This window comes from Anabas testudineus, chromosome 14, assembly GCF_900324465.2.
Source record: "Anabas testudineus chromosome 14, fAnaTes1.2, whole genome shotgun sequence".
NCBI lineage: Eukaryota > Metazoa > Chordata > Actinopteri > Anabantiformes > Anabantidae > Anabas > Anabas testudineus.
Window position 1 is genome coordinate 6,308,277 of NC_046623.1, and position 241,781 is coordinate 6,550,057.

At 41.1% G+C, this 241,781-nt stretch overlaps 6 protein-coding genes across 13 annotated transcripts; 4 read left to right on the forward strand and 2 right to left on the reverse strand.

Moving 5' to 3' along the window:
• Positions 1-10,254: 10,254 nt before the first annotated feature.
• LOC113170137 (roundabout homolog 2-like) lies at positions 10,255-74,345 on the forward strand. Its single transcript, XM_026372070.1, has 28 exons — positions 10,255-10,348; positions 13,496-13,822; positions 46,384-46,541; positions 46,700-46,820; positions 46,980-47,118; positions 49,323-49,459; positions 50,448-50,459; positions 50,977-51,101; positions 52,036-52,207; positions 55,054-55,259; positions 56,929-57,010; positions 57,137-57,302; positions 57,633-57,799; positions 57,884-58,005; positions 59,185-59,416; positions 63,730-63,854; positions 63,955-64,126; positions 65,241-65,417; positions 66,390-66,416; positions 66,596-66,635; positions 68,083-68,210; positions 68,852-69,124; positions 69,863-70,025; positions 70,269-70,523; positions 71,287-71,498; positions 72,633-72,794; positions 72,941-73,177; positions 74,017-74,345. Coding segments are annotated over exons 1-28 (4,194 nt in total). The 5' UTR covers positions 10,255-10,293; the 3' UTR covers positions 74,019-74,345.
• An 8,437-nt stretch (positions 74,346-82,782) lies between these two features.
• LOC113170402 (roundabout homolog 1-like) lies at positions 82,783-155,558 on the reverse strand. Of its 2 annotated transcripts, XM_026372485.1 has the most exons (33): positions 155,525-155,558; positions 151,001-151,130; positions 147,147-147,272; positions 146,108-146,200; positions 126,832-127,158; positions 99,086-99,243; positions 95,590-95,710; positions 94,227-94,365; positions 93,987-94,114; positions 92,407-92,415; positions 91,960-92,084; positions 91,687-91,858; positions 90,154-90,359; positions 89,992-90,073; positions 89,734-89,902; positions 89,472-89,638; positions 89,246-89,367; positions 88,661-88,895; positions 88,394-88,515; positions 88,034-88,205; positions 87,587-87,784; positions 86,858-86,884; positions 86,252-86,291; positions 85,903-86,057; positions 85,417-85,782; positions 85,218-85,337; positions 84,990-85,125; positions 84,365-84,499; positions 83,813-84,258; positions 83,510-83,650; positions 83,204-83,419; positions 82,966-83,120; positions 82,783-82,877 (listed from the first exon to the last, which is right to left on the reverse strand). In XM_026372485.1, the coding sequence occupies exons 3-33, from the start codon at positions 147,238-147,240 to the stop codon at positions 82,863-82,865; spliced, it is 4,791 nt and encodes a 1,596-aa protein (XP_026228270.1). In that variant the 5' UTR covers positions 147,241-147,272; positions 151,001-151,130; positions 155,525-155,558; the 3' UTR covers positions 82,783-82,862. The 2 variants fall into 2 exon arrangements, with proteins under 2 accessions (XP_026228270.1, XP_026228271.1); XM_026372486.1 differs by lacking the exons at positions 146,108-146,200; positions 147,147-147,272; positions 151,001-151,130; positions 155,525-155,558 and adding an exon at positions 142,562-143,040.
• A 506-nt stretch (positions 155,559-156,064) lies between these two features.
• On the forward strand, positions 156,065-162,040 carry LOC113170737 (protein phosphatase 1D-like). 4 transcript variants are annotated; one of them, XR_003299664.1, is made up of 8 exons: positions 156,067-156,849; positions 158,270-158,498; positions 158,636-158,760; positions 158,866-159,047; positions 159,150-159,377; positions 159,624-159,711; positions 160,072-160,146; positions 160,251-160,295. XR_003299664.1 is itself a non-coding variant. In XM_026372965.1 (7 exons), exons 1-6 carry the CDS (start codon positions 156,330-156,332, stop codon positions 159,705-159,707), a joined length of 1,368 nt encoding a protein of 455 aa, XP_026228750.1. In that variant the 5' UTR covers positions 156,067-156,329; the 3' UTR covers positions 159,708-159,711; positions 160,072-160,344. The 4 variants fall into 4 exon arrangements, 3 of the variants coding, with proteins under 3 accessions (XP_026228751.1, XP_026228750.1, XP_026228749.1); XM_026372965.1 differs by having other exon boundaries at positions 160,072-160,344; XM_026372964.1 differs by lacking the exon at positions 160,072-160,146 and having other exon boundaries at positions 156,068-156,849; positions 160,251-160,371.
• A 10,671-nt stretch (positions 162,041-172,711) lies between these two features.
• On the forward strand, positions 172,712-175,950 carry LOC113170941 (T-box transcription factor TBX3-like). The gene is made up of 7 exons (XM_026373268.1): positions 172,712-173,061; positions 173,266-173,533; positions 173,632-173,778; positions 174,026-174,102; positions 174,186-174,349; positions 174,828-175,342; positions 175,555-175,950. The coding sequence occupies exons 1-7, from the start codon at positions 172,712-172,714 to the stop codon at positions 175,948-175,950; spliced, it is 1,917 nt and encodes a 638-aa protein (XP_026229053.1).
• A 3,832-nt stretch (positions 175,951-179,782) lies between these two features.
• Positions 179,783-211,605, forward strand: acaca (acetyl-CoA carboxylase alpha). Of its 4 annotated transcripts, XM_026370438.1 has the most exons (55): positions 179,783-179,986; positions 180,934-181,192; positions 183,027-183,159; positions 183,367-183,505; positions 183,957-184,066; positions 184,158-184,239; positions 184,362-184,460; positions 184,597-184,703; positions 184,798-184,908; positions 184,998-185,207; positions 185,324-185,494; positions 186,166-186,327; positions 186,456-186,619; positions 186,722-186,872; positions 187,097-187,200; positions 187,505-187,732; positions 187,831-187,981; positions 188,085-188,219; positions 188,597-188,743; positions 188,855-189,043; positions 189,835-189,935; positions 190,197-190,285; positions 190,463-190,587; positions 190,904-191,017; positions 191,572-191,685; positions 191,793-191,882; positions 192,004-192,122; positions 193,394-193,417; positions 193,842-193,991; positions 194,442-194,585; positions 194,698-194,800; positions 194,895-195,002; positions 195,111-195,167; positions 195,450-195,494; positions 196,648-196,689; positions 197,175-197,390; positions 197,535-197,690; positions 197,806-198,030; positions 199,047-199,202; positions 199,289-199,435; positions 199,827-200,096; positions 200,231-200,328; positions 200,537-200,657; positions 200,823-200,933; positions 203,056-203,199; positions 203,305-203,425; positions 204,187-204,283; positions 204,421-204,517; positions 204,599-204,734; positions 204,815-204,992; positions 205,636-205,748; positions 206,337-206,491; positions 207,021-207,191; positions 208,076-208,212; positions 208,345-211,605. In XM_026370438.1, the coding sequence occupies exons 2-55, from the start codon at positions 180,963-180,965 to the stop codon at positions 208,469-208,471; spliced, it is 7,224 nt and encodes a 2,407-aa protein (XP_026226223.1). In that variant the 5' UTR covers positions 179,783-179,986; positions 180,934-180,962; the 3' UTR covers positions 208,472-211,605. The 4 variants fall into 4 exon arrangements, with proteins under 4 accessions (XP_026226223.1, XP_026226224.1, XP_026226225.1 ...); XM_026370439.1 differs by lacking the exon at positions 195,450-195,494; XM_026370440.1 differs by lacking the exon at positions 193,842-193,991.
• A 7,826-nt stretch (positions 211,606-219,431) lies between these two features.
• On the reverse strand, positions 219,432-222,181 carry LOC113170517 (LIM/homeobox protein Lhx1-like). Its single transcript, XM_026372630.1, has 5 exons — positions 222,012-222,181; positions 221,274-221,494; positions 220,650-220,924; positions 219,931-220,087; positions 219,432-219,787 (listed from the first exon to the last, which is right to left on the reverse strand). Exons 1-5 carry the CDS (start codon positions 222,179-222,181, stop codon positions 219,432-219,434), a joined length of 1,179 nt encoding a protein of 392 aa, XP_026228415.1.
• Between the last annotated feature and the right edge of the window lie 19,600 nt (positions 222,182-241,781).

The window sequence follows — 241,781 nt, forward strand, 5'->3', positions numbered from 1 at the left end:
AATGTTAGCATTGTGTAAAATTACATCAGCCAGGAGTGAAAGTGTCTCCCTTCCAATTAAGCTCCTTTTACTACTTATTAAGTGCTCAAGTTAAGCTACGGCAGCAGAGGATGCGTTTTAACGGGGCTGGATTTCCTTTTATTCTAACTGGCATACAGTATATGTGAAGATACTACTAAGCCCAGCAAAGATTTTAGTTTGAGGAAAAATAAAATACTGCAGCCAAATAGAGACTCTCTTCATCTGTAAGCTGCTCTAAGCCTCACTAACGGCTTAGCTTTCCCTTATTATTATTGGCTGCTGTGTAGATTCTAGACTACTCCCTTTCCCTTTCTTTGCCACCCATCTATTTACCTTTGATGCAACCATGTGCACTGATCACTTCGAGCACTCCTCTCAAGCGCCCTCCCCCCTATCGTTCAGATGAATCCAGAACATGGTGGTTATATGCAAGTAGATTTTATCGATTGTTTGTTCAGCATGTCTACTTTCAAAACGCAGCCTTCCTCTCTCTCTCTCTTTCTCTCTCTCTCTCTCTCAAAGTCTGCCGGATAATCTGTTGAAGCATTTCATCCAAATGAGAACCTGATGAGCTGTGTGGTCACGTAAGAATAGTTAGAGATTTTCTTTAGATAAAATACTCCACCATTGGAGGTGAAATGAGTGACTAGCACCATTTCTTTTTTTCCTGAAGACAACATCATATTCTATGTTTGTGAAAGGCACATTTTTTTGTGATGCTAAGAATAGGCTGATTTTCCAGCTAGATGTGCAGTGAGTAGCACCTCTCCTGAGAATTAATGCAAATGTGCCAGATATATTCCTTTGTATCTTTGCAGACTTGAGAGTGCCATCTATTGTATATTATGTATCGACTTTTCTCCTGTCTGTTTGACACCCAAAACAACAGCACTGAATGAACAAGTGTCTAGAGGGTGCTGGAGACACTGACAGCTTCTGTCATTTTTACTTTTGTACATTGTTTGGAATAGAATGGATGATTTTTATGGAAATCGCAAGATATGTCTGAAGTCTTGAATATTTAAACACTGCAAGCAAAGTCTGCAAACTATTTTGTACAACTTAGTGAACACTGAGGCGATAGAGGCAGCGAGTGTGTTGCTTTTCAGATGTCTTTCTCACCTACTGCATTCACAAAAAGGCTGTCAATTTTCTCCAGTATGGTTTGTTTACCACAGCCCATAAGTAGGGGGCTGAAGTGCAGTGCAGACAGTTGTTAATTGCTGCATCGAAAAGGAGACTATTAAGACAGCAGAGGCAGACAAGGCAGAGGCTTGAAGCAAAGGTTGCATAAACACAATAGAGAAAAAAGTATGTGAACCTTTTGGAAATTTCAGGGTTTTCTGCACTAATTTGTGTGTCAGTCGAGAGTATTAACAAATACGATGTACCTTTTGTTGCCACTTTCCTTGCGACCGAGAGATTTAAATAATTCACAAATGCTCAGCCAAGCTAACTGTGCGACAATCAGATCGAAAAATAGAAATGAGAAATGTTGAGTTTTGCTCATAAACTTCTCAAGTTGGAAATGTACATGCAGATAATCAGGAAAATCTGATTCACGCTGAACAGGAAAGGAACAGTAAGCCAATCAACACCTGCTCAGCAGCCACAGCTGTGCCACAGTCTCTTTGATTACCTCCTAGAATCTTCTGTGCATCACACAAACATGCTTCAAGTGTCAGATTCAGCAGAATGGCACATCTTCAGACGAGCTGACCGCATCCTTCAACCGAATGAGAAGCTGAAATTCTAATGTCTTCCACTCATTCCTAAATGTCGTCCAACACATCCATCAGCTTCTAGCTTGGGCCACGGCTGCTGTTACTGTATTTTTATGGATAAATACAGTTGTATTGTTCATTGTATTGTTGCTGCATTAACAGACAATATAATAATAATGTCATATTAAACCCTGTCCATACCTTTAAATAAAAAGAGGAATGTGTAGAGTGCACATACAGTAAGACAGATTTTAAACAATAGAAGGGAAATATCTGCAGTTGGTTGTATTTCTGAACCTGAAAAAATGGCCCAGAGATTTGTGTGTGTGTGTGTAGCATTTGAAACTTAAGCGTACCAGCTGTCATCATAAATCTGCATAAGGCCTATTTCCAACACATACAAATATGCTTGAATACATTGGAATTTAGCGCAGCATGCCAGCACCTGGAAATTGGTAGCACTGCAGGGTGCACATTTTCTCCCCTGCTATTCACTCCGGTGATGGGGGTAATCACCGGAGCATCAGAGATGGTTGGGAGTATTCGGAGTCACAGAAAGGGGCATTCTCATTTTTTCAGGGTGAAATGGCCGTCTCAACATTTTTTACTAGCTGTCTGGTAAATTACCTTTGATCTTTGAACTGGTATTTGTATTCACCTAGATTCACATTTTACAATACAAATGTGTTGATGAAAAGCTACATGCCCTATAGAGGCTGCGGAAGCGCATTTGCTCCCAATATCCGAAATCCTGTGATTGGCACTGTTGTAAGATTTTACCTGTGTAAACTAAGAGAAGGTATGATGGATGTAATCTTCTACTTTATGATAACAACAATGAAAAATGCATGAGTATGACTGTGTCCTCTTATAGTTCAAAAACGCCATCACAATAAATGGGAGCTCTCATTTATTACAAGAGTTCACTCAGTCAATATCTAACCCTGCGTATGATGATTAGAGATGACGTGTAACATTAACAACACTTGACAGTGTTCTTTTCCACCGAGGCCGGTCATAGAAACTACCTCTGCTGTTCACTGATGCGGCATCACTGTAGGTAAGTCTACTGTAGTTGACAAAAGAAGTTATAACATTAACTAAGTTCAGGAGCAAATAATTAAACAGTCATGTCAACACTGGGCTTTTTTTTTTAAATGTCAGTGTCAGTCTCAGTTTGTGCCAACCTGTCCTGCCAACCACCGTGCTTTTTGTAGATATTTAAGAATCAGTTGATGTCATGTTAAAAGAAGAGATAGTGTTTCAAGCCATGAGAGTCATGGATACACTGATGTATGAGATGATATGGATGAAGCTACAACTGTAGAATGATTTAAAAGCCTCACTGAGAACTTTGTGTGTTTTGAACTTGACTCAAAATTAGATGATGCAATAATTAGACAGTAAAATTCACATTTAATTTAAAAACCACTAATAGGTGGGATAGGGTTTATCCAATTTCAAACACTTACTGTGCAGAGGAAACACTGTACATGAAACCACCAGGTGATGTATACTGTATGTTGTGGTTGACAGGGGTCAGCATGGGAGAAATGTAATGATGTCTTGTGATCAATATGGTCAGAACCCACAGAAAGGTAAGAGTGGCCATGCTGCCCCCACAACATTGAAAACCGGTGCTGTTGATGTTGTGGTTGAACTGTGTTTAATAACACCTTCTGGGAATATTATCTTGATATGGTCTGCTTAAATATTAAAATATTTACAATGTAGTTTTGACTAGTCAAACCTCAAATTAAAGATATTGAATTGAATTGAATTGCGAGTATCTAATTTTGAGACATCAAAAAAGACAATTAAGATATCTTCAAACATATCTGTAATTTGAATTTGGACTATATCTTTAATGTAATTAAAGATATGTGAAATTCACTTTACAGATGGGCAAAACTGTGATGTAGATATCCTTATTTTCCCATTCAAGTCACCGTGTCATTCTGACTAGTCAAAATGTAATTGCAGATATGTTTAATTGGAATTGTGACTAGTCAAAATTTTCAATTACAGTTTTAATCAGTCAAATATATATTGCAGATATTTGTTGGGTCCAAAATATGCTATATCAGCGCAGAGACATTGATGACATCATTTCTGCTATCTGTAAAGGTAATAAGCTTTTCAATGAAAAAAATGTTACACCCTTATTCCCATGTTTCTCTTTCTCCTCTTTTTCAAATCAGAGTCGCACATTACTCAATGTTGCACAAAATTTGAACTCCTGTAAGTGACACTGGCAATCACCATCCAGGTCTCTTCGTGTGCTGTTTTCAATACATGCTTTCAAGGCTGAGAGTCGAGAGTACTAAAATTTTTTCCCATCAATGGTGTGTCACCTGCAGTCAAGCTCCATCTCATTTCTGCATTCCTGTCATCATGGGATATGATTGATTGTAATGTGATGCTTCAACTACAGTTATGTCAGGGCTATGTATATCTGATGCACCAAAATGCTATCTTAAAAAGAGTAGCAGCGAGTACAGGTGTAGTCTAATACATCTCATTTGATGCTAGTGTGACAACCAGTTGATTTGTTCCAACACCTGCAACAGTATAAAAAAGAAAAGGAGCAAGACAAAATAAAAATCAATCTTTTCACTATATTCCCTACTGGATTTGAAGGGACCTGGCCAGTCTGAGCTACCCTAGAGTTTTCTGCCCATGTTAAGAAGCAGCAACTATACCAAGGTCCTTGTGGATCACTAAACTCATTGCACTGTCACGCAGAGTAAGGCCACAAGTCCTCTGTCACTTGTATCCACAATCTTATTCTTTCGGTCACTAGTTCAGGGCCAAACAGAAGAGAAAAAAACAGAGCGCTTCAGCTGATGCACAAAATCTGTGGTCAAACTACTCCCACTCCCCACCTGAACATTTCTGCTTGGATCATATGACCTTATTAATTGAGCAGCCCACTACTTATTCAGGAGAGAAATGGGGGTGCTGCCTGAGCCTGAAAGTGGTCTAAAATAAATGGATTTTACCTAATAGAGATTCAAATTTACACAACTGTAGTCTAATCAGATCATCTACTATAGGGGACAAGATGCTACAATGATGCATAAAATTCCCACGTATTGCACTAAAATGAGACACCAGGCCTGTAGCATGTTCTAGTCAACATCAGCAATACAACACACACAGCATCTGATAAGAACAATTACAAGAAAGCATATGAGATTGATTAAAAGTACCATGATATTTGAAAAGTACACTTACCAACATAAATTGATCATCTCTCAGATGATCCTGCATTTTTATTTTCACACAGAACGGCTGCAAACAGGCTGTTTCAGGGGAAATTTAATGTTTACACGCACAGGAAGTCTATTATGTGCCATTTTGAAAATGTTAAGAGCACAGTGCTTCCTGTAGTTTCTCCCACATATTGCTCTCAGCATTTTCTTCCTTGTTTTTCTATTTTTTATTTATTTTTTATTCTGTGGTCATCCAGAGGAAAAACAAATAGTGTAAATGTCCTTGCGCCTGATTAAATACCATTCCTTTCTCTCTCCTCTGTGTCTATATCACTAGAGAGATATCTCACTAGTGCCCCTAAAGTACTGCTTTCAGAAGCTGAATGGGGCCTTTTTCACCTTGAAAGCATTTAAATGGAGTTTGTACGAGGATTGGGCCCTTCTCTCTTCACTCTGGCAAGGTGTGTCAAGAGTTCAATGGTGTTTTGTGGAGCGTGAAGGTATACAGCGGAAGCAGTATGTCCACCGCAAGAGAATAAAGTGGTAGTAATGCACTGACAACACTACTCAAAAAAAAATAAAAAAAAAAAAAATCTCTTGAGAAAAGACATCTTGTGATGTCTAGTCTTCGTTTTAAGAGTCCTTTAAACATTTCACATTACTTTAAAAGTGTTCCAATTGGTACACTGAGATTTGAGTTTCTTTTAGGTCTTTTAAATCAACTCTTGGCTTTGCTCGGGGACGATGCACATAGCTTGCCTGTAACTGCTGTCAAGTATCAGTTATACTGTTCAAGTATCTGTGATTGTTTTGTTGAATGTTTATAATATATATATATATTTGAAAGAACGTTATTTAAGTAATGTATATTGTTAATATAAAGTTATTACAACACGTGTATAGCAGTTTTCTGAGGCGGAACCAATGTTCGCCAGTTTAGGTAACGTCAGGCTAATTGTGATACACCATCTACTGCACGTGGATTAACTTGTCAATTAGAAGATGGGATGCTGAGCCACGCTGCACTGCGCACATATTTTGTGAAGATTTTAATGTTGAAAGGTTTGGTTCCAAGTGTATTTTCCTCCCTGTGAGATAATGCGGCCAATGAGGTACGTTTTGTTTTGTGTTTATATTATATTTGAAGCTGCTAAATGTTAACATGACGCCAAATGTTTCGGTTAAAGTTTGTAATACTGAATACTTGTGAATATATCATTTTATATCTTTAAGTAATTGTTAAGTGCAATTTGTGTTGTTTATATTTATTGTGCTTTATTTTATTTGTGTTTTATATCCCTTAAGAAATGTCTTTTGTATGTATTTATGTGTCTTTTATTCAGTTCTCACGGCATGATGAAAGTGCGTCTAATAAATGCCTGTGTGTAAAGAACACCTTGTGTCCGTGAGACCTTATGGGGAGCGACAATGGCTATTGTTTTGCCTGTATTGCCTGTTCCAGACTCTTCAGTAAAGTCATGCACATCGTCTGTGTGTTGCTTTGTATCAAATCTTGAACAAACTTTCCAACATCTTTGCTTAATTCAGCAGCTTTTCCCAATCAATAACAGATCTATACGCTAACCGAGACCTCTCTTTTGTCAGACCTTAACACCATTTGTGAGGAACCACAGAACATGTTTCCCTGGCAACCGCAAAAACACTCCCACACATTATCCTAATAACTTCTGGAACTCAGCCAGTCTGAACAATAGGGGAAGATGCACACTGAAAAAAAAACTAACCACAACTATCAAAGGGCCCGAGCCTCTGCAACTGATGGATTGAACAGCCCATTACAACAGCTGATCTCATATAAGGCAATGCAATATAACACAACTTCATCATATGGAGCTCCGGAGAGCCAGAGTAACTCAGGGATCTCCAATTCAAAATGATGAGCTGAAAGCAGAGGCCTTGTGTGTTGATTCTCAGCTGGACTGACAGTAATAGCAATCCTTAGAGTAACTGGTTTTACTGTTTATGTGAAAGGTATTGCTCTCTGGAGGTTGTGCCTTAATTAAATTCCCTGCCCCTGTATGTCATGGGTCTCTTTGGTGAAACGCGATACAAGGCCTGAGTCGTTTAAAAGTCCTCACCCAAAGTTTGGGTCAGTCAGAAGATTATATGACATCACATTTATCAGAAACCCGGCCTAGACCTTGTCAGTGTTGTAAAGGTGTGTTGTCGATGGAAACAGCTGTTTTTATAATGGATTATCTATAGCTGTTCAGAGACCCGTTATCAGTCAATATGTCAATAATCAGTTTTAAAGGCTAATTGATCATTGAAAGCAGCAATTAGCAATTATGTTAGCACAACATATTCAACTCGGAATCAAACCCAGCTACAACAAAACTGGTGCAATGATTTGATTCTGTAAATTAAACAGCTAAATATATATATATATATATATATATATATATATATATATATATATATATATATATATATATATATATATATATATAATATTAGGAAAATGTTCACATCACTTGTCTTTAAGTTCAATGCCCTGTTTCAGAAAGCCACTGGACTGAGAACACGAAGCTGTTAGACAAACTTGTCACTTGTACGCAGGTTTGGGCTTTGTGGTCAGGACACATGTCCACTCCGTCTACCCTCACTACGGCTGAGCATGCCTGGTGTTGAACACACTGTCACACACACCATCTGTTACCTCTAACACTCCTGGCTTAGACAAACACTCTTATGAGTAGGTAATGGTGCGGACAAAACTCGTGACCTTGACACTGTCTCCTATGTGTGATCAACAGAGAGAAAGAGAGAGAGAGAGAGAGAGTTAGATTGATGACAGTCAGTAGCTGCTTCGAGTTTGGTTCGTGTGAGAACGGCAGCAGAATCTCATGTTGCCTGGAAACATGTCCGACTCGGCGTGTGATGAGCGATGGAGTCTTTCTCTGACAGTCTTATCTTTTTCAACTTCAGTGATAAGCATCAAATCATCTCACTCAATAAACATATTCTCTTTTTTTGACCTTATGCTAGACATCAAATGCCGCTACGCCATTGTGTTTGCCACACGTCATCTTCTCAAGGATTTCTCCGTTTTAATGGTGGTTTTTCAACCTCCTAGCCAGCGTGATACGGATGGATGTGTATTCAGAAGGTGTGTTAAATTGTTGCTGTAATATTTGGAGCTCCTGAATGAACCTTTCAGTGAATCGTTTAGTTGTTGATTGGACATAATATGATGACAAAAAACTGTTGATGTCATCTCAGCCAAACATAGAACTGCACTACTGCGTGCGTTTTACTGCAACTGAAGAATGGATGATGCTCGGTAATCATCACCTTTATTTCAGTGTATTAACCCTTAATTGCCTTTGAGCAATGACATTTCCATTTACACCTTGGTTCCATTACATTGTTCTGTTTATTACTTGCTTTCTCAATTCCCTGTATGTGGAAGATATATGAGATTGACATTAGCGGTAATTGCTAATGATTTACAGCAGCATTATTGTGTATTAAGTCTTTTGCCACAATTAGTGCTTGCTATATTAGTCAAGTTTCCTTCCTCGCATCATTATTAAAGTTCACCTTGATGGATTTTGTGGGGTTATTAATGTCTTGAAAGCCTTATTTATTATCTACTCCTTGCCTTTCAGAAAGGAAGGACGTGCCATAGGCTAAGGTCACCCTCAGCATGAAATCAGAAATAAAGCCAAACAGTGAAAAGTATTGCGATATACTTGCTTCCAACTTCTACTGGGATTTAACATATAGCAGTTTTTAACTCTTCCCGCACCACCGAAGCATGAAGTCATGGGGAGGACAGAGAGGTTTTCATAACACCATGCACTGAGCTGCAATAACAACAGCCTGACAGGAAGGTTCCATTGAAAATATCATTTTCTGATGGATGAGGTCTATCCATTTCTGTGATTGTATTCACTTTACACCTGCTTCATACATACTCGATTTCATAATTATTATTCGATCTACTGCTGTGAGCACAGCACCAAAAAATGGTTTAATTTTACCCCCCGGATCAATAACACTTGATACGACCCGTCTCGTTTCTCGCCTCACGGTGAAGAACTGCATTTATAATGCTATCGACAATATTGAGTAGTATTGACGACGAAGCAGAATAAGCACCTCAGGCACTGGGGCAGGAATGAAGTGCCATTTCTTTGCAGCTGTGCACCATTGTAATGGTTTTTTCAACCATGAACATGAGAAAAATTGCTGGCTAGTAGAATCAGAGGGCTTTGTTTAACTTACTTAACTTGTTAGGCTTTGGACAGGGTGGTGTAAAACCAAGAATATAGATAGAGATTGATAGATAGACAGTTTTTTTTCATTTGCTGGACAAACAAAATGGCCTCAGTGTCAAATCAAGTTACAGGAAGGTTTCACTCAATAGCAGCTATGGATCTGTAATGCCTTTTAAACTGATGGTCCTGCTTTGCTCAGTGTTTACACACACTGTGACTGATCATATCTCACGGGGTCCTGATGCTGCATATTCATATCTTTGTTAAATCTTTTGTTTGTCAGATCTTCTTCTTCACTCAAACTCAAATACACTGTTCATCAACAAAACGTCAAGTACAGGCTTAGCTTTCATGATGTTACACACTGATCAGGGTGCAAAGACTGTCCAAAATGTGGCAAAGTGTCCCCTAGAATAGGAGGAAAAGAAACCCAGGTGAGGATCCAGAGTGTCTCGGATGCACAGTGATGGGTTTTAGCGTTATCGTATATTGTGTGTGTGTGTATGTGTGTGTGTGTGTGTGTGTGTGTGTGTGTGTTAGAGTATAGTGGCCGGGTAGCTTCCCAGGGCAGCGGAGCGGAGAGGAGGGGCTGCGCCGCGCCGTGCTGCACCGTGCAGCTACTCACCCCTTGCCTGAATCCGATCTCCACCTTTCATCTCTCAACTTGTCCCGGCTGAGGACTGGATGAGTTTCGCCTGCAGTCGAGCACCATGAAGTGGCAGAAGAATGCGGACCGAGGGGGGGACTGTCAGTAACTGGAGTGTCTTTGTGCGTCGGCGGTGTGTTTTTTGCATTTGGTGACTGCAGACTTCCAGCGTGCCTGCGAGCCGACAGAGCGCCGCTCACTGACGCGCTCTTGGAGAGGAGCGATGTATGTGAATGGGCACGATTTCCCCTTTCCGCGCTTGACATAATTGCTTTGATCATTTCACTTCACTAACTTGAACCGTGCGCAAAAATTGTCACAAAAGTCGCGCAAGTGAAACGTGGACTCGTTCATTAATTGATTGTTTTTTTTTTTTTTTTTGGGTTTTGTTTCGCTGGAGGAGGAATTCATGCGCCGGTAGCTCACGGGGCCAATATGCCAGAATGGGTCCTCTACAGTATTTATTTCTCTGTGGACTTCTATACGCCCAATCCGATGGTAAGTTTATGGCTGCATGCGTTACTAAACACCACGGTTGAAATGAGGACTTTTCCCAAATTAGGCTTAAGAAAAATGCGCATTGCTCTGACTTGAAGCATATGGACACATGGTCTTGCCAGCTGAAGTGCAGGGGGGATTTCTGTTATGTGTTGTTCTTGTTGATTTCGTGGTTAAAATCCCTAATTGCACCGTGCCAGTGCGCCACTGTAGTTGATGAATCCGCTCCTGACGTTGGATATTGCGCCACACTAACTGTATAATGGCTTAAGGTGGACGAAAGTTGCTCATTTATTCATAAGGGCTGCTCTAATTGAACGCGTTTGTTACTTGACAGCTTTTTTTTAAATTGCCAGTATTTCCACGATTATTGCTGTTTGGAACTTGTGCTGTAAAACAAAGGAGCCCACAGGCAGCCACATTGAACTTTTTTTTTTTTTTTTTTCTGGTTACTCTCAAGTGATCAATTAATTACATTTAATCAACTGCACTCCCTGCATCTCATACACTGCAGCCTAGTTTTACAACCCATCAAACTGTTGCAAAGACGTTTTTTCAGACTGGACTGACTGCTCACTTTAATTATGTCTGTCAGGGGTCATATTCGACGTGTCTCTGTGCTCAGGTTGCTCAGGCAGATGGTGGAACTAAGTGTATGTCTAATGTGCCATAGAGAAGATGCTTACTCATACTGTCTGTAAATTCACCTCTGCCTGTTTGTGTCTACACATTAGTCACACAATTCCTGGACCCGCTGTGCATACAGTATGGACAAATAGAGCTGCACCTACGAGACATATCTACAATTCTGGACAGGCAGTGTTGTCCTTATCGTGAAGTGTTTTGCACTTCTTTGTCCCCCTGTAAACCACAGGAGATAAATCTGTGTCAGTGGAGTAAATGTTGGCCAGTGTGGGATTCACAGTATATGAAGAGGGTGTGGAAATGGTGTAGCACCACCTTGTGAAGCTTATAGTACTCAGCTATCGTGGACATACTGGTGTCAGGAGGGGCTTGATTGAATTCTAAGTTAATTGCGGAGGCTGACAGTTGTATCGAGCTGCTGCCAGGTGTCATGTCCATACAGTGAATACAGACAACTCATAGATGGGACTGATTTCAAGAAGGCTGCGTTGATTTGGAGATGTGCAGTGGAGTAGTGTATGTTTTCAGCCATTTTGACTTGAAAAATAAATCTGTGAAACATCTGGATAAAGGATGTAATTACACTTGATGGTTTACTGCTGACTGTGCTTCTGGGAAATGTAGGTAATGTGTCGTTTATTAGAGAGGACGATGCACAATCTGCCCATTTTGACCACTGGTACAGCATATGTGTAAAATATTTAACATTTTCGAGGACGTGTAAGAAGCTTGTGTATAAGTTTACTGTATATTAAGTTCTGACCTCTACTGATAGAAATCTCTCTTTAAAGTGACATTTATTAAAGTTCCCTGCTTACAGAGCCCAACATGTTGCTGCAAGAGCTTCAACTTCAACTTCAGCACCATGGACAGATCCATGCAAACGGAAAGCTCCTAGCAGTACACAGTGTTCTTCCCAACAGTCTTAAGCAGTTCTATACTAACACTACATTTGGCCTAAATAGTATTGTTAATATATATTTACCAAGACTTTTTGACAAATTCTCACTCGTGGAGTTATCAAAACCAGCCTATTCTGTCTTTAAGATTCAAATGCCCATCCGCCCGTTGATTTTCTTTGCCACTTATTCATATTCAGGGTCACGAGGTGCTGGAGCATTCACTGAGCAGGAAGCAGGCAAACTCCCTGGCTGGGTTGCCAGTCCATCACAAGGCTAGCAGACTGACAGGACCCCGCAGGACCTTCTTGCTGTTAGATGGCAGTACCAACCACTGAGCCAATGTGCCACCCACAACTTAAATCATCTCATTTAAATTCTGCTATCTGACAGCACACATCTCAAACTAGTCACAGTGGAGACTGAGTAATGGGACAAGCAATTATAAGAACTCAGTATTCCACAAACTGCATGTACTGTACTGTACGCTTGTGCATTATGGTGGATCTACAAAGGTCATTTGTCCGGATGACATATGCATAGAGTTTGAACATCATCTTATAAACATAATGTATCAGCAATGTCTGCTGTGTTGCCACTCTCTAATGGAAATGCTCTTTGTCAACAAACCTTTTAACATTATAGACTGTCACAATTATTTTACTCTCACTTGCAGCTTTATTCAGCTGCCGTGTAGCAGCTAATCATCGTGGCTGCTTTTGCAATTAGTCTGATTTATCACCAATCAAGGCAGACATACATGAGAGCATGATCGTTTATTTCTTTACTTTCTGACAGTCCAAAAAGTCTGTTTCAGTGATTCATGTCAACCTCTAGCAAATCGCAATCTGGTTCTTTGCGCACACGCAACAGGAGGAGCTGGACCTTTTCACGCTATGAAATGAAAGGTGTGATGCTGCGATCGCTGTAAACAAAGTATTACTACATCTGGGTCATTTCTGCATGGCATTTAGAAATAAAACGTAAAAGACAGTATTAAATCGAGCTAAGGTGACCACATGGTCAAAGAAATGCTATGAATGAGCAGAGTAAAGGTTTGTTAACTGTGTTGCAGTTGCATATTCATATATAAGTGGGAAAAAAAAAATCCAGTGTAGCAGTAGTTGCTGTTCTACTTCCACTGAGACAACATGTTTGATGATGTCAGTGTTTGATGGAACGTGTTAATGAAAAAGCTAATGAGATGTAATGACTCCTCAGCTCCTGCCTGTGGAAGTAAATACGGGAGCGCGAGTGTAGTAGCAGCCAATAAGAACCTGACACTAATCAACTTTCCTTTCAAGACCTGTAATGAAATTGTTAGTTTTATTCAACTAATCACATTTGCAAACATGTGTAAGCTTCTGTTATCGACATTTCTGTCTGTAATCTCATTTTAATCAACAACATTATGGTAATCAAGCTTTTATTTTTTGGTGAACAGGCTTTGCTTTGTTGTTGCACGGAGTTTATGCTTTTTCTGTGTCTGTAGTTACTTCTCAACACAGTAATTGATTGTGCTGCAAAATAAAAATGCATTATTTCAATTATTAGAGTAAGTGCTACTATTATTATTAAGACTGCTGTTCCTGTTTCACTTTAGGGTCTCGTCTTCGCCAGGAAGACTTCCCTCCCCGCATTGTGGAGCACCCCTCTGACCTGATTGTGTCCAAAGGGGAACCAGCCACTCTTAACTGCAAGGCAGAAGGCCGTCCAACTCCCACAGTGGAATGGTACAAAGATGGGGAGCGCGTCGAGACAGACCGTGACAATCCCCGCTCCCACCGTATGCTGCTGCCCAGCGGGTCCCTCTTCTTCCTACGCATCGTCCATGGACGACGAAGCAAGCCTGACGATGGAAGCTACGTGTGCGTGGCCCGAAACTATCTGGGAGAGGCCGTAAGCCGGAACGCGTCTCTAGAAGTGGCATGTAAGTTTGAGTTTTCATCCTTGAGTCCTTCTGGGCACAAAGGTAATGTCAAATAGATCTCACTATTGCAGGACAGAAGAGCGGATGTTATGCAGTATGTGATGAGGTTGGTAACCTTGGTGATGTATATGAACATGTTTATCTTAAATTAAGTAAAACATGGTTAGGATGTTGTCTTAAGCTATTCATATACAAGATGCCATCTTTCATAATATGAGCAAAGTCACCTATCCACTGAACCTACAAGTGTGTGTGTCTATGCGTCTGCTTAGCTGTGTGCATAGCATGTGTGTGCATATGTGTGCGAATATGTTTTCAGACAGCTAGTGAGACCTGTTTGGATGACCTGTTTTGAGTAATGTATGGGCAAAGCTGTGAATTGCTCCAGGGAGGGAGCGAAAAAAAAAAAAATCAGAGGGGCAGGATTTTAACCTAGCTAACTCCCTTTTCACTGTTTGGATTTGGAAAGATGCAGCCTGCTCCCAGCCAGTTCTCTCCCCGTGTGGGAGAGAGGCGCTCTGGGCTATTCACATTTCCATTATGTGCTAAACTGAGCTGATTTCTTGCCATGAACAAGATGCACACACGCTCGGACACACAGAGATATACATGCGTGCACACACAAACACCCACTCTGTGTCTCCTGCTCTGTATTTCTCACTCTCACACAGATGTAGAACATAAGTAGAAAATAGGGAATCCCAGGAAAGCAGTATATTGTAATGTGATTTTTAAATTTGCAGTGTACTTACCTGCCCTGTCATTTCTTTGTACTAGCTCGATAATGAAATTTGACTCCTTTTTTGCATCATAAAGTAGTTTTATTATCGGAAACGTTGGAGTTAACAGACATGGTGGGAGCAACAGTTTTATGGACTCTATGGTGCTGTCATAGCTTGTGCTTATGGTTAATTTCTAGGGGGGCCTTGCTAAAGAGCCCTGAATCAAGTAGCATTACCTGAGATCTTTGTGTCTAATTGTTCCCCACATCTTCTATATGTTTTATTGGCTTCTCCACTTCAGACACATGTACTTTTTATTCTCTTATTTTACTGGCGATGGCTCCACTCAGTTTTCTTAAATCGATAGCGGTAGTGGTGAGTTGTCCTGGAAATACTGATGTTTTTGATGTGTATAATACTTAAGGACATAATGGGTTTTTTACTGGACATACACATCTGTCTCTAAACAGTGGCAATGTGTGTGTGTGTGTGTGTGTGTGTATAAAATGAGACATTGTGGTATTTAGTGTTCATTACTATATAGAACTAAAGCTACTATAACAGTATCCCTGACTCACTGTAATCAGAATTTACACTGCACTCTATGTGACATTTACAGTACATTGCACATCCTGAATATTAAAGCTGTGTTCGTAGCTAGACAATAATTCTCTCTCATAAAGAAACCAGAGACCCAAAACTGTCGTTATAGTGTCGAGAGACAAACGTTATAGCTGCTCCACTGATTCCCTTGACTGAAGAGAGGCTGACTTTATGAACACAATGGCTGTGTCAGAATGATTTTGTGGGGGATTCTGTGGTTATCCTAAAATTACAATAAAGCTCATTTGTATTTTACAGCTCAAACAATCAGTCTGAATTAATTTCAAGAGTTAATTTTCACATCTATTGTTGACGTAGCAGCCGCAATTACTATTAACTAATATATATATATTGCTTTTCTATTGTTGGGAGAGAGGTGGGCAAAACATGTTGGGTATAATAACAAACATGACATATGCTTTCAGATATCAAGGGCTCAAAATCTAAATATCAGGAAGAAAATATGGAATAGGCTTCTATTTTCACTCCAGAGCGTCTTTAATGTTCCTTGAAATGCTGTCATGCGATGGTTGAATTATGTATTGCAGCACGTTGCATCATTACTGAACTCTTGTTAGGATCCTTTTAAGAGTTTTTAGTATTTTGCTACAGTATATGTCCTCAGTGGTGTGCACCTTGTACTTTGGTATGCTGCTAAATGACCATGCAGACAAGACCTAAATAGCTCAATTTCCTGACTACAGTCAAACCCTGAGAGATTATTAATCGTCTGCTCCCTTTAAATGTGTGTGGCAACATAATGACTGTGTAGGTTTAAACTGGTTAAACTTTAATCCACTTTATCCAACCTCAAGTAATTTTGATGTAGCAGCTGCATTCACGTCTAGCCCACAACTTTACCCACAAACGAAGCAATTTCATTGTTCTTTTTGCTTTCCAGTTGAAATAACACAGTAAAGGTTGTTTTTTCTGACAGTATAAACAAGGCAGTCTCTAGTTTCTTTTTTTTTTTTTTTTTTTTTTTTTTGTAATTCTGAATATCAAGACTAAAAGGATGAAAAATCATATGACTCCTTCAGGGACTGCAGAATTCTGCCAGCATTGCTGCAGCCAAAGTTGTCATGCAATGCTGCGGGTGGGTGCAAGCGGGTAGATGAAAGTGCTGTGGGGATGCTCTGACAGTGAACCTAGCTCAAAATGGTTTGTTTCCTTAGGAGTCCACACACATCCTCACATTTCCTAATGGGCTGTAGCATTGCATCTCAACTAGCGGCTTAGAAAATGTATCTTAACTAGAGGGTTGCTGCTCCCTCGGGTACATTTGTGCTGTACAAGCTCAATTTTGGTGGTTCGTCGTGCATTTTATGAGCTTCAGCCTGACTGAAAGTTGAAGGGGCATTATTCATTCCATGTGGTGCAAAACACTTCAGCTGTTTGAGATCGTAGCAAAGCTTAGAATATGTAAATTATGCAGATATACCAAACAAATCTACATCTGGCCGCCTGGAAAAAACACACGGTTAAAGGTGCCTAATAACGTTTGTTAGTCTTATAAATGATCCAAGCCTTCCTAAAAACATACTTATTTCTACAAGTTGCCTAAGTTGCGATAACCAAGCAAAATAAGATTTTACACTGCGTTGGTATTGAATATTTAATGTGACTCTGAGTAAGATGGCATTAAATCTAAATATTGTAGAATAATATGTCGGTTTTCCATAAATATGATTGCATGTTCTTCAACAGGTATCTATTTGCTCTCTTACTTTATTATCTACAATATATTATTAGTTCTACTTGTTGCAAATGTCATCATTGTGACAGTCATTAAGGTAATATTAATATTATATTTGTTTCCATTTGCATGCTCATGCCATTTTTCTAAATCCTGTTTGATACTGAAGAGTTTACAGAAGAATAAATGTTGAACACATAGCTTGCTGTAGTTGTAAAGGACCGAGCTAAACACCACGTTCTCACACTGGAAATGAGAAAGCTGAAAACGCAGGCACTGAAAAGAAGCTAATTTCATCCTAGGCCAGTAGGGGAACATGTACTAAATGAGCTGATAGACACCGTGCACAAATCTGAATCTGGAGTATTTTCACCCTTGTTGAAATTCTATTTCCTGAACACTGCATATTTGACACAGATGATAACATCAGCCATTTCTCTGGGAAATGAGGCCATGTCTGTTTATTATTAGAATGTCTTGTACTTTTGCTTGATAAAAAAAAAAAAGAACCAATTGTGTTTCGTGTACTGTTGCAGCATGTCACTTGTTACTCAAATCCAAGTATGTAATTTTAATAATCAAGGAACACCTGCTGTCAGGGTGTACAATCATACGTGGCCAGCCACTGCGCCAGCTTTTTCACATCTTGAGCCTGTTTAGTCAGACGCTGCAGCGGAGCGCTGCTTTTAGAGCAACGTCAACAAACAAATGTGCGGCCTCCAGTCCACCAGTGGACTGGCACTAATCATCAGAGTGAGTAGCTGTTGATGGAATTAGAACAGGCTCCCTCAAACTATTAAAAAGGCACGGGAAGACATAAACAGTGATGTGCCGAAGGGAGGTGTGGGTGGATGGGGTCAGAGACGCAAGGGTGTTCGTTAGTACAAATCTCCAGAACAAGATGACTTTGACTGTGCTAAGTGAATTAGAATTATAGTCACTCAGCCAGACAATCATCAATTAAATTCTCCCATTCAAAGGCAGCCAACAGCAGCCAACAAGCAGCCACAATGATAGATAAATCTAGTGTGTGGATTGTGTTAGAGTTAGTGCACTGTAGTAATTATTCTGATGAGAGAATAGACAGACTGGATATTTATTTGAAATTTTAGTGGAATGAGTGGCGTAACTAGATAAATGTCTGAAATTTGTGCCAATCTATCTAGTAAACTCTGAGATATTTCACAGGGTGGGTGAAATGTTTGACCTGGTGGTGAAGCTACAGGCAAAAAGTCAGGGGATCGTTAGCCTCTAGGGATCAGTTGCTTTCCCCTCTACAACCAGTCTTTTGCCAGCTTGCCAAATTTTTCACTGTGACCTTTGGGCATGTTCATAACATAATTAATGTTATTTAGCAGCAGATGATAAACAGTGTTCTGCAACCAGCCGCATTTATCACTTCCGACAGCTCATGGTCAACCCCAACTAAAATAAAGTTCTGCTACCTGGAGCAAAATGCAAATACAAGTTTTTTTGTTTTTGTTTCAGTAATATCTTAGTAAAGACTCGAAAGGATAAGTCCCCAATTAGATGAGCGAGTCTTTTTATTTCACCAAATTTGCAACACGTAAGCTGTGATGGCAACATGAGATTATTTCCCCTCGCTTTTTTTTTTTTTCACACATTTCACTTAGCAAAACAAACAAGCATAATTGTGAACCGCGCATGAGCGCACGAGAGAGTCCTGTGGCTGTCACAAATTTATCTGTCATTTGCGAGACAGCCATTTGTGAAACGTGATTCTGCCACTGTTTGCGACATCTGGGAAGAAGTGCTTGCAAATTGCATTTGTTGAAAAGGATCCCAGGATGCAACATGGAACCAGCTATTGGACTCCAACACTGGACAGGCTGTAGGGAAACACCCAAATCAGCAGCATCAGATTACTCAAGCTCACTTCCCAGAATGCTAAAGCCCTTCAAAATGTGAGGACATTTCGAAGGACTCTACCATGCTATTGTGTGATTGTGTGAGAGCATTCGAGCACTCGCTTTGAAACAGTACGTCCCTTATGAATAGCATTTGGCAAATCCACGTTTTCATAGTTCGACATGCAATATTGCACATCGGCCCATCAAGGACGTCAAAACGATCTGAATTTGACCTCGGCTTGTGTTGTGTCCCTTCTCTGTCCCTCAGTTTATTATTACTTGTCACTGTGTCATCTTCATGGACATTCCTTTTCAGCAATTCAGCACTGTAGTCTCTATAGTAAACAAAATTAACCTAATGGCATGATTTGAGTCGAAGTCGTACTTTTGTCCAGGTGTGAAATACTGTTCTCTCAGAAAATGCATTAAATGGAGGGAACCATTTAAGTCCAGCTCACAACTGGCTCATAGCATGTGACTGTATGACACGCTACATGTGTTTGTTGAAGCACCTGATAGATCCATGCTTGGGTTCAGGGTGAGATTTTTAACTGAAAGTGTAGTAGGCCACTGATGACTTAGTAGAGGTTCCACTGAAAGTTGTACTCCTGTGATTTTTAAAGTCTCAAGTTGCCATTAATCATGCATCACCCACTGACAGCATCCAAAGTTAGTGACTGCCATCTCCGAGTGTTTCCAGGCAGATTGTCAATGTTTTCTGGGAGTAGATAGGTTTGGTCACACTGCACCATCTGTTGCCAGTCCAACAGTCCTCATGTGTGCATATCCCCTGTTTGCCTCTTCTGGTTTCTCTCATTAAGCTGGTATTGGGTACTGAGTTTTGCTCACCAAGCTGATGAGAAGTGATCTTTCTCAGCTGAAGGTTGTCAAAAGCATGCTGGTGTTTTTCTTATCATTATGACTACAGCATGTTCCTCCAACGGTAGCAGGCATCTTTAGACCAACTTATAATTGGTTGAGTTCATCTGAAGTAATTAGTTCATAATTTGGAAATCATGATGCAACAGCACTACCGTTACATGGTTTTTGTGGAGTTGTACTCCGTTCTAATAAGCAAAATGCACTTAATTATGCTGTACATCATCATGTTGTTTTTTTAAGTAACAGACAAGGTTAGAAAGGGTGTCAATGCACTATGCATGTCACCTGCTCTAAAAGAGTGGTTCTTTAAAAGCCTTAGGTGGCGATTACATCGGAAATATTTGATCCTTCCCCCATATTTTTGATCCCAATCACACTCAAGCATTTTTTTTTTTTCAGTAGGGACACCTCACTGTTGCTAGGCAGCACGTAATCAGCCATCCATTATATATGTGCCAGTGAGCGACACATAACTATTTACAGCAGCTCAACGCAATCAAAACGCAGCGATAACGGAAACACAGATCTATGAATGTACCCAGAGGTTCAAGTGCCCTCCTGATGTCTAAGCCTCATGTTTGTTGTTTATGTTGTGTCAGTTTTTGTCCATTAAATCAAATTTTGAACCGGTGCAGCTCCAGGGGCTAAAATGATGTAGCCATCATTTCTGATGTTGATAGTTGGACAGCAGAAAGCCCCACAGCATCCAACTTTTTTCTTGTTGCACAAAATATGTAAGAGATAAACTGCTGTAAATGCTTTAAACCCTTTGGAATTAATTAGAGAAATGCATCATTCAGACCTTAGAAACTCTTCCGATTTAATGATTTGACAAAACAATTACAGTTATAAGACTTTGGTATTCATGGTTTAAAGGTCAGCGTGTTCTATAATTCTGCATTTGGAGTGGTTGAACCCCAGTGGACTATATGAATTTTACTATCTGCTGTCTAGTGTAGCAGTTCATAATTTAATGTCGCTGATAAAATAGACATACTCTAAATATATCTACATGTCTCTAATTGTATTTGTCATTTGTTCTTTTGTTTTGTGAAACATTAATACAAATCTGTTTCATATTAATTATAAGATTTATGTTGCTCTGCTTAAGATGGTCTCATGCTTATAACAGTATAAAGGAAAGGCAAGTGGAACTAATTTATGCATATTTTTGGCTTACGACAGTGAGACAAGGGGCTAGCATCTGGTGCTAACTGGACCATGCTCACTCCTTAGAGGTCTGTGTATTGGGAGGTTCGGTATGTTAGCTAAGGGCCAGCATCTGGTGTTAATTGGACCATGCAAACACCTTTAAGAGCTCTGGTGCACTTTCTTACAGTTGGTTGAAGGAAACATATGCCTGGTGTGAAGAAGCATGCAAAGTAGATTTACTGTGTTGAAGCATGTTTCTAATTCTTTTAAGAAACAGCTGTGTGTTTGTGTAAGTCCACATGTTCCATTTTAGAGTCAAATAATGATGTTTTAATAGATTGTATTTTACTTGGTTTGTAAATGAAGGCTGTTATAACGTATGCTATGCTATTATCTGAGGCTTTAGCAATAGACAACATGTCTTTAATTCAAATTTAATTAAAGTACCACCACCTGTTCCGCCTACTTTGACAATGATAGCATGACTAAAATGTGTTAAATTAACAATTAATTTAATAACATAGTGTTAAATTAACACTACAGAATATTTGGTTTTAATTTCAATTGATGGTTTATTGATGCTGTATTCCCTGTTATATCCAGTCTAATGACAACAGCAGTCAAATTAGTTGGGGAGTTTAGGGAGGCAAAACTCTGGTAAAGGTCATATTGGGTCAAGCTGCTTCCATGCACATGTCATAGTCGGTGACTGTGGATCTCTGTTATGAATAAACCAAATACTCCTGTCTGCCTGTGCTGCCAAGTATTGAAAATTCTCCAGCAAAACAACATGGAAGGGTGCAGCTGCCAGCTCTTCCATCCCTACCTGACAGACGTTACTTCTCATACAGTGAGGAAAAAAAAAAGTTTACTGTCAAAGTACCCTTGAGTTTTTGTGCTCATGTTACACTAGTCCAAAAGAAAACTGTGTGTAATACGGACTCTATCTTTCTCTTTCTCTCTCATATATCTGTTTTTTTTTTTTTTTTTTTTTTTTTTTGTTGGAAGCATACCTGATAGATTTACATTCATCCGTGCTATAGATACGGAATGATTTCATAATATGTTGTTGCGAGTTCAAGTTTGGGCTGAGTCTTGGCAAAGACCATAATACACAATTCATTTTTAATATGATAGATGACAAAATTATTCATTACACGCCGCTGTCTACCTTTCCAGGTAGTATATTGTGATGCCATACAATGCACATTATGGGCTTTAATTTAATGCAGTCGTGTTTCTACCTTTGAATATGAAATATGACTATACATCTCCTTTTAGATGAGTTGGCGCTGGCTTTAGCTACTCCATTAGCAGACCTTGAATGAGGCCTTCACAGTATTACAGATACAGCTGTAACTTATTGCTGCTGTCATCTGCGGAAACTGCAACTGTAGCCTTCTCTTTTCAGCAATGCCATGTTTTATAACCATTATACAGAGTAAGGTATAATATAAGGACGTAGTGGAGGGATTAAGATCAGTAATAAAGTAAAAGTGCATTAGTAATATTTAAACTGATCCCTGCCAGCCCGTGTGCTCATTTCACATGTGTAGTACATGGATCTGTGGGCTTCTACTTGACTGTGACTGTGCATCTGAGTGTGACAAAGCTAAATTGTGTGTTTCTCAGCAAAATGATAATGGTTCATAATTGTTGCTCTGCAGTGATTGATGTGCAGTTTCTGCATAAAGATTTATGCTGATTTTGTGGTTAAGAGAGCATCTTTGGGCAGATTTGTTACTAATGAAAAAAATGAAAATACCCAGTGACTTGAGCGTATTCACAGAGGGTAACATTAAAATGTATTATCTTCATTCTTTTCTGTTCTGCACGACTGAAAGCCAAGTTGTGTTAAAATAGCTGCAGTTTCATGGTGTAATGCTGCTAATTTGAGTCAGCTTATCCATTCCGTTCAGTGGTTTCCAGTCTGGTTTGGGATGATGAGAGTGAAGAACATCACCAGCCAGCCAGAGGGGCTCTGTAGTTGGTTTATTATTCATGTGGCCTACCCAACACTCCACCCAATCTAGGCCAGAGCACTGTTATAACTGCAAAGTGTCACGTTCCAGACTTCCGTTTGCCCATTCATTCACCTCCATCACATCAGATTGGCCAGGAATCATCAGCGACTCCAACCATCGAATCCACTGATTCACAAAAAGTAGAGTGTTCCCGGGCAAGGGCAGCAAGGGCACATCTCCATGTGTTCACCTCAGTGAGTAAAGAGGAAAAGGGAATATACAGAAGCTTGATTAATTCATGAAATCCACATAACGTAGTGTCTCTTTTATCCAAACTCCAGCCCCCACACTCAACCATCTGTTTCTGCATGCTTCATACCTGCATTGGTTAGGTTATATTATAAATAAATGCTCGATACAAGACAGAGTGAAGACCATTCTAGGCCTGTCACTGTCTTTTATACAAGTGAAGCTTCAAGCGCAGCAGCCGAAACTGTGTCAATTCGTTCTCCATTGTTGTCCAGGCTGTAATTGCAACAAGGTTGTGAATAAGATTCCATTCTGTTTGACATGTGCCTGTTTGTGTAAAGCAGGCAATAGTCACTGTTGGTGAGAGCAGAGGGGCTCTGAACGCAATCGATCTGGACTTGAATGTGCTTTGCTTTTCACCAAATCGCCTTTTTGTTCTTCCCGTTAGCTTTACATAGTTCTGTTGTTTCTGGTTTTCTTGTCAGAATTATGATTTTAACGGACCCAAACATAATGCTGAACACAAGTAAGATATAGTAATATAAAGTTTAATGTAAAAACAGGAGAAACAAGAGAGTATACAAAACAGATGACTAGGCAAAAAAATACAAAAGTAACAAGAGAACACGTCAGGAGAAGTGAATGAGCACAAAAACAACAGTGACAACAGAAAAAAAAACAGAAATGAGGCGAGGCGAGGCGCAAAGTAACAACAAAAGGAGCAGCCAAAAGAGCAGGAAAACACTCGCAAAGGCCGAAGTACAGAGTCTGAAATCCAAGGGCTGGTCAGTGAGGGAGCAAAGGTCCATAAAACAGGGTTGGCAGAAGTCACGAGAGGTCAGGGGCAGGATCCATACTCCATCAGCACTCTGCTCCCCGGATCACTGCCTCATCTCCAGCATTCAAAGACATCACGTCTGCCGTGTAGCATTTTATACCTATTGTTGCAAATGCCAACCCACAACTATGTATTCTTTTTATGTCGTATTTTGCACACCCATTTTGTTTCTAGGCTGTTGTTACAGTATGTATTTGATGTCTGCCACCTCATTTCATTTTTCACACTGTGACTATGCTCCATTTACTTTATGCTAAGTCCTTCATTGCTGCTGTAAAAATCCCTTATCTGAATTACAAGTGATAGGAAACACATGTCTTGAGCTACGGGATCTGTTATGGCTTAGCTTCATACTTAAAGATACTTTGCACAAGTTCACAATGACGGATGGCATGCCGTGTAATTGCATTTGTTGCAGAAGGGATTTTTTATTTCTTTGCCGGAGACTATTGAAAAAGGCTTTCTTATTCACAAGTGTTTTTAGTCACATAAGAGACTGTTCAGGCTTCTAGGTACTAGAATGGTTATTGTAAGCTGAATGGGGTATTAATGTGAAAGAAACACAACAAGGCTAAGTGGATGTTGCATAATGGTAACATGGTAATTTTGGAAATCAATTCAAATCACTGCTATTTCTTCTTTCTACCTGCTCCAACCAGGCTGAGCAGCGGGAGAAAGATGATGCAAGACAACATATTGAGACCAAATTCATGCATATTGCCGCTATTACATCAATATTGTATAAAACCATAGCAACCTGGTCTTGACCATTGACTCAGTGTTGTCAGGATTTTAACTACTTGATCTTTCTCTACTCCCGAAACATCTGTAGAGAACCTTGAACCTAGAAAAAAAACACATTTTGTTTTAAAGAATACATGCGACATCAAGTTGATACCGCTTAAGGCAACAATGTGGAAAGTCATTTTTTAAACTGCTTGCATTCCTATGCGAAAGAAAGATGCTCTCATGGTTAGTGGGTTAGCATGCTCCACTAGTTAATGTGCACTAATCTATTGCTGCAGATGTTGTCTGCATGGGGACTGGAACTGAGGAGTGACCAGCAGAGCTCAGCATGAGGAGGGATGGACAGTGTGTTCCAGAACAGATGTTTCCAGCCTTTGTCATTTGGGCTTTAATCTGGTCACTGAAGGGCATTAGAGTATATAGAAGGCAAATGGGCGGGATGTCACATGCACGGGGACCCCAGCTGTTTGCTCTCTCTTCAAAAGACCCCACACCCCCCCACTTCCGCACACGCACACACACACACACACAAACCTCCTCCCCATCCCATCCGTGTGGTCCTACACTTAAGGCAGTCCCAGTCAACTCCACACTCATACACTAGCGCACATGCAAACCAAACAAGCAGCACGCACTTTGTAATTGGCTTAGATTTAGGACACGTGGTGCATTTTTGAACCTGCAGAGATTATGCAGCACGGATATATTATGCCTCCATTTGCTCTGATTGCCTCTGTATTCTTTCCCGGCATGGGTTATGTAGAATATCCCACTCATTTTATTCCTTTTTTTTGCATCCTTAATACTGTAACACATTCTCTTTTCATTTCATCTCAGTTCCCCACTGTTGTTGTTCTGCACCCTCTTCTCCTCTTCCTGCTATTCTCTTCCATTTTTTTCCTCTTCACTGTCTCCCCCCCCCACCCTTACACTCTCCTTCTCCTCCTTAGGGCCTCTGGCTGTCTCCCACAAGTGATGTTCTCCTGGCCAGATGATGCATGCATATCTCTTGTGTCTTCTTGATGCTAACTCACGTCGACATTTGCACGGCATTGTGGGATTCTGCTCTCGGTCATATTTCATGTAATGATGAAAATGATGATGGTGATGAGGCTTCAGGGAGGGGTGGGGGGGGGGGGGGGGTGAAGGGAGTGGTGTTTTCTATTTTCTGCCCTTGTCTATTCTTCAATATCAATCAGTGCTGTGAGATAAGATGGACGATAATGGGTGTTCACAGAACATGTAGACGGAATAACAAGTTTTGGTTTGACGTTGGATTAATTTATTTTCACTTTCCATATCTCTGGTGCAGCACCCTCTCTGCAGCACACAGAACCAACTCCCATCGTTACTGGTGCTGTTTTCAATCAGTTTTGAATTCGGAAACTGCTCTACTTTCCCATAATCATTTTTTGCACTTTTTGTTCACCTTAACCACTTTGACAAGAACATCGAGCTCTGAAGAATAGTCAGGAAGTGAGAAATCATTCTTAAGAGAATGTGTCTTCCTTTGCAAGTACACTAACAAGGGGGAGGATGTGTTTCTAAGCATAAACATTTGAGAGGGAAGCAGGAAGGATAAACACATTCAGGGAAAGCGGGAGGGGGTATGATTATTGGACTAACCCTGGAGAAAAAGGATGAGTGAGGGCCATGGCAGATGCTTGGCCCTCCAGCAGTGTCTCCTCTGTGTGTATGTGCGTTGTATTTGTGTGTGTCTATGAGAGAGTTAGAGCGAGATGCGGGTGGTAGTGTGAGCATTTCAGGGACTTGCCGGTATGCAAAGCTGTGTCAGTGGATATAACGTCTATGGAAGAAAGATTTCTTCACAGTCTTCGCTACACCCTAATTAATCTGCTTAAGCCTGCTAGGCCTGTCTCCAGCACTCTTACACATCAGAAAAGCCAGGCAGCTCTGAATCCAACCAGGATTTTCTCCATGAATGCTGGTGGAAAATCACTGCAGCCCCACAGATGACAGCTTTCTGTCATAGTGTGCAGAAATGCATATAAAGTAGAGACAAACACACACCTCATCATTTCCAGTGGTGGATGTTGGGTAGGGAGGCAGCTGTCACGAGGGGTCACGAAGCCCCCCTGAAACAATCAGGATGTTGGTTTATATTGCCTTCCTGCATCCGCGCTCTTTTTGGGGAACAGGCACTTCCACGGTGAGCAGATTAAGCAATTTATGGTCAGCACTGTTCCTTTAGCCTCACCCTAGGGCATGGCTGTGATCTGGATTTTACACAAATACCAATGACAAAAGGTTGACAGTCAGTCATTGCCTCTTTTAGTCACTGCTACTGCCGTAGCTGTTGTGAGTTATTTTCCAGGAATAGCTGTTGGACTGAATTCATGGAAGCTGCTGTGACGAACTGTTCAAACTTAGCTTACAAGCCAACAAATTTACACAGCTTCATTCAAATGTGTGAACTTTATGCCCTTAGAAGCAGAGTTTTTTTTTGTGTAGTCCCCTTTCTACCACTCATGCTTGCCACAATGGACTGCAGATTCCCACACTGACTATCAAATCAGAGCAGGTGATAAGGTTTCAGGGTTTTGGTTGCACTTAAGCAGATTATAGTGTAACGATTGGTGAAGCAAAAATGAAATGTCCAATAGCTGCACTATGCTACTGTATCTAGTCTACTGTATCTACAGTAGACAAACCAATATAGTGGAGTGCATGTGCCTCCGGGATTTAGGAAATGAAACCTAATTGTAATTCTGCTCAGAGTAAACACAATATTTAAACCTGCAGTGCAATCATTTCTTCAGTTGATTTCCGAATGACTTTTCTTGTTCTATGATATAGATACACATCCTATCAATCCATATAATGGATATAGTATATGTTAATTGAGGAATTACTCTTTGCAGCAATATTTCATTACCTAGCCAATCAAGATAATGGAACTGGTATTGTGTCCTGTATGTTTGGATCTGTACAACTGGTTCTTGTCTGAATGTTACAATGTTTTTGATGTGATGTGTGAGGATGACTTTTACTCAATACACAACTTTAGCACGATGGAAGCTAATGACTGTGGAATCAACACTCAATCATTGATTGTGGTGAAATAAGGATTGATTAATGAGTAAACATGTCAAGTGCTGCAAATTTGAAAACTGAGAAACTACATTGTCAACATGATCGAAGCCTTGCTCAAGGACAGTTAAACAGCAAAAAAAAAAAAATGGACAGTGAGTGTTTTGGATATTAAACTTATTCCCTTCCAATTGAAAGACAATTAAGGTATTAACACATGACCTGTCTGTTCTGTTGGCTTGGAATTAAACATCTCTTTAGACTGCTGCTAGATCTGGTGTAATGAACAAAGCACACGTGGCATTAGCAATCATACTTTAAATTAAACTTTGAGACAGCCTGCTCAAGCTTGATTAACTAATATCTGAGTCAGACGTTTAAGTGCTAAGGCTTTTTAGTGTTTAGTGGGGAGTCTAATTTTCCATGCTTATGTAGAAGCATTTTTTATTTTTATTATTTTTTTTTTTTTTTGCATGTCTGTTATGAACACAGGCACAGAATTTTTGGAGCTTTTAACATAATTATTTTGTATTTAAAGGTGCACCACCTGAGTGGAAAATGGATGAGAAGATTAACAAAATCACTCAGTTTGTGTAATTTGCTGAGCCAAAAAGCGCAGTCTGTTTGGATTTGAATGTGACATGTTTAGCAACCTCCTTGTTCACGGTGTAACTAGCTAAAGGCAATGGAGGACAGTAAGTTAGGACAATAAGAAAAACTTCACAACAGTAATACGTTTGTAAAGAGGTCATGCGTTTTCTCAGCAAACTTAGGTATTACCTCAGATAACCAGCTTCTGTCATGACTTAGTTACAGCACTAGTCCTTGTGCAGTCATCCACACAGGATTCTTTTCAACATGAAATATGAACATTTTTTTCTTGTCTCTTTGCATATTTTATTGAACTAATTCATGTTTCCATGAAGTATTTACAAGATTAGTTTGTTTTATTATATGATGTTTTCAAGTGTACTGTGCTGAAGTCTTAAAAAAAAAAAAGAAAGGTTTGTAAATATTTAGTTCTGCTCTTAAAATAGATTCATCTTCATCTTGCCCATGCTCACAACGATTAATATAAACGACCAAGATAATTCTTGACAAATTTGGTTTAATGTGTGAATTAATTATCTCCTTTGCAGAGCAGTGGATTATTAAACTAATTTATGTCATTAGATGTGACCTGGTTTTACTACTAATGATTCAGGCTTTGCTAAATCGGACAAGTCATCGTTTCTCAGATTTGAACAGCTTTCCAAAGCATACAAATATCATCTGGCACAGCTTTTTTATCTGGTTCAAAGGCCAGAGGTGAGAAGGTTTTTACCATCCTTTAAGGAATGTCTTGCCTTAGGCAAATTTAACTGCCAAGTTAGTTGTTTTAATTTTAACTCGCATATGTACATCCCTGCTGTTAAATACCAGCTGATATTTGCATTGATTCTATGAGGAGCTTTATTTCCTGGGCTCAAAATCTTATTTTTATTCTTACTATGATGGAAAGTAGCTTTGTTGCCTGTTGTCTGCAAATATCTGTCAGTACAGTACAAAGACGCCCCACATAATAGTGAATGAACAGGATAAACAACACAAACTACTGTGTCCAATCATGACCTTGTTAAAATTCCAAAATTCCTTGCTAGAGGCAGTTAACAAAGCAATCTCAACTCGCAGTCCACCTACGCACTTCTTCTGAAGCTTTCCGCGGTATCACACAGCCCTTAACAGCAGTGTGTCTGTGTGTGTGTATGTGTGTGTCTTCAGTTTCCTGTAAAAGTAGATACTAAGGCATCTGTGCGCTGCTTTGTCTAGTGCCACCATACATGCAAATGTTTGTGCTCAAAATGCACATGCAGTTATACTGAGCAGACAGGCAATCAATTAAATGCTGTTTTAATTGGACTTATAACAAATGCTAAAGCACAACAATTCCAAAACCATCCTTCTCCTTCTGTGTTAGCTCAATTAATCCCTGATTGGAGCTAATTGCTTGTGCAAAGTCTGAATCTGAAATAACAATGGCTGTGAAGTAGCACGCTTGGCTGTGTCTCCTTCGCTCTTTAATGCAGTCTTCCTGCCAAACAAACCAAATATTTGATGACAGAGTGTCTAATTGCATCCTGTCTGTCTCACTTACTCTCCCCCCTGCCTTTATTTAACAAGCATGGACAGGTGCATACTATGCCGATGTGTGTGGGGTTTAAATTTACATTCCCACACTGTGGTTTATACATTAACGCTGCAACAGACATCCTCAGTCACTAATTCACCATCCGCCAGCCCCTGTAGTTGCTTTTGCTGTCCTCTAGCCATTAAAAACACTCCGGTCTGGCTTCACTCAGGCTATTAGCAGCTGTAAAGCGGGCTGAATAAACTGAGAGCTAATGATTAGAATGCATCTGCGAAATCTTAACTCTATAGCACCACATTTAGCAACACTTAATTAATCTTAATGGATTCTGAAAAAGGCCAGCCAAACAAATATCTTATCCATAAATTACTTTTCTCAGTTCCATACCACATACAGTGTTGCCACAAAGCACTCCTCAGGGACACATAAATGCATGTATGTGTGGCATACTGTATGTGTGCATGCACAAACACCAGTAACTAGCTGTATTACCCATCCCCTCCACACAGAAAATATTCCACACTAAATTATTATCTTAAAATCAAACTCACTATTCCCTGTTTAATAGTGGGATCACCATCTTGATCCTGCTCTTAAATATATATATATATATATATTTTTTATATATAATCTCAGTCTGTCTGAGAGTTAGGTGCTGCACCAGTGCAAGCTCAGTTATTTGAAGCGAAGCCTTTTTAAATTTAGTGTTGAAGTTGAACGAGCAGTTTCAGTAAGTGGTATTTGCCGGAGTATGTTTATTTGTGCATGTGCATGTATGTGTGCTCTCGTGTGTGTGTGTGTGTGTGTGTGTGTGTGTGTGTGTGTGTGTGTGTGGTGTTCTTATCACCTCCTCACACACCTGCTTCCCTCGAAGACTGAGCCTCCCCTCTTCTGATGCCTCCTCATCAAAGCCAGATCCAGCCACAGTTGTCGCTTCCTTCTCCCTGCATGTGCTCCCCTCCCCCTGTCTAGCTGCTCTGGCTCCCATTCAACAGTCACTACTCCTCTTGTATTACTGTGGTGTCCAGACAGTCAGACCTTGCTGGTATCATACAAGCCCTGGGAGGAAAATTCATGTGGCTTGGCGGACGTACATGGGGCTGCTATAACTCTTGGAAGGAATATTAAGGATTAGGAAGGATGACAAACTGCTGTAAGCCTAAAGTTGCTGGTTCTGCACAGTTAACTCATTTTACTGCAAACTGTGGGTGTAAATCAAATGGTTTTGATAAGAAAGTCAGTAACAATACCGTATTGTAATGTCCTACTATAGAAATAAATACCATTATAGTGTGGTTATACATGACAGTAGGATGCTGACTGAAACAATAACCAGACTGCTCAGACAGCATTTTGGCTTTATCCATTGGCTAAGGCTCCATATCCAGCAAACTTATGATTGTCCTTTGTCCTCTGTTAAAACAGCACTTTAGAGGCACCGCATTGTTTAAACCAACTTAAACAATACTAGCAAACATTAATTTACAGTGTGATAGAAATAAGTCTCTGCGTGTGCCTGTAAATCTCTTCTCAATACAGAGGAATCTAAATTGAATGTGCAAGGTGACTTTGCTATGTCAAGCACTATCAAACACACACAGTGAATTATATTTTATATTCTAATCTAAAAATAAAAGATTTGCAAGTGGAACCATATATGATATGATATGATATGATATGATATGATATGATATGATATGATATGATATGATATGATATTAATAATATTATTGCATTGCACATCATACAAACCTTATGCTATAATGATCAGTGCTTATACCTTATATGCCTGAAAGCAAATCACATGGAACAGTGACATAAATGTTGCATAAATCTGTTTTTATTTAAAATACCTCTCCTCCTTTTTACAGAATGAACAGACTTTCAGTCAACTTCTTCTAATTGCGTTTCCGTCTGCCATTACTGTATCTCTCCATTAATGTGATTTCCTTCCCCCCCTCACTCCATCTTCTGTTACTTATGTTTCCTTTTTACGCACCTCTTCATTGTAGTGGTTAAGGCTGCACATTTTAATTAACTTTGCCAAAAGACGGAATGTCTTCAGATTTCTAATTAACAGACGCTGAGGTTTATTGGAAAAGTAAAATGAGAATTTCCATTTCTTTGTCTCCCTTTGGGCTAGGATTTTAGGAACAATTTTGTTACGTCTCATCAAAAATCGAATGCTGGGGTTATCTTATCTGGGTCCTCACCACTTTCCTTGCTTGTTTGATAATAGAGTCTCTTAAATACTTTCATAGGAGCCTTTTGTATCTCTTAATATACGTTGCGGATGTGCGTTTGTCCGATTCCTTACCCTTCTCATCATTGATCATCCATGCGTGTAATGTTCCACCAATAGTCATCGAGCTATTATTCCAGCATCTGTATGTGTGGTATGCGTCCCTCTCACTGCTTTTCCCCGCCCTTGCTCCCTAGAGAGCTGGAGCATTAATAACTGTAAGTGGATAATGCTCTAGCTGGAATTCCGATCAAGGTTTAATAAGAGCATGATTCAGTCGGCCACTGGCGGCAGGAGGCAATTTGTGTGTGTGTGTGTGTGTGTGTGTGTGTGTGTGTGTGTGTGTGTGTGTGTGTGTGTGTGTGTGTGTGTGTGTGTGTTGTGGAGTTTTCAGGCATGTGTGTAAGTTTACATGTGCCTTAATGTACAGCATGAGTGCATTACTGTGAGTGCATTCGAGGGTTGCCGTGCTCTTCTTCTGACCTTTTTGCCTCACACCGACATGAATGTGGCGCCTAAATGTGCGTCGCGTCTTTGTCGGCGTTGAGGTCAAATAGAGGTCAGTAAAAATTAAAAAGAGGGTATTATGAGTCATTAATAATGTAATCAAGAGAGTGGGGGGATTTTTTTTTCCACTTATGTACCTGTCCTGTTGTTTACAGACTATCACAGGACGTCAATCTGGGCTTATCCCAGTGCATCATTAGGTCACTAAGATGCTGTGATGCAAACACCAGTATGTACTGCAACACTGAATATATTATGTTACAGCAAGAAGGACAGGAAGCTAAAATGCACTGCTCTCTTAATATTAATGTTTCTATTTATTATGTAATATTAAGTTCCCAATGGAAGCCAAAGGACAACATAGAGGGAGCATAATTCATGTTGAGAAGATGCATGTTTTTGCTGAGAGTCAGAGCCATTAAACATGATATCTGTTCATTGCCATTAGCTCCAAATGCTCAGAGTGCAAACCTGACTTTGATATTTAATCCTCTTACCCGGAAGAGGACTAATGCATGCAGAGCGCGAGCATACAGTACACTGAACGAGCAGGTTCAATTTTTGTGCGCATACGATGAATGGTACAGTATCGATGAGAGGCCTGTTTTTGTTGACTCCCTTTCGAATCCCCATCTCTGTTCCTGTCTACCCCTCCCTCCTTCCAACCAGATGGCCTCCCTCTAACAGAGCATTGACACCAGATGTGCAGTTCCAGTGTCAACTCAGGGACCAGCTGGGCTGAGTGTGCCAGTGGTTCTGTTAATGAAAATGGCTGTGCTGTGTGTGCATGCGTGCGTGCGCGCTCGCACGTGTGTGTGTTGTGTTGTTTACTGTGGTTCAGTGGCATGTGACAGTTGGGAAACTCTCTGTGGGTGACGCTTTCAAGAGTGAGCCACAATGAGCTGCACTGCAGCTCAACTTAGCCATGCAGTGCTCAACAGCACACCCAACCAGGCTGGAACTATACAGCTACCCAAGCAGAATAAACAACACTCTCTCTCTCTCTCTCTGCATTGTATTCCTCTCTGCATCTTGCTTCTTTTTTTTTTTCTAATGTGGAGCTGTCTGTTACAACCACCATCTTTTTTCTTAGTAATACATTCACTGGGCTAATTACTAATTCATACACACTCCTCAAACAAAGAAATAAAACTACACACTTTACCATAGTGTAGAACTTATCCAGCTGCAATAGTTTACAATGCACTGTTGTAATGCTCTCGTTTTAATTGGTCTCAGACAGAAATGTGAATGCAAGGTAATACTATAATGAACATCTGATTCTGATAAAACCTCCATCCCCGGCTAATGAAGTTGTTAGTTGCACTCTCTAATTATGAATTTGCTCAGAAACAACCCATTATCACAGATCGTTCTGCTGATCAATTAAATGATAAGCAAAGGAAATTGTGTTTACTTAACAATAATTCTGACAGCCTCCATAGGCTGAAGGCAAATGAGCTACAGTAAACGGGGATATTTCTGGAAAAGAAAAATGTTTAATAAAAAAATGACAGCTTTGGACTCAGCTTAGGACACCTACACGTCTCATACAGCCTAGTTAACTGAGCTGATTGTGTTCTGCTCCTATCTCCCACACACAATAACGATGGGGGGGCAGGGGGGGGGAGTAGTTTAATACCTACACCAAATGGCTGACGAGGTGGATGAGATTCCTCAAGCTCTTAAGCATGCTCAGAAAGCAGATTCTCGCACTTACAGGATAAATCACAGCCTTTTGAAATTTTCCAAGGGAATCTGGAGCCTGCTCACCTTTAGGATGTAATATTTTTAGCATTTGTTGAGCCAGAAGAGGTGCCGCTGAGCGACATAAGAGTGAAGATGCCCATAGAATTCAATCCATTAAGCCAGTGGGGGCGGAGATGTGGCTTCAGATACTGGAGACTTTTAAGCTCTGCAGTAATCTATCTGGCTGCACCCCAGACTGTACATGAATAGTTCTCACCTGACTTTTACTGATAACATTTTCTCAATTTCCATATGCCCAGTTCTTTTGAAAAAGGACGGGCACGTATCACACTGGTACTCCATCAGCGTGCAAGTGTATAATGTTTCTGTGTCCGCTGACACTTCCAGTATACCAGTACCTAGTCCCATTATAATCACAACAACGAAAAAGAGGGCAAACATATAACATAACATGTATGTTACAAATATTATGTATTGTTATCTAACTACTAAACCAAGTATAAGACTAGCTAAGGCTGCACTTTTGCTAACCTCAACTATGAAATAGTTACATTATATGATTTCAGCATCTGCAGCATCACTGAAACTCAAAAGTCAGCCTCATAAATTGCCTTTTTTGGTGCCCTGCTTTACTTTGAACTGTTAATTTGCCATTTTTTGTTTGTTAAAATATCTTTAAATTGCTTATGTTGTCCGGAGTAAGAGGGTCTATGCGGCACATATTGGGTGAGAGGCAGAGAAGTTCACCCTGAACGGGTCATACAGTAAGCACTTTCAGTATAACACACTAATGGACTGGCAAACACATTCACACCTACAGTCAATTTAACTTACAGCTCACCCAACCTGCATGTCTTTGGGCTGCAGGAGGAAATCCAGGGAAGAGTTACACACACAGTTACAGGGAGATCATACAAACCTAATTTGAGGCTACCTTTTTGCAGTTTGATGACAATGTTTACTACTTAACTGTCTGCTATTTTGGCAAAGTACACTTAGCACGCATCATTCATCATGTGGATTTCATTCTGACATAAACCGGAATGTGAATAGATGTGTTGAAGCAAAAATACTTCACTTGTAGAGTTGCATTCAGAAGAGAAAAAAAAAAGCATTAGTGATGTGCGGAGGGGGGGGGGGGGGCTTAAGATTTCGAGACTCAATGTGTCACTCAGGAGGATGCTTCCTCTGTTGCTATGTGGATTAGACTGTCTACTGAACACACTTTGAATGCAGCTGTGTTTACACACTGCTGTCAGGGGAAGTGAAATTCCGAAATGAACACAAATTAACAGAATTTATGTTTATCTTCACCCTAAAAATAATAAGTATTACCCTTATGCACAATTAATCATTTAAAATTGCATCTTATTTTGAAGAAATAGACTTTTGACACAGACTCTCTGGTATTTATTCAACATACAACGCCTTTTTCTGAGTATATTATGACTGTGCAGTGTGCTACTGTATATTCGGGCACCAAATATCATGCAAACAGCAACCAGGTAGACTCGGCACGTACTGTAAGCCAAGTAATAATTTGCCGTGGGACTGGATGCTCCAGTGGGTGTGTTGTTCCATGGTGTCTCATCAATTACATTCCCTGAGAGAAAACACCCGGCTGTTTTCCGTTTCTTCCGATGCCGAGGTTAATGGCGCTTTTCTTGAATGCCTCTGCCAGCCAGTAATTGGAGCAACTTAACAATCATAAGTGCAGTCTTTGTAGTGTGTGGAGCACAGTCTGAACAGCCTTATTAACTGTAACAAACAGCCTTTATCCATTGACCCTTTCATCATTCCTTACCCTCTCAGTTTTTGTACTTCACATTTTAAAAAAAACGCCACCAACCATCTCAGAAGGACACTGTCATCAGAGGAACACCTTTTATCACGCGTTACCTCTTTCAGTATGATTTTCATAGCAACTGGGGTGCTAGAAAATTCGAAGATTTAATAATTAGCAGTAACAGGAAAACCTAAGTCTTTATTGTTAATTGGATTTGGCATTTCTGGAACTTAATGCTGTCATTTTGGCTTTTTGGTGCCTGTACATGTCCAGTAAATTAGCCTAAGCTTGACACTAGGTTATTCATTGTGAGGCTGTTTCAGAAAGGTTAAATTACCTTTAAAGTTCAGCGTGATTCGTAGAAGAAATCTCTTTCGAGAATTTCTTTTTAAATCTTTTTTTTTTGTTATAGTTTAATGAACAGTCTTTAAATTTCAAGAGTAAATTGAAGGAAGGGATGCTGTGGAAGCCATCTGGGTCTGTTTTGTTTACACTGTCTTTTTGTGTGCTGTGGCGGGGGTGACGGTTGATTTTCTTCAACCAGAAGATTAAGACAGGATTGTCAGTTTCCTTACGCTCTGTACCTAGAGAAAATGGTTTGGCATCCATGTTCATGCTTGCATCTGTCAGTCATTCCTTACACGTCTTCCGCTTCTGACCTTTCGTCTGATACGTAACACAGATGTTGTCTCTTTTTCTGGCATGTTCGTCTGACCACAGACGATTGGGTTTGGCACATGGCATCGTATGCAGATCAGACAGTAAAGTCTGTGGAGACTGGCTCCACTGTGTCAGCAACAAGAGAAGTGCAGCGCTTTACACTGCAGAGTCAGCCTCTGGCAGCAGTCATTTCTACTATGATTGAAAGGGTTATTACATTGCCTGCAGGAAAAAAAAAGAACCATCCTTGTGTTGTTGTGTGCTCTGTATTTCATCAGGTGGAGCTCTCCGCGATGAGTGACAGCGTGTCATTTAGTACCGTGATTGACACAATATGAAAGCATCAACAAATACAATTTGATTTTTATAAAATCAGATAAGATGTGGAACTAGAAAATCAAGTCCCCTCCTATATAGAGAGCATCTGAGCTCCCTGTACTGAAACACATCAGTGTTTACTCGAAGAGCCATTTGCTGTAGAATCTGCAATACAGAAACAGAAAATGTGTATGATATAGCATAACATCATGTTGTCATATCAAGTCAGCACTGAAGGTATAAAGACTCTTAAATGTTGAAACAACCTGATAACTTGTTAAATTTCTTTTTTGTCATCATTCTCCTCCGTGCACAGGGGTGCACAGTGTTTTTGTCATTTCATTTTTTTTTTCAGAGTGTCCCTTATATTTAATAAGAAAGCCGTACGATGGAACACAAAGACTGCTTTGTATGGAGCTGCTCCACAGATCCCACAGATTCACAGCTTATCGTGTCTGAAGAGGAGCGTCGGGCCAGTCTGCTGCCTTTAGCCCACTTGGCAGCCTGGTGGCTGTTGCTCATCTGTCCCCGAGCCAGTATGAGCACATCACCGATCTGGACCAGGATTAAAAGACCTAATACTAACAGCTGTGCTGAGATTAGCCATGTCAGTATTTACAGTTATTTTGTCAACCAGCGCACCGCACACTCTGCTCAAATAATGAACTGCTATATTTGAATTCCTGGTGCGTTTTCTTTTAGTTGGACCTTGGCCTTTCATTGCATACATTTCATTTTTAGGAAGAGATAGATGGAAAGATGTTGGGGTAGATTGTTGTGAAGGAGAATGATGACTGGGACTAATACTGATGTATTGGTTGAGGAGTTGAAAGAAGCCAGCTCCTTTGTCTCACAAACTGTACTATAAATGGAAGATGTGCGTGAAAAAGAGGAGGAAGCCTGACAGAGGATGAGGAGAGCGATGATTAACTTGAAATGTGAACGTCTGCGGCAAGATTTTGATGGATTCAGTAGTTTTATCTTCTCCGTTCATGTGTGTGTGAGAAGGAAAGATGTCACGTGTGATGTGTGAGTATTTGTGCGCATACTCGCCTCTTTGTGTGTCGACATGTATGCTCAGCAGCAAGTGCATGAATATTCACAAACGATGACCCCTCTCAGTAGAGAGTGATCACCCCATGATAGGTGATCACTGGAAGATTGAACAGATTTTTCCAAACCCATCTTTCTATGGAAATGGCAAATATAAAAAATGGATGCCATTGTCTGAAGTGCCACCGCAGTCTTTCTTCTGATAGATCGGATTCATTCTGCTTGGATGCTATATGTGCCGGAAGAGGTGGAGCGAGACCCTGGGAAGGTGTTGGAGTGCAGCAGGTCAGCAACAGCCACCAACAGCTGCTCACTTCCAGTCCCATACAGCACGTTCAGAATCTGTGCTGGGCGGCCTTGGGATTACCAGGGGGTGTGCGTGGATGTGATTAACAGAGATTTGGGGTGAATAATCTTCTAAGCTGCTCAGTAGTGCATTGGTGCTGGGGGGTTGGGGCGGAGATGAGAAGAGCCTTGGGATACTGAAAGGTACTGTGCACCTGGATCTCCATCTTTCCTCATGGAAGGTGACCTGTGGCTTTTAAATGCTGTACCTGTACCTGATGAAATCATGATGAAAGATCCGAGTGACTTAGTCACAACTACAAACCTGGAAAGAAAAGAAAAGTTAAATGTTGAACATGCAGGCTTTTAATAGTAGTGGGCAGATTTGCTTGCAGAGATTTATTCAAATGTTGCACCTTGATTCAGGTACCATCCTCAAAATCAGGAGCTAGCAATACTTTCTCTGCATACAGCTGTTATTATTTTTGTACCTCCTCGGGTTGATAGTTGCTTATTTGCTGCTCTGTTTGTGCGAGAAGATTATGTTTCAAAATATGAAAACATTCGAATTAAAATACATAAGCCGCCAAGCAGCATAAAAGTTTATGTCACACAGTTGTAATACAACTGAAAGGTGGAGGACGGTGGGTGTTACAGTGCCGTATGCACAGCGTCACCTCCAGGTCACCTGAACTTTGTGTACTACACTCATATTTGATCTTTTCAGTGAATTTATTCAATTAGAAGTCAAAGGTCAAATTAGTGAAATCAAAGCAACATAGTGCGCCATACATTATCAGTTAATGTGGCAGAAAGACATTACCATATTAATTAGTTTTTCTTTTGTGTCAAATGGCAGCAGTCGTGGAGGTGCAGTGCCCTGCTTCAAAGAGCATTTACATATCCACATACTACCCAAACATGCACATATTGTGGCCCATCTGCATGTGCCCGTGCAAAGAAGGACATAACCAGGATGCTGTGGCAAACGCACCGCAGTACCGCTATCTCTTTTGGCCATCAGGACATATGTTTGATCATGCTGGATGGTGCAGATGCACAGATTATCACAGGCAATTTTGGTTTTCTCCAACATCACTTTTCTCCATTACTGCAGCTCCCACAAGAAGCGAGGCAATAGCGAAATATGATATAGCCCGCCATAATGTGCTGTGTAGTGAACATTCCATTACATGAGTGGAAAAAGGAGCAGAGCAAACGTGGCAGCTAGAGTTAAATGACATTTGTAGAAAAACAAATTCGAAGTCATTTAGTTTATTTTTAAAATTCACTTCAGCATTATGACTGATGATGACTGTGAAACACAGCAGCATGTATAATTTTGGCAAGAGAGGACGAGTGCATGTAAGAAAGCTCTCTCTCTCCCTGGGTGATCGCTGCTTTAGTGAAACAAGGCGGATAAAAGGCTAGATTCTGATCCCTGACTCATTTTCCAGCTCATGTTGTACATTTCTGCAATATTGCTGCAAGGGTCTATGATATCTGTGGTTTTGAGGAAAAAAAAAATTATGTGATTGTCTTTTTATATATTTGGATTTTTCCATTTCTTTGTCTTCTCAAAATGCCTCTAAAAAGAGCCAGAGCGGCATCAAGGTTTATGAAAGCAGGTCATATTCGTCTGCCAAGCCCAGTTAGATTTGGCAAAGATTTCTCTAAATACTCAAGAAGATCATGAATGAGCCACAATTCAGCATCCTTAAATTCAAAATGTGCAAATGTTTGTCCAATGTCTGCGCACGCGAATGTGCAGGAGGATTTACAGGTGTTGGTAGATGAGATAGTGGTGGGGAGCAGGCAGGAGCAGATTTACATAGGTTGGTCTGTGAAATAGAGGAATGTGTGCTCGTGAAGAAATGCATGCAGACAGGGGTAATTAATTATAGATGTGGAAATGTGGTCTGAGGGAATGCTGTTACAGTAACTAGAGGCATGGCAAGTGAGAGACGAGAGAGTGGAGATGCGGGGAGGGAACGGAAGGAGGGGAGAACCCTTTCTCTTATACTATCCACAACTTCAATTTACATTACGTGACAAGAGAGTAGAGGTTAATTAAACAAGACAATGGTCGGGCGTTTATTGTTAACTCTCCACAGTGGGCGACTGTGGCTCCTGACTCAAAGGCCAAAGAATGCATAACAAATATATTTTAGTCTACCCCAAAGTGTGAATTCATATTCACATATTTCATGGAGGGAGATGTTATGAGTGAAGAAATGGGTAAATGGGCCTTCAGGTTCTGCTGGGTACAAATTTGAAGTAGATATCTATCTATGGAGGATCAGTCTAAAGGGAGCAGCCACCGCTGGCTGCCATAGTCACCCCAAGTTTATGAAGTGAAGAGCGCCACAAACTCCAAACCAAGTATTGCGTTGCCACAGGCATGCTCACATTTCACCGTGCATCTATTTCCAACCTTCACATGGATGCTAATTGGACTCGACACTAATGATGCCAAAAAAGCAAAGCGAAGCAGTGCTAGATTTTTTAGCTGCCTGTTTATAATTTGGGAGACGGCTGACTTTGGTTACCGTGCCGTCTGATCGCACGCTGCCTTCGAGTTCTGACTTTATGTTGTGTGTTTCAAAAAAATGGAAATGGATTTGGGTTTTATTTGGTCCTCGTGTACTAACAAATTGCTGACGAATATGGTAAGGGAATACTGGAAATGTCGTGCAACCCACGAGTTAGTTAGTTACATGCAGTTAGTCAGATAATGAGGCTTCACTAACTTCACTCCAACAGTACAGATTTTCATTTAGTTTCCTAATGTTTCTCCATACATACAGCATGTCTGCAGGTCATGCTCTAAATAAATTCCAACTCTTGAATATGTTCTCCCTGTGTGCTAGCTACCATATTCATTCTGTGGCAGTTAGCCTTAAATTAACTCCTGCTGCGTCCTGCTGTTCAGATGGCAGAATAGTAATAGGTAATGTATGTCTGTGCCGGGCTCGTAGCCTCGGGGGACACTGTGTAAATGCTCCTCATCTCCCCGGTGATCGTAGTCCTGACTGATTGCTGATGACTTTTGTAGGGCACAGACATGTTAACTTGTTTATTTATTTAAAATAAAAAAAAAACTCCCCAATGCAAATAACCCACTACACTCTGGATTCCTCCTCCCCCTGATTGCCTGTCGCCATTTCTGCATTGGTTTCCGTTTCAGCCTTTTGAACAAGGATGATTTGCTGTGGTCATCAGCACAGTTGGTGATATAAGAACAGGGCGGCTGTGTTTTTGTTTATTTTTGCATGTGTGTGTGAGTGTGTATGTATGTGTGTGTGTGTGTGCGTGCGTATGTATGACTCACTGTGCATTTTCTGCATGTGACAGATATGGGACATCCTTGACTGCCGTTAAGGAAAGTGACACACCCCTACAGGCTATCGTGTTCAAAAAGAATCTTCAGCAAACTCCAAAACACAATTTAGCCGACCACTGTCATAAGACATCACTTACAGTAGCTGTTGGACTGCATTCTTTGACACTGGATCCCTAACTGGATAACCCTCTACAGTGCTTTACAGGGCTATTCTAACATCACAATACCTAACATCGGACTGAGACGTAATTCCTAAGGAGATGTAGAGTTGCTACTCAACAAACTGTAAATTGCCTGGTTGCTGCTTAAACCTGATATTTGACTAGCTTTGTCTACATGCAGCACATCTCTTCTTTCATTGCACCTGCGATTCCCGAATGAAAATCCAGCCCATCTGCTACACGCAACAACTCGCAAGGTGTTCATTTTCATCTTTCCTCCTCACTCATATACAATTCTGTTTCTTGTTTGCCTCTGCAGTGTTGCTATAGAGAACTACAACAACAGCCCTCGTGCGGGTGGGGCTGTAAGACGTGCGGTTATAGAGTAGACCCCCACCACCCCACCGAACTGCCAGACTGCAAACATGGGCACACACATGCAAACGTACACACGAGCTTGCACAGGCAAATAAGCAGATCACTGCAAAATAAACAAAACGCTGCATTTGTTAATTGGGCTGTGATTTAGTTCACCCCTCAGCATCTGGCTGTCACCTTGTTTATTTACTATTTTATATTATAAAGCAAATTAATATATGTTTTTAATCAATTACTGACTCAAGACTTGCAGTCTGCAAAGTCTGCTGTGTGGAACTTTGTGGGAGAATGATCAGTCTCAGGTGTAGTTTGAGCAGAATAAAAATGCTTGTCTCATTAGCACATTAGCAGCCTATCAGTGTACAGCTAAACCGACAGAAAGCTGGTGACATTTATTATACTGTTAGTTTGTTGGCATGTTATCTCAAAAGTACAACTCCAGCTTACACAAATGTAGTTATTTCCTTAGAGGTAGAGGTCCTGTCACAACTGCCTGTGTTTGTACCAAATGTACCAAACTCACACAGCCATGGCAGAGTGACTAAACCACAAATATAGCACAAAAGCAGAGCGATGCTTTATGTTCTTTCCTGGGCTTTGTTTTGACACTTGGCAGCACCGACTTGCACGTTCGAAGGCACACATTGCAGTAAATGCATGCGAGCTTAATGGATACACAAGACATTAACTGTACCGGAGAAGATAATAAATGTGCTGTCTGATAGATATCCTGTCTGGGCAGACCTGGGGCTTTAAAAAAAAAAAAAAAAAAACACCTGCTGCACAGGAATAAACAAGCTGCTCTGCAACTATGCATTTGCCACCAAATAGAGTTGATAGTCTGTTTTATTTGGAATAATTTGGGGAGCTTGTGAGCTGAGCAACATTCATCATGATCTCAAGTGGGGTTTTCGAGGATCGGCTGTCACAGTGAAATGGTAAAATTTAATTCAGTGAAGTATAACTGCTATAGCTGCTCTTCAGCCTCTCAAGAAATCAGGATGCTGAGAGAGAATATATAAAATATTACAGAGACTACACACCTGCCCTTCTCCTGTTAATTATAAGAGTCTCTATAGTTATTTGTATTCAGGTCCTTCCATTTTGCCACGTATTTTAGCACCAATTGTGCCATGAAATGAAGCCCATTTACAAATCTTTCTCCCTCTGATTTGATAAATGAAGCCGGTGAACGGGCGAGCCCCCTGAATGGCTTGTTTTAATAATTGAGCAGCACTCAATCAGACAACATGAGGTTAGTGGCGGTGGCCCCGTCGCCTGAAATAATTACCACCCAACAACAGACTACACATGGGCTCTGCCTCCGCGGGGGCTCCACGTCTGAGATCAATAGATTAGAACAACACCAACCCCCAACCTCACATTCCACATGCCCTCATAAACACCACCTAAAGAAACCTGCAAAGGCGTCACAGTGTGAACAGGGGTGGAAAGGGGGGTGGGGGACTTTGGGTGTGCAAGCATACTGTCGGGACTCTAATAAATCACCCCACAGTGACAGTATTCATGTATTTGGGCAAATACTACACGTTCTACTCTTTCTAATTTGCAGGACCTATTACCAAGAGGTTGTGTTTAATAAGCGATTCTCTTCCTATTTATTGAGACAGCTGCAAACCATCAGTCACAATACAAGTAAATCTGGGGTTAGGTGCAATTTGGAAATACCGAAAATATTTAGACAATATGTAAAATGTAAAATAATTGGATTTTGGAATTTCAGTGACTGCATGATTGGAAATGGCAGAGATCACTCTAATTAGTATCCAGAGCAGGCAGCATATTATTATTTATATCTTTTTTAGTGCTCGTTTTAGTTTAGTTTCACACTTTTGCATTTGATTGTCAAGTTAAAATATCAGCACCAGTCTGTTTTGCTTCTGTGTCAGTGGGATTTCTTTTTATGTCTTGTATTATTATTGTGTGTGTGTGTGTGTCTGGGTTTCATTGTCTCTCGAGACAGGCTTTGCTGTTGTGGAAGTATCTTTAATGTGACAACACAGGAACAGGAAGGTAGCTGTGTGACTCCATGAGCGGAGTGTTTCCGTCATGAAATGGGTCACTTAGTGTATGGTACCATGTGACAGCCAGCCAAGCACACTGTATGTCTGGGCCATAATAGTCTCTGCGACCAAGATCATTTACTCCAGCGGAGACTGGCTATGATTGACGGCTGGGCCAAAGGGTCTTTAGTAACGTTGCTGGTTTTCGCTTCCACTACATAGGTATCCTCTGGGACTTGGAATTCATGCTACAGTATATCAGCAAAACAGCTTATGACTGTAATGAGGATAAAAGCAAAAGTGAACATCAATCTTGGAAAATCAGCCCCAACACAGAAGAGCAGGTTATTATCTGACTATTATCTAACTGGGGTAATTGAAACGAGAAAAAAAGGCCAAGATATTAACTTAACTGATGTGATCTACATACAGCAATCATGAATTATAAGAAGAATCCGTGATTTTTCATTAATTAGTCATTCATTACGCACAGAATCATCATCACAAGTGACACAGTCATGATTGTTGTCACACAAGCTGCTTTGTTATTTTAAACAGGCCTACAGTGCAGCTTTCTCACAAAAACAACATGTCATGATGTATTAACGCGAAGCGGCCACAAACATCGGAGGAGCCACATCATAATCTCTATTTTTAACTATGGTTCCAGTGATGGCGTTCAGTGCAGTCATTTCTGCAGCTACTTAAAGCTTCTGAAGTGATGTTGGGTGTAACAGTTGTGACAGAATTAGGAAGTTTTGAAGCCATAACCTTTTTAACTGAGCACCAGATAGCTCACACCTCTCTTCAAAAATGCACGAGTGTGGTTCCTACAGGCTGCTGCTTGACAGTTCTTGATGTTCTTTCTCCTTTGAACACACAGAATCAAACACAGACATCCCTGCCACGGACAAATTAAAATGTTTCTCCAGCCGGAAGTATGCGGTTAAAAAAAAAAAAACAACTCATAAATTGAATGCTAATGAACTGAAGATGGGTATAGACATATTTTAAGCATCTGCCATACTTTGTTTTTTTTTAGCATTAATGTGTTTTGCCCGTCTTCTAGCTGCAGTATTGATTCCTCTGAAAAAAATATGGAGGGCGTTTTCATTATACAGTACCATAACCCTCTAATAGGAACGGCTCATGTGACATTTGCTGCTGTTAATGAGGTATTTCCACTGTTTCGCCCTTGATCCTGAATGAGAACTTCCACCTTTCTCCCTGGTCATTTCATAAACCTTCATAAAGGTGCGTTTGAGCAATCGATACGACTGGTGCTTTCGCTTCCAATTTGTACACGCAGGGATCTGACCTTGCGTCCTGCTTGTTAAATGCAGCCTTCACACTGATGTTTTCATTGGAGGTTTAATAGAGAAAAAAAAGATGTTTCAATCAAATTGCTTTATATTTTATTCATCAAAATAAGACATTTGAAAATTAGTTACCAATTACTGAGGATTTCACAACATGTTGACCTTCATCCTTGTATTTGCTCGTGTCCAATCTGAGTTGGAATGTTGGCTTGGAAATACGCTTTATGTTGGAGCTTACATTTTGTCATTAAATAGACAATGAAATGTGAAATATACTGTAAATGTTTATCAGTTAAAACATCCTCTCTGATTTTTAACAGTAATGCATTTATAATAATATATTTTAGGGGGAGGCAGGACTGTGATGAGCATCTTCACCTAAAAACTATGAGCACTGGTCTAGATTTAGATTAGTATCAGTAGATTTATTATCACTAATCACTATCACTGTCACATTTGGTGGCCTCACAGAAGCTGCTAGAAGGGATTTAAGCTTTCAATTTTTAATGATATTTCCTTTATTGTTCTAGACCTCCTTCTGCGTGTCATCTAAAGTTTTAGTTTCCTTATATTTTTTACTTGCTTTTCTTAGCTGTCTGGCCCTTGTTAATCCCACTGGGTTTTACACACTCTTACATTTATCTACTAAGATCAGAGAAGAGCTCATACCTTTACCCTCAGGGGGATAGCTGTATTATTAAAGACAGAGAGATTGCTGAGTGTTCTGTGAGGCAGCCTACTTGATAGAATTATCTTTGGACTCTTACATTAGAAAAAGGTGATAGAGGTCAGTTAGCCCGTCAGCTCTGCCTTACAGCAACATAATGGAACAACGAAACATAAACTTCACCTGAATCCTCTCTTTTTTGCAGTGTTACGCGATGATTTCAGGCAGAACCCACAGGACGTGGTGGTGGCAGTCGGGGAGACTGCCAGTCTCGAGTGTCAGCCTCCACGTGGACATCCCGAACCAACCACCTTTTGGAGGAAAGACATGGCTCGTCTTGATCTCAAAGATGACAGGATTTCGGTGAGTGAGGGACCAACTCGGGGCCACTCCTCTGTCTTTTAAAGGATCTTTGTACTCTAAATGCCACAATCAGCCGATTCACCTGCTCACATTTACCTTGAACTGGATAGAAACCTCTTTTGTATTGGGCTGTACTGTGTCATGTGCTGTTTTGTCAGGTTCGCGGGGGAAAGCTGACAATCTCAAATACCAAGAAGGCCGATGCAGGCATTTATGTGTGCGTGGCAACCAACATGGTTGGGGAGAGAGAGAGTGAAAAGGCTCAACTCTCAGTGTTTGGTAAGAAGTCTGATACGCACTCGTAGCCTGGCTCAAAATGTAATAGAGCATGACTTTTTTTTTTTTTCTCAGGTGCTTACTGCACACTAGCAAGTAGAGTATTTACCACTCTGTCAAAAGTATATTTAGCAACCTTGTTATGTGTGCTGCCACATCCAGAAAGACCAGTGTTTGTGCAGCGGCCTGTGAACCAGGTGGTCTTAGTTGACGAGAGTGTGGAGTTCAGATGTCAGGTCCATGGTGACCCACCGCCTACACTGCGCTGGAAGAAGGAGGACATGGATATTCCCCGCGGCAGGTGAAGAATGTGTGCAGTGCTTATGTCCGTGTATACATCCATGTTTGCGAGTGCCTATTAATACAGCTAATATGATCATGGAGGCATGCGATATTAGGATTAGTAACCACTGTGGCAATTTCTGAAGCCAGTGTAATGCTGTTGTAGTAAATTGCATCATGTAGTATTCAGGTGTTCCTGTAGTTTTGTCTACGTGTGTGCCAACGTCGAAGGCATTCGCTAATTGCTTTGTAATCCCAGTACAGCACTTACTTTTTTAAGCCATTATTAGCCTGTCATGTTAGTTTTTACAGTCTTAATAGTTACTGTTCAGAGCTTTATACTTTTAATTACAGCATGTCTCATTATACAATCTGGCCATCCATCAAGAGCTTTTCATTTCATTGCTTGGGTTTGAATAGTTCTACTCTGTGATATTTGAAATCTGAAGACTAAATGACAAACATTTTATAATGACAGTCTTTATTGCTTTTTTTTTTATAAAAGTACACAAATGCTCTTATAAACTAAATCATGCATGATTTGTTTAGTAATAGGACTTAATAAAATAAATAACAGTTTGTTATAAACAATTTAATCACAACTATACAGTAGGGATGTGGTCTACCTGAGTCTAAGGCAATTTCACGCACACCATCAGAATTTCCAAAAAGAAAGAACGTGCACAGCATCTCTTTTTCAGTCGCTCAATAGCTTATGTAAACAGCGCTGATGCATGCAAATCCAATAAAGGGTCTATAATAACCAGGGTAAACCCAGACAAACCATGTCTAATTGTAAGAAACCTTGCCGAAATGCATAACTTGTTTTGATATTAAATCACACTTGAACAGGATTATTGTTTATTTCTTGGGTCCAATAATAATATATTGGATATAGCCTAGTGTCATTTGTCTACTCTGTTAAGCTTATTCACATACCTGAACGGCTCTGAAGGGGCTACATTAAAAAATCATCTCTACAAACAGAGACACCCTAACACCTGTTACTCATTAAGCCTTTACTAGTGGAAGAAATCTGAGTTAAACCTTCTCGAATACTGTTATTCTGTGTTACAAAACAACAACATTGTGAGGTACGCCACAGCAAAATAAAAACCTGTCTCTCTGGCTGCCAGCCTGTCTGCCTACCTGTGTTGTGCCCTCTACCTCAGTGCCCATTGACTCTGGAAACATGTCCTACTTTCAGACCTGCCTCGCCTCACTTCCCTAGTTCCACTTCTTTCATTCTTTTCCTAAACCCTTGGGCCTCCTGGGAAGTCTGTATCTGGGTCAGAGATGTGCTGTGAATGGAGTCCTTACCCGACTCTGGACTTACCCTACAACCCCCATCGATATTCTGCCCACACCCTTTTGGAACATCTATTTCAAATGTGACTTTTTCCCACTCCTTGTGCCATTTCTCTGCCTGACTTGTCTCCCATCTCTGAGTCACTATGGCTGGCTAGTCAATTTCACAGGATCTCACACCAAAAGGGACTCTAGAGACTGAGAGCCCGACTCTTTGCTATTCTGCTCATTCTGTCTGTAGCCCCTCTAAGGCGCTTATCTAAACTCTGGTAGCTGAGATGTTTCTCTCACTCTGACTGCACCACTGTTGCCTTACAGTATGCCGCACTGGTGGATACACACTAGTGCATGGAGCACCTCTATGAATTAGTCATTTTTTACTGCTGGGCTCATTCATCAGTTGGGTTTGTCAGACTGTGCCACTCCCTTACTCTCAGACTATTTGTCTGTCTCTCTCTCTGTCTCCTCTTTCTTGCTCTCTTCCACTCACACACACACACACATATACTATAGCATATTGCGCATCCCACACCACAGTGGGTGGCTCGTCTTTATAAATATTGAAATAGTGGAACAGTCAGGGTTCCAGCTGAAAGCACCTTTCATTTTGCCATGCCTTCATCTCAGCATAATTGCTCCCCTTTTTTCTGCTTCTGTACAGTAGCAGAGTGTGTGCAGCAGGGAGTCTTAATTGCCTTAGAAAGTCTGTTTTTATTCTATCAAAAATGACACAACCTCTGCAAAGGCTTCTATCTTACACTTCACACAAGTTTACACCACCTTGATTCAATTTCAGTGTTTGTCGATTGCGTTTACTTTATTAAAATCCACATACGATTGCGATTGATCTTCCTGTTTTTGCAACAAACCTGGGACGTCACTTGCCTTCACTGTCACTGTCGCCTCTGTTGCCAGGTATGACATCAGATATGAAAAAGAGGATTTTCTGCTGAGGATAAAGAAAGCATCAGTCAGTGATCAGGGAACCTTCACCTGTCTAGCAGAGAACCGTGTGGGTAAAGTGGAGGCGTCTGCCTACCTGACTATCAGAGGTGGGTAACTGCTGTGGACTCACTCTTAGCAAAGCTCATAACATCCCTGATATTTTTGTATCTCCCAAAGCAAGACACAGGACAATCACTCGCTTATTGCCTATTTTACGAGCGTTATTGCCCCCCTGCTGAAAGGCTGGGCCTTTTTTTTTTTTTTTTTTTTCATATAGCAGATTGATGTAGTTGATTGCTCCAGATCTCCAGCTAGGCTCCAGATATGAACAATCTAACCAGCTTTAAGTGAACTGTTATGACCTCTCCTGTGGGATTCATTCTCCATCCATCCCACTAATATTCTCATTGTCACTGGAGTGTGTTAAAATATTGTTCATACAACTTAAGATTTGTAACGCTTGGCTTAGAACCAACCGATATCACCTTATTAACACTCGAGTGAGTTTTGTATCATACGTCATCATACATTCTGCACATCATAGCATTAACTCTTCCTTCTTCTTTATTACACTATAAGTTTTTTTTTTTAATTTAAGGTTCTACCTTTAGTTATCATTCATAGATTGTTTTATAATTTCTGTTCTGATCCAAACTTTAGTACATGTTTTAAGAAATATATAGACTTCTTTAATGTAAGCCACATTTGTGCTTTTTTGGTAAGAGGCGATATTAATATTTTATTTTAAGCCTACAGTCCATTAATCAGAGAGCTGTTTAATTTACATGAGATGGTAAACTTCTAGTGACACAATGTTACAGATAATTTTGTCCAACGAATGATTATTGGCATTAGTTACCCTTCCCCCTAACATCAGCAAGGTGCCATTGCCCCGAAGCCAATGCCATCACCTGCTGGTTTGGTGACTGAACTCAATCCCTCCCCCTCCCTGAATTTCATGGATGGAAACCCAACTCCATCTCATTCATTTCTGATTTTCATTCTTTTCTTTCTCTGTCCCTCTGTTCTGCTCCTCTGCCTTCCGTCTCTCTGTGTTGTGTGTTAATCTCACCCACACCATTGTTGTGTCACCAGCTCGCCCCGTTGGTAAGTAAGAGCTGATCCCAGTGTGCATGAGTTGCTTTATTTTTTTTGTTTTTGATCACACATATGTACAGCATGCACGTACTGTTGTGGCATTCCACAAACACATTCATCAAACTAATATTGGACATGCATAACCACACTGCTACTATCTCCCCCTGATTTCCCCCTGGCAGTTTTTCATAGAAACACCAGATTTACCACCTCATTTTTTTTTTCTGTTCAAAATTGGAAACCACATGATTTATATACTTCCAAAACTTGAATAAAGAAGGGCATCAAGGCCCCAGCAAATCAGCTGTGATCCATTCTGATGTTCTGGCAGCTGGATGAATGGCTTGTGTGATCAGCATAGTCAAAGCAGTAGCTCTTAGACAAATAAACACTTAATGCATGAACCTTTTAGCTTGCAGGATATTGCAAAGGTAGTTTTTTTAACTAGTGCTCCTGTAATACACACTTAGTACTCTGTACAAATGTTTTGCTATTGTGATATTGTTTACTTCACCTTTAACCTCAGAGGCGCCTCAGTTTGTGGTGCGACCCCGTGACCAGATTGTGGCTCAAGGACGAACAGCTACCTTTCCCTGCGAGACCAGGGGCAAACCTCAGCCCACTGTCTTCTGGCAACGAGAGGGTAGCCAGGTGAGCATGCTGATTTTGACAAAGCGTGCTTGCATGCATGTGTGCATGATGGGACGGTGCTTCATTTTTGCCTCACGCATTGCTATCCAAACTTAAATTGACAAATGAAATGATTTAAAATTTGAAGGATGGCCATGGATCAGGCAAAAAAGGACCAAACCAGGGGACAGAGGAATATGGTTCTGTTCCGCATAGAGATAATGAAGTGGTCATTTATAAACGTATCTACACCAGTCTGACCAGCCAAATCACTTAGCAAGAAATAATGCCGTGTGCTGCATTAGAGTCATTAGACATAATGAAAGCAGGCTAATGTCCTTTCCTGCCCATCAGCGCGTCTGCTTGGGGTGCAGAAAAGGACAATGCTGATGCCTTAATTTCATGACCATGACTGTAGGTTATCACAGCAGGGTTTGCCATTTAGTCCTAGTATGAAAGAGATATTGACCCACTTTTCTAACCAAATTGCACATAATTGGTAGGATATGTAAGCGTGTTGAAGGCATCGCAATAGCGATTCTTTAAAGTCAGTTCTGTTGGCCAATGATGTGAAGGCAAGATAAATGTAATATAATGAAGACTATCTTTAAGGTAATGAGACGCTTAGTCTGTTTATTACATTTGAACAAGGGAATACATGGAGCAAACACGTGCAACAAAAGACTTAACGCTCTTGCTCGCACTAAGCAGTTTGTTAGAGCTTAAAATACAGCATTTGTTCAACAACTGCATGTTGATACAACGATATTCAAATCATCACCAAAAAGAACAGATGTAGAGGACACAAATTTCTTACATTCCGATTTCTTGTTAGTAAGACGCACAATAACAAAGATATATTCTCATCTAAATGAAAAAACGGCTTCACAGCCTAGATTCTATATTAATTCAATGCCATATTAATTACTTTCCTGTCTGCCTTCACTCCCCGCAGGATCTTCTGTTTCCCAACCAGCCAACACAGGGAGAAAGCCGTGTTTCTGTGTCTGTCAATGGAGAGTTGACCATTTCATCTGTGCAACGCTCGGATGCAGGGTATTATATGTGCCAGGCCCTCACTGTAGCAGGCAGCATCATGGCCAAGGCTCAGCTTGAGGTAGCAGACGGTAAGACAGAATACTGACACAGGCAGAAAATGTCGACTACAATGTGACAAGGGTGTTTTTTTAAACATAGGTCTCCTATAGCGCCAGTTTACAATACCAATTAAGCTCAAACCTGTTATACTTATACTCTATTGTTACACCCAGTTAGGTACATTATGCATCAGGGAGATGCTTGCACAGTATTAGAAAACACTCAACACACTATTGCATGGTTGCATGGCTCAATACACAGCTAATTTCCTTAGAATGGAGCTATTACGTTTTCCCCTGTGGTGTCATCTGGATGAATTACTCCAAATGGCTATGGTAAATAACGCTGCAGCTTTTCCGATACTTAGTACAAACTTAGCAATTTGTAACAACAACGTATAGGAATGCACAGAATAACCTATTTTTAAAGTGGGTGGTACTTTTTGAAAGTGAGGATCCAACCTCTTCATGTCCTTCTCATGATGTTGTTGGCCTTGGTACCATTAAACACATTTTAATTAGCTTTGTTGCAGTTTTCAGCAGTGTGGTTCAAATTGGGTCAGCTAACAACATGTATTATAATTTAGAACCTTTGACAAATTGTGCATTTCATGATTTGACATGATTTCACGGTGGTGTAGTGGTTAGCACCTAACCCTGACCCCTTTCTGTGTGGAGTTTGCATGTTGTACCCGTGTCTGTGTGGGTTCTTACTGGGTACTCCAGCTTCCTCTTACCTTCAAAGACATGCATGGTAGGTTAATTGATGAATCTATAATTGCCCATAGGTGTAAAATTGAGTGTGTCGCTGTACTGTATGTCTGACCTGCAATGGACTGCCGCCCTGTCCAGCGTGTACCCTGCCTCTCACCCATTGTGACCCTTGAGTGGACAAGCAGTTAAGATAATGGATGGATGGATGGATGGATGGATGGATGGATGGATGGTGCATGTTGGGCTTTAAAATCATAAAAAAAAATAATAATAATAATAATCTGAAAAGAGTGAAACTGTGTAAAATAAAACTGGCTCCTTGACAGAAAGACATTTTTTTGACAAAGCTTTAATGTCAGCTTTAAGTGCTGAGCCGCTGCCAGCTGGGAGCTGTTTATGCTCTTCTTTCCATTTGTTTCTTGGCTTTTTCTCCCACACATTATTAAATCAACATCTGCTAAAGTGTTTTTTGGAGAGGAAATGGCTCCTGTTCTGTCACTCTGAGGAAATGGATCAATATCCAAATGTTTGGTGTTGAGCATAAGGGATATGAGAAATATCTTTGATTGATGGCCATAAACAAAGACGGATAGAGGGTTGGCATGATGCCTAGTGTAAGTTTAGAAGCATAACTCAAGACTGGGAGCCAACTCAAGACGGTTCCACCACTGGATGACAAGGTGTGTATATAGTCTGATTGGTAGAATTAGGAAGTACAGTTAATAGTAGCTACTGTTGTGATGAATGAATAAAGAGTTGCCCAAACCAAGACATGGCAGGTTGCCTTAATGTAATTGTATGTGTACAAAAATACTGTTAACAAATCAAATTATTAGTTCTAATAATCAATATTCACTGGGTTGCACAGATACAACTAATAAATGTGTTTTCCAACATCCCTTTATCTGCAAATCTACTGTGAAATTGTTTATTTTGCATTCTGAGAGGCAAGTGATATGAGATGAACAACCTTGAAAAACAAGATTTTATTATTACCTTTGTTACCAAAGCTGGAGCATTTGATAGCATTTCTTACTCAACAGCAGCTAAATCAGGAACAGCAATAAAATGTTGTTGTCCTAATCACCTGGGGTAATGACAACAACAATAGATGTAATGTTTTCCTGAAGTTTCTTTGCTAGATTGCTTGTCTTAAAGAATGATCTCATGCGCTGCTGGCAAAATGTCAGCTTCTTATAAATGACTGATTGATAAAGCCTTTATTATGTTCATAACACCGCCAAAAATGATTCAAATCCCAATAGATTCAACACAATGGAGATGATGTTTTCATTGCCACATGTATTTGCACAATTAAACCTCTATGAACAATGGCCTATGACACATGGTTCTGCTTACTATACACTGAGCTGAATCTAGTTGTACCTGATTTCCCCCCTATTCTGCTGGTGTTGCTGTGTTCCTCATTGTGCTGAAGGGGGTGTGATGAAAGATAAGGCAGGGTGAACCTGCTGTAAACACTTGTGCAAATGGAGACAGACCTGATAACAGTGGAGAGCAGCAGTGAGGAAATTGGAAGCAGGCGATAGTTACAAGGCCTAGAGAGATTCAACACTCCAGAAATTATTGTTGCAGAGTGCAGAGGCTGTTTTCTGGATGATATAACATGCTTCAAAAAAGCTTTAAAAGACACACTATTGTTGTTCTGCTTGCCATGCTAATTCAGAGTTTAGTTTAGTAGTGTGCGCGGGGGGGAAAATACGCCAAGAGGGAGGAGGTGCAGCCATGAGTCAGAGTAGTGCGGACAAGCAGGAATGTGTTGTGAGATGTTATAAAGAAGGTACGGTAATTAGCACCATGGGTTCGACATCGTTAATCCTCACCTAGTAATTAAAGCTCAAAGGTGTGATGCAGTGCCATGAACACAGTGCCATACTGTGGAAAAGCCTCGCAAAACAGTCACTTCTGCTCACAATAAATCCATCAGATTGAACTCTAACATACTGGGCCTGCAATCACTAATGCAATTACTGCAATCACAAATTAACACCTTGTGATAAGGTCATGTATTGTTTTTCACAAATCAGGCAAAATCTAACCAGTTGGAGTAGAGATAGTTGTTGTGTCACGCCATGAACATGACATCAAAATTACAGTGCTAGGAATGTATTCAAATAATAACCTTTGATTATTATCCTTAGCCCTTAAGGACCGCCCGCCACCCATCATCAGACAAGGCCCATCCAACCAAACGCAGGCCCTGGGAGGTGTGACCCTACTGAGATGTCAGGCGTCTGGGGACCCAGAGCCTACAGTCACCTGGAGGAAAAATGGGGCCAGTCTGCTAGGAAAGGACCCACGGTTTTCTCTGCTCGACCACGGAAGCCTTCAGATCCAGAATACCAGAGTGAGTAATATTGGATTACATAGTACAGTACATAGGAGTTAGCCTGCAGCTACAAGTTACCCCAAAGACGAGATTGTTTCTTAGCAAACAGATCATATGTGCACCACATAATACAGTTTAGACTTGATCCTCTTTAGTTTGATTTCCAGGTCCCCAGTTTAAAAGCCCCTTGATCCCCAATCCTTGCATCGTATTACATTGTACCCACAAAGAACTGCTATCTACTAGATAGGTGCATCATTATTACAAAAAGGTACACTGTAATTTTGGCATAGTTATACTGTAAATTGTGGGCCATAATCTAGTAAAGTGTTACCCAGGCTCGATATTACCAATCATGGCCAAAAGCAAGATAATAAGAGCAATCAATATTGATATATACCAGAATAATCCTGTAGCTAACTGATTCTGGGATAAATTGGATGATAACAAGCATCCAGCTGAGGAATCTAATCTTTTACCAAGTTCCATTTGTTTTTGTTTTTACAAGCGATGGTAGCAATCAAGAGTTTCACTTGCAGTGGTTTATATCAGAACCTGTGGATTAATTAGTAAAAACAAAGGGATGCTAATTAACTTTGAGAGAATGTTTTACTCCAAGTCAGTCAGTGCCATATCATATGAATCTCATGTAGATTTGTACCAGCAAATATGATGCACATGTACACACATTCTACTATTCTGCTATACACGTGTGTAGTGCCATTCATTTTTCTCATATTTTCCAGATTCTCTGTGTGTGTTGCATTATTTTAATTACCTAGTTTTCACTGCACTGCCACTAAAAACAGCTAGTAAAAAGCATCCAAAGCACATGTACAGCACGTAGACACAGTACACATGCAAACACACATCTGGTGTTTTGCTTGTATGTCTACATTGAATCCTTTTTCTTGAAATCAGTGACAGAGGGAGGAGAAATCTTCTTTTACTGCCAGCTGATGTCAACTGAATATAATTCAAGTGGACAAGCGCAGTCAGGTTGCTTTTAAAAGATGAATAGCGAATATTGATTTTTATAAGTCGTTAAACGCCGCTATTTAGTCTGAATCTCTGAGGCAGCAGTAAGAACCAAGGACTCAAGGACAGGGACCAGTGAGTGGAGTCTAAAGGGGGTAAGATAACGGAGGAAGTGCAATATAAAAGTGCCCTCCCTGTGTCAATCTCTGGAGAGAGATAGTAGTTGTCAGCGACTCCTAAGGCTTTGCCAATATGAAATAGATTGTCATATCTCATATTTCCTGTGTCAGCACTGATGATGATAATGCTGATGGCTCTCAGAATGGGGGGTGACTATTATTGGAGGAAATCAATTAAGAAAATTAATGTAAGCTCTTACTGGGCTGCTTTTTTTTTTTCATTGGAGGGTGTTAAAGTTCTACTCATCCACTCTCAGGCGTTTCTTGAGCCAAATGCAGGCCAGTAGAGGTTAATGCATTTTTACTGTACTACTAGCTGTGAATCTCCTTCAAAGGCCCAGACTGACGTAAGTGTTTGTATGAACCATCTGGGATCTGAGTTGCAAAGTCTACTGTATTCTGTGAAATGAAGGCAAAGAACACAGCCTAGAAGGTGTCTTTTGGATGAGCTCTGATGAGTTTGAACCCTCGTTTACCTTATTAAAGTTTGTCTGAACACTACTGATAATGTCACAATCTGCTCTTCGTAGCTGTCGGACTCAGGGCTGTACACCTGCGTTGCCACGAGCTCCACTGGAGAGACATCATGGAGTGCGTACTTGGATGTCAGAGGTCTGTTTCAATAGAAATAATTCATGTGAAAAAATAGCACAATGTCATTTAAAGTACATAAAATATCTCAGTATGCTTTGCAGGTATTCAATATGGCTCTTCAATATGTCTTTCTTCCTTTGCCAGACTCCACTGACCTCGTAGAATTCATGTCTCACAATGCAACGGCTCTCCCAGGGCCGCCCTCCAAGCCAGAGGTCACTGATGTTACCAAGAGCAGTATCTCGTTGTCATGGGAACCGGGGCCAGAGGCAGGCTCCCCTGTGTCCTCCTATGTCATTGAGGCCTTTGGGTATGTCTGTGACCTATGGCCTCGAGCTACATTTAGTGACCCTGAACTTTCATGGCAGTAACAGATGTGGGTGTTTGTGTGGGTTTTCAAACAAACCAGGACAGCTTTAAACAAAATACTCTGGGTAGGGGGTCTCTTCCAGTTTTACAGTTGTTTTGAGTGAAAGATGTTCTTATTTATCTCACAAATAAAAGCTCACTTCAAGCAGAAAAATATTCTATCACTCCTAGATGCTAGCAACACAGTCCACCAGTGCTGCTTCAAATAGACTGTTTGTTCTGTGCTAATGAAAAGATCCTTCCTGACTGATTAGATTTATTCTTTCTACAGTCAGTCAGTGAGTAACAGCTGGCAGACAGTTGCAGATCATGTGAAGACCACGGAGTTCACGGTCAAGGATCTACGGCCCAATACTGTGTACCTGTTTATCATCCGAGCAGTTAATGCTCAAGGGCTCGGGGACCCCAGCCCCATGTCTGAGCCTGTCCGGACACAAGGTACAAAATCAAAATGTGCTGCAATGGATTCTGACTGATAAGCATCACTAGTCCCCTTTAAATGTCCTTCTTTAATTCTCCCAGACATTAGTCCCACAGCACAGGGAGTGGACCATCGTCGTGTGCAGAAGGAACTGGGTGATGTGGTGGTCAGCATGCATAACCCTGTGGTCCTGAGCTCCACTACAGTGCAGGTCACTTGGACAGTAAGTACTGAAAGCATTTGAAAAATGTGCAGTGATTCATAGTAGTTGTTCAATCAAACACAAAACTTGCCTAAGCTTGTTTAAGAACTTGGCATGCCACCCTGTTTTGGATTAGCTGGCACACACACACACACACACACACACACACACACACACACACACACGGAGCAAATATTATGGGATGGCTACACATTCATAGTCTGAACAGCTGGTGCTCCATCAATTTAGAATAGTTTGAGGTGATGCAGGAATCAAGACTAATGTTTCGATCCAGGACAAATACATCACCATTAGGTGCTACACATGTCTCTACTGGAGGCAGTCTGCAGTCAGCCCTGTATCTGGGCAATGTTATTTCTGTCTGTTGGTAAGGTGTCTCTGCTGCCTGCTGCTGTAGGTTAATGACACACCCAGGATGGGCTTACACTTGTCTGCTATATCTTTTTTTGTGCTGCTATGAGACTGACACAGTGACAGAGTAAACCTGCCTTTGTGATCAGTCGTCCCTTCCCAATGTAGTTTGATTGTGATTTGATTTTTTTAGGTTTGTGTTGCCCTATGTTTGCCATATGAAAATAGTTATATTTCAAATTATATCATATTCATATGTATGCATTTATCCACAGCTTACAGACACTATTCATTTACTGGAACTACATATATAAAACATTCCTATAACTTTTATATTTTAAGTAATACAGCTGAAAATGTGTGGGGGGGGTACTTCCTCTCTTTATATGCTCTTACATATACAAATCATTTTGTAAATGCAGACTAAGGCTGCAGAGAGAGAAGAAATGAGATCCATCCTAATATATTTGGACTCGTTTGATTCCAAACAATTGTTTTATATAACATGTAAAAGCTTTTTCTTGCTTCTGTCCCTGTTAACAAACCATTACTATGAGTTCCATCCGTTACATATTTTACACTCTTAAAATGCACCATTAAATATCTAAAACAAAAAGAAAAGACAAAAAAAAAAAAAAACGATTTTGATTAAGTATTTTAGCTGCGTGAGGTTGAGCTTTGGCAAATAAACTGCAACTGTCTTCATGTGGTTTCATGTCTTCCTGCTGATAATTAAACTGTATGATTTACTAAATGTCCGCTGTCATTGACAGAGGACACACGCTATACAATATGTTCATCCCGCTCTCTCCCCTTCTCCCCTCTCAGGTGGAGAATCCATCCCAGTTCATTCAAGGCTACCGCGTTCTGTACCGACAAACATCAGGGCTGCCCTCCCCGGGGCCATGGCAGATACAGGACTTGAAGGTCGCCTCAGAGAGGGATCTAACTCTCTCTGGTCTAAAGAAAGGCATTGTCTATGAGATTAAAGTGAGGCCATACTTCAATGAGTTCCAGGGTGCAGACAGTGAATCCATGACAGCGCGCACCATGGAAGAAGGTAAGCAAAATTGTCACATCTGACTAAAAATAAAATTCTCTACCAACCAATAAATGTAAGATCTAGTGACTTAAACATGAGCAAATGCTCTTGTGTAAATGATTCCTCCTACTTTTATATTTAGCAGCCGCTGGTAATGGCTTCATAGCCAGATTGTAATGGATAATGGCATTTCAAGTACACCCACCCACACGCGCATACTGCTGCAGTGCCATGTCCCCTGTGTGTGAAAACAGGTCTCCCTGACAGCACAGTGGGGCTCTGTGACAAGCCCAGGCCTCGGTGGGTTGGTGAGCAGAGGGGGAGGGCAAAGACTGTCTCCTTTGACATAAGCTCAGCTCTCCCTCTGCTCCTCTGTGGACCCCTGCTGCCATGTCACAGTCACACACCAACCAGACCTGCGTGATATGAGCCCCCTTCACCAACGCATGCAAACAGACACAGCCTCAACATCCATTAAGCTGGGCGATAACACTTCTCGGTGACCTCCATATCCTTCTACCAGCCACTTAAATTGATCACCTGCTGATTCTTCTTTACTGTTTGTGGCATAAATTATTGCAACCTGTCAGTATTTGTCACATACTTCATTTGTGAACACACACTTATAAGGATTCATCTATTGATGTAAACCATGTGATGAGAGCTATTTGTCGCACTGTGTGGAATATGGCTTGTATAGTACTGAGAGCATTGATGAGGCCATTAGTGTAAAAGAAAACTTGAAGCCACAGCATCTGATGATGAGAGGATCACAGTGCTGTGTAGTATTTTCCTCCCAGTAAGCGGATAAGGAGGAGAAAACTCACCTCACTGGAATCCAATTAAAATGTCCAGGCCAGAGGTTGCCAGCTGAGCCATATGTTCCACTTACTATCGATAGGTTCTGGAAACTTGGCGTCGTGGTGAAGGAAAAATTGATTTAACCTATCAATACTCTGGAGTCTAGAAATTTGCTATTCTGCAGAATTCTGAGAAACAACACTGGTTATCCATCAAAAGTAGATTGGGAATGTGCCACGGCCTTTTTTGAAACCTTAGCAGAGGTCACCTTTGTGGTCTCTGAGGTCAGAACAGTAGACGTCTGCCACAGCATACGGGGGAAAACTGGATTAATGATGCTTACAACCCTTCAGTCTGTAGTCTGTGGCAACAAAGTGGCCCGAGGCAGTAGGTCTGTGACATCACCATCGTCCATAGGCTGCTCCGGGTTTCCTAATTGCTAATTTCAAATCAAAGGAAGTAGTATCATGTGCTAAAGTATCAGGCAGTTAGAGCAGTTCAGATGAGGATGTGCGTGATATTATGAGAGAAAAGCAGGGGGTTGGCGAAGATTAAAGACTGGGCCCTCCTCTGGAGCACGGAGCTCCTCCATCCCAATAATATTTAACTCGTGTGTTATAACGGGACAGGTACGTTGGCATGGAGATGCTTGCTACTTCATGAATTAATTAGCTTAATTGATGCCACCATTTGCATAACAGGTTATGTTTACCACTTTATATCCTGTATATCAGGACGTTAGGCTTAAGTGGCTTTTGTTTAATTGCACAGCTGTGAGTAAAATCTTAATTGTTCCCACAGCATTAATTGCTTTAAATTACTCTCAGGCTACTGTGTTCATCAGTCTTAATATCAGAGTTAGTCATATTATTAAGAACATATTCTTTGACCTTTTCTGCTGTTGTGACCATTTATTGTAATATTATACTAAGTCATTACTGGTATTGTAGCCATTATTCATCCTCCGGGATTGTTCTTTGTACATACGGAAATTGCACAACTGCACTTAATGCTTCCTGTCCTCTCCTAATGTACGCCTTTGACTGACTGGGCAAGCTCTATCAGTTTGCTGAAACAGCACCACTGAAATGACATTTTACAAACTGGATCGTACCTGCTCGACGGTGCACTTAACGTCGGCTAAACAAAAACACGTATATAGTTTCACACCAATCATGGCCGGGCACAGGAAGGGTGCAGTCCCACACGCAGCAAGGTGCAATGCACAGCGTGTTCAGAATCCAATGTTGTGGCTCATCAGAGTATATTAAATGTCCTCTTTGGCATGATTGTACTGTGAAATATGTGTTCAAACAGAAAGTAAATACAAGCCTAAGTCTGCAGCCTAAGTCTATTATCCTGTTATTAATATCAATTCTATACCTTTCCACACACACTATGGAACAACTGCTGATACACTTGGCTGACGTGTATGGATTTACCACTTTGTTGCTGCATCAACAAGCAGCATTTCAGGATTTAACAAATCTGAAAATAATTATTATCTGTTAATTTGTTGTTGTGATATTTCAAACACTAGGAGACAGATTGGTTTTGGCCTAAGCCCAAGTTATGGTGGTGTGGTGACAATCCAGATGCGCAGTTTCCACTGCACATGAACCCTTTTCTTTTTTTTTGTTGTTTTTTTGCTGCAGTCGTGTGCTGGTGCAACAGACATCTGGATATTACAGCTCAGCTGACTGTTAACGGCGGAAGCTGGCTTGTATCATTACTTATTGCTTTAATTTTGCGGAGTTGGATCTGCAAAAATAATGGAGTCATTACAGGATCCTTTACAAACTACGAGGGAAACACATAATGTAGCTTAGCTTTGCTTTCCCTAGAATGTTGAGAGGTGCTCTGAATAATCCTGTCAGTCAGTCTAAAGTCTATCTGCATTCATAGAGCTAATGTTATTTTTATCCGTGCCAGATAGAGTTCTGCATAAATATATCATTAGGATGGGGCATTTTCTTAAATTTTATATTTGCTGACCTGTCACTAAATATTTTTTTTCTCTAAACATTAGACTATTCTGCATTTTTGATACTACGTTTGTAAAAGTTGGCTCAACAGTAATTGCTTCACACAAAGTTGATACAGTCTAAGTATGGATACCCCCAAAGTAGGTCGAGTCAATTTGTTCCTGAAAAGAAACTGCATTTTATATGGCTGATTGAATTCCTTTGCACTGCCATGCTGTCTAATATTTTGCAGATATGCCGTGTGTGCTTGGAACCTCTCTCTTTAAAGAACAGGTAAAATCACTCAGGGAGGTTTATTTCATCTTTCAAGCTCAAGACATCTATTACAGTATGAATTAATTGAACCAGATGTAAAGAGCTATCCAGATGTCAAAAGACTGGCACTCTCTTGGGTCAGTCTCAGCACTGGCAGAGATGCGCTTTACTTTTCTTAACATGGTCTGGCCTGATTAGATAATTTCTGCCGATATGCACAGCTTGTACATGACTTCATTACGTCTCTCCCCATTTACAAAACTTGGAGAATTTAAGTCATAGTATCTGGTGTTGTCTTGTTTGCTCCAGGTGGCAAACGTCATGACCCACCTGCTTTGGCTTGTCTGTGTGGCTGTGACATTGTGCGCCTTGCTTACGTGGACCCACTGCATATAGCACGATCATTTTGTGGTTCCATAATTAGATCTGGAGCACTTATTTCATCTGCTCACTCAGAAGATAATGGTAGTTTTAATGGGAATCGTGAGAAACTATGTGCCCAGTGTGGTTGTGCAGTCAGTTTAGAGAGAAGATGATTTGCTCAGTTCCATAGATACAGTGTTTGCCTCCTGCAGCCTCTTTAAATCACTGATGTCCATGCAGGTTGTCAGGCCAAAGTGGCACATTCTAGAAATAACCCTTTAAAATGAGTAATTCAATTTGGCACTGTGAGGTATTTCTGTCGAGAAACTTCCTCTCAAAACTTTATAACATTTACCATATTCATCCAGATATGTAAAGTTGAATACGGCTGCTTTGGAAGTATTTAAGTATGTTCTCAACTGTGGTAATCCATTATGAAAGTGATGCTGGCTACTCATAGCGAGTTTTTTTTTTTTCTTCTTTTTTTTGGCAAAGAAATTCTACTCACATCTAAACTCTGAGTTACTGGTGTGCATGGAATCATTTGAGCAATTAGTAAAGCACACATTGAACTTTGCCTGGTCGCTGTGCATCTCATGGTTGTCAGTAATATACCTGTAGTAGAATCTTAAATTCACTGTATTTGAATAATTACATCCAAAAAGATAGGACATTGAGATGATGTGCTCTGGTAGCCATCTGCCAAACTGGCTTTGAAATACTTGCTATAGTGCCGGCAGTATGACTATGAATTGAAGTAGTGGCTGACACAAATCCTCCTCTGACCTGATAAAAACAAAAGACACTTTCTTCTCTGTTACAGCACAATATACTATTTGTTTATTGTGAATTATGTCTTATTTCTTCTTCTTCGTCATATGTATTACCTATGTTTCTGTAATATTTTCACCCCCTCTGTTCCATCAGCACCAAGTGCACCTCCACAGCAAGTCACAGTGATGACACTAGGGAGCCATAACAGCACGTCCATCAGCGTATCATGGGACCCTCCTCCCACCGACCAACAGAACGGTATCATCCAGGAGTACAAGGTAGATTCAAACCCTGCACCTTGTGCACTGTACCAAGCTGAATATTTTTTACTGTGCCACCTCACAATGAATTCTGTCTGGCATGTCTGCTTTTTGTCAGATCTGGTGTTTGGCCAATGAGACACGCTTTCATGTCAATAAATCTGTGGATGCAACCATCCGTTCAGTGGTGGTTGGGGGTCTGCAGACGGGAGTGCAGTACCACGTGGAGGTGGCGGCGGGCACCAGTGCAGGGGTGGGAGTCAAGAGCAAACCCCAGCTCATCATCTTGGGTAATCTACTCACACCCGCCAAACCGGGAGTCAAATGAAATGACCTTATAATCTGGGACCTAGGTCTCCATCATATACTGGGGGTCTGGAAAAATGATTTATCAGTTTATCACACTTCAAGAAAGAAGATTGCGCAGATGTCTGCAGAGAAATCAATAGTGCTTCATTAAGTGTAGTGTCTGGTAACACGGTGCCAAATACTGTTAGCCATATCAATAATCCTCTTCAATATCTGGGCAGCTGGTGCTAACAAAGTAGACAGTGTTTTTGTAGGAGCTTATCAGCCTATCACATCTTATCACATAGCTAAAGGATGCCAGGAGTATATAAGCCCAAAATCAATATGGGAGCCCAGGCCAAATGTTCTTCATCTGTGACTTTTGACTGATATATAATAACACCCTTAACGCACAGAGAAAGGGAAACACAGGCATGTGGACTGAAGCTTAATGATGGAGGGAGTTTCCTGCTGGAGACTGTGAATCTAATTTCACAGCACAGTAGCCGCAACAGAAAATCAAACTCTGCCAGAGCTGCTCTGTCAATCTCGTGTCTTGCAGCTCAAGTTGATAAGTGCACTGCTGAATTGATTACCTCTGCCTACATATTGGATGTACTGATGCTGGTCTTTTTTATTTTGTTTGTTTGTTTTTTTTTTTCTTTTTTCTTTTTAAAATTCCAGTCGTTTTTAGTATTCCATTTATTTTTGGTGCTCTTGTGGTCCATTTGGCTTGATGTTTGATATAAAGTATGTCATGCTGTCTTAGTTTTATTCATAATAAAAAATATTTGGATTTAAATATAGACTTTTAACTGCTAACTGAAACATTATAACTCTTAATTGCAATGGTAGTGATAGTGTTTCTTATCCTCTTGATAGTTCATTGAAGGCATGCTTTGTAGAAGACCACAATTTGGAAAAGGACATGGAAATTTTACACCAAATAATTTTAAATGCAGCAGCTATTGAAAATCATTTGTTCATTCAAATGCAGTTAAACTTGAATTTTGTAAACTTTTATGCTTTTTATGTTTGTTTGTTTGTTTGTTTGTTTGTTTGTTTGTTTGTTTTATTCAATGTGTATGATTGTGTAATCTTGTGTGCCGCTCTCAGGTGCAGAGCTGAGGGACGTAATGACGGGATCAGAGGGCAACAATAGCATCTCAGACGTAGTGAAGCAACCGGCCTTCATCGCTGGACTGGGAGGGGCCTGCTGGATTGTCCTCATGGGCTTCAGTGCCTGGCTGTACTGGAGGCGAAAAAAGAGGAAGGGACTTAGCAACTATGCAGGTAAAAAAATCTATTTTCATGGTTCTGTATTGACACAGAATCTCAAGCAGAATAGATCTCTCTCTCTCTCTCTCTCTCTCTCTCTCTCTCTCTCTCTCTCTCTCTCTCCCGTGAAAGCTGATGTCATCCCAGATGAGACTCCATTTAAGCTGGCTAAAATGCAGGACAAAGGAGATATATTCAGCACCGATGGAAATGAGCCCTATTTACTTTAATTCAGTGTGCACCGATGTGCATCAGCTGTGCTGAGTTCCATCAGCACCGCATCTCAACACTCTAATACATCCGCGTGAGATAAGTAATTTAACATGCCCCCCCATTATCAGACCCTAGCTGGTGTTGTTTGCACAGCAACGCGCAGCACGTCTAGGTTTAGGTATGAAATATTCTTTTATCCCTCTGTGAGTCAAGCATATAGCTGCGCGCCATTATCATAATTTGTATTGCAGGATTCATCGCGGTGACTTGGGAGTGCTGTGATTTTCTAATTCAATAGGGATTTACAGGATTGAGTGCTACATCTTTGATCCATTCTCTCAAAACAAATTGAGGAGTTTCATTCCAAAACATGGGATTTCCATCTTTTTTTTTTTTTTTTTTTACAGGAACTGTCAATATAAAATATCCTCCTCCCACATTTTGGAGTGTGGGAGGAGGATGTTTCTGAAAGAAATAAAGGTATAAAGTAATAACCATGCAGATGCTTCAGGGTAAAAGGGGTCAAGTGTGTCACCTTCATCTGAACTACAGTATACCCTCGGGCAATCAGTGTGTTTTCTGAAAATGCTGAAATGCAGTAGGTAGATGCTTTACCGCTCCTTTCATTACAATCCACCAGTGCTGACATCAACAAACAAAGATGAAGCGACTTCATATTTCCACTACTGATTTCATGAATTGTTCACGGTTCATTTCACCTTGTCTGTCTTCTGACGTGAACACTTTTCCTGTCTCTTTCTGTTGAAATTGCAGTTCAGTCCTTCACCTTTACTCGCGCAGGTACGTCGCCCTTACGTTGTGCATTACACTTTAAAGCATCACAGTCACCTAGCTGCCTACATTCTTAAGTGCAGTAATCCATCAGTCATTCCAGTTGACGGCGGGTGCTGTACGATTTCTAGACAAAATAATTGTGCTTTAATTACTTTTTCTGTCTCCTCCTCTCCTTTTCTCTCAAGTCACTTTCCAAAGAGACAGAGGCCTGATCAGAAACGGAAGGTGAGAATTTAAATTACCTTATAAAAATCAAGAAACCCTACAGCTAGAGGTTTGCCGCTGACATTTTAGTGCCACAGTGCAGTGCTCACTCTGCCTTCTCAATGACAAAAGCCCATTGTAATACCTGAGATGAAGAGTTCTTTCATGATGAATAGAATTTGCATACCTGTTCCAATATTCCCCCTCTGCTTACTCATATCAGTGTATGATTTGCACTGATGTACACTTGATGAAATCATTAATCACTCCTTTGAAGTGAGTGCGACCAATTAATGCAGGTGGGCCGCCGCCGCATTCACTGGCTCCTCTCGGTTCATTTGGGGTTGCTGGCAGAGTGCAAGGTCGTGGGAGGAGGGGAGAGGTGATGAATGCGCTGTTTAAAAAGCTTGGCATACGGCGCGCTACTGTACACAATGGACTGCATGTGGGGATGGAACAACAAAGTGTTGGATGTTGAAACTCGGTGGCCATGAGAATTTCTGCCTCAGCGCTGAATATGGAAGTGTAGCTGGGAAGGTCTTCTCTTTTTGTCCCTCCCTGTTTCCTCTTTTCTTTTTGTCACTCCTAAGCAAGGATAATGTTGGCAATGCTGCGCTAGAAATAAACCTTTCTGCTGGCCTTATGCACTGAAAATGCACATATGTGTCATCAGCGTGCGTTTGCACGTAAATTCATGCAAATGTATGGATACACTTGTGCAATTTAAAAGGGAAATTATTGACATAATTGTTTGAACACCTTGGAGCCATCACCCAGTCAGCTGTGAACAATTCCCCTTGTCACTTGGCGAATCACACAGACACAGTGGAAAATTCTCAGTGTAGCTGCACATTAAGTAAACATATGCAGACCTGATGCATTAGGCATGTGGGTGTTTTTTCCATTTTTATTACAGCGGATGCAACATTGTTGTTAATAGTGTTTTTTTCTCCCTGAATTGCTTCCCACAACTTTGCTACCTTGAAGTCAAAGCCTGTATTCATGACTGTTGTATTTTACTAAGACAAAATGACACGGTAGCTCTCCTAAACCACCTAATGGGCTTTTGCTATCTCTGTTGCTATGGAGATGTTGCACCAGTGTAGCTGATCTGCCAGCGGCTGTCCATGATTCTCAATTTAAAATGTAAATTTCTGTTGTGCTAAGGCTCTGAAGTGGATTTAGTGTGTATTTAGGCCTGCCTTGTTTCTTCAGGGAGAGTTAGGAGCGCTGGAGTTAAGGGGAGACAGAAGTCTGATTTATAGACTTGCCATTCGATGTCTCTCTGTTGTTTATTGTTGCTGGTGCACTGGGCTGCTCCACTGGCGCGAATATGCTGAACGAGTCTTCGCATCAATTTGTTGTTGATGCAGCAGGGAGAAAATGAGCAACACTCTTATGGCGCAAGCTGGATACTTAACACTGCAACACACCCTCTCTTTGTCTCTTCACAATCATCTTCTCGCAGTCGTCCAGGGCTGTTGAAAGCCGGTGACCCTGGTCTTCCCTGGTTAGCTGACTCCTGGCCCTCCACAAGCCTCCCAGCGAATGGGGGCTTAGGGAGTCCAAAGGGTGGGAACAACTTTGGCAGAGGAGGTAAGAAATATAAACAGGCTGGGGTAAACACAGTTTTAGCAATGCCTGGTTGGACAGTTTTGATGCTCATCCCTTGGGAAGCACAGTGACAGGGCATCACGCATAAGCACGCACACACAAACAAACACACACGCTCACCCAAATTAAAAGAGCCTTTGAGCTCTATACTTTGCTAATTTGATTTGACAAGCCTGATATTTGGCTTTAAATTTTGCTATTTGCAAATACTTTTTCTCATGCCCTGCCGTTGTGCGTTTCTCAAGGTGGTGTGAGATTGATGGTCCGAATATGTGTTTGCATTGTATATTTGTGTTTGTATGTTCTCCGAGCTTACTGGAGTCCCCGTGGGCTGCAGGCATTATATGTGCAAGACAGTAGAGCTGAAGGTTATCACTGTTGGAGTGTCCCTCTTGTGAACACTCCGCCAGGCTCCCACAGTGTGTTGCATGCTAATTATGGTTGTAGATAATCACTTTCATTTATATCAAGTCCATTTGAGACATGTATTTAACTAATACAGAGCAACACAACAGCAGGGAGTGTTAATGACCTTAAAGATCGTTAACTTCATGTCAATGTATCTCTACATGATCCCTTTTCCCTTTCCCTCCTCACTCTGCCACCCTACTCCTCCGTCTCAGATGTTTTACCGTCGGCAGCAGTGGAGAAGACGGGCACCATGCTGTCTGATGGTGCCATCTACAGCAGTATTGACTTCATGGGTAAAGCAGGTTACAGTAGCCCAGCGCGAGGCAGTCAGCCCACCCCCTACGCCACCACTCAGATACTCCAGTCCAACAGTTTCCATGAGCTGGCCGTAGACAGGCCTGATCCCCGCTGGAAGGCGTCTCTCCAAGCCCAGCAGGAAATAGCAAACCTGGGCTACTCACTAACGGACAGACGCCCTGGCAATGGTACACATCATTTAAATGTGCATGATAGAGGGGTTTTTTTTGTCTCATGTTTGCACTCTTATCCGTTATTTATTAGTTTTGGGAGGACTGCAGTACTGCTTGAGTGACCAGTAGAGAAAATATTTTTACAATAAACAGACTGTATGTAATAGGTTTCTACAAAACAATGAATTTACTACCGGGAAGTTTGCAAATTAAACCAGAGAAAGAGCAAAATGGAAAGGAGGGAATTTATTTACATATTCACTGAAAATGGACCCTTAGGAAAATGTTCTTAATTACTCCTCTGTCTTCATCACAATTCTACCCTGGGAGCTTATCTAGCCCAGAAATGTCACACAATCATGACGCATTTCTTTGGGTTAACTTGATTAGTGATGGCAGAAAATCCCTCAGTTGTTGTGAGTTATTTATGCAGCGTATATGAATTTAGTGAAGTCATGTAGGCATTGCTGTTTGTATTTTCACACAAAAGGCTAAGATGCTCGACTAAATGTCAGGCGTACCAGAGGAAAAACTAGGCCACGTTGGGAAGTTGTATGGAAGCAATTTCGAGTGCTTTGCTACAGGTTTTGGTGCCTTTAAGAAATATCAACATTTATAAAAAATAAAAGGCAGCAGGGAACGATTTCAAGGCAAAACCTATATGCAACCTTGTGAATCCAGTGTAGAATCAATGTGGGCAGTGTGGTCGGTGTAGAGAAGACTCAACTTCCTTCACTCTTCACTGACCCTCAGGTGCAAAGGCTGGGAAGAAAAAGAAGGCGAAGGGTGGAACAAAGACCTCTAAATCAAATGGGACATGTTGGGCTAACATGCCCCTGCCTCCACCACCCATGCACCCACTCCCTGGTACAGAGGTTGACCTTGACCGTTACCCCCAGGAAAACCACGGAGGAGGGTAAGATACGTTCACGTCTCATCAATCTCTGCCCTGGAAAAGAGAAACACAAAAAATGGATCGAAAAGAAAAAAAACACATGAAACATAGTGGTCTAGTTTCCACTAGAGATCTTAACTAAACTCTTCTTTTCTGTACTTAAATCCTTTTAAAACCTCTTTTCTTCCAAATAAACATTCATGCAGCTGTTCTGCAGAGTCAGTCTGTGTTAGTAACACAGTAACCATTTTGTCCACATGGTAGATATGACAGCAACTGGGCACCGTCCATGTCTCTCCAAACCTACCACCACCAGAGTTTGGACAATGAGATAGAAGGGGATAGGGGTCCCACTCCACCCCTGAGAGGGCTATCCTCTTCTCCGGCAGCAGCTTCCTTCAGCCAGCCTTCATCCTCTTCTCTCAGCTCCGCTCACCATGAGGAGATGCAGTCTATTTTGCAGGCCCACTTGGATGAACTGACCAGAGCTTACCAATATGAGGTGGCCAAGCAGGCATGGTAAGGATCTTACGAAGCTCCAGTCCACCACCTTCCTCTCATAATTAGACGTGTTTCTCAAAAAAAGGAGACGTACGTGTGCTGAAACCAGTCATTTGACAGACTTGTTTTTCCAGATATGTCTATTTCACACAGAAGGAGAGATACCTGTAATTTTATTCATTTTATTCTGTTGATAGTTTGGGTTTTGCATATCAATTGCCAATGTTTGAGCGTCTTATAATGCTGGTATTTACATGTGTCAGCTCCAACCTGCAGCCTGTGTTTCTTGCGAGCAATAAAAAGAGCTCTCCATTGATTACACCTTTGATGGCGCATTGGAAAATTTGACAAGTCAGTGATGACACGTGTTGGAGGGTAATGACTGGGTTTAGTCTAACATGCTGTTCTGACATCAGTAAATAGAGTTGGTAATTATGCATGCATCTCGTCTATGGCGGGATGTGAGCCATCATGGAGGACAGCTGTGGAGGAGATAACAGGCATGTTGGTGACAGCCCTGCCCATCCAGATATCCTTTATCCGGTCCAATTACAACTCCATTGTGTTAGCACAACACACACCAGCACTGAGAAAGTAATCAGTGACATCACTGCAGGCATTCATAGTCTGTGCACGGTGCACCTCTATCTTCCTGAATATGGACTGATTCTCCATTCTGAAATGCATTTCGCTGTATTTTTATTCATTATATTCCTTTTTTTTTTATTTTTTTTATTGACATTGTTCATTAATACGCAGTGTTTTCCCCACAATTAATTAGGCACATGAAGAGCAGCCCTAACATGTCCAACACCAACACCATTCCTCCAATGGACTTCATGTCGAGTACACTGGGCTCTGATTTGGGAGCCACTCTCCTTTCTGAAGAAGACGAGGATGAGGAGGAGGATGAGAGATATGCCGTGGTGTCGAAGAATCTATGTGGCTTTGAATACACTCCTGGTCACAACGTGGATAGCCTTGAGGGCTCAGGTATGTTCGAAACATGGTAAAATACATTTTCCTATTACCGTCAGTGATAACAAAAGTGATGGATATTTGTAGAAAAATCATTTATAATCACCATGAATATGCAGAAATCAACATAGAGTGTTATTATTACGTCTGCCAATAGGGTTTTGGGCCATTTAGACAATAAACTGCAGTGTGAACTATCACTAAGAACAACAATAGCCCATTGAATCGCACACATACAAGCATGTCCATGCACTAAAAAAGTTGCTTTCTAGGAAGTTACAGATCAGAGACATGTCACCAGCAGGGAGATTGATTAATGCTCACAGTTAGGGTCAGTAGTTTTATCATCTTACAAACAATAATTACTCTTATATCTAAATGTAAATCGTGGATGCTCTTTATTCAGGCAGTCTGTCAAAAGCTACTTGAAGCCATTCGTGCAAACACATCAAAAGTGTAACATATAATGTGTTCGCTGCTTTAATAGGGCTCTACTGAGAAGTTGCATGTCTATCGTTTCAGATTTGACACATTTAAAAATAGGGTTTTGTCTGAAAGGGCTTTTTTATTATTGGGAAACTTGAAAGTTTCTCCCACAGGAACAGAAGTGGACCATTTTTAGACACCGCTTTTTGATCAGCTAACAGACTGAGAATGTGTAAGGCTTTGAATAACCCGCTGCAGGGCACAACGCAGGTCAGTGCGACTAAAAATATTTACAAACATTAGCAATGCAAAGATTTCATCATGGCATGTTTAGCTGTCACACATTTAGAGTAATTGTATAAGAAGAGCATTCAGGCGGATCGGGAAAGCATCTTTAGTCCAGTGAATCAAAAACCTGAACAAAGCTAGTGCGGTGGCAGCATTTCCACAGAGGGTGCCACACTGTAGCTGTGGCTTGAAACGGTGCATTTGTTTATACAGTTCCTTTTTTCAATGACGTCTGTTTGAGTAAAACATCATAAAGTTAAAATGTTTTAAAACTTTTATAGATTTCGAGTTCGTTTTCTATCCTGCAACAAAGGAAATGCCCCTTGAGACCTGATGTTATTCTCTCAGCATGGAGATTTGAAGTTCTAAATACAAAGGAGTTGTTCTTTTGCACAAATATGTCTCCATGAACCCTCTCACTGCTGCTCATTGTAGGTAAAACCTCCCATCCGTGTCAGTCAGACAGTTCTGTCACTGTGGACCATGGTACACAGGGCACGCATAGCCTCGGCCACAAGAGGGCACCGCTGACTGGCCTCAATCCTCAGACGGAGAAGGTTGGGACTCTGCCCAGACGAAGAGACACCAACACAGACGGTAAGTTAACTCTTTTTACACACTCAGCCACAAATTGTCAGATAATCCCCAATTAGAGTGAATGGAGAAACGAGAAGGGCTCCCACATCGTGATTTCTCATTTGTATCTTCTGCCAAACACCATCATCCACCATCCAATTCACCAGCCCACACACCTGCCGTGAAGTCCCTGCACAGCGTAGGCTCCCGTATGCACAGCTCATGGGCAGCTGCGGCCTCAGACCCCTCCGAGGAGTGCATGGTGACCGTGTCGACGCTGGAGCGGCAGCATATGGCCTCCTGGAGTGGCACGACGACGTCCAACAGGGCCACACTGAGTAGGGGTTCCCACAAGAGACTCGGCACAGATCCTCCCACAAACAGCACAGAGAAAAGGGAACACTGTGAGTGTCCATCCTCATGAGAACGTACTCACACACAAATTGCACTCACTGGATCTAACCTGATGCAAGAGAGTGTCTGCGGAGAGCAATCGTTTGCCACTTTGACTGAAAGTTTATTTAGATTTTTATAAATCTATGTATAGTTGTATTTTGACATATTCTGATTGACAATTAATAACATTATCGACCTCATAATAAAGCCCAATAAAGGATGCAATTTAAAACGGCATACTGAGTGCTGCTTCACTGGTAAATTGGGGCCTGTCACTTCTTTTGTATAGAAAGTTCAGACTTGCCTCTAGTCTGCTTAGACTGCGCCGCAGTATAGTTATTAGTGTATATCTCTGAATGAAGATAAAAGCAATGTAATGACAGCACAGAAAAATCAAAGGACAATCAAAATTGTAGATGTGCTCCATCATTCCTTTTAAGAAAGGCGAGCGCTGCAACGAGGAATTTGTGTAAATGGATGCTGTGTCAGGCAACCTCTGCTTTTTAGCAAGATGATTGCAATGTTCTCTGAAAGGAAATTAAAGGAAGAATCAGTCCGAGTCATGCTAATTTTACTCCCCCCTCTACCTCCAATGTAGTGATTCAGGATAAGTAGCTGCACAGCAGCATCGTTTTTGAATGAATAGTTTCCAAAGGTCCAATCAAAAGTAAAAGAAAATGTCCTGCTGCCTGCAGAGGCCACTATGGTTATGGGGTTATTGACCTTTTTCTAAAATATACCAGAATTTTCCTTCAATAGTAGAATGATAATCACAATCATAAAGTCCTGGATGGCACCATTATATAGCTTCAATCCAAGCTGAAATGTACCCTGCTTTCCCTTTCAGAGTCTCTGTGAAGCGTCGTTCCCTGCAGTTGCTGCCTGTCCCAGGACACCTTGTTTTGTGAGCGCTGGAACGAGATCTTCTCCTCCGCGAGTGACACAGCGCGACGTTTCGGGAAGACGGAGATGAGAGAGAGCGGAGACGAGGGAACAGGGTGCGAGATAAAAATGCAGAGCTGTAAATGTCATGTACAGACACAGACACCAGTCTCACAGTGTTATTTTCATCCCCCTCCCCCCCCCCCCTCTTCAAAAGAGTAAACAGTATGTTATATGTCCGCTTCTATTTTCTGTCACATGGTATACAGCAGTTCACGCGATGAGGAAGAGATGAGGAAGAAAAATCACAACTAATGACTAATTCAAATGAAAAAGGACTTGCATAATTTGTAAATATATTTTGAAATGGTTCTTTTTCTCTTTCGTTTGCTTTGCTATGCAAGCCAAACCTATCGTTGTCTCTTTTGTGATTTATTACTGTGTCTTTTTTTTTTTTTTTTATTATTCATTAATGCTCAAACTGTTAGCTTATTTTGACGAAGCTACTGTATTGTTGTACTTTGCACAGAGCGTTTTGGTAAAAATAAGCACAAACCCATTGTCAGCTCAGCTGAGGAGGAGAATCGTAATGGCAAAGAGGGATGTCTATGTTCCACAGAACATAAACCGAAGATATAGTCATGACTGTGCTGTAATCGTTTTGATAAAATACAGAACACAGGTAAATACTTGGAAATGAAATGCCAAAATGTCTGTGTTCAATAGGCTACTTCTTTCTGGGAATCCTATTATGCATTATACAAACAATGATTCTCAGCAGATGTTGACCAGAACATTGTTTGACGATAACAAATCAACACTTTAATCAGTTGTGATGTCCAAAGCAAAGACATAGAAAAAAAAAAAAAAAGGTGTCATTTCTCTGCCATTCCGAAAAAGAATATGTTAATAAATAATATATCTATATATATATATTTGTTTCTTTGACACAATGGCATGATGATAGTGCAATATCCAAATGACAGTATGACAGTAAAAGGGGAACGGGAAGATGAAAGCGAGCGCCCTGATGTTGCAGGGAAAATAAATAAGATGCAAGATTTAATGACAACTATATGTGATGTTAAACATCAAAGAAATTATGCTAGGTTTTTTTCTTATGTACACTCTTGAATGGTAACGCTTTTCCACTATCCTACAAAGATATAAAGACGTATAAGACGACAGCCAAATTCAGTGATCTTCGGAAAAGTTTGACAACGCAGCCAATTAGTAGTTTTTCTGCCAATGAGATTCACAACGTGACGTCTTTTACTCTTGTTTGGATTGGTTTTGTTTCGGATCATTGTTCTGAGAATGGATCTCCCTTTGAAGAATCTTCACCTGCCAGATTGGTTTGCCCTCAGGAATACACAGCCACATACAGTAGGGCCGTTTTTCAATCCTTTGATGCAAAAATAAAATGTGTATGTGAAAACGAACCGGCCTCACCTCACAGTGCCTTCAGTCTGACACAGTGTTTTCATTCATCCACCACATTTAATACATTTAAAACACTTCAAACTAAATTACATAGTGTCATATAATGTGCATCTTAAGAAATGAGAATATCTTAAATGTCATATACAGACTTCTCCTTACTTTCCATGTGACAGTGCCTGAGTGTTGCATGTTTCACAATCCAATAACAGCCCCTGTTGCATTAGTTGCATTTTATAAATGTCACCACGTGGTAAAGGTTCTGCTCAGAATTTGATATAGCACAACCTTCACGCACATGTGAGTGTGGCAGATCACCTTCAAGAACTGACCTTACACGCTGTTAAAATACTGTCGATGGCTGTATCTTTAACGGCACATTTTGTCCACATCAGAGCGTGAACTTTGTCTAGCGCCGATGCTTCTGCGCCATTTTGGCAGTCGCAGGTGAAATACCATCGCTGTTATCTCAGGACCACATACACCTCCGTGTTACTTGGAGATAACTTTGCTGTTGCTAGCACGGATTTGGACACTTCTGCAGAGCCCAGCTTTAGGGGACATTGCAATAGGTGCTGTGCACTATTGTATCTCGAGGCGGACAGACAGGGATTAGGATTGTCCGCAGATGTTGTTCAGACAAGAGGCACAATGTGCAATCCAGCATTTCAGCTTTAAATCCAACTAGTTGGGTTTCCAGAATTGCTATGAGGACAAAAAAACTTGCTGTATTGTAGTCACTTTGACTCAATTTGACCCCCTCTTTCCCAGACAATCTTACCACCAAGTCTTGCACACGCTCATCCTAATTTACCCATCTTGTAGAGCACGTGAATTTAATGGAAGGAGAGCAACACAAAGATGAGCCCACAGGAGCCCAATTACTGGGCTCCACCTGCATTCATGCAGTTATGTCTTATAAAAATGACACTTAATACAGTGGTGGTGGTCACTTTATGGAGTACTGTGGGTTGGATTGGCTGGAAAATCTGTTTACTGGAACAAATGTATTGCTGAGATTCCTTTTCCAGCCCTCTGGAGAACAATTTGGCCTCACACTGTTTAGTTTCTGTGGAGATTGCTACAAGCAACTGGAAAATATTTGTAATGAAGGTCTCTTTTCTACGGAAAGCTCTAGTAATAATGGTGATAAAGCCTCAGAGGAGCATCATGTGAAAAGGTGCATTCACCTTTAAGAGATTTATTATTTTTTAATGATCATAACCAGTTCTATGGTTTTTGGACAGATTCTGTGACAAATAACAAATGAGCAAAATCGCATAGTTCATCCAAACGAACTGAAGAAAAGAGCCAGATAAACATAACACAATTAAATTAATGCCCTGAGAGAGGAGGCTCTGTATTTGAGAATGCACAGAAAAAATCTTTTTTGGGGGGTAAATCACCCTCTCACCTGTAAGATCATGAATAATAATATAAGAATGACACACCGTTGTTTACTTCACACTAATAAGACAGTAGATGTATTTTTTTAAGATATACTGCAACAACATGTAAGAATTATTAGCATATTTGCATGAAGAATCCATACAGTAATTCTTTCTTCCCATTGCAGAGATGGTTGTAAAAAATATATGTTCTTTAATACTATCTTTAGCAGTGAGGCTTACCGTTCAGCATACGGTGGCCTTTGTGATGCTATTATAGCTGTAACAGCAAATATTACGTATTGATATAGAAGCCATTCACCCTCTTCCCCAGCGTTTTCCTTCCCGCCATCTCTGCAGACCTCAGTCCAGCGTGAGCTTCATCACTTCATGAAATTTTCCCAACATGTGGTGGATAGCCTTTTCAGTCTGATTATGTGTAACCTTGCCTCGAAAAGGCTGATTTGTGACTCATGACATTTGGTTAATTGCAACATTTAAACAGAGTGGTGGTTTACACGCACCCCACCTGAGACCACAGGTCCCCTCTCCGCAAGCTCGGCCACCCTGAGGGCAAGCTAAAGGCCAGTGGCTTCCTGGCCTTTAGCTCCCTCGTGGACCACTTTTATTTTCATCTTGTTCAACCCAGATGGTTCATCTGTGCCTCTTTTATGTGGCGCTTCACATCGTGCATGTGTGACACGAAGACATGAGGACATTTAGGTGCATGAAATGCAGGAAGGACATTTTAATATTCTAATACCGCTTTGTAGATTTTAGCTGAGTCAGATGAGTCTCAATATTTATACAGAATTTTTGTAGCTTAGTTTTTCTAGTTAAAACCCCCTAGACCCTGCCTGAACAAATATGTACAGTAGTTAATTTACTTTTTAGTAAATAAACCAACAGTCACTGCATTTATTATCCAGTTGTGAGGTTAGTTAACTTAAAGTGTCACTGTTTGGACATTTACTCGTCATCGAGCAGAAGGATGTACATTATGTACACAGCTCGACAGTGAAGTCTGCTTTCACATGTAAGGGTGAAGGGTTCATTGTGTTCACCTCAAATCGGAGCCTAAGACACATACCGTCTGCACAAGCTGGATTTGTGACATCAAGTCTAGAGCACGTGTGAGTGGGAGGCTTTTAAAAACATGGTGGTAGACATTATTTGACAAATCGACAAAATACGACAACCACTGAAAAACGCGGTGGCATTCAAAAGGCTTTGGTGCAGACTAGTTTGTGCGAATCTTCAAACGATTTGTTCAGCTTTCGTGCTTTCACTTTGTGGCACTTGAGTGATTCACAATGGAGCCAGTCGTTATTTTCACATGCAGTCTACCTTGTAATGGCCCTCTGAGTCTCATCATATTCGAAAAATCTCACTTGATAATTTTTACGGGTCACAGTCAAGTGAGGGTGCTTATTAAAAGCTGCCCCCCTCTCTCTCTCTCTCTCCTGATGCCAAATGATGCCGGTGCATCGTCATCTTTGCCTGAATACAACGACTTAGCATTCCCCACTCATCTGCCACAGTAAGTCCTCTCTTGGCACCGCGGGACTCGTCCTCCTGTGATTCGCAGGGCAACTTTTACACTGACAGACAGCGATATATCTCCATAAACAAATGCGAATTTGCCATCGCTTCAGCGAGTTCCACCTCAGCACCAGATTCATTATCTCTGACACCTCCTAATTCCGCACCAACTGCTTGCTTTAAGGGAAATAATCCTCCTCAAATACTTGTGCAATAAATGTGAAATCATAAATTTGCAACCCATTACAGCCCCACGCCCTCCCTCCCCTCTACTCATAACTTCTCACTATACACCAGTGCCACCTCATCCCCTCAACCTTGGCACCCTCCCTGCCTGCACGGATGTTAATGACACTGGAAAACATTGGCTCTAAGAGTGAAGAAATGCCGCCTATCTCTGACACCACCTGTTTATTTCACTGCTGTGAAGCTAATCAATGTGTTCGTCACCTCCAACAGTACCTTCTGCACATCCTCAATAAGCCTCATCATGTTGAAGGTGCTGTTGCCTGAACGGTTGTATGTACCTGTTTAGAAAAAAATCAGTTCTCCCAAAAAAGATCCAATGACTTCTACAAAATGCAGACAAATATTTTGTCTTAGACGACACACGGTGCACTTCAGCTGGTAGGTCAGATAAGACTTTTCCATTCACAGCCCAGCGTTCAGCCACACTTTTCTCTGCGGTTCAGTCCCGTTATAAAGAGTTATTCAGGGTTGACAGCCATCGGTTTCACTTTTTCTGTCAGCCTCTCTCCTGCAATTCTGCCACATTTGCCCTAGCTGTCATGGCCAGCTCTTTGTCAACAGATTGCAGAGAATCTGCTGGATAGACATGGCAAAATTGAAAATGAAACTTGGCAGCTCACACACATGCACACACACAGTATCTTAGATACCAAGGCAAACACTTGTGAACAACCTACTGTCGACGGTCGTCCTTGAAAAAGGAAAGAAAGAAACAGATGGGGATGATGAAGGCAGCCATTTCTAATGTTGAGAAGGATCTTTCTCTATCAGAGCAGGAAACGACACACAGCTGAATCTTACTGCGTATTAAAGTTTCCATTGAATCATTCTCTGTTGTTTTTGCTCATCATCGTGGCTCGATGATATTTTCAGGAGTGGACATTAGCTTTTACAGCTTGCGTTTAAATCGTTCACCTATCAGCCACATCACTGGAGCATGAAGTGATAATTGGACAGAAAGGTAGATCACACTGTTGAAGCTGTTGACAGCTAGTCATCTATAAACGAGGTCAGCCTCTTTTTTTTTTTGTTTGTTTGTTTGTTTGTGCTTATTTCTTTCTTGCACAAGTAGGACACACACACACACACACACACACACACACCTCTCGCAGGTTTTATTAAAAGTTGACTTGCCTCTCACCTTCTCTAGTGTGTTGTAGGCGTGAGTACGGCTGATGGACTGGATAAAAAGATGAATCATCTACATCACGCACGTTGCTGTGATCAGTGAGTCTGCTGATGGACCTGGGTTGAAGTATTGAGCGGCCCTGGTCCTAATTCTTTCTCTATTTCGACCTTTTCCCACGATTTTTTCTTTCTATGTTCTGTTTATTCTGTTTGCATTGTGTGCACAAGGACAAAACTGGCACTTCACTCAGAACTACTCTTCTGCAGTAGTCGCAAGGTCCTTTTGTAGCCTGGTTGAGTGGAGCTTTGAAAGGCTTTAATTATTACGATCGCAGCCGTGGCTCCTTGTCCTCTACGGGTCAGTTATCCTTTAACTGCTAAAATGCTTCATAAATCTGGCGATCCGTCAGATTTATTTTGGGCAGGTAAAAATACGGACTTTAAGAGCAAAGACTTTATTATTTAGATCATACATAAAGGAACATTAGTCTTCATTTGAAGTCATGTATACCCATTATTTACTACAAGCTAGACAGCAAGTGAACAGTGGGCTTTAAAGCGTGGCCAGTGGAAAATGGAGCTGCACTGATGAGAATGATGGAAGGAAGTAACAGATTAGAGAACATGTAGCGTGGGTAAAATTAGAGAAATAACAAACTGAGTGCTTAATTGGAAAGTATGAGAACATGAACAGTCTTCAAACCAGTTGATAAGGGAATCTGAGTCAGTTTTCTTAGTCTCTTGGTTGCAGTGGCATGTGTAAAGGAATCCACACTGAGGTAAAACAATCGAAAATTAAGGACCAAAAAGGTCACAAGCTCCTCACCTAACTCATCAGTGCTGAGTTGATTCAGGATCTGCCTTTTTAATACATCATAATGAATTCTGCATAATTATATAATCACTTGTAGATGATGCACCACTTAGCCTACAGCGTGAGTATGGGTATAGACAACCTGGCGCTCACACATTATACACACACACGCACTGAAAGACATCTGCGAAAGACTTCCTTCCGACAGCACACAGGTGCTCGGCTGATGAAGTTTCACAAGTGAGGTTAATTAAACAGCATGTCTCATCACATCCTCGCAGTTTTGCTGTCTCTTGTCTTCTTTACCTACCTCGTCTCACCGCGCCAGTCACAGAATTGGACAGTTTTACCTATGGAACAATTTTAAAAAGCATCCAGCAAAACAAATATCAGGACCTGAACCAAAACAAATGCCAATGAATGAACATCTGTGATGTTTTAATTAGAAATAATTGAGCAAAAAAAAAAAAAAAAAAAAGTTTTTCCAACTAAAACTTTGTTCAAGAATGATCGCCTTTAAACTGCACTCTTAATTTTATTTACTTTTAAATATAACATATTTGATTAAACACAGAAGGTCTAAGCCACTGTAGTACTTAAAAGAATATTTAAGAGTGTAGGTTCTCACATTTATTGGTAGTCCAGGATACATTCACATTTTGCAAACCAAATCTATTTAACGTTTGTTTTAGCTTCAACTTAGCGAAATGAATAATATACACATGAATGAATGAAAAGAAAACAACAACAACAACTCCGAAAAGCCTTTGTGTTTGTGTTGTACAGCATTTGCGTAGCTCTCTTCAAACTTTTAAAAGCCTCAAAAAGTGTGACGTGAACAAAAAAAACAACAACATACTTTTCAAACTTTGATCTGAATTTTCAAAATGACCAACAGTAAAGAAAATACAGGTTGCTTTCCTTTCTTTTGTTGCTGTATTTACTTCTACGTGGATGAAAATCAAGTAGAGCAGCACAAAGTCGAACAGAGAGATAGAGATACAGAAATTAGATGAAGGATTATCATTTGTCGTTGCTTCAGGAACAGCGATATTTATTTAAACAGAGAAGTTAAAGTGACATATTTGTTTCACATATAACTTACAGAACAGGTCTGGACAAAATGACCCAAATTTATATAACAATCTACATTTTACTTTATAATGATATATAAACAATAACGATTTTCTTATATATGATCATTTTCACTTTCTCCTGCTGGTTCACTTCTAAATTCAGGTTTTAGATATATTAGATTGAAGGTTGAACTTGATAAATTTGGTGCACTGTCCAGTCCTACTCCAGTTTTTTTTTTTTTTTTTTTTTTTTTTTTTTTAAGAAAACACAAGTTTAGATGAAATGGAGTCAGCGGAGAAAAACTGTAAATGGAACCAGTCCACGACCAGGATTTTCATTCTCAGAGTAAACAAAGCAAACAAGATGTTTAGTAAAACCTCCTACAGGTGAATCTGCATGCAGTTCTCTCATTACACACAACAGACAGCTCCGATCCGAATGAAAGCAGCTCAAAATGAACCCAACTGAGAGCACAAACACAACCAACAATCAATTTCTCAGCCTGAATTCAACTTTGTATATATGTCATGTATTATATGACTAATAAGACTCCAAATATTGATTTGCTCCAGACGGAAATTCATATTATATTCATACGACTTAGAATAAAAATCAAGTGATTGTGCTTTTATAACCAAAGTAGAACAAATAATACAAATACAAGATGTACATCACTTATAAAACATTAACACTGCTATATAAAATTTGAGTTTGAAGCACTTCTGTGGCAGTGAACTATTTCAACAATTTACAAGATGGCTGGGAATGAATTACATTAAAATAACAAGAAACCGACAAGCCAAGATCACGCGGACCGCATCAAGCAGTCGTCATTGGACAGTGTGTTTGTTGCCACTCGCGACCGCCATCAAATGTGCATTCGCTTTACTTTACGGAGCAGCCAGTGGGCTGGACTCCTAGATGCTGGTCACCCAAAAAGCAAACAAAAAAAAAAAAAAAAACAGTGCAACAAATTGAAGTCAACGGACTAAAAGATGAGAGCACTTCTTTTTCTTTTTTCTCCCCCAAAACTTGAGACAACATGAGAAGGTTTAAGTAGAAAATAATAGCATATTGTGCAGTATTTTTAGTCTTTTTTTTTTTTTTTTTCATATTGTAAAGTTCAGAGTCTGAAACACCTGTACGATATTCCTCTTGTGCTTGCATTGCCTCTTAACTTTTCAGGATCTGTAAAAACAAAATAAAAAAAAACATGTTATGATCCTATCCTTGTAAATTGAACATAAAAAATAAATAATGTGTGGTTTTGATTTACCTCCTCCGCCTGCCCTGCAGATGCCACCTGTCCCCCTTGTTTGGTCTTTAAGTCTCCCCTTATCATAAAACTGGATGAATTAGAATCATCAATCTCTCTCTGTCCGTGACCAGGTGGGAAAGAGGGTCGACTGTACAGAAGAATGTCCCCGAATTCTAAAAGAGAAACAAAAAAACACTTAATTACTAATTAAAACTTTCCACAGCTTGCACAGTGGGCATTATTATCCATCTATTACCTGAGTGCTGTCGGCTGCTTCCTTTTCCTCCTAGTGGAGTCTTGTTTTTGTCCTGGCCCTCCCTCTGCTCAAATGTACCCTCCCTGACCTTGTGAGTCCCCGTGCTGCCTCGTCGACCTCGCGCCTCCCCAGAGCCCGTCCGGGGCAACGTGGCCCCCCTCACTTTGCAGTCACCATGGGACATATGGCTGGTGAAATTCAGAGGCATGCAGGAATCTGAGGACAAAGAGAGCACAGAGATCCGAATGCTAAGAGGTACTACGCAGAGTGGTGAATATCTAACGGCACTCGTGGTTGAATCTTTACCATCATTGAAGACATCTTTGGGTTGGCAGCCTTGTTGGCCAGACTGGTTCTGTTTATGCCTCCTGGGTCTTTTATGTGTTATTGCAGGACTCATGTTGCTGTCTGTGGACATGGGACTGCTGGGTCGCTGGTGCCTTTGTCCTAAAATCATCACATTTTGGACAAAATATTAATTTTGTGATTATGACATTAGAACAGTAAGTGTACAGATGTCATTATACTTACATGCAATGAATAAAAATCAAGAAATGTATACAAGTTTTAATGCAGAGTCAAACCTTTCCTCCACAAACGCCTTCTCACCTGACTCCTCTGGGTATCTGCACCCGCGCAGGCCTACAATATCCCGTGAGGAGGCGACTGCCTGGTTGAAATCTCCATCCGTGAAGAAGGATCCTTCGGAGGTGCTGACGATGCTGGACCTATCTGATGAGATGTTGTCTTCAGATGCTGAGCCCCAGCTGTTAACCATGGACCCCGTGACTGATCTGTCCAGATCTCCGCTGCTGGAAGCTGGGGTCTGCTCCAGCCCGTGGTAGAGCAGCTTGTGCGCAGAGGGGTGGTGCAGCTGATGTTTCTGCTTCTGCTGGTGGTGGTGTTGACTGCATTGATTCTCAGTGAGCTCTGCGTCCGTCTCCTCCTCTGCTTCCTCTTCGTCCTGGTCCTGTTCATCAGTATCCATGCAGAGAGGTATGGAGCTGTAGGTGTGCGTTGGGGAGAGGGGACGAGGGTGGTTGCTGATTTTCTGGCTGGAGAGTGCATTAAAAGAATATCTATGGAGCCTTGTCGCAACAAAACATGGATGGTATCACTTATAAACAGTTCAGTGAAGTCAGGCAGGTTTAACCTGGTTACCTCAGGTGCTCGGCTCTATCATGTAGGCCATTACTCAGGTCTGCGGTAGGTGGGTGACTATAGGACACTTCAGTGGAAGCGATGCCTCGAACTGGTGGAGTGGGACAGCATTCGATTCTTTTCTCTGATTCGAAACTGTTGGGAAAAGAACAAAATACACATTTATTATAAAAACCATGTATTTCTATCGGTAAAAGGTTGTGTTTTTAAAATACATGCCTGTTCTTTTCTGTTCACTGTGGATTTAATTAGTTTTAATTGCATTAAAACTGCTGCAATAGTAAACTGACTGTCTGACAACGACAAACTGCATAATTAATTTGGTTCAAATTGTTGGCTGTGAAGACCATGTTTTGACAGAAGGTTTACAGATGTTTACAGCATACCTCAAATTAAGCATGTGGAAATCTGATCACTTCAGCAAGTGACGGTTTTAGTCATTTAAACCTGTCACTTTACTGTGATACATTCAGCAATAAAGCATTTTAAAGTGTTGTACTGTGTGTATCGTCTTTGACTTAGAGACCTCGCTTCAGGACTAATAAGTGCAGGAGCTAGACGTCTTTCTGCCTATTTGTGTGTGTTGTAAACATGCATCTGCCTGTGTCTGTGCTTTTCCCCACACCTCCTTTCCATTGGTAGGCTATACTCATCACAGTCCCAGGCATTAGCATGAGGAGGAGACAGCGCTTCTCCCCATCTTACTGCATTATGTTTTGGCGTCTTTGGGGCCCGCGTTCCTTTCTTTTGATTTTGACTTCCTGAGATATGAGAGGAAAACACCAAGGTAAACAGAGAGCCGGGGCTTGCCGCATTAAAATTCACCACCGTGCGGAGTAGCTGTTGGCCTTACCTGAGGTGCTGTTGCTGCCTTTGTCTGAGCTGTGGTGTGAGCCTCCTGTGCTGTGATCATGGGTCTGGTTGTAAGGGATGGTTTTAGGATGGATCATTCCTTCATGTCCTTGCAGATGATCTAACGGCAAAGTAGAAATTAAATTAGCAACGCTTTTATTTCATTTACTCTAAATGTTGTTAAAGAAAATCTGCCTTACCTGTATTTAACATGTTTTGCTCCGCTATGTTATACTGCATCTGCGCTGCCATCTCCTTTGGTATTGGAGGAGGATTGGGGGGCTGTTTCCAGCAGGGCATGTCCAGGGGCTCTGCTATGGTGCCGCCAGCGGCTGCCTTATTCTTAATGTTGGCCTGAATGAGCTGTGTGGTGGCATATGGGATGGGCTCGTATGTAGCCGCCGAATCTCCTCCTGGACTCGCATAGCACAAGTTGGAATTGTTGAACGTTTTAATCTCGTTGAGCTTGTTGGAGAGGTTCACGTCGCTGTAAATGGCCATCTCAGGACCAAGCTGTCCCCCCTGTTTGCTGTCTGGATGGTTTCCATAGTTTGCTATGCAGTCAGCTGAGGAGGATGTGAAACAAAGCCGCATATGATGTCACGACCGTGGGCACTGCTGGAAGCGATTTGATTTGATTTTATGAGATGCACAACTTGTTTCTAAGATTCTCCTCTTGCACTCACCTGGGCGGCTGTATGTTGTCATGTTGCTGTCACTGGTGCCATTGCCATTATTGCAACAGTTGATGCTACAGTCCTTGTGATTGGCACATGCATTTGGCCAATTGTCTGGCAGCCACAGCTGGTTTAGAGGCTCACCCATGCTGAGAAGGCCAGGCCTGCAACAAAGAGGACCACAGTGCTGTCATTCAAAACCTGCAGTGCTCATAAATCACTGATGAGTGAGCTTGAGATGGATGCACACAGTTTATCATTTAGAGCAGGCAGACACCTCCTCCTAGTGGTCCCATGATGCAAGTGCATCACTTCTGCTAGTCTTTATATAACACAAACGGGCAAAAATATCACTCACCTGCCAGCGCTGCACACAGATTCTCCTCTTTGATATGCGACTGCAAAGAGAAACAAAAACATTAAACCTCAGAGAGCTGTCAAAAAGACAAAGTGCCAAAGGTAGAGAAAACCATGAGAGGCATGCGGCACAGAGTCTACCTAAACATTTGAAGTCAAAAGTCTACACTTGCATCAAATAACGCTTCCATCCACGGGGCACAGAGTCTGACTTGTCTGGTTTAATTTATAGAAAGACAACATAAAATAACTGCCTGTGCCTTTACCCACTGCAGCATAACTCCACATCCAATTTAGAAACACTCTTTGAGACAGTTTCTCATTCACCACCAGTAAAGCATGAAACAAATAACAATTCTCTTGTAGAATGTGTTATACATATCCATTGTTTGCTGTACTTTGTGTTGACTAATCAAAATCTCATTTGCTTCTTAGCAATATTCCATAAGTACTTCCATATAAAAAATGTAATTTCACACACCAGTTCACAAAAATCCCTGAAAAAAGACATCTTAAGATGTGTATAGTAACAAACTATAGTACCTAAAATAGACTTGCCACATACTTAAAATATCAAATATTAGCAAAAGGACCATACTGTACATACCTGTAGGCGTAAAGGTGAATGACGGGACTGTAGCGACATACAAAGGAGAGAAAGGGAGTTGAAATCAGTTCCATATATTAAAGTATTACAGTAACTATGTGCTTCACACTATGGGGTTTTGTCACATCTGGTACATGTAACTTGTGCTGTGCTGTCCTCTGCGGTGCGATGGGCATCTCTTCATCTATAATTCTGATGTTGATAACTGCTTGCTCTGACTTTGACACGTGCGTCCAGGTGAAGGTTAATGGAGGTGACAGACAGCCCAGGAGAGAAGGGGAAAATAGCAGTGCTATTGTAGCAGACATCATGGCAGGTTGACAGGCCTGCGTCTCCAAGATCTGTGCTGTGTTGAGGAAATGACACTCTACAAATAAGTGACTAAAGGTCAGCCTTTGAAACGTCTGCATAGTCACAAATGCAGATTTGTTTCTGAAGTCTTTGTGTCAACAGAAGATTAGACCAGAGGATTTTTTTAACCTTTGATGTGATCTTCTTATCAGCCTTGGAAAATATCCCTTAATATCACTGAGATGAAGGCTGCAGTTTAGTGTGATGGCAGCATGTCACAGCTTGATCCCTTCTACAATCATAATAACCTTCGAACATGCCAACAAAAGTAAGATGCACACACTTGTCCCACGGTATAAACATGGAGTGCATTCACCCAACAAACATATAGCTATCAGGGACTTTTCTAAAATACAGTTGTGACAGAGTGACACACACCTTTGCGGATGCCGGTGTACGCGCTGCTGAGGCCACTCCTCTTCTTGCGGTGACGGTAGAGCCACACGCTGAAAATCATTAGGACCAACCAGCAGGTGGCGCCAATGCCAGCTATGAAAGCTGGCTGCCTCACCACATCTGAGATCTGAGACAGCGTGTCCCTCTGCTCACTGATATCCATCATCTGGCCTGAAGAGTCTGACGGGTAAAAGCACAGAGATGATAAAACAGACACTGTATGCGCATGTAACCAAAAGCATTGAAGTAAAGGAGCGCACAGGTTTCAGTGTTTTCAAGATGATGCATAAGCATTGTTAAAGCAAATGTGTCAGCAAAACCTAGTGCTTAGTTCCCAGTTTTATGAGATCACCTTACGATACTGCCACTGTTATCACGTTTCTGACAGCTTTCTAATCAAACCCACCTTTGTTTTGGGTTCACTCTTACCTAACTGAAAGAAAGTCACATCACTCTTGACCCCTGGTCCAGCGGCGTTGCTAGCCGCAACCTCTACACTGTAGCGAATTCCCGGTGCCAGACTGGAGATGAGCACAGAGTAGGTGGAGCCATCGACGGACTGGTTTACATGATAGCGGCTCTCATTACCCAGACACCAGATCTGTCAAGAGAAGGTGAGGAGGAGACGGGATGACAGTGATTGCCTGAGGGACACATTCAGCAACACAAGAGGCACTGTCAGCCTCACAAAGATACAATTTACATTTTAACTGGAGTACACACGATTTAAAGCATGAGCAGCATGAGCAGCATGAGCATGAGAGAGACGGGCCTTGTTTTTTTTTTTACCTTGTACTCCTGAATTACTCCATTGTCTTCTGGTTCTGGGGGTGGTTTCCAAGCAACGAGGATAGCAGTCCCATTGGCATCACTCTTTGTCACTGTAACACCCTGGGGTGCTCTACTAGGGGCTGAGGCAATGAGATGTACATGTACAGTAAACCATGCATTTACAAGCACTGTGGGTTTTCTTTTTTAAACAGATATACACTGAATAACAAACTCTAATCTATATAGACCATAGATACTGTAGAAAATTAGGTATCAGACAGTCACCTTCTTCCAACGTCCTGACCACCTTCACCTCGCTGTCGGCTCCCTGGAACTCATCAAAGAAGGGTCGCACTTTGAACTCGTAGATGGAGCCTCTCTTCAGCTGACCGATCACCACCCCGTCTTCTTGTAGGGTCCACACCTCCAGGACACTCCACTGCCCTTCATGCTGGCCATGCTCAGCAGATGCCCTGTAAAGCACCTTGTAACCCTGGATGTATGGGGACTGCTGCTCAACCTAGTGGAGATGAAGATAAAACACGCCAGACATAAATGTCATAATGTGTAATGGTAAGACCTCTGTCTGATTCAGACGTCTGACTCAGACTATGTGAGTACCATAGGTTTTGGAAGTTGAATTTAGTTATAGTGATATCGATGAACAATTCTTATTGTACATGTTATACAATAAAATAAAATGCTAACTAACTAAATCTCTCAGGATAGCGTTGTTGTTCTAATACATAAACCCTTAGTAGTATAACTGCACCTGTAACCTTTTCCCCTATTTACCTATTTGACAACGCTGTGTACTGCACATGTATCACATAAATGTTGACTGGAGTAAACATGTTAGAGTTCCCTTACCGACCACTGCACCCTGACAGCAGAAGATGAAAGGACACTCGGTGTTTTCAGGTGGATAACCACATCTCCCAGCTCCCTCTGGATGTGACGATGATCTACTCCTTGAATAGTGGAAGTGCTGTCTGTTTGAAGGAAAAGAGTTAAATAGCAACTGAATGAAACACGCAACGTCTCTGATGTTTAACTGGAAGCAAAGCTAAAGAAAGAAAGAAAAGCTTTCACTGACCTTGTGTTCTTACAGAATCTGAGATTGGACTGGGATCGCTCAGGCCGTAAGCATTTACTGCTCTCACCATGAAGACGTAGACTGTTCCAGGTTTCAAGTTCCTCAGGACAAAGGTCTGTGTCTTCACATTCTCAGCTAAGGTCACCCACCTGCTTCCTAATGTGTAACTGCGGGGAGAGTTGAGAACGTGAATACAAAGTGAAAAGACTGAAGTTCCACCAAGACCACAGGTCTAATATGAACAGTTAAGCATAAGTCTAACCTGAATGCCTCGATTAGGTAAGATACAGGTGTTGCACTGGTACTGGGGTTGGATTTCCATGACAGAGTAAGAGACGTACGGCTGATGTCAGTCACCTCAGGTTTAGATGGAGCACCGGGAATCAGGTTAGGGTCTGTGGGATGACTGGACTGGACAACCACTCCAAACTCTGGCAAAAACAAACAACAGTTACCAAACACGCGAGTCATTATGAACAAGTCTTCTGACTTGTGTCTCAATATGAATATCCTACTGCACCTTCAACTTGCAAGAATGCTGTCCAGGTAGCTTCTCCATTTGGGCCAGAAGCTACACAAGTGTATAAGCCTGTATCACCCAGCTGGAGAGAGAAGGTACGCAGACGTTAGCGAGCAGGCTGGGGCCGGTGCCGCCCGTACTGATGTATTCCTCATCTCTTACCTTGGCATAGCGGATCTGCAGTGATCCTGTGTTTGACAAAGACATGCGGGAGTCCACTGGAGACACCAGCACGCCATCCTTCTTCCAGTGGACGGTAGGGGGTGGAGAGCCAGCTGTTTGGCAACCCAGGACCACTGTGCTGTCCACAGGAACAGTGTGATTGAGTGGGCCCTGCCTAATCACAGGAGGGTGGTCTGATCCAGTTACTGAAAAAAACAGGTTGGTTAGCTGGTTAGAAAGATCTCTCCAGTGTTGTGTTCAAGCTTTTTTCCCTGGATGTCTAATCTGTGGAAACTGTAGGAATGATTTTTTGATTAACATCGATCGTGCGATACTATTTCATCTTCATACTAAAGGTAGGAAAGGTGGAATCCACAAGATCGGGATGCATTGTACAGCTGCAGTCCAATATCTGTCAAGGACCTTTTCTGCATGTCATCACCATTCTCTCTCGCTCTCTCTCTGCATAGTCCTGTCCATATCTCTACTATCAATTTTAAATAAAAATGCCAGTACACTGTGACTGTTTTTTTGAAAAATGAGAATTGATGATCACAGAAGATCTAAGTCGCGAAGAGGGAAAACGATAAAAGTTGAGAAAATAAAAGCAAAATGCTGCCAGAAATGAAAGACAGATAAGAGCGATATTGAGAGGAAAATTGGTAATGTGGGAGAACAATAGATTTAGTTGACTGTGCAGACAGTGAAGGAAAAAGAAATCAACTTTTCCCCTTCAGCGGAGAGCGACTAATCGTTCATTCGGCAGTAGTTGCTGCTGGGGCCAACTCCAATCACAAGAGCAAAGCCCAACTAATAACAATCACACTTAGATAACAGAGTGCTCTTTCTCTCTCACATTTTTTTAAAACCCCTGCAAATGGAGACAGGGGTATGTAGATAAATAAATAAATAACTAAATATACAAAAAAAAAAAAAAAAAAAAAAAAAAGAGGTGATGGAAACATGCTGTGAAAAGTGCCGCAGGTAATGTGGACCAGTTATTTCCATACAAATGCACCACTCACAACGTGGATGAGTAGAGTGTGGGGGTTGGAGGAAATTTGGGGGAGGGCGAGAGTAGAAACAGGTAGAGATGAGAGAGCAGTGGTATAGACGGCTGAAAAAAAAAATTAAATAAAACATGACCCTGTCTTTTTTTTTTTCATTTCCATTACCTGTAACTGATTTTTGTGGCTACAACCCAGTGTGAGCGTCAGAAAACGAAGGCCTGCATTGAACAACTTAGTGTGTAGATGCAGTAGCTGTCTGTTGAAGCCCGGAGCAATTATCTTCATTAATTTAATATCTGTACATACACACGTGTATTCGTGATCACAGAGGTCATTTAATTGGGAGTCCGTAGATTTTGCTGGTGGTTTGTAATTACTAGTCTGGGCCTCCAAGCACATTTAAATTGCTTTTTTCAAACAATTAACACAGTTATTTCATCACCTAGGATTTGGATGACAGACTACTTTCCATAAACTACTTTTCCAAAAGTCCCATCATCTGCCCCCCCATCCTTTTACTCACAGTCTTTGACCTCCAGCAGTGCTTTGGTAATTACACTGCCAGCGATGTTAAGAGCCTGGCAGCTGTAGAAGCCACCATCCGATCGCTTAACATCAGTGATGGTCAAACTTCCCATTTGGGAGACAGACAGACGGTTAAAGGGCTGCGGTGGCTGGTAGGAGAACAGGAGACTCTGTATGGGAGGCAGAGATCACAGCGTCAGAAAGTTGTTTATGACGTGAATTTGCACTGAGTGGTGATTTGGTGTGATGACAAAATGAGGGTCAGTCGCACCTCACTTCCCTCCTTCTGCCAGAAGATAGCAGGTTGTGGGTTGCCGGTGGCCTCGCACTGGAAGGTGACCGTCCTGCCCACTGTCACCACCTGGTTCCTGGGGTGTATGGCAAATGCTGGGGGCACTGTAGGGGAACAGAGGCCCTAATTACCTGGCAGCCTGATACAGTTACCTCACTGCAAATTCTAGTTTCCAGAAAATTTCAGGCAAACAAAGAGTATAGCTTGACAGATCTGGTGTCTGGGTATTGAGAGTCGCTATTGTGTAAGCAAAAACACTCATGATTTACCTTTTTCAATGAAAGGAAAATATATTGTGATACCTACACATATCATGAATCACATACTGTACTGGTAGATGGAATTACAGTGCAGAAAGGGCAATGACAGAGGCTCATGATTTCCTGTTGCTGTCTGATGATGGATGAGGAATGGATGACAACTTACCAGTGTTGACTACAATGGAAAACACAGAAAGAGTGCTGTGATGAGTAAACAGAGCGCATACAAATATATATCCAAGTGCAACGAGACATTCAACAGCATTGGTTTAAACAAGTGAGCAAAATAGTATTGTTATTTTTATTATTATTATTATTATTGTTCTACTACACACAAATATGAAGACATAGATGGAAAACTGGAAACTCCATTGGGAGAATTGCAAGGCATACTGTTTAGTTAGACCCAGAGAACTTGTTGACTGTCGCATGTCAAAGATATAATCCCCTCATGAGGACATAGACATGTCATGGATGCGGATGGAAGCATTGTGTCTGGACAAAGGGGAGAAGGAGGAGCTGCTGGTGCTATATGTGTGACTCTCCTAAATGTGCTACACAAACAGGCGTATTTTTAGACGGGAACAACTGACATCTGCGAACTAGATTTATAGCGAAGACTACTGTGAGGCGATGACTGTGGTCACCGCACATTTTTGTGTTCAAAGAATGTTCAAAATTAGGTTTTAGCACCCCGTCTGGGAAGACGTGCCGTGTAGGCTGCTACATATAATTTGATTCAATTTATCATCAAGCTTCCCTCGAGTTAATGTCTGAGAGATAATGAGCGCAATGCCGAAGAATCAGCTCTCGCATACTTGGAACCTGTGCAAACCCTAAATTGAGTATGCTGCTTGGCCTACTACATCTGTTTCAAATGGCAACTGCTTAATATCAACCAAATGTTCTAAGTCAGTAAAAATGATTCTGTGGTTCAGACTACAGCCATGATTGAGGTAGTCAGAAGCTTTTTTTTTTTTTTCTTATTTAATAATGAAACACACATTCCCTTTTGATAGCTCTGTTTCCTCCCATAATACGGCTTCAGCTCATCTGCCTGTTAGCCCTGCCCTTTTCCATTCACTGCCCAAATTAGCTCTGGTTCCCCCATGATGCTCGTTTTCTCAGGTTTTGGAGGGAGAGGAAGCAGATGTAATTGGAGCCGTGTCATTTCTCAGCGTGCAGCCAGCCAAGCCTTATCTTTAATTAAGTGCTACTGTCCTCACGCTCTGTGTCACCCACTGTGTCGCTGCTGTGTGTACACATTTGTGCGGTGTTGTGCTCGCAAACTACGAGAGGTGTCTCACCGCTCATTTCCTGTGACCGATTTAAAAACTAAAGGGTGTCATTGTGGCAGGACAACTTGACCAAATGAATCCATTTTCCGCGGTCGCGTAAACGTTTACTTTGCATGCTCTTTTCGGTTTATTCAGTTTGTGCGAGGCCCGGGCTGCTTGTTATTTAGTGACTGCTGCCTGACCTCCAGCCAGGAAGTGAAAAGAAAAAATACAAAACCGCAGAGCTAATTCTGCCCGCCTGTGCTGTCTTGAGAGACAGAGGAACCTACTGTACAGCACACTAATGCAGGTCTGAATAAAGGGCGAGGTAAAGTTACTGTCTGCTAATGCAAATACTTCATCCTTCCACCCCAATGCAAACCTGAGGCACTGCAGAACGTGTGTGGCGTGTATGTTGTGCTTAGGTTGTTCAGCATTACAGTACATGTGAGAGTGGGGAGGTACTGACCATGTACAGTGAGCGTAGCGGATGCTTCAGACTTCCCAACCATGTTCTCCACTACACATGTATAGGAACCCTCATCTGCAGAGGTCACTTGGCGAACAATCAAGGTATGGTCCTCCAAGATTTCAAATCTGTAGGCAAGACGAACACACACACACACACACACACACACACACACAATGAAGATACAACAAAAAAGAAACATAGTGTTTGAATGTCATGCAGACAGTCTTTGTGCATTACCTGCCCTTAGGCAGGTCAGAATCATCTTTCCTCCAGCGGACAGTGGGAACAGGGTCTCCTTGAACCACACAGGGGAACTCCACACTCTCCTCTGCCAGCACCACCACACTGCTGGGCCGCTTTACAAAGGTTGGGCGCTCTGGAAGGTAACACAATAGCTTAAGCTGCATTAATATCAATATGATCATCTTGTAGGTGATATTGATACAGTGTGTTTCTGTACATTGTATGGAATGTTTTTGGTTTTACAGTAGCATGCAAGTAAGTAAAGGACTATAAATATACAATATTTACAGTTTTTTGTATTAAAAAACAACCTATGTAAACTGAACTACATATTGTAATTATCACAGCAAAAATGTAATACTCTTATGATAATCTTGTGTCAGTCACATGTTACACCGTTCTACAGATCTCTGCACTGGCTTCCTGTACCTTGACTCTCACCTACTACGTGGTCAACTCAACAGCACCGGCTTACCTGAACTGCGCTACGCAAGTGAAAAATGTCTTGTGGTCCCCTCACCTGACCTCAAACGATCCCAGGCAAAACTTTTAAGCACTGTTGTTCCACGGTGCTGGAGCAACCTACCCACCTCTGCAAGCTCAGCTGCCTCGCTCTCAATTTTTTAAAACCTGCTGAAAACAGAAATCTTCCAAACCTTTCTTCTTCTGCACTTAAATCTTTTTCTGCACTTATAACCTGAAACCTAAAAAAATTAAAGTCTTGCACTTACACCCCCTGAAACTGAAACAGCTCTTTCTAGTGCCCTTTAAAGTTCGTCTCCTTGGCTTAGGTGTTTGCTTGCTTTGTACCTTGCTTTGCATAAACGTGTCTGCCAAATAACTAAGTGTAAAAGTAAATGTAAATGTGCAACCTGTGGGACAACATATTTCAACCTGTTTCTGCATTCAGCAACTGCACACATTTGGATTACTCTGATGCCCTCGAATGGCTCTGTGAGGAGCCACACTGTTTGCTCCCAACCTCAACCAAGGTCATCGAACTGTGTGATACTGATAAGAGCTCTATTCTGACGGGAAATGTTAGGAAAATAATATGACGGATGGAGAATAGAGGCTGGAAAACATGCGTTTGGGATGAGGGTTGCTGGAGGTAGCTCGGGAGCTCTCGTATCGAAAGGTTTAAGGGGCTGTAGTGCTGGAAGTTGCAGCGGTACACGTTCAGCAAATGTTTAGCTGGAAAACCCTCCAAAGCTGGCAGATTGTGTGTTAGTCCTGCATAATCAATGCACTTAATTATCATATCCCGGGCTGGCAAACTAAATCACCACCGACTGAGAGGGTGCTTAAACTAAGTGAAGCACTGCAACATTGTGTAATGCAAAGCTGCACATTTTACCTAGCACAGTGAGTTCAGCGATCTCGCTCTCCCTCTCGCCCACCATGTTAGTCCCAACACAGATGTATTTTCCCGCATCACTCTTCCGGATGTTGGTGATCATCAGCTTGCCACTGCGGATCTGAAAGGGAAGCACAAAACATATTTGCACAGCTGTATTTGCACAGTAGACTTCAATGTGCGCTGTGTTTGTGAGTGTGACAAATTCATAATGTGCGGCCAGAGTTTGAACACATTGTGATAACATGTTATGCAGCTGCAAGTCACATCCCACATGACATGTACAGTTGATGTTGCTGTTTGTTGCTTGCTGTTACACTTGGCTGTGTAACACAAAGTAATGTTGGGTATTGTGAATGTGTACGTGTCTTTTTCATCTGAGAAAAAGAATATGCAGTGCCTTTCCAGCTACACACAAGGTCAGCCTTATGATTGCATAATACAGCAGGTATCACATACATAATTACATAATTCATATCCAGTGGTACATTAGCACAGAACCCTGGGAACAAAGTCACCGGCTCTTTGTAGAGACATTCCTCAGATGTTCAGTCGGCCTTACTTTGCATTTCCCAAACTTTTTAGCTTCTCTTTACTGATCTCTGCACACACACACACACACACACACACGCTCACACACACAACAAAGAGGTAGAAGATATACAGTGTGCACTTCATGCTGTTTTCAGTCTTTTCATATCCTATCCATCACACGCCCCCGCAGACCATGCAGGCTGTCTTTATGGCGCTTTGAATGAGAGCTACTGTATTGATGGTCTGCAGATACCCTGTGTTAGAGGTGATACCACAGAAGTGGCGAGCACATGTGAAACTATAGCAAAGAATCCGTGATCTGAAGTCATCAAAACAACCACAAGGCCATTCCCCGCAGCAGACGTCTAAAACCATCTCTCAGGCATCGACTTCAATTAAACCTTCAACCCCATTATTATGATTTAAGATTGCATTTTCTTTTCCTACTCACAACAAGAAATAGAGTTGATCTATCCATATATACCTACGAAAGACATATGCAGCCGGCGAAAGTCAGAGGTCAAGGCTGTGTCTATAAACCAAGCAGAGGGGATCAGCACAGTACTAGAAGACACCTGGTTTGGTGGGCACTCAGCAGCTCACAGATGGGATTTATCATTAAATTGCCGTTGCAGGGATTAAATCTACAGCCTTTTATTTATCAGTCAGCCTCCTCCGGGCTAACCTACCACCACAAACAGCTACTGTCTACCAAATAAATATTAACTGAGAGCGGATTGACTATGGCTGACCTTCTAAATCTGTTGCAAATGATGCGGTTTTAAAAGGAAGATTTAATAAACTGCGGCGTGACTTGTGGTTGTGTGTACTTTGCAAACAAAATGCCAACGAGAAATCACAAAAAAAAAAACAAATAAAAAAAAGCAAGAGGGGGATTTTGGAAGTGGTATTTGCAGAATCAGCCTTTACAGACAGTCTTCAGTGATGTTACAATACAGCCAATGCAAAAAGTAGTATAGACGACTAAACCATGCTTTTTATTTAAACATAGCTGCGGTTTTATAAGGCTTATTTACGCATGATCAAACATTAGATAATTGCTTTAAGTTATTAATAAAAACTACATGACGTAGCGGCAAATATGTAGACAACAGCAAAAGATATTTTTTTAATTACTTGAAAGTCACCAGGGAGATCTATTATTGACTCATAGTCTTTACTTACAGTAGTTTTTCATTTCATATAGTAAGCATTAGTATTTTCATCAAATGCATATTAAATTCAGGTCATTGAGGTTGCCCTGGATAAAAGAAAATGCCTTGTGGGCATCAGTGGGTACTTGATTTGCTGAATCTATGTAATAATTGCCACTTGATAAACCAATATGACATTTGTGGGAGTGTAATGATGTCAGTAAAGTATTCCCCTAGGAATGGAAAGATGATCTTAGCTCTAACTAATGCTGCACTTACTGTGTGCTGCGTGTGCTACAGCTGTTACTAGTGCAGCAGTATTTACAGCTGTTTGCTGCAAATACTGCTGCACTAGTAACTTTAGCAGCTGATTAAAGAGCAGACCAAGAACTTTTTTTATTTCCTAGACTGACCGCTCCTTGTTTTTAGCAACAATCCCATCGCTAAGATATCCAGCTGCGGTTTGTCTATCCTCCATCTTGGACAGTGAAACCTCAACTTTCATTTCCTCTCTGCTTCAGTATATTCTCTTTCTTCTTCACATAGACTTTGATGCAACAAAGTCACTCACAGCCTGAAGCTGCTTTTAGTGTGACTTTTGGATTTTGCATTCAACAGTTTAATTAAAATCCATAAATCCCACTTTTGCACATGAGAACCTTTAAAAACCGCTCTTAAGAATTAACTCATACCTTTATCTACATATCAGTATTAATTAATGATGGTTCAGGCCACAAGGGGAACACTCAGAAGAATTGAAAGTAGCTATGAATCAGCGGACTCCTTTGGTCTTCGTACAGTAAGTGATGTCTTTGTGTTAACTTTCATGGCAAAGACATATTTCCATATAGACAAGATGATTAGGGAGGACAAAGCAGGAAAGTACAAAGCAAAAAGCAGCCTTTGTATTTCCCTCAAAGGTGCACCCCACTCCACATCCTGCGCCTCCACACCCCGATCCATGCCTCTCCGTAAGTCTGTCCTATCCATCACAGTCCCCTGGAGAGACTCTACAGTCACTCCGCACTAAGGTGAGCTTTGAAACTTCATCGCATACCCGGGAGCATGCAGACGTTCGAGTAAACAAATCAATGCACACATATACTGTACACCCATACACAATCATTTGTGTTGCTCAAATCTGGTTGTGTACTTTATAGTAGCCCGCTCTTTGTTTATGCTGAACATGAAAAGAATATCAGCACTGTATACTATACCTCATGACAACTGAATATATCAGCATCACATGAGCTACAGCATATTAACACCACGTTACATCAACCAGCCTGTTGTTGTTTTCCTGATATTGTGCATGTTTGCTATTCAGTTTTATTGTGCCAACTTCTGTTAAATACAGGCAAGATTAAATCCAGTGCTAACACTGTATTTAGTCTTCTTGTTACAATAAAATTGTGCAAACCCACCTTAAAAGCTTGCTCTTCATTACTTGAAAATAAATGGGGTGAGAGTTTATTTGCACTTTGAGGCTCAGAAAAAGACAAATAAATACCAATAATTTACAGCAAATGATTTTTGTAAGTACTTTACATGTTTTCATCGGACTGAAGTTAATCAGCAACAGTTTTGCTTATCCTCAATAATCAACAAGTGTATCACTCCAAGATACTCAAATAATCACTGGTTCCAGCTTCCAGCTTTTGGACTGCTGGACCTTGAGCTCTGGAAAGTTGGGATGAGTCACTTACTGTAATTCCGACGTTTCATTAGCTTAAGAATGAATTGGAGAATGGAAATGAAAATGATTATTACTAATGTGTAATTCCACAGCTGTAAATGGTAAGTCTTACTGTGATCCGTTCATCTCTGTCATCTAAGTTGGCACCGTCTTTCTTCCAGGAGATTGTGGGTTCGGGGTGCCCACGGGGAGGTTGGCACTCCAGCACTGCTGGCTCCCCAACTGCAACCATAACGTCCACTGGGTTCTGTCTGAATTCATCGCGTAAAACTGGAAGAAGAAGAAGACAAAAAAAAACATAGAAAAGCAGAACAGTCAACAGATTAACCCCGACTTGACATTGGAAAATAATCATATTTGCTCATATTGGTTGCTTCAAGTGGAGCTGTATTTATTGTGTCAAGTAAATATTTCCATGAGTGACTGATGTGGTATTCACAGCTTTCACAAGTGGGAATTTTATAGCTCTGTGAGTTCAGAACTTGAAACATGATGTATGCTTTTTTTTTTAAATGTCAGAGCCCAGGGAAAAGGGTTTTTATTCTTCTTTTCAGTTTCCTTCCCATCTGTCCATCAGTCTGTCTAAAACAGATTTATTCATAAAGCGCCTCATTCTAATTGACAAAATGTTACTCAAATGTTAAAAAAGCCTACACTGGTTGTCTTAATGGCTGACAGTAAGATACACTGCTACCGAGCACTGCAGAAAGGTGAGATCCAGACGGCTCCACTAGCAGGCAGCGGAAAGCTACCACAGCAATTTATCATCTTTCCACAACGAGTAGCCTGAGCACAGAAAAAGCGCTCGCAGACACTGAACTGGAGACAAAGCAAACTGCAAGAAGGCCAACAGAAGACTGTGATTTCTGGTGGTCACAGGCAGCTTTCCTGTCTTCACCAAAGATTTTATATAGAGGTCTTCACTGTACAGCCTCAGAGGAGCAACTTTTTATTGAGCAGCAAGGGATCCTAAATTCAGGGGAAAAAAAAAAGTCAAGGACATGAATTTAAACAAAGAAAAAAGATTAGAACAAAGAAAAGATGCAAATAAGAAACAGGGATCTGCTACAGGGAACATGATGACGACTGAATGAAAGCAACATTATGTTCCACATAACTGAGCAGTCCCGCTCCCGATGAGGTGAACAACATGTGCTAATGTAGACGCCTGTGCATGAGTGACTGCTGCTAAGTATTCCCAGTCTTACAGAGTACAGACGAGTGGGGGTGTGGGAAAGGGGGTGCTTAGAACCTGAACAAGTCGAGGGAGCTGAGCCAACACAGGGTTAGCAGAACAGCAGAACTCGGTGGATGGGTTGGGGTGAAAATACAGGAAACAATGAGGAAAAGGCATAATCACTCCCAGATGGCGGCAACCCGTTCACCTCTGGCTACGGATTTGTACATAACACTGACCGAGCAGGCCTGAGACGCCTGATTAGGACTGTGGATGTGGGAGAACAAATTGGGATGACCTCCTAATTGAAGGTATTTTGGCCCCCGCGTCTCTTTGAGCTCCACTCGGCCGCTCTGCCCTTCTGATCCTCTGAGCGGGGTTACAACTGGCTGACTGCAGTTGACTGAGTGCTGATGGGAAACAGCTGTCTGACAACCCCCCTCCCCGCCACCGTCAACACCATCATGTCACATGATAAAGGGCATTCCTCGTGGGACACTATAACATGGCTGAGGTTTCTTTAGACAGGAAGAAAGTGAGACCGTCACAATTGCCTGTACAGTGTCTGCTTGTGTGCATGTTGACTGACTGACTGATACTGTCATGAAATCCCAATAGAAATCACATTACACATCTGTTTTTGCTATGTTTTGAGGTCCGAACGTCCCCATTGATATCGATACTTGGAACTATTTTTGCAAACCCCACTGTTAAGGATTTATTTTTGATGATAGCATCCTAGTAGTGTATGAAATAAAGCAAGAAGAGACGAGGCTTAAAGCAGAAGAAGCTTCTGAAGATAAGTGAAGATTTTCCATACAGTGTGTTTTGTGTGAAGGTAAACAGGGAAAAGCTGGCCGCGTTTTGCATGTTATAATATAGTACCGGGTGAACACACAAATAATCTGGAACATGTGTTTGTAAAACTGACTATTTATATTCCTCAGAAGGGAAAATGCATCTGCTTATTAAGTTATAATAGCAAATTATGCATGCCCATGTAGAAACCATACAAGCAAACACAAACGTAAGGACTCCGAGTCTCAAAACCTAAACTGTGCCAAGGCTGCACTCTCTCCAGCTCCTCGAACAGTCTTCAGTACCTCCTGCTCTGTTGCCTTAGTGTCTTCTCATCATCTATTTTACAATCTTCTTGCAGAGTTATGTTGCTGACACTGCTGTCTAGCTGTTACGCTTAGAGAAGTCTGGGGTATTTGCAAAACCAGGCTCAAAAACAATAGAGAAAAAACATTTACTAGATAGATTTTTTTTTTTTTTTTTTATAAAATGTTGGAGTCTGATGAATAACATGCAGACATCCTGACGCAATTCTCTTGATTTTAAGGACGTTTGAAGATTTATGCAATCATCACAAATTAAACCCACTTTCTTACCTGTGCTGTAAAAACACAGACATAATTACTTCTCAGCACGCCTTGATTGCACAATCATTTCTCCTGTATCCCTGCTAACTCCAAAAAACTTCAACTAAATAACTGACTTTATCTTCATCTTGTGTCTTTTCTTTCATTGCTGCATCCGTGTCTTACATGTTATGTCTCCCTTGTTATTCTCAGATTGCACATGTTGATTTCACAACTTGCACATGTGAATTTCACTGGGTTTCCCTAAGTAACAGTCATTTGTAGTATGCACACTACCGTCAGCAGACTCCTACTCCTCTCCTCCTCCTCCTCCTCCTCTTGAAGCCCAACCAGTTTGCCTGTTTAGCTGGAGCTTTGCACCTCTCGCTGTCTTCTTTTCTCCCTCCGTCTGATCCTTACAGATGAGAATCTCGTAGCCCACTTCAAAGCATCAGCCCTTGGCTTCACTGCCCTGGATCTGACAGTATCTGACTCGTTGTTAGTCCTCTGGAGCCTGAGGCGGAGCTTGAAAGGCCTACTGCAGCCGAGCTCCAGTAATCCCCTCTGCAGAGTCCAACTTGACCATAAAGGAACGCAACCAAACCCTATAGACAGGGATGGGATGAGGCACACAGGAAGCCTATCGCACTATCGCTGCATGAGATAGCCAAGGTACCTTTTTAGTGCCACCATGAAAACTAACTTTACCTGATCACTGCAGTTTGAATCTGCTTTTACATACCGCAGATCCAGCTGCACTGTTCTTTTAGTGCAGCAATCACTTTCATGTCTCAAAGCCAACGTCAACATTATTGAAAGGCACTGATGGTTTAATATCAGTTATAGCTGAGATTAGCCAAAAATGCAGCAACAGCTGTGCAACACATATTGTAGTGGAGGAAAACAATTAGCAATCAGCTTATCCAAATGCATGTTTAGAGACCCCAGAGAGGAGAACACATTGGCATTTTCACATCATTAGTTTGGTTTGATTTAAGGTTTCTTGCATTTTTTAATTTATCTGAACCAAAAGGAGGAGACAAATGAAGGCAGGGAAACATGCCATGACATTCACATCACTGCTGGCTAGAGGAGCTAAATATTAGCAATGGAGACACATCTTTATAATTATTGAGCAGCATGTTAAACTGAATAACTGCAGCAACACAGCTAAAAAAACTGAAAGTCACTGATTGAATGTCATTCAATTTGAACAATATTCAAAAGTATTGACATAATAGTCTTAATCCACTGGAACGCCATACATTTTTAATAAATACATGCATAATGCATAACATTTATTCAAATATCTCCCACACGCTTGCCTGGTGGTTTAGTGATGAATAACTGAAATGTTCAATGAAATGCTCTTTAGAAAACCTGGATTGAGTACAAAAAACAAACAAAAAAAAAACAACCAAAGGCAAAGGATCAATCAGAGGCAGAAGCTGGACTTTGCAGTTTGCTCTCTGTTCTGTGGAGCTCTGTACTAAAACACAATATTTCAAGGGTAAGTGGTAATAAGTAAAACTACGTCCTGGCATCCCCTACCCTGTCTGAAGTCTTAATGTTTCCCAGCGCATAAAAACATTCATTTTGGTTCAAATACAAACCAGCTTTCTCTGCCTAAAATAACCCAGAGTGCTGACTTGAAAATATATGCATATAAGAAACACCCAAAGCCAACCTGAAAAATACAGCTATAATCCAACCCCAGCCCCAGCAGATATGAAATCCTTGACTTTACTCACAATCTATCTCCTGACCTCTTCCTACCCCCGTCTTCTCTGCTTCAATCCATCTCCCCCATTCCCCTTCACTGCCTCCCCCTCCTCTTCTGCCCCTTGCTCTCACAGAGCTGTAGTCTGGAGAGACAGAAAGCTGCAGGAGAAACAGCCGCTCCACAGAAAAACCAATATGTGTAGCTCAAGTATAGTAGTTGGTCAGATAGATAAAAAAAAAAGAGATACACATAGACTCCTGCAGGAGGTCCAGTGGGTCTTGTACCCCTTTGCATCTACCAAAGCCAATAACATAATATGAACTGCATCCAAGCAAATCCAATAAAAACCGAAGGTCATGCACATACAAATTAGGATACATGCATTAGCTAAGTCTCATAACTATGCCTCACGATGCCACGCACTGCTTGTAAACGAAGCAAAAAAATAAAACATAATAAATCCCTGTCTGTCCTCCCTGAGCTACCCCATTTGAATTTCATTTTCTGCAAAGAAATCATTACTCAGAAAAGTCCCAGGGCAAACACTTTTTTTTTTTTTCCATGCATGCAAGGCCATAAATCTATAGTATGTTTAGCGAGGCAATTAACTCAACACTGGGGCTCATGTACCAGGGTAAAGTTCCCAGTTGCGTTACTTGTTGAGCATTTTTACTCTTTAACTTTTTCTTTTCTCTTGCCCTCTTTCTCTATTAGACTTAAACAACCACTGCCTGTGTATTTCTCTGTCAGTCCATAGCTGCACTATCACGCACATCTTTACACAGGACATATTAGGAATGTTAACTCCAAGTTGACCTATGCTAACTGGATATGTACCAAGCATGTTCCAAATTTAGATTTATATGATTTTCCATGTCTCAAGTCCAACCTGTAGTCATCTTTTCTTACTATTAGAAGCTAAATGTGTTATATGTTATACAGTTACAGGTACACTTGCCCTAGACATACAACATACTTAAAGGCGCTGTATTCTGGCAGGGCGCTTACATGCATCATGATGATGTGTGAGGGTGTGTAACCATAGATGAACTGGTTCATCAGTTCTTGGATGTTCCGACAGTCTAATCCTGTTGATGTATGTGCAGAACATATCACCAGTGAGGGGCACACATTAAAACCAGCTAAAAGGATTTTGTAACCTCAATTTTAATCTCCTCCACTCATCCTATCCCTCTGTAAGAAAGACAGAAGAAGAAAAAAAAAAGGCATCGGTGAGAAGGAGGAGCGAGCAGATACAGAGAGACAGTGGACATGAAGCAGATTAGGAGAGTTAGTGAAGTGGCAAAAGAGCTGGGTGAAACAAAGGTTGAACAGCTCTGACAGGGTTGGAAGAATTGTCAATCACCACTGAGCAAAAAGTTTCTGTCGCTGTTTAAAAGTGTTGATTTCGCTCCATTTCCCAAATGGCAACGTATCCAAACAGCACCGCGCCACAGCGTGAGCAGCAACCACATGTAGACGAACGACTCTGGCACGGCGTCAGCTCTCAGGATGATGATAACAGGACTAAATAACTAGATTTAACATGGGTGGTGCAGGTCCAGAGAACGAGGAATGAGAAAGAAAAAAGAAAAAGAGAGATCACAGAGGAGAAAAACCCCATTTTCATCTCCGATATGTTCTTCGTGATTCCTTACTTTCCGTAGTACGATTTCATAAAAAAAGAAAACTGTGTAAAAGAAAACTACTGGCAAATATTGAATTTCATTTAAGAGTCAAAATATTTAACGACAGTGCATAGAGTGAACATGTGCTGTAGACATATGTATGATCTCTAGACAATTCTATCAACTTAAGGCTTGGTGAGGGGCTGACAAAATGTTTATGGGGTTTGTATATTTATGGGATACGTTGAGTTTTTTTTATTGAAAACAGTCCTGCACATAACTTATGCTTATTTACACTAGGATATAGCAATGTGAAGCAATGCAGCTCTGTGCTTGGATCTCTGTCATTCAGATGACATAATGCAATTACATTGTGCACAACTGTTACCAAACTATAAAGTTTGGTTCATAAAGCCCTGGGGGTCATCTATGAATTCCAGGGTTGGTGGTTCAACTCCCAGTTGGCTGGTTACTGGCCACAGTTTAATGTCGACCTCCCAGTCAAACTTATGCATACATGACCCCCACAAAGTTCACAAATCAGGTCCTAATCTCTCTAGATCATATACATTTGCCTGTTGACTGCAGCCTTGAAGCACACTACTGTATTTGGATAATAGTTAGTATAGAGTGGACTACAGGACTAACTGTATATTAATTCCAGGACACATGATAATTACAATCTCTAGTTTTAGCTATTTGTGGGAGTAAAGTCCTTTAAATCATTTTTTAAATATCTTTAAATGGAAAAATTCATTGCAAATGACCGCTCTAATCATTATGTTGGTTGCTTCCATTCTGCTGCTATTTGCGGCTCCTCAGGCATCAACTGAGTACACAACATTCTTATTAACTACACTGTCTAATTAATTTTGCTAGGCCTTCACTATTTCTACTTATCAAGTTTTTATTATGCCAAATAAGTGAACAGAAAGCGAATCAGACTCCGTATGAAAAGCTTGGTCCATTAAATCAGAGCAAACGCTTTCAAAGAAGGTGTCTCCTTCCTCGGGGCACACTGAGCATATGGAAAAAACGCAGTTCTCTGAAATGTGTTCGCAAAATAAAGTATACTGAAGGTAGCACATTGCTTTGATTTGCGCTGTTCCATGCAGTGAGCTTTATTTACAAGGACTGGGTGCTGCCTCTGTGCTCTGGTGATGCAAGCCTCGTATGACTGACTCGTTTGAAGTCTAAATAAAATGTTTATATGTGGGGGTGGTGTCTGCTCTTGCAACGACTGACAGTATTTTGTAGGTAGCCTAAATTATAGATAAATATAAACTCCTTAAAAATATTTGATTTTAAGCTGCTTTTGAAATGATCACGCTCCACAGACACACACGCAGACTCTCCTTTCATTCACCCCTAACAAACCTGAAACACTTGTGGTGTGAGTGATAATTGGAGACTGAACTGCAAACAACTGACGATGCAGGGTGAATGGCAGCATGCAAAGGGACACAGAGAGGTGTATATCAGGGTGTTGACAGAAGCAGGTTGAAAATAGTGATTGAGCGCAGGCAATACCTGGGAATTAGTGCACAATCCCCCTGCATTCTGAGATTTCGCCTAACAACACCTTCCCTTTGGGACCTGACCTCCTGCAAGGAGAATCCCACAATCTGGTCCTCTAGCACACAAGCACTGCTTTATTACATTTGAGGCCAATTTGAGGTGTGAAGCAATTCATTGATTCGTTTGAGACAATTAGAATAATTAAATGATTTAAATAAGATAAACCCTCACAAAAAAAAAAAAAAAAAAAAAAACTGGCTCCTTGCACTGCACAGCAGACACCTGAGTCCTTTAGAAAGCAGGAAGTGTTTGCCAGTGACAAAACCAAATCAAGTCCCCTTGTTTGGAATAATAGAGAGAGCTGAAGCTGGTTGAAATGTGGCCCTTTATCTACAGGGCAAGAGTCCCTCAAATGAAAGCAGAGTAAAGCCACAGACGCGCGCACACACACACACACACCACCCTTTAACCCTCTCATTAGTGTAATCCTGCATGAGAAGAGTAAATTGTCATGAATAAATCCACTTAGAAGCCAGTAAATGAAAGACTTTCACTTTGAGATGGTCGTATTACCATTTCAATAAGCGTGCCACGCTGCAAAGCGTTGGCAGTGTTTTTCACAGTAATTGGGAACATTAACGAGTAGATAAAATATGGTTAGCGGAGGGACGCACGTGTCTGAGTGTGTCAATTAATTTTTTTTTTTTTTTGCACAGACACACACACACAAAAAAAAGAAAACTAGATTTTTCCACTAATAAGGCCAATATACCCCTGAAGGAGAGAGATTTGGTGCGAACGACTTTGTTTGACAAAACAAGTGGAAAGCAGACAGCAGTCAGACCTTGAGAAATATATTTCAGTATACTAGAAACCTTTGTCTGAGCAGTATGACCTTAGCAATGGTTTTTAGAAAATCTCCTTGGGCTAAGTTGAGTTCTAAATAAGCACCTTCTATGAACTGTAGACAAAAAGCAAAGGGGGGCAAACTTCGGGGTATGTGCAATTACACACTGCAGACAGGGCATAAATCTGATGCTTAGTGGGCCACTCTTTGTTTAAATGAGTATCTACCTTAATTCCTACCTGGCCTTTGTTTGTGAAAGAAGACAAAGTGGGTAGAGGCAGAAATAATAAAGAGCAAAACCCAGGAGAGATGCTCCGAGGGAGGAGTGCACCCAGGTCAGAAAGAGAGGCGATGGAGTGGAGGAGAATGAGAAAGAGTCGCTGTTGGGGAGGGCAATGTATTCTAACAAAGAGAAAAGTGAGCAAGACAAAGGCGCACAGGCAAAAGATACAGACACAAAGAAACAAAGAGCTACGGTGAAAGCGACGCCGAGCGAGACGAGTCAGCCGCCGCAGTATAGTGTTTCTGTTTTCTGGCGAAACGGGTGCCAAAATAGGCGAAGTTACATCCCAACAAACGCGCGCACACAAATCAGACGGAGCGCTCACACTCACAGCTACTGTATGTTCCACATCCTAATGCACTCTGAGGTGCCCTAGTGCTTTCCATGTCATCAATCTGAGAGACAACTCAGGGCCCAGGAGAGAAAGAGGCTGTGGGCAGGTATGTTAACACTCTCAGACAAAAAAAAAAAAGGGATAATATAAATACCAGACAGATTCATGGGCTATTTTCACACAGATATTTCAGACTATTGCATTACTGTATGTTCTAAGGCACATTATACGGATTGACGGGGTTTACATTCTGCAGTGAGATACACACTGTAACACAACAATGCTTTTATTCAAGCAGGGAAAATTACATTTTGGTGATAGGGAAAGTTGCTGACAGTGCAGGTACAGACAGCAGAATCACATGACTCCAAGGCATGTATAGAGGCTGCATTTGACTCGGTACAATACATTATGTCATGATAGCCAAAGGGCATTTGAACAGATGCAGCCTAAAGGTAAACAATACTGAATGACTGGCTCATTTAAAACCATTTACTGCATCGTGTCAGCTGTTTGATACTGATAATGATGTGTGCAGGCGGGGTGATGCACCACATTGTGGCTAGTCAGTGCACATAGAAGCTGTATTTGTCTTTCTTTTCCAATTAGAAAAAAAAAATCTCAGTCATTTCTTATTCCTCATAGTGGCATTGACAAAAGGCTTAGCCTCATGCAAACCTCTTATCACCCTCAACATCAGAGGGGTTTAATCCACAAGTGGAGTGCATCCGCTGTCTTATGTTACAAAAAAGGCTAGAAACAGTAGTCTGCAGCACTTATAAGCCCTTCAAGTTATGGAGAGGCTAAAACCAGAAGGAGCAGGAAGAGAAATCAAGTATAGCGACACACTTGTTTGGTTTGGACTGAGCTGCACCAGGGAGGAATGAATGGGGAGAGAAATGAATTAGGGGTGAAAGATGAAACTTTAATGATCCCTCTGGGGAAATTGGGTCATTGCAGCAGCAGAGGGATGGGTACAGATAGGAAGAAAATGCATGCTGGTTTAGGTAATACAATCAATTAACACTAGATAAACATATTTAGGAGACAGTCATAGTGTCTAACAAATATTAACTATATATGGAGTGTATAGTTCAAATAAAAGAATACGTCAAATGGGGTAACAGCACATGCAAATGTCCATTAGAGATTTTTAAGAGTAAAACAAATGCACATGAAGCAGCCATTGCAGAAAAAGGAAAGAACAGTGTGAAGGCAGATTCAGCAGAGCAGTCCCCAACCCGTTGAATTGGTAAGAAACAAGAGGTCTCTGAATAAACACCCGCCACGAGAGAGAGAGAGCCCGGCCCTTCTTTTTTTTTTTCTCTCTCTCTCTCCATGCTCTACCCTTTTTCTTTTCTCCTGAGTAGTTTAACTGAAGCTAACTCGGAGTCATGCTCCCCTCAAAGCTCGTCCTCCTCCTTCCTCGCCCGTGCACTTCCCCTTCACTCGTCACCAGCCCCAGCTGTCTATCCTCTCTCCTCTCCTGTGTATCTGTCTGTTGCTGGGACGACAAACCAAACACCACCTCAAGGTTTCTAAATTTAACAACAAACTCCTCTAAGAGCGGCAATGATCCCCTAACTCTGCACCTACCGCTCTCTATCTCTGTCACTTTATTTCGCCTCTCACCACTGGCCAGGAGTCTTCCCCGTATTTCTGTTTTTTGGTCTTCTTAATTATCTCATGGAGGACGAGGTAGCCCCCACCATCCCCCACACCTCTACAGCGCCGCTACTGAGAGACCCTGATGAATAATTTCACGTTTCTCCAGCCTTCTCTTTCTCTAGTCCTCAAATTGATTATTGTACAGAAAGCACAGCTAAAAGAGCAGCCCACTGGGTAATTTGTCTTTCTGACGAGTGGAGTCTGTGGATAGGTGTGGGGGAGGGAAAAGCACAGGGCTAAAAAAAATTATATGCACAGGGAAAGAGAAAATTTTGATATTGGATGCTTCGCCCGTCTTGACTCTGATAGCTCATTCCGTTTGATGCTGTGCTCAGGAGCGCAACCGGGGCCAGTGGACATTTGCATGTGAACATGTTCCTTGAAAAGTGTTCAAAGTACAAAGAGAAGTACATCCCTCATGTGCATCTGTAATTACATAAAGCACATTGGAAAGTTCATTTCTTTCTTTCCCCAACCCCTCTGTGTTTTCCTGTAAATCCCTATCTCCAAATCCGCTGCAGCCCTGTGGCTACAAACGTTTATCTGTCAGGGTTTGAGTCCATGCAAATATGACTGACTGACTGTGTTGTGGGATGATGCCAGCCTCCAGGTGTTTTCAATCTCCTTGACAATGGCTCCCGTGATGACAGGGATGGAGGGTATCATTTGGGCACCGCAGAAGAGATCACTAAGTGTGTGTGCAGACACCCTGCCTTATCATTAGTATGAGGCATTCCATGAGTAAACTCTGTAGAAATACAAGCACCTATCCCGACTCAGTCCTCTACAACATTAGATGACTCACCTCACTCGATGGGAGCAAATTAACAGGGCAAGATGAGGTCAACGGTGTTGATTAAGGCAAGTGCACGCATGAAGATGTTTCAGTCACGCCAGACACAGTTTTAAGTTTACTGTTTTTATACAGCTTCCATCATGCGGCTTTGATTCTCCACAAGTGCTAACTAAGCTGAATCAGCCCCGAACCAACTCTCCTCTCATCTTCCCCTGCACGTAGTCTACTGTACACCCTCATCACTTCTCATCCTCTCTTGTGTTTTCCTGTTTCCCCAACTTCAGTCCCCACTTACTCTCATCTCCTTTGTTTCCTCTAAGCTATCTTCGCCATCTCTCACAGCTTTGCTCCTCCCCTTCTCCTTTTCTTCTCTCCTGCTTCAAACCTGTCGTAAAGTCTTTCAGCAATGCTGGATTTCCCTCACCGATTTTTAGGCCCACGCTTCCCTCTTTTTTTTTTTTTTTTTTTTCGCTCTCAGTCCTGTTGTGCATTCTCCAACCCTTATCCCTTCCCCCAGCCCCTCAAACCCTACTAATGGATCCCATGTCAGCAGAATACCAGAGTAAACCACACAACTGCACTGTGGCTTCTTGTCTGTATCTGCCTCAATGTCTCTCGTCTCTGTATGAAAAAAAAACTGAGAGAGAAAAATGAATAGAAAACTGCTGACTGAACATTACAGTGAAATGAGTTTGTACTTCCTTCATAAAGCCGTGTCTACGAATAATTAAAACTACAGGTGCACATTCCTTTGTATAGTGCTAAAATTATCACTTAAGTGATTCTATTTTTCTTTCTTATTTCATTTGATCAAGATTATATTTCATGCTTTTACATTATTTTAGATTTTATATTGCTGAACTTTGAGTTTTCTTTGTTTGTGTAGCCATGGAAGCTATCGCTAAACATGATAATTACCCACTTTCTCTATGTTCCAAAGAAACTGCTGTTGCTTCTGGTAAAGTCAGCACTTACTGTGCATGAGCAGATTTTTCCTCATTTTGTGCCACAACTTGCATCCCTGAGGAAATTATAGGGGGGAAAGTGCTTAATAAACAATCCTGTCTCCTAGAAATTATATTTATATACTCCTAATTTGGAGCAATAATAATGTTTTGTTAGAAACGTAATGTTGCCTGTATCATAGCTATTAACAGCAGAATGATAAAACACAGTTAATTAATGTAATCCATCAGTTTGTTTGTACTATAATTGCAGAATGTTCGTTAGCGTCTTTCATTTGTCTTTCAAATCTTGTCTTGCAATCCAATATCTGCCTGTGGTGACTAAAGCATGATTCAACTATGGTTTAACTGCATTTAGACAACTTAAAGCAAGCAACTCAAGTTTGAATATAGAAAAGTTGTAAGTCGCTTTGGATAAAAGCGTCTGCTAAATGACTAAATGTAAAAAGTCTGCAATGACTTTGAGAAATGTGACAGGCATATGAGTTTCTTCATTTATCTTTTTCCAAGTTTATGTGATTTTGTTGTCTAAACCTAACCACACACAGGACTCTGGTATCAAACTCACATCCTCTGTTTTGCAGGGTTTGTTTTTCACTTCCTGGATATTCATGCACGTAATGGACACCAGTGCTTGACATGGAAACAAAAATGCCTGCACTCTACTTATTCACATGATGGCAACAGGTAGATTTGCATCCATCATTACCATACACAGGAATACATTTTCACTTTTTAGCCAAGACAGGCCAAAATACAGTAAGTGCTGGTAATAACTTTGATCCTTAAATATCTGAAAATAACTTTAATAGGGTGATGCATTTTTTGGCAGAGTGGATCTCTGAGCTGCACAGATTTGTATCCCCTATAATTTTCACCATTAAGACTGGTGCCTCTGTAAAATTGTCATCGTTAAGCTACAATAACCCAAATTATGTGCTGGCAATATATTGTGTCTTATTTGAGTCTTGCAATGAGAATTTCACATATGTATAGGTTTTAATGAATATAATAACATGGAATGCAAATCTTAGTATCTATACAAAATCAATGCTAGTTAAATAATGCTTCATGTGTTAGTCAAAGTATATATTTTTTTGTATTTTTTGCTTTAAAGTGCAAATTCACATCTAACACACAACTTGGTAAGTACAACTTGGAGAAAAATGCACACCTACTGTAACTCTATCTTTGCACAGTAATGGATCAAAGGGTTTTCACTTTAAGACATTTTGCCATGACATCCACTGTCTGTGTAGTTTGGTGTGAGCACAAACAGCAGGAATCAGAGGTATAACTATTTGCTTTGTTCTCTCGTTTGGCCAGCAGTAGTGTGTGCAAGAGTCTGGGACGCGCTCAAAGGCACAAGTGTGATGGATGACCCGATAAGAGACTGACAGGGACAAACTGTCACATCTCTGCTGGGCTCTGTACTCCACAGGTACACAGCATCTCAAACAAGCCTGGGCAGTGACAAATTAACCCAATTTCCGTTTATTTATCTATGTGTTGTGTGGACCACAGAACACATGCTGGTCTGCCCCCCACCCATAAATCTTTATACTGTTAACACAAGACTAATAAACCAACACATTAGCCCTCCCAAGCAGCACAGACTAATCAAGCGTACGGTCACACAATGCAGAAAGAACAAAAACCCGTGCTGCGAAACACACATCAAGGGGACAATTATAAAATCTCTCTAGACTTGTGACTTCACTCATGCACACATGCACATGCAAATCATTTAAAACAATGTTTGCTATCAAACGCTTCTGAAAAACCTAATTTAAAGAAATGATTCATGGTTCTGCTGTGGAGATGGAAGGATCAGGGATGAGAGAAGACACACATTTGTACTATTTAGACAGTAAATAAAAAAAAAATTATTTCTAGCACATCCTCTCACTCACATATGCACATAACTAAACTGATGTTGCAGCCCAAATCACCCCCTCCTCCGTCACTGACATTAGCACACGCCCAGATAACTATTCCTGCTGGTTTTGTCATATTACCTGACAGAACACCAACAGATTTTTGCTCACTGCCAAACAGTCAGTGGTGTGAATGGTTGAGCCGCTGGATTTAATTAGTGCTGCGCCCATATGGATTAGCAAACAGACAGGCACACGCGCGTGCAGAAAGTATGTCACATTCCCACCTGATCAGCTCTTAACGTTGCCCTTGGTGGCACGCATGCACAGCTGCACACATGAATACACACACTAGAGGGAAAGGAGGGGCGGGAAGACTGAGCAGCTTTGTAATCAGATGATTCCTTTGCTGTAAATTTAATTGGTTTTAGCAGCAGTGCAAAGAAAATGTTAAGGTTGGCTTGCTGCACCATGTGCACAGCGTCAGCTGCTCTGATAGGCAGGAGGTAGAAGGGAACACAGTGAATATATTGTGAAATAAATTATGAAAAAAAAACTGTGAGGTTGCCTCTCTTTCACTCCCACTGAATCCTTTACTTTTGATTTTCATAAAATATGAAGTGATAAAACTTAGTTCTCCAAGCATAGCAGCTTTTTTTTTTTTGGTGGTGGTGGCACATGATGTGATTCTGTTTCATCATCTCATCTTATATTATCGCATAATAGAAAAGAATATAGCATATATAAAAACAAAAAAAAGCTTTCCTGGTTATGAGACTGGAACAGCCAGTACATGAATTCTCAAATGGCAGATGCTTAATGTCTCACAGCCATGGTAGAAATACAGCTTGGATAATTATTCAATATAGGTCTACAGTAGTTTAACTATTCTCAGTCTGCAGCTCTAAGGTCATGGATCAAATACACAAGATCAGATCTGGTTTCAGGGCAAAGTGAATTCAAATGTGACTGCAGCCCTTTCCAACCCTTTTGGTGAAACATCTATCATTTTCCCACGTTTTAGTTTGTGGCATTTAAAAATTAATGATCTTATAGTCATCTCCCCACTAATAATGTGATAATGTTATCATTATATTACACATATAAAGATGATGAGTAGGGAGAGGAGAAGACGGGGCTCCTTGAAGCTCTGGTATTTGCTCAAAAGATTTTATCCACTAAGGTGTCTGTCACCCGAAGGCTAGCTAAGAAGTAAAATCAGCCTTTCCTCCTAGAATTAATTCCACTGATCGACTTGACATATGAATGCACCTCGCCATTTCCTCATTTCTACCTAACAATACCCTCAATACACAAACCTAATGGAGCCATCAATGATGCGTTACAGACTGAGAAAAGAGCTGTAATAGGGTAATATTTTTTACCCTTACCAAGGCTACTGAAATGTAAATGTGTTATTTAGCTTCAGATGTAAAAAAGAAATGTAGTGAATAATACATAATGATATATGCTACGTAATGTGATGGCTGTTAGGGGGATTTTGGGCAGTTCTGTATGAATAATAGCACAACTGCTGCAATTTCGGATAGATAGCTTATAATTAGCTCACTGTAAACCCTCCAGATGTCTCCCTCTGAGTAGACTGGATACAAATAGGACAACACAAAGAAAGAGGGCGGTTAGGGATAGGGGAAACCTTTTGGGTTGGGGGCATGTAGGAGGTGGGAATTATAATTTCCTCTTGGACTGTGGTGTTACCATCTTCACCTCCCACAGAGAAAACTGCAGAACTCCACATTACACCCTGGTTTTTGGTGTAGCCATGGTTCACGTCCATTTTTATAATTTCAATTTACTGTCTCTTATGGCAGCATGTGTCCACATTAATTGGTTTGGTGCTGGATGCAGAGTTTGTTCCGCACTGCTTGATATAAGTATGCAACTGCTTGGGGGCTTGAATGAGAAGTGGGAGGTCAACATACCTTTTTGGTAGTCTTACAGTGACGTGGAAGGCAGCGAACAGAGAGATTTACTGGGACTGAAGCATTTGATTAGACCCAGTAGGTGTCCCTGCTGAAGGTAACCCATGTTTAATAGAAGCATGCAGAACATGGGATGTTTAAGTCCTGGTGTTTGTGAGCTTGTTGTTCTGTTCAGAAACCAAATGGGAATGACAGGGTGGGCTATTAAACATGGCAGAGTGTGTACACTGTAAACAATGTACAGCATGTTCCCCGCTGTGTGTTCACTGGAGTGTGAAGCTTCTGGCACTTCTCGCTCCCAGAAGCTATTCGGTACCCTACTCATCTAGCTGTGCTGCTCCTTGCTACACGCTACAGCTCATGGAGGAAGCATTGTATCTATTACGGGTGTAAGTCTGTTCCCATGACAGAAGGATTAAAATGTCTTCCCTGAACTAGAGGTATTTAATGATGCATGTAGTTTTGGTTTTATTCATATAATATCTGACGCTTGTACTAGCACAATACAATAAAGGGTCATCTGTGGTGGTCCTTCGAGAACAAGTGCTTTTCATTACTCTGAGTAATCCATCTACTTTTTAATAAAATAAAAGTCACCGCAGGGAAACCAATGAGAACATTATCCAGAGTAAGAGACCTTGGATATACACTTGACGTTAGTATAAAACCTGACTTTGTGCTTTTACCTTTTAAAACTGTATTAAAAGGTAGATTCATCACAATTTACACAATTCTAGAAATGCTTCTCAAAAAAATATCAAAAGCATTTACTAGATTTCAGTGTATGTGTAAGTGTAAAGTCAAAGGGCTAATCAAACATATAGGATTTCATTCGTATCTGCGAGTAAGCAGAGGATTTTCTCATCATTTGCCCCCCTGCCCTATTTCTTCTTCTTTATCTCTCCCCACTTACACAAGACTCCCTCCATCCCTATGGCAATGTGAGGTGGGCAACAGTATCAGCTCTATTACAGAACCTCTAGAGATGTCTACCTTCTCAGCATGCAGCTAGAGATGGTAAAACAAATACACACACACACACACACACACACACACACACAGTTGATACCCGAGGTTTGAGATAATCAATTCCAATAGAGGAGCAGCAGCGAGAGAGGGTGAAGAGAGGCAGACCCAAGGCCAGGGTTTACTCAAACAAGCAAAATCCAGAAAGAAAATACACTAAGGAGGGAGGAGGTAATATGAGTGTATTGAACCGAACTATTTACAATTCTTTTGTCTGCATGGAGTATAGTCCATATCAATTTTTCAGACTTTATAGTTTACTTACTGTACACCAGCTTATTAAAGCAGTAACGCATGCCGCGAAAGGCACACTGTGTCCTTAAACACAAGGAAAACAATATGACGGCAAAACACCAGAATAAATATGTGAGAAGAATCAATAGAAACCTCTAATTAAATCAGATGTGATGTCTCATTCTTTTCTCAATGTGTTTCTCTGCTCTTTCTTTAACAGGTACACACGCTCAAAGAACTGCAAGGCAACAAAAAAAAAAACACACACCGCATGGCTTCGGCAGAGCCTATTTATAAATGGCACTCATTGTGGGTGCGAGACAATAGGTGAGCAAGAATCTAAGGCATCAGACTGACAGTGCTCCTGCATCACGCTCGCTGTCTCCACACACAAGTCTCAGGAAAAACTTCACAGATGACAAGACGCATAGGTGTCCGATGGCTATTAGTGTAAAAACATCCTCATCTGTCAGTGAAGGGAACTAGTTAGTGGACCAGCTGTCAATTAAATAACCTCTCATCTTGAGAACTGTCAGGCACTAAAAGAACTGAGTGGACAAAAAAGATATGTGTGTGCGCGTCTCAGGTGTGTGGGTGGTTATGCTTTATTGCCTGTTGACATTTTTTGCGCGAGGCCTTTAGCAAGACATTCTTCAAGGCAGATATGACATCCACATTTTTGGCTTGTACCACACAGACAACATGTGAATGTTGGAGGAAGGAATGCTTTTCATGAGTGTGTCAGTGGGGGGTCGGAGCTTTCAAAGCACTGTGATTTCGCCAGCAGTAGGTGTTTATTTGCAGTTACGGGGAGAAATAACATTAACACGCAGAGATGGCTCCAAAGACATCTGAAAAGAATTCGAATGATTAAACTTGTCGAATGTCCACAGAACTGTATAAGATAAGAAATACCAGATCAATCTAATTATTAAGCCCAAAGTTACCCAGCTCTTCTTGGAGGTCACTGGATTAACATGTAGGAGAGGCACTTTTAATTCAGCAGATCCTCCTTCACAGTGTGTGAATCTTTCATGAGAAGATACAAAACCTGCAAGGAGAAGAGTCCAGGCTGCTTATAGCCTATAAACCCGTCAGATGAGAATCACACAAGCTGCGTCATGAGCAATGTATTGTCACACCGGAATATCTAAATATACTGGTGTGCTTATGCTTAAAAGCAAACCACATTAGCACCCTGCAGCTGAGGCAATTTGTGCATTCGAGTAGGAAAGCACACCTGTCATTCATCTGGTACTATACATAATGAGGCTCAGGAAAATGGAGGCACCATCAAGTGCAGAGCTGCTTTTACTCGTGTCAATTTTTGCACAGATACTGTCATTATTTCATGCTCAAAAACACAACTTGTATTGTACAGCAGGCTAGCTGCATTTATTTTATTTTCGCCTCATGCATTTACGACTAAACACAAAAACGATTTGATTGCTACTTTTGACAGCCACTTGTTTTTACCATAGTTAAGATGCCTACACATTCAATTCCAAAAAGAAATCAATCGCACAGGATCTATGGTTTGATAACAAACCTCTTAATATCATGTATCGATTTTATTCCGGCAGCAGAGCAGTCACTTACATTTCAGACTGGCAGTGCTAAAAGCTATGCACAACATGCATTCATTGTTGTAACAGGTAAATTAGGCCACTAGAAAGAATGTGATCAATTATTTTCCACAGTATAGATGGTGTCAGCAAGTCTCCTGCCATTTTTTAACTATTAATATCTATTATAAGCTAAGCTCAGTACGGGAGAGGTTAGCTGGGAACTTTTATTGGCCGTGTGTGATTTAGATGGTGAAAGTGAAACAATTCCAAGAGTAAACTACTTCATTAGTATCATGGACATATTTCAATGTGACATAAACCCTAACAAAATGTGTTATTGCTATACTCTCCTAGAAAAACACCAGACAATTAATTCCAGTGCCATAATAGCATATTTTTCACGCTTGATTGTGATAAATTGCCAGTCGATTGCTGTTATGAAAATGAGTTGAGTCCTGACGTGTTTTGCATAACTCATGTTTAAGACAGGGGTGAGGTGGGCGGGGGGGGTGGGGGGGGCACAGATTTACATTCTGAAGCATGAAAAATATTAAAGAAAACACATCTTTGGTATAGGCGCATTGTGTGCTTATAGCGCACGTGTGTGGGGTATTCATATGTGTGTAAATGAATAAGAAGTCCAAGTGCTGAGGGCTATATCACTCTGAAGATCATTTTAATTACCTCCACTCCCTCCTTGGTATCTCTAGGTTTTCCTTTACCTCTCCGCTTTATCTTTTCCTTCAGTTCCCACTGCCTCATCTCATGCTGTCTGTATGTGTGCTCCTTTTGTTATATCTCCGCTACAGCTCTGGGAAGTCTGGGAGTAACAGCAAAGGGAGTTTTCCACAGAGAAAAACAAAGAGCAAACAGAGAGGAGGGTCTTATTGGCAGAGATGAAATATTTCTCTTTTTTTATATTATATGGCATTTTAACATTTGCGAGAATGGATGGAAAGGAATGCCTACCCATAAGCAGCAACACTTATTGTAACTTGTGGTTACCTCTACTAGACTGCTAGGTAATAGTTCAGTAGGCTGAAGAAGGCTAACATTCATCTTATTGTCTCTGTCTCACATGAAAAACTGAGACCTTGAAAATTGGCCTTGATGAGTGCGAAAAGAGGAATTTAGTTTGTGGGTGTGAAAGGAAGCTGCCAGCTAAACAAATACAGACATTGTGAATATGAATCATTACTACGTCCACGCATGGAAACATAATTAATTGGAAAAATATTGAAACTGCCTATTTGAATTCGTCAATGTCAACATCACAAAAGGCTGTTGATGCTTAAAAGATAAAAGGTAGAAAGGAAAAAAAAAGCCCATCCTTAAAGTGGCAGTGGTGCTACAAGACACATTTGTGTTTGGTACTATGTGTGTATTTTCCAGGTACTAAAAAATGTATCTAATTTAAATAATTTTAACTTTTTGTGGTAGAATAAAAAATCCAAAAACACACAGACACACCCTTGTTTTGTCTGCGCCTTGCACCTTAGGCAGTTTTTATATATCATGTGTATGAACGGGGAACATATCACTGGTCATCAAAGCTTTCAGTTAGCAGCTTCAACAACAGCAGCTCCATCACAAACCTGGCTGCTCATTCCAAAGTATTCCCACAGGAGAGAGATGAAGCGATGCTCCAGAAGGAGGAGAAGGAGCAGAAGGAGGAGGAGGAGGAGGAGGAGGAGGACGACGACGACGAAAAATGGCTGAAAATAGGGGATGCAGAACTGACAGCCAGGCAGGCACAGAAATGGTTGTAGCGCCTTGGAACTGCTCGGCTCATTATTCTGCTTTCCGCTGAGGAACTACCTCTTTCCCTCGCACTTTGCTCCCCATTTTATAAATCATCACATCTGTAGCCAATGCCAGAATCCCTGGTTGTCATGGGTAAACAGTAGGAACACTCCTGCATTACCAACCTCTCTGCCGCTGCGTTCAGCAACTGATCACATCTCAGTGTCTGCGACTGCATTGCTGTAGTGAGGTTTCTGTAAAGTACTATGTGTCACACAGTATACAGCGAGGTGCTGCAACATCAATATTTACATATGGATGCTTCAGTGTTCAATTTAATAGCTTCTGGGTTCATTACTATGCAGATCTATCAGCTAGACTGTTGGATGGATTCATGTTTAGCAAATATTGTCTTTAAACATATAAGAGGCATTAATTGAAGAGTGCTGCATGCTACAGTACATACTTCCAAATGATGGAAGTTTGCACCAGCAACCACAAATAATGAACCATAATAAATAAATAAATAATAAATAACGATTTATTTTTATTACTAAAATTAAACATGAATTTCCACTATATATATATGTATAAGAAATGCTGGCATAGTTTCCTTGGTCTCCTTTCAGCTGCTGTTGTGGCACCTCCATGTTCGATTGACAGCTGCTGAGCCCCGGCAGGGGAACAAGAGACAAAGTAAACAAACCGGCGCTGTAGTCTACATGTCACGGACATGTGTTGTTAGCAGTTAGCATTGAAGAGTGAGTACCACACCAGCATCTAAATGGAGTGGAGTGACATTTACAAGTACAGTTACATGGTGTTTAATGTGCTGCAGCTGAGCAGGTAATTAGGGATCTTGCCTGATGTTGGCAGTGCACTCTTCCCTGGTCAATATTTGTTGGGTTGCTGATCCAACATGGAAGTTTCAGGACATGATCTGTGTCCTTGTTGTGTGGAAGTTAGACAATGACACTCGTCTAGTAAAGATAATATGGGATGTTGTGCAAAGTCTGTAGCTCTTGTGCCGTGTGGCACCCTGCTGTCTGGCTCAGCGTGATTGTCTTGTTCCAGGTAAGTACCACATACGCGTCTGATCTTTTTTTTTTTTTTTTTGGAAAGGAGAGCACAGCAAGAGATTGACAGATCAGAAATGTGTGCAATGGCAAAAGCTGGTTATTTGGTCCTCTAGGAGGTTTAAATTGCAACATGACAAGGCCTCTGTATCTAGCAGGCATTTAAGTCTAACAGCATTCATTTATTATGTTATATGTATAGGTTATCTGCATATGTTACATATATTTATATGTAATACTATATACTACATTTGTAATTCATTCAGAATGGCCAATGACAGTGTTCTTCAGTCACGCAAGAATTTTGATTAGCTTAATGATAGTCCAAAAAGTTGGCATTCTAATTATAAACATCAACAACCACAATTACACAGTACATATCTGGCTGAACGCTCATTTCTCATTTTTATACCCTGAAGCGGCTGTCAGTGTTTGGCTTATTTTCTTGTTTTTTTTTTTTTTTTTAAACAGAATTACACTTAACTCCTACCACACAGAGCAAATAGTCAAAGAAAGCAGGCAGAAACATTTGGCCAATTAAAACTGACACAGGTCTGAAATGAAGGAGCATAGCAACCTTTGACCCCCGAGGATGATGGCATTAGCCCCGGCACAGACAAAGCTGGTCGACTGTGGCGTTATGGAGTGACAGACAGAGGATGGATAAGGCTAATATCTCAGCGAATGCGCATGCATCGCTCTTCTCGCTCTGACGGCAGGATTATTCAACCGTGCTGCAAGCCCCTAATACTTCCACACTGACAAATTCACAAGTAAAGTATAGGGCGCACTAGACATATCATCGTTTATGTCAGGACAGGTTTCTTGCAAGTTGTGACTTAATGATATATTTTCAGTGTTAATTAATTTTAGTTGTTAGAAACACTTCTGCAGCTAAGCAGACAAGGGATGGTTATTTGGCCCTGTGGGAAGTGTGTCTGGATGTATTACAAATCAGCAAATGAGTAAATGAAGTGCAACCTGACACAGCAAGCACGGAGCTTTAAATGGATAAAGTCAACACAATTTTTTTTTTATTTTTATATATATATATTCTGAGGCTGCAGGGAAAAGCAACCAGCACAGAGGTTCAGTGTTGAGCAGGGGGAAAAAGGTGTGTGTGTGTGTGTGTGGGTGGGGAGGGGGGTGTTGGTGCGATGAGGGGGGATTTAATATCAGGGGAAATGGGTTGAGCCAAACAGTGTCTCCTTGGCAACAATCAAGAGCTGAATATATTAACTACCACCAAATGATACCCAACAACAGGTTTTTTTTTTTTTTTTGAGCAAGGCAGAAGAAATGGAGAGATACCTAAAGCACTCGCTTAACGTCACCCACAGGAGGACAGTGCACACAAAAGTCTATCTTTAACAGGCAGATTAGTTTAGATTTGAGTCTCAGAGGTCTGTCTCCCATTGTCAGCAACTTATTAACCAAAGATAAGCACAAACAGAAAAGTTTGGAGAAAAAAAGGAGGGCTTCATATATCTACTGTATAACGTAGAGGAATGAAAAACAGCGCTGAGAATATTGTCACATATAAAGCTCGATTCAGCTCATCATTATTAGATTTTCTCCTGACAAGATTATAACACAAATGCCAACTCCCTCTGTCACAGAAAGTTTACATCAGCGTTGTTATGACTGATTATAGAATTCAATAATCTGACAAAGAATGAGCCAGTCCTCTGCTTCTTATGAAAGTAGTACAGTTAACACACAGTAAGTGTGTATACAGCACGATCCAGACACAAAGTACACTCAACATTACATTCTGACAGTATTGCCACACACCCAGCAGCCATATGGTCTTCGTCACTAACTCTTGAGTACTTCCCTTCTTTTCTTCCTTTACTGTGCCGCTGCAGGCCGGACAAACTCTTTCCCCCACGTCCTGACACTCTGGCACAAATCTGGGTCTTGGAAACGCTGAGCCTAGGGGAATACAGCGACTAAAATTGTTTAGATAATACTTGAAGTGCACTCGTCCCAGTCTCCAGACTGTAAACACAAACCAGCTGTCCCAGGAGAGTGATACTTACTCACTGACTGACCTAACCGTAGGCCAACTGGGAGAGAACGAGGGCGCGCAAGACAGGATGAGGAGCATAAGCTAGCACAGCGTTCACAGACTGTCACGGGCAATTGGAAATAAACACTGATATCTGACGCTGTGGTCGTGCATGGAGAATTTTTACAATGTGTCAGTGTTTGTCTATCAAGCAATATCACTCCACGTCCTCATGGAGAGAAAATGACATATTTCCTGAGATATACCACTCTACTGCCACTTAGGATTTTTTATTGTGTTTATCCAGAGTGACTACAGAGGGGGATGTTGTCAGCGACGGTGACAGCCATTTGAAGTGAGGAGCCATTAGTTAATGGACAGGGGCAGGCAGAGGGGGAACCTGACCTCAGAGAATCCGCCTCTCTCGTAACTGCCTCGCACGTCTCCTGCACAAGCTCGTTTCCAGCCTGAGATTACAATCGAAGACAGACCAGGGTTCCACCTCTAGCTGTCAATCTCACAGTCCGGCCCAGCTGGAGCCGCGCATATCCCATGATCCACTTGAGAGAGCGTGGCGTTAGTGGGAACATGCCTGTCATGTTAATGTATTCCTGTAATTAAGCTGCAAGTAATCACGCCGGCTTGTCTGAATGTAATGTGGAAAGACAACAAAAGTCAATACATTGAGGGTGGCAAAATAGAAAATCCTTTAAAAATGTATTATTTCTAAATATTTCTAAATTTTTTAAAAATAATTTCAAATCATGATGAATATGGTCAACAGCTAATGCACCCTCAGCTCCAGAGGTCTGATAAGATCCCATCTTTCTAGCTTCACATTCCCACATTTATTTTTCCCAACTGTGTCTCCTGAAAATTACGTGTCTATGCAACTCAGATATTTTTAGTCCATAGTTTGAGTACATTTAATTCATATGTTAAATGTCAACATATATGCCACTTGTCATTTACATGAATCGTGTACTCATGGTACTTAAATTCATGGCCAATGACATTGGTTTGCTATGACGTCCCCCACAACAACGTATTTGCGATTGCAGTTTAGGTGCACATAAGTAATTTTAGGAGACCCGGTTTCTGTGGCTCTACCTATGTATTTCTGGAATATATATTATATTGGAGTGGGATGAAACCGATTCAATATGCACACAGTTAAATCAAAAGGGGGGTGTCTGCTTTTCTCTTGACATTTTCACATACGGTACATGAGGAGTGGTGTGGCTGACAGGTGTTTTTCCCCGTGGCTCCTCTCTTCATCACTCGAGTGTTGTGTCTCAACCTTCAGCCCCGCCACGAGCCCCACTTTCCTCGAAGCAAATGGCAGTGTCCAATTAGTTTAAGAATAACATTTATTCCTCTCCTTTACCGAACTTAGAGTGGGTCTGCTATCCAATAACCTTTAGAGTACACAGGCTATGACATTGCTTTCACCTCAATAAAGCGCGCCATGATTGAATCAAGTGGCTGAGGTCAATAGGACACGTGTTCATTTCCCATGGTCCTTTAGGGTCTCTGTGGGGCAGAAATATGCGGAGTGGCTTCAGTGTCATTTATTGGACGGGAACTTAGTTATATGTCTTTTTTTCTTTTTCTCATTTCATCCCTTTCACTTTTAGAAAGGCTTTCACTCGTCTGTGTGTGTGTGTGTGTGTGTGTGTGTTATAGCATTTCAACCCTGTGGTCACGCTTCAGGCACCAGTACATACTACATCTGTCACTGTCTCTACGACGTCACCTCAATTTTCTGCAAACAAGTTTCACTTCTGTGCCCTGAAGGACAGACACTTCTTCCTCTCTCTTCTTCCATTCCCATCTGCCTCTGTCACTCCATCCCTGCTCTCATCACTTTACATCTGTCAGCCTCAAACACTGTCTTTTGTCTGCTGTCCCCCCATTTTTCATCATCTATCCCTTACTTCACTTAAACATATTGGCAAAAGAAAAACAAATGTACAGTATAGTGTACTAATCATATTCAATGAAGTGAATAGATAGGTATGACAACCAATCATGTAAATAAAAGGTCTCTAAAACTATGACTATGTTGACTATGTTGTTGACTGGTGTAAAATATATAAGAATATAGTTTTGCAAAGTCAATCCAGTGAGTATGTGTAGATCCTAATACTAAAACTGGACATTATGACTGGACGATCTAAACTGTGGCAGCAGCGCTTCAGTGCTTTGAACTAAATGCTAACATCAGCATGACAACACAAATGTTTGCGCTCAATGTCCAGCCGACTGACTGCTGACTGACACTGACGCTGCCATCCCCAGAGCCATGCAGCTGCTATGACTAAAAACAAACAAATGCATGTCCAACAGAACACTAATGACTTCAGTTGTGCTGCAGCTGTGTCACTGATATTTATACAGAAAGAGGTATAATTTAAAATATTTCATGGTAGTGCAAATTTATTTCAGTGTAATAAATCACAATATACTCTATATCAAACAAAGGTTTCATAATTTATGAGGCATATACTGTATGATAGCTCTTGGTAGTGTTACCATAATTTAGTATCATATTCACTTCAAACTCTTTATGCTGGAAAATCTTTCCAGTAAAATGTTGTTCTATTATTACTCTTTACTATTATACGATAGGTTCAATATATTGGTAACTCAATGAGTGTGAATTGGCTGTGTGTCAAAGCAACACCAGCAGCACATGTTTCTTTTATGTGTGTATCACATTAAAGAGTGATAACATGTCATCTTGAAATGCAGTCACCCTTTTAAACCTTTACACAATTAAAAATCTACACAAAATTAACAACCAATACGTTAACAAGACCGGACAACTCATTAGACAAGTCCACTGACAGGGTGCGGCCGATCTTCATTTCAGCTCTCCCCAGCCTCTCAGTCCAAACTCCCTAACTCAGCAGCATTTGCCAAAGGGGAATCTGTTTTACCTTCCAGCCCCAGGGTGACCCATGAATCTGTGTGACCTCTGAAGAGTGAAGCAGGGAGACATAACTCATCCAGGCAGCTTCAACAAGTCCTCCCTGTGTTCCCTTCGACCTTAAAAGCTGGCAGTAAATTTAGTGAACTCCGAGTAATAAACTCTTCCCCTAGAGGGCTTAGCTTCTTAAGAGTGCTGATCTAGCATTACCATCACACCGTTTGACCATCTCTTTCATTATAATTCAAAAGGTGAAACACATACTGGAGGGATATTATTATTCTAAAACCTTTGCGAAATATCTGCCCAGGAGACCAAGTGTGGGTAGAGCTCTGCAAGCTGACACAGCTGAGCAAAGCAGGGGATTGACAGTAAAGGATGGGAAGCTCTGCAGTGCGAGGGCATGGCTGCAGTTGTTAACCTTTGTCACCAACACTTCCTCTTCTCAGTGTTTGTTGTTTTCCACTCATTCCAGTGTTTTTGGACTTACAAAAGCCGTGTTCCACAGGGATTCAAAGACCGTCTACACTTAACCTGTCCTGATGGATGTAAGCCCTGACCTTTTGCTCTCTGCCCTGTGCCTGCTTCTCCACAGGCTTTGTTACATCATTCTGACATATGCATGTACACAGACACACACAGAGACATGTTTGACTGCTGCATGCAACCTGACAGATTCCAGCCTGAGACTTGCTGCAGTGAAAGCCTGTTAAACTGGCATCACCACACAGACTTGACACTTGCAACTCTATGATTCAGCAAGTTGACGCTGTCACCTGTTCGGAGCACGTCCAGGCCTTGTTTAAACCTGGGGACTAAAGCAGACACACAGCTGCTGCATGTCTGACAGCTGGGTCACATGGTGAACCTCCACTTGTCCCTGAACCATAAAAAATGACCCATATAGGAAAAGTACACTAAAACAGGAATTTAGATTTACATATTCTTTTTCATGCATAATTAGATCAGTTGGTTTGTCAAAGCATGGTAAACTGTGCCTGCAGTAGGAATAACATATTAATACTTGCTTCTAAACATCATTAAGGAAGTTATCTTAAAGTTCAATTGAGCAAATATTTATTAACCCATCTAGAGTTATGCATGTGTATTATCTGTAGTAGAATTACACGCCAAACAGAACTTACTGGCTACTTCCAGGGACGCATTGTGACTGATTGCCTGCCCCAAATAGTTTCTGGCCACACACACGTAGCTGCCGTCGTCTGGCTTCATCCGTCGTCCATGGATGATGCGTAAGAAGAAGAGGGACCCGCTGGGCAGCAGCATACGGTGGGAGCGGGGATTGTCACGGTCCGTCTCAACGCGTTCCCCATCTTTGTACCATTCCACCGTGGGGGTTGGTCGGCCTTCTGCCTTGCAGTTAAGAGTGGCTGGTTCCCCTTTGGACACAATCAGGTCAGAGGGGTGCTCCACAATGCGGGGAGGGAAGTCTTCCTGGCGAAGGCGAGACCCTGAAAGGGAAGAAAGAAAGGATTATTTTCAAATCTATAACATATGGGTATATTAGTATTATAATATATCGTATAATATTATGTCAGTAGAATACCAAAACACACCACACAGAGACATCATTTATCACATAATCCCATGCAATACAGTACCAATCAAAATGCCAGCAGCTCTGAAGGAATTAGACACGGTGCATTATTATTACTGAGCAAGCGCATTGTATTAACAATAATCCAGTTTGACAATGTAATTACCACACAATCGCATGTCAAACACGAAAGGTGGTGTTTTGGAACCTCAGGGGGCATGATAAATAAATAAAAAATAAAATACAGAAACAACAACATTGCTGACAAGTGACAAGTAATATCTTTCAAAACATGTCAAATAGAGATGTATGTCTAAAGAAATATTTATATATTGCACAGTTATGAGAATATTATTTACTTGTAATAGTATTTTAGCCTGATCTACCCACATATGTGGGCATTTCACTCACATACATTGTTAAATTCATTGTAATTTCTGTGCTAGAGGAGTAGCTAATGTTTACACTGTGTCCTTTATGAATAACCAAGGGAATACATTTCGTAGTAGTAGTAATAGTTAAATGTGATTTGTGATTGGAAATGTAGCTTTTCTGATATTTTCGAGAGAAGGTGTCCATCCTCACCATGAGCTGCCACTGTGTCAAACACTGGTGTGACCAGTGTGTGCATTTATTTATGCATACGATTATTTTACTGCAACTATAGAAATAAAAAATAAGAAATGCCTTCAGCCATACCAACACTAACAACCACAAAATCATTTTTGCACCTTGATACACTGTGGAGATGTCCATCATACTGATCCTCTCAAATAAATAGATAAATAAATGTCACGAATCCTGTCTGGCAGAGGGCAAAGCAGGCCTCCCTAATGAGATCCAGGTACACAACCCGATGCCTCCCAAGATTTTACATCCCTTCAATCCCTTTACAACCCCCCAGCACAGTGAAGCACACACAGCTGGCCACCTTCAACTACCTCCACATACCTCTTCACCTCTAGTATGGTGCAGAATAAATGTATCACTGTTTCACAGATTTAAAATCACATTAAGACCTAAGTCAAAATGCATTGTGCTAAAAAGGACTGCACAATATGAAACAAGTGAAGAGAAACAAAGACGTGACATTAATTTGAATCATGTAACCACTTTTTATCTGTTTTATGGCTGTGGGAACACTCCTCTGTACTTTTCTGTACTCACTGCTGCAAACACTGGCTTACACAGCCTTCAGCAGGTCACGCTTTAATGTGCCAGTGGCCCTGTCAAGCAGATAATCATGGTTGTGCTAAACAGTGATGAGCTCCTACTCTCCCGCTGCAACCAATAAATCCCACACAGACAAGTGTTTACCCACAGAGATAACACCTCACACATTGAAGTGGTTGAGAATTTGATCCACTGCGTAGTGTGGTACATTTTTGTGTTTGCACAAATCGGTATTAAATGTTTTCCAAAGGTTTATAAAGGAAAACGTGGTTATGGTAAAAGAGAAATACTGACTCTCTCTCCTACAAAAGAAAAAGAAGAAACAAAGTCAAGAACAATGGCATAAAACAATGTGATAGCATATTGTTATAAAGATCAAATGGTGTTAAGTCCTTACGGGGAACTTTATTCACCAAAATTCACCAGAAGCAAATATTATTGCCTAGTGAATTGATCCTCTTCCTTTACTTTACTCCAAAATTCTGGTTCAACCACAAAACAAAAGGTTCTACATTGTACCTCTCACTGGGAGAAGTAAAAAACAAAAGGAAATGTTGATGAGATGTTTATATGACAATAATCTGAAACCTTTTTTAGTTGTACTTATTCTGTATCTCAGATTATTTACACTCCTTATACAGCAGCATAATGCATTTCATTAATAAAAGATGAAATGCTACTTTTGCTAAAAATAAAGTTGGAAAGGATTGATGAGCGGGTAGAATTCAACGTTCCCCACATAAACAACAGCATCCCGAGCCGTAACACTAATTTATGTCAAATTTAACTAAGTTACTCTGTAGCAGCCTTTGGGTGCTCTGATACAAGGTTGTGATGCTATGTTCTATGTTGTTTAATATATCTAGGTATAAATACCAGAAAATAAAATCTGAATTTTTGAATTGCCGTATCATATTCATCGTTTGATCTTAAACTCACATGTCTGAGTGCAGCAAAGAAAAAATGTATTCTGAAACCGAGACGGAAATAGTGCCATAAACATCCACCGTCTCGTGTAGCATCCCATCTGTTTGAGCCTCTCGTGCCACCTGTATACCACATGCTCTATGTTTGGCATCAGAATTCTTGGCAAAGCAAGTTTCAAGGTCAGGAAAGTACCGAAGTGTTGGGATTCAGCTTGCGCTGGGCAGTGCGCCATGACAAAAATATGGCTAGATAAATGCTAATAATTGACAGAATTGACAAAAGTTCAATTATAATTGGATGGTAAGCATTCACCTACAGTCAGGTGTTTTGTCAGGAGCTAAAAAAGTGGGCATTATAACGTACTTCATGACAGGTTATTGGAATTCATCTAATCTGTACTATAGATCTATGCAATGTAGAGTTGGACTACACATAAATGCAAAACAAAATAACTACTGTATATGTGTTTTCCTTATGAATTTATTTTAAAAATGTAAACCACATAACTTAGCCCACATGGAAAACAAAAGAAAACCGCTCGCGTAAACCACAAATATTAAATTGAAGTACACTTTTACACAGCATCTACACATTCAAATCTAAAACAGAACAACAAAAACAAGGCGGCCACTGTGGCCTTCAGTCCCTCTTTACAGCACACTTGCTGCTTTGCTTGTTCTTAATTGTGTTGGGCCGATGCCTAGGGGTCCATGCAGCTCCCTAAGCTCCCTGGCATTACAGAAAGGCAATATCGGTCCTCCACAACTGGGCCCCCGTAAGACCGGGCTTTATCTGCAAAGGGCCAGCAGTCAGCATACAATCATTATGCAAAAACATGAACACAGATGCACAATGGAGAACATACATACACATCAAAGGTCACTTGTAGCACCTGTACCCCTACAAATATGTGTTTTTTTTTTTCACCCCTGTGGTGGTTGTGTTGTCCAGAGAGGATCTAGGGAGAAAAGGGGGAATGAAAAATAACAAAGACAAAAGAGAAACAAGCATGTGTAGCATGTGGTTTTGTCTCAGTCAGTGAGAAAGGTGGAACATAGAGAGGTTCTGTTTTTTTTTACAAAACCGTGAATACCTCCGAAGAATAAAAAACAACTGCGTAAAAAAGCCGCAACCAGCTAGGTAATTTGTATTTCATTCACACAGCTTTGGTGAATATGTGAAGCAGGAAGGAATGCATGGGGGAATAAATTATAAGAGGAAATGAGAGGCAAAGGGTAGCAGTGGGGTAGGTAGGGGCAGGTAAACCAACAAATCTTTAGCACTGAGATTTAATAATTCAAGATGAAAAAAAATATGAAACTAATTTACTGCAGCGTTGGTGGTCTTTGTGTCGACCTACCTCAGTTGTCATCTACAATGCAACACTGTACATATTCGGAGTGCATGAAAGGGGGCTATTATGGCTGTTTGGATCCAAACCAAATAAATATACAGAGAAAATATCAAATATCCGAATCAAATTAGACTGCTGTTATGAAATCACACTAGCTGTCAGCTCAGTATGGACATTAACCTATACAAAGGTATAAGACTTCAGACCGGCTGGCAGACTACGGAAACAGACACAAATTAACAAAGCCTCTCTCTAAGGAACCTCAGAGTCTTGGTTCTTCAACTACAGTTTCATTCAAATTCAGAATCAAACCAAAAAAAAGTCACTTTATAAAAAAAAAAAATGTAGCTCTGGGCTTTTTCCAAGCAGGTAAGTACTGGAAAAACAATGGCTTTCATGAATGTGGTACTTGGCACTATGCTTTGGCACAGCTGTATGACACAATCAGCTTGACCAGTGATTCTCACATGAAGTCTACCTGAGCCACGGGGCTGGAAATGGTAAATCTCCACCTGCAGTACTGTGGGATTACCTGTGCTTCGGTGCCAAGGCCACTCTGGGAGAGCAGCAGTCAGGCACAGCTGAGAAAGGCAGGCTAATTTTTCAGGAGGCTTAAGAGTGTGCAATAAATGGAACATCTACGTCTTGTTAAGGTAATCCCTTTGTTTCAGTCTGGTAAAGTGATTTCTTTTTTTTTTTTTTCGCTTTTTCTGTGACCCATGGGCTAGACTGTGGATCAAAGACCATGTTTTTAATGGTGAGACAGAGATTTCCAAGAGCTTCCTAGTTTGTCCTACATTGCTCTTGTAAGTCAAATGACACCGCGTGTTTGAAAAGACTATCCAGGGCCAGATCAACAAGGCAGATATCAAGAGAGCAGAACTCAATTAGACAATAGACAGATTTAGAGGCTGTAAGAGTAGTTGAAAGACAAGTTAGACAGAAAAGAAAAAGACCACCACAGCACCATAGTGCACTTCAGGGAAAACCTCAGCTTAGTGGACAATAACAGAAATAAGCTGATTGTGTTTTAATCCTTTGTTACAATTACTGTGGCTGTTTTTAATCTGTATGTTTAAATTATAAAAAACAAATGTGTTCATTCATTCATTCAACTAAGTGCACTTCTGAAAATGCATTATGTTAGTCGGCGTGTCATCTTGAATTAGACTGGCCACCAAGTGTTAGATACGATATTGGAATTTTGGTCACCTTGTGACTGACATAAAATTAAAGTCACAGTTGAACTCATACTGCAGAGTGAATCCTGTGTCTGAATAACAAAAGCCCACTGTCTGCATCCTAAAATACACTTCACAGTCCCACAGTAGACAGCTGTCTGACTGTGTGACACTTTATTGTGAGCAGCAAAGTATTAGTGTGACAAGTGGCTGATATTATGCAAGAGTTTGCTGCACATCATTGCACCACCTTTGGTATTTTTAAGCACATCTGATGATACAGAAACGCCAGCAAAAGCATCCAGCAAAATCCTCCAAAGTTTTTCAAGGCCAAATTCTAGACTACAGAGGCTTCAGTCCTAGATCAAAAGAGTAGGGATCCTGTTTTATGAAACTGTGCGGACTCCACAAAAGAAAGGTTAGACGCATTCATAAGCTGTCTGCAGTGTTTACCTACAACTTATTTTTTATATACTGAATTATAATGAACTAGAAGTAGAAAGGAAACTTTCCCAGTAGCTTGAGCAACTATGATAACTGTCAACTGTGATCATTCATAAGAAACAGCTTGTCAATTACTAACTCAAACGAAAACAAATGCTAGACCACAAGATCCCAAAAGAGTAACTGCACAAAGATACAAATACCCAAAACATGGGTATTTGAGTGAAAAGCCTCATATTATATCATATTATATTTTTGTATTTTTCCAGAGAAATCCAATCCCCCTTTCAATTCTTAACGCTAAAGTTAGCTGATTGTTTCCAGGCTAAAGCTTCATATTTATCATAAACATGAAAGTGATATTTTGTACCTCTTCTCATGCAAAACTCAGCAGGAAAGCAAATAACCTTATTATCAAACTACTCCTTTTACCTAAAAAAAAAAAAAAGAAAAGACAATAAAACATTTGGGTTGCTGATCCCTTGGAGACACATATTCCAAACATACGCACACACTTATTCATTTGTAAAGTAAAACACAGGGAAGCAATAAATGCCAGACATTCTTTCTCAGGCTGTATAAACTACAATTAAGTGGAACAGTTGAACACTGTCATTCAGTCTAGTACGTGGGGGAAGGAATGCGGTGTGTTTCTGTGCCTGTGTGTGGCCAGGACAAGGTGTCTGCAACCACACTCGCTCTTACGTTGCGCTAAAACATTTGATCCACTTAAATTGCATGTGTACAGGTGATTTTTAATACCATGGAGGGTTATGACACATTTTGGTTTACAATACTGTAAACTGGTCTTTCCACTGTCCTCACACCACGCACAATATAGCAGCTTCCAGAGAAGAAAGTCAAGGTCATGGACAATAATAACACCTCCTATGTGGCACTGCAGATGTTCAGGATGAGATATGGATTGGGGAGTATGCTGGAAAGCTTAAGAAACCACAATGTAAGAATCGGTATAACCCAATATCGTTATTGTACAGTTCAGAAAACCAGCTTATTAAAAGCTTATTAAACTGGCTGTTGACACTGCAATAAGTGATTCTTTTCCATTTCATTTTTTCAGGCTTACATTTTTTTTTTTTTAAGATTTTTTTTAAGATTTTTTTTTGTCGCCTCATAAACAATTTCAGGAAAAGAACTCTTCTTTGCGTTGCCATCTGTTAAATGCTCAGTGGGAAGCTAACAAGCAATAATCCTCAGGGCAAACTCCAACCAGAACTTTGCTGGTACATGATAAACATCTGAGCCAAATAGGTCAGCAGGACACTTTCACTGCCCCCCAAAAATCCATCAGACTGTCTATGACACATAGAAGTAAAAAAAAAAAAAACACACTATTGATGCCATCTTCATCTAATATTCATGTAATTTATAAGAATGTAGTTTCCCACTATGCTGTACTACTATACTATTTTATGTTAATCCCTGCTTGTGCCAAACACGGTCAGCAAACTCTTCATGATTCACTTTTTATTTACTGTCTCTTACTATAGGCTTAATATTGCTTTGGCACAGTGAACGAGCAAGCTGAGGTAGCTGGAAGTCAGAGTCTTAACCCCCTGTATTTGTGATGAGAAACACCTTTAGAGCACAACTGCCTGGAAAGGCCAGCAGCCCATCTGAGAGGCTTATCCTCAGTCCATTAAATGTTCAGTGGAAAGTAAAGTGGCTGTATAGGCCATTGATTATCGTTCGGGCAGAGCTTGAAAGTCAAACTTCCCATGAATGGAGCAGACACTGAATTTGCAAAGAGGAAGTTTGTTATTAAAGGAAAAAAATCCACTCTGGGCTTATCTTTTAAACTAGTTTGAGATAGTTTTAGTGTACAGCATGCCATACCTTCTTATCAGTTACAATGCAGTATACAGCCATTAGTTTAATCAGGTAAACAGACTACATAATGTATGCTTGACCATCTGTAGCTAATCATGTTTCCTCCATCTCCCCTGAGACTCGTAAGTTATAAAACCGCCAATTAAAACATGTTTGCTAAACTAACTGAATTAACGCATTAATATTACATCAGTTTCATGCTGTGTCAGTACGTGTCACAAGTGCATGTGTGCATGGCCTACATTTATTTTGGTCTTAATAGCGCCTCTGGTATAGGCAACCCAGATGTGAACTGACTGTCACACTGTGAAGGGATGGAGATTTTGCTCAGAGCACCAAACCCATTTACGAAACCGAAGCCCCCCCCCCCCCCCCCCCCCTCACAGGACTGAACTCTTATTTCATGCACGTGTACATGTAGAACAGTCAACATTCAAGTTAAACACAGAAATAAGGTCAGATTTGCCTCTCAAGCACTCTTCTAACTCTTAATTACTAGATCACTAGAATAAGTGGCCACAGCCCTGGTTGTTTTTGGCATGCATTCACACTGAAAGCAATCACTGCATTAGCTGAATATTCCACGAGCACATTAATAAGAGGGCACAGTAAACTGCAGGGGATTAAAGGTCAGTGCTGCTTACATCTACTCAAATTTTGCTGGCATTGTTAAAAAGTTGCACGCAAAGAGGGATGGATCTTAAGTCTCACTGTGGGAAAACAGACATATTCCCATCACATACTCCTAGTATTAAGACCCATTTAGCTGAGTTACACTTATAGGTGACTTTAGAGGAACAGTCAAGACAAAAAGATACTGATATTGATTTTCTCATCTTAATTCTGGAAAGACGGTGAATTCAGATACTTTGTAAAATGTTCAGTGATAACACAGTAAAAACAGGTTCCCTCTTTAAGTGCTAATTAAATAACGCAGATTGCAAAGCACATAACGCTTGCTCATGATACCGATGTCCAGCTATCTGAGCTACATGCCACCTGTTTCAATGTGTCCATCTGGGTGATGTCTGTGCAGAAAGGCTGTCAGAGATTTCTTACAAATGCATACAAATCTCTGTCAAGGCAGGAGTCTTTTATTTATTATTTTTTTTTACAAAACACTAACGGATGTCACACACATTCACAGTAGTCAAGCCAAGGAACCAAATGCAAATCTTATCAAAACACAGCTGCCGCTGCTGCTGCTGCTCCTGCAGCCACATTGTTACGTGTTACACTTTCTATGAAAGATGTACATTTAATAGACCTTCACCAGTGTTTACAATACTGAAGTGTGAGGCGTCTCCCTGCTAGTTTCCTGATATGACTGCTAGTTGAGAAAACTATAGAAATAAAAAGTGAAAATGCTCCTTATTTCCTACTCCAAAGACTTATCTCAGAATGTTTCTGACATATGAATCATAAAATAAATGCAGAAATCATATTTTTGAAAAGGCACAAGGAGAAACCACAGTCTAACCCAGTGTATCTATATTTCTCAGATATTATTAAACATAGCATTAAAGCACTGCAGATGAAACCACCATGAAGTCAGAACTCCCAGACAGATGAAAACTGGCTTCTGGAACTCCTTAATATCCCAACCTTTTTTTTTTTTTTTTTAAGCAAACCTGCTTGTGTCAATCACCACCACTGGCTATATATCATTGTGAATTCTCTCCAAATAGCTTTTCAATGCATTTTGGTTATGAATGTTTGAAGTCTTTATGAATAGACTTTTTTTTTTTTGTGAAAATTTTATAGCTTCCCCTTCACTAAGCTCTTCCAACAGATTTTTCTAAGGTGATTAAAACAGCTCATCTGGTAGTCATTTGAGAATTTATCTGTATGAACAGCTTTTTATTTGGCTGTATTTGCGGTGTTGCTGTTGATCACACATGTTGGCGCATGCCGGTTGTTGACGTAAGATAAAAAATCCCAGCTTTCCAGCTTGGTTTCCTGTAGACTGGACCTGAGAGCATGGGTCCAATCTCTATGCTTTCACGATTATTGCAATAAATATGTTTAAAAGGTGTTTCTGAGACAAAAAACTGTGTGTGCTCTACTGAAGTGCATTAAGTGAGTGAAGTCCTTTTTGTTTCATTTTAAAAAAGCTTGGCAAAAGTTGTGATGATCTGCTGGAGAAGTTCCAATCTAATGTAATTTGTGATTAGGGTTAAAAATGAAAACTATGTGTTATGCAGTAACTCTGATTGCGAAATAAAGCAGCTTTAAAAAAAAAACCTGGCTGCAGTCAAACACTTGTTACCAATCTTATGTGTCGCAATAAAGTTGCTGTCTGACGTGAGCAAAACAGTGCAGATGCTTTGATCGAGTGGAAGTAAGTCAGCTCCTTTATTAAAGCGGAAGCAGGAAATGGGAATAACGTGTCTGTGAGATCTGTTTTTCCTTTTGTCTGTGTGTTGGCACATACAGATTCTTAATTTCTGTATTTCAAATCACTGCCATTAACATCTGCAGCTGGCCATTATCATACGGGAACTAAATAATGTTATATGTCCGATGTATCAAAAACACTAAATCTCTTTTAAAGGATGTAAAATCATTTGGAGTGGATCACTAATGGGAAAAACATAGTTTAAGATACTGGAGATAAATCAAATTGCATGCACAAACTAGAAGCGTGTTCTTTATTCATAGTGTGTGTCGTCATGTTCTTTCCTATAATCTCTCACTGGCTCCCACACTGACTAATGAGTCTGTGTCAAAATGCTCGAGATGCTTTGAGAGACTGCATTCCAACACCAATATCTGCTTAATGAAGGTAGCATTAGTTGGGTCGTCTCCCTGCAATAACAAGGTCAGTCCTGAGGGCATCGCACTTAGATTGGTCCGCGGATCCACCTGCTCTCTTCATCATTCACTGAAGGCATGCTGGGATGTGCTAAGCCGTTATATGAAGGGGCGGGTTTAGTTAAGATCAAGGCTTTCGGAATCAGTATTAATATTTCGAGCAAATATTCTAAAATGAAACCAGCTGAATGCTTCGCTATATTACTGTGACACCCACAGATAAATGACTTGGCTCTATAGATGTGAGAAGTTGTCACAACGCATTGGATTTGTCATTATGCCAGTGTCAAAAAATATCCAGCCTCATGGGAGGCCCCATCTTCCATGAAATGTTTGGCAAATAATCAAATTCATCTCAATAAAAGGCCATTAACTAAACCTTTCTCAAACCATAAAGGAAAGGCTGGATACTGAAAATGTACTCATCTATTCTAGCTCCAATGTATTGTCAAGATGTCAAGATTTAATATTTTCTTTTAAATGTCAGTCAGTTTTCCCACTGGCAGCTCTTCTGATTTCTTATTTCAAAGTGACTTTCAAAGAATAACAAGCATGACAACTACATGACACATACATTAGACAGCTAGCATTGCACTAATTACGCATCAGTTGAGTTAATTATTATATTATCAGTTAATTATCTAAACGTGTAACACTCCTGCCTCATTACAGGTTCAAATAAAAGCTTTATACCTAAAGCTGTGGCGTAAATTCAAAACTCTCAAAACCAACAGTCCTGCTTATCTGTGAATCCCATCCTACAGCATTGCAAATGCAAGTTAATAATAGATCTGCTAATTAATGCAATTTATGCATGTTTTGGGGTCTTCAGCGAGAGATGCTCTGGTGGGAAAACAGTTCTTTATGCTGCAGCCTTCACATACAGGGCTTTGAACCCCGCCAGTAATGACGGGGAGAGACAGGAGACGAATGAAGGAGAAAGATGAGAAGGATTGAAGAAATGGCAGAGGGATAATGTGCACTACTGATGTGTGCTCTCATGATGCAGAGCCATTCTCTTATTAGGTAATCTTAGGTTTACCAGCCACAGCCACTCTACATCTACATACATCTATCTCTACATATATCTAATTTCTTTGTGTGAAACAACAACTGAGGAGCGTATTGATACTATTGATTAGCAGCCGCATGACTGGAAAGAAGATGATTCACATAGAGGTAACCTCAAGAACCTCTCTGATGTCATACCATTACTATGACCTTTGAAGCTGTCCTTTCAAAATATCCTCCAGTTGCTCTCAAATTCAAACCCAAGTCCTTGTGTAATACAACATCACTCTGAAACAACTGCAACCAGTGCATCCCTTTGATCTCTGCTATCACAGAGGGAACATGCAGATACATCACCGCGTATGGAAGAAAAGCAATTTGCTTTTTCGTGCATTCTTTATTATCAAAGGATGAAACGCCTCTATTTGTATGTTAACCATAAAATTGAGTTGTGTCTTCATAATTACCTCAAGACTATGGACAGATCATTTATTTACAGAAGTAATTATCCAAAGTGGCTCAGCACACAGCCATAGTTGGACACTGACCTCAGAACAGGAAACTAAGTCCAAAGACATAAAAAAAAAACCACAAACCCATGGGGATTTCTGAGCTTAGAAGTTAGTTTGTCAAAAGGAGCATTGGCTAGTGGTTCACCATTTCTGATGTCTTGACATTTAGACGGTATGTTAAATAGATTATATAGATCAATTTAAAACTCACACACACTTAAGCTTTGCTTACTGTTGGCCTGGATATTGTTTTCACAGTAGTGTGACGTGATCTGTAACACATCCGACAGAACCAATTTTTGGGTACTGGAATAAAAAATGCTGACAGGATAAAAGAACTAGGCTATGCTACTTTTTTTATAGATCAGTGGAAAAGGTTGAAGGAGGTAGTAGGAGTGTAGGAGTATCCTTCAGGCGAGGAATCTCCTACCTCTGCTGGATAGTAGATAGTAATCGATCTTCCTCAAAATTAGAAGTTGCGTGTACATGGGTGTGTATGTGTGTGCATGCCTGTGTGGAGGTGTGAACTCCAGGGCCCACAGGCACTTGTTCTCAGCTCTCAGTAGCTTCCCTTCCCCAGGGTTGGCAACCAAGCTCGGCCTCACAGCACCGCAGCAAAACAGTGAGTAAACAAGGGAAGCAATTATGAATCACAGCTTTCAGCACACAATCCATGCACACACGTTAACAACAAGCTCGCGCTAACACCATTACATATGCATTTATGCACATCCAGTCAGGACTAAACAATTCCAGCAACGTCTGCAGGGGTTTTGAGAGACAAGAGCGCCGCTGATTCAGTTGTTCTACCTCAACAGCTCCTGATGGAAAAGGTTTCACGTGATACCGATCTCAAAATCGCAGGTGTCAAACAACGTTGATTCATTAGGACTAATTTCCTCATGGACTGACAGTGGACGCTGTTTATGTCACTGAACACGTGCTGTATAGATGTGTGTGTATACAAGCAGCCACCAACCTCAAATCAGGCTTGACAGATCCCAAGAACTGGCGAGAAACAAGTTACCTAAAAGCCTCCAATGCCATTTAAAGCTGAAAACTGTGCCAGGGAACACACACTAAATTAGCAGGCAACCACTGCAAAGACTTCAAAAAAGCTTTTTTCAGCTGATTCTCAGTCAGTGGGAATGTGAATTGATTCGACTTACTCTATCTCTTATTCATATCCCACATGCGGGCGCGTTCCAACCGATAAACAGCATTATAATAGAGAGGCTCTCCAACCGAACTGGTCCGCTGTCGAGCATATTTGTCGCATTATTTCTAAGGAGGAACAGAAGGAATCTGACAACTTCATCCAACAAACAAGGAAAAGCCTTGTCAGCGTACAAAGATGTCCTGTCAGCCCCATGATCCATAGCGAACAAGTCCTCATTAATAGGGAAACTCAGTTCATCACTGTCACCACCACAGTGCAGGGATAAGATGGTACGCCAGCTTCCTTCGAACAAGCTACTATTACTTCAAGTCCAGCATTCTGTGACAACCTTGGCTCACAAGAGTCAACCACTTGCATCCCCAAGTGTCACTTGCCAAAGCAGCACAAGTAAGTACATGTGAACTCCGACCTATTTGAACTCAATCCAACAGGCCAGCGAGATGTCTTAGTCAAGTACTTCTTCCCTGATGAACACATGGACGAGGGTCCATAAAGGAGAAAATAACCATCAGAGGACGTTGGTCACTTATTGCTAAAGTAATTAGCCCAGGTATTAGATGGTGCAGTTATGGAAATATTAATAAGATATTGTACTTTGTTTGAAAGTGCAGCTGTGAGACCATAATGACAAAGAATTACAGGAGAGGTCTTTCTTTCATTTTCCCCTAGTTCCACTTTCAAACTGTGTTTATAGACCATCAAATAAAGCAGGTATAACGATGAGCCAAGTCACAGCATTACCCTGGGGATGCATAATTAAGATCTGTGGGATGAAAGGGACAAAGCCATCTTGACACAAGCATGTGTTTTTCACGGCCACCGTTTAAATGATTATGTATCATCCAATTACCACAGTCAGATTTGTTATGCAGAGATTAAGTCTGCAATTATGCCACTTAACAATATAGCACAACGGAGCACGCTTTAGTCGAGATTAAAAACAAGGGAGTGAGGTGTTGAAATTGTCCATGGTGGGACAAACATGTGGTAAACACACAAGATATGTGTGGGCTCAAATAGGGCCATCGCATTGTATGTTTATCACCTCTTCCAAGTCACATATTCTGGTTAAGAACTGCAGTGTTGGACCAGTCAGTGAGCATTTGTCAAAGGTCTGCACTGGTCCTCGGGCCAAAAAACACAGAAGACGTGCCCAGTGGTCAGAACACTCAATATACTTTGTATGTGGGGTTCCAGTAAGTAGTCATGTCAGGTCTCAACAAGGCAGAACAAATTTGAAATTCCCCAGCATGCCATTTTGTTCTTGTAGTTTGAGGGAAGAAGTAAACTAAAGAGAAAACCTAACATTAAAAATTAGTCAAATCTTATTAACATGTTAACATATTTCACAATGTTGATCAGAAATCTTACTTTAATATTTACTTTAATACTTTCATCATACAGTACAACCCTTTAGTACTCCTGAAGGTCCTTGAATTGCATGAGTGCATGAGTTTGTCAGTTTGGAAATTTAAAGACAACAAACTGGAAAATTGGTGTCATACACATTTTTATCCCTCTGGTGTGGATACATGCACTTATGTTCCTTTCCTTCACCAACAATATGTAAGAAAGCAGTTAGTAAAAAGCTGCATTACTGTATCCATATATTCAAATAATTGTCTCTTTTTTGCTTCTATTTTGCAAGTGACCAGCTTAATGTGTCTTCTATGTGCAGAGAATGAACTCCTCCCTTACAGCTGGAGCCCTTTACATCTTATAAAAATGATCCAGGCACAAACAGCTTATTCTCAGCAGCCAGGTGTATAATGTACACATGTTCTAATCTAATATTGTCATGATCTTGATCCTGTGATCGTGCCTGGTGTTTCTTTATAGTACATCTTGTTGCATCGAGCTCTTTGTAGGTGGAGGATGTCTACTGGTTCTCCATCTGTGGATTTACATGCAAAGTGTGGGGTTGACTGGGTGTGGCTGCTAGCAGTTGTGATAAACACTAAAGAAGACTGTGTGAGTTATACTAATAAACTGTACACTGGCACTCATTTCTATTCTTTTGTCCACCCAGTCTATATCAGTCTCATCTTAATAGCACATCTTTTAATATTGTACTACATTTTCAAAGCACCACAGGCTACGTCTTCCAAAATGTTCTCACAGTTGAATCCACACTTCCCTAAAACTCAACAAAAGCTGAACACTGGGATTTATTGTACAACGGCTATATTAGAGAGCATTAGATTTAGTTACTGTAGGTGTTCCCATAAAACCATTAACTGAGTGTGTGTTTCAACAATGACAATATGAACTGAACTGTTCAGTGCTGAATCCAGCATACAGAACAATAACAATGGACTGGCAAGTATTTCCATCCAGGGAAACTAACACACCCTCCCTGTGGCAAAGGGACAGTCCAGGTGAAGTCTCTCTGATCCCTGAACCTGAAGCTCAAGTGATGAGTGCGCCTACTGAGGATGAGGACGCCAACCTACCGCTGGCACGTCCTCTGACTTGTCACATGCACTTAATCATGCAAAAGATCTCATCAGATGCATGGAACAGCGCGCTCTCTCACATAAACCTGATTATACTCCCCACTCAGGCACCGTGACGATTCATTTCAGCCGCTGTGATGGGAGATACTTCTAAACTGTTGTGATGCTGATAGATGGGTCACTTTCAGCAGCCAGGCAGCGAGCAGCGTGAGTCTGGGGCCACATACTGACAACTTCTGGCTGCACAGAGAAAAAGGTGACCGAAATATCTGCAGGGTGCAAAGACAGATCAAACTTAGCAAATTCATCACCTCTACTCATTCCTCCTTGCATGACTCTTTCCTCTCTCTCTCTCTCTCTCTCTCTCTACGGACGCGTCTCAACACATGCATCCAAACAATAAGCAGCACATACCTGAACAAATCTGTAGAAATGCCAGTAGACAGTAAATTCCCGTCCACCAGGCAGGCATCATTCAAGAGCAGCCGGGAACTGTGGAAATCCAGTTTAATCGGAGTCCAATTGTGAACTTATGCTGCAGAGCTGATGATGGAGGAGAGTTCCTGAACTCCGCTGCTGTACGGATAATAATAAAAAAATGCTCACACCCGCTCCCCAAAGAGTGAATTTCTGTCGGAATCAAAGGTCACGGCACACGGAGGCATCGTTGCGGGTTACTTATTACACACAAAGTAAGTCCGACGCACACTTGGTGGATTTTCTCCGCTCCTGTCGAACTCCTCACTTCCAAACGCAGAGAACTTCGCGGAATTCATCGGATTTTTCACACTCGCGTTTAGATCCACTCCAGAATCCGCTCACTGGAGACCATCAGAGATCCAGCTGTACTTTATTTTTCTCGTTAAATGAGTAGTTTTCTGTTTCTTTTTTTTTTTTTTTTTTTTCCTCCTCCTCCTCCTCCTCTCGTACCCACGGCTTCGTGAGGGACTGGCCGCTGGTTGGATGAGGCGCCGTGCGTCTCCCGTGCGTCTCCGTGCGCGCTCTGCGCTACTTTTGGTTTTCCTACCCACTCAGGCTTTTCTGTTGTGCAGAGGAGATTCCTGCGAGTCAGGCACCGTTTAACCGCACGCGAATCCAGTCACCACGCACCCCGTCTTGTCTCCATCGAGCTCGTCTCTAATAAAAAGTCTAACTCCAACTAAATGATAGAAAAAACAAATATGCTGTGCTATGAAACGTGGATAGTAGAAGTTTAATATCTAATCCACAAGACAGTGTGGTAAAATAGAAAGTGTCATAAATCTAAGTCAAGCAGCTTTTATCCTAATGAATGGCAGCATCCCTCAGTGGACTTTCTAATTGGCCAATTAAAAGCTTTTTAATTGTTGCCCATCAGCCAATCAGACCTTGAATATTCATGAAATGCAGCTTCCTCACCAAAAATGTACTTAATATCCTAAAGTGTGTGCGTTTACTGGTAAAAGTGAACCTAATATGACATAGACAAATCTAATATCTTTTGTTTTCAGCTTCTTATCAAGACAGGACGGCGCACTTTCACTGTCTCGTTGTTAAAAACCTAAAAGGTCCAGCTCAGGGAAGATATGTGAAAATAAAAAGATGGTGCATTCTTAATGACCTAGTAAAGCATGCCTTTATCCACACAGAGCAACAGCAGCATCGTGTTTCTTCTTTTCCATGACAACCATCGATCTGGTTTTTCTCTCCGTGACCTCTGGGAAATTAAATGACATTTTTAGGTGAATTACATATGAATTACCTAACACAGGCTCTATTGTGTCCAGATATTAAATATGTGGAAGCAATAATGTTATACTCCACTCAAATTAAATACTTTTTTAATGTGTGATAATGTGTCTATCTATCTATAAGTTCATATTTATTTCTCTGGTGGAACCACAGATGTGGTCTTTATGTTGTCTGAGCAGGTCAGCGCTCCCTCTGCTGGCTGCAGGGCTGCAGCACAGCTTCATGTGAGGGCAACTGCAATGGGGAGAAAGGACTTCTAATAATTTTGACTGTACATAAAACCTCAAATCTAATCTAATTGTTCATTGTGGACCAATTGTGACTCTGCTGCAGGCAGCTCTCTTCGTCAAGCTCTCACACTTTGCAAACAAAGGCACACATGCTTTTATGCATTTAAGAACACCTTCCACCTTCTTCTATTTGTCTTCTTTTATCTTCCTCTTCTTTCTCCGCTTCTTCTAAACTATTTACAGTTGTGCCACAGTCCCAGCTATTTTCAATATTTTTAATATACAGTAAATTGCATGACTGTCTGGCTCCCCAGTGGCCTGAGAGGAAATTACTGCCATAACACGATATAATGACAATATGGTGTTTGCCACGTAATAACTGCATAATTGCTCTCATTTCGTAGAATTCATAAATGAGTTACCATCACCGGAGCACAAAAAGCGGAGGTCCACCAGTGGGCTCCAACATAACAACAGGTGCAGTATACAGAGCTGAATGTAGGGTGTGTGGATTCCATTGTGCATTTCAAAATTGGCCACAATCCAAAGCATCTCTAACACCAATATTTGCCGGAACAGATGGTGAAATATGGACACAGAGACATACGCATCCTCATGGCAACACGGTGCATAAAACGCTGAGGCTTTCGGGAAGACGGTGCCAAGCAGTGAGACCTATTTTTAATTTAATTCTTTTGCTCCAAAGTAGCCATCCAGTTGGTTCGGAGCCAGAGGAGCAAATATCTCCAAAAAAGCACAAAGCCAAATCCAAAAAATATTTATGAAGGAATAAATAATTTGGACTCTCCACAGAGCAACAAACCTGGCCTCAGATGGTCCTCTATTAGTCACTGTTTTCTCCTTGCAAAACACTTGACTGGTTTTAAATCATCAACACTGGAATGATGTTTCTATACCTGTAACCAGAACATGCAGCCCGCAGCAAGACTATATGAACTGTGTAGCTGTATTATTATATAGCAGTATATGTAGCACATCACTGCCCTTAGCTGCTTCTTTAACTACATTATTTCCCTCAGCTTTTCTTTTCCAGCCTGGATATCCGCTATCCCAGTTTCCTATTATATGTATGTGGCCAGTCTTTGGGGCTTTTCATTCCCCTCCACTTATTTTTATCTTTGCCTGTTTGTCAGCGCGTCTCACAATAGTTGCTGAGGGTCATAGAGAACGTTGAAGGAAAATGAGAAGCAGACACGCTTCTGTTCCTCTCGTTCCTCAGCAAACTGGCAAACTGGCTCTCGCCCAGATGGTCCTATTAGTCGTTCCGACTTGGACATCCTTTCAACTTCTCACAGCCTCGCTGTCATTTTTTATTTTCCTGCTGGGTGAGAAAGATTTTATGTATGGGGACAATGCCTTCTAATCATTGTTCGGGAAACTGACGGATCAAGAAGCCCATGTTCAATTAAGTCCATATAAACAGCACCAGAATTTACTTCTATCCAGTAGAAGTAATAAAAATACAAATAAAAACCCATTCACAGAACCAAAGATTGTTATTTTAGCATCCTATATTCCTCTCTGTGCTAACTTAAATGTTCTAGGTGTCAAAAAGATTGTTATATCTCCCAAAACCACGAGGGCCATAAGGCGAGAGGGACTCTTAAACATTTAGTCTTCGTCTATCCCATGTCAGATTCCTCCCCATAAAATGTCAAAGCAAAGGGAAAGGGCACTGAACTGTGTTGGCTCTGGACACAGCACTTGAAGACTACAGCTGCTGAACTGGCATTAAGTGGTATTAGAGTCTTTGTCAGCAAAAGGAAACGTAGTCCTCTTCCTGGGAATTGGGTTCAACGTTCAACACAGATTCAGCACAAAGTGAAGCACCACTTTATTGACGGCCGGCTTTGTTGAAGCTTCTTTTAGAGCTTTCTTAAAAACCCTTTTTACAAGATACAATCCAGACCAGAGTGGACAGACTTAAGAGTGTAGAAGAAATAAATTGGACAGGAGTTAGCACATAAATGGACTATACCTTTATATCCAAGGCTGTTGTCTTGTTCAGCTGCAGATTCAGACACTGGTGTTTGGCTGATGACGTCCCAGTTCCCTCTGTGTTTATCTGGATCTTTTTTTTTTTTTTTGTGGAACAAAAAGAGCAGTTTATTCAAAGATTTAGCATCAACAACAAAGTTTGTGAGTATTTCTCATTCATTTATAAAAGCTAAATATATTTATATCAGCAGCCAAAAAGAAGATCAGATAATCTTGGGAACTGGCTTTGATGAGGCTTGTTGTCATGGATATTGTTACAGTTTACCACTAGAAGGTGCTAATACACGTCACTGGGATTTCAGCCAAAGAAGCAGCACAATAGCAAAGAATGTACAGCTTTTTACACCACGTTGGAGCAAAATATATGTTTAAAAATATACTCAACAGGACTAAACTTTTAATACATGCATTCGATTTAATGTGTTTTTATTAATAACTGATTACATTTAGTAATTGTGTGTTTTATCCACCTTCCTCTGAAGAGAATAACTTGTTGCACATTGAAATGTACCCCTTGTGATATCACCATGCACATTATTGTAACACTGCTACATCTTCAGTATTTGATTAGAAATTAGCGTAGGTCATGTAATAAAAAGGAAAAAGGCATCATGAGATGTGTATAGGTCCAGTAAGTATAAAAAGGAGTTTGCACATTCAAGTCACTGTTGTGTGCAGTGATGCACACTGATTACGGTGGAACAAAAATGTTCCGCTGCTCCCGACACAAACATAATTAGAGGAGCATCAAATCCCTACAGATGCACATCTGCATCCCGAATGCACTGGGTGTGCAAACTCTCCTTCATGATAAATTTAGAGTCCTTGTTTTGTGAACATTTCAAATGAAAGAAAGAAAATACATCAACACACATCCAGAGTTCTGTCTTAAACATTTCAACCACAGGAGGGCAGCATAACTGCACCTTCAAGGTGTTGCCATCCCTGTTAGAATTCATCACTGTCAAGTGTATTTTTCTTTCCTAATCCTTTTTCGCATCCACACTTGACATTCTTACCTGATGAAATGGCCACGCTGTGGCCCTGCTGCATCTGGCTGACACAGAGCAGGTTAATAAGCAGGAGTGAAATGGGCGACTGTACAGGTCCCATGGTCCCCGATGGCTCAAGCGTGCTTCAAAAACCTGGGGGAGAAACACAGAGGAAACCGTTCTTAAATTCTTATCAGGACACAGTGGAGCTGAAACATGTGAGCTGAACTTGAGGCATCAAAAACACATCTGAATATAATGAAAGTTCAGAGGGGGGAGGTCACTTTAGGTTATTTTAACATTACCTGCACAGCACAGTTTGAGTATATACAAACATTTTATGGTGAGTGAGGTTTTATACAATTCCTTTCACAAAGCGAAATCACACAAACTCTGTCTACCCTGCTGGCGAGTCTGTAGAACCAAGATCCTGTGTGAAATTCCACTATAAAGAAGAGAGGCAGACAGATGGACTTTGCTCTGAAACCCATCCAGCACACTGCCAAACTCTGAGTCTGTTTGTTTCAGTCTGCTCCAATCCACACATAGCAGGGGAATACAGAATACTATTACTTTAGTGTTGCTTCTCCTACCGACACACAAGTGAGCTCTTTTCAAACACGCTCTCTATGTGTGCTCCGTGCAAAACATGAGGGTGTATGCTTTGCGCCCCATTTACATTTCATGAGCTCATACATAACCCAAGTCAAACACCCTTCGAACATGTTCACATTTACCTGCTGCACAACCCCATCTAAGCCCCCAAACAAATAAATGCTATCACACACACACACACACACACACACACACACACACACACAAACACAAGATAAAACACACCCTTGCTCTCTTGTGGGAATGGTGATGAGACACAGTGACAGTGCCAGGCGAGAGAAATAGGAAGTCAGTTCTACTGATCAGCCATCTGTGGTACAAACAGCTTTGCAACCAATCCTAACTGTCTGATGGACGGCCAGATTCCTGGGGTGTTTGGTACCCTGTGGCCATCGACTCCACGCGCCACTTTAATTGTTCTGAGAAATGCACACCAATAGCCAACATTGTAACTATGCCAGAACTTGAGCAAAAGAAGTGATTGTACTGTGCATCCAGTGGGTAGGTGTTCTTAGAGCCTTGGATTTAGCTGTGACTGGTAGGAGATATCCCTAAACATTTAAAAAGTGACAGGGGAAACTGTACACGTTTAGTGTTTCGGGCTTGGTTTTTATTATTTGAATAGTGAGTGGGAGGTGGGGGGGGGTTCAATTTTCAATTCACTAGCTACCAATATTTTCTTTTTTGATTTGGATCTATTTCTATTAGTTTTAGTTGAGTTTAGTCTCTCAGAGTTGCTGGCATTAATTAATTTATAACTTGGTCATAGTATGTGCATTACACTATGTCTGGTTAATGTTAATTTGGTAATGAAACCATCAACCAACCATTTGTGACTGGTGAGTAAAAGAACATCTCATGTAGATTTTACAGCCTTGTCAGTCAGATTCTGCTGACTATGAAAACCACAAACAATAATATTCCATAAGAATAAAATATTCAATACGACAAACATTCTTGTTGAAATCTGCTGTCACAAAAGTCAGTGGATATTCAAATGGATATATTGCCGACATTATGAGCAGGGAAGATTGCGTTTTTTGGAGGGATGAATATTAAATGCGAGTGGTAATAATAACATTGCATTGTTTAGTTTTATTCAACATATCCTCTGGGAACAACAAAAAAAAGGGGTATGACAGACGGGCGTGCAAAAGGGAAATCACATAATATATCCAAGATGTAATTTAAGAATATGCTGTTGGGAGTGAAAACGGCATGAGTGAAACATAATGGAACGGAAAAATGTTACTTTCATGCCCGCAAATCTAAATCCTGAAATGAAAAGACACAGAAAGGAATGGTGAAAAGTCATATGAAGATAAGTACAGTAGGCTGCTCTTCTAAACAACTTTGTATACTGTGAATTCTCAGGCTCTGAGCTGACGGAGAGAGTCCGCAGATGAAAAGAAGATGAGACTGTTGATTTCTCCTTCCCCCTTTTTCTTCCCTCTACTGGGGAATAATCACAGTTTACAATATAACATCTTGTCAGTAAGACAGAGCAAGAGCTCTCCGTATACCACAGCACACAGATCACAGACTGTAGAAAGCACTGGAATGTGAGTAGAATCTACTTTTGGCATACCCCCACCCAACCCTGCCAATCCCACCCATCCGTCCACCTTATTCATCTCTTGTTTTTATGCGTACAGCATGCCCCAAACTCTGGTGATACTAGAGAGAAATACATGCAAAGCAAAATGTGGTGCAGGGAAGACAGTTGAAGCTAACAGGCATATTTATCTTACACAGAAATTCAGAGAACAGACCTATATATGCTAGGTATAGGGTATACATTTAGGTATATGTTTAGTTTCTTTCTTCTTTAGTGCTGCACTGATTCTTTTATTAACAAAGAATATATTTGTATCTGTATAAATCTGTATCTGTCTATAAATGTGCACAGTTTAGGTTCTATGTGGTGGTTTGCCTTTGGCTCAACAGTACTACAGATCTTAGAACTGAGTGAAAGCAGGGGGCACAACCAGCAAGTGCATAACAACTGCAAGCTAAATCTCAAAATGCCACAGCGGAAGGCATGTAGAGAAAGTGACAGACACACTTGATGTGCTCACAAACACCTGCATATATCACTGCCAATCAGGCAAAGTCATGCATCACATGTTTTGACATTATACAAGGCTCGCTGTCTTCTCATTTAAGACTGAAAAGTTCTTATCAGGACCTGGCAGTTTTCACTGACATACGTCTTATGGAGGGGGGGGGAATGGGTGGGGAGACAAATACAGGCTTCCATCATTGCCACTGTGATTCATCAATGGAACCATCAGAGCAAGAAAAAGGATATTAAAAGTACAAGAAGCTCTGTCAGAGGGGCACGTCATAGCTGACTGAGTAGGCATTGTGGAGGAGAATCACTAGTCTTTAGTAACAGATGACTCCATGGATCAGCCGCAAGGAAATGACCTTTGACCCCACAAGATGAATGACCCTCATGTCAGCATCAAAACAAAGTACAAGTACACATGCTGTTTGCTGCATGTGAAGTTTGTCTAACAGCAATATTAACATATGAAGGAACTGAAGTGCTAAAAGGAAAGAGGAAAATGCCAATGACCTACTGCAGCAAACTCTCGTTTCATCTCTCTCAAAACACCTCAGGGCCAGTAAAAGGCATTCACAGGTCAAGGCATACAATAACACATGGATCTATTGATTCAACTCATCTTGACTGTGCTCATTTCTATTACAGTGCAAGGAGGATGCTCATCATACTGTAGTTACTGACAGTAAATTCATACCTGCTTTTCATTTGTCCAGTACAGTTAGTTAGGGGCTACAAATCCAATGACATTTGTATGGTTCTGTTCATCCTTTAAGATGGAAGTTTAGATTTGCTCCAGTGTAATTCTAGCAACTTAAATATGAGCTTAATCATAGCTGTTCATAGCTTATATTTTTTTAGTACCAGAACCCAGAAACATAAAATGGAAACAAATGCAATACACATTAGCCACATTAAAATGAATCAAAAAACAAAACCAGTCCTTCAACATTTCTCTTACATTACTACATCTCAGTTCACTCTACACTTACTGCTCATTTGGCAACTAATACGTTTCATGGCAAATTGTGTTAGCCACAGGTAACTTTCAGCACCACAGCACGGGGACAGCATCAGCTTCTCTATGAAGTAATGGGAAGGGAAATTATTCAATTCCCCCTAAGTCACATTAATGAAATTACTACCCGAGCCTCACTAACGTGTATACTGATAATGAAAGTACAACTTCACAACTTACCCCTTCAGGCTATTCCTCCGGCATTATTGTTCCGTTTTCTCTGGAATAGCCAAATCTCTGCCAGTGTGTGTTTCAGCCATCCATGTACCCAGCAGTAGGAAAGAGGAAAAAAAGGAGATGTGTTGCAAATCTATGAAAAAAGGAGAAAAAAAATCAAAAGAGGGTGCCTATGCTGAAGGAAAGCCTAAATAATCCATCTGTGATCCAGGAGACGGTATCAGATGGAGTGCATACAAATCACAAACCTACCTCTGCAGCAACCTAGGTCCAATATCCTCAGGGTCCTAAGGCTGCACGCACACATTTTACTCAGCTAGATACTCACAGTTTACGCCTGAACTCACACACTCAAAGACATAAAAAATGCTGAATTTTAACAAAATGATCATTATGATTTTCTCTAGACTATTAAAAAACAAGAAAACACCTTTCTTCTTTTCCCATTGATCTGAAAACATACGGGTGGGAAAGGAATATCATGAACTATATAAAAATGTTCAAGACCACTCTGAATACTTTCATTACATTACATGAACCTGTAAACCACTGTTTATATTTCTTGTATCTCTACGTAATAGAATCATCATGTTTCAGACGTTCATTATATATTAAAACACAATACTTTGTATTGTTTGACACATTTTTGGACACAATTTGGAGTTACAAGGAATGTACATACTATAATCTAAATCAGTTGTGTTTCGAAGGTGGAGCTACCTGCAACAGTGGATAGAGAATCAGGGAGTGTTGTTGCAGTAAAACATCCCTGTGTTGTGGTTCACTATCTGCAGAAAGGTATCCCACTGAGTCTACAGTTACCTGCAGCAAAACCAGCTGCCTTTCTCTCTTTCACACACTAAAATTCAAATAGCTTTTGCCCATTCATTTTTGCTTCCTTGCTCTTTTTGATTCTGCTGTATGCAGAGGGCTTTGGTGGAACCGTAGCATGCACTGGCCAAAAGGCGACAAAACACCCCTAATTCATCATACAGATAGCACAGACAAACACATTTAGACCAACAGAAATATTTGCATTTTCAGTCTGCCTGACTTGCATGTGTGTCCACCTGCAACACCTCTATCTATTTCATGACCAGTTCAGCCATGCTCACACAGAATGAATCATTTTAACAAGTGATTTTTTTTTTTTATTTCATTGTATTGAAAACAATGCGCACAATGACTGATGAATGCGTCTCCAGTGTAATGATGTGAAACCCAAAAGGAGAACTGATCTGCAACATAGATCAGGAGCTATTTATTCTATTCAGTCTACCATGCAGAGCATGCTGGACTCAGTAGATAATTATCTTGAGTTTAGGTTGCGAAAATACAAGAGGCTGTTCTACTGTATGTTGAGGAAGGATCATCCAGAGGTTCTCTGAGAAGTTAGGAGGATTTCTAAATCTTTTAAAGTGCACACTTTTAGGTTTTTTCAGCTTTCGTCCTTCTATAAAATATACTGTCTATAGCTGATGCACCTTTGCTGCTGCAATAGAGGTGCATCATGGCATGTGACCCAAAACAATTTTCTTTACAGCCACAGTCTTATCAACAGTGCTCTTATCGAGATTCTCCATCTAACTCGGCAGCGCGGTTTTGAATTAACCTCAAGTCAATATCTTGGTCATCTATCTTGCTGACAGGAGCAGACTTGTGTGCCATTGGACGGAGAGTGACATTGGACAGATAATGACCTCAAAAGGAAACGTGGACTAGTCTAGCAAGAATGTCGCTTAACCACTAAGTCACTTGTAGTTTGAGTCTAGACTGAGACACACAACACTGAAAGACGTGACAGACAATATGTCTTAATGTTTCATTATGAAGTAAATTCCAGTAGTGTTTAAATGCTGAAACAATGGGTTACTGCACTAATTGCTGTGAAAGAAACCTGCTGACTCTTGGTCCTTGCATCTCTTTGCTGTGTTCCATTATTGGCCTTGGTCTTTGCTGTATGGTGAATCTGTCTCAAAGGCTAACGATCAGTTCTGAGCTCTACTGGGTTCAAATTAAAACGTATTTACCCCAATCACCAGTTAATCATTACACCTTGACTACGCTGATGAGGGAACACATTCCTTCAATAAAACTGCTCTCCCACACACAAACTCTCACATAAAGTCTAACTGTGATGTCTAGTGGTTTGATTACCATACATTTATATGTTAATATCTGAGTCCTTTCTCCTTCCCCTTCTTTGGTTGGACTGACTGACACATCAGCATCTACACAGTCAGGAAGCCAAACAAAGCTGTTTTTGTGGATGGACCATTATAGGAGCAGCATGGGGAATGCAATCCAGGTGTCATTGCCCATTGGTAATCTCTCTCGTCTTCAGGAATTCATTTTCTCAGCTGCTTCTCTTGAAAATGACATTCTGACACCATTTACATGGAAATCACTTTGCTTCTTCATCTGTAATGGTGGCCTGTGTGCAGACAGGACCTCTCTGAGGGCTGGATTATTAATGGACATGTGCAGGAAAGAAAGAAAGAAAGAAAGAAAGAAAGAAAGAAAGAAAGAGAGAGAGAGAAAGAAAGAAAGAAAGAAAGAGAGAGAGAGAGAGAGAAAGAAAGAAAGAAAGAGAGAGAGAGAGAGAAAGAAAGAAAATAAGTGGGGATATTAAAACATGGATTTTTCAGGGTTAATGTCAGGGTCAGAGTTTCGGGTATTAAAGGATGAGGGAATGGAAACGCTGAGGGAAAGCCTAATGTGGGAAATTCCTATTTCTCCATTTAGATGTGTGTCCTAGAGGAAAAGATGGAAAGACTTTCACTTCGTGAAGAGAAATCCACGAAACAGCTAGTGACTAGCTGAGTAAGTGCCTAGAGGACTACATGCAGAAATTTGAGCGGCACAATTTTGTTTTGTTTTTGTGGGAGATTTGATGAACTAATGTGCTCTTTATCTTAGTAACATCAACCATGTCTCTGTGATCACCATAAAGCAAACTAAAGATTTGAGAATGCATTTATAAAAACAGTATTATTTCAGAGCGGTCACAGCAACTAACATCTCCCAAAGTCCAAAAACGCATAGCTGTGCACCGCATCGCCATTCACACTGCACAAATTTACACTACTTGTATACTGTCACTTGTCATCTCAGGCACAAATGCATGCTGAAACACATACTAACATACATGGATATACAAGAACCTATGTTTCTTCTAGATGAAAACTGTCATAATGATAATATTTTTATGATAAACTCTATATAAATGCACTGCCACCGTGTATTTTTTATGTTTAATATACAGTATTATACATTTCTGTGAAAACTAGGAGGACAGATTAAAAATGAAACTGACTGGATTAATACTGCCTCCACCTGGTGTCACTGTAGCACTACTACTACTAACACAGCAAAATGTGAACAGATAAGTCACTCAATGTCGCACAACGTCTCTAGGTCACACCGCCAACATAGTGCTGTGAAATAATATTTGACTTCATTTTGACTGTTTTTGTGTTTATATCTGAACCTGACCAAGCACAAAAATAGATACAAATGACAGTTCAAGTACATTACAAATGACTTTTAAGTATATATGTAATATAAGTGTATTTTTTGAGCATAAAAATGATCCTGTACCTAAATCACCGATGTGGAAATGTAAAAAATGTGAACATGTTGACTACTTCAGGTCTAAACTTTTACAAGCAACAAAATTTTTATTGCTTTTTGAGTCATTCAGAGGTCACCTGACTCTTATGCTCGGGATTGCTGCCTTGCAGCACCAGTTTTTCTTCAGTCTAGAGAACATTCTCCCAAAAGGTTAGAGGATCATCTGTGTTGTGTGGCAGAATTCAGACGAGTCTTAATATTCTTCAGGGTCAGCTATGGTTTTCACCTCACCACTCTTCCATGGATGCCATTTCTACCCAGTGTCTATCAGATCAGATATTGGAGTCCTGATAACTGACCTTTAGTGACATGAGAAAGGTCTGCAGTTCCTTGGATGTTTGCCTTGGATCTTCTGTGGCTTCCTGTATGAGTAGTAGCTGTGATTTTCATCTAATTTTGGAAGGTCAGCCACTTGTGGGAAGGCTCAATATTGTTCTAAGCCTTGTCCATTTGTCCATTTGTACATAGTGCCTCTTAACTGTAGATCTGTTGACTCCCTGATGCTCTGAAATAGCTTTGGAACCCTTTCCAGAGTGATCAGTGCAATTTGGTAGCTTTTTTGGATGATGTTACTAAGAGGGAGAATATTTTCCCACAGGCTTAGTTGACATTACTTCACCTCTTTGCTTAAGAAAACATACAATCATCTTTTAAAGCCTGAATTTGTGTTTTCACTGTTGCCACACAAACTCATACCAACATATATAACCCCAGAACAAAGGATGCAGAACTAAAAACCCACAGTAAAAAGCATGATGTCAGTTGGCTGAACAACAGTAAGCAAATTAAAATAGCTCTACAGGTCTCTCTAAGTACACACTGAGTAATAGCAAGTAATAGTTACATAGGCCAGCACACCATAGCAACATTGCTGTCGAATAGGTGTTGCTTTACCTGGCACTTGCAGTTTTCCACCTTTTTCCACAACAGCATTTTGAGATGACGTTGAAGGAAAAGAACAGGTGTTAACAAAAACATTTACACTGGTTTCATTCTATTCAAGTACTGCAGCAAACCATGGCAGCGTGACAGTGTGTTTGTATAGACAATACCACGAGGCTGAAACCAGGCCAGCTAAACCGAATTCAACCATCATTCATTTTATTAATTGCCCAAGGTGCCTTTCCTGCAACAAAATGTCATTGCTACAAATGGAGCACAGCTTCACCTTTCCTCCCACTCCAACTTTGGTTCAGGTTTGAGGTCAATTAGACTTGTTGACCAATTAAATTATACAGTTTACCATACATAAAAAATCTGAGGCAAAAACCTTGAAATTAAGTTGAATTTATTAATTTTTTTTTTTAAAGATAACCAGGCAAAAACATCTGAATTAACCTGAATTACCTATCACAAATATATATGGGCGCAACATTAAAGCCTTTACATATCCTGTGCTTACTAGCTGTTGTGCAGCCACACTGGTAAGAAATGTGTAAAATGTGCTACGTTCAAGTAACTCTTATTCACCGCGTTTAAATTCCAATGTTTTCCAATGCCAGTGAAGGCAGCATTAAAGTCAGGCGCGCCGTGCGTACGAGTGAAGTTGATAGGTGGGCGAGCGTGACGTCATCACGTACAACGGGGCGTCTCGGAGAAGATAAACAAAAAGGAAGGAAGCCTTCGGCGACACAATCGCGGCAAAATTGGTTCAAACATTTAGCTCGTAGGCTAAAGTTACCTTTAGGCTTCCACAATCATGGACGAGGCGATAGTATTTCGAATGAGTGCTTTTTCCGAGCAAGGAGGGAGGAAATACATGGAGGATGTTGTCGAGATAAGAATCGAGTACGAGCCGACGTCGTCCACAGCCGAATATTATCCAAAGTCGCAAAGACATGGAGGACAGGGAGAAGCGGGGAGCGAGCCGTCCAAAGAGACTCACGACGAGACGGATATTCACAAGGGGACGGAGCCGTGTGGTCCGACCTCTGCAGCGTGGGTAGAGAGTCTATCAAACGAGGACAGCGGCGACAACAGCACACCGCCGGCGTCGGATGGGAAAGTCGCAGAGCATGTTGTTGACACTCGGAAGTCCGTGGCGTTTTTCGCCGTGTTCGACGGTCACGGGGGTCGAGAAGCGGCACATTTCGCTCGGGAACATCTGTGGGACTTGTTGAAAAGACAGCGGGGGTTCTGGTCGAAGGACCACGGCGAAGTGTGCGCTGCTCTCCGGAAAGGTTTCATCGCCTGTCACCACGCGATGTGGAAAGAGCTACGTAAGTCGCGATGTGAAGTTTAATGTCGGCGACTTGTCGGTGCCCTGTCGCGATTTGCCCCTTTGGCGTTGCTGCATTGTCGGCGACGTTAGAAAGCAAACGGTGTCACATGAGGCAGCGTCCTGCTCAGCTGGTCCCCCGCTGACTGGCCCGTCCCTTTCCAAGTGAACACTGGTGTGGACTGTGATCTGACCACCACACAGCTTTCACAGCTCATGTGATCCATACAGAATAAAACGATAGCCGATGTCTTCCTCAGAGCAGTAACATCACAGTATGTCACAGTGGGGAAACACACAGCAGAAGCCTGTGTGTGTGTGTGTGTTTGTGTAATAAAGTGAAAATGTTTTCAGTAAATATCATACAAGTAAAGTCAGCATAAAAAAAATTACTGGTTAGTCAATCATCAGAAGATTTTCTTGATGTTTCCAGCTTCTTAAAGATGAGCATTTGATAGTTAGGTATTACTGCATTAAACAGTATCTTTGGTCCAGTTGTGGTCACACAAAACAAGACAATCTGAAGACATAACCATGAGTGTAGAGAAGACATGACGGTGTTTATTCGACCGAGTCATTTGGAGGTTTTACAGACTAAACTTCTAATCAGTTCACTTTATGAAAATAATCATTAAATGCAGCCCCAATGTCTTCTGCCTCTTCATATGCCTAATCCCAGAGGCACTGCGAGGGTCGTACCATCTGTTGCAGGACTACATGTTCTTGCTGCTGAAGAGTCTTTATGACACTGGCTGTGTGTTCGGGATTGTTGTCATGCTGCACAACAAATTTGGAATCAGTCAAACGCATTCTTGATTTTACCACATGATGGTGTATGTATGCAGGATCTGTTCAGGAATGGGCAGAGCCGGGGTAGGACTTTAGAGAAAAGGCCTGCTGGTTTCTTTTTTTTTTTTTTTTTTTTTTTTTTTTTTTGTGTGTGTGTGTTTTTCTGCATAACCCTGAGGTAAAAAGTGGGCTTATACTCTTAGTGGGTCAGTTTTCAGTTGGATCAAATTGTTTTAATTTGGTTGACTGTCCCTCTGTCCCTCTGTGTTTGGTTCTAAAGAAGTTATTTTACTTCTATCAAACTCCTTTTGATGCTGTAAAAAGCTTAAGTGTAATTCATACAGATGACAGAATGGCCCATAGTTACTGTTCAAGGCTGAAGGCTGTTAGTCTGATGCTAAAATGATAACTGCAAAAGTGCACATTTTCCTCTGATTTGATTGCAGACTGAACTGAAATTTTTATTTGTTTGCATGTGTGTGCTAACACATCTAAAAAAGTGTCCTTCAGTGCTGGCTCAACAATATTCTACTCATCCCTATGCTCCAGTATTATTACCTGTGCAAACTATGGTTGTGATCTGTGATCTGTGGCTAGCAATAATCCTTTCTATTTGTCTTTTTCTCATACAGCGGAGTGGCCAAAGACTATTACCGGCCTGCCCAGTACATCAGGCACCACAGCCAGCGTGATTGTGATCCGTGGAGTTCACATGTATGTTGCCCATGTTGGGGATTCAGCAGTAGTGGTTGGAGTTAAAGAAAACGAGTCTGATATCACACTCCAGGCACTTGAAGTTACACAAGACCATAAACCTGAACTTCCTAAAGAAAAAGAACGGATTGAACGATTAGGTGGCAGGTAAGCTGGTGGACAGGGCTTCATAGATGACTTATGTCAGATAGCCAGATAATGTTTCTTTCTTTCAACATCACTGTATTTTAAGTCAGGCCTGTCTTGTATTGAGGTGTGTCACGTTGTTTTGTTGTGTCTTGTAGTGTAATGAAGAAATCTGGAGTGAACCGTGTTGTGTGGAAGAGACCCAGATTGACCCATAATGGCCCTGTGAGGAGGAGTACAGTCATTGACCAGATCCCCTTCCTGGCTGTGGCCCGATCCCTTGGTAAAAATGTACTTTTTCTGGATATGAATGTACATAAAATCACACCAATATCTGTAATGTTGTTAATATTGCTCCAAAAGTGATGGATTCACAAATCTGTTCCAGGTGATCTCTGGAGCTATGATTTCTACAGTGGAGAGTTTGTAGTTTCACCAGAACCTGATACCACTGTAATGACCCTTGACCCCAAACACCATCGCTACATCATCCTCGGCAGTGATGGACTATGGAATATGATGCCACCCAAGAACGCTGTTAATATGTGTTATAACCATGATAAAATGGTGGTATGTAAAGATACAGCTAACAGACTACAGGGATCTGATGCTATAGAATTTAGATTTTATTAAAGTATTCATTTACTTTTTCATTGGGCTTTTTGCTTCTAGGGACCAAAGGGAATGTCTTGCGCCCGTAGGTTGGGATGCACAGCCCTACTGTTCTGGAAAGAACGCATGCTCCGTGCTGACAACACCACAGTTATCGTCCTGGCCTTGCAGGAGCATGGAGGCCCACCCATCGCTATGCATCGAGATGAGATTGTTGTAGACATGTCTACAGGAATAGATCATGTTCCATATCCAGGAACTCCTTATAACACATGTGAGGTCCCAAAGGTTGGTGCAGTAGCTTTGGTTAAATGTTCCTCTTGTAGTTGTTTCATTAGGAAGGGCCATACAGCAAATTCTCTTGTGTGTTTGGTACTCACTGTATTGTCTTTTATCTAGTCCAGTCCATTTGTATCGTCATTTTAATACTTTCAAGAGTTAAAACATGTCCATAGTTGTTGACTTGTCAGACCAGCCGTTTCCATCAGTGGACCACTGGTTCACCAAATTACTCTTTGTTTTCGGGGCCAACAGGCGGAGCATGAGGATGGCATGTTTTTTGACGAAGATGAGATATATGGAGAAGAACATGAGGGATGGACATGCCTGGAGTGGTAGCGAGGTGACTGCTCAGTTATGAAAATATGTCAATATGGCCAGCAAATACATAAATGTAACTGAAGAGCCGGGCTTGTCTTTTTGTTTCTGAAAAAACAATTCCTTTGGTGTTTCGTAGTCTAATTTGCTTTGGTATTATTAACTACCAACAATAGAGCTGTGATCACTTATTTCTTAAAATATGTTGCCTAAAACACAGTATCACTTGTGTATACAGGACACCTAAAACCCAGTATAGAACCATTTGAACCTACATTATATCCATATAATCCAATATTCTTTTAAATTATTGTTTATTTCCATTAGTTGATTTTTTTTTTTTTATCCATTTGTAACAGCTTTCATCTCTGTGTGTCATTTTTAGTGTTTGTTTGATGATAGACAAGTTCTGTTTCTTTATTCTCGACAAGATGAGCACTGAATTTTAATTAATTTACCGGTACGTGTTTTATTATTGGTGAATGGTCACATTTGAATGTAACAATTTAATTCCAGATCCATTGTTTGTTTTTATGTATTTATTTAATTAAAATTTCTTTGCAGTGGAGTGATGCAGCAGATGCCCCCGCCCCATTCAAACAAGGATCCACAACCCTGGAGCAAGCTCTTGGGCTGTATGAAGCAGCTTTCTGTGCCGCCTCACAGCTCTTACCTGATACTAACTCTGGAAGGGCCACATCGCCCCCTTGTGATGGTTCAATGAATGTTTTCGAAAAGCAAGACTCAACAACCCCGGTGGACTGCGCCGTCTCCGCTCCTGCATTAAAAAGGTCTCGCCATTCTTCACACACACACTCTGACCGCCGACCCGGCCGCTCCCTCAACAAAGGTTTGCCCCCGAAGATTCGGAGTCGTGGTCGGAAGAGAGAGAGAAGCTCCTCCGAGGAACGCAGCATCCTACCACAGCGCCACAATGCTGCATTGTGTGTGTGCTGAATCCTGTCTCATAGAAACAGTGTTTTTTTTTGCATGAGACATGCGGGATAATCTGCATCATATCAACTTCGGCCACAGGCCTGTTCCTAAATGTGTACTTTTTATACAAACTCTTCAATTGAAGATTGTAAATGTGTTGCTGTTTTGATGTTTTTGTTTTGCCCCCATTTCAAAATTTTATGTTCGCGGAAAAGATCAATTTTAGATTTGCTCAATCTACGCTATCTATTTTCATACTTACAAGCATGTATAGTATATCCAAAAGACATATTTTGAAAAAGATACATAACCACAATCTGAGATGACATCAAATCACCAGAATTGTGAAGGGATGTGATCTGCCACTTCAGAGTTTTATCAAATGAATGAACTATTTTACATTGTTTTAACTTATGGATGCTATAACATTGTAGCCTGGGGTAATACCTCAGACCAGTAGTTTGAGGTCTTTCCTTGAAATGTGTTACTGGTGTTGGTGGTCTGTTGTTTCCATCTCATGTTGTCCAGTTGCAATGGAAGCTATAATTATAGAGGGCAAAATAAGGAAAAAATGACAAACTGTGGCCTGAGGGGAATCATGTGGGTATTGAGTGAGTCTGTATTGTTTTGCCTTCATCAGTTGTCAATTATGTACTGTCATGATCACGAGTGCTTCTCTTTTAAATGATATATTTTATCCACAGCTTGTGAGATGGTGTTAAAGGACGGGTATAAAGAGTATAAGTAGATGTGTGCATGAGATTTGAGTGAACTAGCCCTGTTAATGGTACTTTATTTGTTCTTTGCTGGATAGGCGATATTGTTACATTTGAACTATGTCATTAAGGCAGCTCACTTACTGTTCCAGCTGATTTGTTTGTCTTCCTTTTTTACACAGAAGTGTCATGGTTGCCTTAGCACAGATGAATCAGAGGTGCTTTTCTCATGTTTTGATATTGAAGGCCCAACTTTAAATACAGTATGTCAGTGTAACCCGTGGCCCTCAGCCATGTTTCATGCACTTCCGTTTTTACATCACTGTCATTGACCATTTTACACTGCAGCAAACAGATCCTGACCAATGTGTTTTATGTTTTCCAATTATATTTGAGAGCTGTTTGTTAATTTTTGTACAGTACATCAATATGCAATAGAAGTTTGTACAGTACATTATTATACGAAGTATGTTTTTTGTTTTTCCGGAGTTTGGAATGCTCAAATATACTCTGTATTTTACTAAGTGTCCAGAGGCAATGGATGTTAAAGAGCATGCTGTGTGTTTTGACAATAACTATACTTGGGTCTGGTTTCATATCCACTACAATCAGTTTTCAGGACTAACTGTGTAAATTATGTACTTTGAAAGTGATTAGATATACAACGTCTTTGTGTTGTAATAAAGTTCTCATTTTCCAGTTGGTGCTGTCATATCTGTTGTCGTGTCTGTGTCGTTGTGCAAAGGCTTAGTGACCTCAGCATGTTTCTTTTTACTCACTCAAGTTGGTGTCTGGCTCTCATTTTAGCTCTGTTTAGCCAACATGACTGTCTGTCAATCAACATTGTTAGTAATGCCTCTCTTCCAGTGCCAAAATAGAGGTAATATTCTCAGTGGCAGTTAATCCATGGTCCAGGAGATGGCAGTAATGTGAAGGCACTGAACATTTGTCTCTAACTAGACTCTTTACAAGGATCTAGGCTCTAGATCCTTGTAACATGGCTTGAAGTTGACTGGAAAAGTAGAATTTAGCAGTTACCAATCCCAAGATTTTTTTGTTTGTTACCTGCTCTTTCCAGGGTTAATTCTTCGTTCTAAAGCTAAGAGACAAGTCCTTACTGTTTAAAATGATGGCAGGTTTCTATCTATACAGTAGATCCATGGCAACTGTTTAAATTTCATCTCTGATAAAGGTTATGTTCAAATTCTGACATTCTGCAATTCTTAAATGTGCGTTTCCATTACTATTTTAATTTAAGAGGTCTGACAAATGGAAACTATTTGTTTTATTTCTTGTTGTTTTATGTAGACTACACGTTCAAGTGCCCCCCTTCTCCTTAAGTGATTGAAATATACTGTATTATATTAAGAATGAAGAATATCATGACAATCCTATTAGATTATTTATCCCCCTGGCCGGCACAGTCTATCTATGGCAGTTTGGTAGCGCTAATTGATTTTTGCAAGTCAGGATAAGAAGCTCTTGCGAAAATCCTATCTGTTGAAAATCTGCTGTAATCCTTTTAAGATTGACCCTTTCAAAAGAGGTAGGTGGAAGGTGTCAGTGCATATTATAGGTCAATTGAAAGAAACGAGGCCAGCGCTAATGAGATTGTACCCCAGTCTTTCTTAACTTGTGCCCACAGTGAAATGAATTAAGTGAAAAACATCCCTGGTATGGTTGTTTTCTTGTGATGTGATATTTTCCCAGTGACATATGCAGAACTTTAAGAACACACTTCCTATCCTTACCCATAGCCTGTTTCGGAGACATACAGACATCAGTGTCTTTAACTTGAATATTTCATTGACTGTCAGCCCAGCATCTGCTGACCTGCCTAACATGCAACACTCCCCTCTTACTGCAGACACTCTGTCACTGTACATCAGCCAGTGGAGCATCACAGTGTTCACCACCTCTCCCTCCGCTCCCCCTGCTCATCTTTCCTATAAATAAGCATCATCAGCGCAAACATGGAGTTACTTGGAAAGCAAAGTGAATGTGGCAAACACATTCTTACGTGTCAACAGTGTTCAAGCTCTCTTTTGCCTCGCGTTCTCGCATGAAATTATGATGGAACCGGTGGAAAGATACATGGTTTTGAACGCAGCAGAACCCTGTTTAGAAATGACTGGAAGTAAATGATGGATTTCCCACGCTGAATCGTTCTTCGTGAGTCTCTGTGCTCACTGGGATGATCAATTTAATGAAACCTCCGAAATTAAAGAGTGGAGGAACCCGCTCCTCCATACTGGACATGAGGGGTCACAGATTATATTCAAGCTGTCCTGGCTGCTTGTGGTGTCCTAATTCATCAGACGCTATTTTATACAGACAGATGTTCATCTGGCACCTTCACACTCTCGCTATGGACAGCAGCAGCAGTGATAGTCGTGAGTGCGAGAGTCTTGCAGCCTTTGGTGGAGCCCGTCTCACTTCTCTCCATGTCTCCTGTCTCTTTTTTGACAGTATCAGTAGTGTTTCAACAAGACTTTAATGGCTTGCCTCTGCCACTCTTGGGAGGCTCTGGAGTAAGTGCTATGAAGAGAATGACTTTCCCACATGATGGGAGATGACGTGCCCTCTTTTTGTCCCCTTGCTCTGACTCAAGGAAGGCGGGATCATGATCAAACACTGTTCTCATCATAAAAATATATTTTTTATACTGCTGTCTTGTAAAAAAATGTGACTCCCAGCCATTACCAAACTTATGATCCCCCATTCATTGTTTTTTTATCTCGTATTGGTGCGACAAATGTTCTGAACTCTGCTCTGTGGCACTGGTCTGGTTAATGGGCATCTTGTGATAAATCAGAACGTTTATAATTACACTTATTTTTTCGGAGCTTCATGGTAGCTGATGAATAGGGGACTTGTTGCAACACAGTGACTTCCCTTAGCAGTTGGTCACAAGTTCTGGCACCACACTGATGCCTCCAAACTGTAGGGTCTGTTTTGTTGTCCAGGATGCCATGGGCTTTCCGTTAGTTATCACTATGTATTTTTTTGTTAGGCCTGAACTCATTTAGACAGTTGGCACTCTCACCCCTGATAAACTCATCACCCTCCTTTTCTGCTTCGTGGCTTGCTCGCAAAGTCCAGTACGCCTGTCCCCGATCCCCCCCTGTTTCGTGTGTCTCAGTCCACTCAGTAACTCTTTTCTGCACTATGCAGAACATGTACATGAAATGAGTATAATGTAAGGTTAGTGTCATGTTTTAAACTAATGTTAGTTAGTGTCTAAAGCTGGCTTGAGTAACTTCTGACCAGTAAGGGCCAGAAATACTCAGAAAAACACAGGCCGGACACATGACATGACTAAAATTGTTATGGCTGACGAGCGTTAGAAAAAGCTAAAGGCTAAGCAGAGCTGCAGAATTGTTTTAGTATTGTGAGTGAAACCAGCAAGAGACCAATAGCAGCTATTTCATAATTGATTTAATTGAAGAATAGCTGTTAATTCACATTAAATATAATACACTGTTGTTGTCATTGTTCTGTCAAATGCATTGTGTATTGGTGGGACTATAAGATAGTGCTATCATACATCTTAGCAGTCATATATCTAAAGTGCATAGTACTACTTCAGAGGGGAAACTATATTATACAGAATTACTGTACATTTACCTTCTCTTGCCCCAAAATGCCCCTGGGCTTTATAATAGAGAGATATTTTAGCCATTAAACCCTAATGGCACCTGTGTGTGATCTAGATTTTAGGATGAATGTAATAACCTAATTACATCCTGCTTCCTGCTGCTTTTCATGTCTCCCAGTAACAGTGAACACAACAGCCAAAATTTATGGCCGCCCTGCAACCTCTGATAGTGTGCTGCACTTAAGTGAGACACATAAACAGCAGATGGCTTCAAGTGGCTTACTCACTGTCCTCTGGCTCTCCAAGCATATTCCCCTTTCCAGGAATGAGTGACATAGAGGAAGGTTGGGCTCCTGATTGATCAATCTATTTGTTTCTGTGGTTCATCCACATTTTACTCTTTTAATCAATCATATTGACTGAAATGTTGTAAACTTTCTTTATAGGTTGAGAAATGTGGCCAAACGCGATAATGCACGTTTTCATTTTGAAGCTGGATTTAGAGGCTAAGGCTCTAAACTGTCTTTAAGTCCTTTGGTTGTTTTCTTGTGAAATTTTGTTAAGGCAGGTTTGTCACCGTGCACCCGATGGCAGAAGACTCAGTAATCCTCCGTACACTAGCGGGCCCATCCTTGCTATCAGACGTCCATCTGACCTCGTATATCTTGTAAGGTTCTTACAGCGAAGCCTCTGAAGCCTGGATTTTGACGCCAAAGAGGGTCATCACTGTAAACCAAAGGTGAGAAGTGTTATTTCGCCTGACACCTAGCTCGAGCATTGTACATTGTGAGAAGGTCTGTAGGTAATCCAATTAAACTCATTAAACACTGTACAGACCTTAAGCTGAGGCCACGTATTCCGCGTGTCACAGAAAGTAAAGATCTGTTTCAATCTAATTCTCATGCAGAATTAAGTCTTTTTCCTCTATCTACATGTGAGATATTATATCTCTAGGGATCACACTTAAGCACTTGTCATAGTAAATTAAACAACTAGAAGAAAGAAAAATTATTATTTGTAAAAATATCCAAACACAAATTGACTAGTAAATGTATAAAGGAACTCATCTGACGAGACAAGAATATGATCATCTTTGTTACAGCTGTTTGCCCTTTGGTGTTTTCATCACTGTGCTGAATGTGGGACCGTGCACAAGCCCACAGACGCTTGCAGATGCAAAGGGGGGGGGGGTGGAAAAAGTGAAGAGAAACAGTTGACTCATCTCATTTCTAATTCCCCGCAGGCGACGGAGGCAGCTCTCAAGTCACTGAATTTGTATCGCTAGAATGTGTTGTCTTTTCAGTTTGGATTAAGGTGAGAGTGACGGCATGAGGACATGCTGGAAGCCTGGGAGCTGTCCAACGCCTCCTCTGTCAGTGCCAGCGTGTCTGCTGCTTTTAACGCCAACACTTACTCAACGCGGACCCAAGCAATAGCAAGCAGAGTCCAGCTGTAAGGAGCCACACAACAGACAAATGCCCATAACCTGAGCTAACCTGCAAAGACAAAGCTATTAACAGGAAGAGCCCAAGAGTTGGTGACAGGGTGTGACTGAATGAGCGTTCTGGAGCCACCATGCCTTAATACCCAATCCTGGCACACAATGGGTTGCGTATGTGTGTGTAAAAATGTTTCCCTCTATTGCATGGAGGCAAGTGATACATTTGTTACTGCTTGACATGCCTGCTATTTTATCCATCCATGCACAATCTAAGTATATGTAGTTTGAACATAAAGTACTGTATGTCACTTCTTGCATATTTATTATTAGGAGAAATGTGATTCTAATGTGCAGAGATGCTGCAGGCACCTGCTGTGTCCCAGACTCGTTGAACAGCCCCAACTGCAACTATTTTCTATGTTGAAGCTACATGCAACTTCCAAAAAAAAAAAAAAATCTGCTTTTATGCATTGTTGTTGTGCTTGTACACAACATCCTGAAAGCCTGACAGAATAGAAAAGGTGATCTGTGTAATGTTAAAATGATTTTGTTATTGGTACGTGAGGTCCAGAATAGCTTATCTTCAAAGCACAGATTCAGTCTAAACTGTGGACAAAGGTAAGAAGGGTCATCATGGGTTCTTCTACCCTGTAATTAACCTGGACCGACTGCGTATTTAGTCCCCTGTGTGTCTAGTAAATTGGGGCTTTTCCTCAGCTCAACTCTTTCTATCACACCACAGTCTAATTCAATGTCCACATCACTAAGGCTCTAATCTCCGAGCCCATCGTGATTAGCCTTAATTAACCTCTGATGGGACTTTGCAGAGCTGAGGGATGTACCTGGACATTTCTGCATAGCTGCTCCCTGTCTCTGTAAAACTGCTTCCACATGTTGTGTTATAGGGGGAACATTTCTCAGGAAGCACCGACACATACTATAAAAAAAACTTCAGAAATGAGTGGGTCTGGGACAAACAGTTACCACTGCAGTAATACAGAGTGGTAAACCAGTTAGTAAATTAAAGACAAACACAAGGTTAGTACCTAAAAATCCTCTTAATTACTATAATTAGCCAGCCAAGATATAAATAAAATTAAATGATATACTGTATAGTTGCATACATACAAATACGCATACATTAACACACACAGGCTAGTCAGTTGGTTTTGCCATCTGATACATGTGAGAGTGCTGAGATGAGATTAGTACATGGCAGTGCCAGATTGCATTACCAGAGTAACACCACCTCCTTACAGGTTACAAAAGGCCACAATAATGCCAGTGGCTTAACAGCCTTTACAATGGTAAGCCAGAAAGGGAGATTAGCAACTTAACCAGATCTGTTAAATTGCAATTCAAGGAAACACTCGATGCGGATTGTGCATTGGGTCGGCCAGGCTGCCGGCAGCACCCCTGGTGTCTAATCGGACAGCCCGAGTGCCGTTTCAGATGAGTTTACTGCAACTGACCAATTCAGTAATCCCACGCACAGATTTGAGATGAGGGTAAATTGCACCATACCTGCATCATTTGTTTGTGTTGTCAAAGGCTCACAGTGTCTCAAGGTCTCACATGGCTTTTAGTTTGCTAATGCAGGTCAGAGAGGAGGGCTGAGGGGGTAAGTGACCTGCATGACTTGGGTCACTTGTGTACTAAACTACTAAACTGAGATTGTGAGCATAATAAATTCTACCTGACAAACATTGTCACGGTAGCAAGTTAACATGTTGATGTTGATGAAGCATTTAGAACTCAAGCTTAATGGCACATTATGTTCATATTATGAGTTATGCCACCTGCCCATAAACATACTGTTATTATAAGTATTGATTACTTTTAGGCAGCTCAGATGGGCTCCAGCGCTCCCAGAATATAAATAACATGACAACCACATAGAGAAAACCAGCAATAATGACCCAATACTGTTAATTTCATAGCTACTGACTCCACTGATTTATTGTTTGTCTATACTGTGTGATGGAAGCTTACTTGGCCATGCAGTAGCAGTCTATAAATTACTATTTCTGCACATCAACAGTGGATCATTAGTAGCATAATCGGACATTGTAACATAGTGATTTTTCTCTGTAAAGTGAGCTGCAGTGCAAGTAGCTACACTGACTGTCATGTAATATTAAGAACTGTGGAGTCCTCTTGTCCTCTCAAGTCCCATCCACCACTGTCAGATGCCCTTAGGCAAGAAGTCAGGTTTATTTGGCTATGAAAGGTCCCTTCTGCTTGAGAAAAAAAAGCACACATGCAGTGTTAACAAGGTTATGCACAGTAGACACTTAGGGCCTTCATACTGCTGCTAGGAGTTCTAGCTGAAGTGAATGGGGCTAGTTTTACAGTGAGGCAGGGTAGAGATGAGCAAAGAGGCAGCTCTATAAAAGCCTTCTGCTGCCTGTCTCTGATGGGATTTCTGACACTTCTGGATACCAGAAAATGCACAGGAGTGACAGGCTTAGAAAGCCAGCAGGTAAATGATTTAATAGCAAATCTAATGCAGCAAAGCAACCGCAACGTTTCTGCATCCCACAGGATGAAAGTCGAAACCTTTGTTACAAATAACGTTCCCAATCAGACATGACCTGTTTCATTTGCAGTCATAATAATAAGCATGTTTCGGTCCCACTGAGTAGCCTAAATTGGTTTCATGACTCTACATCAGTGTGTTCTCATAAATAAGACATCCAAAGTTCAAGCCAGTATTTCAATATTTCATATTCTCCTACTATTTTATGGACAAACTGGGACGCGCTGTGTTACAATTGCACTTCAAATGGCCGCGTATTCGATTTAATAAAAGAAGTGAGAAAGTCGTGTCATCTCGAACGATATACTGTAAATTCAAATATTTATGCTAGAAGCTTTCAAAGTTGAAAGCCACACACGTAGTCCGCTAAATGAATTTGTGGGGAAAGCATGTCTTCCTGTAGATGCAATAAATCTAAACAAACAAAGTCAGAGTAGTGCAACAGTGGCTCACCTCTATCAATCACTGGACTTTCCACATGAGCTGAAAATGTGATTTGCTTAGGAAACAGAAAGATTTCTTAATGACATTTAATGTAAAAGAGATGCTTCGCTTCAGAGACACTAGACATGTTCCAGCCGCTGCCACTTTGCAGATGAGATGGACCAACGTTAGAATTGACTGGCGTCTTTTACAGCATGTCTATTAGGCACTGATTACATTTGGGCTTCATATTTATAGTCCCTGCAGCAAGAACAGTGACTTGGCCCTCTCTTTATAATTAGCCGCGTCTCTGTCCCTGAGTCATTAGATTACGTTGGAATCCCAGACGCTCATAGTCTGTGCTTGACACACCGCCATAAATGGGTTAATGTAACCTAAAATTCATTACTACAGCATTAGATTTATCTTGGAGACAAAGTGTCTCTCTCCGTCTCTAAGTTCAGTGAATACACAAAACGACCGAAAGACAGTGCTCCATGTTTCAATGTAGAAACTCAAAGTAAGTGAGTAGTTTTACAACTAAATGATGCATTCCTGATACTCAGAACACAAAATATAGAAATAATACCAACTGATTTAAGTCCAGTGTTCCCAACACCAAAATACATGTGGTGGTCGGTTGTTGTGCGGAGCAGTACCAGGAAATACTGCATACTGATTTTTTTTTTTAAAATGAAGCACTCATAATATTTCACTGCTCTTTCAAATCCAGTGTGCTGCATGACAGCTCCAAGCCGCAGCAAAAACCTTCACTCTACTAGTACTGTTGTTACAGCATTGTCATGGAATGTTTGCTAATGTTTTGCACAGATTTTGTAAAGATGGTTCATGCTAAATGCCTCCTACACTGTTTTTTAGTCACTCTTTGGGCATTCAATATTAGAAATGTCCCTGAAGATGCTCTTTGGTGTCGTCCATGACATTAGATTTAATAATGAATTTTAGGATGACGAGGGGATCGCCTCTTGCGTGCCATTTGTATTTTGTGCAAGGTCTGTTTGCAAATTCTAAAAGTGTTGTTTGGGGTGAATATCTTTCCTTGTCTTGTTTTTTTTTTTTTTTTTGTTTTTTATTAGTAACGCAGCTTTCTGCTTCTGGAGCGACACTAATCCCAGCATCTAGATCTTATAGTCAGGATAAACAGATCCATGTGTGTCTATTACATCACCGGTATTACATCGTTATTAAAACAAGACCCCAAAGAGCCCAGACAACACTTGAGGCGACTGTTCTTTAGATCTCTCTGTTCAGCCTCACGTCCACACTTAAGTTATCTTCCTGTCTTCTTCCTCCCATTTGTCATTTACCAGTGTTCCTCAACCCTCAGATGTGATATATATACTTTACTGGCTTGCCCTTTGAATGACTCGTGAAGAACCCTCAGCGGCCTAACATCCTCGGGAATTCGTCCCAGGTGTGGACTGTGACCAGAGAGATGAAATTCATGCGCCATAATTCAGACTGACTGCCTGCTTCCTGTCCTGGTGTTTCTCTCATGCCGTCGGCTGGAGCACAACCAGAGAAAAAATGGTGGTATGTCATGGTCCAACCCTCACAGTAGTGCCGAATGAGGAAAAGCAGAGTCATCGACCACCACTAACCCCAGACGGTGTTGCTGATGATTGTGTTAGCCTGGCAACTCCATAAGCGCCATATCGGTATTTAAAGGAAGGAATGGAGAATAATTACTTTCCACCCTCCTGCCTGTCAAGCCTCTCTGTTCTCATCCCATGACTTTGATTACAAATGATTACCCTTTTCTATCCTGGGAGTCAGTCATCACTCTGGGACCTCCGAGATCACTTCCTGGAGAATGCAGCAAAAGAGAAACAGCTCTTTCTAAAAGTTAACAACTATATTGTTGTATATACATTATACTAATTATGTGACAGTGCTAAATAGCCTGATTTCCCTATTGCACATAATTGAATTGCAACCAAATATCAGGTTTAATTTACTTTAAGGTCAAACAAAACATGTTAGAACACAAACCAACGCTAACAAAGACCCATTCCAGGTTTCTACACAGTACAATTTATCACCAGATAACTGAAGTAAGTCCAACTTTCAAGACAATGCATTTACTTCATTACAGGGAACATGGAGGCTTTCTGAGTTGTCACCTGCGTTAATGTTAAAATAAGGAAGCATCTTTTGTAGTAATAAAGGGCATCAATGAAAATAAATGAGGCAGATAATAATTGATGCTTTATTAATCCTTATGGGGAATTCCACAACACTTTATCTTTCCGACAATGAAGTATAGGCTATTTAACTGAAAGGTGATAACAGAGCTACCAAAATAAATTCTATTTTATCAATTTATTATAAATTATTCACATCAACTAATCATGGAGCAACACTGCACATCTCATCAGGTAAGTTTAATTCTCAATCCTAGTGTCTGGTCTACGGCACCAAGGGGGATTCATATAGTTTTTCTTTACATCTTTGGTTTTGATTATTGATCAGGTCAATTAATGATCAGCTTACTAGTGCTGGGCTTGTGAGCTTCACCACAAAGAAAAAACTGGAGCAGGCAACATGAGAATTTGGAGAGATGCCTAAATGTGAAGTGACAGGAGAGAGTTCAGGGCTCCTTGTGGGACGCCGCGCCAAGTCCACCTTAATTAACAGAACCACGCAGAGGGCCTTCATCAGAAGGCATGCAAAAGATGGAGGAGAGAAAGTTGATTTTATTTTTATTACATTTTTTTATGAGCCAGGTCTATGGAAGTTTCACACCAACGTTTTGCCAACAACAGCAATGAGTCCTGTTTGCCATTGAATGATAATTATCAGGTGCTAAAGAAACCAAACTGTTGACGACACTTGAATTGTTCCTTCATTCATGCGTTTGCTACTTAGGCTATTTCTGCGCGCTGCCTCACCTAACCCCGGAATCCGGCTCTCCTCTCCTTTATTCTGGGCGATGGAAACCACGCCCTGCGCTCGTCGATTGGTAGGAGAGGAGCAGCGCAGCTGTGAAAGCGCTCTGTGCCATGTGCTGGGGTGGACCGACGTGTGTCAGTGTAAACACCGTCGTTTTTGTCACTCCCTGCACTCACGCCCTGTTGCCACCACCGTTTGAAAACAAACTCTTTCAGCTTGGCACATGGTGCCAAAATGCGCCGCCGTCTTTTTGGTGGATCGAACTGCGGGTACGTTAAGGGCTGTAAGGACCCCAGCTACTGGAGACTTGTGGAGACTTGCATTTCTTCTCAAGACCTCTCCTCTTATCAAGACTAGAGAACTCGCAAACTCCAAAAAAAAATCTCGTTGCAGTTTGGATGTAGACGCGTGCGCACGCAGCAGCCTTTCTATTACCCGCCTGCGTGATCGGATGCTCTGATGAAAGATCAAGTCATCACAGAGGCTGCCATGGCTTACCATCCTTTCCAAGCTTATCGACCAGGTGCCTTGCCCTTCTCGAACTTCCTCGCTCAGCCTTCTTTTTTCCCTGCTCTCGCTTTCCCGGACGTCTCCGTGCCCGGGCCCCTGTCGGAGCGGGCTCATTCGGACGCGGGGCTGCACGCAGCTCTGGGGCGCCAGCGGCAGCAGCCGGTCCACCCGCTTTCCTCAAAGAGCCTGCAGCCAGAGGAAGAGGTGGTCGATGACCCTAAGGTCACACTGGAGTCAAAGAATTTATGGAAGGAGTTTCACAAAATGGGAACTGAGATGGTGATCACAAAATCGGGAAGGCAAGTAGACGGCACAGCGCGCTCAGGGTGTCTCTCCAAAAGTGGAAAGATAAATACACATGGATCGTGGATGTGAAATTAAATCAGTCAAGTGGTATCTTGCAATCACATAGAGGTTATAATTATATAGGTTATTGCTCAAAGTCAAAATCATTTTCTAATTAAACCCATCCTAACCTGACTTTCGTTCATTCTGTTCTGCAGGAGGATGTTTCCGCCCTTTAAAGTTCGGGTGGACGGGCTGGATGAAACGGCAAAGTACATCCTGCTGATGGACATAGTCGCGGTTGATGACTGCCGCTACAAGTTTCACAACTCCCGCTGGATGGTGGCTGGAAAAGCTGATCCGGAGCTGCCAAAGCGCATGTACATCCACCCCGACAGCCCGTCCAAAGGGGAGCAGTGGATGAGCAAGCCCGTTGCTTTTCATAAACTCAAACTCACCAATAATATTTCGGATAAGCACGGATTTGTAGGTGTCAACCCTTTATTCTGGCTGATCAGCTGATTCTCCAGATTGCAGATCCATCCCTCTAATAACATGTCACATTTCTGTCTTTGATGTTTCAGACCATTTTGAATTCAATGCATAAATACCAGCCCAGATTTCATATTGTGAGAGCCAACGACATAATGAAGCTTCCCTTCAGCACCTTCAGGACCTACGTCTTCCAGGAGACGGAGTTCATCGCTGTCACTGCCTATCAGAATGAAAAGGTACCCCCCCCACACCCTCCCCCCCATGACCCTCTCCTCCACACCCATAGGCGCAGATTGTGCAGTGTTATGGACTTGAAAATGAAAATAAAGAAATAAATACAAAAACATGTCGGTTGCTGGGTTTTGGGAAACTGATAAATATATTTAGGGTTCAGAACCAGGTCCTCATCAGTTCCACATGAACCTGCGTTGACACTGATGCCAAAGTCTTTGCACTGTATAACTTTTTCTTTTACTCCATCAGATCACACAGCTGAAAATTGACAACAACCCCTTTGCCAAAGGATTTAGAGACACTGGAAATGGGAGACGAGAGAAGAGGTAAAGTTTGCCGCAGTACGTTCAATATAAAAATAGCAACATAAGTAACTTCAGAAGTCTACATCTAAGTGTGTGTTCTGCAGGAATAAACAGTTAAACGTGTCTTTGCTGTATGAGAACCACAGCAAAGCGGACAGGGACTGTGCGGATTCGGATGATTCTAGTGAACAACCCAGTACCAGCGATCCCTTTTATTCTCCTCGGGAGATGGTGAGCAGCCCTCTGATGTCCACCTCAACCTGCCACGGTGGGTTCACTTACAGTGTATCATCAAGAAACTATGAAGACAGTGTTTCTGTGAGGCCAGGTGATTTTGTAGCACTGACAAGACCATCTTTAGTTTTGCTTTGCACACATCTCTTTTCCCAATAATTAATTACTATTGCAGACAAAACAGTTACAAATATACAATTTTTAGATTTAAACTTCACGGCAAGAAAAGAGGCCAGCTGCCACTAATGATATTAACAATGGCTGTGGTCCATTCAAATGTCCCAGTAAACCATGACAGCATGAAAGTGAGTCAGTGCACACACACTTCCCCTCAGGATCCAGAAAGTGAAGCAGTCAAATAAAGCTGATTCTGACAGAAGTACTTTTGCTATGTCATATATGTGCTTGTGCCACTGTGATATCTTAAAATGTCTTATGCGACAACTAAAGTCTATCTCGAGTGTCCCTTTACTGTTGAGCTACAAATACATTTAACACTGATTTTCCCACAGACGACAACAATTCTGGAAGTGACTCAGACGCTGATCTACAAAACGAGGCCAGTTGCTCCAGGACTGAACATACATTGACTTTGAACGTGAAAAGCAAGGAGAACAACGACGGCACACAGGGGACAACCAAAGAAAGAAAAGTATTCACAACGCCACATGACGAGCGCTGCGTGGACACAGACTCTTCAGAAAAGCAGATGTGTGAAATCAAGTATGGTCTCCTGCCTATGATGCTGCCGTCACGGAGCTCGTCGTCCCTCGGCTCTGGTCACTTTCACAGTTTGGATTTCTCAAGTGCGCACAGCCAACAGTTTCTTAAGCTCGGGGCACCTTTGTTGTTCCATTCTGGACACTTGTCAGTAAAGCCAGAGGCTTTTCCCACTACGGGTGTGGCGCATCTAGTTTCCTCTTTGCCTGGACTTAGTGACTCAGAAAATGGACGCCTATGTTCTCAAAGCATCCCCTCTCCATCTCCCTTCATGTTTCACCTGTCACAGAACATGCTGGCATCTCAGGTGAGGTTCTGATTCAATAAATTCTTAATTAAAAGATTTGAAATTGCTTGTAGTAGTAGTTTGTGCATGCTATCTAATAATTAGGTACTCATTCATTCATTTACTCACACCTCAGTTTTTCACCATAAAATCAGTTTGAACTAAAGCAAATCAAAGAGATAAAAAAAACATTTTATTATAGGAAAATTAACAACTTTCTTTTTTTCATTCAGGGAATCTCACTATCACCCTTTGGAGGATTGTTCTCACATCCATACCGCTACATGGCAGCACCAGCCGCAGCTTCTCCAGCTCACCCTACCTGCTCGGCCTCCGCATCACTCTCCAAAAACCACTCTTTCCACAGTTCTCGGCCTTGGATGAGATTCAGCCCTTATCAGATGCCCAATTCTGTCACCTCAAACCTTACAGTCCGATCTCATGGCAGTTCAAAGTCTCGATGTGAGCCCAAATCAGGCTGCAGACAGTCGAGTCCTGTGTCTGACAATCACCGTTACAAAACCAAGGCCGAAAAGAAGACAACTCCACCTAAGACGTCTGTTAAGGACTCCATTCATGCTCTGGAAAAGACAGATTATCCAGTTAGAGGACCTGATAAACAACAGTAGGGTCTCCTACTGTACACAGAATATTATTTTTCATTCTTCTTCCAGTGGATCGTAGCAGACAGACTTCAATGGAACATCATTTCACTGACAAGAAATACAGACAAGTGCATGAGCTTGGACATAATGATGACATTAAATGAGTACTGTGCCAGAACAGTTGACCCCTAGACAGTGTCAGGCTGCTTTGATCTAAAAGGGCAGCAATCAGTACTTAGTTTGAATTACATATAGACTAAATATAAAAACTTATTTATTGGACTTTTCAATGAGCTATGCAAAACTAAACTTCCCAAAGTGGGATGCTCTGCAGAGGAACAGTAATGTGCTCTGAAGACGATGCAAATTCTCATTGCATTTATCTGTATGGTCGTGTAGATGTTTTGTTCTTACCATTTTAGATTTCACGCGCTGTAGAAAACATGTTCCTATCGAAGCCTTTCGAGACTGTCACTGTTAAAGCTGCCAATCAGATACGAAATTTTATAGCCTACCACCTGTTCACACGTTCACGTTCTGTTAATGTACCAAAGCTGCACTGAGGACTTGGAGAGTAAAAACTCAGGATTATAATTTCAAATAAAATGACTAAAGGTGAACTGGCAGGCTGTCTGCCATGTCATTCAGGTGAATTGTTTCCTTGTGTGTGTGTGTCTGTGTGTGTGTGTGTGTGTTTTTCACAACTTAAATAAATATATTCACGTTTCATTCACTGGTCTTAATGTGTGTCGGATTTATGTATATAGTGCTGTTGGCGTTACACATGATATTTCATGTCTGTCAGACACAGAAACCGGAGAGATAATGTTTTTCTTCCTCTATCATACCACCAGATACAGTATGTTATAGATCAGACCACAGATCACAAGTGTACGCATGGAGACATGCACGAATTTTGAATGTTTAAGGAGTTGGAGCACAGTCAGTGTGATTCACTGTTGATTAGTGTTGGTCTGTATGTTAGGCCTAATCCTTTAACTTAATTGAACTAAATGAAGCTTTCTGTTTCGGTGGACCACTTCAGCCCTTGTAGCTACACCCATTTTGCTCTGGCCTTAATTCTCCATGTTAGTTTCTAATGCGCCAGGGATTTGGTTACCATTGTAAACACATTACTCACACCTTGCATTAACTATCCTAACGGTACTGACAGTGAAATGCATGGTAGGAGAAATAAGGCGTATGATGCTAATGAGCTTTATTCTGATGTAATAGTTTTGAAGAGACATCTTAAATTAGATTTAGTTTCTCTCACCAGATTTCTAAGCAGGTAAATAAATGAAGTTTTTAGTGGATTGTAATGTGGAAGTTGGTGCGTTTGATTTTTAGGCTTCATCATAACCAACTTGAAGTAAAAGTGGTGCTGTGCAACATCTGCCGTGGTCACGCTCTTGGCTATGGCAGTGGTGGCTGAGCAATGACGGTGGCTGAGAGTCGTCGGTACTTTATGCATGAGTGCAACTCACTGCTTGCTGGGGCAATTCTCCAAACATCTCTGCTCGTGACAACAAAGCTGCATTTGACTTGCTAAATTGTCTGCCCAGTACATCTCCTCAAGCTGCATCGAAAAAATGTTTAATACATCAACAACATCTTTATTAAATGTTTCAATGTACAGTATACATGTCACAAACATTCATATAGTAAGAAATAAATAGTAATAGCTCATTGTGCAGAGGTACTCATATCCTAACTGCTACAAAAGTGTGAATGTTAAAAGTTTAAAGAAAATTATACTAAGGTGCATAATTTGCAGCTGACACTGTATAACTGTCCCTGCATAAGGCAATGCACCTTCTTGAGACTGGTATATTTCATTATCCTTGCAAGACATGGTGCATTGCCACGCTAAACTCCTCTGGAAGCAAGTGCTGAGATAAAAATGTCAACACAGATGGCTTAAAACGACTAGATAGTCATTTGTAGTGTGCAATATAAATAATTTAGCTAACAGGGATACCATCTAAAAGCCTGTGTTATCATGAATAAAGAACTAGAGTGTATCTCCAGCAGCTTTGTAGGGTCTATACAAAAAAAGGTGTAGGTGGTGCCCAAAGTGTGCCATAAATCCATCTGCCAAGCCATTTGAAACCAAACAAAACAGAGTGTAAATATGTGAAGGTTAATGCCGCAGACCATTTTTTCACTGATTTGGAAGAAATAAACACACGACTGATGCAGTGGCAGGTTTCAAATGCCAATTACTCAAATGTGAAATATACAGTTTAGCTGGTGTGGGCATGTGTCCGTATAATTTGTGTTTTTGATAGAAACCAAATATAGATATAGACACATGCCTCAATTTTAAATTGAAGTTTATTTGCCTAACATTATGAACCATTTTAACAACAGAAACTAAATCCTGTCATCATTTTAACATTATGATGGCAAACAGATGTCCTCTGGAGTCATCTAGTGGATCACATTTGCACTGCATTGCATTGCCACAGTTAGTTTCCAGCTTTAACAGTGGGATTATTAGACATTATGAGCGTGTTGGGTTATTTGGTTAAAAAACTAAAAATCATGCTGATACATCTTCGGTTTGTGTGACATTACATTTTGTGGAATCGCACATGATGTGTTATTAGCTGCCCATAATAAAACCTATTCCATGTCCTTTACGTTGGTGTGTTATTTTATTATGGGCTGCTTCATTTTCATAACTGCATGATAAGGAGGCGGAATAACAGCGGTCGTAATTAAGTTTTGTGCTCGCAACTGGGTTGAGAAACAATCTGAAACTCTGACACGTTTTCCTTCCACTCATTTCCACATGTTCCCACTGACGCTCACACAGCAGATGAATTAACACACTACGATTTCGAGGAATACTTCTTCCGGGTCCCGCCCCTCTCATCACCCCTCCTAGACCCGCCCACAAAATATCTGTGTAATTCGATTGGTCCTCGCCATCGTGCCCTTCCTAGATCTAGAGTATACAGAACGTATTTATTCCAAATACTAATCTATTCATCGACAACAGGACTCAGAACTGGACACAGAAAGACATGTTTGGATTACAATACTCTCCCATCTAGTCCAAACTAAAATGCTATAAATCAGGTGCAATTTATTCCAATAAGTTCTGACAAAGACCAGCGAAATCACGGGACGCTTCTCAGTTTCTGCACAGATTCATTTGTTTAACTAGACAAACATTGTTTGCCACCAGCTGACGTGTCTGACATGCTTCCAGTGTCTGAGCCAGTGTAGCCCGAATAAAAGGAACTGATGGCTGCTGTTAAAGTTAAATAGAAATTCAGTTTAGATTTTGCCATTATTTCGTTTTCATCATATTCTATGATTTCCAGTTTTACAGTGCTTTCTTCTATCTTTGTGTTTTTCTTGTTAATATGCTTTATGTCTTTCTAGATTAAGAATTATCCTTAACCTATTAAATGTGATGTATATATAATGCTACTCTTGTTTATATTGTCCCGTCATTTTATAATCCTTGATGCTATCTCAATATGTTTTATCCATTTAATTTAGTTCTTATGTTTTTATATTTTGTATGATTTAATTCAAGTTGATTTCCTATAGCCTCGCTGTTTTTAAGTTATGAACTTTTTTGTCTTATTCCCCCTTCTGTCATCTATGAAGCATTTTGAATTGCATTAACCTGGATTTTGTTTTATATGAGCAATGTGTTTTTCCACCATACTTCTTTAATAATGATATAATAATTTTACTTTCACGTCATCACATATAACATAGTATACAATATTTATGCAATTCTTATTTATTTCGGTGCTCTTAAACCAGCCGGTGTGCATGTGACGTCTTTTCTATCTGGTCTATATCTATAGCGGAACTTGGGGGCAGAGGTCAACGTCTCGCAGTAACCTGCTTGCGCATCATCGCATCACCCCACTCTCTGCTGTTTAAGCGTCTGTTGAAGCTGCGTGACCTCATCATGATGTGATTTTTTTTTTCTCTCTCTCATCATCACTGGAGCCGGAGATGTCCGATACACACAGTTAATTCATCGCCCTCTCGGACTTTGCCAGGATTACGTGTCGGTTCATCTCCACCGGTGAGTCGATAGCCTGTGTGTTGATGTCGGATCATGTTGCCGGTTTGTTTATCGCTAGTTGCGTTCAGGGACCGAGCTGCAGTAGAGCTCACCGGCCGGTGTTACAGTAAGCACTACTGTATTAGCGCTGTTACTGTAGCACGGTAATAGTATTAGCTACCACCTGTAAGCTAGCTAACGCCTAACTACGCTCATAGCATCCGCGCCCGTTTCCAGGAGGCTAGCTTCATCTTGACAGGTGACGCAAGCTAACGCTAACTGACCCGTCCTGACGTTCACCTGGCGGCAGTGGGACGGTTTTGCGGCGCAAGGGTCGGCGGACTTTAACGGGATAATTAAATGCAGTCGTGGCTGTTCGTCTGTCCCGTTCAGTGGCTCACGTTGGCAGCGTGTCTGGGCGCCGTGCTCGGCTTGTTTTTCTGGTCCCGCAAGCAGCTATCGATAGGTGAGGAGTGCCGCACCTGACGCCCTGCTCTCTGCCCCCATGCAGGAGCAGGTGCACAAAGTGAAATCGATGTGTGCAGTCGACAGCTGTTCCTGTATAGTTATCTGAAATGCAGAGATGCTGTGTTCAGTTGGTGCTGGTCTAAGTGGCAGCCAAAGTCAAAATGTGTGATGGGGCTGCAGGTAGTTAGGGCTGTAACAATGCTTCAGAGGTAGTGACCAGCATTATGCTGTGGATCATCCTTTTAGCCATTTTTAAATCTAATCTACAGCTGTTTTGGTTCCTGTGTATCAGTATCACAATGTGCTGATGCCTGATTGTGTTGCAACATCAGTGGCATTATCAAGGTACTTTTATGTAAGGCACTTTTGCAATATGACAAACAGAATCGCACGCCAGCCAAGGCAAGGCAGTCTCATGTCAGACTGTACCCTGATATTTGGACTCTGTATCTCCTTTTATAACCGTTGGCTCCACTGTTCTCTTTTCTATTTTTTGCCAGTGTTTGCAGCCTGTTCATGTCGTCCAGGCATGGCACAACAGGACGGTGCTGCCAAGAAGAACCCAGCTGTTGCGGCGCTGCACTCTCACTTCATTGTGGGGTCGGTGTCAGAGGAGAACTCAGAGGACGAAATCCAAGGGAAGGCAGACATGCAGCTAGAGGAGAAGGAGATGCGCTCTTTGTCCCCGTCCTCTGGTAGCTCAGACAGCACCTATGAAATGGGCTTCGATCACATCGATGGTGCCATGCACAATCTGAGGTAAGATTTAATATTTATTTATTTATTTTACAAGTTTTCCACATGCTACTGCACAAAAAATATGGAAATATATCTTTTCCTGAGTGCTGCGAATGTGATGTTATTGTTCTTTAATGTGGATGCAGGTTGTTCTGCAGTGATTTGTTCATGTATTCTCGCTGAGGCTCAGTTTTATGATCTTTTCTCAAGCATTTTAAGGATATACCTGGTATAAGAAGCAACTTACTAAAATTATTTTATAATCGTTGACAGTTTATGTGTTCGATTTTCTTTACTGTTGTCTGTAAAAGTTTTCTTGTAGTGATTCTTTACTTTTTCGACCTCTGTGCTCCTCCCTCACTCGGTAGCCTGTCTTTACAGCAAAAAAAATGTGGTCTCACTAGCGGCACACTGCTAAAGGGTTTCTCTGTGCCCTGAGTCTGTGAGGTTGCCCTGGAGCGTAGACACAGAATGTTGGTGTGGGAAAGTTGGAAAAGATTCTCAATCTCCCGGTGGAAAGGAGCTATTCAGTATAGACTTTGTGTAAAGCTGGTGTAGTCTCTGTGCCAGCCCCAGGTCCATTGGCTTTAGAGACCTCATTTTGCTGCCACTTTTACAGACCGTGGTGTGTGAATTATACCTTACTGATAAGTAGGCGTCTGCATACAGAATAGCGTTATTGACATTACAAGCTCTCTCCTTCACAGTTGGCTAGGTTATAATGCATATTTCTAATGAACATTTCTGTATATTTGGTTTCTAAATATTGTCTTAGTATACTACAGCCAGTCTTGTGCACGATGGTGTTTTTTTTTTTGTTTTTTTTTATTGAGTTGACTTCCTCGTATTATAACCAGGAGAACTTAATTTTGTTTGCAGCCTGCAATTTTAGAACTCCACTAGACTTAAAAGACATTCATTTCAGTAATGCCTTTGCTCTGTCTGATTTTGAGTGATTAGTTTTGCAAGCATAAGGGGGTGAGAGGGATAAGAGAGGTTGTTAACAGAAAGAAGTTGGGACTACAGTTTTAAAACTGGAAATACTGGATGGGGGTGTCGACCTTTTCCATTATTTCCTCTCTTTCGTATGACAACATACTGTACCAGTTTCACAACTGGATAGGAATCGGAGCCTCTGTTCAGTGGGATCTCATTTGTCTTATGTTTGTAACCCCTATAGTGATGCAATAATGCAGGATCAGACCACAGAAACCAGCCAGCCAAAGGAGCCTAGGTACTGCCACACCTGCTAGCTGATAGTTATACCCCTCCTACTATATTACCCTCCACCCCCACCCTATGGTTCCCTTTGGGCTGGTGCTTAATTCATTGAACTCTGCAAGTTCTGTTGAAATCACTTGCCTAAGCATGTAGGCTACACATTTGAAGACTGTTCAAACGCGTATTCCAAAACTATTCTGATCATAGGTAATGTAAATATTTATGCAGTTGTACATTTAAATGAGCTTTTGCCCTTTACTTTAACTCATCCAAGGTTTAAGATATAGAGCTGTAAATAAATCCTCTGCTCCTTCAACTAATGGTTCTCTTATCAGTGTGAGGTATTATCAGTGTCTCCTTTTTTTTTTTTTTTTTTTTTTTTTTAAATTTTTAATGGATTGTAAGCATAATCTATTTTTTAAACAGCTTCTGTGGAAACACTCAGGTGCGATAATCTCCTTTTGCCATTTTAATTATGAAATCCTTATCTTTGCACGCTGCACATTAACGATGGTTTGCAGAGTTAAAAATTAGATCACATCTGGTTCTTATTAACATGGCTATTTAATATCCTGTGATGTCAACTGGAGGTGCTGAAGCCGTGTAATATTGGTATCTGATTTTCTTAAAATAGGCCAAGCATGTCGGGTCTGCACCTGGTGAAGCAAGGCAGAGATCGCCGGCGTATTGATCAGCAGAGGGACTTCACTGTGGCTTCTCCAGCTGAGTTTGTCACCCGCTTTGGTGGAAACAAGGTCATCGAGAAGGTGATTATTTTTTAATTGTAGCCTTTTCATTTTGAATTATAGTCTTTTTCATTCATGTTAATAGTGATTTTGTTAAAAGACAATTCTTTGAGTATATTTATGTTCCACAGCTTTCATGCAGACATAATTTGACCTACTGCTATTGACGCAGTTCTAAGTTATTTTAAGCAAATCAACATTGGTAACAACACTATTTTGTTTTTTCAGGTGCTTATTGCCAACAATGGCATTGCTGCAGTTAAATGTATGCGTTCCATCCGCCGCTGGGCCTATGAGATGTTTCGCAATGAAAGGGCAATCCGCTTTGTTGTCATGGTGACCCCAGAGGATCTGAAGGCCAATGCAGGTGAGCTTCAGCATACCTCATAACCTGTATGCATTTTGCCATCACAATACACTGGTATGCTTTGTGAGTCAGAAGTATGCAAAAAGTTTACTGTTCGATGACACTCAGCTGTAAAAATGATCAACAGACATGAATTTATGTTCAGTCAGTGTGCATATTTCACTTCTGTACTAATGTATGGATGAAATAATATGATGAATAACTGATAAACAGTCTATGTCCTGTAACATTATCAATCAGGCTAATGTTAGCAGTACTGCACATGTCTGTAAAGTTTCTTTAAAGGTGTTACTCTGAGACTCTGTCCAGGGTTCACAGATCTGCTTTAGCAAGTTATTTTTCTGAACATGTAAAAAACCTGAGTAAGCCAACTGCAGTGTCTGAGTCAGCTCTTTCTGAAATTCAATTCATGTTCCTTAGCTATTTTGCTGTGGGTCTGCCTTTCTTACAGAGTATATCAAAATGGCAGATCATTATGTGCCTGTACCGGGAGGGACTAATAACAACAACTATGCAAATGTCGAGCTCATTCTGGACATTGCTAAACGCATACCCGTACAGGTACTACCACACACTTAATTTTCTTATATGATTACCTCTGTGAACTTGGTTATTACCTGAAAATCTTCTGTTATTTTGTGTTTCCTTACAGGCAGTGTGGGCTGGATGGGGTCACGCCTCAGAGAATCCCAAACTCCCAGAGCTGCTCCAAAAGCATGGCATTGCGTTCATGGGTAAGAGAGGTTTCTTGCTTTATCTCTCACATTGTTGCCTCTTTTTAATTTCAATTTCTCTTTATTTGAATACAATGCTGTTTTAAATGAATTTTTAAATGCATTGCCTGCTCCATCCTCAGGTCCCCCAAGTCAGGCAATGTGGGCTTTAGGAGACAAGATTGCCTCCTCTGTTGTAGCCCAGACAGCTGGAATTCCAACCCTGCCCTGGAGTGGAACAGGTACTTATAGATAGTATCAAAGATAGTTTAAAAGAAAAAGAAAATATATTTTTTCCATTCCTCAAATTCAAACGTCATCTAGTACATGTAGGAGAGTTTAGAGAAGATGCTCAGGGCTTTTTTTTTTCATCATCAGGCCTCATAGTAGAATGGACTGAGAACAACCAAAAGAAGAGAATCATCAATGTGCCTAATGATGTGTACGAGCGTGGCTGCATCCATGATGTAGAGGATGGCCTGAAAGTAAGAATATTGTCCTAAGGACATTGTATAATCAGTAAGAAATTTTGTATTTGCATTTGAACTAGAATGTTGTATACTGTGTTTCCGTCATCAGTCCGCAGAGAAAATTGGCTACCCAGTAATGGTAAAAGCCTCAGAGGGAGGTGGAGGAAAAGGCATCCGTAAGGTCAACTCTGCTGATGACTTCCCAAACCTCTTCAGACAGGTAAGTGGATAAGATCAAGCTTTAAAACATCATGTGGGGCATAATATGTAGTAAAGTAATGCTGATTTCGTGAATCTTTGGTTGTCCAGGTCCAGACAGAAGTTCCAGGATCACCCATTTTCATCATGCAGCTGGCCAGACATGCCCGCCATTTGGAGGTTCAGATCTTGGCTGATCAGTATGGCAATGCCATTTCCCTGTTTGGAAGAGACTGTTCTGTGCAGAGACGCCACCAGAAGATTATAGAGGAGGCTCCTGCTACCATCGCCACTTCAGATGTGTTTGAGAATATGGAACGGGTACACCACTTTAACACTGTTTGGTGAAAAATGGAGATTTAGATGAAGGAAATTCATTAATTGACCCATGAAGGTAAATGAGCCTTGATTCATATTGTGTCGATTTCTCTCTACAGTGTGCAGTGAAGCTAGCTAAGATGGTGGGGTATGTCAGTGCAGGTACAGTGGAGTACCTGTATAGCCAGGATGGCAGCTTCTACTTCCTGGAGCTTAACCCCCGTCTGCAGGTGGAACACCCCTGTACGGAGATGGTGGCTGATGTTAACTTACCTGCTGCCCAAATGCAGGTCAGTCTCACTCACACATACGTGAGCTCCCAGAAACAGCACAGTCCACTTTGCATTGCACACAGTAGGATACAGTTGAATCTGTAACCGTCCAGTCACAGACAAAATCAGCACGCTTCACCGCCTTCACTGTTGGGCTCTAGACGGGCCTCCTGTCTCCATGGAGACCGCCTGCGAGAAAAAAAAAAAGGAGGCGATATGCAGGAACACTGTAGTATATCCAGTGGTTACAGTAACAACAGGTCATGTGGTTTGTCGTGCGGTTTTTGGGGTTGTGTGTAAATAGGTCAGTGGCAGTCAAGCTGAAGAGCAGTGTTGTTGGGAAAGCTGATTGGGTACTACTGTGGGAGTATTACACCGTCTGGCACAGGGGGGACGAGGGTATCGTTTCTTTTTTCGAGCAACAATAGAACTCCCCTCTGTCAGCAACATGCTGTTTATTGGTCATCTGGAAAACTGAACACATGATATTGTCAACAGTCTCTTATGTATGTGACTAACTTAAAGCAAATAAATTCTTTTTTTATTATTTTTTATTTATGATATGGTATTCATGATAATGTATTGTTAACCCTGCTCATTTAGGACATATGTGTGTGTTACTCAATGTCCTATGATCAGTGGGGAAAAAAAACAAACTACTAATTTGGAATACCACCATCTTTTGTCAGATTGCTATGGGTATTCCTCTTCACCGGATCAAAGACATCAGGGTGCTTTATGGGGTCCAGCCCTGGGGAGACTCGCCCATTGACTTTGAGGGTCTGTCATCCGTTCCCTCTCCAAGAGGGCATGTCATCGCAGCACGTATCACCAGTGAAAATCCAGATGAGGTATGTTCTCTTTCTATTGAATGGAGGACAATGCTACTTGTAAGCATAATCCTTGGGTAAACCGTACAGTTAGCTGACTTCGATTTACTTCAGGCAAGTTGACATTTATTGTCTGTGTATGATTGCAGGGTTTCAAGCCAAGCTCTGGAACTGTGCAAGAGCTGAATTTCCGCAGCAATAAGAACGTATGGGGCTACTTCAGTGTCGCAGCAGCTGGAGGGCTACACGAGTTTGCAGACTCTCAGTTTGGACACTGTTTCTCATGGGGAGAGAATCGTGAAGAAGCCATCTCGTGAGTACACACAGGATTCAGATTCACATGATATTTCCTATGCAAATGATTGATAAATTTTTTTAGAATAGGAATATCTGCTCATGTATTAATCTTTTGTAGAAACATGGTGGTAGCTCTGAAGGAGTTGTCTATCCGAGGAGACTTCAGGACCACAGTGGAATACCTCATTAAGCTGCTGGAGACGGAAAGCTTTCAGCACAACAGCATTGACACAGGCTGGCTGGACAGGCTTATCTCTGAAAAGATGCAGGTACGCTGAAATGTTCCAGGTGTGGCCTGTGCATGCTATAGATCAGTATGTTAAAAGCACATGTTTGACATACTGATCTATATTATAATGTCAGTCTTGTAAAAATACTACATGCAGGTGTTAGAGATAAGAACAGTTTAACTTTCTTGCACCAAGCAGTTTGAATTTATATAGGAATCTTTGATATGTTCTTCACTAAGAAGCAAAGTGTATGTTGTGTGCAGGCGGAGCGCCCTGATACTATGCTGGGCATTGTGAGCGGGGCTCTTCATGTGGCAGACGTCAATCTAAGGAACAGTGTGTCCAACTTTCTGCATTCTCTGGAAAGGTAATAAATGGTCCTGAGCTGCTGTTGTAATGCATAGCTGCCTCACCAGAACCCCAAACATCTGTAGACGTTACCTATTTTGGCTGCATATAAGAACTCAAATGTGCGATGCTGCTCAGAGATTACCTGGACTTTACGCTGCAATTGCAGACTGTGTATGTGCATGAATATAGCGGACGGTTGTCCGGGGGAATAATGGTGAGAGAGTTTGTAGTGCATATATGAAGACGGGTTCTGATAAGCATGTATTTAGAAATGTAGCATTTGACTACAAAACATGATATACTTTATACTCTCTTAAAAGGGGCCAGGTACTTCCAGCACACACACTACTCAACACTGTGGACGTGGAACTGATCTATGAGGGTACTAAGTACGTCCTGACAGTGACACGCCAGTCTCCCAACTCCTATGTGGTGATCATGAACAGCTCCTATTCTGAGGTGGACGTCCATCGACTCAGTGATGGGGGTCTTTTGCTATCCTATGATGGCAGCAGCTACACTACGTACATGAAGGAAGAGGTTGACAGGTAAGGGTACACATCTGTTATCAATGAAACATAATCGCCGCAGAACAAATCAGAATGAATTAAAACATAATGAAATTACCGATGTTCTGCTTCCACAGGTATCGCATAACAATTGGGAACAAAACTTGTGTTTTCGAAAAGGAGAACGATCCCTCGTTACTGCGATCTCCCTCAGCCGGAAAACTCATTCAGTACACAGTTGAGGACGGTGGTCATGTGTTTGCTGGGCAGTGCTATGCTGAGATAGAGGTAGAGCTAGAGCATATTAAGCCTTATGTCTATGTAGTCCATAAAGAAAGTTGGATTCAGTTTATGGATTGTAGAGATGTAACTCTATGCTTTTAAATTCCAGGTGATGAAGATGGTAATGACCCTTACTGCTGCAGAGTCTGGCTGTATTCACTATGTAAAGAGAGCTGGAGCTGCACTGGAGCCTGGCTGTGTCATTGCCAAACTACAACTGGATGACCCAAGCAGAGTGCAGCAGGTACTGAAACGTCCATGCTTGGACACATTGAAATTAGGATTCTGTATATGTCACAAAGTGAACAATATTTTTAGTTCAAAATTACAATTAGCATTTTAAGATCTGGCATAAATTACAAATTGCAGCTAGAAATCTGTTACATAAGTTGACATTTTATACACCAGACCTACTGTGCAGCGCATATGTATTAGTTTTTTGAGCTTTATCTGAAGAGAACAAAACAGCTGAACCAGGTTGATGATAGAAATCTTGAAATCACGCTTAGTAATGGAGAAGGTGGCACATTTGGTAAATAATATATATGTTTGTTAATGATAAGTGTAATTCCCATGTCAACAGCATTGTAAGATTGCATAAATGTTGTACTTTCCTTGCAGGCAGAGCTGTACACAGGAACCCTGCCTTCTGTCCAGGCAGTAGCACTGCGAGGCGAAAAGCTACACAGAGTGTTCCACAACACACTGGATCACCTTGTTCACATCATGAATGGCTACTGCCTCCCCGAGCCTTTCTTCAGCGTTAAGGCAAGAATTCAAATATGTACTGTATAGACACAGGTACACACCACTGTCAGCTGTTCCAACTTCATGCAGTTTCTTGAATATGCCGTTTCTTGTGGCATTTGTCTTTCTTAGTTGAAAGAGTGGGTGGAAAGGCTGATGAAAACCATGCGTGATCCCTCTTTGCCACTGCTGGAGCTTCAAGACATTATGACTAGTGTGTCAGGCCGCATCCCCCCTGCTGTGGAGAAGTCCATCAAGAAGGAGATGGCTCAGTATGCGAGCAACATCACCTCTGTGCTCTGCCAGTTCCCCAGCCAGCAGGTGCCACAGAACACATGCACACAACATGCTGAATTTGCACACGTGTGAAGAATCGCACTTCTTTCTTTTTGTCCCTTTTTGATTTCCATGGTAACTCTGGTTTCAGGGGAACAGATTGGTTGTTTGGCCTAGTTCAAAAACATTATACACATGGTACAATTAACAGGTGTTGTTGTTTTTCTTGGGATTCTTTTCTCAATTTTCTTTCTTTCTCTTTCAACTGGATTTTCTTTTTTCAAATTCAGGTTTCTGATTTCTTTTTTCTTTTTAGTCAGCTAGAACAATACTGTTTCCACCGCCTTGACTTTTTGTACAGTTTCTTGTGCAAACAAATCATTTCAAAACAAACATCAGGGTGGCCTCATATCTAAGGAAAAGGGCAAGAAGGAGACAAGTACTGTTTGTGTGCGTCTGTGCGTGTGTGTGTGTGTGTGTGTGTGTGTGTCTGTGTGTGTGTCTGTGTGCGTCTGTGTAAGAGAGTCAGAGGAATATTTAATCTATGTTGTATTATTCAGTCTGTGAGACTCAGAACGCATCTTTCCACTGGCATTGTAATGGATTATGGACAATGTTAATGTTATAACAAGCAAAAAAGGCCAGTAGACAAGAAAGTGAAAAGGTGCCATGATTCTCTGATTATACATAGCTCTAGTTTTGGGATCTGGCCTATTTAGGATCTCTGTTGTAGCAAGAACAAACCAGTGAAGGGGTCATCGGTTCCACTGGGATTAAATGGGCCTCCACTGTTGCTGGGATTAAATGCTTACATGTTTTATCTCCTTTGTTTCCAGATAGCAAACATCCTGGACAGTCACGCTGCAACTCTTAACAAGAAATCAGAGAGAGAAGTCTTCTTCATGAACACACAAAGCATTGTGCAGCTAGTGCAGAAGTGAGTATGTTCGATATCCCAATGTGATGCAGGTTCACATATCTGTCACTCAGTTTTTAAAGTGACCCAGAGTTGCAGATTGCCCTGACAGATCTCTTTTGTAACATTATAACACTGTAAAGCTTTATAGTTTAGTGTTTAGTGTTTCGTCAATTCACTAGATCCCCTGCTCCACAAACAGATGGATCTACTTTTTGTATACATGAAAATCCTGTACCGTATTCCTCATAGTGTAAGACCAGACTGCTTTGTCTCCCAAAGGTATCGCAGCGGCATCCGAGGTCACATGAAGGCAGTGGTGATGGACTTGCTCAGACAGTACCTTAAAGTGGAGATTCAGTTTCAAAATGGTGAGGAACACACACCTTGTTACTTGGAGGTTCGAGGTAACATGATTTCTGCTCAGAAAAATTGCAGTTACTTATTTTCTCCACTTGGAGGAGCACTTTCACAATAAACCCGCTCAGTGTTGCTGTGACTGCAGTTCCCCACCATATCTCTTACACCATGTGTTGTCTCGTTAACAGGACATTATGACAAGTGTGTGTTTGCACTGCGTGAGGAAAACAAGGGCGACTTAACCAATGTGCTCAACTATATCTTCTCCCATGCACAAGTCACTAAGAAGAACCTACTTGTTACAATGTTGATTGTAAGTGCCCTTCCTTTGAGTATCCTCCTTCAATATTATGGATATTGGCTTCTTAATGTTGCATGGATTTGGAAATATATGTATATTTGTTTATATAGTTCTACTTACAAGCAATATAAAGTGCTAGATGAACCCAATGCAATCCATTGTACATGAATTTGTATTTATACTCGTGTGTGTGTGTGTGTGTGTGTGTGTGTGTGTGTGTGTGTGTGTGTGTGTGTGTGTGTGTGTGTGTGTGTGTGTGTATTATTATTTAGACTACTCTTTTTTTTGGGGATGTTAAACCTGTAATATTTTAAACGCTTGTTTCTAGGACCAGCTTTGTGGCCGTGATCCCACACTGACAGATGAACTGATGACCATCTTGACTGAGCTCACTCAGCTCAGCAAGACGACCAATGCCAAGGTGGCACTTCGTGCTCGGCAGGTCAGATGTTTACCTCCAGCTTGGATCGAAAATTTTATAAAAGAACGCTTTCTTCAACTTGAAACTCGTTTTGTGTACAGTAGGGTGCCCCTGTAAAAACACAGTATTGTCATGACACACTAGAATAGAAGATGACATTTCCTCATCCACATTAATTTACAGGACATTCAAATTTTCCCAATTTATTGACTTCTGTTTGTGGCATTGACTAGGGGGTTTCAGCTATATACATGGTATAAAAATTGCAGGGGGTGTATCAGATTGTTGTTATTGAACATCTGCTTTTCACAATGGGACCTTTTTTATTGATGGATTTATTTTTTGCCATGGTTAGATTTGACCACCAGATGTCGCTGTCCACTCTTCATCACCACAGAGTGCACAGTGACATTTTCTTTATGGGTAAAAATAAAATGGTTGACAAATAATAAAACCATATGTAATGTATCTAAACATTTAAAAAAAATACATTTAAGCTGACAGAATCTGTCCCACAATATAAAGGGATTAAGTAAAGAGATGGTTAAATTACCTTCTGCATTTATCCTCTGTAGGTGTTGATAGCTTCCCATCTTCCCTCTTATGAGCTCCGACACAATCAGGTGGAATCCATCTTCCTCTCTGCCATTGATATGTATGGACACCAGTTCTGCATTGAAAACCTGCAAGTAAGCAATAAAAAAACATGGCTCGATACAGAATTCTGTATACTTGCTAATTTTTCATCTTTAATTTTTTCTTTTTCTTTTTGTCTTTGTCTTTTTTTTTGTTCTAGAAACTGATCCTTTCAGAGACATCCATTTTTGATGTGCTGCCCAACTTCTTCTACCACAGTAATCAGGTAGTCAGGATGGCTGCGCTTGAGGTGAGAAGAATAATGACTTCAGTCCACAAATCTGTTCGCCTTCATTTAATGTGAATGAAAAATCAAGGGACTATATACGTCTAACTAATGTTTTCTGTGGCTTTATCCCTATTGCCCGCAGGTGTATGTCCGCAGAGCGTACATCGCCTATGAGCTCAACAGCGTTCAGCATCGACAGCTGAGAGATAACACCTGTGTGGTTGAGTTCCAGTTTATGCTTCCCACTTCACATCCTAACAGGTATTACAAGTGTGAAATGTTTGCAGTGCTCACCCGCTATGTATCACCTAACCTGCTGCTCCTCCCTTAAACGAATCAGACAGGAACAAGTATGTAGAATAGGAATGGATACAGACATTTCCATTGGTGGCAGTAATGGTGGCAAGTTGGCTACACTGGGGTGTACGTGGTCACAGCTTTTTGTTAGTTTAGTGTACATCTTAGTGTCACCACCATCTTCTGTTGTTGTTGTTCTGTGGTGCCTTCTTTCTCCGACTCATCAGCATCATAGTGACTCCATCTGTCATTGCATTTGCCTTTTTCACAAAGACCACCTGCATTGTTTCATTGTTTAGGTGTTTTTACAAAAGGTGGAGATGTGCTGTGGTAGCACAAAACAAAAACCTAGAAATCGCAATCCATAATCTTAACATCCTCCATGGTGCCACAGTTTCTCTCCCACCGTCCCAGCTACATGTTCATTGTTCTCCATGTAAATGCATCTCATGTGCAAAAGAAAAACACTTTATTGATTTGATAGTGTGAGTACATTACCAACAAAAGCTCCTAGCCTGAAGAGTCTTGTATCAGTTGTTCTTCCCTGTAAGTCCTGGGAATGTCTTACAAAACTTGAGAAACAACAAACTGTTTGTGTTGCTCAGCTTTTAAAACACCTTGTAAAAGACACAGTCCTCTGACACTGAAGCTGCACCTACGTTCTGCATCTCAGCTGAGTGGTTGTGTTTGGGTTTGTCAAAGTGTGCACGCATGCATGTTTCTCTGTTTTCAAGTCGCTGCTTTGCATGTTGCTGTACGTTTGCAAGTTGCCGCCTTGCATGTTCCAGTGTTCCTGCATTTTCTTTGTTCTCTGTCATTTATTTACTAGTAGAAATCATTTGAATTTAATTTAGTCTGAATTAGCCAGCCTTCATGTTTGACTCATCACTGTCTACTAAAAGCACCATGCTAGTGTGAAATGATCCTCTGCCTTTGTCCGGAGTTCACCTCAGGACAAGGAGGCCATAGGATCTTATAATGCATGTTGTAAAGGGAGCAGTCAGGAAGTGAAATGTGTGTGTATTGCTAGAAAGACATTTTCAGTTCACTTCATCCTCTATTTTTACATCAATTTTATTCGTTTAGATGTTGATAAATGTCCTGAAAAAGGGAACACGTGCATGCCCACACGCTCACTCAGTCTCAGACATGTTCACACATTGTTACACTTTGACTGTCTTCCTCTTCTGATGCCTGCCACTAACCACTTAGTAATCAATGTTGTTTGATTGCAGAGGGAACATCCCCACTCTAAACAGGTATTGTAAACATTCTTTTTATTGAATAGATAACTTGTAATAGTAACTAGCTGCATGCTTCATAAAAGAAATAATTCATGTTTATGTTTGGTTATCCACTTATCCAAAATGAATCTGATTTAGCAACAGGACTGTAGTCGGATTGATAAGCGCAATGTTTTTTGATTTTACTGACAACAGCATGGCCACTGGCATTTGACCTCAGTCTGAAACATTTGAGTCACTATGTGTGATTGTGTCTGTGTGGAAGAGTCTTACATACTATTGTGTGTATGTGCTTCAGTATTGCGGAGACCTGAAATATATATATATATATATATGTAAAGTGGTGCAAGATATTAAGTACTAAATGTACATGTTTGGGGAGGGGAAAGTTAAACACTCCTCAAATCTGTGACAATGAAACATGTGACTGTCCTGCCAGGAGACTGTCTGCTCCATTCCTGGACAGTATAAAAGCCATGGACACTATATTACAGCAAACTAAACCCAAGGATCTTAAAGCACAAGATAATAATTCTAAGGATGATAGTGCTGAGAAGGAAAATGCCTCCGATTCGGAATCTGTGGACAGGTTTGATACACAAAATCTCTTCGGTGCTTTCATTACGTGTATCTTCTGGGATGGTTAATTCCAATGGATCAACTAACACCCAACAAAATGAAACCTGTGAACATTGTTTTGGTGGAATCATGTTATTCCTTTAAAAGACATATATTTTCTGTGTTTTAATTAGACTAACACGTGGTCTGTCAAAAATCAACTGACGTGGAGGACATTTTTTTTTTATTTTATTTATTTTTTATGATTTGAACCTCATTCAGTTTTTATAATAAGAATCCCCTATAAGTAACACATAAACCTTCTAAGTGTTACTTTATTAAATCACATAATCCCAAACTGCCTAAAAGCTGAATCATCGAAACTGTTTTGAGGTTTCTAAAGGTGAATAAGGGACATTTTTACAACTTCTTTTTATTGCTGTGCTAGCTTCTCATTATAAATTCTCTGTCAACACCATAGGATGTCATTCTCATCCAACCTGAATCACTATGGCATGGTGCACGTGGCCAGCGTGAGTGATGTTCTTCTTGACACATCTTTTACGCCCCCTTGTCAGCGCATGGGAGCCATGGTGTCCTTCCGCTCCTTCCAGGAGTTCAGCAGGTCAGTCCTTGTGTGAAATAGTTCTTCACAAGGATTTTTGTTGTTGGTAGACAAGGATAATGTCCCAAGTGAGAGATGTGAGACAAGATGTGTGATTTTTCCTCTTTCACAGGAACATACCAGATGTGTTGAGCTGCTTTTCTGACTCTCCTCCCCCAAGTCCAAGCTTCCCAGAGGGAGGTAATCCTGTTCTGTATGGCGAAGAGGACAACAAGGTGATGACAACAAACCTTTTATAGTTACCACCTCGTCATTGACCTGTGAGACTGTGCACCTATAAAGGAAATTTGTATTTGCTCTGTAATTCAGAGTGTCCAGGATGAGCCTATCCATATCTTGAATGTGGCTATAAAGACCGACAGCGACATTGATGACGATGGACTGGCAGCCATGTTCCGGGAGTTCACCCAGTCGAAGGTGGGAGCAGTCTACAACAAACTTGTTTCTCTTGATTACAGCAGATGGACCTCGAGATGTCTCGCAAATGTCTTTCATTCTGACATGTTTGCCTCATTCCCATTCCAGAAATCTCTGCTGTTTGAACATGGCATTCGAAGACTGACCTTCCTTGTGGCGCAGAAGGTGAGGGTGCTAATCAGTTTTTACTAAGGCAGCCACCTGTCTTCACAATCCCCTGCCATGCATGTCACCAATTCTAAATAGCATGTACCTAAATGTTACAAAGGAATCGTCCTGCATCTTCTGTTATTAATTACTAATACTTAATCAGTTTGTTTACCTAGAAAAACCTTGCTGTACCAATTGAAAACGTTGAAATGAAGGGATTTGAAATTTAGCTTACTTTCCCGTTTGTCTCTTTATCTCTTTCTGCATGCCTTGCTTTCGCTGCGTTAATCATGACAGGATTTCAGGAAACAAGTCAACTGTGAGGTCGACCAAAGGTTTCATGTAAGTAGAAAACAGGGCAGGTGACTCTCTGATATGCTTTACTGGACATGTATTAATGCATTTAGTTAATTGAGGGGTGAGATATCAGGGGTACCAACTATACAACCACAGGATGTAGATTAACTAGATAAAAAGACACTAAAAGGTCTGACAGCTCCTTTATTTTGAAAGGAAGCTTTATTCAGCTCAAACGATAATAGTGGAAACCTAAGCCACTGTAGAATCACTTAAGATTACTATTACAGTGTAAATATATCCTTAACCCCCAACTGCATGTACTCACTGTATAGAATTTAATGTGCAAGTACTGTGCTTATCCTTCTTAGATTTGAATGATTATAAACAGAACAAGCCCTAAAATTCAAATGATGGCGACAACGACATGAATTTTGGACAGGATTTAAGTCGGAGAAACTCCTTGTTCGTGTGGCTCTTCTGTCATTTTGACAATAGGCTTTGATTTTCCTTGTGATGCCACCAAAGCCTCTGATTAGAGCTAATCATGCTAACTGGTGTCACTATCATTAGGTGGCTCTTGTTACATCAAGGGGTTTTTTTGTGTATGATAATGCTAAAATGTTTTTTTTCTCTCAGTTCACTATGTTGTAGAGAGTGAAAGGGATGTGTAATCACAGTGTCAGATCGTGGCAGTGGAGGTTTCCAGTGTCAGTTCTCTCATCACCGTGTAGGCCGCGAGTTGATGAGAGCATCTCCAATCGGTCTGGCATTGTTTTGGCAAGTGGGACACTTCATCTGATAACGTCAAACAGGGCTGGCAGGCATTATTCAGAGGATCAAACATCTGTGGGGGGAAAAAAAAGGAGGATGTTTTATTCATTAGCATAGTGACTGATGCTTTATATTATGTGAGCTTGCTGAGCAAATCCCAAAGTAAAGAAAATAAAGGTCCACTGCATGAAGAACAAGATCCTCCTCACTGCTTAATATTTCCCACTGACTTGTGTAGCAGTTTAAGGAGAGCACAGTACGCTTTAATTCCACCCGCTGTGATTAGGTTAATACTTGATGCATGCCTAACTGATTTGTTGTTCTTAACACTGAAGTGCTATGTTTACAACCAGGTTTATTGCTAAGGAGACGCTGCTGATTTCTTTGTTTTCTTTCTGTTTTTATCTCGCCGTCCTCCACACAGAGAGAATTCCCCAAATTCTTCACATTCCGTGCCAGAGACAAGGTGGGTTTCTACACATTACGAGCCATGTTTTCAACGATCACTTGTGTATGGGAAGCCATGGGGTTAGAAGATACCTTTCACCCTGCTTTTACTCTATCACAATCAGTAATGTCTCTTCCTCTCCGTTGCCCCTGATAGTTTCTCTACAATGACACCACCAAAACTCATTAAAGTAATGAACTCTTTAATTATGTCTCCTATTTAAGAGAAATGACGCCCATTAGCAGCTTTCTGAGATTGAGATTGCCCATGATTTCATTTACTTTACATTAATACAGTGTGTGGCTCACAGGCATCGTTCTACTCTTAGATCAACTAAGTGCTCCTGAAATTGCCAATTTGAACTACTTCCGTTAATGGAAAAGATGATGGCGGAGAAGCCTAACTTGAGAGAAAAAGTTCTTCATGAAAGTGAAAGAGCCCATTTCAAATACTGCGGTGTCGTGTTGCTGTATGAGAATGTGTCCCTACGATTGTCTCGATAGTTTGAGGAGGACAGGATCTATCGTCATTTGGAGCCAGCACTAGCCTTCCAGTTGGAGCTCAACCGCATGCGCAATTTCGCCCTAACTGCCATCCCATGTGCCAACCACAAGATGCACCTGTACCTGGGTGCAGCCCGTGTGGAGGTGGGCACAGAGGTCACAGACTACCGTTTTTTTGTGAGGGCCATCATCCGCCACTCTGATCTGGTCACAAAGGTAAGAAATCGGGGGAAACAACCTTTGCGCTCTCTCCCTCTCTTTTTTTTTTATTTTTTTTATTATTATTTATATATCCTGAACATTAATCATATGTGCTCCTGCTCATACTACTGCTACTTTCACTTTCTGGTCTTCGACTAGGAGGCCTCTTTTGAGTATCTTCATAATGAGGCTGAGCGTCTACTGCTGGAAGCCATGGACGAGCTAGAGGTGGCTTTCAACAACACAACTGTACGAACTGACTGCAACCACATCTTCCTCAACTTTGTCCCCACAGTCATCATGGACCCGTCAAAGGTTTGTGAAACAGTACTACACACACACACCTCTAAAACACTGTCTGATCAACGGTCATATTGTTAATAACCTGACCTATTAATGGCTCTCATGAATCTTTCTCTACGAACTTCAGATTGAGGAGTCTGTGCGTTCCATGGTCATGCGTTATGGCAGCCGCTTGTGGAAGCTGCGAGTCCTGCAGGCCGAACTGAAAATTAACATCCGCCTGACTCCAACAGGGAAGCAAATTCCCATCCGCCTCTTCCTCACCAATGAATCAGGCTACTACCTTGACATCAGTCTCTACAAGGAGGTCACTGATTCCCGAACGGGACAGGTGGGGCCCAAAGATCGACAGGTGGGGCACTCATACATTTTCCATCTCATCTGCTTATTGTCCACTTGCTGGTCAAGGGCTTCAGCACTATCCTGGAAATTTCAGCTCCCAGAATGCAATTTACCAGCTCCTATTGTAAAGTTAAATATGTGAATTTAAATTAAAAATAAAAAAATCTGATATTAAGATTTGTTCATGTGGCTAGAGATCCAGTATGGTATCATGCCCTTTACCTGGGGGACAGTTCATTCAGTAATGGGTTTTTACAGCTGAATAGGTAAGTTGTACTGTATCCATCTCTCCATTATTATTACCACTGTCCATCCAATAGTTATTGAATGTTGCATAGCTGAAATGTACGTGGACACATTTACATTAAAGTGAAGTACCTTTTTGATTTGGTATTTTTGCTTGGTGATCACTTTCTTTGCTCCACACTACTTAGTGAATGTGAGAGGTGTTGAAGTTCTGTTTGAAGATTCAAGACATGATTGAGAATTTGACTGCGTTTCCTGCAGCCACAATCGTTTGAGAAAATGATTTGACTTTCCAAGAATATTGAGTAATTTGAAAGTTGGTAAAGTTGAAGGATAGTGTGGGTGTTTCTAATGTGGAGTGGAGGGCTGTTGGGCATTCAAGGACGTGCTGTGGAGTTTTGTTAAAGCTGCTCTAATCAATAATTGTCACTGTGTGGTTCTACGAAGCATCTTGCCGTCTATAAGGTCATTGAGCTGGTTTTACAATCCCTCACTTTGCTGTTTGGATTTGCTTTCTGATCTATACGGTTTCCTTTCACATCCACTTAGCTTATATGGTCAGGTCTGTATGATGCTCTTCTAGAGGCTGCAGTTCAGTTATATTGCCTGATGATTAGCAGGTGAAACAACAGATATTGTCATGATTATATCATAGCATATCATCATCATCATCAACATCATGCTCACAATAACGATTTCTGCTTCCCGGGTGAGGGTGAGGTTGTTGAAGACATGAATATACGTGTCTGTAAAGTGACTGTTTTGTCTCTCTGTGTTCAGATCATGTTCCAAGCATATGGAGACAAGCAGGGTCCTTTGCATGGCATGCTCATCAACACCCCTTATGTCACCAAGGACCTACTGCAGTCTAAACGCTTCCAGGCGCAGTCTCTGGGCACCACCTATGTCTATGACTTACCAGAAATGTTCAGACAGGTACAGTAAAACAAATTATTTCTTGACCACTGTCAAACTAGAAATAGTGAGTAATAAATCCTTTTCTATTTCATTTAATGTCCTAGGCTCTGAAGAAGCTCTGGCACTCAAGTCAGGCCTACGCCCACTTACCCAAATGCCCTCTTCCCTCTGAGCTGCTCACCTTCACTGAGCTGGTTCTTGACGCCCAAGGTCAGCTAGTTCAGATGAACCGATTGCCAGGGGGGAATGAGGTCAGTTTTCTATTCTTGTTCCATACATAAATACAGACATTAAACATTTAAATAAAGAAAAGGTTACTCACAGTGCCCCTGTTCGCCTTTTCTTTTAAAACGTGCAGTTTCCCTTTTACTCTGTAGGTGTCTCTGTGTTTCTTTGGCTGTGTACTTTACAGCTTGTTGAATACATTTTTGTTTTATTGCAAAGCTGAATGCATCATTAAAAGTACACAGTGAAATATTGGTTAGAAATTCTATTTATACCAGATATAAAATGCTACACTCTATATCAACCTTAGAACATGACAAATCTCACACATCATCTTACTCAGCTACACTATTTACAGGATATTTATGGCACAATATTTATTTATAGATGTTTAGTGCCTCTGCTCTGACTGTTCAGATTGGTATGGTGGCATGGAGAATGACACTGCGGACTCCAGAATATCCAGTGGGACGTGAGATCATCGTCATAAGTAATGACATCACACACAAGATAGGCTCATTTGGGCCCCAGGAGGACGTGCTGTTCCTGCGAGCCTCCGAGATGGCACGAGAAAGCGGAATCCCTCGAATCTACATCGCAGCCAACAGTGGCGCTCGCATTGGCCTGGCAGAGGAAATTAGACACATGTTCCATGTGGCCTGGCAAGATCCAGTTGACCCCTATAAGGTCAACCAGCTCTCCCTCCTTTCCCCTTGCTTTTAATTGTTTGTTTTACTGATCATGCCAGAATGTACTTTGTAGTTTTTGCATGTCTTGCCTTTTAAAAGATGTATTGACTTTTTATCATTTTTTCCCTGTAGGGTTTCAAGTATCTCTACCTCACACCTCAGGATTACAAGAAGGTTTCAGCTCTAAACTCTGTGCACTGCGAACATGTGGAGGATGAGGGAGAGTCCAGGTGCACTATTTTTTTTTTTATTTATTTATTACCTTTTGATACTGCGTGTGTGAAGAAATTAATCTGCAAGTAGCTGTAGCATCAGCGAGGTGTGAATGAATCTACAATTCAAAGCCCATGAGATTGCACCAGAGGTGACGGTGGAAGGGAAAGCCATTGGGAGGGGGTCGTGTCTGGCGTTGAGTGAATTCATGTCTTGTCAATGCAGGTACAAGATCACAGACATTATTGGAAAGGATGAAGGGCTGGGTGTGGAGAATCTGCGAGGGTCTGGGATGATAGCTGGAGAGTCCTCTTTGGCTTATGAGGAGATCATCACCATGAACCTGGTGAGACTGAAGTGGGCTTTGTTATACAGAGAACCCATACATGCAGACGAGCTGCTCCCATAACAAAGACTTTGTACAAATAATTAGCTTGAACAGTTGTGCTTGCATATGGTTTCCTTACATGCTGTATATTTAAAGCTTTAACCTTATTGTGTTGTATGATAGGTCACATGTCGAGCAATAGGAATTGGCGCCTATCTGGTGAGGCTTGGACAAAGAACCATTCAAGTGGACAACTCTCACATTATCCTTACTGGAGCTGGAGCACTCAACAAGGTGATTTATTTATTAATTTATTTATTTTTTTAAGACTTTAAAAAGACAATTTTATATTGAAAACAACAACACTGAATAAGTCCCAAACAAGTCATTTCTAAATCCACACAATTGAGGCATCTGCATTTTAATGACAAATTCCCTATAAATATTCATTAGTTGACTATTAAACTTTTTCGATAATGTTGGGAGAAGGGCAAAAAGACCGCAGGTTCTAAAATCTGAAATGACAGTTGTGTGTTCATATATAAAAGAAAAGAAATTAGAAAAATAGACCATGATTTTTGGTGCTCGTTCCTACTCAGCAGTCAGGCCTCCTCCTGCCTCCCCCTGTTCTACTTGGATTCTCTCTCCGATCCCAGCCACAGGCCCGCCTGCCACTCATAGTGGAATAATCGAAAGCGAACCATGAAGTTGTATTTGCATAGAAATAGAGTGACATGCCAGAGGCTGCAGCGCAGGACACCCATATCATTTGTTTTTAATCAAAATGAGAAGTTTTGCTGAGGTAGATTGTTTTCGGCATGCAATTTATGATGGTGTGTGGATCCACGTGTGTGCATGTATGCCTGTACGCTTCACTACCTCCTTTTGTCTTGCATTCCATTTTCTGCCCTTGTCAGTGTATTAAGATGACTCCATTTCAAATTAAATGACAGATTGCAATATGACAAATCATGTAAATGGCCCATGTGATGGCATACCCATTTGCTGGAAGCTCAGTTGTTTTTAAATGGTTCCATTGTTTAGCTAGTTGGAGGAGTCTCATAGTAAAGGTTACTGACAGCACTGTGTTCACACTGTGTAGGTTATCTATTGCAATGCATTGTATCATTTGTTTAAAAATGTTCGCATTGGTTTTAAAATATTACTGATTTCACTGTTGACACAGGGTTGTTATTTTCCTGCCCATTTATCATGTGGTTTCCTGGGTATTGAAACTTAATAGAGAGCAGGAGGCTCCACCCAGAGATTGTCATTTCATTAGTTGCTGGAAAGCTCTCATTACTTCATGGGACTGGGTAGTAACTACGAGAGCAAATACCCCAGTGAGCTGTGACATCCAGTTGGCCCCTTGTTTTCTTCCTCCAAGTCATCTCCCTCTGTTCCTCCTCCTATATCCCATCCTCTTCTCCCTGCTGTGGAATCTTAATGAAGTCAGCGATGGCCGGAGGCGCGGGGGTTTTGTGTATGTCAAGGTGACTGCAATGTTTCTTGGGGCCGCAGGCTTTCCTGACAGCTTTAGGAGAGTGCCCTAGATTTGTAGCCAGATACATAACCATTAATGGTAATAAAGAAAGTAAATGATGGCTGAAAAGGTGAGAGCTGAGGGTATGGATTGAGCTCCTCTCTGATTTTTATGGAAACATGTCAGTGCCCTGCCACCTGTTCTAGGCTGCTTGTGAAAATAGGGTAGGCTGGGAGGGAGATTTTATGGCTTTAGGTTGGCATCGGGGCAGTTTCAAGGGCAAATGCAGGTGGTTCTATCCTACCCTTATACAAAGCCACAATTACAGCTGATAGCCACAACTGACCTGACCTCCACTGAAGTGTGGAGGATTTAGAATGCCCCCATACAAAGGGATGTAAGCCAGTTGGATGAAGTTTCGGATGAGGAAGGGCATGTGTTAATTCACGCCGTCTGTTATAGTCCCCCAGGATGAGTGGCAGATGTTAACACCCACCTGTGACCGCTGTGAGAGATATCTGACTGCTCCTTCTGATCACTTGTATTGACAAGGCATTGGGTAACTGCAATGCAGGTTCCCTGCTGTTACCTGGATGCATGTGTGATCTCATTAATCCACAACCCTCTAGACTAAAACCTGGTAACAACACCTCCTGTTGTCAGCCAAGGTTGCACAACACGAGCAGTGGATTAACTCTGTTGTCTCCACTAGAGCCAACGGAGAGGAGGCTTTTAGTGGGGAAATGACCACAAAATCAAATTAGACAGAAAACCCCACCTCCAGTTTTCAAACGGGTCTCAAGAGCCAAACAGCATTGTGTTGCTGTACTTTTTGATTATTACCTTTGAACTGTATGTCCTTTATGAGACGGAGTTGAATGTCAGCCAGTCTGAGACTGTAGAATCCTCATATTTGCCTTTTTCCGACAACAGGTTTTGGGCAGAGAAGTGTACACATCGAACAACCAGCTTGGTGGAATTCAGATCATGCACAACAATGGCGTGACCCATTGTACAGTCTGTGACGACTTTGAGGGAGTCTTCACTCTTCTCCAGTGGCTGTCCTACATGCCCAAGGTAATTAAGCTGTTGGTGCGAATGAGATGCTACATCCTGAAATTGAGTCTTTCATCTTAATGTTCAAAGCTGTCCATTTAAAATAAATACATTCTCCTTTTACAGTGTAAATTTAGTCCAGTACCCATCCTCGTGGCCAAAGATCCCATAGATCGGCTAGTAGAGTTTGTTCCAACCAAGGCTCCATATGACCCTCGCTGGATGTTAGCAGGACGTCCCAGTCAGAGTGAGTCTTTTATCAGTTTTTCAGAGATGACTACATAAAATCCATACCATGATGATAACTGTGACGATTTATATTTTCCCTTTACTCCTCTCATCCTTTCAATCCAAACTGCTTTTAAAGCAATCATAGAGCCACAGAGTGTTATTAAATGTAAATATAATGATTCATCATTTCATCCCAAAATCCCTTTGGGTTGAAGTTTGAATAATGAATTACTAGAATGAGACTACAAATTAAGTAAGAGAGAAACAGTGAAGCCTAACATCATAGTGCTAAAGGCAAGATCAAGGTAGAACCAAAATGGATGCAATGCATTTTACACTACAGGTCAGGGCCGTGAGCAGGTTCCACATCAGTTCACATCGGTTTAGAGTTTAATTACAGCTCAGGATGGCGACGAGATTGGGGGACAGTATGAAAGGCCATCGTATCTGGTAGTGATGAGTGGTGAAGTTTAATTGAATAGTAACCTCTGAGGCCGGGAATGCTTCTCAGAGTTTGCAGGCAGAAAAAGAGCTGTGCAGGCCTCCTTATACAGTCATCTATCAACATGCTGCCCAGATCGATTATCAGGAAAATAAATGCCCAACCTAAGACTGCATTTGAAAGAAAGTCTGATATTTTTTTATGTGTGGAAAGACAATATATTCTGAAATTGAATTTATTTGCATTTGCCAATAATTAAGTCCCCTTTCCGTTCCTGTTTCACATTTTTCTTTTCTGCTCTCTCTCACACTACTCCCACTCCTCTATATATAAAGCTCCAAAGGGTTCCTGGCAGAGTGGTTTCTTTGACAATGGTTCCTTCATGGAGATCATGCAGCCATGGGCTCAGAGTGTGGTGGTGGGCAGAGCCAGGCAAGTATCCCAACAAAATATGCAGAACGATATGCTGCTAAAATGTATTAATTTACACCATAGATAATTATCTTGGCATTATAAAATGAAGTGAAGGTATTTTGTAGATGTCAGTGCTCAAAGGTCTCTCTCCACAGACTGGGTGGGATACCTACTGGAGTGGTTGCTGTGGAAACCAGGTCAGTAGAGCTATCAATCCCAGCTGATCCTGCCAATTTGGACTCCGAGGCGAAGGTAAGGGGTCCCTCAAAGCATAAACAAAGCATAAACAGATGCTCAGGTACTGATGCTCAATTGTCTGATTTGTATATTTAGATCATCCAGCAGGCAGGACAGGTGTGGTTCCCAGATTCTGCTTTCAAAACAGCTCAGGCCATTAAGGACCTGAACCGCGAGGGCTTACCTCTCATAGTGTTTTCCAACTGGAGAGGTTTTTCTGGTGGAATGAAAGGTACTTTACCTTCCATAGTAAGGAAATAATCTGGGTTTTCTGGGTTTTATCTAATTTGTGTATCTATTTCTTCTTATTAGACATGTATGACCAGGTGCTGAAGTTTGGGGCCTACATTGTGGACGGGCTGAGAGAGTACAAGCAGCCAGTACTGGTTTATATTCCCCCACAGGCAGAGCTCAGGGGGGGCTCCTGGGTGGTTATAGATCCCACCATCAACCCTCGTCACATGGAGATGTACGCTGACAAGGACAGTCGGTGAGTTGGGTAGAAAAATGACAGAATATATATATATATATATATAGCAACTGTATTTTTTATTTTTTTTTTATAATATACAAACTACAAATCCAATAATGCAGAGCAGCAGCTGCCTTACCGAATGGTTGGCTACCTGCGAACATTCCCGCATCAATTACGTCAGATCAATCAAGCATCTGTTGATGTATAAATCCCTAATTTCAAGTCGAAGCCAGCTCCTTACAACGGCAAAGAGAACAGCTAATTCTGAAAACAGAGCCTTTTCAAATCCGGTGGGAGGCTGAGTATGTGTTTACTGACATTCTGGTGTGTCTTATTTGTAGAGCTAATGTGGCTGTAATTAAGGAACATAATCTAAGAAGAAATGTTTTGATATCTTATTATTTTAACTTTTACTTAAAAGCACATATTTAATTTTTATTTTTTTTGCAGCATGTTTATATTTTATATAAGTATAATTTTGACAGGAGATATATTTATTGAGAGCCAAATAAAAAGTTATTTATTTAAATTTATTTATTTGGCAATAATGTTGTGTCCTTTGTCCTATGCTTTGATTCCTAACTAAACATTTAGTTTTAATCTGTTCATTAAATATCCTGTTCCTGACCTAAAGTGTGCTTTGAATTTTGACCCCCAGAGGTGGAGTATTGGAGCCTGAAGGAACTGTAGAGATCAAGTTTAGGAGAAAGGACCTGGTGAAGACCATGAGAAGAGTTGATCCAGTCTACATGAGCTTGGCTGAAAGATTGGGTGAGTCCAATTCGATTCTAATTAAAAGGTGTCTTTGTCCCCTTTAGCCTTGTTCTCATTTTGGTGTATTAGTAAGGAGCAATATATCAGGTGGGAGCTTGTGTGCTTTCACTGTTGTTCTTTATTTGGTGTTGATTGTATCGTCTCCATTGCACTCCCCCGGGAGGCGTGTCAATCACAACCTGCTCGGATCAATCACCAGCTCCTCCTGTCGTTTCTATACAGCCTATTGATTTTCCTCAGTGCTCAGAGGAACTCTGGTCCAGTGGTGTGTGGGCTTGGCGCTTTGGGCAAACTGGTGAAATAGAGGGAATACTGGGGAGGGTTTGAGAGCTAACAGATTGGAATTGACAGAAATCAGTCTTTGGTGACAGCAGCCAGAGGTCTTGAGCACCAAAAAATGAAAAAATAAACAACACATTGTCAAAGCTGGGAATTAACACAGCTGCATTCAACTTGATTTAATGACACTATTAGGTAAAACCCAAATCTTGGACGACTTCTACATAAGAAATGCTAAAATTAACTTCTCTTTCTCACCTTTGATTTGATGATGGTTGGCATGGTCTTGTTTAAAAACTCCAACAGGTACCCCCGAGCTCAGTCCCCCTGATCGTAAAGAGCTGGAGACCAAGCTCAAGGAGCGCGAAGAGTTTCTTCTGCCCATCTACCACCAGGTGGCTGTGCAGTTCGCAGATCTCCATGACACCCCAGGTCGCATGCAAGAGAAGGGCGTCATCACGGTGAGAAAGCCCAAACCCCACTAATCTTAACTTGCGTGTTGTGTATGTGGATAACCTAAAAAGCCCACAGGGAGGAGTCAGTCTAGTTTCCGCCGCAGCTGCCTGGTAAATGATGTTTGGTTCCACCAGGCTTTCTGTGAGACTCATTCTCGTAATTACCTTCCGATGAACCTGGCTCATCACCTGAGAGCCCACAGAGCAGCCTCAGGCAGCCCTCGTCTCATTCTGTGCCATTCACAGTCTCATCTTTCATGTATAAACGCACACATTGGCTTTGGTCACATGACCAAAAGGATGTAGAAGACCTTTTGCCAGTTTGTTTTGCTACTATGACAGTGTGATCCCTGTGACAGTAGTTTCTAAAATTACATCAAATCTTCAGTCTGACATGAACACAGAAAAGCACATTTCTGGCATAACAGTAATATATTTCAAATTTAACTTGCATATTAAAATACACATGCTTACTGAATATTGTGTGTACATTTTAAGAGGATCTGCTTGTCTAAGTATTTGCTTTCTATTTTAGGATATCCTGGAATGGCAAACTTCCCGTCAGTTCTTCTATTGGCGTCTGCGGCGTCTGCTCCTGGAAGACACAGTAAAGAGGAAGATCCAAGCAGCCAATAGCGAGTTGACAGATGGCCAGGTCCAGGCAATGCTGCGTCGCTGGTTTGTGGAGGCAGAGGGGGCTGTCAAGGTAACACCCAGCACATATTTATAGAGTTTGTTTAACTCCGTGTTCATTTAAGTCTGTTGTAATTAGTAATTGAGTAAGGCTTAATAAGTGTGTTAAGTGAGTTATGAACTAAACTGAACTCAAGCCTGAGCTGTAGTTTTGTTCAGGGCAGTGTGCAGATGCACTCAAGTGAACCTTATTAGCCCCTTGTTTTCATCCTGAACTTCTATCCTTTGTCCACAAGGTGCAGCAGATAAAGAAGTAGTAAGCATTCTTGTTAAATCATCATGATTAAATACAGATGGACTGATAACAAGTAATAAAAAAATAAGCATCCCTCGGTGATACATAAATGCTGTTTCAGCCCAGGCTCAGAGGACCAGCCGCAGGGGTGACAGGAGCTGAGCCCGGTGTTTGAATCTCCTAAGAAGTGGCCTTCTTGTTAGCTAATACATTATCCCAATCAGGACTGTCTGTCTTAAGCCACAATTAATCACAGTCCTGGCACGTGCAGATAGGAGAGCAACACGCTGTTTCTTAATTAAAAGCAAACAGATTAAAAATGATTAATAAGGGCATTAAATGTTCTTGTGGACCTCAAGCAGGACTGTTCATAAAAAAGGCAAGAGCCCATTAAACCCCTCCACCCTCATATCTTTGCTAAGCCCTCCAGCCCGGCTTTGTTTAAGATCAGAGATCCCAGCTTTCATGAATACAAATTTTCCTGTTGGGTCCAGTCAACAAAGCATCAGACCCCCACTTTGTGTCTGTCCATGTTCTTTGTTGTTATTGATATTTATTTATTGATTCACAATATTTTTTTTTTTTGGGGGGGGGGGGTTATTTGGAAAAATCCAGAAGCACTTCATCTTCTCCTCTTTAACACCCCCTTCTCTGCTTCACAGGCCTATCTGTGGGAGAACAACGAAGAGGTGGTGGGATGGCTAGAGAGGCAAATAGCTGAAGAAGAGGGAGCAAGGTCCGTCATCGACGAGAACATCAAGTACATCCGCCGAGATCACATCCTCAAGCAGATTCGCAGGTGATATTTTCGTGAAAAGTTCAACAGTGCAACGCATTTTTCTTGCTTTTCTGTTCGCCACAGGGATGCATGAGATGGAGCTTTCTGTGCTTAATTGTGATGTTTTCGTTCGGTGTTGCCCTTCATTTCCAGTCTCGTTCAAGCCAACCCAGAGGTTGCCATGGATTCCATTGTGCATATGACCCAGCACATCTCACCCACGCAGAGAGCTGAGGTGGTCCGTATCCTGTCTACAATGGAGACGTCAGCCTCCTCCTAGTGCGACCGGGGCAGCTCCCCGGTGCCTGGCTGAATGAGTCCAGGCCAAAATCACAGCCAAAGAGGCCTGGCTCAGCCAGACCCACTGTACTGGAGCCTGCGCTGGAAGCTGTGGCTGGAGGAGCCAACGTGAAGGCCCTTGGCAGCTGCCAAGTTACTAATGAGCAGTTGGCAATGATTCACACTATGAAAAAGTTTAGATGACATCAATCACAACATTTTGTACATTGTCTTACACGTATGATGGTGGTGCAGCCGGGTATTTTGTAATCAAGTGCAATTGAAAAACGAGTAAAGGAATATCTGCTCACTAAAAATTCTAAAACATGTGTAGCTTAGTGTAGTTTACACAGTTGGCCCAAACGGATGTTTATGCGCCCATGATAATCAGCGACCTCCCTTCGTTCGAATCGGAGTGTGCACAAAAATACATTTAGAATGTTGTTGTCATGTTAAAACGCACCTTGGTTTGTGACATACGCTTGTTAAGATTTGCACGTGTTTTGATGACCAGCTCAACAATGGCAACACATTGCTCGGGGGGCATTAGCAAGAAAGGAGGTTTGAAACCCCTAAGTAGGAAGCACTTGGTTACTGAACAAAGACGGGGAACACTATAACAGATTTGGACGGGAGAGCCCAGCGGGGAGCAGGGAAAAGGTCCCTTTTAGACCCCGACTGTTTCACAGTTACCCTGCAGTGAGCAATGGGCTGCTCGTCTCACAACAAAACCACAGCTGTCCCTTCTGTTCTCACTCCCACAGTACACACATGCTGCTTAACATGCACTTTACTTCTAGGTGTTTCCTTCAAATTGCATGCAGAATCCAACCTGCGCCGTTTTAACTGTTGCATCTAGCGTACGTACAGACACACACACATGTAGGTGCACAAAGTTGACACAAAAAGTAATACAAAGAGAGCTAATAATAGTTTGAGAGTGAATAGTGGATAATAGCGCGCTTGTTCAGAAATTCTCTGTTCTGCCTCGGGTTACTGTTTTTTGACAACCATTGTGTTGCTCCTCAAATCAATCACTTGAGTTTTTAGTTGTTTTTTTTTTTTAGTTGCGTTTAGTGTTGTTGTTTGTTTTTTTTTGTCTGTTTGTCCCGTTACGTTTTTTTTAGCTAAAGAACTATTTTTGAACTTACAAACGGTTAGGTGGCTAAATCTATTAAATGTCTGTGAAAGAACAAAGACTAGTGTTCACTGGACTTACACTGTATGTTACATGTCAGATATGGGGACTAATTTTACTGCAATCCACGTCAACTATTCTATTTAATCTTTGTAGCTTTATGTAAATGACTTGTTACACACTAGTCTTGCAATTGTAAGAATTGTTTGCATCATTTGTTCTGTTAGTGCAATTTACTTACAGTATGTATGACAAGTTTTTATCGCCTCCAGATTTAATGAAAAAGTTGAAAGGAGTCATAGTTTTTGTTTTGTTTTTTTTATGACATTTTTAACAATGTGACATTAAGGTCATCTTCACATAATCTGAAAGGATGACATGATCTTTGGTCGCCATCTGAAATTTGATTTAATCCTGGTGTGGGGGGAATTCTAAGCTTTTAAACCTTTACTAATAAAGTACTTAAAACTTTAAAAGATTGTATTTACCAAATCTGTGAAAGGTCATAAATATTTTATTCTGCTCGTTTTGGAATTTGTGACGAAACTTTGAATCAAATACAAAGAGCTAATGTGTTTGTTCAACGCTGCAAAACTTGAGTCATGTGTTGTTTAATAGCTGAAGAATCTATTTAAAATTGAACACTCTCATGATAAATGGGAAAAGTGTAGTATGTACTGCACAAACCAAATGTGTGATCAAACTCGCAGAAGACTTTTACAAGTCAGGCAAAAGTGCTGTGTGTGTCTTTTTGTCCACTATTTGTTGATTGGACCTTTTGAACTGACCTTTTTAAGAATTGCACGTGTCCAACAATATGCTTGAAAACCCACTCGCCACCATTTAAACCAGTTTGAATTGCATATGCTATACTTGAGTTTGATGTCAATAGGCAACCATAAAATAATATTTTAACAGTAGAGTAGGAAAACAGCAGTACAACGCCTACTTCAGTCCTGTACATCTTTGCAACACTAACGATGTAAAATGGCTTCATGCTCAGTGCTGTGCCTTTTGTGTGCCTGTGTTGACATGTAGTCCAGTTGCTTTATAAGTAACTGGTCGTTCCCTTTGCACGGATGGAGTAGAATTTACAATATGAGCTCTAAATGTGTCTGCAAATTTAATAAAGCTTACCCAACTTAGTTTGAGGCATCTTTGTGCAAATACTAACATTTCTGTCTAAGCTGCATTTTTCTCACATTGCAACTAAGAAGGTGGTTTCAACAAGACTTAGTTTTCAAAGAAGTTGCGCTAATTTAATTTGTCAGTTTTTTTTTTTTTTTTTTTTTTTTACATATTGATGATCCTTGGAACAGATAATCACATCACTGGAAGCCTCATTAATTTTGGCAGTCTGAAATAAGTATATTACACTGGAGAGACATTTTCTGATTACTGGGAAATGATAGTCTTTCCACTGCTCAATCCACAGATGATTAAAGTAGCATTTTCTTCCTAGGTTTTTAAACTTCAACAGTATTAGGGAGAATGAAGCAGATCAAAGAAATTTTGAGGGATCTATCTCATCTTTTTTTTTTTTTTGTAAAGTTTGTGCCATTCTTTCATATCATCCCCACGGCTCTGTCAACTCTATTACCATCCTACCAACAAATATGTAAGACAAATTGAGTTGCATGCACCCAATACCCACCACAATTATGGGAGGCCCAATACGAAAATGAGTCATTTGGTGGTATAATTAGAAGTGTGTCTTGCTAGGTCTCTCTTGTCTCCCAGAGGGTTTTGCTCATTTGTGGTGGCATGCTAGGCTGGCTAATTCCTATTTTAATCACCAACAAACTGCAGAATCAGGCTCCTTTTCACTCACTTGAGTGGAGAGAGGAGGATTGGTTCGTGAAACTTAAAGTGAACTTAATGTTTTTTGTTTTTTTTTAATTTACAATGTTGGTCAGAAGTGTTGATTTAGATCCTTTCAGTGTTTTAATGGTGATGGAATAACTACTTTTAATGTTACAATAAAACCAAGCTGATAACTGAGTGGAGATTTCTTTTATTTCCCATTTGCCGAGCCCTGGCGACTGCTGCTTTCAGGCAGAACTGTGACAAAAAAAAGGGAACAGAAATATTAATGGAAAAAAGGGAGAAAATCAGTGTCTGCGATGAGATTGAAATGGAGGCATTAAGATTGCACAGAGGGGAGACTCAATCATGCATCTGAAGCAACCATAATTCCACGTTCACGCTTCTCAGTGACTTGACAGCACTTAAGAGACAATGCCTGTGACCCAGTTGCAGGATTCCAATTAGCGAGGCGTATGCAACAGTTGAGACGAAAAGAGAACAGGGTCTTTACAGTGCCCCAGGGCTGTCTGATTACTGCCTGAAAACAAGAGTCTTTTGCCCGTGACAAAGAGAAGACCGACACAGAGGGAGAGCAAGGCCCCAGCTGTTCTTCCTCTCTCCGGGCTGAGGATTCTGAAGAGCTCATCTCATCGCCGCCTGTGCGCCTGCATTTTCACATCCCAGCTACGCTGTGCAGCAGCACAGCCACACTGAGATGCCTCTTACTTGTGTCTTATGAGTTCAGAAAATGTGTAGCTTTTTCATTCCACCCTGGCATAGAGGCTGGCGACCTCTAAGCCTCCTGTTCTTACGAAGTGTTTTATCTGCAGATTGAAGCTGCATAGCTGCTTCCCCCAAAGAACGTTTTCATTTCAATTCTATACTCGGTACATTATATAATTCAGGTTGTACTACACTCATTAGTAGAGTGGTTAAGTTGGCTACAACTACAGGGTAATAGAGTCTAACATTTTAATATTGCCTGCACTAGTTTAAATATTCATTTTTACACTTCAGTTTGAATGAGTGTTAGGACGTTTGATTATTTCCTGTTAAAAGAGATTTGACATATTGTGTAAGAATTAGTAATATCAACATTGAAATACACTTCAAACAGTTCACTGTGTAAAAGAATTCCAGTGCCTTTTCAGTGTGGCTGAGTTTAAGCTGATCCTCTAATGGGAAGTAAAACACTGTTGTCACACTGCGGGCTTTGTGAGATTTCCCACTGCATTTCAGGCTTTCATGATTTGTAATGTTTGATAGACTTAAATCATGAAGGGCAAGCCAAGCTTCTGAAAAGCAATTTCCATCAATAGATCAAAAATTAGAATAAATGATGTATTGTTTCTATAATGTGAGCGGGCCAGGCTGCAGAGTTATAGCCAGACAGTGAATCTCTCCAGGGGCACAAAGGCAGCCTGTCAGCCAGCTGCATGAGGGGCTTAATCTCCAATCCGTGTTTGAAATGTGCCACAAAGGTCAAAGATTACAACACTCTGTGATTATGACCACCTAATGCATGCATTCTCATTCTGCCAGAGCTTGGTAAACATTGGCTGAGGACTAACTGATCGCCACGACACCGGAGACGGGGGGCTATTTCACAGGAAGACAGACCTGCTGCAGGCAGAAGAGGAAGAAAGCATCAGAATGAGACACACATCCAAAGCTATGAGTTCATTACCGATGCAATTCAATTTAAGTCAGCACGACTGGGCCGTGAAACAAGCAAATTATTTTTCTATCTGCGACATCAGGACTATATCATTTAATCAGTGCAATCATAACGCAGGCTTTTCTCTACAGCGAGGCAGTGTGTACGCGTTTTCAGAGGATTCGTGTCACACAGTTTGGTTTAATAACTTGATATTTAGTATCTATAGTGAGTGGAAAATGGGCCAGCCCTAACACTACACTAAGTTACTTGACCTCCCCAAGTCACCACTTTTCCTCTTCGATCGCTGTTCCTTTGCATGGTCTATGGCTATAGATCCAAATTTGGAATCTATCTGAAAAATACAACTGGCCATTGTGGAAATGAATAAAGGCCATATTAACAATGCTGTACAGTTTGTCTCTCCCTCAAATCCCTGAACCTTGAGAGTCCACCTCACTTCAGTCCACCCACCAGTCATTCTGGAATTTGAGACCGTCTCTGCTGCAGTCTGTTGTTCATCTCCAAGAGAAAATCAATTGTATGCTGTAGCTGAGTACGCAATGACTAACTTGCTATTTGTCCTAATACTGCTGCATATTGCTGAAATTGATTTGTCACTAGTATTAGCACAAACTGTGACAAACATAGCTTAACCAGTATAAACAAATGGGTGTAGCATATGCGCCCGTGTATTTGTGCATTGCAGACCAGGTGAATCTGCTCCCTATACCATGCAGCCATCCTCCCTTCTCCTCTCATCACCCGCCCCCCCCTTTCTCTCAACATTAACATTCATGGAACCACTGGAGTGTGGAGAGCTTCGTACATCAAGCCAAGAACGATGCAGGGATGAAGGAGGATGGAAGAATTGGAGGGGTGCGGCACGGTGGACAACTTGGGAAATGAGAGAAAGGTCAGCAACCAAGGTGTCACATACTGTATGGAAAAAATAGGAGGCCCACACTACATGCTAAAAGACAGAGAGGTCATTGGCTGTTACTGTACTGTATCTCTCACATGTCTGAGAATCTGTTTGGTCTAGCACTCAGATCCAGACTCATTATCATCATGATCAGACATCCATGATCTTAGTTTACCATGATGTTTGCCACATATATATAAACACAAAATCACCTTGGCTATCCCTCTATGTTTCCTTCAGTGTGGCCTACATTACAGTATTTGTTGTAAAAAAAAAAACTGAAGGATGAGATTAAAATTAATTGAATTTGAAATTGGGAACAGACATATGTGGGCTCCAGCAAATGCACAGACCCACATGCCAGTGAAGTGCACATGAAGACACTAAAAACCTCAGCGATGAAACACAATCGGACTCATGCCCCAGTCTGAGATGAGAGCTAAGTGTAGCCTTCCACAGACAGAAGTTATCTATTCTTCTAATCTATTAAACATGGGTAATTAGGAAACAACAATAATAATACAGGTCATTTCTGCATGTATTTCTATGCATTGAACATGGTTTATTGATTTATTCAGCCTACGCTGAAGAACACTGCACACTCCTCATTTGCGAGCTGTGGCGTTCGAAGGCTTGCTGACTAAAAGAGTCCAGCGGTGGCCCACTTCGAGAGGTGTGCCACATTAAAATGCATGCATTACAGGCGCATCAGTGGAGCGTGGAAGTCAACTCCCTACGGAGATGTAGGTTTACTGCCTCTCACAGGGGCCTGTGGAACGGCTGGATTTGTGACCAGTGTCCTCTGGCTCTGAAGGGCAGAGGCAATCAAGCACGGAAAATCAGTGTTTGACAACACGGCATAGTGTCACCTAAAAGAGTTGGTGTCCAACTTTTAAATCAAACTGAAAAACCATTTTTAGGTCATCTACTGTCCTCGCTTGCTTGCTGCTAATAGCTTAAACAAAGTTGTTTCGTTGACACATGTTTTCACTGGGTTCCCTCTGCTTTTTCATACAATGACAATGTAAAGGAGGAGCGAGCGGGGCAGCTGATGAGCCCTCCTCCATCTCCACCTCCGCCCTTGCCTGGTCCACCTCATTACACCCATGCACACATACATTCAGGGGCGCAAGCTTTTTCACGCTCGAGCGTTGCACGCTTGATTGTAAATGAGAGAATCATCAACCCCTCTACATGTCACGTCATTGTCTCCACTTGGAAAACGTGAAGGATTGTTTGGGTAAACCTGCTGGAATGGGGGGTGGACGACCTCTTCTCAAGACGACTTTCTAGATTTCAGCTGTGCTGGGTTGTTATTATTAAGATTATAACTTGCTTTTTTTTATTATTTTGTCATTATGGGCTGATTTCTGCAGATTAATTGGGGGAAAAATGCAGCTTGAAATTCATTTTGTTGCCATTTCACTGTCTAAAAATAGCAGGAGCTGCCATTCATATCTGCCTTGGCTTTTGTGAGTGAACAGCTTGTCAGTATCTATAACATGCTGAAATCATCTCAGCCCTTAGATTTACAGATTAAGCACTGCGGGAGAAGAAAGTAGGTGGGGAACTCTTATGATTCTGTGCTCTTCAGCTTTAATCAAAAGTACACTGACGTGCTGAAGCCCCCTCCCTCTCTTTCATAATAATGGACCGCTAAAAATTCAGGAGGCAGGCTCCACACAAATCACTCGCCAGATTTGAGTCCAATGCAATAAATATGTAAATGAGGAGAAGCCAATGTCTCGTAGCTTCGAGATCAGCATGAGGAGAAAAAAAAAAAAAAAAAAAAAAAGGGAAGAACTGTATTAATTGCCCGTGGCCAGAGGAATTCTATTACTGTGGGCATTGATTATAAAATTGTATGTGTGAATGATTTTCATGTAGAAAGTGCACCACTAAGCCCGGAGCAAAAAGTGAAGAAAGAGTCAAATTAGTGAATTGGGACAGATTGTGCAAGTAACTTAAAAGTATCAGCAAGCACAAAAAGGCCAAATCTGAGTTCAAATAAGATTTAGATTAGAAAATAAAAAGGCTTTTCATCTCACATTACAATAAAGTATTATTCCCTCGCAACATTTGAACTAATGTATTTATGAAGATTTATTTATATCAGGTGTTAGATCTCCCCTCTCTGGGCTTTTAGGTGTTCAAACTCGTAAAACAGTTACACAACCTATGGGAACGGGAACCAGAATATTGTTAATTTTAATTTGATAGCAAAGTTCATGATGTTAGTTGACATTTTTACAGACTACATCGCTATGAGGGAGTGACAAAAAAGTGAGGAAGATCCTAAAAAGTCAAGTCAAAAAGCCAATTGAGCAGAAAGATTGGTTGTGTTTACTACAGGATAGAAACTCTGTGAAACAGTTAGATTGGTTTTATAGTTAAACTAACTTCTTCAGAGGTCGAATCGTTGTGTACTCTACAGTTGTACATTTATTTATTTATTGTGCACAGTTTATCCACGATAATCGCCGTCGGTTAGATTCAAATTGATTTGCTGGCCTCTTGTTTGACTTGCTAATCTCTCACTTAATCAAGGCATTTTGTTCAGATAAACAGGGATTAGTTTGATTAGCTGCATAAAATTATCTCTTAGAGAGAAGGGAGCGTTCAGACCTGACAGCCGTCATATTATTTAATTCACATAATATGGAAGAGATGAAGTGTTTGTTAGTACTTACATAAATGTCTACTTTGAAATCTTATTGTGTTGCTGTTCTTGTTTATTTCTGACATTCATCATGAACAGGGCATAGCTGCTGGTTAACTGAATTAATATTTTTTAACCTTTAATTTAAAAAGGCTTTTTTAGGTGTTAATGGGCTTGATTGAAATCTATCACAGCCATTCTGCCACACAGTATAGTTGCAGCCTGCTTGTATAACATCAGCTCCATCCATGCTTGCCCTCCTTCAATTACATCTTGTGCCCTAATATTAATCTTAAAACATCCTTTTCTGCAGTTCATGCTTCGGGATCCCACTTGTCCACCCTTCCGCCCCCCGACCTGCTCCGCTAATCTGCTCCTCCAGCATCCGTCGTCACTGATCAGCATCGGTTTGGGCCTTCTCCACGCCTCTCTCGTCTCTCCACAAAATCTGTACATCAGCTTCTTCACATTTATCACAGATTCCTCAACATCCGAATCACTGTAGATGTTGTTTGTAGACGAGCAGATCCACATGAGCCCCTGCAGCTGTGCTCAGGAAATTAAGTGGAAAATACCTGGAGTATGAACAATTCCCAAATAGATATGAACATTATAAACAAACACATTATAATGTTCAGTAGCTTTCCACTTAAACAACCTGATGTCTCTAAAATGTCTGTGTTGTATGTTAGAGGAATATTATAAATTACTTTTGATGAATTCAGGAAGAAGCCAGAAAAGCTTTTTTCTGGTGTCCTGCGTTCTTTCCTCGCAGCACTGAGCAGACACGAGCCACTTAAACCTCAACACCTCACTAACATTTGCAAAGGGATCCAAAAAAGAACGCTGACCAATTGCTCCTGGGCCTGAAATTGATTGCCGCCTAGATGACTCGCCCAGATTAGGCATCACCGTCAGTAGCACCACAATGAGCAGCTCTGGTTTTTTGTTGATGCCGCAGCAGACACGTCTGAAAGAGAACGCACAAAACCTCTCCACTGAAGTCGTAAATCATCTTGTCAGGACGATTACAACAGTAGAGTTATGGATAAAGAGCTGTCGTTAAGCAACAGAAAATACACAGTGCTGCAGCAATTATGCAAACTGTAAGTCGAGGAAAATCGAATGTTGTGCAGTTGTTCACGAGACCTGATTAATTTAACAACCTGGACGTTTAGTCAACCTACAAACTGAGTAAAAGCACCGTATGTTTGAATAATAGAGATTCTTTTATGACACAACATATCATCAACTTAAGGTGACAATGTGAAGCTAAAACAAAACTAACAAATATATTTAAATAAATGTCAGAAAATACTAAAATAAAGGGTTCAAATTGTCCATTTTCCTTAACTAACAGTCTAAAACCCACAGACATTCAATTTGCAATCACATGAAACAAGCATCAGAGAACAAGTGTAAGAGCAAAACAATAGTGACTTAGCTGATTATTTTCTGTCCATCAACTAATCATTTGCTGAATGAATCCATTCTTTCAGCTCTACTGAAGCTGCAGCGTGAGCCTCAACACCAGCTGAAGATACTACCACTGATCTAATCGGCTCGGAGACAAGGCTGTTTATGAAACTTAACACACGTTACACATGTTTGTGTGCAAGTGTTACTCGTTGTGATCTGTGAAAAAACTGTTTAATAAACTGCCGTTCAATATACAATTCAATACAACAAGAAACCGAATGAAAGAATTACTGCATTTCCTTCCAAATCATTAACAAATAACAATGATCAATGGGGGCTTAATGTACAGTCAGTGGTCATAAATACTCTCTCATAAACGTGGAACAATTGTATTTTCTTGTGAAAACCATTGCTGCTGCTGCTGCTAGTGCACGAGAGCATCAGTGTAAATCATTTCACAGTTTGATCCATAAAGATAAATCCAATCAGTTTCTTGGATTGTCAGATAACCAAATTATAAAACCTGTTTTTTTTTTTATTATTATTATTGGTACATCCTCAGTGAAAAACTGAACATACTTGCGTCTTTAGAGTTTTTTTAACGAGGACATATTAAAAAACGAATAGCACAGTGAGCGACCACATGATCAGAACAGCTGCAAAAGTTTGGTTTGTTTGCATTAAATGGTTCATCCATCTGAAATCCCCCCGACTACTGGAGATTTAAGTAAACAGTCGACTGTACTGTACAATTGTCCATGATTATATATATAAAATGTTCGACTTGTGTCATGTTAAAGTCAAATCATTTTATATTACATATACATTTTTTATTTATAAAGACATCCTTTGAAAGGCAAACATAAAATATTACACAAATAATTAAATACAAATCAATCAATAAATAAATTAATCCCAATGCGTTCACAGTCCTGAGAGAAGTTTTTCTGTCACATGTACTGAACATCATAATACTGTCTTTCTTCATTCGTCATGGAGGGAGAGTGATGTTGGACAGCATGTGTGAAACACTGAGAGGTGATATCGCCATCGCCATGCACTTTCATATTAACGTTTGAAAGAACATGTCAGCCTGTAAATGTAACTGTTTATTGCTTGATCAGTGTGGCCCAGCATTGGAAATGTATTTATGAGTTCAACTCACATGCAGTATTTTTGAAATCTCTAAATGAGTGTACTGACATACAAATGTACAGATGTGTAAATGGAACGGATGCTAAATAAATAAATACATAAATAAATAGATAAATAAATAAATAAAATACATTAAAAATAACAAAATGCATTTATTTGCCTTTAAAATCTAAGTGTGCCTTGTACTTCAGAGTGTCTTTGTTTACCACACAGTGCCTTCACTCATTTCTGAAGAGGGCTGTGATAGCTGGTTGGTGTATCCGTTGTCACTGAGAGACACAGTGGTGAAAGGTGTGCTGGGGCCGCACATCTCACTGGAGATGCTGTGCTCTGGACTGGGTGAGTCCACGGGATGGTGAGACACTGTGTCAGAAAAACACTGCACCTCTCCGGGACAGTGGTGGCCTGGATGGTGGTGGTCTATGACTCCTAATGGGGTGCCAGCGGGGACAGAGGAGGGCACAAAGCCCAAGTCTGCTGGAGTCTGAGCCTGGGATGGTGGTGGGCCTTGGAAGTATTCATAATTCCCTCCTGAGTTATAGTATTCACTCGGATAATCTGTTAATTTTAATGAAAAGAAAAAAGGAGATGAATCCACTGTGGGCATGAGAATGTGTAGGTGCCATTAATTGTGTTCTTGCTCTTAAGCCTGCTCATCAACTTAGAATAGAAATCCTCAAACATCATCAAACACAGCTCACCTCCATAATAAGAGAAGTGTCCGAGCTCTCCTGCTTCCATCCTCTCTCCCAGCGCTCTCATCCTCCTCGGGCTGCGGTAAAACATGTGTCTCCGTGCGCTCAGCGCGCTCAGCTGCTTCATGCGCCTCTCTTTAGACCTCCGGTTTTGGAACCAAACCTTTAGCAAAGCAGGAAAACGAGGCAGTATTAGTCAATCTGGCCACCAGGGATAATAATACCAGCAAATAAGACACATAAAGAAAATACAACAAAGTGCTTGACCGGAAAATGTGGTTTGAATTTTTGGGAAATATGAATTGAGGCCCAGTGAACTGAAACATAAACCGCATTTAATACACTTGGACGCGGAGAAAGATGATCCAATCCACGAGGACAAGTCGTCGAGGGAGCTTTTTAAAATGTTCATGAACTTCAGTGTTAAGTGGGCCTCGCTTTTAATGGCCCACTTAACACTGAGGCGCAAAGGGAGTAGAGATTAAGGACAAATATCCTGAGTTTGGCTTCTAAAGAAAATCGGAAGAGCATTATGGACAAGCTCCCTAAGGGTCTAAAATGCCTAAGAGCCATCAGCGACTTTTTAGTTTTGCGTCCACAGAAGCGTTTTGGTGCCGAATAATTCAGGATGTCGTCATGTAGCCTGTTTAGGCGGTGGGTTGTCCGATAATGGATGCAGCTCATCAACACGAGTGCGTTTATTTTTTTTTTCTTTTGCCCTGTACCTGGATGACTCGCATGTTGAGGCCGGTCTCCCGTGACAGCTGCTCCCTGATGTGCCTGGTGGGTTTCGGTGTGGCCGCAAAAGCCGCTTTCAGAGTCTCCAGCTGTTTGGCTTTTATGGTGGTCCGAGGCCCGCGCCGCTTCCCGACGGCGCTCTGCTCGTCGTTCTCGTTGCTGCAGGCGTCCTTGTCGGATAAATGTCCCGTTTCCGAGTCCTTCCCGTCGTCCTGTGGGTCCTGGGAGTCCGGAGACAAACTTGGGTCGCTGCATGTCGTGACTGTGGCGAGAATAAGACACCGCGCGTCAGCGCACGACGCGTAATAATCACACACACACACTCCAAATTATACACGGCAAAGAAAAACAGCTAGTATTCATTTAGAAGCAAATACCAGGAATATTTATATTAATATTATGAATAGTCAACTTATTGTTTAACATTTTGTGTGGAAGAATTGAAACGGATTAAAAAAATAAAATGAAAAATGAAACAACACCGACAAAAATATTATTATTAATAATAATATTACAATTGTATTGGTTATAACATTTATACAAAATGAAATCCCTTCCTCCTTTTCAACATTAAACCCAGTAATGAAGGCCTGGCTAGTGATGATGAACACCTGAAAGCAGGATGGTGTCCTTCCCGTTGTTGTTTTGATAGTCCTCTTTGCAGACGAACTTGAACTCGTCCAGGATGTACAGCTCCTCTCCCGTGGACAGCTGCTTGTTGCACATCACACAGGTGAAACAGTTCAGGTGAAACACTTTGCTCTTGGCTCTGCGGACAAGATCACTGGGTAAAATCCCCTGGGCGCAGCCGCCACACTTGGTCCCAAACCTCCTGCGCGAGAAGGAAAGCGACAGTCAGGGCAAAGTTTTCAGGGTAGATTTAATATAGTGATGGGTGGGGATGGGGTGGGGTGGGGGCTCCTTTATGTATTAATGGTTTTTAGTTACAATCAACTAAACTTTAATCTAATCAACAAAAAAGTTAGACACATGTATTGAGTGCAACTACAGTTCAACTCACATTTTAAGGTTGTGACACGGAACAAATGTCTAATTTATAACCTGTAAAATGTACTTGGATGACAAGTGAAAGGCTTTTTCTTAACAGTTAAATCTGTTGTCACCCTCTAATGTAATTAACACATGGCCTGAGCCAAGTAGGGGCCTCCACGGTGTAAACAAATACCAGTTGCTGAACCTTCAGCACAGCCTGGCTCACTAGGTTCCCTCTCATCACTGTTTGGGTGTCATATTTTTAAATGGTCTCAGTCAAACTTTTATTTGACAGCTGCATTTTCTGTTCTTTTATTTTTATTTTTATTTTTTAATTTTTTGCCTGGATGCCTTACCTAAAGAAGTCATTCTTACAATACAGCCTCCCCTCTCGTGAAAAGCACTTCTCTGTCAAAGTGCATTTACACTCGCAGCACTGGACACATTTGATGTGCCACGGTCTGTCCAAAACTTTCAGCAAGAACCTATCGACAATAGGCTTCTCGCAATTGGCACAGTGAAGCATTGTCCGGAGTTTATTCCCAAGCCCAGCGTGCAGGGATGTCTATGACGAGACGCCTCGGTGTTGACTCGTTTCTTGGGGGAGTAGGATCCAGAAAAATCCAGCAGATCGAAATGAATCTCAATTATCACATCACCAGCCGTGACATGAACTGTAGCTCTTCCCCTCCACAGGACAACAATCCACACGTGGCCGGCAGCTCCAAAAGACAGGTGAGCGTTGGAAATAAACTACCACACAGCATTTCTCAAACAAAATGACAGACTGGAGATCAGAGCTGAGCCCGGCCAGATCATCCTGGGTTGGTGCGCGGTGGAAAAAAAAAAAAAAAATAGGCAGCAAGGAGATTGCACCAATTCACTTCTGATGTTTTTATATCCTGTAAAGAAAAATAAAAACATATAGAGGAAAAACCATATATAACCATGAAATGCTACCAGCGCGCTCAGCCTTGTGTCACTTGTGTCCCATCTCCCCCTCTGATTTGCTCTCGGCCTGAGAGAGACGTTGTAATGCGCGCACCTCTCGGAGCGCAGCCTACTGCGATGGAGGGAGCCGTGACGTCGGCTCCACGGCGAACCTATGAGCTGCCTCCTCAGTTCACTCTCATCAGTAACACGGCATGGACATGAAATCAAAAAATACAAGTGAAATAGCCACGTCAGATCAGTGTTGTGACGCCTGGTGCCAAAGTGAGCCGGAATTAAGATTTTAAGCTTCTGAACTTTTAATTCAAATGAACCTATTGTTTTTTTTTTCATGATAATTAATATTAAGATGTCTTGTTAAAGTCCAACTGGGGGGAAATGGTACAAGCTTTTTTTTTTTTTTTTTTTTTTTTGTATTCATTTATTTTACTTTCCAAACTCTCTGTAACTTTCTTCCAGCCGGTGCGCGTCTGTGTTTTTCTCAACACTCCTTCTACTGATGGTCAGTGATGATGATGATGATGATGATGTCATAGAAACAAATGATTTTCTTTGGGGGAAAGGCGAGGACTGCATCGGTGGCACATGACAAATCATCAGCAGGCCTGTCGACACAAGCCTTTCCCCGCAGATTAATGTCGAGCCTGTGCATTATTCCTCAGTTCCCTTTTGAAAAGGACAAGGATCACTAATGGTTCTAATCTCCCGCGATAGGCTGTCTCTTACAGATGTTATCGCACCGCGTTGACGCGCTGCGCGCTGAGATACAGCCTCCCAGCTCCCGTATCATAACACCAGACTCGACCCAAGCTCCTGGCACGGTATACTAAAACTTGAGTGAACGAAATGATATGTGGGAATGTGTATTTAAGACGCAGCTACAATGAGAGAAAACAAATCCACTAAATCAACCAATGGTTGAAAATAATCAATACACTGTTGAATGATTTAAATTTAAATGTAACTTTCAGTATAAATGTCAGTCAGGTTTGGTCTAATGGCTAAGGAGGAATATTCTCTTATTTCCTAACAGTTTACTAAGTCAGCTCTTTCTCTCTCTCTCTCTCTTTTTTTTTTTTTTTTGAATTGGTTATATTAAAAGATGGACATGCCTGTAATTGGTCCAGTTTCTCTGATATGCTGTTGGCCCTGGAGGCACACAAACTACAGCGGGATGAAGTTCAGTGAGAAAGTAAGAGGACTTAAAAAATCTTTTCATAGTGTGTGTGTGTGTGTGTGTGTTTTTTTTAGACATTGGAAAGAGTGTGAGTGCAACAGGAAAAATAAACCAGAAGAAATAAATGTGAGGATTCTTGCACAAACCCTGCCACTATCCACATTCGTGCTAAAGATTTCTATTCTGCTGCGTTTCTTTAAAGTGATCTCACATGTCCAAATGTAACAGTGGGTGACAATAAAAAGACCAGAGGGCAAAGTCATTATCTCTGCGCTGCGTTAAGTGTGTCGTGTGGATAAGCGTCTCCTTCTAGGGTTTGTGTTTTTTTTTTTTTTTTTGTTCTTTGTGGGGTGTTGATTAGAAACCTGGCCCCAGTGAGCTGGTCCACAGCACCACTCCAACACACAAGAGGTCTCTGTGCAGCACTGGAATCTGGCAGCGTGTGCACTGTTTGTTTGGAGTGGGGAAAAAAAAAAACAAAAACGCACGTCATTAGTGTTTGTTAATTGCAGCTAATTGGCCCTAACGAGATGAACAAGACCACCCACTGGGGCTATTCATACAAATAATTTATAGAAAACAAAATTAATTACTTGATGCTAATTAAAGCCAATTAAAGCTGATTAGGCAGTGGCGCAATGTGAAAGTTATGGACAGGAGGAACATACCTGGCAACATGCACCATGACATGCCAAACCTGGCAACTCACAGAGCTCCTGTCAAACCCACTGGCCTTTAAATATTCAGATCCTACATGGAGAATACTAAGAAAATTCATGTTCGTAAAAACTCTAAAAATCACTGGGCTGAAAAATAACAGTCGCAGGCTGTGAAAAGCATCACACAGATAATCAGGAGTGGATTCGCTTTGTGGGTTCTTTATTCTCAAAACAACATTAGAGCAGGGAAACCCATCAATGCAGAGCTGACAGCCACAGACGCAGAAGAATAATCCATACTGACCAGATCTACTCTGACCTGCCGAGTCACATTTTATCAGACATGCACCTTCATAACACCTAGAAACTGATATTACTGATGGTTTACACTGGGCCTGTCAGAGTGGGGATACTTTGCCTAAATTATCTGGTGAAGTCTCCCAGAAAGAGTCTAAATCACATTAAAGTCAAATCTCCCTTGTGTACAATCAGAGAGAAATCAATCCTGGTGATCATGGGTCTTGTCAAATTAGTCGATTAGTCTGAAGTGGCCACGTACAATACTTCAATATCAAGAGCTGATAGTGGCATCGAGTTGAGTTCAAGCGCTGTCACTGTGTTTGCATGAGTGAGTCTGGGACTGAGGGAGAGGAGACGCATACACAGGGGGGGGGGACCTGCGTACACCATGTGAGGGAAGAAAGAGTGATCTGCCCGAGGGGCCTTTCAGTGAGAGGGCCCGAGGGACGGGGTGCCCACGGCCCCGGTGATGATGGTGATTGATGCAGACACAATTCAGACACCCCAGACACTCACAGCAAATTAAAAGGCTATTTTGTAAAGTTGTAAGGAGCAGAATGGCAGAATGGGAGCTTTGACACCCTCCTGTCCCCTCCCTCTCGGCTCTGTCACACCATCAACTTCTGATGTTTTATTGGAGGAGAGGTACTTCAAACCTTTCACGCTCATGTCACTGGTGCTGCTTTTGCACGCATGGGAGGGTGCGTGTGTGCATTGAAAAGGGGTAAATAAGAAGCCTTACACAGGGTAAAGTTTGTGAAGCCATCCAAGAGTTAGTCTATGAAAGTCAACCAGCAAATATTGACCTTGGTATGAATAATTGTTTAAATGCCTCAACTGAAAAGACACAAAGCAGCAGTGTTTGTCTTACTGTTCTGTGCATCAGTTCCCTCTCTGTACATGATTTACAAATCATTTATCCTCAATTTGAATTGAATTGACCCGGTGTGACCTGAGGATGCACTCTGATGTTGGGTGTATGCCCTGCCTGGGAGTGATTGGTGGGGAAAGGAGATAGAGGGACAGACTGAGTTAGGCTGCAGGCAGAGCAGCCTAAAGGGAGGACGACTCGCATGCCAGAGGTCAAACCGGTGTCAAGTGGGGAGTGAGCCCAGCTGAGCTGCCTTGGCCCGAGCATTGTGCTCATCAGCGCAGCTGCTGTCAGCTATCGGGAGTGTTTGTAAGGGGAGGCATGGAGGGCCGGGGGTAGGGGAGGCTGTGAGCAGGCTGTGTTGATAAAAAAAGGAGCGTGCTTGTGTGCGCATTTTGGGGGAAGTGGACAGGCAGAGATGGGGGATTGTTGGAGCTTGGGGGCATATGGTCCTCTTACCCACGGAAAAGTGCTCTTTTTTCACTTCTCCACGCAACACATGCTCAGTCTCTCACAAGCAGGTCACCTGCCTCACATCCCGTGGTTGAATGAACAATTTTTGAATGTGTTTCACTATAATCTTGTGTTTTTTTTTCTGCAGAAGAAAGATTCTAAAGATACAGGGCATTCAACACCTAATGCACCTTTTAAATGGTGCTAAATCACTAATTTATAATAACATACATACAAAAAATTCTTTATTTAAATCAACAATTTATAATAACAGCTGTGCATGGGTCTAACAAATTATAATAATACATGGTGTGCAGCAGTATAACGATCATAGTACAACAAATACTAACAGAATGCATTACATAATTATCAATATATACGCATATCAACATATTTTTTATTGTAGAAGCATCTCTGTCAGAATTGATATGGTTCAGACTGGAGTGTGTCGGCTAGATTCTCAGATCTAGGAGCATCGGGTGAATTATAATCAGGGCTATTGCAGTAGGGTCATGACTCTTGCTGGAATAGATCGACTGGACTATAGCAGCTTATCACCTGCTCCCACGTTGCCCGGCCCATCCACTAAACACCATCAAAAAAAGGAGGGGAAGCCCACTGTATGAATCGATCTGCTCTCTCGCAGATATGTCATGCTAAGAGGTCACCGAGGCTGTGTAATATGTACACTGGGAAAATATTAGCCGAACAGATTGACAGACAGGCAGAGGGAGAACACAGACAGTGCCTGCATGAAAGGCTGGATGCATGTGTGAGACATCCGAGTCTGCTTGGCATGGTGCATCTGTCAGCCTCTGATCTCTGAGTTGTATGCAAGCAGGGGAGTCATAGCTGCTGCATTAGAATAAGAGTGGACTGCAGGAGTGCTGCAGACAGACTGTGTCCTGATGCTGCCGCCCACCCTTGTCTTTTCAGCTGAGTCTTCTCATACTCACCCTTTCATTCCAGCAGCTCTTTGGGACTGGGCTTGTCCCAATACACTAAACAGATGGGCATCTCACAAAGGGCTCGGCTTCTTGGCAAGCTGGTGTCCTACATGGCTGATTACACCTAAATACTAAACTCAGAACTGATACAGTGGCTCATGACCATATTGTGCAATAGGGTTGCAGGGTGGACAGAAACAGCATTGTTTGTGCTGGCAAGAAATCATACCTTCTGCTATTGTTGCCTTAGATAAACTAGGGGTTTAGGAGCTGCTTGAATATATACAAGATATCAGATATGATGTACAAATAATAATACAACATGCATACATTTACAATTCCTGCATGTGCCTGTGATTGGTCTATGTTATAAAGAAAAAACAAACAAAAAAAAATATAAAGATATGCATAATAACGGCCAAATCAATCTGTTTATTTAACATCGACTGATGATATGTCTCACACACTGAGTGATTTCAATGCCCTCTTCACTTCATAGTCCTTAATTCTTTGGATTGTATGGATTAAAACAAATATGCATGAAGGTCGACTGACTTTGTGCTCATAATTAAACGATTACATTTCAATACACCGTGCAGTTATTTGTTGTTAAATACTTACTGTATATTATGCGTAGGCATGTACGCACAGAGGTTTGACAGCAATGTTTCTTTCACAGGTTCAGTAGTTCTCTTGTTTTGTTTTGGGTTTTTTTATATCCCCCATTCTCTCTGACAGGAGTGTTATCAGTGTGTGTGTGTGTGTGAGTGTGAGTGCGCGCACAAATACATCCACATATCCATCCACATTTGAGGCTGTGTATGTGCACATAAGATAGAGAAGAACAGAAAAAGGGGGAGCGAGTACATGCCTGTAGCCAGGCTATCCACATTTTTCATCAACATAAAAAAAAAAAAAAACCCCAAACTGGGCTCCTTATCAGCAGCTGTGTCCTTTCCTTCCTCTCAGACTGCCCTCCCATCCCTGTCTGGCCTCCCAGATATGCTAATCGCTATGTAAGAATACCCTGTTGGATAATTACCATACATTACCCTGTGCTCATCTTCGGATTAATTCACATGTGCATAATCGCATTTGAGCTTCTTTTCCAGCCCAGTGTTAAAGGTGAAATTTGGGTAAATACAATTTATACCGGTCGAACATTATTGTATGGAATGTGTTACCTCCAGGACATTGTCTGCAGACTGAGATGGCTGGATGAAGAGGATTATCTTCTTAGTCATAAGCTGCCCAGACTACTGGATCTTAGAAAGTTGTAATACCACCACCAAAGGCTGTTTTGAATGGTGGATATGGTTATCCTTTGTTATTCTGTGATTTTATTTTTAATTGTATGCTCACTGGTTAGTGGTGATCTCTTTACCTTCAAATACAACGTTCATAATTGGAGCACAAATTCATCTTTCCTGTTTATTTGCTTCTGTTTCAGCAGATTGATATAGGTAAAGTTGCAGTGTAACCAGAATAACTGGCACTGGCACCTAGAACTGGCACTTCAAATGTGCCCGATTGGTAGAAAAGATCGATGCTGCTGCAAGTGGAGCTTTCCTTGTATTGATAGCCCCTCCCCTATTTTTAAATCTCATTTGAATATATTGAGTGGACCATCTGTAAGCCATTTATCTACATCAAAAAACCATTAGAATTGCCTTCTCCTCCCTCTGGCCCTGCCTCCGGCCCAGTCGGCACATACAAATCAACACATGCGTGCATATGTTGCGAACACATGCATACACACGCGTACGTCTGTGTGCTTATCATAGCTTATCTTAATGTTACATTTTCCCAAGATCTTTTATTTTTCTTCAACATATGACCACTGAAATATTTCATGTCTGCAACAGCAAAGTATCTCTGGCATAGCTATAATTTTACATATAGGAAGCTGCACATGATTCTCCTGACAACTGATGCCTATGTCTCTGTCTGCAGACCTTTCAACAAAGACCTGCTGCAGAGGCTGCACACATGACCCTTGCGAACGAACCATAAAGCACTATTACAAGAGTAATGACCAAATTTAACAGTTTACCTCAGCACACCTGGGTTCCTGACAGGAACTGTATATTTCCTCTGACAGCCCCAACATCTCTGCAGAATTCAGCCAAGCAGAACTTAACTGGCAGGGTCAATATCCCTGGAGAGAAAGAGGAGTACTTTAAAGAAATAGTGTATTTGTGGATTCTCATTTAAGGCCCAGAAGGCACAGAGGAGGACAAAAGAGCTCTCTGTTTGGTCACTGTTCTTACTGCTCAGGAATAAGACGGCACACAGCACTGTACATGGAGAAATCTATTAGAAATTGGCCATATAATGTGTAAGTTTCCCTCACACTTCCATTCTTTTAGTGCTTTAATAAAGTGTGATTAAGGGAACCTAGACCTGTATGAATCTTCCGCATTTAATATACAGTTAGATGTCAGGAAGCTAAAATGATATATTTGATATTAAAACCTTTCTATTTCAAGCAAAGGAGCTGGATAATCGTTTGCTCATGTCAGTGAGCAGCAGTTGCTTTAATAGTCAGGGCCTAAGGCAGAGCCAGAAGTCATCATTCAGTCTCCACAGTGCTAATGTGCTAATCTGTTGTCTTCCAGCATGCCCTAGGGCTTTATCCAACATATCCCATCATTTTATAGATTTGTATGACAACTTCTACTGTCACACCAGAACACATCAACCAGAGAGGCATTGGTAATCTGATATGCATCATAATATATATTATTCATATCACATTTGATCTGCCGGTGTGCCAAAATCAGTGGGGGGAGTGGATGGCGAGAGGCCAGGGGACTGCACACAAGGATAAGTCACATGGGACCTCAGATACTATCACAGAACCTCTTCACAGTGGCCACGCTGCAGCGCACCTATCGGCTCCTCCCTTTATCAAAGAAGCCGTGACACCATGCCCCATCGTCAGGAGTTGCCAGAGATCAGCATCAAAACCCATGTCGAGTCTCTGAAGAGTAATCAGCCTCTGATTCCTGCTGGTCAATAGAAGAGTTGATCCACACGTCGGCATTTTCCTCGAGCCCACCAGTACTAGCTGTGACTTGTTTCTGTTCTTGCACAAACGGGAGGTGGGTGATCATTAAGCGGCATTCCTACTTACCCAGAATGCTCCTAGTTTCCCTACCATGACATAAAAGGAAGATGTATCTGTCATCTGAACAAAGCTTTCCAGTTTGTTGAAAAGAAGAGGGAAAATCAATGGTCATCTCCAGTTTATGGAGAAACAATCAATTCTGTGTGGCTCTTATCCTCTCAATGGAGATGAGGGAACAATAACAGACTGTGGTCAATTCAGGGTCACAGCAGTCTTGGAGAGATAGGCTTTGGTTGAGGCAGTTCTGTTGGATCCCAAGCGTTGTATATTGATTCCTTTCATCCTCCTGTGTCTCCACCAACGTGGGCTCATTCACACAGAGAGGAGGCAAATCACCACATCATGGCTGCTCAACTATCTGTCTCGGAAGCTCAGGGGCCTGAGACCTGATGTATTCTTCTCATTTTGATATTGTTTTTCTCACCTGAACCGAAGAACATCCCATAAAACACACATATGTATTTATTTGACATGTTATCAGAAACTTTTAGAACAGATCTCCTTCTTTCCTATTTCTTTTGTAAACAAATATTACAATAAGGTAATTAGAATTAATCGATGGAAACATAAAAATGATGAGGAAATAAAGAAAGAAAGAAAGAAAGAAAGAGAGAGATTTCCATTTTTAATTTCTATTAATCCCCTAAAATAATTCTTAATTCTATTTCTCACCCAGAGGATTAGAGTGCTTTACACTGCATCTGTTGTTTACCTCCTGTGATTGGATACACCTCAGCCTGCCTGCAACCAAAAACTGAAAAGACTGTTATTCATTGTAGTGTTTTTTTTTTTTTTAACCCCAGATAATCCGTGATTGGCATAGTAAGATCCTCTATAGCATTAACATCACATGAGCAGAGCTTCACAATGATTACTCTTCATGTGCCGCATTCGACGATGCAACTGATGTGATTCTATTGATGGAAGCCACCGCCAGACTTCCCTGGGTGTTGCAAGTACGTCGGCGAGCAACGGATCATCTCTCACAGGGCTTCTGGATCAGGCAGGTGGTTGTTTCAGGACCACAGAAACCACCTCAGTGATCATCAGCACCTCTATGACTGGTGCTGGTGCACAATCAGATAAGACTAATGTGTGCACTGCTTTTGAAAAGTAATTTAAAGGGAGAAGACACATTATCTCCCCAACAGTAGTTGAGGTGTGCCAGCCTCTTATTACTTTCATGTATTCTGCATTAAAATCATTTCATCATGTGCAGGACCATGCAGCAAACTTTTGTCAAACTCAAAGTGAACCACTAGCTCAGCCTGGCCCTGAGAGCTCAACGTTAAGTGCAGTGAAACAGATTTATGGTCTATCTACACACAGTCATTATTTACATCATATACTGTTTTACTGGCTGTAGTTGTTCTTTTAATGACTGGTCCAACACTTTTATATGCAGCGTGTTGTTTTCTTAAGTGGTGGTAAGCTCTGACTTCCAGTGAAGAATAAATCAACCTGTGGAGGATGCAGCACATTAATGAGCTGAGGGACTTAGTATGGATAGGTGGAAAATGAGAACTGGGACCATCTGTCAGTACTTGTGATGAAATGGAAATGGACCTCTCTTCTTCATTCCTCGCACTCCAGTATTCTCCCGCACCTTGGGTGACATTTCTCTGATCAGTCATGTTTTGTATATGTGCGGCAAATTACTCCGTCAAGACATTGCTAGCACCTGTCCGCCAGACAAAGGGAAAGCCTGATGGCTCCCAGACAGGTGAGTGACAAGGACGTGCATGGGGAGAAAACAGACCGAAGGCAGTGGTGTGAAAGAACAGAAGAGGGGAGGAAAAAAAAAAAGAGTGGAAGATGAGAATAGCCAGGAACTCCTTTGAACATGAGTTCCCTTGGGGAAAGTAGTATCAGTCAATCTGGGGCTAATTCATGTCAGAGTGCGTACGCTATCTCCTTGAGAGGCCAGCAGAAGGGTGATAAAATTCAAGTGGAAATTAAGTTGGATGCACAAATGGACAGATGTAACACTGGAGAGAAGAACGGGACACAGATGCTGACTTTCCTTGATTTTCCTCTGATCTTGCGACTGTCCACATATAGTCCAATACCATATTAAATATGTGACAGCAATGACGAAAAAACATTAGAATATGTGTGTAGAAAATGTAATAAAAAATGGATTTGTTTTATTCAGGTGTGGAAAAACTGAAACATTTGGTGTTAAAATTATTAAATTATTTAAAAAGAGAGACCCTTAACAAAGATAAGCTTAAGGTCAGAGACTTTTCAGCAGCTCTGAATCGCATCCTTTCACAAAATGAATCTCTATTACAAAGCCAATACTTTTTCCAATGTGGTTCTAGACCGCTGGAATTCTTGAGCAGCTTCTCTGACAAAGAGAAAAGAGATGCTTCTCAGACTGCCTTTGTTAGGTTAGACAACCAGTATAACTAAATAAATCATAATGTTGTTATATACATGAATTGTTGCAAGTAGCAAAATAGAAATATGTTGACTTTATTAATGTCTGTAGTGTTTTTTTTTCCATAAGGAACACTAAAAACAACCAAATAGTCTTATTAGAAATAGTGAGATAAAAAAAAAAAGCTGTTGAGTGGAGGTGAATGGGGTCTGCGTTAGTGGCAGGTGAGACAGTAAAGCAGATGGTGAGGTTGGGAATCTGTGTTGAGTGCATAATGTGCCCTCGTGTCTGGGGAAGCAATGTCTACATTAATATGATTTGTCCACCTTTGATATTTAAGAGGATTATACCTTATGTTCAAACACTGGGTCGCAAAAAGCCTAGCATGAAAAGTGACACAGAGCAGAATAGAATTAATGACTCTTGAAGGACGTTTTCATTCATTGTTAACTTCTTGCCTAATCCTTATTAGGGTGTACAGGTCTGAGGGAGCTGGTCGTGGCTGAGGGGACATGTGCCCCTATTGTGTGTCTGATGGCTAATCTATGCTGTCACGGCGGGAGGAGGGGAAAGCAAATGGGAACAGAATGAGGGATCAAGAAAGTGCATAAAGACCCCCTGCCCTTTATGGGTGTTACCGAGTCCATGGTGTTGAGTTTGAAGAGTTGAGCACAGAGGCTGGCTGACAGAAGGAAAATAAGAGATATATCACATGTATTCACGCAGACGGACCTGCATAGTACACAACTGTAGCAGACCAGCTCATTTAAAGAGTATACATATAATAGTATGAGTACTATAGTTTACTTTTATGATGTTGCTAATGATTATTTGCTTTGCACACCAGAATAGATATAATTGGCATGTGGGGGATGATTGCTATTGTGTTTAGCCCATTATTCAGGATTCTGTCTATTCAGCTACTGCTGCGCTAAAATAAATATTTCCTGATTCACGTCAGAAAACGTGAAATCACAACAGTTGTTTTTTTTTTTTTGTATTATTATCACAGGCGTGATGTTATATGAAAGACTGATAGATCTGTTTTTATCACCTTTTTCCAAAGAAGTTATTTCCACTTTAAACCTGTGAAAAGTCATGCTGGACCTCGTGTCTTGCAACAGGAAGCTGCCTGTTGTACTGAATATATCGTAAGCAGACTGAACATTTCTGATGGGCCAAAAAAATTACAGTTAAACGTCCAGCACCCAATCTTAGCCTAACTTTTCAGGTGCTGAAAATATGGACTTGTGTTTGCTGGTACATGATATCAACAGTATCAACAGTTGTTGTATCAAATACCTATGTTATCAAATCATGCATGCAGAGGATGTCAGGACATTTTTTATTATATACATGCTTATAAACAGAAATGTATCTAACTAGATCAAGTGTGTAAAGCTGTTAGTTACAATCTGTATAATCACAGTAACAAGTACTGAACAGTAATTAATAGTAGTACAAATCGTAATAGTACTAAAATAAAGCTTCCTGTCGTATGTGTGTCAGTGTGATGTAGCATTGTCCAAACCTCGCCTCTGAACGGCACTGTGCGTCATGTGTTCTCAGATAAGGAAGCTATAATGTTCTATTTGTATTCCTCGAGGTTTTCACCTTCCCCTCACCCCTTCCCTCGCACCAAGGTGCTTCCATCTGAGGTCGCGGTGAACTGATCTGACCCCAGCATGGTCACAGAGACACCGTGGCAACGCTGTCATGTAAATGAACTCCAGCCCATCTTTGGGAAATCATGGTTTATCACAAACATGCCTGATAGAGCAGCCCAGTGTTTGTCCTTTCACATGAGTGCGAAGAGAGCTGTGTGGGAGTTTCTTGATAATGACAAGAGGCTGCAATTTAAATACTAAATCCTGTATTTATTCTCTTTTAAAAAATTGCACAGTGTATATATTACACATATATTATATATTATGTTGTATTATAATGCAAATTTAATTAAATAAAATCCAATCCAATTCTGTATCTCTACAATCCTAAGACACCAAACAGTGCACAACAGCGATGTAGCCTTTTGGTTTTTCTTACGCCTGCCGAGCTCAACATCAAAATGTAATTAAATTATGAACTGAGAAACAACAGGCTCGTCATGCTTGTTTGTTTATCCATTATTAGAGGCAGAGAGTTTCCACACTGTGAATAAGAAATGGGGCTGACTCGAGCCAGTAGTCCCGCACATTTGTGCCACACACTGAGCGAAGATGAATTTCAACTATTGTTGTAAAAATTAGTCTGGCTGGAAATAAACAAATAATCAATAAATGATTTGCAGAGAGCAGGTGGTGCTTTTTTTTTTTTTGTATCTCCAGCCAGTGGTGACAAATTACTAACATTAGCAGGAATCACTGTAAAAGATATGAAAATATGAATGCACCTCTATTTAAACTATCCAGCAGCTGCTATGTTTCACTCAAATTTATGAAGAATAAAGAGGTCAGGAAAATATATAAAGTCTCACAGGACATTTTTTTGTGTTACATTACATGAACCTGACCCTTAAACTAAAGCAAATGGGATCCATTCAGTTACTCTAGTCACTGTAAAAGTCACCTTTCTTTCAGCGTTGTTGCCATCACTCTCGCAAGAATCCATGTTCCCGTTGCTGGCTTTTGTTGATGCTTTTTGTTTACGCTGAAAATTGGAGGACCCGTCATTCTTCAAGGCGGACATTTACTGCCAAGTCAAGCCATAATTCAGCCACATCTTTTCTTCAGCAACTAATGGGAGATATTGTTGTTCCCCTTTAATATATCTGTATGTCTAAAAAAAAAATGGCATAATTGTAGTAGTTAGAGCAAATTATGACACTTGTGGGTAAACGTTCTGCAAACTGCCATTAGAGGTGAAGGGGCTCCCTGTGCACTGTGAAACAGCAGGTGGAGAGGCAACAGACTTTAGACTCCACAATGTGTCATAATAACCCTCCCATTTACTAACACCTCCCATCTGCTTATGTGTGATTGAAGTACTTTAACAGTGGTTGGTTGCTTTAGTCCACTTATCTTGAGACATACTGTATTATTTGGAATTCAAAAAAATAATGTTTTTACTATAGAGAAGGAGTAAAGTTGTTCCGTGTTTCCCCCCAAACAATATTAACAATAATAACTAACTTAGCTGAGCACGGAAACGGGGCAGCGTAAAAGCTTTCCTGTCACTGTCCAGTGGGAAAATTCATCAATGGTAAAGCTTGTTAATTAACTGTGCTTCCTTGCTGTATCTTGATTATATAATTCACACAAAATCCAAAGTGAAAAAACGATCATTAGCTGTTTTCTGGTGAATCCACAAATAATCCAACACATAGCACCTTGTAAACCACAGTTTAGATGTTTTTACACTTAGTTATTTTGCCCCTTTAAGCAAACATGATAACATATTAGACCAGTCAGGTTGCTGTTTTCAGTCATTATAACACATTAGCTGACTGCTATCTTTACTATTAACTGAACACAAACTCACATTCAGCAATAAGTGAAAAAGCTAAATGTGAAAGTTCATTTTGAAACGTCCGTTGCAGTGCACATGTTGAAAATCGCCATGCTGTTGACTTTCTCCCTAATTAACAGCAAGAGCTCTTCATTTCAATAGTCTTCCATTTTTCAGGATCACTCCTCTCACGTATAGTGTGTGAGGACAATCACACGAGCAGAGAGCCACTCTGTCCTCAGTGAGATAAAGTGTGTAAATGTGACCATTGTGCTGATTACTGACCTACTTCTAACCCAACTCTAGCTGGATGTCTGAGTTGATAATGATACACTTAAATCTGCCACTGTAACGCCTCTTCTTTATTCCAGCGTACTTAATTTATCGATCAAAAGTATATTACTATAAAATATTAATACTTGCACTACTGCATGCTGATGATGTAATGATACTGTGTGTCGATGCAGTTCTTTTGTTTCAGAATTACCACAAATCTGGCACGTGTGACGTCTAATTTGTGCAAAAGTGAAGCAGTGATCATTGTGTCTGTGTCACATCAGGGTGGCAGCTTGCCAATTCCAATATCCCCTCATCATTTACCTGGGGACTCCTGCAGTGACGTTTGTCATTAAAAAATGCACTTGATGATTCACAAGCAGCAGTTACTGTGTCTTTGTCAACCCAACAAGATTCACTGAGGACGAGCAGGAAAGCACTGATTTATCGTCCCTGTGAACCCACTCTCCGCTTCACCCACTGACCTATTATGCACGAAAATGGTACGTAGCAAAGTTTGGTTCAGTTTATGGAAACATGATTAGCCTGATTATAACAGAAGCTTAGGCTGCACTTTAAATCACTATCTATTTTCAGTAGTGGTGGCGGTTTTCATGTTATAAAATAGAAACTTGTCATTAGAGGATGTGCTGCTGTTCATGGAGAAGCAAATATCCCCAGGCTTCAGAAACAGTGTTGTTTGTATAAGAAACATATCACCCTTTACTTGTCATATGCCTGCTACAGCAATTACACAGCAGTCATGATAATATTCTCCCAACAGCAACGCTGGCACAGTCCCATAAAGGGACTGTCCAAACGCACCCAGAAAGATATCTAATAACTCTCCAAATCACCAAACAACAGAGAGCCTCTCCTCACTAATTATGTTATCTTGGAAAGAGCTGTGACAGCTAGAGGAGTGAGGCGATCTGGGCTGTATAACCAAAGACAAAAAAAAAAAAAAGGCACTTTGAGTGAAGGATCATGGGAGATGCTCATGTTTTATCATTAGGGAAATACAGTCCATTATCAAAAGCCTAGAACACTGCAATTAACCTTGCAATCATTTATTTAGGCTCTATCTGTATGAGCCTCACACTTAATCCCCATATATTTAGTTAAGCCTGGGCATCATTAACTAGGCCTGTCAGGAAACTAGTCTGGCTCATCTTTTAGACTACCCAGCAGTGGTTTATCACCACAAGTTAGATGAATTATCTTTATCTCAAACAATCATACCAGTGTGATCATGAACAATCCATTTAAGATAATGGGGAAACGCGGTTCACGTTGGGTAAACAGTAACTCCTCCCACCTCCACCGACCAATGGTAGTACCATGCGCCCTCGTATAATGCATCCATATTGCCACTCAGTGTGACATCAGGAAAAACAACAACAAAAAACAACTCTTTGTATGACTTAGCTTCAAATTATTTGTCTTTCTCTATAATTAATGGTCAAATATAGCTGCAGCTTGCAATAATTTAATACAATAGAATACAATAATTTACAGTTTTTAGTGTAAGTATTTATGAAATGTGTGTATGGTGCTCTTCAAAGGGTCAGATAATTGCAGCAAGGCCGGAAAAAAAATGCATGAAAAGGAAATTATTTTACAGACTATTACAAAAATAACACACAGTCATTAAGGAAGCACGGAGGAATCAATAACCAGAGTTAATTAATATTTAGACATCATTTTCCAAATGGACGGTGCTAGACTTTTTTGCCTAATAGGCGGACGCACTTCTATTACATTGCTGTTTTACAAATGACTTTAGGATTGAGCATGTACGCCACGAGAAGCTGAGCAGAGGGGATGAATGAGTGTTCGCAAACCAGGGTTCCTCTTTAGGGCGTTATGAATGTGCCATTAACAGTGTGTGAAGTGAAACACAGCGAGGCAGGAAGTAAACATCGTTTGGCAGATGTGATGCAGATGCAGGAAACAGTGACAGAGCTTTGACAGTGCACCGTAAAGGGGAAAATGTGCGCACATTTTAGTTAATAAAGAATCACATTCTTTCAATGGATGTTACCTTCACACATCTTCAGCCACAACTGAAACATAAAATGACTAATTATAGTATAATTTGAAAATGCATTTACGGCTAAGTGATTAATCAAAACGCTTGTAAAATATAGACCTGTAGTGCCTCCCGGTTAACATATTAAAGAGCATGTTAAATTTTAATGTTTAATTATAAAAAAAAAAAAAAAAAGATCTTAAATGAAATATTGATGACGTTTAATGATTTTGATTCTCATTCGTAACATGTCTGTTGCTTCCACGGCGGCCTTTTGAAAAACAAAGATTAGAATTGACAATTAGAACCTTTAATTGTTTTTGGAACAACTATAACTCTTATTAAATAAGGTATAATGTGTCTTAAAAATGCATATATATTTTGATGAGCCTTGTCTCAAATTGGCCACAGGACAGGTGGCTAGAATGAACACTGTCTGCTAATGGTTTGAACGGAGACAAATGACAAATGAGCTTGAACTTCAAACCAACAATGGAGTTATTAATGTTTAAACACCTGCTCGCCAAGCAGTGAGAGTGAAAGTGATTTGTCCTCTTTGTTCGTTTCTGCTCTTCATAACTTGCTCTCGGGCTCTTCTCTGGTCCACTGCTGATCAACACTAGGCGATGTGAGATGATTTTGTAGAAATTGTAGATGTTCTGTGCTATTCGGTGAGAAAAAAAAAATGCAATGCACATTTCATTTTCTGATCTTCAAGCACTATAATTTGGATTCTTGTAGTTTCCACCTGTAGCTTTGGGTTTAATGTGAACATGTGACCACCACAAAAACTGAAATGCTTGCTCAAGTTGCATAAAAGCACAAAATAGTGATGCAAAAACCCAACAAACCAACCATTGCTTAGGCTTTTTAGTATCTTCTGCATCCATTAAGTAGTGATAAAAACACCTTATACCAAGTCCCCCAGATTCTAAATCAGTTATGGTCGATAATGATTATGCATCACAATACTGAGGGAGAATGTGTGAGGAGAAATCAATAAGAACTGCAGACTTTTCCCTCCCATGACAGAGAGAGGATCTATTATGGAAATATCATGATTTATGTCAAAGGCAGGAGGGATGTCAGGTTGAGCAAAGGATGTAGGTATGAGCCAATAATGATAAATGCCCTAGTCGTGTATCCATGTTCTCGCCCAGCCCCCCCAGAGGTGAGGCTCCTCAGTGGTTCTCTGGATTCGTCTTCTATTCCTCCCTCCACCACATGGTTCTCCTCGACACCTACACCATCACATCTTCATGTTCGTCTGCACCTCTTTACATGCCTGTCTTTTTTTCTTAGCAAATCGAGTCCCCTCTTCTTCTCTGTGTTGTATTGTCCATCTATTGTTGTGTATTCAGTGTGATTTGTCTACGTGGAGACCATACTGCTCATGATGGATTCCAATGATCCGGCGCTTTAGGGAACAAGGAGCGAGGCAGTCACCTTTAAGCTGTGACTGAGCAATCTGTCTCTGTCAGCCATCCCCTGTACATCCAACATGGGCCAGACAGGGAACAAGAGGAAGAGAAATGACCGCGGTGGTGGATGGAAGAGGATTGGCTTTACTAGATGAAGATAAAAACGAAGAAAGAACTGAAGGGAGAAGCACAAATCCATTCATCTGGTTGCACCCTGATGATCTCCTGATTCATTCTTAGAGCCTTAAAAATCACGATACCATATACAGTAGTGGTGTAAACACTTCTTGAATTCAGTTGGCTTGACATTTCTGGAGGTTATAACATTGTGGTTTTAATTACTCTACTAGTGAATTCTCTAAAATGAAGAAGGCAGCTTCATTCATAACATAAATGTTGTTAACCGCTGAGAATTAGTATCAAACCAAATATGGCATTTTCATTCATTGCTACAGAATGGAAAATGTGATGCTGTATCACAGTAATTCTCTTTTACAAGAGCTGTTTCATTTCGTATTCAGAATTAAGCGTCAGCCAAAGCCACCTTGACCTGTGTTTGCGTGTTCATTCAATGCGTTTCCTCCCACACGCCAAAGCAAGTCAGCTCAGCCAATAACTGTAAGGCTGACTGTAAGTGTGAGTGAGTGATTATCTATCTGTGTTAGCCCCGTGATCAGCCGTCAGCGTCTGCTGAGATAGACCCTCCACCTACCCACTGACAAAGCCAATGAATAAACGGATGAGTGAGTGAAAGCAATTTTGTACCTAACAGCCAACGCTGCTTCACCAAAGGAGCTGCTCTGCACACATTCAGCAGGTGTCTCTTTTGTGGGTGTGTGGTACAGGATCTTTTTCACTGCATGGCAGCGGGAGGGCATGAGGTGCCTAGTGTGTAACTGACGGAGACAGATAGCAGTCAGATGTGATTAGTTCTGGCTTGGTAAGCAGTCCATCGCTGCGAAGGCTGACTGAAGAAAACGGAGAAGTGCAAAGACGGCGGAGTAAAGATCACAGCTGCCGGCACACAGTCTAGTCATGACATAGAGTCTATGTATACTGACTCTACTTCAGTTGTACTACTTAAAATACCTCTTACTTACAATTCAGTATCTCTAAAATTGTGAAATATTTATAAACATCAACATCAGCAACAGTCAAACACTTCTTTAACGTGATGCTTTTTGGTTTGCTTTGGTCATTTTAACTTCTATGTAACACAATAAACATGCAAATAGTCTAATTTTCTACATTTCTGTTCATTTCTTAATTGTTTGACTTTTTCCTATAATGCATTTACATATAAAACGCTCCAGTTAATTGGCAAATAAATGAAAGAAAAACTACCTCATATCCTGGGGTGTATATGTGAAGACATCTGTGGCCAACTCCATATTTGCCATGTGGCACACAGACACCGCCTTGCTCTTGAGCATGATTGTCCACTGCAAATTGACATACTGTAGGATGGTTTACCTTTCGCATGATGTTGGAATTGTTTTTTATTAGTCTATATGTAGATTAAATATATAGAATTTCTTTTTTACACATAACATTATTAATCAAAACTGTTTTAATAAATTCAGTAGCTGTGAGCTAACGCAACTCTCTCAAAACTAAAATCTCAAATCAGTCGGGTGCTGCATAAAATAATTAAATGCAGATTAAACGCACAAAGGATTCATGGTATATTTTAAGTTAAACAGATTTTTTCGTATACTACCCAGATGTTTCAGTGAGGCTTTACTATACTTATTAGTTAGTTTTTTACTTATTAGTTTTATGTTCTAATGGTGTGGACGGAACAATAGCAGAGATACCAGTGCACAAACAGCTGACAAAATGTCTGCACTAGCAGGAACATGATCTAAATACTAATCAAACATCATTTACAGCTGGCTTTATTTGAGGCTCCTCAGAGACTGTCCCATTCTCCTTTTTCGCCATGGTAACCAGGGATTCATTTCAAAGGTGTCATGCTGCATTATCATCTCACCAGCTCATCCATTCCCCTCCGCCCTCTGGCTCGCTCGCTTTTGTCCCCCCTCTGTTCAGACCCCTCAATCTCAAACCTGCCCAGCA

Bases quoted from the DNA above. Each gene is read 5' to 3' on its own strand.
- LOC113170737 (XM_026372966.2), top strand. From the start codon at position 156,330: ATGGACGAGGCGATAGTATTTCGAATGAGTGCTTTTTCCGAGCAAGGA. The intron at 156,850-158,269 runs GTAAGTCGCGAT...TTTCTCATACAG, and splicing joins CGCGATGTGGAAAGAGCTAC to CGGAGTGGCCAAAGACTATT. The intron at 159,048-159,149 runs GTATGTAAAGAT...TTTTGCTTCTAG, and splicing joins ATAACCATGATAAAATGGTG to GGACCAAAGGGAATGTCTTG.
- LOC113170941 (XM_026373268.1), top strand. From the start codon at position 172,712: ATGAAAGATCAAGTCATCACAGAGGCTGCCATGGCTTACCATCCTTTC. The intron at 173,779-174,025 runs GTACCCCCCCCA...TTACTCCATCAG, and splicing joins CTGCCTATCAGAATGAAAAG to ATCACACAGCTGAAAATTGA. The intron at 174,350-174,827 runs GTGGGTTCACTT...ATTTTCCCACAG, and splicing joins GTCCACCTCAACCTGCCACG to ACGACAACAATTCTGGAAGT.
- LOC113170517 (XM_026372630.1), bottom strand. From the start codon at position 222,181: ATGCTTCACTGTGCCAATTGCGAGAAGCCTATTGTCGATAGGTTCTTG. The intron at 220,925-221,273 runs GTGTTCATCATC...TTCTCGCCACAG, and splicing joins GGACACCATCCTGCTTTCAG to TCACGACATGCAGCGACCCA. The intron at 220,088-220,649 runs GTACAGGGCAAA...GCTTTGCTAAAG, and splicing joins TCAACATGCGAGTCATCCAG to GTTTGGTTCCAAAACCGGAG.
- LOC113170402 (XM_026372485.1), bottom strand. From the start codon at position 147,240: ATGGGACCTGTACAGTCGCCCATTTCACTCCTGCTTATTAACCTGCTC. The intron at 91,859-91,959 runs GTGCGACTGACC...CCTCCCATACAG, and splicing joins GGCAGAAGGAGGGAAGTGAG to AGTCTCCTGTTCTCCTACCA. The intron at 86,058-86,251 runs GTGAGTGATATT...TCTTTGTTGCAG, and splicing joins TCTGTGTGCAGCGCTGGCAG to GCCTGGCCTTCTCAGCATGG.
- acaca (XM_026370438.1), top strand. From the start codon at position 180,963: ATGGCACAACAGGACGGTGCTGCCAAGAAGAACCCAGCTGTTGCGGCG. The intron at 188,744-188,854 runs GCAAGAATTCAA...TGTCTTTCTTAG, and splicing joins AGCCTTTCTTCAGCGTTAAG to TTGAAAGAGTGGGTGGAAAG. The intron at 203,426-204,186 runs GTGAGTCTTTTA...CTATATATAAAG, and splicing joins AGCAGGACGTCCCAGTCAGA to CTCCAAAGGGTTCCTGGCAG.
- LOC113170137 (XM_026372070.1), top strand. From the start codon at position 10,294: ATGGGTCCTCTACAGTATTTATTTCTCTGTGGACTTCTATACGCCCAA. The intron at 63,855-63,954 runs GTAGATTCAAAC...GCTTTTTGTCAG, and splicing joins GTATCATCCAGGAGTACAAG to ATCTGGTGTTTGGCCAATGA. The intron at 69,125-69,862 runs GTACACATCATT...ACTGACCCTCAG, and splicing joins GGACAGACGCCCTGGCAATG to GTGCAAAGGCTGGGAAGAAA.